The sequence below is a fragment of the Equus przewalskii genome, chromosome X (assembly GCF_037783145.1).
Source record: "Equus przewalskii isolate Varuska chromosome X, EquPr2, whole genome shotgun sequence".
Lineage (NCBI taxonomy): Eukaryota > Metazoa > Chordata > Mammalia > Perissodactyla > Equidae > Equus > Equus przewalskii.
The window spans coordinates 40,482,199-40,708,969 of record NC_091863.1 but is presented as its reverse complement, the minus strand read 5'-3'; the positions used below and the strand labels follow the sequence as shown (position 1 = coordinate 40,708,969).

General features: G+C 40.5%; 1 protein-coding gene across 2 annotated transcripts; it reads right to left on the bottom strand.

Moving 5' to 3' along the window:
* Nucleotides 1-81,922: 81,922 nt before the first annotated feature.
* CLCN5 (chloride voltage-gated channel 5) lies at nt 81,923-222,790 on the bottom strand. Of its 2 annotated transcripts, XM_070606350.1 has the most exons (14): nt 222,531-222,790; nt 220,292-220,449; nt 124,480-124,626; nt 106,555-106,706; nt 103,534-103,633; nt 100,262-100,449; nt 97,140-97,262; nt 96,079-96,285; nt 94,464-94,544; nt 93,681-94,223; nt 91,698-91,884; nt 90,287-90,685; nt 89,915-90,131; nt 81,923-88,688 (listed from the first exon to the last, which is right to left on the bottom strand). In XM_070606350.1, the coding sequence occupies exons 2-14, from the start codon at nt 220,305-220,307 to the stop codon at nt 88,598-88,600; spliced, it is 2,451 nt and encodes an 816-aa protein (XP_070462451.1). In that variant the 5' UTR covers nt 220,308-220,449; nt 222,531-222,790; the 3' UTR covers nt 81,923-88,597. The 2 variants fall into 2 exon arrangements, with proteins under 2 accessions (XP_070462451.1, XP_008506080.1); XM_008507858.2 differs by lacking the exons at nt 124,480-124,626; nt 220,292-220,449; nt 222,531-222,790 and adding an exon at nt 108,816-109,034.
* Nucleotides 222,791-226,771: the final 3,981 nt, after the last annotated feature.

Below are 226,771 nucleotides of genomic sequence, written 5' to 3'. Positions count from 1 at the left end.
GAGATTTGTGTTCTGGAATGCTCACTCGGTCTGCTGTGGGAAGGATGGATTGGAGGCAGCATTGTGCCGCTCAACTGTTATTTACTTCCTTTGTTTATTTTTGTTCTTTTCCTTCCCTTCATTTTTCATTTTTAAAATGCCAGTCTCACTGGACTTTACTGAAGGTTAAGAGGATTTATCCACATCTGGGCCAACACATCTCTTGAGGGGCAGGTGGGGGAGGTAAAGGGTGCCCCTTATGACTAGCTGGAAATCCCCAGGAGCCAACTGGTGAAGGGGAGAGTAGTAGGTTTTCCCCTTCCTTTCCTGACGCTGCACTTTGTCTCACAGCCTGTATTTGGCACTCTCACTCCCACCAGATGCTAGGAGTAGTAGACTCCAGATCCTGTGCTCCCCCCCACCCCAAAATGACAAATAGGTATATTTTCTCTGACCCTGAAGGGGTTTCACACGACAGCTCCCAGAAACTATAAATCCTGTCCCAGAACTTGGCAGGAGGGAGAAGCAAAGGCAAACACCCAGACCTGCTAAACTGCCTCTTGGGAGTATGATAGCATCTGTCTCCTAGAGACCTTGCTTTTGGAAAAGAAATTTCTCCTGTCTGAGATTTCAGGTGCCTTTGTCACTCAGCCCTGTGGTACAGACTGTCGGCTGAAGGGAAGAAGAGGCTTACCAGGAAAATCTCTTCTGGCACCAAATGGTCCACTTTCAAACTGATATGGTAACTTGGTTCTCCTCATCCTGATGCAACCCCTAGACCGAGCACACCTAGAATGACTTTTATCATGTATCTCTATCCTCCTTCAAATATACTCTTGAGGTTTCCATCCTACTTCCCTGGCCCTTCCTTCTCATTCTGTAACAAAATCCCCTTTCTCTGCCCACGTGACAAATTTTAGAGTACCCCAGGATCTAGCCTCAGCTCACTGCTCTTCTCACCACCCCTACTCCCTAGCTGCACCTGCTTTGCAAAGGGTCGGAGGAAGGCCCAGCTGAAACATTGCCAAAGAGAACTAGTGCCAGAGTTTGGGTCCTGAAGGAAACAAAGAACCAGAGGAGGCAGAGCTGGGTCTGAGATGAAGTTCTCACAGTGGTGCTTCTTCATTGAAGGTCCTGGAACTTTTTACATTGCAGATTCCCAGGCCCTACCTAAGGAAAGTCTGCATTCCTTAGTTTTGGGCTGCAGCACAGGCACATGTATTTCGAAAAATCTTCTCCAAGTGATATTCTATTACCCCTTTATATTTTGAAAAAATTAAAACCTACATAAAATTGTAAGATTAGTACAATGAATATCCATATACCCTTTATGAAGTCTCACCAGTTATTAATACTCTGCCGTCTACCTTTATCTATCCATCTAGTACACAACTGACTAAAATTTTGTATATATAATAATTATTAAAATAATAATTATTTTGCTAAACCATTTGAAAAGTAATTGCAAACATCATGATATTTAACCCTAAATACCTCAGTGTGTATCTCCTAGGAACAAGGACATTCTTCCACATACAATTCATATTCATTTTTTCTTAAATATCCCAATAATGGCCTCTATAGCCATTCCCCTCTACCCCATCCAAAATTCATATATTGCATTTAGTTATCCTTTAGTCTTCTGTGATCTAGAATAGTTCCCCAGCCTTTCTGCTGGTCTTTCATGACACCGACACTTTTTGAGCCCAGGCCAGCAGTTTTGCAGAATACCTGAGAGATTTTGATCCATAGCCAAGGCTGGGAACAGCTTAAAGAGTACTTTACTTTGGAGAGATCATAACCAGTCAATGAACTAAAAGGCAGGCCTAAGGCCAAAACGGAGGGTTAGGAACTGCATGAAAACTAGAAGGAGGTCAGGAGTGAAGTGAGGAAGGGTGGTGGCTGGGCAGGTTGGATGGCTGAAAAATATAAGGTCACAACAGCTATTCTTCCTATGGTTACAAATACTCAAATACACCCAGCAGTGATTCCACGGTGATTTCTTCTGTCTTCTCACCTGTCTCCTGCGCCCCAGGTGCTTATTTTGAACTGTCTTTGGGACACAGACATTTATTGAGCATATGCTATGTGTCAGGCACTGTTCTAAGTACATTACATGTATTACCTAATTTAACCTTTACCACAACAAACTCTCCAGGAGGCAGGAATTATGATTGTCCCTGTTTGATGGGTGAGCAAAGTGAAGTGCAGAGAGGTGGTAACTTGCGCAGGGTCACACAGCTAGTAAGAGGGGTACCAGAATTTGAACCCAGGCAGTTCTAGCTCCAGAGATCTCAGTCTTTTTTTATTTTTTAAATTATTATTCAATAAAATTGACTTTTTTTCTTTTGGTTTACAGTTCTATGAATTTTGACACATGTATAGACTCATGCAACCACCACCACACTCAGGATACAGAACAATTCCATCACTCCAATAAACTTCCTTCCTGCTATCCCTTTAAGAGGCAGCACCCCGCCCCCGCCCCCGCCCACCGACACCCCTCCCCGCCCCCGCCCCCACCACCAGCGGAGAATGTTGCTATTTTTGTTTCGTTCCTTCTGCAGGCCTTTCCCAAAGTCAGTTTGTCATTTGGGTTCTTTAAGTTTTGCAGTTAACTGTTTTTTCCCTTGTATTTGCCAACCAGTAGTCAGTTGGATCCTCGGGGAGGACCGTTTAGTTCAGTTCTCAGTCTCCGTTATGCTAGTTGGGATCAGTTTAATGCACGCAGTCAGTTGGATCCTCGGGGAGGACCGTTTAGTTCAGTTCTCAGTCTCCGTTATGCTAGTTACGATCAGTTGCACGCAGACAGTCAGTTGGATCCTCGGGGAGGACCGTTTAGTTCAGTTCTCAGTCTCCGTTATGCTAGTTGGGATCAGTTTAACGCACGCAGTCAGTTGGATCCTCGGGGAGGACCGTTTAGTTCAGTTCTCAGTCTCCGTTATGCTAGTTGGGATCAGTTTAACGCACGCAGTCAGTTGGATCCTCGGGGAGGACCGTTTAGTTCAGTTCTCAGTCTCCGTTATGCTAGTTACGATCAGTTGCACGCAGACAGTCAGTTGGATCCTCGGGGAGGACCGTTTAGTTCAGTTCTCAGTCTCCGTTATGCTAGTTGGGATCAGTTTAACGCACGCAGTCAGTTGGATCCTCGGGGAGGACCGTTTAGTTCAGTTCTCAGTCTCCGTTATGCTAGTTGGGATCAGTTTAATGCACGCAGTCAGTTGGATCCTCGGGGAGGACCGTTTAGTTCAGTTCTCAGTCTCCGTTATGCTAGTTGGGATCAGTTTAACGCACGCAGTCAGTTGGATCCTCGGGGAGGACCGTTTAGTTCAGTTCTCAGTCTCCGTTATGCTAGTTGGGATCAGTTTAACGCACGCAGTCAGTTGGATCCTCGGGGAGGACCGTTTAGTTCAGTTCTCAGTCTCTGTTATGCTAGTTACGATCAGTTGCACGCAGACAGTCAGTTGGATCCTCGGGGAGGACCGTTTAGTTCAGTTCTCAGTCTCCGTTATGCTAGTTGGGATCAGTTTAACGCACGCAGTCAGTTGGATCCTCGGGGAGGACCGTTTAGTTCAGTTCTCAGTCTCTGTTATGCTAGTTGGGATCAGTTTAACGCACGCAGTCAGTTGGATCCTCGGGGAGGACCGTTTAGTTCAGTTCTCAGTCTCCGTTATGCTAGTTGGGATCAGTTTAACGCACGCAGAGGTCTAGGGTAAACCGAAGAGTTCATAAACAGTTTTACCGGGCCACTTTCCTGAGGTCCTCACTCTCCATTATCTTTCCAGTATTTTCTGGTTCCCTGGACTGCCATTTTGGGTCCTCTAGGCTAGAAGTAAACCATGTCCGGGTTGCACTGTGACTAGGGCCAAGTGGAAGGGGACAAGGAGAGGGGAGACAGAGACAAAAAGAAAGCAGTGGGTTTTGGCCCCTTTCCCTTAGAGCTGCAGGTCCATTGAACAGAGAGGAAGGTTCCCCTTAGGAGTTTTGGCTGCTGCCAATTTCCGTTCCAGGCTGCTCTTTGCCACTGCTGCGACCTCTACTGTTGGACGACCTGGTGACTGAGGCGCGAGGGAACGAAAAAGAGGGGGGAAAAAAAGCACCTGGCTATTTCCTCCACTCTCTCTGGGCTTTAGGATTTGGGCTTTAGGATTTCCCTCTGCTGCCAGGATAGAGGCTTTCTCCTAGATCTCTGTCTGCACCACAGTGCTCACTTCCGGTTTTCAGAATTTGAGTTCATGCTCAGAGATGCTGGACGAACAAAGATGTTAAACTTACCACCAGTTTGGTGGTACTTTTAATTCTCGTGTTCTCTGATCTGCCTGCTGATATTTACTTTTCACAGTTCTCAAATAGTTACCCATGCATTCTGTACAAGTTTTATAGTCAAGCTCAGTGAGAGAGAAAGAGAGGTGTGTTTACTCCATCATATCCAGAATCAAAAAATCAACCCTCACTTTTAAGTCCCATGCCATAGTGCCTCTCCACATAAATGTTCCATAGACATCATGAGATCATCATGTGCCAATCGGATTTCCTTACCTATTCACTAGTCTTACTTCTTCCAGTTATCCCTTCTCAACCAACCTCACCATCGTTCACCCAGTTGTGCAAGCCAGAATCCTGGGCGTGTCTGACTCGCCCCTCTCCATGATGTCCACATCCAATCACTCATTGATCTTTGCTTCTCCCTATTTCCACCATGTTAAATTATTCAGGCCTTTATTCTTTACCATCTGGATTATTGCTACAGTGAGCTAATTGGTATAATTGGCTATTTTTTTAACTTTCTACTTTTTAAACTTTATATTGGATATATAGAGAAAAGCACACAAGTTTATAAACTTGATATATTATCAGAAATTATCACAAACTGAACCTGCCCATGATCAAGGAGCAGAACATCACCAGAATTCAAAAGCCCCTCTTGTGCTCCCTCTCAAACACTACCCATTTCCTTCTCTCTATAGGTGACCACTATACTGCTTTTCAACACCACAGCTTGGTTCTGCCATTTTAAAAACTTTATGTATAAATAGAATCATACCGTATGATTTTTTTGTGCCTAGTTTCCTTAGCTTAATATTATGTTTGTGAGATTCAATTATGTTGTTGCATGTTGTTTTATTCTTCCTGTTGCATAATATTCCATTGTATGTTAAATCGTCCATTTTATGGTTGATGGACGTTTGGGTTGTTTCCAGTTTGGACCTATTAAGAATAGTGCCACTATGGGGGCTGGCCCCGTGGCCGAGTGGTTAAGTTCGTGCACTCCGCTGCAGGCGGTCCAGTGTTTCGTTGGTTCGAATCCTGGGCACGGACGTGGCACTGCTCATCAGACCACGCTGAGGCAGCGTCCCACATACCACAACTAGAAGGACCCACAACGAAGAATATACAACTATGTACCAGGGGGCTTTGGGGAGAAAAAGGAAAAAAGTAAAATCTTAAAAAAATAAAAAGAATAGTGCCACTATGAATGCTCCTATACATGTCTTTTGGTGGCCATAAACACTCATTTATACTGGACATATACCTACAGATGATATTTCTAACATAGTTACATTCAACTTTAATAGATACTGATAAACTCTTTACCAGAGTGGTTTTACCAATTTGTACTTCCACCAGTAGTATATGACAGTTCTGTTGCTCTGTAGCTGGATACTATTTTTAGAGATTAATATATTTTTTCTCCCTGTACATTCCTGTTTTTCTTTTCTTCCCTCAAGCAGGTGGCTGGTTCTGGCCCTCTTGGACACCACGAGGTTTGTACCAGGGCAGAAAGCTGACATTTCCCATAATTTCCCATAACACTTTCTGGCTTTTGTTCACAACACCGTTGAGCCCCAGAGGGAGGAAAAAGATTGCCAGTAAGGAAAATAACATCTTGGAAGAAACTGAAAGGGAGAAGGATTTTCCCAGGTTGAAAAAGAGATTCCCCCAACATAAGAGGAGAAGAGAAAGAGCTCTATGTATTCCAGAGTGACAGAGCCTGGCCTGGCTTCTGGGTAGTGTGTGGGGAAGGTCCCAGAGAGAAGTGGTGAAGTGGGAATCTAGGATGGTAAGACTGTAAGCAAAGCTCTTTCACAAACGCATCAGAGTGCTGCTGGACCTGAAGGGCCTTGCGCAGGGGCCGATGGATATTTCAGCATGAACCAGCCTGCACAGATGACTTGATGACTAAAGGGCCATACCCGATGTCCTGATGCATATAAAATCCCAGAGCTAAGGCACAACTCTGCATGAAGGGTCCCAAGAAGTACTAAAGTTGAGTTTCCCCCTAGACTTATGGGATTGGGAGCTCAAAATAGAATTAACTCTGATTTGTAAAGAGATGTGATATTTCTTATCCATCTGAGTTGTGGACTGAGGTGCGTACCTCCTACACTGGTCTGGTATTCCCCAGGGCTACTGCTAGCACATGCAGCATCTTTGTGAAAATTAGAAAACAGGCACTGCCTCTGGGCTGACCAGTTAGGGAAAGGCTCACTTTCCTCTGAGCTGGCAGTGTTGGGCCAGGGTGCTTAGCTTGATAAGTGGAATGTGGACTGGATTTCAGCCCCCATTCTTGCTCCTTGTACCATACAACCTGCACAACCATACACAGCAATCCTGAGTGGCCCCTGTCCCAATCTACCCTTCCCATCATCACCAGAGTTCTTGCTCTGAAGCACACATCAGACCATGGCACCCCCCTGCTTAAACCCTTCCATGGCTCCCCATTACCTAGACCTGCACTGACAAATACACTAGCTGCTAGTCACATGCAGCTCTCGAGCATTTGGCATGTGGCTAGTTCGAGTTGAGATGAGTTGTAAATGTAAAATACACACCAGATTTCGATGACTTTGTATTCAAAAAAGAATGTAAAATATTTCATTAATAATTGTTTATATTGATTACATGTTAAAATGATTCTATTTTGATATATCGAGTTAAGTAAAATATAATATTAAAGTTGATGTTACCTATTTCTTTTTCCTTTGTTTAATGTGGCCACTAGACAATTTAAAATTGTGTATGTGGCTTGCATTATTTTTTTAATGGATGATACTGGTCTAGGTAAAGTCCAAGCTCCCGACTTTGACACAAAAGCACGTTGTATTCTTGTCTTTGCTTCTTCTATAGCCTTATCTAACCTCCAGTCTTCCTCCTTTCTCCCCACCCCTCCAACACATGCATACATACACTCATTCACCTGGCATTGCAGCCACTCTAAATCCCTTTTCTTTCTCTTTCATTTCTTCGCTTTTGCACAAGCTTTTTCCTTTTCCTCAAATGCACTTGTCTCCCTTGGATTTTAGGTTCTTCGTGTGTCAAATTAAGAAAGACCAATAGATAATCTCTAGCATTCCTTCCAGGCCAGTGGATCTATAATTTGGCCTCAAAGAAGTACACAGTGGCATGGATAATCCAACAGTCATTTACATTTGCATTCAATGTGAGAAAAGAACATATACTATGCACTGGTGGCCTACTGTGTGCCAGGCTCTGTTCCAGTTGCTTTCCATACCACTTAATCTCATCAGCAATCCTAGGAGGTGAGTACTGTCATTATCCCTGTTTTACAAATGGAGAAACCTAGGTTCAGAGAGGTTAAGTGACTTTCCAAGGTTACCAGAGACTTCAGAGCTCATGCTCTTAACATCTATACTGTGTTTGAAAAGCTTGGAATTGATAGCACTTTCAATTGAAGGAATCCACACAGTGAAAGAATAACTCAAGAAAAGATGGCAAGCTGCCCAGATCTCTTATCCTGTCCTTGCTCTTTTAACATTCAGCTGCCTTGTCTCTCTCCAACACTGGAAGACAGCTGTCTCTCCCTCTGTCACTGTCTGACCTTCCTTCCAGGTTTGTATTCCCATCAAAGCTCAGTCATGGAGGCTCAGCTTACAGCTCAGGGCGGCTGCCTGTGGACACCATTGGACACTTCCTCTCCACTGCTGCTCAGCTGTCCCAAGAGTCCAGAGAGTCTGGCCAGAAGGGGATTAGCAATATTTTTCAGACCTCTCTCTTCAGGTTTGGGGATTTCCTTGAATTCTCTGGAATTAGGTTGCCTCACCACAAGAAATGTATTTGTCTAATAATCCCACCAAGTCATAGGTAAACATGGAGGAAATATGCAAATAAAAGAGCAGAAGCACATCCATGCTAATTAGGTCTCTCCTCAACACACACTCACACTCTTCTCACACACGCACTCATACTTTTAAAAAAATCATTCTAAAAACAACATAACAGCAACATTAAAGAGCTGTGGGGAAAATCATCTTAGGTGATTTGATAGACAGGCCGTGCAATCTGTCAGACCTGGCTTCCACTCCTGGCTTTGCTATGTGATCTTGAGCAAGATAACCTCTCTGCCTGAGCCTTCTGATAAACTGTTAAGGCCCCTACATCCCTTCACTTCCCCACTATGTATCCAACCATCTAGCCCTCCTGCTTTGGATTCTTCTACAAATGCAGGCATTGAGCTTGCTTTTCTCCTCTTCAGGAGCTGTCACCCTTTGCTCTTTGCCTCGAGGTTCAGCTTTCCCAAGACTGACTGAGGTATGGGATCCAAGCCTGCAGATCCCCCTTCTTCGCTGACCCCAAAGACAAGAGGCCATGGCCTGGTACCTGGAAAATTTTTATTAATCTAGTAATCATGATTTTCACTCAAAGGTTTTGCTGTCAGCCCCTTCAGGGAAACAGAGAAGGATTAACAAAAATCACTAACACTGGAATATTGATAAAATTTCCAGAATCTTAGAAAGTTCTCCGAGTCCCTGTCCCTGTTGTTTTGTCCCTGGGTCTCTTGCTAAATGCTACTTTGAGGCCCCAGAAGCCTTCTGCTAAATTTTACCTCTCGGGATGGAGCTCGTTAATCCTCTCATTTGTCACTGAGTAGCTATATAATCTTGAGCAGGTCATTTACCCTAAGGCTCAATGGACATAGTAGCTCCTACTACCTATTACCCCTCATGCTTTCTTCTTATTCTTTTTTATCTTTCTCTGTTTCATTGTTCCCCTCCCCTGGAGCACTCTCCCCAACTCCCACTCAGCCTTTGCACTGCTGGCCTCTTAGTCTTTAGGTATCAGCTTAAGGATCCCCTCCTGAGAGAGACCTTCTCTGTGTGCCAAGTCTAAAGCAAGCCCTCTGCCCTGTTACTTTCTCTTGGCATTTCTTCTTCCTACCAGTTATCACAATCTGCAATTATGTATTTACTTGTTTGCTTGTTTTTTTGTTTTTTTGTTTGTTTATTTATTTATTTTTTTAAAGATTTTATTTTTTCCTTTTTCTCCCCAAAGCCCCCCCGTACATAGTTGTGTATTCTTCGTTGTGGGTTCTTCTAGTTGTGGCATGTGGGATGCCGCCTCAGCGTGGTCTGATGAGCAGTGCCATGTCCGCGCCCAGGATTCGAACCAACGAAACACTGGGCCGCCTGCAGCGGAGCGCGCGAACTTAACCACTCGGCCACGGGGTCAGCCCTTTGTTTGCTTGTTTATCATCTGTCTCATCCCTAGACTGGGAGCCTCTGGAAAGTTGGCGCTGTATGCCTTGTTCCTTGCCTGGGCACCTATAGAGAGATGGTAATCATTGATGCAAAGCTGCTATGCCTGAACCCAGGGGTGGGGGGCACATCTATTTTGTGTTATATGTTCTTCCTCTGATCCCCACAAGCAATCCAATTGCATCAAAGCTTTTATTTATAAAAACTTGGAGGTGGGGAGTAGAATCTGCTGAAGAGGTGGAGAGACTAGGGGAAGGGTCATACTTTCCTGTCTCTCCCTTACTGCCTCTCTCCCAAGCCCTGTCCTCTGCTCTCCCCACACTCCAAATTCCTCTCTCTCTCCTATCAGAATTGCCCTCTCCCCCCACCTTTGCCTCAGTTTTATGCCCTCAGGAGCCTTTTCTTTTCTTTTGCTCCAGATAATTAAATTGTGTATAGAAGAACATCATTGAGAAGGTCAAACAAAGCCTCCTTTGTTGCTTCCCCAGCCCCATTTTCCCTACCCCCAACAGGGGCAAATGGTATTATGAATTTGGTATGTAAAGTTTCGATCCAAGATTGTGGACTTCCTGAGGACAATGATTCCATTCTTTCATCCTCCAGATCCTTTGCCCCAAGCACAGGGCTCAATAGGTATTTGTTGAATGAGAGGAGGAGTAGACTTTCTGTTTTGTCTTGAACACTAATTATTGACTCACTTCCCATGAAAGGGGCAGCTGTCCTGTGACGGATACAAGGGCAGTGCCTGCCCTTGAGGTACTTATGATCTGAAGAGTGAAAGAAATGCATGTAAGACAGCATGTTGTCCGGGCCAAATAAAGGAACCAGTTAGCACTGTTGTAGTTTAGAGGAAAGACTGAAGCAGGCGCAGGAGACCTCATAGCTGACATAGAATTTAAGTTGGGTGTTAAAGGAAAGAAAGGTCTTAATTAATCAGAGAGTAAGTGGGGAGAGCATTGGAAAAATAAAGCAATCCAAGAAAATCTGTGGAGAAAGGAATACAAATACTTGCCTGGGCACACCAGCGTCTGACATACTGTTATCTACAATTAGCTGCCAGTCTACGTCTGGGGTCCCCAAGGCAGCCTGTTATTCTAAAGTAGCTTCTCTTATCACCTTTTTTGAGATTATGAAGGCTACTTCACAGGTTGCTAGTTTCATAAATAGCCCTAAATTATATTTTGGATATGTTGTATAAATCCAGTGGATGTGGTATATGATGGGCTGCTGCATAGGTAGGGCCTATCCAGAAGTTTTTATAGCAGTATTACTTTGTACATTATTTAACAAATACCTATTTAGCATTTACTAATGCTAGACATTGTTCTAAGCACTTTAAAATATTAACTCATTAACAGATACCAACCTCAATAACAAATGACCAATGAGGTAGGTGCTATTATTATCCTAATTTTAGAGATGAGTAAACCGAGGCACGGAGGGATGAAGTCCCTCACTCATGGTCACATAACTAATAAGCAGCGGAGCTGGGACTCAGTCAACTCTTAACCATTATGCTCTAATGCCTCTCTCTACAAACATCCTGGATGGATGGTTTAAGGTCCTTTAAATCCTGTTAAAGGAGTCTTGAGACAGTTCCTTCTTTTTTTAATAAACTCTTTATTTTGGAATAATTTTAGGTTTACATAGAAGTTGCAAAGATAGTACTGAGAATTCAGGTATACCCTTCATCCAGTTTCCCCTTATGTTACATAACCATAATTCTTTTGTCAAAATTGAGGAATCAACATTGGTACATTACTGTAAACTAAACACAGGTTCTATTCGTGTTACACCAGTTTTTCCACTAATGTTCTTTTTCTGTTCCAGGATTCAATCCAGGCTACCACATTGCATTGAGTCATCGTGTCTCCTTAGTCTCTTCTTGTCTGTCGGTTTATCAGTCTTTCCTTGGTTCTCATGACCTTGACAGTTTTGAAGAGTACTGGCCAGGTATTTTGTAGAATGTCCCTCAGTTTGGGTTTGTCAGATGTTTTCCTCATAACTACACTGTGGTTATAGGTTTTGGAGAAGAATACCACAGAGGTGAAGTGCCCTTCTCATCACATGGTATCAGGGGGGTACATGACATCCACATGACATCACTGTGATGTGAACCTTTATCACCTGCCTAAGGTAGTGTCTGCCAGGTTTCTCCACCATAAAGTTACTATTTTTACATTTCTATTCTATACATATATTGGTTAGAAGTGAGTATTAAGTCCAGCCCACACTCAAGGGGGAAAGGAGTAAGCTCCACCACCTGAAGGAAGAGCATATCTACATATATTATTTAGAATCATTCTGTAAGGAAGATTTTTCCTTCTCCCCTATTTATTTCTTTGTTCAATCATTTGTTTAAATCAGTATGGACTCATGTATTTTATACTTTAAGTTATAACTCAATACTATGTTACTTATTACAGAGTGTTCCTTTTTAAAATCCATGTCCTTCCTGTATGTTTGAAAGATTATTGGTTTAAAAATCCAGAATCCCTTATTGTGGGTTTGTTTAAAGTAGGGACTATCTGAATTAAGTTCTGGTAGAAAATTTGAGAGGTATGTGTGTACATGCATACACCCATTTTACAGATGAGGAAATTGAAATGAGAGATGTTAAGTGAGTTGACCATGCTTATACACTATGCGATGGAACTTTATACAGGAATGAATGGTCTCTACAAAATCCCAATGGTAGATCTCCATGCTCTGCTTAAGAATCTCTTGTGACATGAAGCTCATCACCTCACAAGACAGCTCTTTTGATGTAGGGTCTGCTTTACTAGTAGTGGTAATGCAGTCATCCAGGTAGTGGTTTTGGAAGAGAAAAAGGGAAATGAGGGCCTTGGGAAGAGCAGAATATGATGGAACAGTTGGCAGGAAAAGGGATTTGACTAGAGGGGAAGTGCTGACCAAGTCTAGGGTGTGGCAGCTAATAACTAGTGTGTTTGGATTTTAGCGAAGTAGTTGTCTAGCAAGCCGACAAAGTGTATGCACAGAGAGAACTTGTAGTGACCACTCCTCACACCCCAGGCCATCTGGCCGCTGTTCTTCCCCACAGTGGACAGCCTTCAGTTATTGTCTTACTGCTTTTGTCCATCCCCAATACATCCATTCTTAGATATAAACTATATTCCTTAATTCAACAAATATTTCTTGAGCACCTACTATGAAAGCCAGGACCTGCTCTAGGTGCCACAGGTGACTTGGAACGACAGTGTGTGTGTGCGCGCATGTGTGTGTGTGTGTGTCTACGAGGTGAAGAAAGGCCTTCTATTGCTCATTCCTATTTGGATTAAATTAAGTATTTCTCATTCCTTTCATCCCTGACTTCTTTCTTTTAAAAAGAAAGCATCTTTACTGATAATTCACATATCATACAATTTGCCCATTTAAAGTGGTACATACAGTTCAATGGTTTTTAGTATATTCACAGATACGTGTAACCATCACAGTCAATTTTAGAACATTTTCATCACCTCGAGAAGAAACCATTTAGCTATCATCCCTCTATGCCCTCATTCCCTCCTCCCAGTCCTAAGAAACTACTAGTTTATTTTCTGTCCCTATACATAACTTCCCTATTCTGAACTTTCATATAAATGGAATCATATAGTGTGTGGTCTTTTGTGACTGGCTTCCTTGGCATAAAGTTTTCAAGGTTCATCCATGTCACAGCATTTATCAGTACCTCATTTCTTTTCATAGCTGAATAATATTCCATTGCATGGATACCACATTTTGTTTATCCATTTGTTTGTTGGCGGATATTTAGGTCGTTTCCACCTTTGGCTATTGTGGATAATGCTGTTATAAATATTCATGTACAAGTTTCTGTGTGGACATATGTTTTCATTTCTTTTGGGTATATACCTAGGAGTGGAATTGCTGGGTCATATAAACAACTCTGTGTTTAATCATTTGAAGATCCACTAGGCTATTTTCCAAAGTGGCTGCACCATTTTATGTTCCCACCTGCAGTGTATGAAGGTTCCTATTTCTCCACATCCTCCACGTCAACAGTTGTTATCTGACTTTTTGGTTCTAATCATCCTTGTAGATGTGAAGTAGTATCTCATTATGATTTTGATTTGCAGCATTTCCTTGATGATTAATGATGTCTGAGCATCTTTTCATTTGATTTTTGGCCATTCGTCTATCTCATTTAAATAATTGTATATTCAAATTCTTTGCCCTGGAGCCAGCCCTATGGCTGAGCGATTAAGTTCACATGCGCCGATTCAGCAGCCTAGGATTTCATCAGTTCAGACCCTGGACCGAACATGGCACCGCTCATCAAGCCATGCTGAGGTGGCATTACCCCATAGCACAACCAGAGGCACTCAGAGCTAGAGTATACAACTATGTACTGGGGGGCTTTGGGGAGAAGAAAAAAAATGAAGATCAGCAACAGATGTTAGCTCAGGTGCCAATCTTTTAAAAAAATCATTTGCCCATGTTTTAATTGGGTTATTTATCTTTTATTGTTGAATTGTAAGAGTTCTCACTTGGCTGAGATCCATGCCTGGTAGGAAAGTGCACAAGGCAGACCTCATAGTCAAGATGATAATAAGGCTGGAAAGAGCCTCAAAGATAGAGAGCTAGACGTGTGGACAAAGGACCCAGCCTGGTTTCTGGATTTTCAAGGAATCTGGCAGCCCGTGGAGGGGTTACTGGGCCAAGGGAAGCTGGCTATATTCAGCTAGCTGGCTAGCAATGTTATTCCAGGTAGTTGTTAAAAATTATCTGACCATATACTAACTTTATTAAATGGTGTTCTTTCTGAGGAAAGCCTCATTCTGTGCTTGGTAATTTCTGCTCCTCATCTTGAAACAATCATGCTAGTATTAAAGAAAAAATTATTCATGACACTTGTTAAAGACAGTAAGGCAGACTTTATTCAGGGGAACTGCTATAATAGAGTTTTATAGTAGGAGAGAGAGAATGGGCTCAACTTGGAATACAGCAAGAAAAATGGGAATTTGTTGCCAAGGAATAGGGTTAGGGGGTGGGGGTCAATGGATGGAAAATTACTAAGAGGAAACATCAAGGGTAAGAGAGTGTTCTGGCTAAACTGACCTAACAGGATTCTTGCTGAAGACAGCCCAGGGTGATCAGACATCACCTGGGGGATGGTAAAGAATGAAGAATCCGATCAGATGTCGAGGGTGATCAGATAGTAAGGGTAGGAGAGTCTGGCTAAATGGATTTAGCAGGATTCTTACCAAAATTGGTAAGTGCAGAGAGGAAAACAGAAGCTCCAAAGGCAGGGCCTAGTTGAGAAGATAATTGAGAGGAGCTTGACTAAAGTTTGGTCAAAGAGAAACTCTTTGACACCAGTCTCCCACCCCACCACCCTACATTTTCCGTCTACTTCCATGTGAGTAGTAGGCCAAAGGAGAGCACAAACACTCCTCAGGTCTACTGTGTCGTCTGAGGGTTGCTAGGCAACCCTCAGGGCACCTTTCAGTCTCTAGCCTCCCCATACCCTCCCTGGCTAAGGTGCCCTTACCTTCCCCTATGGCGGCTGGCTGCCAGAAGTATTACAGGTCCCACAGCAAAGACTCATCTGCCTGCAGGCTGGACATTGCCAAGGGCCGGGAAGAGGCGGCTCAAGCCTTGTCAGGGAGGATGAGCAAAGTCATGCAACTCCTTAGGGTTCACCACAGCAACCAAAGCCATTTTGGTGCTGCAAGTTGCCTCCACCACCCACCTCTTTGTCTATTTTGCAATGTTTGTTTCCCAGGTGAAGGAAGCTGGGAACCCTGGAGGGTGGACCACTGGCCCCCCTGGGGAGGGTCTGGCACCAGCAGGAGTTAATCTTTGCATTCTTGGGGCTCATTAGCCCCAGTCACAACCTCACTCCCTCCATACTTTACTCCTGAAGGACCTGGGTTTCTGATATTTCCTCCCTATGACCCAAATGTGAATTTGGGTAGGTTTGGGCTCCAAACTTTGGCTTAACCGTGGTCTAGTGGATAGATGGCAGTGGGAGTGGGGCTAAGCTTGCTTGTTTTTCCCAGAAAGGACCAGCAGGCAAAGTGAGGTCTCTGGGCAGTCAGTACATTATGTACTACTACACCCTGGGAATGAACTCTGCAGATATGGTTGAGAGCAGGAGGTGCATTCAGCCTGAGATCCTCTCAGAGAACAGACACTGCAGCCAGACTTCCTGGGTTCGAATCACTTACTAGTTGTGTGACTCTAGGAAAGTTACTTCACCTCTCTGTCTCAAGTTCCGTATCACAAGTTCCCCATAAATGGAGATAATAGTTCCTGATTCATCAGCTTGTTGGGAGGGTTAAAATGTGTTGAAATAAGTAAAGTAATAAGTGTTTACTGTTGTTTCCATTGTGGATGGAAAGGAGGGAAAATGTCTTGGTTTTCAAGGGCCTGGTACTGGCAACTGTTGATTCCGTAGACCCAATAAGCATTGAGCATCTAGTGTGTGGGCGCTTCATTTATACTCACAGTTAATCCTCTCAACAACCCAGTGAGGTATGTGTTATCAGCCCCATTTTGCAGATATCTCTCTTAGCAAGACAGGGAAAAGGGTAGGGTGGGGGTAAGTGGGGGATTGAGTGAGCATGTGAAAAGCTCACTCTCCTGACTTTCCTGCCAGTGCCCTCTCCACTTCACAGACTGCAACAGAGAGCTGAGGAAAGAACAATTCCTGGGCAGCAGGATATCAAAGGTATTCTACGGAGTCAAAGTACAACAGCTTTAGGGCCGGCCCCGTGGCTGAGTGGTTAAGTTCGCGCACTCCGCTTAGGCAGCCCAGTGTTTCTCTGGTTCAGATCCTAGGCGCGGACATGGCTCTGCTCATCAGGCCACGTTGAGGCGGCGTCCCACGTGCCACAACTAGAAGGACCCACAACTAAAATATACAACTATGTACTGGGAGGATTTGGGGAGAAAAAGCAGAAAGAATAAAAAGGAAAAGAAAAAAAGAAGATTGGCAACAGTTGTTAGCTCAGGTGCCAATCTAAAAAAAAAAAAAAGTACAACAGCTTGGAGGGAAGAACTGCCAACAACAGGGAAGGGCTTCATGATTGGACTTAGAGCCACGTTGTGACTCCTGCTTCCAAAGGGGCTGTGGGTTTCCTCTGAAGTTGAAATTCATTTCCCTCCTCTAGTCAGAGCCCAGGAAACTAACCTACTCTCCTATTAGCTAACCTGAGTACTATCCGAAGAGAGAAACTAGGTCCTCATTAATCACCAACTCCAGCCACCTCATCCCTCCCACCCCTTACAAGCAAACACACACAGACATTTAGGCCCTTGTATAATGAGAACTTTGATTTCTAAGGAGTGAAAAATCTCTCACCTCACCCCAGACTTGTTGAATAAATATCTAGTGATTCCCAAAGCAGAAGAAATATTATTCAGGAGGAAGAGAGGAACAGATCAAGAGCAAGGAAGAGTAGTGACCTTGTTACCCCATCCCCATAGTCCTCTACACCTGAGCCCTCACTATTACTCTCAGAGGGAAGTAGGGATCTGCCTTTGACTAATTATAGAAATGGAGTCCACAAAAGTTCAGAGATTAGTTCAGATGGAGAGTAGCAGAACCCAAGGCTACAAGTATTGATTCTTAGCTCCTGGTTTTCTTCTCACAACTAGGACTCTCCCTAGAGAGAGGTATAGACTCGCCTTCTGAGATTACCAGCCAGACAAATTTCAATACACACTTGACCCTTTGCCCTCACACTCTAAGTCAAAGCTGAATTAAGACTTATGGAGCGCAAAGAGTGAAAAGTTTGTTTTGGTAAACCAGCTATTTGTCAATCGGGTCTTGTGCATCTTTAAATTCACCTTATCCATGTCTTAACATGCCTATCATTTTTAAATACTCTGAAGCAAACTAGGTGTTGTAAGTTACAACTCTCTTTCTTAGGAAAAATGATTCTAAAGCAGGAGGTAATTTGAACTTGTGAAATTGAAGTTAGATTCCAAATAAATTACAGTTTTATTGAAGAAATTGAGAAAGTCCTGTTTAATGTGGCTGCCCTTTCCTGGTAACATTTTTTAAAGTTCTGAAGTAGACTTCTTTCAAAAAAATGAGTCACTTTTTGCCATGTGGATTTTTATTGCAGTGTACACTTAACGTCGAATAGTTCAGGTGCAGTCAGTTCATCCTTTTCTAGGCTTCATATGACCTCTTCAAACACTTTTGGAGAAAGACCAGATAAATTTCTATTTTACTACAATCCTTTTCTCCACTCATAATCTCAATATATTTCCAAATTAGAGGGCATTCTTCTTGTCCTACACTTTGAAATTATGATTTTATGACAGGCTGACAATTTAGTATTTTTCCTATTGCCAGCACCAATGATAGGCATCCTGTAGGCACACATCTAAGGAGACTATCTCCTTCCATTTCTATAAGGTAAACAGGGGCTGGCCCCGTGGCCGAGTGGTTAAGTTCACACGCTCCGCTTAGGCAGCCCAGTGCTTCTCTGGTTCAGATCCTGGGCGCGGACATAGCACCTCTCATCAGGCCACACTGAGGCGGTGTCCCACATAGCACAACCAGAAGGACCTACAACTAGAATATACAACCATGTACTGGGGGGCTTTTGGGAGAAGAAGAATAAGAAAAAGAAGAAATAAAAGAAGATTGGCAACAGATGTCAGCTCAGGTGCCAATCTTTAAAAAAAAAACACCAAAAACTCCCAACTGCTATAGAAAGTAGCTGCTCTTAAGTAAATAAATTAAATAAATAAAGGAAACAAATCTCATTATGTGCTTTAGCATGTTTTGAAGAAATTGAAAGTGATCCAAAACTTTCATTATGAAAGCTTTAATTCCACAGGTAAGCAAAACACACTCCTTTTAAGCAGTATTGTGTACAAGGTATGCAGGACATTTAACAGGTAAGATCTCATTTTTTGGAGTAAGAAGTTTATAGACTGAATGGAATTTTCAAAATTTACATTTGCACTGTCTGCTGAATATGTAGATAGATGAGCAAAGTTTAGTTTGTATTGTTTCATGTTTTCTGTGGTTTCGTTAATATCTTCATAGAAGTCAAGAAGACAATGTGAAACTCCATTCTTTCTTTTTTTTTTAAAGATTTTATTTTTCCTTTGTCTCCCCAAAGTCCCCCAGTACATAGTTGTATGTTTTTAGTTGTTGGTCCTTCCAGTTGTGGCATGTTGGACGCTGCCTCAGCATGGTCCGTTGAGCGGTGCCATGTCCACGCCCAGGATCCAAACCAGCAAAACCCTGGGCCACTGAAGTGGAGTGCACGAACTTAACCACTTGGCCATGGGGCCGGCGCCCATTCTTTCTTGAATCAAAGTACCTAATAGCTAAGGGGAACATTTGTTTCTTGCTGTGATCAGACACATCACTTGGTACACTGTAGAAAGCGTGATCATTGGCAAGGTCTGGCAAAATCAGCTCTAGGCTATAAGAGGCCAACATATCTGTTATTAAAATTTCCCCTTTTGTTTGCCTATAGGACATTTCAGTTGCAACCTCTAAATCAGGAAAAGTAACTTTAGCCGGTTTCATACAGTCATCAAGGGAATAACACGATAATCCATGTTCATTTGCATGGTATGCCAAAACTAATTCAGCAGCCGCTATTTTCAACTGAACATTGGTGTCTTTTGGGGAGACTTTTGATTAATTTAGAAGGATTTGCCAGTCTGATCCTGAACTTGTGAGATTCAGTCTCTATATGTGTTCACATATCCTTCTCCACCATTCCCAATCCCAAATTCTTTTCTCTGTATTGTGTAGTAGGCTCTGTTTGGGTTATTTACCTCCCTAATCCAGTTGTATGTAGTCTTCATCTGTCATTAAAATAGTACAGTAATTTAGCCTTCGTTCTCTGTGATTCTGGCATTGGTATGTTAATGGTTCTCATTTTCATTGTCTACATTCTTAGAAAACATGGTGTTATGGGCTAAATTGTGTCCCTCCAAAACTCATATGTTGAAGCCCCAATCCTCAGTGTCTAAGAATGTGACTATATTTGAACATAGGGCCTTTAAAGAGGTGATTAAGTTAAAATGAGGCTGTTAGGGTGGGCCCTGATCCTCTTTGCCTGTGTCTTTATAAGAAGAGGAAATTTGGACACACAGGGAGACACAAGGAATGCTTGCACACAGAGGAAAGACCATGTGAAGACACAGGGAGAAAGTAACAATCTATAAGCCAAAGACAGGGGCCTCAGAAGAAATCAAACCTGCCCTCACCTTGATCTTGGAATTCCCAGCCTCCAGAACTATGAGAAAATAGATGTCTGTTGTTTAAGCCACTTAGTCTGCGGTACTTTGTTATGGCAGCCCAAGCAGACTAAGACACATGGTGACAATATTCACAATGTTAAAGGTTAAACTAGCACTATTTCGATACATATCACAACAGTTGATGCATAGGCAAAGTCAAAGACTGTTCATGATACAAAACTCTTAAGTTACACACTCAAGTGGCATCATTCAGAGTGATGCAACAATGAACGGTCCATTATTGTGAACTGAAAATCCTGGTTGTGTGGGGGACCGGAATTGGCCACCCCAAGATATGTCTCTTTGGCATGAGCATTATTTTGGGCTAGTTACTTTAAAAAAAAACCTGCAGACAGGAAAGAAACTCTGAAAAGTAGAATTTACTTAGCCTTTGTTAAGAGACATTTACATTTGTAAAGTAAATCTCCATCTGTAAAGGTGTCTCCCTCTCTGTACCAGGAAGAAGGGGGGATGACCTTATCTCTAAAAACTCTTATCAATGTGGAAGGCAAGGACTTAAATCTGCATAATAACCTTACTCTTGTTTAGTGTGCTTTTCCAGTAATCTCCCATAACTGACTCTCCCCACCCCCAACATGCTCCTTTGTCTTCAGCTGAAGATGATATTTAAGGTGGTGGCTTCAGCCATTTTGGCAAGTTGCTCAGTTTGCCTGAGCCTCTCCCATGTATACATCTTACAAAGCTTTGTTTAATTTTCTCCTGTTATTCAGTCTCATGTGAATTTAATTTGTTCTCCAGCCAGAAGAACCCAGAGCAGGTAGAGGAAATGTCTTCCTCCCCTATGGTTGTCAATATAAGCAGTCAGAGGAAAAAACAGCCACAACAGCTACAGAAGACAGACAATCTGCACCATATCCATTTCACACTAAAAACTGTTGTTTTCACCCTCTATTTTGGGGGCCAGCATACAGGTTTTGTACTTTCCCCCCAATCTTATGCACTCATCACTGAAAACAGACTTTTCACATCCCACTGAGGGGTTTCCTGGAATTCAGGACTTTTAGTGCTAAAATTGGAACAGTCCAAGGCAAACCAAGACAGTTGGCCACCCAAGGTGGTGCCTCTGAAATGCTGCTGGCAGTGTTCTATTTCTTGCCTGGGTGGTAGTCACATGATGTTTATTTTATAATGACTTTCAGCTGTACATTTATGTTATGTTCATTTTTACATTAGTGTATTAGTTTTCAAAATATATGTATTTTAGAAAAATTTATGTCCCTCACTTCCCACCCCATATGTAATTCAAGATAAAATGATACTAAACTATAAAATAAATGGAAAAACTCTAACCAATTTCTGATTTGTCCATGTTTTATATATCATGTAAAACTGATTTCAATTTTTGTGATGCCCCTGCTTTGCTGGTTCCCTAGACACCTGTTTATTTAGATAACCTGGTATTGCCCTAAGTGAATGACATCATATTACCAGATGCAACATTGGCAGGCCTTCTGGCCCCAGCCCCACGTAACCTCTTGCCTTTTATCACTCTTTCATGTAGAGTTAATGGGTCCTTTCTGATGCGGGCTCGGTGAGTCAAGGAGTCAAAAGAAAGATTTCTTGGACTCTCAAGGTCTGGCAGTAGTGCTGTTTTATTCAGAGAATAGCACAGAGTAGCATGGGGACAGGACCCATGGGCAGTAAGAGCTGCAATGGGTTGAGGGCAGGGCTAAATTTATAAGGCATAAATACGTGAGTTATTTCTTTACGAGACAAAGGAAAGATTATGTAAAACAAAAGTCATTAAAATGGTATCAGTGAAGGTGGGGCCTGGTTATTGGGTGGTCCTATAACTTTAGATAAGAATCAGATTGGATTAAATCAGGACATCCTATGCTTCCTAAAGGATGATATAGTTCAGTATGTAGGGCAGGTCACCTTGAGCTTCTCTCCCTGGGGCAGCCTTGATCCTCATCACTTTCCACTGTACTTTGTGAGTCCCAGTGCTGATCACAATGAATTGGAATTACGTGTTTACTGTGTGTCTCCCAACTTTGGACTGAACTTCTTGTGAGAAGAATGGTGCCTTGTTCATTTCTGCATCATTAGCACTTTGTGGTTGACACTTGGTAAATGTTTGTTGAATAAATGATAGGCTTTCATTGGAGCCAGCTATCAAAGTCATACCCCCTCATGGCCTGGTTCTTACAATTGTGTTATAAGCCTGGCTATTGTGGAAATTAATAAAAGAAATCTTAACTAAATTGGAGTTGGGAAGGCCTGTAGGGAGAACTCTTATCCCTATCATACATCCCCATTACTTCAAACAAGAAGAGACATACACCTGCATCTTCAACAGGAAGTAAAACTACTTCACTACTGAAGGAAGATTTCTCCTCCCACCTGGCAACAGCCCAGCCAATGAAAAATGCCGCAGCTCAGCCAATGAGAAGTTGTTGCTACCCTGTGCTGTTACCTTCTCCCAATGGGCTTTCCTTTAAAACTGCCCTCCATACTCCGCCTTTTTCTCTATAAAAGCAAGCTCCCCTCCTTTGTTTTCCAGATTTGCCTATGGTTTGCTATAGCATGCACATCACAAATTGCAACTCTTTTGGCTATTCCCAAATAAACTCATTCTGAGGGTAAATTAACAGGTGAGCCCTTTGGGCCCATCACTTCTGGAGTTACCACCTGCTTTGGGTTTGGTGAGTCTCCTTTTGGATTCTGAGCTCTGCTCTCCTTGTGTTCTGAGCTTTCAGACTTTATTTGGGATTGGGAGAGACTATGACCTCTTGGAGAAGGAACTTTGTCCTTCCGGTTCAAGGCTCTGTCCTCGGGCTCAAGACATCATCCTTGGTGAGGAGTCAGTTGTTTTCTAAAGGCAGCACAGTTCCTTTAGAGGCTCAGGCTTGCAAAAAGTCCAGGTATTTTTCTTTGGTTTTCAATTTCTTTTGGAATCAGGGCTGGGAATGCAGCAACTTTCTTTTGTTTTTAGATTCCTTTGGGGATCAGGGATAGGACTCTAGCAACTTTCTTGGGTTTCTGAGGAAAGTTCAGAAATGGGATCCCAGTCATCTAAATGTTCTGAGGGAAACCCTCCTTCAGGGACCTCAGCCAGGTTTATGTTTAAGAACTTTGGGCCCTTTACATCCACATTTTTAACTAAGTGGGCCGAACAGACCCAAAGCAGTCTGGGATTGCAACAGCTGTTATGGGGAACTTTTACTCTCCCCAAACTAGCTTTTCTTAAAGCCAAATTGGAAGATCACAGCTCTAAAATTAAGCAAAATGGTAGGTCTATTTTCATTGGTACCTGGAGGCTTCTGGGTATTCACAAAGCTCTAAAATTGCCTCACTGCAAGATACCATGTCTAAATCAGCTGCAACAACTAAAAAATTGAGGGAGAACAAAATGGCTTCTGAAGCCTCATGTTCCCCTCCTCCTTCTTCTTTGTCTCAGGTGCCATCTTGTCTTCCCAGACTCCTTTGTCTCAGACTCCACTCTGGCATCCACCTGTGCCCAGGGTCTGCCCTTGATGCCGTCTTCCTCTCTTCCCCTCTGTGAAAAGCTGCCCCTCTAAAATCAGACCCTCTGAGGATTCAAATGCTAACCCTCTAATTACCAGTTCTAAGTCAACTGGAGCAAATAAACAAGCAGAACGAAAATTTTCAATAGCAATGACCCCACACTTTTGATAATAGACAAAATGGCTCTACAAATGATAACAGACAAAACAGCTCTACAAGGATCCTTACAGCATGCAAATAAAAATCTTTAGTAAAAGACTTTGGCCATGGGAGCAAGTAACCTCACCTTAGTCCATCTCCCAGCAATACAATTTGGATCCAACTGTTCTTTTGAATTTTTTACCTGGGACATGGCTAAAAGTTTTTAAATGAAAGCTACGGGATCTCTGTTTATGTCTGTCTATGTGTCTATGTGTGTAGATTATAGAGATATGATATTTTTACACCTCCAGACGGTATTGCTAGAATTGACTTGTAAAAAGCTCTATTTAATTGGCTTGAAATTAAGCATTTATAAATTGTATTCTTAAATAATAGAAACCAACTCAAATGCTTTTCAAGTTTACATGATCTAGACAAATCTTTAGTAAATAAAAGCTGGTTTAAGGTTGTTGGTGTAAATGGAGAAAACAGATATGTCTTCAGAGTTGTTAGTATTGTGTGTGATGCAAATGTGCAACTTTTTTCTCTGCCTGGGTTTACCAGCTAAGTAAGCTCATGCTGTCTCTGCTACAAAATTTGTCTGCAAGAAAGTGACTTAAGATGATGGCTGGCTATTTAATGTCTAATCCAAGCATGATTGTTAAAAGCAAGTTATTAAAATGAATGTAGGGCTGGCCTGGTGGTGCATTGGTTAAGTTTGCATGTTCCGCTTCCCGGTGGCCCCGGGTTCGCCAGTTCGGATCCTGGGTGTGGACATGGTGCTGCTTGGCAAGCCATGCTGTAGTAGGCATCCCACATATAAAGTAGAGGAAGATGGGCACGGATGTTAGCTCAGGGCCACTCTTCCTCAGCAAAAACAGGAGGATTGGCAGTAGTTAGCTCAGGTGTAATCTTCCTCAAAAAAAAAAATGAATGTAAATAAGATGAAAGTTTATACTAAGTTAAACCAAATAATGAGTAGTCCTTGAATACCTAAATCATTTTCCAAACAAGATAAAATAGTAAAACATTAATTACTGAATATAAATTTATCTACTTTTGGCTTCCTATTTCAGAGAAACTAAAGATATTTGAGTCTATTAGTGAACATGTTTTATGCTATGCTGAGAAATTTTCAATGAAAAAAGACACGTTTCTAGAAATTTATAAAAGATATTTTAAGTTTGCCAAGCTGCAAAATGCTCATACAGTTCACAATTGTTTACTTCTTAGTTTTTACCAGGAATTGGGAATTCTAAGGGTTAGGAATTCTAATATGTGTAACTAAAGTGACTAGAAACAAAAAGTAAAACATCTCTATATGCAAGGAAAGTAGGATGTGTGTTTTGATAAAAGAGGGTATAAGAATGGAAATGCATTTTGTTTAGGGTAAAGAGAGTAATTTTATCTTAAAGAGAGGCTGGTTATTTTGGAATGAAAAAAAAAAACATGGGACAAAATCTGAATGAAAAATAAAGTTGTAGAAGGTTTATGGAAAGGAATCTTGGGAAAGGAAATTTCATGTGTGGTCAAGCTGGCTAAGATTGAAATTAATTTATTAAAATGAGTTTTAATAGCAAAATAAGATGATGCAAAATTAAAATTTGGTTTTCTTTTCTGTTGAAAGGACAAGATTTCCTGGGCTGTTGGTCTGCTGGTGAAATAGACTGTGAAAGCTTCTTTACCTTTAAGCAGTATGCCTAAAAAACAGAGATTTTGTGTTTTGTCAAAATAGCTTCCTTTGTTGTTTCTATCAGGTCTTTACTTAAGAAAACTGAGTCTTAGTATTGAAGGAGTTAAGTTTTGCTTACAACTATGTAATCTTCTGCATTTGCCTTTGAAACCTGTTATTGTTACTTTGGTCAAATAGATACTAAGTATTATTTTATAATAATCTGTGATCATACTTGGTCAAGTGTCCAAACCTTTTGATATTTTTGACAAGCTTCCCAAAATATTCAAATTCTAAATAATGTCTTTTCGACCTAGATGTAACTTTGGGATTTTCCAGAGGACACCTGGACATCTCAAAAGATTTACTCCCTCTCCTTATAAAAAGATATTACATTAATTAGGCTTATTTGGCATGTCAAATTACATGAGAAGCATAGTCAAAAAAGCTATAATAAACCTTTTTAGGTTATATTGTATAGGTGAAGTTACTAAAAAGTGTTCTAGAAATTATATAAAATTACTAGAAATCCGATATGTCCTAATATAATGTAATTCCAGTTACTATCTAAAGTGAATGTCACAAAAATGCCCACATCTTCTTGTCGATTGTATTTACCCATTGCCTTTTTTTAAAAGGTCTTTTGTCAGTTACAGACAATTATTGTTTTACTTTGATGCTTTTACAAATATGTTTCAATATTGTTTTACAAATATGCTTTTACAAACAAATATATGTCATTTTCAGAGATTCACAGAAAAGACTTTAACAAGTACTCTGGAACACAGGTTTTGATAACTTTAAGATCATAACACTGAACTGGGTGGGAGTTTCTGGAACTCAAGTGAAAACTGATTAATGTTTTGTTTTCCAGATGTAAAGGACCCGTTTTTCTCCTCTCTTTTAAGCTATCCTATAACTTACAGCAATTTGGTAAAGTGTATCTTTTCAACAAAGATTGAAACGTTTACATGATCCCTCTCTACATGATCCCTCCAGAATTCGGAAACTATTAAGTATTCTTTTCATAACTATATATATATTTGTATAAATTCAATGAAAATCCATTCTCCTTTTAACAGGACACAATTGGAAATATTGGCTGTTACCAAGGCTTTTGCTAGAATGTTATATTCAAGAAAGATGTACATAGACTCAGAAATGACCAGACAGCTTTAAGGAACTGCTTGAAAAATTGGCCTAGTGCTCTGCTTACAAGGTTTCAGCAAAGCAATCTTAAAAAAGAGCTTATAGGGTCTATCACTATTCTTACTGAATTTATATAAATAATCAGGCCAAGTTTAATAAAAACAAGTTAGTTGTACTATGATTATCTTTATTTTTAAAAGGGGGTTATTGTAGAGAGAGAAATTATGTTCGCACCTTTGTAGATATTAAATTCCAGTCCTATTAATTGTCTTTAAGCTTTTGTTATACCTGAAAGCTGGACTGGATCCTAAATTCTTCCAGCTTCCTTAAATGTCTGGATACAATATTCCAGACTGATGTTTCCAATTTTACTGCCCTTGAAATCTCTTGGGAGGGACTATACTAGGCCCTCCTCACTACCAAGAGGACAGCCAAACTTCAGGGACTTGAGCCTTGGGTACACAACTCACAGCCAAAGAAGGCTCCACCTGACATCTGGTCCTGTACAAATTCCGAGGATCTCCAAATCAGATTGACTAGAAAAAGAAGCAGCTGACATCTGAGCCAGACAGCTTTCCCAAGATGACTGGACCAGGCCTGTATACCTCTCCTTTACTCCTGTCTCTTACCTTGTTTCTCCCTCTCTTTCCTGGAAAGGCAATGCCTTTGTTCGAATTTCCCAATCCCTCATGAAAGGAGGAAACCCCTCTGATTGCTGTACATGCCTCAAAAACCTTGGTCTGTCCAAGACAGTAATGACCCCTTAGTTCACCCTACAAGTAATTTCACTGGGATTGCTGATGCTGAAACTGCTCTGCTGGCCCCTTTTACTGAGTCAAGGTGCTAAGCCCACCTAAACTTGTTCCTTGTTTTAATTTAACTCAGACTTGGGAGGGGAAAACAAGATATTTTGAGTATTTGTATGAAAAATTCTGTGGGGCGGCCAATGTAACCCAGGCCGTCTGTAAGTTTCTTGATATACCCATATATTTAGTCAACTTTTTGGTATGCAACATAGTATGTGAGCTTTGGTTGTATAATGCTGACACCTCTATATTGATGAATGAGTCTATAGATGATATCACTTATGTGGGGCCTTATTTTCACCCCCTGGTTATGTCTTCATCTAAGGAGGTTTCAGTAATGGCCTTTATGCTTGGAGAAACTCATTGCCTTGACAGCAGGAGAATACAAGGACAATGTGCCTTTGCTTTATTTACCTTCCTATTTTCTCTACATAACCAAACAGAGGCCTCTCACTGGTCCATTCCATTAAACCAGAATAACTGCTTTAACTGAAAACTTCCAGGAGGTGTGTATGACTCTGGGTTTGTCTCCATGGGAAGAGCTTTCTTCTAGTGGATTGGAGTGAGTGCCAATGAATAAATGATCAGAAATCTCTGCCTGACACTAGAAAAATTGGGCGATTCCACAGCCAAAACAATTTCAGCTCAACAACAGTCACTTAACTCACTGGCCAAGGTAGTTTTGGATAATTGTGTAGCCCTCGATTATCTACTTGCTGAGCAGGGAGGTATCTGTGCAGTGGCCAACACCTCCAATGCCTCTGGGGAAGTAGAAACCCAATTACATAAGATTAGAGAGAAAGTACATTGGCTACAACAAACTTCTTTAACAGTCCATTGTCTTTCGATTTATTCAGCTGGTTATCTTCAGGTCTGGGCTCCCAGTTCAGAACTGTCATACAAACTAGGCTGTTGTATTGTTCTTAATCCTGCTCTGTGTACTTGTAGTTAAGCTATGTACCTATTGCCTGTCAAACCTTTGTAAACGTGACGTACATAATAAGGTGATGTTAGCTCAACAATTTGAAATGATTTCTGACACTGACAACCTTGGGCAACTACGGACTTTGGATAAGAAATGCCTGAGACGGGGGCCGGCTCTGTGGCTGAGTGATTAAGTTTGTGCGCTCCGCTGCGGTGGCCCAGGGTTCGGATCCTGGGCGTGGACATGGCACCGCTTGTCAGGCCACGTTGAGGCGGCGTCCCACATCCCACAACTAGAGGGACATGCAACTAAGATATACAACTGTGCACAGTGGGGGTTTGGGGAGATAAAACAGAAAAAAAAAAAAAAAGATTGGCAGCAATTGTTAGCCCAGGTGGCAATCTTTAAAAGAAAAACAAAACAGAAATGCCTGAGAGTTCTCCCTCCTAACCTTCCTTGTCACTCAAATGTGGCCTAAATGGTTTCCAACCACTATGCACTTTCCCTCCAATGGGGGACATGACAACCAGAAAGGGTCCTTCCTGGCACTGAGACACAAAACCACTATGCACAGAGAACCTGACTCTTGATCAGCGATGCTTTTGGAGAAAGATCTTGATCAAAAGGGGAAATGTGGAAATTAATGAAAGAAACCTTAACTAAATTGGAGTTAGGAAGGCTTCTAGGGGGAGCTCTCATGCCCTATCATACATCATGAATTACTCCAAACAGGAAGAGATATACATTTGCCTCTTCAACAGGAAGTAAAACTACTGTACTGCTTAAGGGAGATTTCTTTCCCCATGTGGCAACAGCCAGCCAATGAAAAATGCCACAGCTCAGCCAATGAGAAGCCGTTGCCGCCTTGAACTGTTACTTTCCCCCAATGGGCTTTCATTTAGAACAGCCCCTCCCTACTCCCCCTTTTTCTCTGTGAAAGTAGCTACCCTCCTTTGTTTTCCAGATTTGCCTATTGTTCACCATACCATGCACATCTTGAACTGCAATTCTTTTGACTATTTTCGAATAAAGTCATTCTGAGGGTAAAGTAGCAGGTGAATTTTCTTTTTCTTTTTTTTTACTTTTTTTTTCAATTGAGATTCATAATAGTTTGCATCATTGTGAAATTTCAGTTGTACATTATTTATTGTCTGTCACCACATAGGTGCTCCCCTTCACCCTCTGTGCCCAGCCTCTACCCCCCTTCCCCTGGTAACTACTGAACTATTTTCCTTATCCATGTGTTTGTTCATATTCCACATATGAGTGAGATCATATGGTGTTTGTCTTTCTCAGTCTGGCTTATTTTGCTTAGCATAATACCCTCCAGCTCCATCCATATTGTTGCAAATGGGATGATTTTGCCTTTTTTAGGGCTGAGTAGTATTCCACTGTAAAATATATATATATATATACCACATCTTCTTTATCCAATCATCACTCGATGGGCACTTGGATTGTTTCCATGTCTTGGCTATTGTGAATAGTGCTGCAGTGAACATAGGGGTGCATATGCTACTTTGGATTGTTGATTTCAAGTTGTTTGGGTAGATGCCCATTAGTGGGATAGCTGAGTCATATGGTATTTCTATTTTTAGTTTTTTGAGGAATCTCCATACTGTTTTCCATAGTGGCTGCACCAGCTTGCATTCCCACCAACAGTGTATGAGGGTTCTCTTTCTTCCACATCCTCTCTAACATTTGTTGTCTTTGGTCTTGGTAATTACAGCCATTCTGACTGGTGTAAGGTGATATCTCATTGTAGTTTTGATTTGCATTTCCTTAATGATTAGTGATGTTGAGCATCTTTTCATGTGCCTGTTGGCCATGAATTTGCTTTTTGAAGTTGACACTATGTTGGCTAAATCCTTGGGCTGGCACTGTCCAACTGACACCATTTGTTTTCTGAGCAACCCCATCATCTCAGCATGTGGAGCTGGTATAAAATTCACTTTTTAAAAATACATTTCTTGACTGGCCACTGTATGCCCTGACCTGTGCCTGGAGAACAAAGAAGCAAACCTAAACTGAAAGCATAATCAAATGCTGAATCTCTGGTGGGGAAAATTGGTCTATGTGAATCATTTACTAAGCCTTCTACATTGATGGTTCCTGGAAATAACTGTTTGGTATCATCTTTTCTAGCCAAACAGAGCTGACATTGGTGAGTCTGATCAATGCTTGAGAATATTAAGATTCCAGAGACATCCTACTGAGTCCTCCTTCCTCTATAATAATTCTCTTTGCTGGTAAGTATAATGGGTGTTCCTCAATCAAGGAGCCTTTTATACCATCCACTTTAACTTGGAGGTTGAAGTAAAAATACAAGCAAAAGAAGGGGGACACTGGAACTACACAGAGGCTATTCCTAGGATACCAGACCAGCTTAGGACTTCCCTAGACAGGACATTAAAAAAAATCCTACTTCAGGTGGTAGAGGTAGAGATAACTGCAAATGTCTAGAAATAGGCACACTTTTATTTTTAGCTTTTTGGCTTCTTTCTGCTACCTAGTCTGGTTTTCACAACCCTGAGAGTAGTAGCAAAGGTTTGAAGGGTCCTATATGATCTGAGCTTATTTACAAAGAGCAGAATCTTCTCTAGCTAATTTCAGCATAAAGGGATTTATTACAGGGTATTTAAATGGCTTACAGAATCAGTGGTGGGGTGAAGAAAAAAGATCTAGGTAGAGTTTTCCAGGAGTGCTCCCAAATTTGCACCATAAAACTGGGCCACCTAGGTAGGTGCTACTTCTACTGTGATCAGGAAGCTGCCTGTCAAACTGAGGAGCTACCACCATAGCAGCTGGTTCCCAGACCGTACCATCTCTGTTGTGATCCGCACCGGTAAATGTTTGGCCTTGAGTCCTGCCTCTCTTCCCACTTACTCATATCCAAATTCAAGTTGAGCTAGTTTTGATTAGTAGATCCTCAGTCAAATCCAGAACCCCAGCAGCCTCTGAAATACAGGAAAGCACACAATGAGGGAGTTAGAACAAATGTTGAATGAGTCAATCCACAGGATCTGTCACAGACCCTGATAACTGAGATTGGTCAAGGATTACTTATCAGTCAAGATGCTTCCAATTGCAAGTAACCGAAAAACTCAAACTGGTTTAAACAAAATAGGAACTTGAACGGCTCGTGTGCCTAACAGGACCAGAGGTAGGGCTGGCTTCAGACAAGGCTTGGTAAGTCATTGCTTCCTTAGCGTTGGCCCCATTCTCAGGCAAGCTGTCACCTAATGGTCCTAAGATAGTTATTAGCATCTCCCAAGGCTATATGTTTCCTTCATGACCAGAAAAGAGAGGCTGTGTCTCACCCAGCATTCTCAGCAAAAAAAATATGACCAGTTTATGTCATATTCCCACTCCTGAATCAATTACTGTGGCAAGTAACTATTAGGTGCTAATTGACTTAAGCCAGGGCTAAGATCAAACTCCTGAACTTATCACTGTGGCCACAGGGGCTGTTTCAAGAAACAGAGGAATCGGTTCTTTATTTTAAAAGTTCTTATTTCCACATGTAATGCATAAATACATTCTCAGAAAATCTAATAGTTCCTGCCAAGTTGCACTTCAGAGTGGCTCTAATTTACACACCCACCAGTGAGGTATGAGATTTGCTTCCCTTTGCCCTCACCAGTACTTGATATTAGCAATCTTATTGAAAACCTAATGGGGAATCTCATTGTTCTGATTTGACTTTCACTGATTAGTATTGAGATTGAACATTTTTTCATATTCCTTTTGGTCATTTTTTATTTTCCGCTTTGTGAATTTCCTATTCATATCCTTCATTCATATGTTCATTAGGATATTGGTCTTTCCCTTATTGATTTATAGGAGTTCTTTTTAGCATAGTAAAATATTTAATATTGACTGAAACATTTTCAACGTTTTACAAATTCTAAAACTCAAAACAAGTTCTGAAACTGAATACATCTAGAATTCCATTCTAAGTTAGCTATATTGCATGCACATACAAATATTTCGTATACACTTATACTTTTTTTCTGAAAGACTTACTTACAACTAGGTCCAAAGATCATGGGTTAAAATTCATGCAAGTCATTTGTATTGATTCTGAATAGAAATCTTTAAATAAAGGAAAAATAAAAGCATGAGTTGCCACAAATGGCATTACTTATGTCATCTTCCAAAGTGTGTTTTATATTTTGTGTTAATTTGCGCCATTCTCAAAAACTTAACAACCACTCATTCTTTGTACTGCACTATCATAAGGGAGCCTTCCTTTCTACTGGCCCCCAAGCTTTTTATTTTCTCCCTCATGTCCCAAAGTAGAAAAGAAAAACAAAACAAAATATACTGCTGGTTCCACCTTATATTCCTCAAAGGCTAAAAGAATGTATTTCTTTCAAATTGAAATCTTACACTATTATTAAGTTTAGTGAAAAGATGAGTTTCCCAGTCTCCACCAACCTTAACTGAATCCATAATGCATACATAATTCTGATCTGGGCATTCATTCCTAAAGGATTCATAATCCAAACTCTTGTAGCACTGTTTCAGATGGAGAATAATGGAAAAAGTGACTACACTAGAAACAAAACTGAGGCAGCCAATGATCAACTTTCAAGTTGTGTATCAGAACTTACACACTCAAATACCTAACTGAGGTCATGTGGCTAACCTAAGAGAATGAAGCCAAGTGGATAGAGCTGGTCTGTGCTGGACTACTGGGTTCAGGCCCTGTCTAAACAAGGCAGGAGGGAGCGCTTCACCCCAGCCGGTTCTTGGAGGCGGCAGTATGGGCCCAATGATGCCATGTCTTTCAGCTTTTCAAGGGAAGGCAGAAATTTGAAATTGTATGTGGAATCTTCTGATTTTTAAACATTGGCAGCTAATTTTAAAAAGTCTTAAAATACTTTCTGAGCCAAACGAGAAATGTTTGTAGCCCTTTGTGGCGCATGAACAGCCAGTCTCTGAACTTCGCTTTATAGCACAGTGGTTAAGTGTGTGGACTAAGGGCAAAAAAAGACCTAAGTTTAAGATGGTGTTAGTTTTCTATTGCTTCATAACAAATTACCACAAGCTTAGCAAGTCAAAACGATGCTCACGTATCATTTCACGGTTTCTGTGGGTCAAGACTCTGGACACAGGTTAGCTGGGTCTCTGCTTAGGGTCTCACCAGGCTGAAATCAAACATTGGTTGTGGCTGTGATCTCCTCTAAGGCTCAGAGTCTTCTTCTGAGCTCACTGATTGTTGGCAGAATTTGCTTCCTTGCCGTTATAGGGCTGATATTCCTGTTTTCTCGCTAGTTATCTGCCAGGGACTGCTCTCCATTCTTAGAGGCCATCCTTAACAGGCCATCTTGCCATGTATCCCCCTCCATAGGCCTTCTCACAACATACTAGCTTACTTCCTTAAGGCCAACAGTAGATTCTCTCTTTTAAGGATTCACCTGATTAGACCAGGCCCACCTAGGATAATCTCCATTTTTAGTAACCCAATAAATAAATAGGGACTAAATAGGGACCTTAATTACAGTGACAGAACTCTTTCATCTTTACCATATAGAGTAACCTAATTATAGGAGTGATATCCCATCATGTTCACAGGTTCTGCTTGCACTCAAAGAAAGAGGATCATACAAGGAGTGTACACCAGAGGTGAGAATATTGGGGGCCCTCTTCTCTGTTCTTCAGATTTCATAATCTCTATCAATCTTTCAAGTTCACTGATTCTTTCTTCTTCTAGCTTAAATCTACTGTTGAGCCCCTCTAGTCAGCTTTCCATTTTAAGTATTGTACTTTTCAGCTCCAGAATTTTCATTTGGTTCATATATATATACATACACACAAATATAATTATATATAAATATATTTATATATATATATAATGTTATATATATATAATGTTATATATATATAATTTCCACCTCTTCATTGATAGTCTCTATTTGATGAGACATTGTCATCATACTTTAATTCTTTATCCATGGTTTCTACTAGTTCTTTGAACATATTTAAAATAGCTGCTTTGAAGTCTTTGCTCAGTCAACATCTGGGCCTCCTCTAGGCAGTTTCTGTTGCCTGCTTTTTTCCCTGTGTATGGTTAACACTTTCCTGTTTCATTACATGTCTCATAAATTTGCTCAATACTGGATATTTTAGACAATATATTGTACCAAATCTGGATTCTGATTCACATCCCCAGCAGCTGTTTCATCGCTGTTTGTTTGCTCATTTGTTTAGTGACTTGCTTGGACTCATTTTGTAGAGTCTATCTCTCCTGTAGTGTGTAGTTGCTGATGACTTCTCAGGTTTTGTTTTACTTCTTGTTTTTATTTTATTTTTTTATTTTTTTAAAGATTGGCACCTGAGCTAACAACTGTTGCCAATCTTCTTTTTTTTCTTCTTCTTCTCCCCAAAGCCCCCCAGTACATAGTTGTATATTCTAGTTGTGAGTGCCTCTGGTTGTGCTATGTGGGACGCTGCCTCAGCGTGGCCTGACGAGTGGTGCCATGTCCACGCCCAGGATCTGAACTGGCGAAACCCTGGACCACTGGAGCGGAGCGCACAAACTTAACCACTTGGCCATGGGGCTGGCCCCCTTGTTTTTATTTTTAAGCCTGGCTTCATAAGGGTTGCCACTGAGTCAGCAAATCATAATGGTCAGCCTATGATTGATCAGAAGTTGTGCTTAAACACTTTTAGTCAGTAAGACTTCTACTCTTTGCCAATCAATCTGTGTGGTTCGAGGAACACATTCAAAGTTCAGGCAGTTTACAAGTCTGCCCGAGCTTTTATTTTCTTTGTGTGCAAGACCTCATGTTCATCCTGGGATAAATAGATAGCTAGAGCCCTCTCTGGTCTCTCCTGAGTACGTATGCAGCCTTGTGCAAGCACACAGCCTTACAGACCACCAGAAATCTGTGAAAGCAGAGCTATGCCTGTCTTGTTCCTCAGCTCTCCCTGTTAAATTTCTGGTTGATCTGTCAGTCTGTTGCTTCCTCCAACCTGCATAGAGACCTCAGATTAGCTGTGATATTTGCCAGATTCCCATTGTTCTAACCAAGGCACCATAGTTTGCCTTGAGTAAATGCTTCTTGGTTTGTTATATGCCTTTGGTCACATTTCTAGAGTCCCTGAGAGATTGTTTTTGATAATTTTTCCCAGTTTTATCATTGTTTTTTGGGGGGAGAGTGTTTTCCAAGCTCCTCAATTAACCCTTCTAAAAGTCTCCACAATTGTTTATTAATTGTTGTACAAGATTCTCTATCCATGAAAATAGACATTGCTATTTTCAAATAACCCCAAAATAAAGAGGCATTACTCTCTTAAAACATAAGGCAAAGATTGTTTCTTCATTGCCCAAAAGCACAAAACAAAACAAAATCTATAAAAATCATTTTCAGGGGGCCAGCTCCGTGGCCGAGTGGTTAAGTTCGAGCGTTCCACTGCAGCGGCCCAGGGTTCGGATCCTGGGCGGGGACACGGCACCACTCGTCAGGCCACATTGAGGCGGCATCCCACATCCCACAACTGGAAGGACCTGCAACTAGGATATACAGCTATGTACAGGAGGGTTTGAGGAGATAAGGCAGAAAAAAAAAAAAAAAAAAGATTGGCAACAGTTGTTAGCTCAGGTGCCAATCTTTAAGAAAAAAAGAAAAAAAATCATTTTCAGGGGCCAGCCCAGTGGCACAGTGGTTAAGTTTGCACATTCCGCTTTGGTGGCCCGGGGTTTGCCGGTTCGGCTCCCAGGTGTGGACATGGCACCACTTGTCAAGCCATGCTGTGGTAGGCGTCCCACATATAAAGTAGAGGAAGATGGGCACTGATGTTAGCTCTTCCTCAAGCAAAAAGAGGAAGATTGGTAACCGATGTTAGCTCAGGGCCAGCTTCCTCACACATATACACATACACAAAATCATTTTAATATTCAACTCATAAAATAACAAATATTAGGTAATTTGATGGTCCTTTGCCACTATGAGGTGCTTTTGTTTTCATATTTTTCTCTTGGAGATGTTTTATGTTTTTGATACAGTCAAATTTATTTACCTATATCTTTATGTTTTATGCCTACCCTACCCCAAAATTTAAAACACTCTCCTATATTTCCTTTAATAATTTTATATTTTATGTTCAGGCCTTTAATCTACCTGAAATTTACTTTATGAAAGTTGTGAGGTAAAAATCTAACTTTATTCTTCCTAAATGGATAACTAGTTTTCCTAATACCATTTTATTGAGTACTTCATCCTTTCTCCTTTGTCAAAAACTGAATTCTCATATATCCTTGGCTCTATATTGGCCCCTTTATTCTGATCCATTGATCTGTTTGTCAATTTTTTTCCATTACCACATCATTTTAATTACTACGCCTCTGTGGTGTGTTTTGATGTCTGGTAGGGCACATCTCCTCCCACTCTTCTTTCTCAAAATTGTCTCAGCTGCTCTTGCACATCTTCTCTTTCAAGTGATTTTTGGAATCGCGTTGTTGAGTTCTGTGAAAAGTATTAGGATTTTGATTGGGATTAAATTTAGAGGAATTTTTCGGCACTTGACGTCTTTACAATATTGAGTTTTACCATACTGAAATATAATATATCTATCATTTCATTCAGCTATTCTTTATGTCCATCAGTAAAGTTTTATATTTTTCTTTATCCAGATTTTATACATTTATCGTTAGGCTTTTTTCTCCCAGTTAATTTATATTTCTGGGAGTTATTGTGACTGGGATTTTTTTTTATCTATCACATTTTCTAGTTGATTATTGCTGGTGTATAAAAACATTATGCTTTTTGTATGTTGCTCTTGTATTTTGCCACTTTGCTGAATTATTTTTATTGGTTCTAATGGTTTCTCAGTTGATTGTTTGGATTTTTTATTTAGACAATTATATTGTTTACAAATAATGATAGTTTTTTATTTCTCTTTTTAGTATTTATATCTCTTTTGCCAAAGCTAATTCATTCATTCAACTAATATTTGGCAGCTGCTATGTGTCAGGGAAGCTGCAATGTGCCAGGCATTGTTTTACACTCTGGGGACACAGTAATGGATGAAACAAACAAGGTTTATGCCCTCGAGAGCTTATATTCTATTCAGGAGAAATTGACAATCTAGGAAAGGCATAAAAAGGTCAGTCACCACTTGCAAAATATCCCCAAACTTAGTGGCTTAGAACCACAATAAATATTTATCTCACACAGTTTATACTGGTTGTGAATCTGAGAATAGCTTAACTAGGTGATTCTGACTTTCATGAGATCATAGTCAAGATGTCAGCTGAGCTTCCCATCATCTAAAGGCTTGACTGGGGCTGGAGGATCTGTTACCAGGGTAACTCACTTACATGCCTGGCAAGTTGATTCCAGTTGTTTGCAGGAGGCCTCAGTTCCTCATCTCCATAGGGCTGCTTAAGTGTCCTCATCATATGGTAGGAGGCTTCTCCCAGGAAGAGTGATCCAAGAGGGAGAGACACACAGAAGCTCTATAATCATTTATGACGTAGCCTTAAAAGTACACCATAATTTCCACAACATACTATTGGTTACACAGGTCAACCTTATTCAGTGTGGGAGGGAACTACACAAAGGTATGAATACCAGGAGGCAGGGGTCATTGGGGGCCATCTTGGATGCTGGCTAACACAGACACTATATGTGAATTTTGAGGGAATTGTAAACCATGACAGTAGAGAGTGTCAGTGGTAAAGTGCAGACAGGTTGAGGCCAGGACATAGGCTCATGAAAAAGGGAGGACTAGAAAGGAAGGAGACTCTAAGATAGTAATTCTCAGCCATCACACTCAATAATGACTTTTTGTAACAAATATTTTGTGACACCCTTTTATTACCCTGAAATGGATTTTGTGGATAACCTACCTATACACATAACTTGAAAATGTGAATATAAGGTCCTAACTGTAATATGAAGAACATAAAAGATTATAATTTTTTAATAAAATAAATATATTTCAGGCCAGTTCCAGTGGCCTCGTGGTTAAGTTTGATGTGCTCCACTTAGGCGGCCCGGGTCTAGTTCCCAGGCACAGACCTATACCACTCGTCTGTCAGTGGCCATGCTGTGATGCTGGCTCACATTACAAAAGGGGAGGCAACAGATGTTAACTCAGGGCAAATCTTCCTCAGCAAAATAAATAAGTTAATTAATAAAATATGTTTCAATATCTAAACACTCAGTCACAATCATACTGGAAGACATAATGAGGTCAGTTGCCCCCACCTGAAAATGCCAACTGATACAGGTATGTTGTATCAGCCACTCAAACACAAACGGTGTTGCCACAGTGATGGGATTTTCCAAATAGTGAATAACTCTTGGTAAAATTCTGAACAAAAAAAGCACAATCTTCCCTTTATTTATATGATAGTTGCATTCTGGGAAGAATTCAGCTTTAATTTAAACTATATAAAAATACTTGTTGTTCTTATATAATACAGAGTTAGGTTATAAGCTAAGATAATCTTAAAGTCTTTTCACCTACATGAATGTCCAGCAGGACATTCAAAAGTCATATGAAAGGGAACTGTCATGTGCATTGAAGGACTTTAGCAACTCCGAACCGTGTTTGCCAATCATTGTGACCCCCCAATCACTGTGACAACCAAAAATACCACTGCATGTTTCCGAAAATGCCCCCTAGGGAGCAATATGCCTCCCCCACCCCCAGTGAGACCCACTTACCAAAGAGAGAGCAGGTGAGAGTAAGCAGTGGAAGGGAATGAGAAGTGGAGGGCTGTGGTTACGGGGAGGTACGTGAGAATAGGAAATAAGGCATTCTGAATCTTGGGGCTTCACTTAATGCCTTACATCTTCACATGTATTTGTTGATGAAATGAAGGTCTCAGAACCAAACACAACCTGGGAGCTTTTCTTTACACCAGGAACATAAGGGAAGACGGAGAGGGGGTTGGAAGAAGAGGCCAGGACTTGTGGACCCTGAGCACATGGGACTTAGGACTACCATTGCACTTTTGCTGAAGTCACAGCATTTTATACACTGCTTCATACCTTTATTTCTTTCACTCCCTTGAAGCTCAAACTACTAGAGCTTCTAACATGTTTGCTACTGCTGACAGACATCTCTATTTTACATATGAGAAAACTGAGGCCCAGAGAGATGAAATGCCTTGAAGAGGGTTCCCATGGTGGGTTAATGGCTGAGCTGGGACTAAAGTGATGATCTTTTCACTAGAGCACTTATAAAAGCCAATGGGACCTGACTAGAAAGTGTTACTAGTTCATGGGAAGCTCTTTACTCTTTAGGCTGCTTTAGGGCAAGGTCAGGGACAGATAACTGTTGTAATTCAGGCTCAGCTTCCTACCATCTGGAAGGTTAAGTCATGGGGTTGGTATGTTTTTCTTAAAGAGCCAAGCACTTAGAAGTTCTGAAGGGTTGAAATGCTTATAGTTGCTCAAGGGCCTGCCAGAGTCCCCTGACTTCTGACCAGATGTGCCTCAAGCTGGCTAGCAGCATTAAGAACTATGTGTCTTCGGTGAACAAGTGACCTGAGAAGGTTGGCAGACTGGTGAAGGCAGCCTCCTCCTGATACCGGCTCTGATATCAGTATCTGTGCATTAAACCCAGCATATATGGGGTTAAAACCAAGACACTCATTCCCTGCTTACTCCCTGGCTTCCTGGCTCCAGAATCCACTATCCTCCATGGAGACAGACACCGCCAAGGACAAGCACCTGGATTTGTTATCTCCTCCCTGCCAAGGAGGTACAGGCTGATGGGAAAGCTGCTGACCAGTAAGGTCATGGGCTCCCTCCTCTCTGCAAGTAGTCTCAAGGCCAAAGACAGGCTGGTGGGAAAGCTCTAACCAGCAAGGCCATATGCTCCCTCTTCCCTACCTAAAACCCCAAATAAAAACCCTTCCTTTTAGCTTTTGGGGGAGTTTGGGATTTCAGCATTAGCTGCCCTCTCTCCTTGCTCAGCTCTGTGCAATAATAAAATTCCTACTTTCTTCCACTACACCCAGTGTCAGAGATTTGCTTGCTGCACAGTGGGTGAGCGAACTCACTTCAGGTTCAGTATCAATTTGGCACCCCAGATGGGACCATGTCCCAAGTGGACGTCTCACCTGTGGCACACCGGCCTCTGGCTAAAGCCTCTCTTGGAAGCTGTCCTGCAGCTGCCTAAGCCCCTTGTCTCAGGGACAGCCCCAACCGACTGGCTGCTAGCCAGACATTGTTGGCCCACGGTGCTTTTGCTTTGGTGGTGGAAGAAACTAGGTTTAGGACTTAGGAAGACGTCTCTCGTGAGTAGCTGGTAGTTTTTGTTTTTGTTTTTGTGTTAACCTTTTCCAACAGGACCAGCTGGAAATAATGGGTACCTGGCAGCCCTCTGGGCTCCATTTGTTTTGAAGTCATGACGCCCCAGCCAGATTTTGGTAAGTTCCCCAGGTATGCACAGTCGAGGTCCCTTGTCCTTGCTCATTTGGGAAGATCTGTGTAGTGGATCTTCATTTGCTGGGCGAACCCCAAGTGTAGGACATAGACTAAGATGGGGCTGGAAGCACTTTGGTTTTGGTTTTGGTTTTGGTTTTGGTCTTTGTTTTGGCTTCTGTTTGTGGCTGAGGGTTTTTGGGAAACTGCACTTGTTTGGCATTTGTTGTTGTTTGTCTTTCCTTTTAAAAGTGTTAACATTGGAGTTGCCGTATCTATTCCACCTAAGAGCTCCTTGGGGAAAACTTTGGCTGACTGATCGACCTATAGCTATAAGCCAATGTCTAAAGAGGGATGATTTCCTTTGTAACACCATGTGGCCACAGTATTCTTTAGACTCTAGAGAAAAAAAGTGGCCAAACAATGAGTCCTTAAGTTGGGAAACTTTTTAGAGAGCTCCCTTCATAGACAGCTGTTTTATTGGTACCTATGAGAGACCAAATTAAAAGGAAAATACAATGACTAGTCTCAAGAACTTAATCAAACTTGGGGTCTCAGCTGCTTCTTTTGGTCTTACAGATGCTAATGAAAACATTAAGGTAACAGAGAAATCAGAAAGGAAAAAGTCACAGGACTCATCCCAACAGGACGAAAATATTTATCTAGTTATTAAAAAGGAAAATAGGATAAATGGAACAGATATAAATAAAACTAAAACAAAGTTTTGATAAAACACCACTTAAGGTTGTATGGGCTAAAGGGACCCCCTATTGGCCTCCCAACATTAAAGGACATCAGACAAACCTGTTCTATTCACCCCAGTTTGAAAAAAATTTAAAAGGTCAGGAGGCAGAAATCAGAGTGAAAAACCTGACCAGCAATTTTTTGGGGCAACAGTTAGGCTAATGTTAATAAGACTAAAAAATTAAAGTATTTAAGCTAATGTTACATGAAGAGGTTATGTCAACTTTGCCTGAGTGTTTTTTGGAAATGGATGTTCTGTCTAACAGGGAATGCTTCCCCTACACAATATTGTGATACTAAAACTTATTAATGGAATTCTAATGTAAGTTATAATTAAAAGTATAAGAGTTGATACATTAAGATAAAAGTTTGTAAAAATTGATATACTTAAATGGGACAGTTTCGGTTTACCCAAACTGGTGTATTTACATATGCAATTAGAAAAAGCCAGCTACAACAATGGAAAGCCTGTTTTAATCTTTTATAAAATCAGAAATACTTTACTGCCTCTTTAAGAGAAAATAATTAAATAATTAAACATGCCAGCAGCCTAACCCAAATCTGCTGCTTTTGTCTACTCTCTTGCTGAGCTTCCCAGCAAGCTGAGCTGAGCTTCAACTCCCCTAAAATTCCTGATCTAAAATTAAACAAGTAAAAACAAGTAAACTTTTGACATAATTTGGAATTGCAATGGCCATTCTGGGAAACCTCTGTTTCAGAAAAGAGAGGATTCCAAATCTCTCATAATGAAATGTAGTCTTTGATTAATACGTCAAAACTTCTAAAAGACAAAGTTATTTAACATGATATAAAATGAACTTGAGTAAATAAGAGGCTAAGTTTGCTGGTTTGATTTAGAATGGATATGCCCTTAGAGTTATCAGCACTGGATTTGATACAGCTATACAGCCTGGGTTTACTGGTCAAACAATCTCATGTTATGTCTGCTACAAAATTTATCAACAAAACTAATAACTCAATATAATAGCTGATTTTGTTTAATGTCTCATGAGGTTTTTGTAGATGATCTAAATATAATTGCTAAAGACACGTAAACTAAATAAATGTAAAAGGATAAAAGTTTTTGGAAAAACTTTTTAACAATAATTATATGTCTTATGATGTATGTGCTTAAAACAATTTAAAATGATAGTTAACTGCTTTAATGTCACATAAAGTTTTTAAGAGTAATTTAAACAATTTTTAAAACTGGGTAAGAGTTTTAAGTACAATAATTATGGTTTATAGTCTGCAAACTTAAAAAGCAGCTTCCAAAATGTTTTTGGAACCTTAAACTTTATAGCTTTACTAAGTTAAATAATAACAATTTATTGGGTATCTAGGTCATTTCCACATAAGATAAAATATTAAAGGTTAACTACTAAGTGTATATTTGTCTGCCTTTGATTTCTTATATCAAAGAAACTAAAAGGTGCTTCGGCTTATTGATAAACATGTTTTATGTAAGCTGAGAAATTTTCTATGAGAAAACATATTTCTAAAGCGTCTGTATACAAGGAAAGTAAAATATTTGTTTTCGGTAAAAAGGTATAAAAAATGAAAATATTTTTGTTTCGTGAGTTAAGAAAGATAAATTCATCCTAAAGTACTGGGACAAATTCTGAATGTAAATGATAAGTAACCAAAGGTTTGTGAAAGTAAAGCCCCAAAGAGTTTTGTGCATGGTCAAGTTGGCTAAGATTAAAGTAAATCCAATTAAAAATAAATTTATATGTCAAAAGTAAACTGGTAAAAAATTAAAACTTGGTCTCCTCTTTCTTGAAAGGATAATTTTCCTAAACTTTTAATCTGCTCTTGATAAAAAAGATTATAAAAAGGTTTTTTTTTTCTACTATTTTAACTCTGTTTCCCCTTACTGTTTCTGTTGTCACTTTAAATAGATACCTGAACATGGTTTTGCAGTGAGTTTTGTTTCCTATCTAAAAAGTGTTTTAAAGATTTTAATATTTTTGACAAGCTTCCCTTCCCCAAAAAATGTTCAAGTCCTAAATAAAAGCTTTCTTCTGACCTGGAAAAAAAGAGAGAGTTTCTCTGGGGATTTTCAGAGGGTCACTGAGACTTCTCAGAGAAATTTTCTCTCTTTCTATAAGAAAAAATGCTAAACTAATTAGGCTTGTTTGGTATGTTAAATTACATGGGAAGCGTTGTCAAATAGGTAATGATAAACTTTCTTAAATGATATTATGTAAATGAATGTTACTGATATAACTATTTTAAAAATTACCTAAAATTCTGATCTGTTCTGATCGTCAGCCATAATTCTGGTTATTATCTCAAAGTATTATATGTCACAAGAATGGTCAAGTATCTTTGTCAATTACCATTTTTAAATGTTTTGTTATTTACCGACAGTTGTTTTACTCTGATGTTTTTGAAAATGTGTTTCATCTTCAGAGAAATTCATGGAAAGGACTCTGGTGCTTACTCTAGAGTACAGGTTCTGATAAACGTTCAGATTGTAAAACTGAACTGGGTAGAGATTACAGAACTCTAACAGAGAAACTAATGACCTCACAAATTGCTGACAGAAGATTAAGATCAAGAACCAATTACACAGGACAGAATAAACTGATAGGGATGATTATAATTTTTATGGCTTTTTACTTAAGATATTGCTGATTTTTGATGTTTTGTTTTTTTCCAGATTTAAGAAAACCTTTTTCTCTATTCTCTTAAGGAACTATGACTTATAGCAATTTGTAAACAAAATTGAAACATTTTTTCTCCCTATCTGAACCCTCCAAAATGTAAAAACTCCCGATGAGTAAGTATTCTTATTCTTATGGCAATATGGTTGTTTGCACAAATGCAATAAGAATCTGTTCTTCTTATAACAGGACACAATTGGAAACACTGGTTATAATACCAAGGCTTTGACAGGAACATATTTGAGAAAAACATACAGACTTGGATATGACAAGATGGCTTTTGAGGAACGAAGGTTGACATTCTGGAATAAAGCCACTTGGAAATATTGGCCTGGTACCTTGCTTATGGGTCCAGTGACCTGGAAACCTTCTTGTTAAATACCTGGTGACTTACATGATATAGGCCTAACTTTGGGAACCCACCTGCATCACCACCTTGTTAAAAGATTGGTTCAATGATACAGAACAACCTATGCCCTGATTCAGAAGGAAGTAGCTAGATTTGTCACCACCCCAAATCCCTCAAGACTGAGGGATGGACATAAAATAAGGGAGAATTGATACCAGCCCTGATATCAGTTTACCCATTAAACCCAGCATATATGGAGTTAAAACCAAGACACTCATTCCCTGCTTACTCCCTGGCTTCCTGGCTCCAGAATCCACTATCCTCCATGGAGACAGACACCGCCAAGGACAAGCACCTGGATTTGTTATCTCCTCCCTGCCAAGGAGGTACAGGCTGATGGGAAAGCTGCTGACCAGTAAGGTCATGGGCTCCCTCCTCTCTGCAAGTAGTCTCAAGGCCAAAGACAGGCTGGTGGGAAAGCTCTAACCAGCAAGGCCATATGCTCCCTCTTCCCTACCTAAAACCCCAAATAAAAACCCTTCCTTTTAGCTTTTGGGGGAGTCTGGGATTTCAGCATTAGCTGCCCTCTCTCCTTGCTCAGCTCTGTGCAATAATAAAATTCCTACTTTCTTCCACTACACCCAGTGTCAGAGATTTGCTTGCTGCACAGCGGGTGAGCGAACTCACTTCAGGTTCAGTGCCATTCCTTCTATCCGATGTCCTCTGACCCTGATGTGGAAATGTGGCGGGGGGCAGGGGGACAGCTAGCCAGAAGCTGGTCCTCTCAGAGTTGTCTTGCTTTCCTTCAAGGGACTGGTAATATTCTCTAGCAGAGTTTTCAGAAGGGTGAGTTGCTTCCCCAGGCACCCAGGCAGGGCCTGTGAGAAAGATGGGTCAATATTTCCTGGGTGTTCTAATTATCTACGTCTGCGTAACAAGCTTCCCCAGAACTTAGTGGCTTAAAACAACTATTTTGTTATATCTCACAATTTTGTGGGTCAGGAATTCTGGCAGGGCTTGGCTGGATGATTCTTCTGTCCCACATGACTGAAGTTACTCTCAGCTGGTGGATGGACTGGTCTGGAGGATCCTAGATGGCTTCACTCACATGTCTGGTACCTTAGTATGGATGACTGGAGAGCTGAGACTGTTGACTAAGGTGCCCACATGTGACTTCTGCAGCACAGAGGCCTCAGGGTAGTTGAATTTCTTACATGGCAGCTTAAGGCTTCCAGAGTGAGTGTTTTAAGTAGCCAGGCAAAAGCTACACGTCTTCTTATGACGTAATCTCAAAAGTTCCAGAATATCACTTTTGCTGCGTTCTTTTGGCCAAGCAAATCACCAGGTCTAGCCCAGATTCAAGGAAAGGGGACTTAGACTCTACCTCTCAATAAGAAGGGTAGCAAAAGATTTGCTACTATCCTCAATTTGCCACAGCAACCTTATAGAAACATTCATTTATTCATTCAACAAATAAATATTGAATGTCTACTACATGCATATTCTAGTCATTAAAGACAGTAGTGGGAAATAAAGCAGACAAAACCCCCTGCACTTGTGGAGCTTACATCCTCCTAAGGGAGACAGACAAGAAACGAGACAAATAAGTAAGATATATGGTATGTTGGGTTATTGCAAGTCTTAAGAAGAGAAATAAAGCAGGGTAGGGGAATAAGAAGTGCTGGAGTGGAGGGTTAAAATTCTAGATAGCGTGGCTAGGGAAAGGCTTATTGAGAAGATGACTTTTGGGTAAAGAGCTGAAGCAAGTGAAGGAACTAGCCATTCATCTATCTTGGGGCAAACATTCCAGGCATAGAAAAAAGCAAGTGTAAAGCACCTGAGAAGCGAGGATATCTGGTATCTGGAATGCTTGAGGAATAGTGAGGTGGCCAGTGTGGCTGGAGGGAAGTGAATGAAGGAAAAGGATAGTAATGGATAAAGTAAGACTAACAATGAGGGATTGGTGAGTGGGTGGAGCATCAGATCAGCTAGGGTCTTAGGATCCATGGCTAGCACTTTGGCTTTTCTTCCAAATGAGTTTGGAAGCCATTGGAGGGTTTTGAGCAGAGAAGTGGTATAATCTGACTTACGTGACATATGTTTTTGTGTTTTTGTTTTTGTTTTTTTGTGAGGAAGATTCACCCTGGGCTAACATCCGTTGCCAATCCTCCTCTTTTTATTTTTTTTGCTTGAAGAAGATTAGCCCTGAGGTAACATCTGTGCCAATCTTCACCTACTTTTTACATGGGATGCCTCCACAGCATGTCTGATGAGCAGAGTAGGTCTATATCTGGGATCCAAACCCGTGAACCTGGGCCGCCAAAGTGAAGCAGGCGGAACTTTAACCACTCGGCCACAGGGCTGGCCTCTGACATATATTTTTAAAAGGAACATTCTGCCTGCTCTATGGAGAAAAAAAAAAGACTGAAAGGAGTCAAGGGAAAAACAGGAAGTCCAGTTGTCAGACTCTTGCAATCATCCAGTTAAAGGTGACTCATGGTGGCTTGTACCAGAATGATAACAATTGACATGGTGAAAAGTGGTTGCATTCTGGATAAATATTTTAAAGTTCAAACCATCAGGATTTCCTGACAGCTCAGATGTAGAGTGTAAGGGAAAGAGCAAGCAGGCACAAAAATACAGCTTCTTCTGTAAGTCCACTGAATTTTCAGGTCCCTTTAGGTAACCTGATAGCACTTCGCATGTGACATATTTTAGTGGTAGGATTCAGGTGACAAGTCCTGCAGTAAGTCTCTGAACACTGGACTGGTTGGGAATCCCAAGCCTAGAGGCGCCATTCCACAAGAATTATGCTGCTGGGCTGGTTAAATTCTTGCAGCCTATACATATAAAGGTGAGAGTGCCTGTGTATTTCTTGTCAGTCCACATGTCTTGAATAGCATTCATTTCACTAATGAAAAATCACTTCTAATTTTCATTATGCTATTTCACAGTCTCTGGCGTCAATTGGAGATAACAACTATTTGTGACAGCCCTCTGGAGTGTGGGCTTCTTCAAATGATAACTAACATGTGGAGTGTGTGTTCCTGATTAAGATACTAGGATGTTGATTAACACTAACCAGATACACACACATGTATCCCATTCTCTTTGTTGAAGTATTTAAAAGTAAATTGCCAGAAAATTCAACTCTGGTTGACCTCAGCTCCAGGGCGCAGAAGCACTTGGTCTATGGACCTTGGTGCTGTCGTAGTTTTGCAACTGAGAACTTAGATTCTTATTGGGAGGGTGTGGGCCCACTAACTGGACTGGCTTGCAATCCCTTCCCTCTTTGTCCCAATCGAAGGACACAGAGTTCTCAGAAAGGAATTCCAAATGGTGTTTTTCTGCACCAATGTCCCACCTCCGTCCCATGCCCTTCACCATGGAGGCTTGTTTTTCCACTCCCCTTGCAAGAGCCAGGATGGACACTGCCAGTGCATCCGAGGGGCAGCTGACCACCCCTTCCTCACTCACCTCTGCTCACTTCACTCTGGTACCCTGGAGCTCTGCCTCCTGGGCAGGTGGGAATGTGAAGAATGGGATGGATTTGCTTAGGCAGAAAGGAGAAGGATGACAATCCAAGCTGGGGAAGAGCATGATCAAAGGCACAGAAGTGGAACCAGGCATAGGCATGGTGAGCAAACAGGAATTTATCCCACATGATTGAAGCTGAAAGTCACAATAGATAAGCAATGGGAGACAAGGCTGAAACACAGGTTAGCGCCATGTAATAGAGGGGCTTGAAAACTTTAATTCATTAGGGCTTCCTTTCAGTAATAATAGCAATAATTTCTGTTTGTTGAATGTGTCCTATGTGCCAAACTGTCCCAGGCACTTTTCTTCCATTGTGTCTTGTAATCTCCAACTTAAAGTAGAGATTGTTTTCTCTGTTTTACGTTTTGAGGAACCTGAGGCCCAGAGAAGTTAAAAGTCCCTTTCTCAAGGGTGCCTAGCTGGTGAGTGGTAAAGCCCAGACTCAAACCTAGATCTCTCATTCTTGCTACAATTTAAACAAGTGGCTCTCCTGCTTAAAAACCTTTAGGACCTTTGGAAGGCTGAGATAGAGAGTTGAGTTGAGTCTGAAGAGCTGACGGAACTCTAGGCTGATGATCTCCCTCATCCTTAAGAGCCATATGCTCCTCCTCCTTTCCCTCCAGAAATTCTGGTTCATGCCAAAAAGCTGCCCCAGTCATCACCCCTGCACAAATGGAAGCCCCGAGACCTGCTGTGTTACCTCTACAACCTCACCTGTCATGCAGAGGCACCTTGAGTCAGCCAGGGTGGCAAGTACTATGTGTACTCCTAGGTCTATCTTTGCTTCAATAGCAGAGCTGAGGACAAGGAGCCCTTCCTGATGGGCCAGCTGATACAATGTATCGACTGCTGCACTGATTACCACCATCCCATTCTGCTTCTCAAGGGTATGGCCACCAAGTTCTGGTCACTCAAGGTCAAGTACGGCCTACATGTTCTGCTCCTGTTGGGCATCTTTGAGTTCAGGAGTAGAGAGAGCCCTCTGTGTCTGTCTCATCCCTCTCTGTAGATTACACTGATAGGACACCCAGTTATTTAGGGGCTTCTCATGGCCTGGAGTCAGGGAGTAGCCAGACTGATCACACACTTTTCCTGAGTTGTGAACGCTCAGCATGAGAACTAAAAGATATCCAGATGCTCAGATGCCAGCACCCTGGGCAAACAACTGGAGCTTGGCTTTTGGACCCCCTTCTCCTTCTCTCTCTCAAGAACCTAGTCCATAAGATCCTTGGCCTGACATCATCCCATCTGCCTACATAGAGCAGTTCTCATCTCCATGCCATCACCCCTAGGGCTGGTGGAGTATAGCCAGGGGCTGAGAGCTGCATTCTCGGGAAGTAGCTTATGAGGCTGTGACTCCACTGAGCACTTCCTGTTGGCCTGTGTTAGGACAAGCAGCACCTACCTTTTCTTCCGGGTATGAAGGGAGTGGAGAAGGCTAACATGCTGGACAAAACTGCTGTTGCTGAAGGAAGGGGAGAAGTAGGTTCTTGCTGTTTCTGAGCTTGAGAATTGTGAAGTCCCTTGTGTTTGGATCTGTTCCTATTGATTATTTGCATTAAATAAATATGTAAGGCTACTAAAAAAGGCTTTTTTTCATCCTTCGCCTTCCTCTCCCTACTCTAGTCTTTCCCAGTAGAACTGAGACAGACCTCCAAGTTGTAACCATTCCCATTTCTTTCTTCCTTTCTTTCTTCTATAGTTCTCTCCAGGACCCGGGTATTAACTTGCTGCAAAGGCCCAGTCTTTTGCCTCAGTTTTTCCAGTCAATGCTCCAGAAATTTGTTGGGATTGGGGCCCTCTTGGAACTTCACTCAGGCCTCTGAGTTTGTCCTTTACCCTCTGCCTGACTCTCACCAAATTCTTCCCCAATGGGAGGAATCCTGCTTGTATTTTCCTGGGGCTGTCCTGTGAATGGACAAATTATTCAAAGCCCCAAGTCCACTACCTGCTTAATTTAGGAAGGAGATGGGATGAATATCAGGATAGTTGTTTCACGGGATTGCCATGTAAGAAAGCCATGGTAAGAGACATATGAGAGTAAAAAAGTGAAAAGATGGTTGATGACTTGGGCACAAAGTCTTAAGGCCACGCTCCAATGATAGGAAATCTCTCAAACATTTGTCATATGGACAATTGGGAGATTTTGAGACCATCTGGAAGAGAACAGGGATACCATGAACCTTTCCTGTCTCTGCTATAGGAAAGGGAGTAAAATCAGAGTATTGGGCAGTGTCCTAGTATGACATTATCATAGATCCTGAGCCCTGCAGTATGAGGAGGCTCACGTGGTGATTCTTCAGTGGGTCCTGGACAATGGAGTCAGACAGACCTGTGTTGGAGCCCTGCATCTACCACTTACTAGCTTTGGACCCCTAGGCAAGTCATTTACCCCTCGGAACCTGTTTCTTCATCTTTAAACTGGGAATAATGATAGCGTTGTAAGGATTAAATGAGTATTCAAAAAGGGTAGCTGTTATTCTTAACAAGAACACAAAGCTGAACTAAGTCTGTTGATTGAAGGAGAAAGCATATAAGTTACACGGCATTTTGAGGAAGAGGGAGGGATGAGAGCGTGAACACTTGTGACCTGGTTGTCCCCCATTGCAGTTCCCCATTGGTAGGGTAACCATATAATGTATCATCCAAGCTGGAATACTTTTGAAAAGGAAAAGGGGCTTACCATAATTATACCATGAATACAGGTATAAACTGGGAGTGGCCCAGGGCAAACCAAGACTGTATAGTCACTCTACCCACAGGGAAGATGGTATAATATAAGATAAAGGCCCCAACATTGTAAAGATATGGGTTTAAATCCATGAATACATGCTCTTGTCTCCTGGGGCCTTGGGCAAATTATTTTGCCTTTCTGAGACTCAATTCACACATCTTTGATTTGGGACAGAAAAACCCACTTCACAGAATTGTGGGTGAGGATTAAGTTTCTTGAGATTGTATTTAAAATAACTAACAATTCCAGGTGCCTAACAAATGCTGGTTCCCTTCCTCCTATCTTCTCTATGCCCTCAGGGAAGGCCCCCCCGCCCCCCCCCCCCCAGTACTACCATCTCTCCAAACCCCAGCCTCACTCAAAGCGCCTAACTAGCCTCCAACCTAATAACTCTGGGCCCGGATCCTGCCCATTCAGAAAGCTCAGTTGTTGGCAGCCCTCTGGCCTGGCTAAACTCCAAGGATCTGAGGCTAATTATCATGATCTTATCCGTCCATATGTGCTTTCAGTTTTGCAAAATATTTTGTCATCCATAATTTTATCACTTTGTCCCAGGAATCCTGTGAAATACCAACCCAGGATTTCTCCTGCTTGAGTGGAGTCTAAGAGGTATAGTGACTGTCCACACTGTAGTCATGCTGAGAGCCAGTAGCAGGTATTCTTTTTGATGGTTTCAAAAGTCTCCATTTAAGACCATTCTTGAGTTTCATGGTTACTTAAGAGTAGGAATATTTATTTTATTTTATTTATTTACTTTTGCTGAGGAAGATTAGCTCTGAGCTAACATCTGTGCATTGGCCCAATCTTCCTTGATTTTATATGTGGGTTGCTGCCACAATGTGGCTGATGAGTGGTGTAGGTCTATGCCTGGGATCTGAACCCATGAACCCAGGCCACCAAAGCAGAGTGCGCCAAACTTAACCACTATGCCACGGGGCCAGCCCCTGATTTTATTTTTAATGAAATATGTTGTATTACATTCTAAACATTATCATTGTAGGATATTTGGAAAATATAGAACATTGTAAGGAAGAAAATGAAAACTTCTGAATCTGCCATTCAGCCACAAGCACTTTCTTTCCAGACCTTTCTAGTAGTGTGAGTAATAGTTACTGATGAGAATTTTAGGCTGGTTAATTTTAAAAACTGCAGATGAGAAGGAGGATCTGAGAAGTGGAATTTGCTTGTCCTTTGATGAGAGACATTTGCATTTGTGAAGGAAGTCTCCATCTGTGGGGGGTGTCTCCCTCTCTGCACCAGGAGGAAGGCGGGATGGCCTTATCTCTGGAAACTCTTAATGGGGAAGGCAAGGACTTAAGTTGTTTACTGTCTGGCAACCTCATGTAACTGAGCCCCCCACAACATCCTCCTTTGTCTTTAGCTGAAGATAATATTTAAGCAGTGGCTTCTGCCATTTACTTAATCCAGTTTGTCTCTCATCTAAAAGTTATAGGACCACCCAATAACCAGACTCTACCGGTACTGGTACCATTTTAACAACTTTTTAACATATTCTTTCTTTTGTCTTGTAAAGAGATAACTCACATACCTATGCCTTAAATTTAGCCTTACCCTCCACCCATGTTTGCAGCAGCAGCTCTGACTGCCCATGGGTCCTGTCCCCATGCTATTCCATACTATTCTCTAAATAAAAGAGCAGCAGGAGCAGCAGTGGTGGCAGCAGCAGCTCCTCCTTCCCGTGGGTCCTGTCCCCATGCAGCAGCTCTGACTGCCCATGGGTCCTGTCCCCACGCAGCAGCTCTGACTGCCCATGGGTCCCGTCCCCATGCTATTCCACACTATTCTCTAAATAAAAGAGCACTACTGCCAGACCTTGAGAGTCCAAGAAATCTTTCTTTTGACTCTTTGGCTCGCCAACCCTGCATCAGTTACAGTAATAACTGGTAATATTTAGTGAGTACTTACTATGTGAAAGCACTGTACTAAGGGTTTTATATTTATCATCTCATTTCAATGTTCACAACAACCCTATAAGGTACATGCATAGTATTATTACCCTTATTAAAGCTGATAAACCGAGGCATAGAGAATTTAAGTTTCTTGGCCAAAGTTACCACAACTATTAACTATTGACACTGGAGTTTGAATGCAGGAAATTTGCTTCTGGAGCCCAGCTTCTACTGCTATGCTATGTGGCCCTGTATGTTGGATATTTCCTACCTAGTGCTGCCTGCAAGAAGGCAGGTAGATGATGCAAAAAGTGACTTGATACTTCATTTATCTTTCCTATGCCACATCCCTTCCTGTTCACCAGAGCTGTTCCTTCTAGGAAATGGGCTAGAAGCCACAAAGTGGCCCCATACCATGCAACAAGGAGGAGAACAGAGGAAGAAAATGAAGGGCTGGATGAGATGGCCTGCAAGTTGAAGGAAGCCGAGATCAGACCAAGTAAACCACAAGAAGCCTATCCTCCGTGAGCTCACTGTCTATGGCAAATACTTTTGGCAGGCATTCTCCTATCTTCTTGTTAACAGAACCCCGACATTGATCAAGCGTCCAACTGAGATCTCTTGATTTCAGGGAGGTGGGCCAGCAGTAGGAGATGAGCCATGATTAGTTTATGACAATTACAGCAACACTCTTCCCCTCCAGTTCTGACCAGGGAAGTGTAAAAGGAGGTCAGCTAGGGGACTTCTGGGAAAGGTTTACATGCCGTCCTGGTGACCCAGATGCCTCCCAGATACTCGCCTGTGTATAGCACTAGGGACATGAGACTCAAAGTCAACAGAGAATATGAAATCCTTGAGGCTTGCAGGACAGAATATAAATACTACTAAAGCCCAAAGAAAAGATGAAAAGGATGGGAGGGGTTGAATGGACAGATTACGGAAGGGGAGAATGACTCCAGAAAGATGCTAAATGGCAGAACTGAGCATAGTGAGCTTGGCTAGGAGATGAGGTACTATGATCGTTCCAGCTTGGATCATGTGCCCACCATATGTATGGCCCAAAGAATGGAATCTATTACCAGAAAAAAAGAGAGAAAAGGTAGTAGACAGACAGAAACAATAGATGGCTATTATTGGGATCATCCACTATTTATATTTTTTCAATGATTTCTCATACATTATCTGCTTTGAGGGGTCTGCCCCACCCACAATCCCCTTTCTCTGGTAACTGGATCCCTCCCCCTCATAGGGATAGGATCCTGGCAGCCATGTTGTGACCCTGACTTCTGGGCCAAACCGATTGAACCAAACGGGATCCCTCATCCAAGATGGGACAACCAGATTCCATCCTGAGAATTTGGAATTGGAATTCAGAGATGCTAGTCAGTCTCTGCTGGCCACTTAAACCTAGGACTTGTAAACCCAACAGCTGTGGGGAAACTCTATTTAGTCAAGTTCATGGAAAAGCAGAGAAGTTGGGATTGCAAAGTGAAGACTGGAGTGGATGTGGAGAGACAAAAGACCACATGGACTGAGAGGATGATCAAAAGAAACAGAATTACCTTGATTCCTAATGACTTTCTAGTTCACAGCTTGAGTCCCTCCTGAAACATGGCTACACTTACTCACCTTGTGTTCCATGAAACTCCCTGTATCCTATAATAAGCCCTCCTTTTAACTAAGCTAGCTCAATTAGGTTTTTGTTTCTAGCAACCAGAAGAGCCTTGATGAAGATATTTCATTGTTGGCTCTACAGATAAAGAAACTGAGGACCCCTCGAGGTCAACCATATGGTTTCCAGCGAGGTATGCATAATGGAGGCTGTGCAACTGTGGGCAGTTCACAGAACCTTTTTGGATCTAAGTTTATGAAAAATGCCTATGAGTAATCTCTGGATCTCTTGAGTTCCTTGAGTTAAAGACCCATTTAAAATCCCAGGAATGAGACATTTAGTCTTTTTCTGATATAAAGCCTCCCTTAACAAGAATTTAACTGCATAGGATCCTTCTCTATGCTCCCGTAACCACCTGTGCATCCCTGTTACAGAATTTCTAACACTATATTTAAATTGTCTGCTTACTTGCCTGTTTCCCCCACGGGACTGTCATCTCTGGGGATCACTAGAAGTGACTAACACACATCAGGTTCTCCATAAATACATGTTAAGAGAACAAAGGAATAAATGTCAGCTTCTGATTGGCTTCTTTTTTGTCTGACTACATCCTGTCTAGATATTCCACGTGACACAGTTGGACTCACAGAAAAAAATGCCTGTTTGTAGAAAGAGCATTAAAGGCACATGTGGCTTCCAGGATCAGCTCTGTCACAAATGAAACCGCTATGTGACATTAGGAAAGTCATTCCTCATCTGAAAAAACAGGAAGTTGGATTATATGGTCTGTCAAGAGGACATTTATTATTTTGTGACAACTTTGAGCCCTCTTTCTTTGGGAACCCCCCTACCTTATGAGTCCACATTTTCTCAAAGTAGAATCCAGAAATCTGCATTCCCAGCCTCCCTTGCCACTAGGTTACAGGCATATGACTTAGAGTCAAATGAAAAATGATAGTCTAGTTTCACACAGGTTAAATCTTCAGAAATACATGAATATGGTAACTTACCCTGGAAAACAACTGAACTTTTCTTGCAGAAGCAAATGTCAAAGTGTTGCATCTTGTGAGTTACTGTGAAATGGTGGAAGGAAGGTTGTCTGAAATTGGAGGGAAAGTTGTAATGACAGATATAAATGGTGTCTTTGTCTAGTTTTCTGTTTTGATTTTTGTTTGTTTTTACTTGTTGCTCTAGGGATCACAGTATATACATGTAACTTATCACATCCTTCTAGTATTGACATTTTACTATTTCAAGTGAAATGTAAGTCAATTTTCATCCTTTTATGCTCCCATTTTATAATTTACTTATCCTAAATATTTTCTTTACATACATTGTGAACCACATCAGACAATATAATTTTGCTTCCAATAGTATGATTTTTAAAACTCAAAAGAAGATGGATAGTCTATTATATTTACATATATCTTTACCTATTCCATTGGTCTTTCTTCATTCTTAATGTTTCAAGTTTCCTTTCCTTGTCATTTTCTTTCCATATGAGGAACTTCCTTTGGTCATTCTTTTAAGTCATTCTTAAGGTCATTCTTTCTGTTGGTGACAAATTTTGTTAATTTTCTTTATCTGAAAATGTCTCTATTTCACCTTCATTCCTGAAGAATATTTTTGATAGATAAGGAATTCTGAATTGGAGTTCCTTTTTATTCAGCACATGAAAAATGTTATGCCACTTCCTTTTGGCCTCCATGGTTTCTGATGAGAACTTCACTGTCATTTGAATCTGTGTTCTTATATGGGATTGCCATTAAGATTCTTTCGTCTTTAGTTTTCAGGCATCTTATTATGATATGTCTGGGCATGAATTTCTTTGGGTTTATCCTGTTTCGTTTTCTTTCAGCTTCTTGAATCCATAGATTACGACTTTTGACAAAATTGGGGAAAATTCAGCCATCATTTCTTCTAATATTTTTTCAACTCCATCTTTAGCTTCTCCTTTTGGGACTCGAATGATATTAATGTTGGATCTTTTATTATTGTTCCACAGATCTCTAGGCTCCGTTCATTTTTTTAAAAAAAATCTGTCTGATCTCTTTTGGTTTGACTGAATGTTTCTATTGATCTCTAGATCACTGATTCTTTCTTTTATTGTCTGCATGCTGCTATTGAGTCATTACGATGAGTTTAAAAATTTGGAGTTATTGTAGTTTTCAGTTCTAAAATTTCAAATTGACTTTTCTTTATACCTTGTATTTCTTTGTTTGAGACTTTCTATTTTGTCATTTAAAGACTGTTTTATGTCTATGAGAAAGTCATTTTAAATATAATGATAGAAGTAGGTTAAAAATAAATGTATGGAAAAAGATACACCAATCTAAATAAACCTGTCATGGCTATACTAACATCAGATAATGTAGACTTCAGAATGGGTCAGCTCCTGGAAAACTCACCCAAGATAAAATAGATAAAATTAATAGTCCTACAATGATTAAAGAAATTGAATCAGTAATTTTAAAAGCTTTGGAAAAAGAAATCTCCAAGCCCAGATGGTTTTTCTAGGGAATCTAACCAAATGCTTATTGAAGAATTAACGTCAATTCTATACAACCACTTGCAGAAAATAGAAGAGAAGGCAACACTTCCCAATTCATTTTATGAGACCAGCATTGCTCTGATGCCAAAACCAAAGATGATTATTTTAAAAGAAAGAAACTGCAGACCAGCTTCCCTCAGAACAAACAGAAGACTCCTTAACATATCATTAGCAATCAGAATTCAGTAATATATGAAAATAATTATACACCATAATCAAGCATAGTTTATGCCAGGTTTACAAGGTTCATTCAACATTTGAGAATCATTCAATGTAATCCACATATTTACAGGCTAAGGAAAAGAAATCACATAACTATACCAATTGATGCAGAGAAAGCATTTGACAAAATCTACCATTCATTCCTGATAAAAACTCTCAACAAACTCAGAATAAAAGAGAACTTCCTGGGGGCCAACTGGGTGGCATAGTGGTTAAGTTTGTGTGCTCCACTTTGGCAGCCCAGGGTTTACAGGTTCAGATCCCAGGCTCAGACCTGCACACCGCTAATCAAGCCATGCTGTGGAGGTGTCCCACATACAAAATAGCGGAAGATTGGCACAGAGATTAGCTGAGCTACAATTTCCCTCAAGCAAAAAGAGGAAGATTGACAACAGATGTTAGCTGAGGGCCAATCTTCTTCTCCAAAAATAAAAAAGAGAGAACTTCCTCAACTTGATAAAGAGCACCTACAAAAAACCTACAGCTAATATCATAGTTAATAATGAAATACTGAATGCTTTTCACCTAAGATCAGGAACAAGTCAAAGAAGTCAACTTTCATCTCTCTTAACATGGTACTAGAAGTTTTAGCCAGCGATACAGGCAAGAAAAAGAAATATAAGGCACACAGATTGGAAAGGAAGAAATAAAACTGTCCTTATTTGTAGATGTCATGATTCTGTACGTGAATAACCCCAAGTAATCTACAAGAAAACTCCACGAACTAATAAGTGAGTTCAACAAGGTCACAAGAAACAAGGTGAACAAACAAAAATCAATTTACTCCTTATACTAGAAATGAACTACTGGCAACCAAAATTTAAAACACAATACATTTACAATCCTTTCACAAAAAATCCCCAGAAATATTTAAATATTAATCTAATAAAACATGAATAGTATCTGTATGTTGAAAACTATGAAACCTTGAGGGAATAAGTCAAAGAAGATTTAAATAAATGGAGACATGTCATGAATAGATTGGAAGGCACTAGACTGTAAAGGTTCTAAATCTCCTCAAACTGATCTATAAATTCAACAGAAATTTATATGTAGAGCTTTATATGTAACAGCCAAAAACTGGAAACAACCCAATGTCCTTCAATGGGTGAATGCTTAAACAAACTGTAATAGATCTATACAATGAATTACTACTCAGCAATAAAGAGAGACAAACTACTGATGCAAGCAACAACAGGGATGGATCTCCAGGGACTCATGCTGAGTGAAAGAAAGCTAATCCCAAAAGGTTACATACTCGTCATTCCATTCATATGACACTCTCAAAATGACAAAATTATAGAGATGTAGAACAGCTAAGAACAGAAGGAGAGGGAGTGTGTAATTATAAAAGTGGCAACATAGGGAGTTTCTTTGTTGTGACAGAACACTTCTGCCTCTTGATTGTGGTGAGGATTATATCCATCTGCACATGTGATAAAATCTAATAGAATTATACACAAAGACATACCAAAAAATGAGTGCATGCAAAAACTGGTAAAACCTGAGTAAGAGCTATAGTCTAGATAATTGTATTGAGCCAATTAATTTCCTGGTTTTGATATGCACTTTAAATGTGTAAGATGTCACCATGAGGAGAAACTGGGTAAGGGGACATAGGACCTTTCTGTGCTGATTTTGCAACTTCTTCTGAGTCCATAATAATTAAGAAATAAAGAGTTTAAGAAAAGAAAGAAACCTAGAGTTGGCTAGCTAAAGCTATCCCATAATGTTCTTACACTTACATGGCCCTTGTTTGCTAAAGACTATTTGCCCCAGAGTGACCTTCCAGGGTATAAAGCTTGCCACCAGTGTCTCTATAGAGCCCCTGATCTTGAGCAGCTATCAGACTGAAGAAATGGAATGTTGAATGTTTGGGCAGGACCTTTCCCTTAAAACAAAAGTTTCTAACATTTTTTAAGTAAAATGAATAAGTCCTAGAGATCTGCTGTACAACATTGTATTTATAGTCAACAATATCATATTATACACTTAAAAATTTGTTAAGAGGGTAGATATCCTGTTAAGTGTTCTTACCACAATAAATTAAAAGAATTTTTTTTTTTTTTTTTGGCTCAGGAAGATTTGCCTTGAGCTAACATCTGTTGCCAATCCTTCTCCGTTTTTGCTTGAGGAAGATTAGCCCTGAGCTAACATCTGTGCTGGTATTCCTCTCTTTTGTATGTGGGATGCTGCCACAGCATGGCTGATGAGTGGTGTAAGACCACGCCCAGGATCCAAACCCACGAACCCAGGCCACCAAAGTAGAGCACGTGGAACTTAACCACTACACCACAGGGCCGGCCCCAAGAATAAACTTTTTTAAAAAGGAATTCCCAGGGCTTGATGCCTGACTCTTTAAGGTACAAGGAAAGAAGGGAGAAGATAAAACTGTACTTGTTTTCTGAATGGATAGAGTTAGTTGAAGGGGCTGGTTTTAGTCTAGGTGGAGATGAGAGACTGGAAGTCTGCTCCCTGCATATTGAGTATGTGTGAGGAGGCTGCAGAAGATTCCAATTAGTAAGGTTTGACTAGAGGTAAAACTAGCAAGGCCAAGGTCTTTGGGTCTCCTCTCTGGAATTTCTGGCATCTAAACAGTCACAATTCAGAAGGGCTGACATCACTGTTGCATATAACCAGAGATGCTAATTTAGGAACATTCACTACCCTCCTCAGACATTGTTCTACACCTACAGACTTCAACACTGTTCCAAAACCTCAGTCACATGCTGCTGGACCAGGAGTTTGCTACAAGAAGACTGTTTCAGAGGCCTGACCCCAATATGGCTCCCATTCCCACATATGGCTTCTCTGGCCTCAGACTCATTACAGTTCAGAGATTTAGACCCTTGCTACTCACAGTGTGGTCCAAAGACCAACAGCACTGGTATTACATGGTAGTTCATTACAACTGCAGAATGTCAGGCTCCACCCAGACCTACTGAATCAGAATCTGCATTTTTTTGACTTTTAATTATTTTATTGAGGTCACATTGGTTTATAACATTGTTTAAATTTCAGGTGTATGTTACTATATTTCAGCTTTTGTACAGACTGCATCCTGTTCACCACCAATAGTCTAGTTTTTATCCATCACCCTACGTATGTGCCCCTTTACCCCTTTTGTCTCCCCCACCCCTAGAATCTGCATTTTAACAAGGCCCCCACATTAAAGTCTGAGAAACACAGACCTACAGCATGGTTTTGGGAATGAGATAGTTTTTGGTTTATTTTGGGGGGGACAAAGGGGAGAAGAGTGACTTTAAATGCAAATATAAAATAACGATATGATGAGTCCGAATTTCAGAAATTTGAAAAAATAGAAAATCATAGAATTTAGGAAACGTGGTAGTTATAAATTCAATAAATACATCTATTATTTTTGCAACCCAGGTAGATGATGATGATAATAGTTAACATTAATTTTCATTGAGCACTTACTTTGTTTCAAGTACTATTCTAAGTGCTTTCCAGATAGGATCTCATTTAGCCTTCAAAATAATCTTAAGCCTCATAACAAACTCATGAGACAGGTACTATTTTCATCCCCATTTAACAGATGAGGAAACTGAGGCACAGAGTGTTTAATTGACTTGTCTGAGTTCACATAGCTAGTAAATACTGGAGCCAAGTTTTCAATCCAGTATGTCTGACTCCAGAGGTCACAGGCTTAAATTCCATACATCAATTGACAAATTTTCCCTATCCCAGACCTGGGAAGTTCAATGTTCTCTCCAAGATGTCTTTATTCTCAATGTTACTTGGTCATTTTTGGCTTGAAGAACCCACTGTTGCTGAACTATTCTGTATTCCACTTACATTTTACTCCTGTAGCTGATCTTTTCTCCTTTCTCTGAAGCAACTCCTACATGAAACTCAGTCCCTTTCCCTTAATTTCCACCAAAATCACTCACAAAAGACGTTCATGTGTGTAGTTGACTTTACCAAAAGCTTGGAACAATTCCAGGGAATTGATACTATAGCAATACAAAAAAAACTGAACATTTGATACTCTTGTCCTTAAAATCCTTTGTCCATTTCCCTAATAGGAAATTTTTACTATTTTCCTACCATCTTGCCCAACTCCTCATGACTTCAATTTCCACACCACAAGAGGCTTATCAAGTCATTTTTCTTAAAAAATACATTTCCCTCCCTAAGAGGAACTCTAGTGCTAGCTATTAAAATAACAATGTTCACCCCATTACATACAGATGCAGGGTTTTTTTCATTTTGTTTTGCTTTCCACAGAATGGAATTATATTGTACTTAATTTTCTGCTCTTTCACTCAGTTATATTTAATGATATCCTTCCATATCGGCCTATACCAATCAACCTTATTCTTTTTTTATTGAGTTCATAATAGTTTACATCAACGTGAGATTTCAGTTGTACATTATTTCTTGGCTGTCACCACATAAGTGCTCCCCTTCACCCCCTGTACCCACCCCCTACCCCCTTCCCCTGGTAACCACTGAACTGTTTTCTTTGTCCATGTGTTTGTTCATATTCCACATATGAGTGAAATCAACTGGTGTTTGTCTTTCTCAGTCTGGCTTATTTTGCTTAGCATAATTCCCTCCAGGTCCTTCCATGTTGTTGCAATGGGATGAATTTGTCTTTCTTTATGGCTGAGTAGTATTGCATTGTATATATATATACATCTTCTTTATCCAATCATCAGTCGATGGGCACTTGAGTTGTTTCCATGTCTTGGCTATTGTGAATAGTGCTGCAATGAACATAGGGGTGCATATGCTACTTTGGATTGTTGATTTCAAGTTGTTTGGGTAGATACCCAGTAGTGGGATAGCTGGGTCATATGGTATTTCTATTTTTAGTTTTTTGAGGAATCTCCATACTATTTTCCATAGTGGCTGCACCAGTTTGCATTCCCACCAGCAGTGTGTGAGGGTTCCCTTCTCTCCACACCCTCTCCAACATTTGTTATTTTTAGTCTTAGTGATTATAGCCATTTTAACAGGCATAAGGTGGTATCTTAGTGTAGTCTTGATTTGCATTTCCCTGATGATAAGTGATGTTGAACATCTTTCCACGTGTTTATTGGCCATCTGTATATGTTCTTTGGAAAAATGTCTGTTCATCTCCTCTGCCCGTTTTTTGATCGAGCTGATTGTATTTTTACTGTTCATTTGTGTGAGTTCCTTATATATTGTGGAGATTAACCCCTTGTCAGATATATGATTTGCAAATATTTTCTCCCAGTAGATGGGTTGTCTATTTGTTTTGATTCTAGTTTCTTTTGCCTTGCAGAAGATCTGTAGTCTGATGAACTCCCACTATGTTTATTTTGTCTTTTGTTTCCCTTGTCTGAGAGGACATGGTATTTGAAAAGATCCTTTTAAGTTCGATCCTTTTAAGTCAAATAGTGTACTACCTATATTATCTTCCAGGAGTTTTATAGTTTCAGGACATATCTTCAAGTCTTTGATTCATTTTGAGTTCATTTTTGTATATGGCATGAGATAGTGGTCTACCTTCATTCTTTTGCACGTGGCTGTTCAGTTTTCCTAACCTCATTTATTGAAGAGACTATCTTTTCTCCATTGTATGTTCTTGGCAGCTTTGTCAAAGATTACCTGTCCATAGATGTGTGGTTTTATTTATGGTCTTTAAGTTCTGTTCCATTGATCTCTGTGCCTGTTTTTGTATCGGTACCATGCCGTTTTGATCACTATGGCTTTGTAGTACATTTTGAAGCCAGGGATTGTGATCCCTCCAGCTTTGTTCTTTTTTCTCAGGCTTGCCCTAGCAATTCGGGGTCTTTGGTTCCCCAATATGAATTTTAGGATTGTTTGTTCTATTTCCATGAAGAATGTCATTGGGATTCTGATTGGGCTTGCATTGAATGTGTAGATGGCTTTTGGTAGTATGGACATTTTAACTACGTTTATTCTTCTAATCCACGTGCATGGAATCTCCATCTCTTTATGTCATTATCAATTTCTTTCAGTAATGTCTTATATTTTTCATTGTATATGTCCTTCACCTCCTTGGTTATATTTGTTCCTAGGTACTTTATTCTTTTAGTTGCAATTGTAAACGGAATTGTATTCTTGAGTTCTCTTTCTGTAAGTTCATTACTAGAGTATAGAAAAGCAACTGATTTTTGTAAGTTGGTTTTGTACCTTACAACTTTACTGCAGTTGTTAATTATTTCTATTAGTTTTCCAATGTATTACTTGGGGTTTTCTATATATAAGATCATGTCATCTGCAAACAGCGAGAGTTTCACTTCTTCACTCCCTGTTTAGATTCCTTTTATTCCTTTCTCTTGCCTAATTGCTCTGGCCAAAACCTCCAGCATTATGTTGAATAAGAGTGGTGATATAGGGCATCCTTGTCGTATTCCTGTTCTCAGGGGGATGGCGTTCAGTTTTTGCCCATTGAGGATGATGTTGGCTGTGGGTTTGTCATATATGGCCTTTATTATGTTGAGGTAATTTCCTTCTATCCCCATTTTAAGAGTTTTTATCATAAATGGCTGTTGGATCTTGTCAAATGCTTTCTCTGAATCTATTGAGATGATCATGTGGGTTTTATTCCTCAATTTGTTGATGTGGTGTATCACGTTGATTGATTTGCAGATGTTGAACCATCCCTGTGTCCCTGGTATAAATCCCGCTTGGTCGTGATGTATGATCCTTTTGATGAATTGCTGAATTCGGGTTGCCAAAATTTTGTTGAGAATTTTTGCATCTATGTTCATCAGTGCTATTGGCCAGTAGTTTTCCTTTTTCGTGCTGTCCTTGTCAAGCTTTGGTATCAGAGTTGGCCTTGTAGAATGTGTTAGGAAGCATTCCATCTTCCCTAATTTTGGGGAATAGCTCAAGAAGGATGGGTATTAAATCCTCTCTGAAAATTTGGTAGAATTCCCCAGGGAACCCATCCAGTCCTGGGGTTTTATTCTTTGGGATGCTTTTGATTACTCTTTCAATCTCTTTCCTTGTGATTGGTCTGTTCAGATTATCTATTTCTTCTTGATTCAGCTTTGGGAGGTTGTAAGAGTCTAAGAATTTATCCACTTCCTCTAGATTATCAATTTTGTTGGCATATAGTTTTTCACATATTCTTTTATAATCCGTTGTATTTCTGTGGTGTCCATTGTTATTTCTCCTCTTTCATTTCTAATTTTGTTTATCTGAGCTTTCTCTCTTTTTTCCTTTGTCAGTCTGGCTAGGAGTTTGTTAATTTTATTTATCTTCTCAAAGAACCAGCTCTTTGTTTCATTGATCCTTTCTACTGCTTTTTTTGTTTCAATAGCATTTATTTCTGCTGTGATTTTTATTATTTCTCTCTTTCTACTGACTTTGGGCTTTGTTTGTTCTTCTTTTTCTAATTCAGTTAGGTATAATTTGAGATTGCTTTATTTGAGATTTTTCTTGTTTGTTAAGGTATGCCTGTATTGCTATGAATTTTTCTCATAATATGGCTTTTGCTGCATCCCATATGAGCTGGTATGGTATGTTATTATTTTCATTTGCCTGCAGACATTTTCTGATTTCTCTTTTAATTTTTTCATAATCCATTGCTTGTTCAATAGCATGTGATTTAGTCTCCACATCTTTGTCCCTTTCTCAGCTTTTTTCTTGTAATTAATTTCTAGCTTTATAGCATTGTGATCAGAAAAGATGCTTGTTATTATTTCAATTTTATGAAATTTATAGAAGCTTGCCTTGTTTCCCAAGATATGGTCTATCCTTGAGAATGTTCTGTGTGCACTTGAGAAGAACACGTATTCTGCTGGTTTTCGATGGAGTGTTCTATATATGTCTATTAAGTCCAACTGGTTTAGCTTTTCATTTAATTCCACTGTTTCCTTGTTGATTTTCTGTCTGGGTCATCTATCCATTGATGCTGAGGTCCTCTACTATTATTGTGTTATTATTAATATCTTCTTTTAGGTTTGCTAATAGTCACTTTATGAACTTTGGTGCTCCTTTGTTGGGTGCATAGATATTTATAAGTGTTATTTCGTCTTCATGTAGTGTCCCTTTGATCATTATATACTGCCTTTCTTTGTCTCTCTTTACTGGGCTTATCTTGAAGTCTACTTTGTCTGGTATAAGTATTGTGACACCTGCTTTCTTTTGTTTGCCATTAGCTTGGAGTATCATCTTCCATCCCTTCACTCTGAGCCTGTGTTTGTCATTGGAGCTGAGATGTGTTTCCTAGAGGCAGCATATTGTTGCATCTTGTTCTTTAATCCATCTCGCCACTCTATGTCTTTCTATTGGAGAACTCAATCCATTTATGTTTAGGGTGATTATTGATGTATGAGGGTGTATTGATGTATGATTGCTGTCATTTTATCACTCGTTTTCCAGTTCTCCTGCATTTCCTTTGTTTCTTGTCCTGTGTGTTTTGATCTACCCATTGAATTATGTAGTTTTTTATGATGTGTTTCTTTGTTTTCTCCTGATTTATTATTTGTGTCTCTGTTCTGCTTTTTTGTTTAGTGGTTACCATGAAGTTTGTATTCACAATCTTGTGTATAAGAGAGTCCATTTTCTGATGGCCTCTTGTTTCCTTAGTCTAAACTGATTCAGTCCCTTTCCTCCTCCCCTCCTAAGTTGTTTTTCTCATATCTTATTCCATCTTGTGTTGTGAGTTTGTGGTTAAAATGACAAGATTGTTTTTGGTGTTTTCCATCCTTTTATCTTTAATGCTATACTCGAGTATTTGCTATCATATTCTGATTCTGTCTACCTATTTATCTCCTTACTCCGTGCTTTGTGACCCCTTTCTCCCTTTTTTTTTTTCAGGTATGAGGGCCTTCTTGAGGATTTCTTGTAGGGGGGTCTTGTGGCTATGAACTCCCTGAGCTTTTGTCTGGGAAAGTTTTTATTTCTCCATCATATCCGAAGAATATTTTTGTTGGATAGAGTATTCTTGGCTGAAAATTTCTGTCTTCTAAAGATTTGAATATGTCATTCCATTCTCTCCTAGTTTTTAAGGTTTCTGCAGAGAAATCCACTGAAAGCTTGATAGGGGTTCCCTTGTAGGTTATTTTCTTCTGCCTTGCTGCCCTTAGTATTCTTTCTTTGTCATTCATTTTTACCAGTTTTACTGCTATATGCCTTGCAGTAGGTCTTTTTACATTGACATATCTAGGAGATCTGGAAGCCTTTTCCACACAGATTTCTCTCTCTTTCCCTATGTTTGGGAAGTTTTCTGCTATTATTTCTTTGAACATGCTTTCTGCTCCATTCTCCTTCTCTTCTCCTTCTTGAATACCTATAATTCTTATGTTGCATTTCCTAATTGAGTCAGATATTTCTTGGAGACGTTCTTCATTTCTTTTTATTCTTAGTTCTCTCTCCTCCTCTGCCTGGAGCATTTCAACATGTCTATCTTCTATTATGCTGATACGCTCCTCCATGATGTCCACTCGAGCATTCAGGGAATCATATTTTATTTTATCTCTTCCATTGTGTCTTTCATCTCTAATATTTCTGATTGATTCTTCTTTATAGTTTCAATCTCTTTTGTGAAGTAGTTCCTGAACTCATTGGATTGCTTCTCTACATTCTCTTTTAAGCTCATTGAGTGTTTTGATGAAAGCTATTTTGAATTCATTCTCATTTATATTACATATTTCTGTGTCCTCAGGACTGAATTCTGGGTACTTGTCATTTTCTCTCTGGTCTGGAGATATGATATAACTTTTGATATTGCTAGAAGAGGTGGCTCAGATCTTACGCATTCTGATAGTATTTGGCTGCAGTTACCACATGACACCACTGGGTGGGGGTCAAGAGCCACATACTCTGAGCCCTCTGCCTTCAGCTGAGATCCCAGGCAGTGGAGCTGGTGCAGGGCGAGTAGGGGTTGGGGTGCTTTCTCCTGCATGCACTCTGGGCTTTCTCACTCTGCTCTCCTGGGGTGTTGACTTGATGAGGTCACCCCCTGTGAAAGCTCTCACCCCAGTAAAGATCTTCCCTCTAGGCTGCAGGGGCCCTTGGGGGTCCTTGATGTTCCTGTGAATGAACACCCCTCTCCTGTTCCTTCCCTCTCAGAGCCTCCTGCTATTGTGGATAGCAGTCATTAGGGGTGGGAGTGAAGTTCTCTCTTACCCTGTTCCAGCTCCTCCAAAGGGGACTCCAGCCTCTCCGCCCTCCATCGTATGGCTGGGTGTCTCTTCAACATTTTTGTGTTATGTTAGGATGTCCTCTGTTGGAGTATGGATGTCCCTTCTTTTTGTATGTTGGAGGGGAGAGAATCCCAGGCAAGTTCACTCTGCCATGATGCTGATGGCACTCTCTTTTTTTTTATAATGAGGTTTTTGGTTGGGGTTTTTTGGTGGGAAAGAGTCACCCTGAGCTAGCATCTGTTGCCAATCTTCCGCTTTTTTTTTCCTCGCCAAAGCCCCAGCACATGGTTGTCTATCCTAATTATAAGTCCTTCTGCTTCTTATATGTGAGCCATTGCCAAGCATGGCAACTGATATATGGGTCACAGAAGTGACCAGGAAACAAACCTGGGCCACAGAAGCGGTGAGAGTGCCGAACTTTAACCACTAGGCCATCAGGGCTGGCTCCTACCTTATCCATTTTAGGATATAGAACTGCTGTATGGCTGTACCGTAATTCATTAATCACTCCTATATTGATGGATATTTAGGTCATATCCATTTTCCCGTGGTACAGACAATGCTGAGATGAATATCCTTTTACATAAAGCTTTGCACAATTGTTTCATTATTTCTGTAGAAATATTTCCCAGAAGGGGAATACCTGGGACAAAGGGTATGTGCACTTACAATTTGGAGACATCATGCCCAACTGGTCTTTATAAAGGTTGTATCAATCTACATTCTAATCTAGGGTGTCTGGGGGTGTCCCTTTCTCTGTGCTCTTTCGAACCCTAGACATCAGTCTTTTTTCAACCTTAATTTACATTTCTTTGATTATGAGTAAGATTGAATGGCTTTTTATGTGTTTATTGGCCATTTGTGCTGTTTCTATGATTGCTTGTTTATATTTTTTTCCCAACCATCACTCTCCTGCCATTAGTGTCTTGAACTGCCCCCACCCTCTATTCCCTCCATGTATCTCAGGCTCAAAACCAGGCTCTAAGTACACCTGCACCACTTGAGGCTTCAATCTCATTAATTGCTGAAGTTGTTCTATTTTACTTAATACATTTTCTGTCAGTCTTAATATGAGAAGTAAGCTGCTTTTAAAAATATTCTTTCAAAGAATATTGAATGAAATGGAAAATACAACAGAATGCTAATGAAGCCATTCCTCAAGAAGTTTGGAGAACTACAGTCCCACCCTTGTGTAACCCAGGCATGTTTTGCTAAAGTTGTAATTGCAGCTGGGGTGTAATTTGGTACCTCACTTTTGGCATTTATCATTGGATCATTATTAACCTTGGGTTTTTTCCATTTGCATTCTCTCTCTCCCTGGATACAAATCCCAGCCTATGGCTTTGATTCTATTGCTTTGCTTTAGTAAAGGAGGACTTGAATCTGTAACTTAAGGGAGGCACAGATTTTGGTTCATGCCATTTACCTGTTCCCCACAGCCACCATATCCTCTCACCTTCCGAAGCAAGGTTCAGGTGAAAATATAGTTACTGAGCAGTCACATGGCCTGCGGCAAGTCCACAGGGGCAAAATTCCTTTGGGCTTGGAGCCAGGGCCTGAAACAGGCTGGAGCTGGCTCAGAATAGGCTGGAGGACAAGAAGTCAAAGCCCAGGAGAGAAATCATTCTGGAGGAAAAGCCATCTATGGCAAGCAATCTACCCTAACAAATATTAAATGGGAGAATAAAATGAATATAAGGCACTATGGATCAGCATCATTCCAACTCTGTGTGTGTGTGTGTGTGTGTGTGTGTGTGTGCATGTACAAACTGTCATATATAGAAAAATAATAAAAATAAATTAACCAAAACCTTAAAAGTGGTCTCTCTGAGTGAAGGAATTGTAGGTAATTTTACTTTCTTCAGTATGATTTTCTGTATTTTCTTATTTTTTACAATGATCCTATATTTTACAATCAGGGAAAAATGAACATTACAGTTTTTGAAAAGCCCATTGTTGCTTTTCGTGTGTCCCAATGTCATCTGTTGAGCAGTTGGAAACTGAGAGGGTGTGTTCTGATCTCTGGATTCTAATAGCTTCATCCAAGGAAGGAATATTAGCCTGCTCAGGCCACCGTAACAAAGTACCATAGATTGGGTGGCTTAAACAACAGAAATTTTTATTTTCTCATAGTTTCTGGAGGCTGGAAGTATGAGATCAGGGTGCCAATATGGTCAGTTTCTGATGAGGGCTCCCTTCCTGGCTTGTAGACTGCTACCTTCTCATTATGTTCTCCCATGGATGACCCTTCCTCAGTGAGTTTGCATAGAGGGAGAAAGAAAGAGAGGGCAAGCTCTCTGGTGTCTCTTCTTAAAGGGACACCAATCTTATTGGAACCCCACCTTTACAACCTCATTTAACCTTAATTACCTCCTTACTACAATTACAGCCACACTGGGGGTTAGGGATTCAACATATGAATTTTAGGGGGCACACAGACATCCAGTCCATAACACAAGTAAAGGGAAGAGACCTACACATCTACTATATGCCAAGGAGTTTCACACATAATCTCACGAAATTCTCACAGCAACCTTGTAATATAGGTGTTATTTTTCCTGTTGTATATATAGTAATAGCAATAGTAAAATTTATTAAGCATTTACCATGGGATAGGCATAGGGCTATGGCGGGGATCTTTGTTAAGCAGTGGAAGAAAGCTCATTTAAATTGTTGCCTGAAGTTATGCAGAAAGCAGAACACATAAGTGAACTTGATTATTTGCTTAATGAGACTTCCAAGCAAAGTGTTGAAGGTGTGGCCTGGTTTTTTTCTTGCTGCTTGTAGTAAAATGTGAGAGGAGAGAGATAAATTAACGGAAGAACTGTTAAACCGAAAAAGAACCAGTACTTGATGATTCTCAGCCTCTCCAGATGGCGCAAGTTGCTCAAATTAAGAAATGGCTTCCAAGCACTGTTAGGAAAGTGTGGCAGAGAGGAAATGCTGAGAGAGTGACTGTACAATCTTTTGTTAAAACCTCAGAAAGATCAAAAAATCAGAGTGATATTCAGTCACACAAAGGGCCCTTTCAAGAGATTAAGGGTGTGCCTCATGGGACCTCTCAAACAATATGTCCTCTAGGAAGCTTAAGAGAGGTGTACTTAGCCATTTCAGGAGTCCAAGGTAGCAAAGGGCTTATCTTGAACAGATCTGTGGGTGTATTTTTTTCTAATGGAGTGATGTCTGGGTAAGTCCACTGAAAATGCATCAAGCTTTTGAGAAAGTTATTTCAGTTGAAACACTGTTGTTAGCTTGGACTGAGACAGTACCAAATTAAGGAAGACTGTTGGAGCCCCAACATTCTACTGTCGGGAAGCAGACCGGGAAAACTAGTCAGCTGCAACCATGTGCCACCTTTCATGAAAAAGGAAGGATAACTCAGAGGGCAGAACCAAGAGATCAGAGAGCCCTCAAGAACTAAGCAAGGAATATTTAACGTTTTCCCAGCTGGATTTCAGAATTGCTATGGGTTCTTTGACGCCTCTCATCCCCCCACCCCCATTTTCAAATGGAAATGTCTATAGCAGTTATCTTATGCTTCCCCACCATTTTATGTTGATTGTATGAGGGGTAGATTACTTGTCTCCTTATGTTTTATGGATCAATGGATTGAGAATACTTATACCTAAAGGACTACATCCACACCTGGACCTGATTTAAATGATGAGATTCTGGACTTTAAGCAGATGCTATAATGAGATGAGACTTTGAGGAATGTTGGGAGGGAGTGAATGTTTTTTGAATGTGAGAGGGATGTGAATCATTGGAAGTCAAGGCAGAAAGACTCTAATATGACCGCCAGAACCTCCACCACATGCTCTTGTGTAATCCTCATCCCTTTGAGTGAGGGCAGGACCTGTGACTTTCTTCTAACCAACAATATGGCAATAGTGGCAGGATACCACTTCTGTGATTACGTTACATAATTTTGCAAGGAGTCTCCTGCTAGGAGAATCTCTTCCTTGTTGCCTTTGATGAAGCAAATAGCCATGTTGGGGAGGCTCAAAATTGTAAGTGAGGCCATCTTGTTACGCTAAAGGGCCCCAGCCCCTCCTCTGTGTGACTACTTGCTGCTCTGCATACATTCTAAAAAATTCACATGCTCTCCTGATTTATGGTCTCTGCTTACATATGTACTTCCCAATATCAATACCTTGATAAATTAAAACTTTGTTCTATGAGTTTCTCTCCAGGAAGAGGCTGAACACAGGCAGCAAACACACCTACAAGGTATCCATCACAGCTAACAAAAGAATAGAACAATATGAGCCTGGAACCCATCATGCCTGGAGACCAACATCCCTGGACCTCCTCCTCACTGCCCATTTTCCCTATATAACTGCCTCAAGATTCTGTAATCCCTGAAGATGAGTTTTTGAAACATTAGTCACCTGTCTTCAATCTGCTGGCTAATCTAATCTAATTAAACTTCCTTTCTCAATCTCTAACGTGTTGTGATTAATTGGCTCAGATCATGGCAAGCAGAGTAAGCCCGCTGCTCGGTATCACGACAGCAAGTGTAACGGTGAATTTTATCTGTCAACTTGGCCAGGACACGGTGCCCAGATATTCAGTCAAACATTCTTCTGGATGTTTCTGTGAGGGTGTTTTTGTATGAGATTAACATTTAAATTGATGGACTTTGAGTAAATCAGATTGCCCTCCATAATTTGGGTGGGCTTCATCCAGTCACTTGAAGGCCTGAAGAGAACGAAAGACTGATCTCCCCCAAGCAAGAAGGAATTGTGCCAGTGGATGGCCCTTGGAGTTAAACTGCAACATTGGCTCTTCCCTGGGTCTCCAGCCTGCTAGCCCACCCTACAGATTTTGGACTTGCCACCTCCATAATTTTATAAGCCAATTCCTTAAAATAAATCTCTCTTTCTCTCTCTGTGTGTGTATACATATACAAATACATGCACACACATGCACACAGTCTATAGGTTCTGTTTCTCTGGAGAACCCTAATACAGCAAGGAAGCAACAGGGGCCTCTGGCTCACAGCAAGCCAGGAACTGAGGCCTTCAGTCTGGCAGCCTGCAAGGAATTGAATGCTACCAACAATCCTGTGAGCTTGGCTGTGGATTCTTCCGCAGTTGAGCCTTAGATGAGGCCCAGCCCTGGCTAACATCTGGATTGCAGCCTTGCAGAGAACCTAGCTAAGCTGTACCAAAACTCCTGATCTGCAGAAACTGTGAGATAATAAATACGTGTTGTTTTAAGCTGCTAAATTTGTGGTAATGGTGTTACACAGCAACAGATAACTAATATAAGAAGGTATGGAAACTTGGGGATTCCCATCTATAAATAGAGTGTAGTTTTTCTTTCAAGGACTCTCCTAGCTTCCAGCAAGTCAGCCATGTGTACTGTTTCCTTAGCAGACATACCCCATGAAAATATTGAAGCATGATAGTATTGTAGAAAGAGGCTCAGGGGTCCTATAAACCTGGACTTGAATTCCACCTCCACCACTTCCCATCTGTGTAACCTAGAGCAAGTCACCTCACCTTCCCTCCAGCATGAGCTTCCCTTTCCTCATCTGACATAAAAGGGTTTCATAACAGTATGTTTCTCAAGGTTTTTGTGGGGATTAAGTGAAATATTGGATGTGAAGCATGAAGTCTAGTGCATGAAAGAGAGCAAGCACTCAATAGGTGGAGGTTTTTTTAATGATAATTTGCAGAGGGTTCCTAAGCCTGCCAAACCCCAAGGACAAACACCGTTGCCTATACCTGCCCCGGATCCAGGGCCACTTGGTCATCTGGGGTAATAACTGGTAATGGCATAACAACCAGTGAGCGTGGTCAGCATTCCCTCTAGACAGAGAAAGCTTGGAACTGCCAGGCCCAATAAATATTTGCTGAGAGGGTATATGGAAAACAAAAAAACCCTTCCAGTAGACTGTAAGGCCTATGAAGAGAAGACATTGTCTGTGTTGTTGGCTCCTCTATCCCCAGCCCTCATCACAGTGCCTGGGACAGAATAGATGTTCAATAAATAGTTGCTGAATAAATGAATGAATGAACAGATGAATGAATGCTACTTAGTATATGGGCGTGAAGGGAAGTAGGTTGGGTGTTTATTTCCAACATGTGACTCCTCTACCTGAATGACTCCTCAGAGATCCCTGAATGAGCACTAGGATCATCCAGGGGCTGCCTTTAGGCCAAATTATTTCTACTGCTGTCCTGGGGAACTGCTAATTTCCTCCAAAGGGAGAGAAACAGCTGTAGGCGGAAGGGCTCTGCTTATTTAACTAGAGCGAAGTAGAAGTAGAATGCCATTTTTTTAGCATCTACTTGGTACCACGGACTGCCAAGTTTTTTACACACATTCTCTATCTCATTTATTTCTTACCCAAACTCTCTAGGTTAGGTATTAATATTATCTTCATTTGGCAAAAGAGATTACTGAGGTATGGAGACGTTAGATGCCTTGCCCGGGATCAAACAGCTAGTAAGTGACAGAGCTAGGATATGCACTTAGACCTGGCAGATTCCAAAGCCCATGTTTTTTCTGCCACATCAGTGCTGGGATCTGGCAGTAGCCACGGACCTTTAGAAAGTTTGGGGGCAGGGACCCTGTCTTAGTTGCCTTTGTGCCTCGAATTCTATCACAGTGGTTGTCCAGTAGTAGAGGCTCAATAAATGCTTCATGACTGAATCTATCAGTGAAGAACTGTTCCCATTCATTCACTCAACAAATAGTTATTGAGTGCCTATAGTGTGCCAGGAATGCCAGGTCGGAAGCTACGGGTGCAATGGTGAACCAAAGCCCTATGGAACTGATAAAAATAACAAGAATAGGGGCTGGCCCCGTGGCCGAGTGGTTAAGTTCGCGCGCTCCGCTGCAGGCGGCCCAGTGTTTCGTCGGTTCGAATCCTGGGCGCGGACATGGCACTGCTCGTCAGACCACGCTGAGGCAGCGTCCCACATGCCACAACTAGAGGAACCCACAACGAAGAATACACAACTATGTACCGGGGGGCTTTGGGGAGAAAAAGGAAAAAAAAAATAAAATCTAAAAGTAACAAGAATAACCAGAAGTTTTCACATATTGAGGGATATGGGGAAACCATTCTGGTTTAAATCTGATTCAGCCTAAAACTTGTTTTTCCCAGAGCAGCCTGACTTACAGCCCACCAAACACGCATTCTACATCTGCTTCAGATGTTTCCCAAAGCAAAGAAGGCGCTCTTTAAAGATAGGAATGTAAGGTCCCGCTTTCTCTGACGCCAATACCAGTATTTCTTTGGAGATAAGCTTTTCCTCTCAGAGAACCAAGGTCAAGTTGACGTGCTGTGTACGTGCTAAACGGCAGCAAAACATCTCTTTGTGATTTGGGGGGAAAAATGTATCCCTGTCATGCTTGATGTATGTTCTTTGTTCTGAAATGGTATATAACCACGCTGTGAACTACGCTTCTCTGGAGTGCTTTCTTCCCTGGTGGAGACAGCGCTTTTGGGCTCGTCCTTAGCATGGCCCAACAGAATGAAGCAGTTAAGAGTTACTGGGAGGTCAGGGAAGGCCTCTGTAAAGAGGACGTTTAGACTGAATAACGAGAAGCAGCTAATCATGTGAAAGTCTGACAGAGATACATTTGAGAAAAACGAAACAGCTAGTGCAAAGATCCTGAGGCAAAAATAAACTGGGTGTGTGAGGAACCGAAACAAAAGAAGATAGTATGCTGTGAGCAAGTGAGAGAGGGGATGAGTGGTCAGGGATGAGACGTATTAGGTGGCTGGGGCTGCAGTAACAAAGTACCACAAACCAGGTGGCTTAAATAAAAGAAAAATGTATTGTCTTAGTTCTGAAGGCTAGAAGTCTGAGATCAAAGTGTTGGCAGGATTGGTTCTTTCTGAGGGCTGTGAGGAATTATCTGGTGGTGCCTCTCTTCCTAGCTTCTGGTGGTTTGCTGACAATCTTTGGCGTTCCTTGGCTTGTAGATGTCATCATTGTGTGAATTGTGTGAACATCACAGAGTGTGCTTCCACAAACCTGGATGGTGCAGCCTGCTACACACCTGGGCTATACGGCATAGCCTATTGCTCCCAGGCTACAAAGCCGTACGACATGTTACTGTGCTGAATACTGTAGGCAATTGTGATGCAGTGGTATTTGTGTATCTAAACATAGAAAAGGTACAGTAAAAATAAGGTATCAAAGGTAAAAAATGGCACACCTGTAGAGGGCACTTACCATGAATGGAGCTTGCAGGACTAGAAGTTGCTCTGGGGGGGTCTGAGCGAGCGGGGAGTGAGTGTGAAGGCCTAGGCCTGTACCCTACTGTGGACTTTACACACACTGTGCACTTCGGCTGCACTAAATTGATAAGAAATATTTTTCTTTCTTCAATAATAAATTAACCTTAGCTTACTGTCGTTGTTTTACTTTATAAACTTTTATTTTTTTAACTTTTTGTGTCTTTTGTAATAACACTTAGCTTAAAACACAAACACGTTGTACAGCTGCACAAAAATATTTTCTTTCTTTATATCCTTAGTCTATAAGCTTTTTTCTATTTTTAAAATTAAATTGTTTTTTTTTTACTTTTTAAGCCGTTTTGTTAAAAACTAAGATACAAACACACACCTTAGCCTAGGCCTACACAGGGTCAGGACCATCAATGTCACTGTCTTCCACGTCCACATCTTGTCCCGCTGGAAGGTCTGCAGGGACAATAACATGCGTGGAGCTGTCATCTCCCATGATATCAGTGCTGACTTCTTCTAGAATACCTCCTGAGGAAAGCTCTTCTTGAGGAAGTGTCACTCTTTTCAGAAATATGTCCATGATGGTTTGCTTGGTTTGTTTCTTTTATTCCTCATAGATTTGCTTGTAAGCAGATAATGCACCATGAACATTCCTCTCTATTAATGAAAACCTTTCGGTGTCAGGGGCCACGTTTTCAAACTTTTCGAGGAGCTTGTTGAGGTCTGCAAAAGCTTCTGCTAAACCCTTCACTGTGAATTTTCTTGGAGGTTCTTTTTCTTTTTCTTCTCCTGCAGTTTCCTTTTCTCTTGCCTCTTCTTCAGCTACGTGTTCCTGCTCCAGTTCCAACAACTCCCCATTAGTCAATTCCTCAGGAACCACCTCTAGGAGCTCCTCCGTGCCATCCTCATTCACACCCAGGTTAAAGCTGTCATCTCAACCACAGCCTTGTTGATTTTTGCAACCTCCTTTATCCTTGCCAAATCCTTTGAACTCATGGATGAAACTCTTGAGTGCCTTCTTCCATATACACTAAGTGGGAGGAATTTTTCAGCTGCAATATAATCTTATGGAGCCACCATCGTATATGTGGCTCACTGTTGACAGAAATGTCGTTATGAGGCGCATGATTGTATGAGCTCATCCTGATTGACTCACATCTGCAATGACTCTATTTCCTTTTTTTAAAGATTGGCCCTGGGCTAACATCTGTTATCGATCTTTTTTTCTTCTTCTTCTCCCCAAAGCCCCCCATTACACAGCCTTCTGGTTCTGCTATGTGGGACGCCGCCTAAGCATGGCTTGATGAGTGACGCTAGGTCTGCGCCCAGGACTCGAACCGGCGGAACCCTGGGCCGCCGAAGCAGAGCACGCTTGGCCGTGGGGCCAGCCCCTGACCCTTCCTAAATAAGATCACATTCTGAGGTACTGTTGGTTAGGACTTTGACATGAATTTTAGGTGGACACAATTCAATGCATAACATAAGGTTAGCAAGATAGGCCAGATGAAGGTCACGGACGGCCTCAAGGTCTGAGGTAAGGGGTTTGGATTTGCTCTGGGATATAATGGGAAGTCACCAAAGGGTTCCATATCAAGCAAGTGACATGATCTGATTTATGTTTTAAAAGGATCATTCTGACTGCTGTGTTGGATTATGAGAGAAAACAGTCCCCTGTGCCTGCATGAGTCATATAGCTCCTCTGCTAGGGATGGGAATTCTCATCATAACAACCACTTACTGGACTTAAGGCTTTGGTTTTCACTGTTTAGCATTAGTTTGCAGGAGAAACAAATTTAGCTTCCAATTGATGAGATGAATACATCCTTATAACCACATATAAAAATACTGTTTTCTTTTCTGGATCTTTACTTTTAAAAAGTTATAAAAGTGATAGAAGCTCCTGGTAAAAACTTCAAATAATAGCAAGGGAAGTCAATTAATAAATACAGGCCCCCAGACACGGCTCCCCAACCCCTGTGCATTCCCATTTCTCACTTTTCTACACACCCACGTTTTAAAAGAAACCTCTTTGGAGACCCCCTTCCTGGAATTGTTTCTGATCATCTCTATGCATCCCTATACAGATGCCTACCCACAGTAAATTTTTAACACTAGGCCAACTGTTCAACCTGGCAGGCTCCAGTGACCCTCTTCCCATAGAGTGGCCTAGAAACACTCAGGATGGACAGGAGCAGTGAGCCACAAGATTAGTAGCAGAAATATCATTGGACTTGGGGTCAAAAACACTGAGTTCCAGTTTCTGTTACACTTCCTGCCTCTGAGATACTGAGCAAATCACAACCAAATCTTAGTCTTAGTTTCCTCATATTTTGCCTATCTCCCAGGGTTGTTGTGACATTCAAGGTATTTGTGTCATAAAGTATTTCTGGCATATTACTGCTAGTGTAGACAACCCTCCTCTCCACTCCCACACATGCACACTCATATCTGTTGGTATTCATCCATATACAGGGAAGTTTTTGTTTTGTAACTGGAACTTCAGGTTATGCTGGAGGACAGGCAAGGAAGGAAGGGGTACAATTGGCTTTTTCAGGCTGGGTGATATCCAGGGCAAGGAAGGGTTCTCTGAGTGGCTTTGCAGGCTTCAGATGTGGCCAAGTGGGAGTTGGACCCACAGGGAAAGAAGTGGGTGCATCCCTCCCAACAACCACAGCTGACGGATTTGTTTGAGGGTACCTGGGATACCCTGATCTTGTGGTATATTCCAGAGTCTCAGAAGCAGAAATAATCAAGAAACATTTTGGTGGGAAAGGAGGTGCCAAGATTCTGCTAATATTCAGAAGAGGCTGCCAAGCTCATAGATATTGGACTTGGGAAAAAATATTTTGTCATTAGACTAGACTGCTGGTTTGTGCCACTCTAAATTGACTGTGCTTTCGATTGTCAGCTAGGGAATGGGTCTGTTTTTTCCTTTCATTGAATCCCCAGTCCTAGTGGTACTCAATAAATATTGGTTGAGTGAATTGAATATTCTCATACATTATCTCCTTTAGCCCTCAGGACCAAATGAATAACAATGATGTTTGTATAACCAAATTGTAAAGCCCAGTTTTCATACCTACTTTCAATTCATTTGAACAGTGCAATGAGGCAGGTTTTATCGTCATTCCTTCTTTACAGATGAAGTTACTGAGATTTAGAGAGATCAAATCACATGCCTAAAATCACGTGGTGAATAAGTAGCAGAGCCTGAAATAAACATCACCTACAAAGGGTTGGACGAGATGGCGATTATCAGGTTGTGACTTGTAACATATATAAGAATCGCTTGTGGGTGGGTAAGTGTGGTGGCCGTGGAAGGCGGTGTACATCTAGGTAAGAGCTATACCTTCAGGCAGGAAACAGGAACTAAGAAGGCAAGCTTTGTACAGCCAGCCATTCTACCAGAACTGTGTTTTCCAAGGTCCTGCTCTGTGCTAGGCACTGTATCTCATACTTGGGATACAAGAAGGACCAAAAAGTGGGACAATGAGTTCTCCCAGAAGGTACTAAGATGGTGCCCACCATATAGGAGTCTGACAAGGCTTCAGGGCAGATGAAGCCTGTAATATCCCCATATGGTTTTCCAAACACTAGTCCAAGACCTGACACCAAACTATCTATATTTGAATCTCCACTATATTTTAATCTATATTTTAATATCCACTTCAGCCAACTCTGATGCACAGCCAGGGTCAGCCAGATGAGCTCATTGCACATCACACTGGATTCCTTTTATTTTCCTCGAGTTTGTAGATTAAAACTTCTACCTCCATCTCAGCTGCACTTATATATGCACACTTGGGCTAGCATATTAAAAAGGAGTGATCTCCACTGCAACCTATACCAGAGAGGTAACCAGAAAAATTGCCTCAACAGTAAAGAGAATCTTGTGGAACACAAAGCCATACGGTGAGGTCCAGAAACCTCTTTTGAAGAGGAGACGCTCCCTCTAAGGCCAATCTTAGAGATCCTGAGTTTTGTTTTCTCGAAGAAGGTAGCCATTTCTCTACAGTAAGCCTCGACTCCAGGTCTTCTGGCTCCAAATTCTACGCCTTTTCCACTCTGTATGCAGTCTCCTGAATCAAGATCCTATAATGTCTATTTAGAGACACTAGCAGTGGGCAATGTATAGTCATGGAACCTCCTCAACCCAATGACTTGAGTAGGCCTAAGAGAACCCAAAAGTCAAAAGTATCTGTCTATTACCCTGAATGTTGCTCTCTGCTTAGAGTCTTATTATTGTTTTTGAAAATAAGATTTTTTTTTCACTTGTGGTTGTTTGAACACCTCCCTTACCCCACATCTCAACAGCAGTTAAGATGAGAGTGCTTATCCTGAAGGAGGGAAGTGAGGCCAGGAGAGGGGCCTTGGGAGCTCAAGGGAGGCGCAGAGCCTGAGATCCTAGGGAAGGAGCTTGGGAAACCTGGTTCAAGGGTCCAAAGGAGACCCGGCGGTTCCTGAGGAAGGATGACTGCACTTCTTGGTTTGCCTGGTGTTATAGACCGGATGTTCACGCTGCCCCCAAACTCATATGTGGAAACCCAAACTCCCAATGTGATGGTCTTTGGAGGTGGGGCCTTTGGGAGGTGGTGAAGTCAGGAGGGTGGAGCCCTCATGAACAGGATTAGTGCCCTTATAAAAGGGACCTGAGAGAGCGCTCTAGCTCTCTTTCTACCATTTGAGGCTATAATGAGAAGTCTGCTGGAAGAGGGCTGTCACCAGAACCCAACCTTGCTAGCACCCTGATCTCAGACTTCCAGCCTCCAGAACTGTGAGCAATAAATTACTGTCATTTATAAGTCACCGGTCTTTGGTAATTTGTTATAGCAGCCCAGATTGACTAAGACTCCTGGGATAGTCCCAGTTTGTCCATGTTGTCCTTGGGTAATCAACATCACCATCCCACTGTCAAAAGCGTCTTAATCATACAACAAATTATATGGCCATCCTAATGAGGGAGGAACTGGGGTCCTTCTTTCCTCACTGTTTGTTTCTGGGAGACTACTTTGAAAAAGAAACTACAACTTTCAGACATCAGGATGATAAGCTCCTTAAAGGGAGGGACTGCCATGTGATTGATTTTGTTTAATAATAAAAAAGCATAAAGTTTATTATTTCCATTAAAAAGAGAATGTCTGATAAACTAAGAAATATCTTGTTACTGAATTGCATATTCCCAGCATCTAGCTATAGGTATGAATTAATGCTTCTTGCCCTGCCTACCCTCAGACACAGTTCTCTTGACCAAACCATAGCTACGTCAGTATTTTAATGATTGCACTGACATCTGGTGGTCATTTCCAGGTTTCTCCCTGGGCAGCTCCTGTACTAGATGACGGATGGATCTGTACCTCATACTCCATCAAAGCCACTTTCATCTGAGCCCTACAGCAACTAGATATGACACTCTAATTCATAGTCCATAGCTGTTGTCCTTGGCTGGTAACAGCTAGATGTATTGTTTTTTCTCAAAAGGTATTTAGATTAGAGGCAGGGATGGCGATAGTGTGGAAAGGTCCCAGTAAAATGATAAATAACATCAAAAACTGAAATTTCTTTGTGGGATTTCAGGCTTATGATGGAGCTAATTTTACATAGAGGTATCCTTCCTGAAATGATACCAATTGGGCCAAAGATACTCAAGTTCTTGGTAGCAACAAGATATCAATTCAACACCAATGCAGATGTGATCAAATGTTAACTGGAGAAATTTTTTTCTTTTTTTTGAGGAAGATTAGCCCTGAGCTAACATCTGCTGCCAATCCTCCTCTTTTTGCTGAGGAAGACTGGCCCTGAGCTAACATTCATGCCCATCTTCCTCTACTTTATACGTGGGACGCCTACTACAGCATGGCTTGCCAAGCGACGCCATGTCCGCACCCGGGATCTGAACCGGTGAACCCCAGGGTGCCAAAGCAGAACATGCGAATTTAACCGCTGCGCCACTCGGCCAGCATCGAGAGAAATTCTTAAATGAAAACTTGGACACATGGTAAACTGTCTTACTAGTGGTCTGGCTAACAAAGAGAGGGAGGGGAGAGGGGAGGAGGAATCAGATGCAGGAAAAAACAGAGTGAGAAAGTAGGAAAGCCATAAAGTATAGCTTTCCTTTGTTTTCTGTGTTCCAGAGAGGTAGGCAAAGGAAATGTCTGCATATTCAACCGCCTGCCCAAAACACCCGCTCTTCCTCTGTTACTTCAGAGGGTTTCCCACAGAAGACATTTGAATCCCAACACACCATAAAGAGGGTACTACTGACCCTACTATTCACCGGAGGAACATTTCAATCTCTCATCCTACTCCTTGTAAGAAGTGACTGTAGGCAAGAGGCCTGTCAAAACCCAAATCTTACATCATTAAAAGCTCAGAAAGAGAGAAAAAATACAGCTCCCAGTTATTTCGCCTGTGATCAGGAAAGTATCACCAATGTACGAGACACAAACACTTAAGTAGCCGCAATGAATGAGGTATCTGAAATGTCGCAGAAAATGCAACCTGCCCCTCACTTGTCTCCTTATGGCAAAAAGTATTACTGAATCTATAAATGTAAAAATAATTAAGGATTTAATAAATCTTTTTAAGGAGTGAGCCTGCGGGCCGGCCTGGTGGTGCAGCAGTTAAGTTCGCATGTTCCACTTCTTGGCGGCCCGGGGTTCGCCAGTTCGGATCCCAGGTGCAGACATGGCACCGCTTGGCAAGCCATGCTGTGGTAGGCGTCCCATGTATAAAGTAGAGGAAGATGGGCACAGATGTTAGATCAGGGCCAGTCTTCCTCAGCAAAAAGAGGAGGATTGGCAGCAGTTAGCTCAGGGCTAATCTTCCCCCCCCCCAAAAAAGAAGTAAGCCTGAAAGTAGGGGTTTGCAGCTGCCTTTTACACTGCCCTCCCCCAACTCCCACACCCTGCCCCCCTGCTTTTATGATCAGAAATCAATAGCTACAAAATTTAGGATCTCCAAAAACACACCAGACACCAGTTGGATAAGGCTGTGCTTTATTACATGCATAATTACAAATCTGTGCTAAGTGAAAATGTATAAAGCAATGGTGACCTGGGTTTAAGCCACACAGAGAAAGGGCTGGACAATCCCATTAACCCTTCTGCCAATGTCCATTCCATTGCCTTTAACATGATTGTTTCCATTTCTTACAATTTGCATAGCACTTACTTGTCAAAGTACTTTCCATTCATTCTCTCAGTTTATCCTCACAACAACCCTGTGAGGTAGGTAGGGCAATTAACACTATCCCCATTTTGCAGATGGGAACACTGAGGCACAGAGCGGTTAAGATCTCGAGGCTAGTTAGTAGAAGCATAGGAAATAGAAACCAGGTCTCCTAACTCCCCAGCCCATGTCTTCCTTTTTAGACTATGTTGCTATGCATGACCAGGGAGCAGAATGAAATGAGCAGTGAGCCACAGCTTTGGTACAGGCTGTACCTATGAACAGGAACCAACATCTCTAAAAGTTAGAATAAAGCTAAGAAAGCATGACTAAAGGGTTGGCAACACTCAGATAAATAATTGCTCTGAACAGCTCAGCACCAAGCTTCCTGTGGAAACTCAGGCTCTCTTAGCTTTGGTTGACGCTAGTTTCTGGATGCCTAGCTACTGCTGATGTCTATACATTAGCTTCAGCTGAACTTTTACCAACTCTTCAGAACTAAAATGTCCAGACAGACAGGTTTTCTTTGGCTACTGCAGCTGGAGCCGGCCCTACAAATGAGCTTGTTACAGATATTCATACAGTGGCCCATGAGCGGGACCTGGCCCCTCTGATCCTCCTGGCCTCATCGGCTCACCCAACAGGTGGTATTTTTCCCATAGCCAGAAATGAATGGACAGAGGTAAGAGCAGGAGGCTGGCCTTGGTCAAATGAAGAAGAGTGACCATGATGACATCAGTGTCATCCTTAGGTGACAAGACTAGGGTGTTGTCTGTCAGGCCCAACTCCCTTCTGGCCTGTACCTGGTTAGCAGCATAGCTTCAAAAGACAGTTTAAGAGAACAAAATATTAAAAACACATCATTTTCTATCTAGAATGAAATTAATTCTTAGTCATTACACAGTCCCAAAGGACGAAATATATAATAAAATAGTAAATACTTATAAAAAAAAGCTGAGTACTAAAAAGGCAGCACAATGGGAGAGAAAGGAGAGAGAAGAAAGGATAAAGTGAAATGGAGGAGTGAAAAGGAGCACTCGTGAAGGACCATATGCTTTGAGGTACACTCAAATGAAAATGAGGCTGAACGTTCCCACCCTGATAAAACCATCTCAGGCCACCCTCGCCACCCCACTTTGCCAGATGGCATTTCACTCACCAAATCCTAGACTGCCTTTGACTTTCAAGAGAATTGGACTAGTAGATACTAATATGGTTTAGCAATGAATACTTCATATGTCTGCAACGAGATGCTAAAGCCCTCGACAGTCTCAACAAATACCGTTGGCTTCAGCCTCTACAGTGGAGCAAAGCCCTTTTGGCCCTATCAACTCAGAAGTATCTTCCATTCTCTATTTTTAGAATGATCCTCTCCCTCACCCAAGGTCCACATTCAAAGCAATATGCTTGTAACAACTGAGAAAAAATTGAATTTAGCGCATGGGGAAGCAGAAGAGCAGGAGAAAGACAGAAAGGGGGGGAAAAGAGAGAAGGAGAGAAGGAGAGGCAGAGATCATTTTTTTAAACCCTCATATGTTTATACCATCACATGCCATTTCTCCTTAAAAGGCCAAACTTTAGGCAAGGCATTCATTCAACGAGTGCACACAGAGGCTGGAGAGCCTTTGGCAGGAACTTAGAGGTAGGAATTTATGACTGTGGGATTGAGCTGGGTGACCAGATAGGTCCCATCCAAGAAACGCACACTCCGCACATCGTATACTTTCTTGGGTGATTTGGCAAAATCAGACTACATGGTGGAAAAAGCAGTTTTGTTCCCTACATCACTTCAAAACGTTTCCCAGATTCAGATGTTAGAAATGAGACTGTGGCCAGCAAACACCTGGGGAGTAAGGTGAAGACGCTAACACCTACTGTTCCAAGAACTCTCCTTGGAGCAAACAACTGAAATTGAGGCAGAGCAAAGTGGAGTGGTGACCACAGGGCCACTAGACCGACTTCACGTCGAATTTACACAGCTCCCTGAACTCTGATCTGAGAAACCCACACCTTTTTCTTTTTAATATTCAATAAGTACATACTAAGGACGCTAAAACTATAGACTTAAAAAAATATTTTGCTATCAAAATGCAAGACTATCTACCTAAAGCTTATCATTTAGGCAATGGCAGTAGACACGGCCCTCCTTCATGAGCAGATGTCTTGTCTCGGGTCAGCCTTCTCCATAAAAGGAGAAGATGGATGGCCTCTAGCTGAATGCTGCTTTGAGCCTCTCCATTGCTTGGAAAGCCTGGTCTCTGGGAAACTACGTGACTTTTTCTCCCCTTGAGGCACACGATCAAGCAGTTCTTAAATGCCAGAATGTATGGCTTGGGGTGTGGGATGGCATTCCTCCCACCATCGTACATGAACTCACTCACGTATTTTCCTACAAGGGCTTTTCCACTGTCAGAACTTTTCATTCCCTCTCCAAAGGGAATCCAGGCAATCCCAGAGGTGGTTAAAAAATATCAAGGCTTTAGGACACTTAAGTTCAGACCACTTACTTAGACTTTTTTTTTTTAAGTACTCAATATTCTACCTCTCATTTCCTTTCTAAATCTCTAATTTTTCTCAGGGTTTTCAAGAGCTCAACCCTCTACATAGCACTATGAAAGATGCTCTCCTGCTTTCTCTGAACTGATGGGTGGCCCGCATTTGGCTCTAATCCAGCGAAGGTAAACTGATTCCTCGCAATACAACGTGGTCAATCATCAGTAAGTACTTTGGTAATATAAAACACACTGGCCATTTCAAATTCTCAATTCTGTCTTCCCTATCAATTATTAAAAACTCCAAAAACTGCACTCTGTGATTTATTAAAAAACAAAACCAAAAGATACTGTGGGGTAACACGTTCACCTTCCTACTCATCACCTAACAAAACAAACCAACATCAAGACCCAACCGGGCCAGGTGATTGAAACACACAGCAATGATTATTTTGCATGATGGACTCTACTGCATGCTAAGTTTTTTAAAACATATTTGCTTCCCCCACACCTGACGGGTTCATAAGATCACGGTTGAGAATTTCTTTGTAGCCTTAGACCACACTAAGTCCTCATTACTTTACCATTCTCATGTTCAAACATAACTGAAGACTTGCCAGAGAAATTTATACTGTGCTCTGCTCTTCCTGTAAAGCGTTCAGATTCAGCCTTGGGTGCCAAAACAAATTATTCGTTTGCTCTGCCAGCTGGCAAATCCAAAGTATTGTCAATGTCAGATTATCCACCAGAGGATATCTGTTCTGTGGATCATACCACCTCTACTCCACAGCTGGGCTGAGCCAGAAGGACACTGGAGCCAGAAAAGAGGAGAGCGTCTAACAAACATCCAAATAGAAACGATCTTGAAAGTGGCCATTATTTTGCATTTTCAGTCTCCCGTTTCTTCCCTCCAATGGTATAACTAATCTTGCATTAACTATTTCAGCTTCCTTCATTCTGTACTTTGAAAATCTGAACATACAAAATATAGCAGTTAGACTTTTACAAATCTATAGACTCTCACTCCTTTTATGGCTGGATGTCTACCAGATAGTTTTCCTTGGAAAATCCTACTCTCTTGAAGCATTTATTGGCATTCTTTCATAAATCCTTCCCTTGTGTGAGGCAATTTTTTTAACTCTAAGATAGACTAGTCGCAACTCATATCCATTCTTAAATCACAGATTATTTGCCCTTGAAGTATGTGGCCATTTGAGGCTACTGACAGACCTCCCTATATCAGCTTTGTTTGTTGGTTAAGTATGTCCAACTGATGAACTGGCAATGGCAGAAAGAACATTTTCCTTTGCCTCAAGACAAGAAACTCTGAGTGTTAAGGTGCTGAGCTAGCAATCTAGCAGAGAACTCTAGCCACAACTAGCCAACCTTTGAGCCAAACCATAGGATTGGACATATAATGGATACCTTACACTACAGCTACTTTTAGCATACGAGTTACAACAATTCCTGAGAAGCTGAGGTTAATGAATGAGATTTATCAGGAGTGAGGTATCGAAGGGATATTATTCTCCGGAGGGCCAACTGGTGCTTAGCATCTAGAAAGTATACCTTGGCACAGTGTTATCTGATTTCTTGAATTTATTCTCTGAAGTAGCACCTTAACACTGGCTCATCTGTCTAAAATAAAAAACAGAGCCTAGAAGAAACATAAAGGCAAACTTAGACACCCTCCATATTGCTGCTACACTATGAAATGTGACCAACCCTTTCATTGTCATCACATACCAGAAATACTAACATTTCCTGTTTTGCAAACTTTAGTTGGGCAGCTAATAAGAAAAGATACGTAGTGAACCAGAAATATACAGATAAGAACTTTGACTTCCACACAATACACAGGGGTGGTCAGGCAAATAGCTTCATCTCGTGTGAGGGAATCAGTGGCATGGAAGGGACAAAAGATGTAAAGTTACTGAGTCATGACTATGATATAACTTAGAGAGTTTTTCCTTTTTCGTTAAAATGCTAGAGTGGTATACTTAAAAGGAGAAACTCTGTTGACTGCCTTGATATTTGAAAGATAACAATCAAAATAAGACTTGGCTACCCAGTTCTGGGCAAGAAAAGAATTTCAGATTTTGGAAGGATAAGAATAGGAGTAAAACATCCTAGAACAGGGATCGGCAACTGGTAAAATAAGGTACACTGAGGTATTTAGGGCAGGGAGGTAGAAGGTAGGGGAGGATATGCCAAGGGACTGCTGATTCCAGGCTGGAAGGACGGCGGGAAGTGCTGGGAACAGACTTGTAAAATGGGACAGGCTGAACTCTCTCCCCTGGCAGTTAAGTCTCACTGCTGTGGGCATCGGCATGGAGTTGGAGGCAAGACATCCGCAACTGTGCTGCAGAGCAAAGCAAATGGCTGTGTGCTACCTCTGGTCCAGATGCCATGAGACTGCTGAGCCTTGGTTTACAATTTAACTAGCCCTGGGAGTTATTTCTTGTAACAGGAATGATTGACCAAGCAGAGTGCTCAATTTCAAAGAGGGGACTCAGGACTGAGGAATTGGGGGAGGGAAAAAAATGGAGGGGGAACAACTGCATATGGATGAAACTCAGCAATGAAGCAGCAGCCGGAATGATGGGGGCGGCTCTGCAATTCCACCAGGTGTCTCTCTAGTGTGACATGTTCTACTGCAGTAAAGGGGGTAGGAAATTGAGAGAGGCACCTTTTCAATTGGATACAAGCACCTTTGGTGTCACCAGGCCTTGTTCACGTCCCTGGATCTTAGGATGGTTCTACCTTTTATCTAGAAGTCTAAGGAGCCTCGAGGGAGTCACAGCTGCCTATCCTGTTCCAATGCCTTGAATATATTTGAAAGTACCCCCAGCCTAAATTCATGTTCATGGGGACAACACTGGTCTGTTATATGTACTCATGGGAGGAGGCATGAGTGCCCAGTTATTTTAGTACTGGTGGTCTTTATGAAGGAATGCATGAGAATGCGGATACAGCTCGGAATCTTCCCTGCTTGACCAGTATGCAGTCTAGACTTGGTTCCCTTTACTATTTTTACATATTCCAGAAGCCTAAAGCACCATCACTCGTGGAGGTGGCATCTGGGTAAGAGGATTAGTTGGGACCTCACAAAAATGTGAAATTCCTAGTCACTGACTTTGCTTAGAACTTTTCTAATCATTTGTTTCAAGGAAGCTGGAGAAATCATTTCTTGCCACTAACAAATTCATAGCAAAGTCTTTGTCTACTAGCTAACAAATACCATCTGGAAAATTACCCTTTGTGCGGACAAGGAGAAAGTTCTACAACTTATCTTTGTGCACTTCAAAAGAGTACCAGGAACAAGCAAGCTATAAAAGGCAACCTCTCTAAATTCATTTAGAGGAGATTAACCAAAGCAGCATTGTCTTATAATCAGATATTAAAATTAACATACACACACACACAAACTAATAATGCTAAATGTTGTAACAGGAACAAGATAACATTTGAACTGAATTTTCACAGTCTGGAAAATACCATTACTATTTTCCTTCTGGCTTTCCTTCCCGTGGCTGGAAAAGCAAAGCCCCTTAGTTTACACTTCATCTTCCACCAATGACAGTTAGAGTCCAAAAAAGTGACTTTTTCATGAGTTTCCTGCAGGCTATAAGTCAGGACGGTTGGAATTTTTCTTGCATAGTTTTCAGTGATTGCATACTGGCTAACAATTATGTTTTAAATTTTAAAAAAATCTTTAAAAAAAAGAAAAAGTTAAACCATAGCAATCTTGCTTTACTCTTTCAAGAAATCTTCCTAATGCAATATCACAGAAGCCTAACTGTATTTTCTCCTAAAGAGAAGATTAATTTCCAGAGATTATGTAGTGCAACTGGTTAACTTGTAGGAAAGAGACAACACGCTAATATAACTTCACCCTCCAAACATGGGAAATGTGTTTTGGGTACCCAGTTAATAAAATCTATCCATGGTCTGCAATGTCCTTCCTGTTTATATTCAGCACAACCCTGTGATTCTAGTTGAAGAGAATGGAATCAGGATCTTGGTTCGCCATCTGTGCTATATGCTTTAGCACATCCTTTTTGGTAATGATTCCAAGCAATCGCCTAAAAGACAAAACAAGACAACAAAACAAAAATAAACATGGAGTTAAAATAACATTCTCAAAGGTGACACTTTCCCTCCTCAGTCCTTTTCCACTTCGTCTTGGAACACTATCTGTACTTACAGAATGACGAGCTAACAGGACTAGGTTACGTGTAACAGGCAAATGGGACAATGCACGGTCCCTAAACATGCTCCAAGCTTTTCTAGCTCTGAGTCTCAGATCCTGCTATTTCCTCTGGTTTAAATATTCTTCTCTACATATACGAATCTTACTTACCTTTTGCAACCCAGCTCAAACGTCCCTCCTCTAGAACACCTTCCCTGATCATACAAGCCAGCAATAACTGTGCCCTCCTCCCAGCACCAGCACGTTCTGTGCAATTGTCCTGTTTGCTGCTGTGCTAGCCCCGCTTGTGTATTCTTAGCTTCCCTCCAACACTGCACACTCCTGGAGGGCAGAGGAGGGTCTTACTCATTGCTGTGTTTCCCAGAGTCCAGTGGAATACCTTCTTACATGAAGCAGGGATTCAGTAAGTGTTGAATGACTCGGTTAGGGAAAGTCCCCTTACTGATTTAAATCCTGCAGGACATCTGTTACACCATTTAGAAACTTTAGAGGGTGAAATTCTTATATAATTGCTGGATTAACATACCATGTTCAGAAAAAAATCCACCCTTCTCCCCAGCCTCCCTTCTTTTCCAATAAAAATAGCAGGGTTTCCTTTACTGGATAAGAAATATCCCAGAAAGAAAGAGTCTTGGCCTTGGGAATCAGAAAGCTTGCATTTAAAGCCTGTCTCTACTATATATTAACTGAGAGCCCTTGTATAAATCTTTAAACCTCACTCAAACTTGGTTTTCTCATCCTCAAATAATAATAATGAGGGTATTGTAAGAATCAAATACTACACTTATACTACCTAATAGCATTACAATGTCAGTGCTGCCTGCTCATAAGAACACAGCTGTTTCTTTTGTGGGGGAGGAACTGAGTTATTTATAGCGTGCAACCAGCAGTTCACATCCCTCAAACACCCATTCTTCCCCAAACTCCTTTTCTATTAATTATGACGATAAAAGAAACACTTCCATTTTCATCTCAGAACTTCAAAAAGACCTGTAAGTCCTACTAATGTTCATTTGAATTGGGTTCTCCTTCCTTCTTTATCTCTCTACATTATTTTTTCTCCCACCAACCAATTTGCCTTCACCAAAGAGTTCTCACCCATTGTGTGTAACCAGGCACTGCCGCAGTCCCAGCTTTCGGAAGATATCCACTACGATCTCCATGGGTGTAAGGTCAGTCACAGTGAAAGGGCTGAGATCCAGGATGTTCCGAAGCTTTAGGGTGGGTGGGGTGTATGGTGGCATTGGAGGAGAATGCTCAGTGAAATAAATGACGGAAGTGCTCACAACTCCATCCTGTTTTTTCCGAGCATTTTCTATTTGAAAAGTAGAAAAAAAAGTTGAAAATAGAAGTGCTAGTTCTATTCTTCTGGCCCCCAACTAGTCCCCTCTTTCCTCTGTCTTTCTTCATTTCACATATATTTATTTATTTGCATAGTGGATTCTATTATCCCCTTTCTGAAATCCTTACCAATTGAAATAATGAGATCTCTTCGGAGGACGAAACCTACAAGTCTTTGGGATTCCCGGGACACCACCACTGGGAAGCCACTGTAAGTGGTTTCACTGATTATGCTCTCTACATCTTCCACAGTCATACTGTCCTGAGTAAGGACAGTCAACAAAGGATCATTTCTCCGGGGCTTCATCACATCCATTGCCAGGGTCTTATGAGCAAACTCTTCTTTGGCTTCAAGAAAGGGGTATCCATTGAGACGGATGTGGGCATCATAGATGCCCTCCCGCCCAAGAGCATCTGCCACCCACTTGCTTGTCATGGCTGCAGCCATCAGAGGCACAATGTATTCCAAGCCACCAGTTAGCTCAAACATTATGACAACAAGAGAAACAGTCATCCGAGTCACCCCGCCTGCAAAAAAACAGACACAGGATACTGAAGGCAGGAAAAGCACAGGATTCGTTACAATTATGGGCCTGTCACAGGCCCCATTCAGGAAAAGCTTACTTACCAAAAGCATTGCTAAAAGGAGGTCTCACCCATAACCGCACAGAGCCCAGCAACCGCGTTTAAAGTCAGTTTCCAGCGGGCGAGTCCGCTTTCCCAAAACAACATCTACAAAAGTACGGAGGCTTCCCTAGTCGTCTTCTTTTTGCCTTTATCTGTTGCTTTTCCCCCCTAATTATAAAAGTAATTGCAGGAGATATCCACCATTTGTGTAACACTACAAGGACAAGAGGTTCTCTGGGACATGCAGGCCCAGTGTGGACAATTCAGAAAATATTTTTTAAAAAACTATGTAAAAGAAAGTCACTATCCATCAGCTCGCTGCCTAGAAATATGCAGAGTAAAACTTGTGAGTGACTTTTTCAAGTCTTCTACTATACAAAAATGTACGTCCTTACACAGGTGAGCTCATATTACATGTTTAATTTACCACCATGCCTTTTCCTCCCACTTTATGTAGGGAACATTTTATGCACTATTACCAATTCACTTAATATCGTATTTAAAGATGTTAAACATATTAACATTGCATTCAATGGCTGCATAGTATAACATTATATGGATGTACCATAATTTATTTAACCGGTCCCTTCCTGTGCACATGTAGGTTGATTCCAATTTTTTGCTATTATAAATAATACCATGAGGAACATTCTTATGCAGATATCTTTGTTCAAATTTCTGATTATTTCCTCAATTTGATGAAATTTGAGAGAAGAATTCCTCCCTCTCAAGAGGGAGGAATGTAGATACATGGTAAAGAATGCTTTCTTAAAGCACTTGAGAAATGGCAAACCTAACAGGAAATGGATGGTCGTTAAAAATAATCTGCAGTCAATTGTGTTTAATATCACTCTTCCTTATTACGTCATTTAGGTAGCAACTTCTTTGAAATCAATGCAAACTAATTACTCACCTAAGCAGGCTGCAGCCCCAACCATGGCATAAAGGCCGGGGGTGATGCAATCAGCTCCTTGACTACACCAGCTATTGAAGATGGCCCAGTCATGGTGGTAATAAGCCAGTTGTTCCATTCCTACTCCTAAAAGTCGACCTGCTATAGCACCAACAGCCATGCTAGGAATAAAGAGGCCAGAAGGGATCTGCAAAGAGAAAGCAATAGACGGTTAGTGAGAAATGATGTGATTGCTTGGCATATGGTAAGGGCTAGAGGATTGACTCTCCGCGAAGCGAACAGGCCAATGACAATTTAACTGTGCACTATGCTAGCAAGTGGCTGTACAGATTTGTGTAACACTACAGGCACTAGAGGTTCTCTGGGACGTGCAGGCAAGTACGACTGCAAAGAATCTTACCCTGATTCGGGGTCCATCAGGCAAGAGCCTGAACTCTCCAGACCAACACAGAACTGGAGGCAGAAATTAAGCCTTTCCCAAAGAAAAAGGAAAATAGATGGAGTTTCTCATACATGCAGACATTTTCCCCAATTGTGAATTCTTATCAACGACAACTACCCTTTATTAGCTATCTGCTGTGTTCTATGCTGGATGCTCTACACATAAGATTTCATTGGTTCTTTACAACTACCCCAGGATGTGGGTGTTACTATTCCCAAATTGCAAAGAACACAAGCATCGGAGAAGTCTAGTAACTCACCTAAGGCCAAGATTTAGTAAATACTGGTGCTGGGTTTAAATGCAATGCTCGTAACCACTTTCCAGTATTGAATCTTAACCCATTGCTCACACAAAAAGGATGGCACACGAGGTTTCAGTTTATTTTGTAAAAGCATAAAGGAAGATTAAATAATTAAGTTTTTTAAATGAAGTAGTGACCATGGTCGCATGACTATCCCAAAAAGGAAGCGTCACCTGTCTCCCCGCTCTGCTTTTGACTCCTAGGAGACTATAGTGAATTCTCAATTTTCTGTGCTAAGACAGGGAAATGATGGCATGGATAAACAAAACAGCAGATTATTTTAAAATAGCTTGTTTGATTTTGGAAAACATTTGAATCAGTGGAGGTCTGATGGTCTGTAAATTTACTTTAAATGAAAGAATGAAGCCACAAGGTGAAAATTAACTTAAGAAGCACTGCAAAACTTTCCACGGTATTGAGGGGGATGGACGACACCATCTCAGAGACTACAGTACTGCCCAAACTGAGTTGCTGAGTTGCTGGTTTAAATCTCTGTTTCCTTAGAGAATAGAGGGAGATAACTTGGTAGTGGGGTGCTAAAGAAAAGAAACAAATGAAGACCTAGGAAGGAGGAAGAAAATACCTTAACAACATTTCCTTTCTGGTTTCTTCTGAATGATGGAAATGATAAGGGGTACTGAAAATAAAACTCGCTGGTGTGATGCCTCCTTTTGACAGTTTAAATATTTAGGATCACCTGCAAAGCTCTTGATCACTGGACATTGATACCAACTGTGAAGAATATCTTTCGCCTCACATTGGGTCGATACATATGAAATTGCTATCTTGGCGATCAAAATGGGTGAATATCGGCAATTTCATTTGGTTCGACCTATTATTCTGCTTTATTGGTAAACTCTAAATCCACCCTATAAGGACCAACACTGTGTTGGTCAGATATTGTTTTCATATAAAATGCACTGCAATAAATACCTCACCATCCTTTTTGAGGGGCAAAATATGTTTTCCACAGAAAAGGAGAAAACATTTCTACTTAAAATCTCATCACCGAGGTTTGCATTTGGCCCAAAACTAGGCTCGGACAATTTTAGATAGAGATACAACTGTCTACGAAGTTATGAGGACACGTGGGGGTAAAAATGGCTTTTGGGGGTAGGGGACACCATTGGGTGAAGTTGGAAGTGTCACATGAGCTATGAGGATTGTATGATATCTTGGCTTTGCCCTCCAAACCCACAGCCACACACACATCCACCGAGTACCAAAAGAATCTCCTCACCTTCATGCCAAAGGTGAATATAGTAATGATAATTTTCAGTATAAGCGTCAAGGCCAGCTGCCACATGGCGCTGTAGACTCCCACACCAGCTGGTCTGTCGGGCAGCTCGCCCCCCTTGCTTGTGTTGAAACGGTTCTCATAATCACAGAGCTTGGAGGAGTCCAGAAGGCCACAGTCATTAAACAGCTCAGAAATGAGCTCACTGGTGCTCATACGGGTGTATTCATTGGGGAAAGCCAGGATGGCAGTGATGGCTGTCACGACGAGTACCTCTACGACAGGATACTTGCCCAACTGGGTGGTCTTACGCTTCCGACACCAGGCAATGTTTGTGCGGATAAACAGAGCTCCCCACAGACCACCAAATATGCCCAGCAGAATAAATGGCACAAGCTCAAAGAGATGCCATGGGGTGTGAAACTCCACGTAAAACAGGACCAGGCGGCTGTTCCCAAACGGATTGATAGAGCGTAGAGTAAACGCTGCCACCAAGGCAGCAAAGAACGAACGCCACAATGTTTTGAGGGGAAAATAGTAGCTGACCTATGAGAGAGAAGGTGAGAAAGTAAACTCAATCAATATGCAGAAACTATTTTGAGTCAAAAGCTGGTGCTGCAGAAATTAGAGTTGAGGATGAAAACTGCCCAGAGATCTCTGGTCGCACGGTAAAGCACTGTGTTGGGCAGAACACGTCAGGACTGCCGTGTACAGAGACGCTGGCTAGAATTCCTGACACACAAGCATGCGCATGTGCATGCTCTACAGACAGTTAAAAGTAGTTACCTCTTCTAGGCTGAATAATACTCCGCCGATAGGTGCCCCAAAGGCTACAGACACACCAGCTGCTGCTGCAGCCGACAAGACCTACAATCCAAAAGTCAAAATTAGCGATAGAATAATGCCCCTTTCCTATCTTCAATCACATTTTTAAAAGGAAGGTTAGTGGTTACTAAACATTAAAAAAAAAAAAAAAGTTTACATGCTCCATATCCAGTTCATCAAAAATGAAGTTCAATTCATATTTACTTTGAAAGCAAACTGTATGCTGAGTTTTGATTCACCTCTACCCAGGCAAAACCAGCAACAATCAACACTTTACTCTTGCCAGTTAAAACGTTTTTTTTTTTCAACTCTTTAGCTTCTGTTGTACATTATTCCTGTCTGACAACCTCACGAATTTAATACTGCGTTTACGTCCCTCCACCGTTAGACAGGTAGCTAAACCTACTCAGATTTCGCCTCTCTTCCTCCTGCTAGCCTTCCTCTCCTGCCAGGAACTCTCCTCCTTAAACTATCAAAATGTACTCCATATTGGAAATTTCAACATCTTTGAGTTTCTGTCTGGCTCTTATGGTTAATTTGGTTTGGTTTTGTTTCAGAATAAATCAGTAGGTTCCAATTTTGTGAAAAGTCTTTTCTAATGAAACGACCCCGGTCTTGACCCATTCTATATGTGATTTCTTTGTAATTCAGGGAAAATAGAGCAAGAAGCATTGTTTTTCTAAGTCCTTAATTATAGCAGGACAAAAGTAACCAATGACTCGGAACAATTTTTAAAAAATGCTCTTCCTCCTCAAAATAATATGCATTAACAACTGCATAAACATGAGAACAACCACAGAGATGCTGCAGTGGGACTAATGTAGCGGAGCTGAAGCAGAAGGCAGAGAGAGATCCAACACAGAGAGAAACTAATTCAGGGCAGTGTTAGATAGAAATAAAAGATAAAAAAGCTGGCATCCGAAACACAGGCTGAATTTATATTCCCTCGCAGGAATAAACAACTTAAAACAATCTTGTACTATTTTTGTAACCTATTTTGTAATAGAAACAGTGCACACTAGCATAGGATTATATATAATTTTAAAAGTCCTTATTTCTCCTTTACCACCACCTCACTTTCCCACTCACCAGAGGCAGACATTTTTAACAGTTTGGGGTAAAACCACTTTCCAGACATTTTCTTACTAGGTGCATATATACACACTTTTAGAAAACATTAATTGAATTATACTATACACATTATTCCGAAATTGCCTTTTGAAATTCAATGAATTTATAGCCATCATTCCATGCCAGTATATATAGGGCTATCTCATTCTTTTTCATGGTTGCATAGTATTCTATAGTATGAACAGAATATTGTGCAATCAGTCCCCTGTTGATGGGCATTTTGATTCCATTTTTCACTATGTTGGCGAATGCTGCACTGACTATCCCCACACAGCTTTGTGCACACCCATGCTAGGATGGCTGTAGGATAAATTCCCAGAAGTGGAACTGCTGGGTCAAAGGGTTATCTGCATTAACATTGGCAGAATTCTCAAATTCTCATCCCTAAGATTGCACCATTTATGGTCTCACTAAAAAAGAGACTATTAAGGCCATTTGTTATTACCTCTCTGCGCTTGGCTTCATTCTTCCTGTACTTGTTGAAGCAGTGGCACAGGATGTTCCCACAGCAGCAAGCCACGTGCACTAGGGGACCCTCTTTGCCCAGGCTCAAGCCAGATGACACTGCCAGCACCAATGTGATGGTTTTGATAATCAGGGTCCACTTACCCAAATAGCCCCTAATAATGAAACCACTCAAGATAGTTTTTATCTGCAGGTCAAACACAGAGAGATTGAATATAGACCAAGCAAGTAAACAAGGCTAAGAAGCAATAATCTGGACCTCACTATGGAAACTGCACCTTTTGAACAAGTGACATGTAAATGCTTAACTTACAGTGATCCCAGTTTGGGAGGGAGCCCAGGACCCCAAGAAGGCAAAAGCTGTTCTTTAAGCTTTCACATTCCTTTTCTTTGGCCATGTGATAGCTGGGCAAGGGAGTATGGTAAGTATGAGAGTGTGTATATGGCAAAGAGGAGGCAGAGAGGGAGGGTGTTTTCCTTACTTACATTTTTACAAGCTAGTATAGCCTTGATTCTCTGCCAAAGAACTTTGTAACTATGGCTTGCTCAGGAAACAGAGAGGGGCAAGGTCATCCGGGTAACCTAAAATCTCAGTGGTTTCAGTCAATGTCAAGCAATCTAAACCAAAAGTAGTTAAAAACAGGGTTGTAATCACCCTCCTTCTAGCCCAACTCATATTCTTGGAAATGTAGCAAAATAGTTTTAGAGCTTTTGCCCTAACAAAGTTGACGACACCACTCCTTTTTCAGGCCAGAATCTTAGGCTCTACCCTGGGAACTTCTTGGGTAGGGAGTTGGGGAGGTCCTCAGGGGCCTGGCTCACCAGGAACCCCTCAGGAGGCTTGGAATCGCCTCCCTTTAATGTCCACGTGGCCCAGGCTGGGAGGAGACTTGAGGGAAGACCTAGAGAGGCCCGAGATTGCCTCAGGGTCCGATCCTATTTAATATCCACATTGTGCTATACGCTGCAACACATATTAAAGGATTTTAACCAAAAAGGATTCATTATTGTTACCATTTATAAGCCATTTTAGAGACTCACCTCAGGGATTCCAGAGCCACAGGCATAAGGCGCAAACACCTTGACAAGAGATACAGCAAGGAAGGCAAACAGGAGAGCCCAGAGGACGTACATGAAGTAATTGACTATGTAGGCAAAGGCTCCCTGGAACAGGGAAAAAAGAAAGAAACTTCTTTTAGCCCAGACAGCCTCAGTGAGGCATGCAGCTCTTCTCAGTAATGGGTTTTCAGGAGAGAGAGTCAGAAAGAAAAACACCACTATTAAACTGCTGAAGATGTACCTTCCAGATAGTCAGCAAAGCAACTACTGAAACAGCCGCTTGCTACTAAAAGTAGGAGGCTTTGGTACACACAAAGTAAAATGACAGCAGCTTCGAAGGATGGACAAGAACAAAGAGCAAACAGAACCCTGAAGTGAATTCACTTTCTATATAAGCGCTTTCATTAGTGTTGTAGTCAAATATATACGATTCTATGTCAATTTTATTAAGTCTTAACAGCTCTTTCATTGGAATGGCTGAATACTGGCTATTACACATTTCAAGTGAAGAGCGGCTAGCTACCTACTTTGGTGTCAGATTCTCCCAGGAGATTATAGTGTCTAAAATTCCTGAGTGTTTTTCTTAAAATACACAATTAAGTTCTGTAGAGAACGACCACATCTATGAGAGAATTTTTCTACCACAGACTCAGCAACAAGTACAGTAGAAAGTTTCAGCCTCTGGCCATAAAACTAAGCCCGTGAGATGCCAGATATCCCCAAGAATAAAACAGCAAGAGCTATTTTTTTTAATGGAGAAAATATACTTTTAAGACTATCCCCCAGTGATAATGAAGTCTGCCAGAAAACAAATCTAATTTTGAACACTAATAAGGATTCACCAACATCAAGGGCTTGCAAATAGTTATGCCTTCCAAAAAAGGTATTTTGAACATTAGGAGGTTATGCTCGCTGATTGAAATATTAGAAGTTGAAACTCACTCAAATTACACAAAACACAAAATTCAATGGACTTTTGACTTTTTAAAACATAAACATTATTAAAATAATTCACCGAGCTAAACTAGGAGAACTAAAATGCTCAGGTTTTTTTCTGAGTTATAATTTTGACACAGGTTTTCCATTATCTTAGTCCCTCAGAGGAACAAATAATTGCTTTCTCTTGGTCTTTCAAATGTAGCTACGGAGGAAGAAGCCTCCAGAGGTAGGAAACAAAGAGGGGAAGGGAGTGAAAGAGAAAGCAGCTGAACCTGGCTAGAGGCAGAGACCAGGAGGCCAAATTCTTGGCAGGAGAACTCTTCTTAAAACCTAGAAAGCTCTTCCCCCAAGCAAGGATTTGATTCATAAAGAGGAGAGCCAGAGAAATGTGTCACTTGAGTAAATGTCAAGCTCCAGTTTGAAAGTTATGGTTGGAACACAAACACAAACACAAACACAAAACACACACACACACACACACACACACAGAGCTATAAGGGGGGCTTTGTGGTGATGGAACAATAGTTCTCTATCTTGATTGTGGTGGTGGTTACATAAATCTACACATGTGATAAAACTTCAGAGAACTACACACACACACACACACACACACACACACACACACACACACATCTATGCCCGTAAAACTGGTGAAATAAGGTCTGTGGATTGTACCAATGTCAATTTCCTTGTTTTGCTATTGTACTATAGTTACATAAGATGTTACCGTTGGGGGAGGCTGGGTGAAGGATATATGGGGGGGACCTCCCTGTACCTTGTTTTGCAACTTCCTGTGAATCTGTAATTACTCCAAAAATACAAGAGTCAAAAAAAAAGCAAGGGAATCTCATACACATACACACACAGACTCACCCTAAATTCCAGGGCTTCTCAAACTTTTCTACCCAAGTACTCCTAATCTAGGAGAGAGGATAAGGGGTGGGGTACCCAGGAGTAGAGCTGAAATAGAGATTATGTTTTATCTTAACAAACATGGGAATTTTGCAATCCTTTTTAATTAAATGTAATTTTAAAAAAAAAATTCTTCCAAATATTCAGGAAAAACTGATATTCTGGGAAGGTACATAGCTTTTGCCCCGTGGTTTCACCTACCCTCTGGCACGCTGTCCTTATCCCAGTTTGAAAAGCATAGACTTCAACCCTCCCTCACATGTAGTATGGATCTACTCCTTTTACTGAACTCTTTCCCCAAGTCAATATTGCATAGTCATATGTGTACTTAAACACTCTTATTCCTGACTTTATTATTTTCCTATCCTTCTTTCCCCTTGACTGATTCTGTGTGCCATTTCAAACTGTGGACCAAAGTAGGTATAAAAATAAATTTTAAAAGTACAAACATATATCCTAGTCTTGTCCCCTTCACTTCACTAATAGAGTGGATGGGCAGTGAGCCAAGAGGGTACCTGTTTTAGTTGGTAGAAGTCAGAGTAGAATTGGGAATTGAGAATTATTTTGTTTTGTGTGTTTTTAGTAGGAGAGATCTAACGTACAACTGAGTGGTAATAGAAAGGTAAGGAGCTGAAAAACAACATTACTTTTGCATTGAAAACCATAGGCTAGAAGACAATGAAATCAAATGAAAACATTTGAACAAATGTTCATTTCAAATTGGACAAATGAAAGCATTGATTTAATCTCAAAATGAGACTAGGGGCAATTTTATTCCTGGGTTTTGTTCTTTTGATATAGAAAGTATCATAATTTTTTGAATGTTGTAAGGTAATGCTCAGGGAAAAATTACTTTTGGAGTCTATATGATAAACACATTTTTAACCCACTCCATCCTTTGTTAGAAATAGCTTACCTGTTGGCTGGCTCTGACATTTCTACTGAAATTATTAGAGAAAGATAGATTCAGTTACACTGTGTACTAACAACCAAGAAGAAATACTAGGCTTGTTTAAAACAAAATTTAAAACAAAAATTTTAAGTCATTGCGTAAGCATCAAACAATTCCACATGCCAAAAGAGATGAAAATAGGGCTACACTTAAACCACAGAGAAAGACAGCTGGCATTGGTTCCCCTTTTCATGAAAAGGAAAATAGGGGAAGATCCCACAGTTGCCACAAGTACAGCATAAGAAATGAAGTAAATGTAAGAATAAAAGTCAGTGGTTCAGAAATCCCCGCTACACATTACCTCGTCCGTGCTGATGATAAGCTGGGACCAGCTATTCCACTCTGGACATTTGTCTCTGTCTTCAAAGGTGACATGCTCGGAGTTCCAGCAACAGTGTTCATGGTTAAACCATAATCCCCCTGTGCATATACCTTCTTTTAAGTCTGTCATCCAATGAGCAGAAATGTCTATCAAGCCAGCTAGGGAACCTGATTTGAGGGGAGGAAAGGAAAGGCCAAAGTTGTCAAAGAAAACGAGGGAAGAAGAATTAAAATAACGGACAAGCGTATGCTTTCCCATTCCATCTGCAACTTTTTTCTAGTTGTCTGTCTGCTTGATTTTCACCCATAATCTCTCATATATTCCACCTATTTTAACATTAAATGCCTGTTCAGGAGGGGAAAAAAACAAAACATCGTCTGCATTAAACACCGTGTCTGTGGAATTTCTATATAGGGCAATCTTAGGGCAGTGCAATGTGGTTGGATGGGAGCAAGGGGCAAGTGGATTTGACTGTTAGCTGATTTACGTGGCAAAGACTCTGCTTTGACTGAGAGTTGATGAATACTGATCCATAAAGACCGTTAAGTTTATTAAAGATTATTTTATTCTCACTATATACATAAGATTGAGAAAATGTGAATTTCCCACATTGAAGAATATTATATGATATTTATTTGAGATGGCTTGCTAAGGGGAGCTGAAGACTATGGGGAGAAGGGCTCAGTCCTAATAGCGATTTTTCTCCATGGACAAGGGAATCTGAGCTGCTGGCAGGAAGGCGTTCTAGGCTAAGGGAACCGAATCTATAAAAGCACAAACTGTGATGTACGTGGAAGGTTAGAGGAAGCTGTAGACATGTTGAAGTCTCCTGAGTCTAGGATGTGAACATTCTGAGGCTTTCTTAGTGGGAAGGAGCAAACAATATTATACACAGAACATACATCAAAGGAAATTATGAGAAAATGAATAGTGAACTGGGGACTTATGCACTATGGCTAGTAGACTGATAGAGTTCAGACAGTTATAGTACTTTTGATTCTGGCCTTCTCATCATTTCTGTAGTCCAGACCAAGAAACTCTGGCATAAAGAAATTAAATGGTCTAGAATTGTGCTGTAGGGAAATAGCAAAGACATCATAAAATTCACAGCCCCTGAATTCCCAGACTGTTCCTGAATTCAGACACACTGCCTCTATTGTTGCTCTCTGATGCTTAAAATACAAAATACCCTGTGTGTATGAGGGAAAGAAAAATATTCACTGACCACCTAGTGACAAGAAATACATTAAAAAGTTGAGGATATTACACCTATATTCCAACAGGCTGGAGGCCATGTCATGTGTATGTTTTGGTAGGTGCTAAAAGTGTTAACACAGGTTATTTACATACTTGAATAACCTAGTCAAATCTAACACATTGTTTGACACCTACTCTTGGCCACTCCGGCCTCCACCTTCTCTTCCTTCTAAATCTTACTGCACTTATTGTCTGGATTCAGAAATTTAACATGATGTTAGAGAGTTTGGCTTGTTCTCTGGTGGTTCCACGTGTGCATGTCATATTCTACCCAACACTGGTACCCTCAATTCTATCTTCCCTTCGACTTCTACTTCTCCTCCTTCTTTTTCCAATTGGCTCTTTCTTCCCTGGTTACAAATTTTACCAAGTTTCCCCTACCCTAAAGAATAAAATGCCTTCCCCTGTCCCTGTTACCATTCTAAGCTTCTGTCCCTTCTCTCCTTCCAGTGACCACCAAATACCTCCAGAACCTCTATACTGGTTGCTTCCCCTTGAAATCTGGCTCCTAATATTTACCTGAGATGGTTTTTCAAGATCATTGGTATTCTCCTAACTGCTAAACTATATAACTCATTCTCAGCCCTCTTCCTTCTCTTCAGCCTCTCTGCAATACTTGGCATTACAGACCACCCAGCCTATTATTAGCCAGCTCTGTACTGTGTGAGCCAGAAGGAGCAGTGTTAATACTCTGGACCACAGGTTGGCAAACTATGGCCCGAGGGTCAAATCTGCCTCTATGTTTGTAAATAAAAGTTTCTCTTGGTCACAGCCCCACTCATTTGTTTACCTATTGTCTATGGCTGCTTTCCCGCTACAAGACCATGTGGCCCACAAATCCTAAAAGATTTACTATCTGGCCCTTTACAGAAAAAGCTTGCTGACCCCTGCCCTAGATAATCTTTGAAAACCCAGCTATGGATGAGCCATTCCTCATTTGCAGCAATCATCTTATACTCCATGGCTCATGAATTATCGCTATGTAACAGCAGCAGCAGCATCGTTAATAACTGAGCACTGTGCTGAGTGCTATGTGTGCTGTATCTCATTTAATCCTCACAACGAATATATAATATAGGTACTCTTATTATCCCCATTTTACAGATCAGTAAACTACAGCTTCCAAGGGTTAAGAAACTTGTCAAAAGTCACAAAATTAGCAAAGGGCTGGGATTCAGATCCAGGTAGCCACAAACTAAAGCCTGTTGCTATTAACTGCCATTTTATCCCATCCAGTTCCAGGTTTCCCACCTGACTTCTATTTTAGCTCCATATTCCAGATCTTCCTAGTCCCATCTTTTAATGCCATAATGTACAACTCTTAGCATCTCTTCCTGGTATTCTTGGCTTTCTGCTTCTCCCATAGGAGAGGAAGCCTGCTCGGGAATTTGATTTAAAGCTATATTTGCATAGCATATGTACTAATCCTAGTTAGACTGGAGTGACTTGGGAGGTTGATGAAGATGACAGGAAATGGTGGTACCATCCCACTCCTCAGCCACCATGAAAGAATGAGATTATAAGCTCCTTGAGGGTATGAGCCATATCTTACATGCTTTTCTTTACCACCAAATGAGAGAGTAGATGTTTAAGAAATAGCTACAAAAATCTCTCAGGAAGTCCTCTTCTACATCTTCTCTCCTAAACCCCATGCAGTATGTGTTTTTTTTTTTTTAAAAAAAACTGTCTCCAACAGAGGAGTTCTTCTTCAAGACCAGCACCAAAAGGCAGCATCCTAAAATGGATAAAATACTTTATAGCATACAAATGCATTTAAATGCATTTCCTCATTTCATCTCACTTACTTAAGGAAGGAGATGCAGGTATTAGTACCCCTTTATGGATGGGGACATCAAGCTTCCAAAAGGTCCACCAGTAATTCATGTCACATAGGAAAACAATAAAGCAAACGCTCAACTAGGTTCATGACTTGGGGGAGGGGCACGCCACAATTTTAGGAGATTTGTTTAGAAAACTAACATAGTTTACCATACCTGATAAAAGCCCAATAAGTAGCATCAACAACCAGCCAGAAAAAGCATCACTCACACTGTGAATTAAGGCCCATGTGGACTCTTTGCTTTTATTGGTAATCTAGGGAGAAATGAGAAAACATTGGTACACTCTACATATACCCTTACTTTTTCACCTCAAAATGTGCAATAAAGTAAGGAAACACAAAGACAAATCTATTCATTGAGCATAGAGACCAACTTGGAGTTACTTCTCAAATCTATTCATTGGGAATAGAGAACAATTTGGAGTTACTTCTCACATAATCTTGGGCTGAACTAACATCACCAAGAACTTTGAGATTTATTGGACCTTGTCTTACTGAATCCCACCTTCACCTACAGTATTGCAATGCCTGCAAGCACCTTATTCAGGGCTTCCCCATTCAGCTGCTAATTTCTTATAGCATCAATCGGTTTTGCTTATTGCAGTGGTCTCTTTCTGCCCTGGACATCAGATATTCTAAGGATGGTCTCTTGACTCACAGGAAAACAGTTTGATTGTTTTTCAAAGAATAAACAAACATGGGCTTATTTGAATGGTGAAAGTACAATCTGAGGTTTACTATCTGGGGCTGTGCTTCAGGTCAGGCAAATTCCAAGATTGGATCCCACAGACCCCTAACTATACATTGATCATAGACAGTAAATGATATCAGGGATATAGCTCTTTATTTTCAAAAACCTGCTGGGAATATCTGAGGCTATCAAGAGGTGCAGAAAGTTTTACCTTTTAGGTCCTAGCTTTTTCAATTCAACCCTCAGTGCCCACGTTTCAAAACCAAGCATTCTGAGAGCTTTGTCATTGGTAGTTCCCCCTTTTCTGTATCTCTACTTCTTATCTTTGAAACTGTGACTTAGCTACCCATTTTCATCTATAGCAACACTGCAAATAATAACAATAAATTATAGAAATTGTAAAAGCAATTTAAGAATTTATTTTGACCTATGACTTTTAAGTTTCCAGTTTCAGGGCTGAAAGTAGATGAGGTGACATTTTTCCCTGTGACAGTTTCCGTTCTGATGATAAAAAGTTAATGCTAAAAAAATCCCCTTTGAACACACATTTTTTTAAATTTTATTTTATTTTTTATTTATTTTTTTATTAATGTTATGATAGATTACAACCTTGTGAGCTTTCAGTTGTACATTATTGTTAGTCATGTTGTGGGTACACCTCTTCCCCCTTTGTGCCCTCCCCCCACCCCCCCTTTTCCCTGGTAACCACCTATCAGATCTCCTTGTCAATATGTTAACTTTCACCTATGAGTGGAGTCATACAGAGTTCGTCTTTCTCTGACTGGCTTATTTCGCTTAACATAATACCCTCGAGGTCCATCCACATTGCTGCGAATGGGCCAATTTTGTCTTTTTTTATGGCTGAGTAGTATTCCATTGTGTATATATACCATATCTTCTTTATCCAATCATCAGTTTCTGGGCATGTAGGTTGGTTCCACGTCTTGGCTATTGTAAATAATGCTGCGATGAACATAGGGGTGCAAGGGACTCTTGAGATTTCTGATTTCAGTGAACACACATTTTAATTGATTTTGAATTATTATTTTGAATAATTTGTCTCAGATGCCACCTTTTTACTATAATGGGAAATATGCCCTTGTCATATCACAGGTGATTTTCACAATGTGAATAACATGTTGAATATGCAACTGATGACAAACTGAACTCTGAATTACAGATAGGAGAAATTCTAAAGCCATATGATTCTAACTTTTAAAGCCTGCATGATGAATTGATATGATAGATAGAAAGAATATGTATGTGAGTTCCCAAATAGTAGAAACTTTATGAAAAACATAGAACATTTTATAGAGATCACCTTTTTTAGTTATGGTAAGAAAGTTCAGTGGGATTATCACAAATCCAAGGATTACAAAGGAATTTCTCAAAACCTACACCTGGAACAACCTGACTCCTGGGTTCAGGTGGCCATGAGAAAACCAGCCAGGAGCCAGGAAAGGCTTAAGAATGAAAAATGATCTGAACCTGACTGCTCAGGAGATTCACTTGGCTCTGAGAGGAGGAAATTATGAACTCAGGAGAGAATGGGGCCAGCGTAAAAATCAAATTTTAAATTTGAAGTCACAGCAGAAATATTAAGAAAGAAAAAAATAACAATACCAACTGTTGGTTAAAGAAATGCCTTACCAGAAGTTCACCTCCTGAATCAGGACGGCTGGGGCTGGGGCTCTACCTTTTTGATAAGCTCTCCATGTGCTCCTGACACAAACTACAAACTGCGATTCTCTGATTTAAATGATACACAGCAACAAGTTAAAGGCAAATGACCTTGGCAGACTGCTTTGAAAATTTTCACAGTACTTTGAAAAGAGAAAAGTGGGGAAATTCTCTTGCTAAATTCAAAAGAACCTGTGCCATAGCCATAAGTACCATCTATTACCTATAATATTAAATTAATATCTTTAATTTGAACTTGATTGGCCTTTTGGTTTTGTTTGAGTTGAATGCGTCCATCTGCTTTGGTTGTATGGTTGTACAGGAGCTATAATCACAAGGAGTTTACCTTCTATGCTTCAGTAAACATTAGGGATCTGAGATTTTTTTCTTTTATTCCTTTAAAAGGAGCCCATTTACTTTTTTTAGTTCTAAAAATCCTGCTTCAAAGGAAAACCATAAAAGGAAGATAAGATAGGGAATGAAGATCTTTGAAATTTATTTTGGTCCCTTCCACCAAGTCTGTTTTCACCTCTCTGCATAGGTATTTATACCTATTTGAGGGCTGCAAGGATCCTTTTCAACTTCTTACTATAGGAAGATAAATCATCATTTAATATAAATTCTTCTCAAAATCATATAGAAGATGCCTTAAAAATAAGTTAAAAAATAAAACCCTACATTGCCAACAGAAATCAGACTCAGCCACATCCAGGGCTTAAGGAAAGAATACATAAAGAATATATATTTTCAACTTCTTCCCCTGCTGTTTCCTAACACTTACTCATGTACCATCTTTCATCTTACCTCTCGGTGCCTATCCCGGTCTCGAGATTTCTCTCTCACCCAGTCAATTGTATTGAAATCATCATAGGTCCCCACACCAGGGATTGGCTCTTCCAAGAAGTCCATCATCCTATTTGAAGAACCTATTCCTCCACCATTGTATGACTTGTCCTCTGTATTGAACAGGAAACAGACATTAGTACTTCAGACACTCTGGACATTTTTCATACCTCCTGTCTGAGCACCAAAAGGTGAGCCCTTTAACTATCCTGATAAAGCAATATGGTGGGAACATACATCACATTCAGAGGTTTCTGTGGTCTAGGCACAAAATGACAAGTGTCTTAAGGCAGTGTGAATGGAAAGGGACAGATGAGAGTGACAGTACAAAGAGAATCAACAGGAGCCAAAGTGCAGTGGGAAAGGATTTATGAAACAAAAGATGGGGAGCTTGGAGTAACTTAGGTATCTCAGTTTCTCTTGTGGAAGGGAGACCAAAGGGTCAAAGGTCTTTGCAAACACATCATATCAGAAACCATTTGACATTTATATGGTAGTAATTCAATCCTAGGAGGTAGCTTTGAGTGGGGACTCCAAAGAAACATGTCAGGCTCTTCAAGAGTTAAGCTGGCTAGAATGTAGATATTTTCCTTCAATAGCTATAAGACTTTGATCCTTGATGTAACGGGCTTATAGAAACTTTTACTGAGTATGTCAGAACAGTCTAAGATTTACAGGTAGAGATTTAAGGAACAGTGCATGGCTCAGTGATGAAATGTCCCTCTCTGATCCTTCAACTGAAACAAACATACCCATTTGCCCAACCATCACAGTCCTTTATCTGTTTCGCTTTTAGTGCTTCTATTACAATTAGTTATGCAAATACTTTATCTTCCTTTCCAGACTAGAAGCTCTTTGAGGGCAGCCTACATCTGATTCATCATTGCCTTCTCCAGTGTCTAGCACACATCCAAGACTCAATAAATATCAGCTGAACCAAAGCTTGTTTGATGAACAGTGGGGATGAGGGAGAAGTATTCACACTCAGATGTTGTAGTCACACCAGGTCACTTAGTATGGCTTAATTCAAAATATTACCACAATCCTCTGGTGGAACAATGTTTCGCTATTTCGCTATTAAACACAAAATGTAAAACAGTATTCAGGAATTTATGCAAATATACACTGAGGGAAAATGCACAGTAATGCCATCATTGAACTCAAACAGCCAAAGCTCACATTTGCAGCATCAACCTTGGCAGGGACAAGGCTTTATCTAGACTGTTTGGTGATGAATCCCTCTGCAGAGAAGGCCAAAGGGAGCCTGAGCTGACCCCCGCTCCCCTCATCTGCATCCCCATCTTCACTCTCAACTCCTAACAGACAACTTCAGCACTCTTACAGGGTAAGTTTGAATTAACACCCAAGCTGTATCTGGTTTACAAATCGTAAGTCTTCCAAATACCTAATTCATCCTACCTTTTACAAGCAACACACACATTTGAAAAGAAAAGCTCTGCAAAATCCAAATCAAATCCAAATCATATTGAGGGTGGGGTGGGGGTAGGGTCGGAGCAGAGGAGGTAAACAAGTTAATCTTAAAACCCCTACCAAAGTCCTTTCCATATCTTCAAGCATACCTGGCTGTAAAATGGTTGGCTGCTGAATCAGCAGCCCAGCATTTCCTATCATGTCAGTGGCATACTGATAAAGATTAATGTTGGTGTGTTGTTTGAGAGCTTGGAGGGAAACAGCCAGCTAGGAAATGAGGGCAGAAAGAGAATAAAGTACATGGGGCGGGGAGAAACAAGCCGTTTCAATTCTCAAGACAAATGCTGACACCAACACAGGACACCAAACAACCAGAAATTTACTTTTTTAAAGCAGGTTCATGTCTCAATTGAATTTGCTCTGGTTTAAGAGTGCTCCTTTCAGGAAAATTAGAAAAGGATTTTGTGAAACTGGTTTTTAAAAGCATCCCACAGCTATCTAATGTTACACCATATACCTAATGAGGTCCCCAGCTCTAAGGATATTAAGACAAAATGAAGATCTGCAACAGCTTCCTAACAGGAAAGAAAGAATCCTATTACATCACTAGGTAACATGAGCACTGCATCATCCTTCTTTGTAGATAGTCTCCTGTTAGAAACGCAAATTGTCAGGCGGCTCTAAAAGAGCAGGCAGTGATTAGAATCCGACAACAGACTGCTTGTGATTCTCCAGATCCCCTTCTCCCTGGGGTCACGCTTCGGTCCTTGGCCAGGCTTAAGTCTGCTTACCTTCAATCACAGCTTTCTTTTTTTCTGCCTCAAGGAAGAAATAACCTTGGCGGCCCGCATTTGGTCATTTAGGTTGAAGAGCTTTTACAGAAGGAGCCCCAGTATGAACTGCCTTAGAGGAGCACTTGCTGCGTTCTCTGCCTTTCACAGCAACAAACGCCACCTAAAGAACCACCAGTGTTCCCAGCGGTCAGAATGTGATGTCACTGTTGGAATCACGTGACCAGACCCTTGGACCAGCCTTGGTGAAAGGAAGATTTTTAACCGAGCACAGAAGCCTTAAAGATGTAGTCTCATGTAAACAAATGCCATCAAACTGGGGGCAGTCGGGTCAGTTCAGAACACCGGGGTCCAGGCAAGTTTTAGTCTTCAGACTTCATTTAGCAGTAAATCCAAGAAGGCAAAATAGAAATATCTGAAAGCATTTAGAGTTACAGGGATCCTAAGCCAAAAGGGGAGAGAGGTAAATATAGAATAGGCTTTTTAAAAACTGCACTGGAGAGCAATCACATGGATAAACTCTCACAACGTAACGCTGAGTGAAAGATGCCAGACACAATAGAGCACATAACATGATTCTGTTCGTGTAAGTTCAAAACCTGGCAACCCTAAAAGACATCATTTTAGGATACAAAAGTAAGCAACCACATGACAAAGAGAAACAAGAAAACGACAAGAGCAAAGGCAGTAGCTACCCAGAGGAGAGAGGAGGTCGCCATCTGGAGGGAGCACATGGTGAGGGTGGGGTTTCTGGAATGCTGGTCATTTTTCTTGATCTGAGTGGTGATTACCTGAGTGTTCACATTATAATTATTTTTTAAACTGTATACATATGTTTTATGTCTATGTACACATCATAATTAGAGAAAAACATGAAAAACTGAACTGCATATGAATTTACTATACAAGGTCAGTTCTTGAATAGCACCTAGAAACTTTGAAAACCCAGAATATGGTCTAGAAAATGAGTCGTTTCTTAGTATTAGTGCTCTACCCAGAAAGCAACATCAAATCTGATCTCATTAATCCAAACTGGGTAAAAGTAGCTATTTCAGCCATGAAAACAGATTCACTACCATATTTGTATTGTTCTAAAGGCTTTCCCTTCCCCAGCTCTATGCTGAAGGCTATTCTTAAGCAGGTCTTAATTAATTGTGCAATAAAGCCACTCCAATAAAGTAGAAGAAAATTGCCTTCTCCCAACTTCCTAAGTGAATCCACAGGGCAGCCACTGTTAAACATTAATCCAGTCAGTGTGCTCCAATAATCAGCCCTAAACGTAGGGCTTCAAAACGTGTGACTACTCTCATCTATTCTTAAGGCCCAATACATCCTGAAAGGTTAATATGACAAAACCTTATGAAGTGGGAGGAATTTCATGAAACCCATATGCTTTTAGTCCGATCCATCATTATTATAACATCTCAGTCTCTTGATGAACTAATCTAGCATTAAAGAGAAGAATTAAAATGGAGTGGCAACTGATAGTATTGTGGCAATCAACTACAATGCTTAAAAAGCAAAAGCTATTTGTGGCCCAAGTGTGACTGTCTCATACAATTACACTTTTGGAAAAGTATGCATATCTTACTTAAGAAGGATGACATGCCCAATCTCATAAGCCTCCTTCAAAGACATTCTTTATTAAATAGGATTCTCTCTGTAGTATCTGAAGACTACTACAGAATTCGCTTACATTATCTAATAAGGCTTACATTATCTTATTAGATTATTTACACTCCAAGGTACTATCTTTTTTGGTACCTAAGAATGTACAGTTCTTCAATGTACAGTGACTGGATTATATAACTGTCCGGTGTTAATAACTTTTGATGACAGTTCGTATGCTTTTCAAATGCTACATCAGGGCTTCTACGGGAGAAACTTTTTTATTCCATGGAAGTTTACTTCCTTTGAAAACTATAGGGCTGGTAGCTATGGCACAGTCCTCATATTAAAATGAGATGCAATTACAATTCAGGTTAAGAAATGAGGCACAGGTATTAAGGAATTGACATGTTATATTTCTTTTACTCTTTTCTACACCCCTATTCTCTTCTCTGACAAATTTGTAATCTCTAGCATATGTTCATTATACAGACTGCCAGGTGTAGGGCAATTGATATTATTGTGAAAATGAGACAAAGAAATGCTTACCGATTTTTAATGCATCCTATGATAAAAACAATAATACAGTTAATACTTGGAGACAAGCAGAGTTATCTTTCTAGAACACAGATCTGATCAGATCATTTTCTGATTTCTAAAATGCCAGTGGCCCCTACAACAATGTTTTTAAAACTTTCAGCATAGTAAGACCATTTAATGGGCATTTGGCACAAGTGTGGACCAGGAATTTTAAAATATTCATCATAAATTTTAGAAGGGAAAAAAATAAAATATTTTAAAATGCATAATAATAATAATGATGATGACAATGGTATTTCTCCTATTTTAGGTTCATCAATGAGAGGGATTAAATTGTTTGCACTCCTTCATGGAGGCACCTATATCTGACTTGATGACAAATTGCTTAAGCTGTGGGTCATATTCCACATCCAGTTGGTTTCTTTCCTTAGCATTTTTTTTTTACTTAGTAGAAAGAAATAGTAAATTCAGAAAACTTAGTTAAGAATGGCAGCAGAGATGATCCCATTCAGGACCAACTACTGAGGTACAAAGAAAGTAATAAAATGCCAAAGGCTTTTCACAAGAACAGTGTATTAAGAGTTAAGCTTCTGGTGTGTAAATACTCTGCCAAGGAAGAAAGAGTAAAATTAAATAATGACCCTAAATGTCAGATTGGGGTACATAGATAAGTCTAGATTTCTGCCTGTTTACGAAAAAAGAAAAAAGCAAAACTTAAGTTTTGAAGGCACAGGTGTGCTCTAAGTTATATACAAAATAATTTAATCCTCTAACAGGATAATGATTCAAGTTAAAGTACAATCAGATCTCAACTTGAGTGATAAAAGAAAAGCTCCCAAAAGGCTAATTTGCATTGCTTGAGTCTGGGAAAAACGTACAGAAAACTAGTCAGAAAAAGGTCAACATTGAAAGAGCTTTCCCCGTAGGTTACACTTAGGTTTAAAAACTTCACAATGGGTCTTTAGAAACACACTGCTTGAATGAGGAGGCATATAAATGAATGCATTTAGCTCATTTCTCTTTATGGAAACCACTTTCGAATGTTTTTCTAAAAATCACATGATGTTTAAAACTAGAAAACCCTTTAAAATACAAGAAAAGAAATTCTGACTTGAGTATAATGTTTATTTCAATCTCTAACCAACATGCCATTAGAAATTTACCTGGGGGGCTAAACAGTAACTGATTAAGTGAACTAGTTAAACACTAACAGAAACACAAGGGGAAAGAGGATAGAAAGCAACCTCGTGCACAGACCTTGCAGTAATGCTTCGGTAACATCACAGCAGCCTAAAGAAAGCAAGCAGCACTCAAAGAGATGGGGCAGGGCTAGAGGTATGTATCTCAGGACTTGGAAACAGTCTCATTTTTTAAAATGTGTTTCAGTTTTTACAGAGATATATTGTATTTTTGCAAGGCTGGAACCACATCTACAAAAAACTTCAACACTCTACCTAGTAACATCAGCAGATATTTATCCTGTGGTCATTTAAATTTTACCTTCATTCAACAGCAAGTACTAAGAGCCTACTATAAGCCACTTCTTACTTCCATACCCTCTTCCTGTCTTGTATTGGTTCATCCATTCTAGATCTCCCAATAAGTCATGAACTCTTTCACATTCCATTCTCCTCTATGTTTGAGAACACTTTGCAACTAAAGCCCCAATAATTAGGCAACATTTTTAGGACCTTTTTATCAACCTGTGCCTCCATTTTGCTTCCATTTTGCTTTCCCACCTACCCAAACCCAGTGGCTGAAAAGCAAATGTTGGTGGAGTAGGCCTCTCATCCCCTGGATAGTATCACGAGATCAAGTTATGCTTGAATATACTATTTTAGTTTGGCCCCTGGAACACTTACTCAAGGCAACTATTCCACTGGTGCACATCTGTAGTGAAATACCTCCATAGCTGTAGATAAATAACTACTCTTTCCCGAGGACTCTCCTCTCCCTCAACACTCCCCTAAAAGCTCCCAAACAAGTTCCCATGATGTAGCAGCTGGAACACCAAGAGGCTCCAGGACACCGCCCAGAGCTATGTCTGACATCTAATCTGACTGGTCAGTGCCTGTGTTGTTTTGTGTGTCACCCCTGCACTCATTTCGTTTAGGGACTGACTGCTTTGGTTCCTGCTCATAGCAGGTTAAAACTTGAAGTTGTCTAAGAGGCAGGAAAGACAACAAAGAGGAAACTCTACCCTGACTCTGCTGAAAGCTAGACAATAAAAGAGGTAGTGAGAGATGTAGGTAACAGAACTGCAAAAACTGCAACAAATATACGATATACACTATTGAAATGAAGTTTGAGGGTTATGAGAAGTATACAGGAAGGTGGGGCATGGCAGAAAGGGATAGGGAAAAGCCTTTCGAAACAAGCATGAATCTAGATTCTAATACCACCCTCGGACTCCTTCTTTCCTCTTGGATACAGCTCTGTCCCCACTGGGTTGTATACATTTGCTTGCAAGTGTAGCTGGAGTGTACCTTTTATGCCTCCTACTCCCAGCATCTGCTCTAACCTGGAAGTTCCTGACCCAACCCACTTTCATTATCAGCGGAGCCAGGGTGCTAACTGCCAGAGTTACCAGAGTTAGGAAAAATAGCGTGAGGATTATGACTTGGTATCTGCAGACTCCCATGGGACTAGAATGCCACAAAAATCAATGTAGAACTGGAAGGAAAGGGGCTAGACTTGACAAAGTTGCTGAGAGGGTTGCCCACATAAAGAAAATAGCCCTCAGCTCCATTACTTGCTCTTCACTCCTTCCTTTTCAAATTTACACATTTGTGGGACTGAGAAGAAGACTGGGGAATGTAACGGGTAGGGAGAGACTGCCCTAAAATGCACATTACATACCACAGTGTTGGGAAACCCTTCGGCAAGCACGATCCTGTGTAATAAACAGTAATCATTGTTTTAGAAGCAGTAATTCTCCAGTTCTTCTGGACTAAATCTGCATTGGTTTCTCTGTACTAATCTCCAAAAGGAAGCTGGGAACAAGAGATTAGCAATTATTCTTTGGTAGGGGAAAAACTTCAAGAGAGGAAATACCAATTAGGAGATTCTTCTTGGATTCATGGCAATAGTGTGATGTCATGGACAGAAAAATGAGTTTAAAAACATATATATAAAATCTAGGAATTGCACTTAAAGAAACACTTGTACCCGTGCACTCCAATATATATATGTTACTCACTGCAGCACTGTTCATAGTAGCAAACAGCTGGAAACAATGAAAGAGTCCAGTAATGGGAGAATAGCACAAGGAAAAAGGTAGACTGATGTGTACTGAAATAGAAAACTCTCCCAAACATATTTGTGAAAAAGCAAGTCACAAAATAGTAAGTAGAATGTTCTTTTTTAAAAGTGTGTGCCTGTGTATTAACTGGAGAGAAAAAGAATAGATTTTTTCAATTATTTCATTGAGGTCATAATGGCATATAGCATTCAAAAAGAAAAAGAATTGAAAGGGTTCTATTGAATTATTTTAGGGGTTATCTCTGGAGTGGGAAGTAAAGGAGGGACTTTCACATTTTATATACTTGTGTATTGTTTGACTCTTTAATAGTGAAGGGTATTTGTGTGTTAGATAAGTGGTTCTAAAAAGAAAAATAATGATATTGCAGCTAGAAGAGTAGAGACAGAACATGGCAAAGGGAAGACTTCCATTCTGAGAGGCAGACCACTGGGGTATTTAGAAATAAAGCAGGTGTCAGTTTCTGGAGAACACTAGGAGGAAAGCACCGAGAGGAAGAAGGCTTCCTAAATTTTTAAATGAAAGTCAATGGGAATAAACTCTTTGTTATCAGATTTATTGTCCAGCAGTGAGAAGATATGGGTTCCAATTCCAGCTCAACAACTCACTAGTTGTGTCACCTTGGGCAATTGCCTTAAATCTCTGTGAGTTTCAGGTTCCCCATTTGTAAAGTGAGGGGGTATTAGCATGTATGATTTTTAAGGTCTGTTCCAACTCCCATACTCTATCATTTTAGCATTTTTGGGTTATTTGTACATTGCAGTGAGTGACTTTTGAGAAGACCTTAGCTTTGAGGAATTCCAAATGATATTTTGATTGCATAGTTATCTGAGAACACCAATCCTTAGAAAAGAAAAGTAAGACTCAGCTTATCAGTGACCTATATATAGGACAACCTAGGACCCAACACTTCTGGCATATGGCTAACTACAGCTATATCAATATGGCTACAGTACCTGTGGAGCACCTGCTAGCCATAGACCCAGAAACATCCAGCACACACTCTGAAACATTACAGCAAACTTTTCCTCTTCTCCATGCCATAAATCAAAACAAAGTAAGGTTAAAAATTATCTACTCAGGATTTATAGTCCTGCCAAGGATCTCTAAAATATTTTTTTTCCTTCAAGAGGGAACCAAAGTGGTTTCACAAATTGAAAAGTAAATGGGGAGTTTCCAGATTCAGTTCTGGCAAGTAAAAAGCGTAGAGGTTGCCACTCCCATCCTTACAACAAGAAAAAGCTGGACCAACTAAAAAATCAGTAACTTCTCTTGGACCCACCAGAGAATTGAGGTTGCAGGGGAAACTGCAACCCTAAAATCTGAAGAGACAGTCTTATCCAAAGAGACACAGAGAGATTTGCTTACCTGTAGTAGAAATCACTGGAATCATAAACTGGTAGAGGCACTTAAATGGCAACTTTGACGGAATTGCTGAAGGCTGAGTGTGGACTTGTGTGAGAGTAAGAAACTCCCGAGGTCGACACTTTTGTAGGCTCTATCTCTAGGAACCCCACCAAGTTCTCACAGTGAAGAAATGAGAAAGATCCCTGCCTGACCTGGCTCTGAAGAGGGGAGGGGAAAAGTAATTGTGAAATACCCCAGAGCTTTCTCTATAACAAAAGCCTATGCTCCAGGGGAAAATACTTTGCCTGAGCCTTATCCCAGTTGGGGAAAGAGCATTCCTCCCATTCCAGCTGCCCACCACCCTAGCCTTCTTGTCTCACCTTGTGGGGGGAAGCATAGTCAACAGGGGCCTGAGCTTCCAGGAAATGGATTGGAAATGCTGCAGTCAGGGACAGGAGCAGTGGGCAGGGAGAACAAAAAGCTATACCACTAGACTAAAACTTGTGAAGGTCACAGCCACAAGAGACACAGTCCCAACAGACACTGAGATTTAATCAGAAGACTATAAAATGACCTGCTCCTGCATACCTTATCACCATACCAATAGGGCTCCAGTATAATAACAGTGGATTACAGCTGAAAGAACAGCAAGACACAGATTCTCTCTCAAGGAGTTGTACTTAAGGAAACTCAAAATCAAGATGGGAGACAAAACAAGGACACTAGGGGAGTTTATGCCTTTGGGACCGATAGTTACACCAAACATTAAACATAGCCCAACTCCTAGCCAATTTACCATAAATCCTAACACAATGGAATTAAACTAGAAATCAATCATAGAAAAATAGCTGGAAAATCCTCAAATACCTGGAAATTAAACAATACACTTCCAAATAACCCATGGGTCAAGGAAGTCTCAAGACAAATTTAAAAATATTTTGAAGTAAATGAAAATGAAAATACAACATATCAAAATTTGTGGGATGCAATGAAAGCAGTGCTTAGAGAGAAATTTACAGCATTAAATGCATATATTAGAAAAGAAGAAAGATCCAAAATCAAAAGATCTGAACCTCACCAAAGAAGATATACAGATGGCAAATAGCAAATGAAAAGAAGGTCAGCATCATTTGTCATTAGAGAAATGCAAATTAAAACAATGAGATACCACAACAAACCTATTAGAATAGCTAAAATCTAAAACACTGACAACACCAATTGCTCATAAAGATATGGAGTAATAGGAATTCTCATTCACTGCTGGTGGGAATACCAAATGGTACAGCCACTTTGGAAGACAGTTTGGCAATTTCCTACAAAACTAGACAGTCTTACCATATGATCCAGCAATCACACACTTACATATTTGCCCATATATATATTTGACTTAAAAACTTATGTCCACATGAAAACCTGCACAAAGATGTTTACAGCAGCTTTAGTCATAATTGCCAAAAGTTGGAAGACACCAAGATGTCCTTCAGTAGATATGTGCATGGATAGACAAACTGTGGTACATTTAGACAATGGAATATTATTCAGCAATGAAAATGAATGAGCTATCCTTCCACACAAAGATACGGAGGAACGTTAAATGCACTTTGCTAAGTGAAAGAAGCCAACCTGAACAGTCTACATATTATATGATTCCACTTATATGATATTCTTGAAAAGGCAAATTCATGGAGATGAAAAACAGATTGGTAATTGCCAGGGGCTCAGAAGGGAGGTGGCTGACTAGGTAAAGAACAGGGGATTTTTTAGGGCAGTGAAACTATTCTGCATGATACCGTAATAGTGGATACATGTCACTATGCATTTGTCAAAATCCACAGAACTTTATAGCAGAAAGAGTGAACCTTAATGTATGCAGATTTTTTAAAAATCCCAGGATGGAATGCATAATGTGACAAATGAATCTAACTATATTACACATTTTTGAAACAACCTCACTGAAGGGGTACAGGAAAAAGGTGCTAACCCAAACAATTGGAAATGAGCGGAGTCTATAAGACTAAAGGCAAAACGAATTGTGTATAAGCACTGTACTCTAGTTGACAAAGTAGTTTCCCACGGAGGGTATGGATTAACAAGTTGAAACCACTAAACACATACACTGGAAGTGAACTGTTAAATAATGAATGGTGGATAGTGGGAGCCAAGTTTCTCACTCCCTGGAGTGGAGGTATATACACGGGTCAGTATACACACATATATTTCCTTACTGAGAGGCAGAGAGGACGTGCAAGCAACAAGACCCTAGTAGCAAGAAACACACCTCACACCCAGATCTTGGTTTCTAATATCATTCTCCACTAAAAGGAACCAGGACTCCTTGGAGAAATGGCTGATTCTAGGACTGAGGCAGGAAACAGATAACATGGGCCTGGAGTATATTGTGGTGCCAGAAACTAAATAAGTGCTCAATTAAGAATAGATCTACCATATGATCCAGCTATGCCACTGCTGGCTATTTATCCAAAGAACTTGATAACGCAAAGGCATAAAGATACTTGCACCCCTATGTTCATTGCAGCATTATACACAATAGCCAAGACTTAGAAGCAACCGAGGTGCCCATCGAGGGACGAATGGATAAAGAAGATGTGGTATTCATACACAATGGAATACTACTCAGCCATAAGAAATGATGAAATCTGGCCATTTGTGACAACATGGATGGACCTTGAGGGTATTATGCTCAGTGAAATAAGTCAGAGGGGGAAAGTCAAATACCGTATGCTCTCACTCATAAGTAGAAGATGAAAACAACGACAAACAAACACATAGCAACGGAGATTGGATTGGTGGTTACCATGGGGGAAGGGGGGAGGGCAAAAGGGGTGATTAGACTCACATGTGAGGGGATGGACTATAATTAGTTTTTGGGTGGTGAACATGATGTAATCTACACAGAATTCAAAATATATTATGATGTACATCCGGAAGCTATGTAATGTTATAATCCAATGTTACTGCAATTAAAAATAAATAAAATAAATAAAATTAAAAAAAAGAAAACCCCACAGTGATAGAGGTATATCAAAAGGAAGTAGAGCCAACTGAAAGAGCTCCAAATGGCCAAAGCTGAAAAAAATTTGAACAAAATAAAGTATGAATTACAACCCAAAGTATAAAACAAATATGAGTCCCTACTGACATAAATAAGTGAAAAAACAAATGGGAGAGAACAGACAAATCTCCCATGCGGAACAATTTCAAATAATTTCTGTAGATATTTCACCCTCAACGAGGTGGAGCGTAACCCCGTCGTTCTTGAGTGTGGGCTATGCAGTGACTTCTTCCCAAAGAGTACACTATGGATAGGATGAAAAAGAATAACTTCACAGTGGAGAAAGCTGACAAACACTACCTCAGCTAGGTGATCAATGTTAACATCAACAGGGATAAATCATATTGACAGTATATACCTTTGTTACGATATGATGAGCATGGCACTTTACCTCTAGTCTTCCTCCCCAAAACCCATAACCCCAGTCTAATCATGAGACAAACATCAGACAAATCCCAATTGAGGGACATTCTACACTTCTAGTGTATGTGTATAGTGGTTTCAAACTGTTAACCCATACCCTCCGTGGGAAACTACCTTATCAACAAGAGTACAGTGCTTACAAACAATTTCTTTTGCCTTTAGTCTTACAGATTCCACTCATTTCCAGTAATCCTCAAAACTGTCAAGGTCATCAAAAACAAAGAAAATCTAGGAAACCATCATAGCCAAGAGGAAGCCTGAGGAGACATGATGACTAAATGGAATGTGGTGTCCTGGATGGGACATTAGGTAAAAACTAAGTATATCTGAATAAACACGTATTTTAGTTAAGACAAAAATATAAATAAATGGGGAAGAGTTTAGGGGGCATAAACTCTGAAATCTGACCAGGTATTTTCCTATTAACTATCCTAAAGGAAGCCTTTAAAGCCTGTGAACATCATCATAGGCCTCATTTTTTCAAAATTTTTTTATTTTTCCTTTTTCTCCCCAAAGCCCCCCGGTACATAGTTGTGTATTTTCAGTTGTGGGTCCTTCTAGTTGTGGCATGTGGGACGCCGCCTCAGCATGGCCTGATGAGCAGTGCTGTGTCCGCGCCCAGGATTCGAACCGGTGAAACCCTGGGCCGCCGAAGTGGAGCACGCAAACTTAACCACTAGGCCACGGGGACGGCCCCCATAGGCCTCATTTTTAAGGGTTCAGGATATAAGACTGGTACGCTTTACGGCCCCATGGAGCTTTTGACACAAGCCACTTTTTTTTTCAAGCTCAAAAAGCAGCAATAACAATTGCTGTTATCCCAGACTAAGTGTTTAGGGAAGTTTGAGCATTATGAGGGTGATAGATTCCGAATTCCCTTGCCTTGTCCTCCCAGCACCATCCACACAATGGTGATTTCAGCTGGGAGAGCCTAACTGAAATGACCATGGTAGGCTTCTCCATGAGCTAGAGCCCAAGATGTTTTCCGTTTCTGTCTGGAGGAATACTATGATCTTTTTTTACAGTATGACAGAACAAACAGAACTGTTTCACAACTTACTTGGTGGATTTTGTGCACTGTCATGTTTTTCATTTTAAAAGAGTTTTTTTCTTTGCCTGGGACATTGGGAGATTATGCTGAGGCTCGCAGGGGTGGTCTGGGCGCGTTCTCACATGCAAGGGGGACATGGCCTGCTCCTATACTGCCTGGGCTTTGAAGTCATCTGTGACTCTTCTAGTTTATTCTCCGTATCTAATTGGTTCTATCGATCCTCCTGAAATTTCTCCAGAACTTATTATTCCTTCTTCTCCATTCCTGTTGTCTTAGCTCAGGCCTTTTGATCTTTTGCCCAGACTTTTTAAAAATAACAGTTTAACTGGCCTTCCAGTCTCCAACCTACTCTTGCCCTGAACCGTCCTTCACACTGCCATAAATTCTCTAAAACATAAATCTAGTCATATCATTCCTCTGCTTTTAAGTCATTTGATAACTCCTTGGTTACAAGATAAGGCCCAAAAGCACAATCTGGACCTCGCCTAGATTTCTAATTAGATCTCCGGCTGTATCACCTGCTATCCTACCTCCTGCTGCATCTGTCACCACACCCACCCCGGGAGCCTCAGAGCTCAGACACACAGAGTCTGCGTCTCTTGAATACAAAAGCCTCCCTCAGTCTGCTGTGCCTTTACCTGTGTTGCTCTCCCTGCCAGGAGCGTCTCCTCATTCGACAGTTAGGGAGTAGTAGCAAGCCACGCTAGGTAGCAAGACAAGGAGGTGAAGGGGAGAAGGGAATTGAAGAGCATTACTAAAAGAGCACGGTGCTGGGTTCATATCCGGGTGCTCCATAAACACTGAATGAATGAATACATGAATTGCTGACCATGAGGTCCAGGCTGCAGAGGCAGGCAAGTGAAAACAGATGGACTATGAGAATAGCTCTGAATTTTTGCCTGTTACTCAAACCCTTTTCCTATTTCCCTCCCCCTCACCATCTTTCAGATCTCCATGTTTATGTTTCTTCGAATTTACAGACTACTATAGCACTACCTCAGATGCATTTAACCACGCCATACATAATTTATTTACTCATTCCTCATAAATCAATCCCTGCAGCCATCTGGAAAACAAGAACCACTTCTACTGCCTTTCAAGCTCCTCTTAACCAATCTTTTTAGTACGTGCTGTTGTGTCTGGTACAAAATGTAGTATTTTACGCACAGTTTCACCACCCAATATCAAGGGCTTTATGACCTTTTTTCTGTTGTTGTTGTTGTGTTTATTAGGCAATCCCATGTGAAAACATTAAATAAAGTAAGAACAATTAAAAATCAAAGCAAGGAAATTATATCACTACAGAGTGTATAAGTGAATTGATTTTCATGTGTGGCTCATGGAATACAGCCTGTTTTATGGTCAGACCTTGTAAACCACAAGCAGTAATTCTCCTGTAAAGGCTTGTGAAAAGTTGCAAAGGACTACTCATGTAAAAACACATTCAACATTTATAGGCAACGTAAAAGTCTTGTCTGCCTCTGTTTTCTAGTCTGTTAAATAGGAATAATGGATACTCACTTGCCCCAACCACCTACTGAGAGCAACATGAGCACACAAAAAGTACTTTGGTGATACAGATGCTCTATGAAATCATTTTCTATTCGATGCAATGAGGATAACAAAGCTAACCCACTCTGCTTTGACCAGAAGCCTTAAGGAGAGGTAGGCAGTTTAACTTTACGGATACATAACTGATCATTTCACTAGAGCCAGTGATTGCCATAACCGACTCACTCTGGTTATAACTATACATAAGTAGAAGTGATACAGAAACAGGTGTCCCTTTTAGAGAAATAGGCAAATATGAAAAACCACCAAATACCAAACCATGAGTTTGCTATTTCTTTTATGAACTTTAAATTCAGGGGCTCTCTTCTACTGTCACTTTCCTGAGATACCTTTACTAGGCAAATTTCTTACCTTCTTGAACCCGTGATTTTCATACTGGTATGGTCATCCCAAGTTGGTTGCCTCCTCAGGAGGAGTTCCCAGACCTTTCTAACTAAAGTGTTATTCCCCAGTTATCTTCTATTGTCATTTAGTTTATTTCCATCCTACTACTTATCATAACAGGTAATTAACTAGGTAATCTGTTTGTTTACTTATTTACCCAACTAGATCTAAATTCCAGATCAACCTGGATTTTATCTATTTAATCCCACAACTGTACCCCAAGTGCCTACAATAGTGCCTGGTTCATAGCAAGTGCTTAAAAAGTATTTGTTGAATGAATGAGTGAAGGAACTTGTCCTTGCGGTGACAACAAGCTTAATTCAAACTTCTTTGCATGACTTTCAAGGCCCCAATTTACTTATTTAGGCTTATATTCTGCCCTTTTATACCTCTGTATATTATGCCTGTTGATATCTCTGTAAAAGCTTGCTTTCTGCCCAAATGCTCTTCTTCCTACCAAATAACTTATCCTTCAAGGCCTTTCTTAAACACACCTTTTCTGTGAAATCTTTTCCAATCCTCCACAGACACACACACAGAATGCTTCCTCTGTTCAGTTCTTATAATAACGACAGCACTTATAATATAGGGTTATAATAGAAATAAAATAATAATAATGATAGCTAACATTTTAGAGCATTAACTCGATGCCAGGTACAGTTATAAATACTTTCTATGTTATTACTCATTTAATCCTGGAAACAACTCTAAGAAGTAGGTACTATCATTAGTACTTAAGAGTCTGTTACAGCTAGCTAGAATCAACTTCATGAATGCTGGGATGGTGCCTTAAAAAGCCTTGCTAATTCCCAGAACCCAGCAATGTATCTGCAATGTCATATGCCCTTACTACAAATCTGCTAAATAATGCATTCTGACATAAGTTTCTTATCCTCTGACGGCACTTTGAGAATGGCAATCCCAATCAGTTAAAGAACCAGACAGTAGTTTTAAGTAATTATACAAATTTAATCTTAAAGTGATACAGTCCTTTCTAATTACAACAAGAAGCTCAGAAGTCACAAAAGAATGATAAATCTAGTTATAGAAAAACTTAAAATATTTGTACATTAAAAAAACAAAGTTAACAAAGGCAAACCAGAAATGGAAAAAGTATATTCAACCCACATTAGACAAAAGATTAATTATAATATACGAAGGGCTCCTATAAAAAACATAAGAAAAGATAATCAGCCCATTAGAAAAACAGGAACATCATATGAACAGGAAACTTCCAGAAAAAAAAATTTAAATGGTTACAAACATATGAAAATATGCTCAACTTCATTAATTTAAAAAAGTGCAAATTAAAACAATGGGAATGTATTTATTTATTTTACTGATCATATTTTAAAGATGAAAAAAGAATTACAATATTCAGCACCAGCAAGGCTGTGGGGAAATAAATACTTTTATACACTCATGCTACAGAAATGCTTTCATATACTTAAAAGATACACACACACAAGGTTGTTCACTGTAGCACTGTTGGTAACAGCAAAAGATTGGAAATCACTGAAACGTGTATCAATGCAAGCTTGGTTAAATAAACTATGGTACAGCTATACCAGGAAACTGTATGCAGCCATTAAAAAGAGTGACATTACTGGATAACCAAATAACAGATGAGGGAAATTCTCATTTTATAAACGTACTCCAGATAATAAAAAACCTAATTATAAAAAGGGGCAAAGATTTGAAAAGACACTTCATCAAAGAGGATACAAGGTTGGCAAATAAGCATGTCAAGTGATGTTCAACATAAGCCATTAGGGAAATTAAATTAAAACCACGATGAGATAATACTACATACCCGTTAGAATGGCTCAACTAAAAATTACCGAAAATCCCAAGAGCTGTTGAGGATGCGGAACAAGCGGAGCTATCATACATAGCTAGTTCAGATGCAAACCGTACAGCCATTCCAGAAAATGGTCCTGCGTTTCCTATAAAGTTCAACATACATTTACCACATGACCCAGCGATCCCATTCCAGCCTATACTACTCAGCAAGAAAAAAGAATGAACAACTTGGATGAATCTGCAAAGCATTGAGCTGAGTGAGTGAAGGCAGTCTCAAATGGTGACATACTATGTGACTCCATGTATATAACATTCTCGAAAAGGAAAAACTGTAGGGACAGAGAAAAATAGATCAGTGGTTACCAGGAGTTGGGAGTGAGGGAGATCTAACTGCAAAGGGATAGCAAAAGAGAATTCTTTGGAGTGTTGAACTGTCTGTATCCTGTCAGTGGTGGGGAGTACCAGAAGCTGTACATGCATGTGCAAGAATCACAGGCATGTGTTAAAACTCAAAGGACTGTGCACCAGAAAATAAGTGAATTTTACTGTATGTACATTAAAAATAATTTTTAAAAACATAAATTGTCATCGGCAGTAACGATACCTTCTATTTCTCCATCTAAGGGAGGAACGTCATCTCTCATGGAGAAATCCATAGCTGTCCCGGGTATGTCCATCAAGTCTTCATCACTGGAGCTGCTCCGGAAGCTATTGAAACTCCCCTGCTGGAAGCCTCTGTTATCCATGGCTCCTGTGCAAAAAAGAAAAGAACACAGAACAAAACAGGAGGCTTATTACAATGACCTCCAAGCCCCTTACCACTTATTCTTTTTTTCTTGTGGTAAATACACATAACATAAAATTTACCACTTGAGCCATTTTAAACTAGACAATTCAGTAGCATTAAGTACATTTACGATATTGTACAATCATCATCACTACCCTTTTCCAGGAATTTTTCATCATCCCAAACAGAAACTCTGTACCCAGTAAACATAATTCCCCACCCCCTTCCCCCAACCCCTTATAACCTCTATTCTCTTTCTGTCTCTAGGATTTGCCAATTTTGGATATTTCATACAAATGTAATCATACAATATGTGGCCTTTTGTGTCCAGCTTCTTTTACTTCCCATAAGGTTTTCAAGGCTCATCCACGTATAGCACATATCAGCACTCATTCCTCTTTAGGGCTAAATAATACCCATTGTGTGAATATACCACATTTTGTTTATTCATTCATCATCTGATGGACATTTGGGTAGTTTTCACCTTTTGGATTAGCACTTATTCTTACGTCTTCATTCATGCTCTTACTTTGACAACACAGACATGCAAACTACTTAGTATATTCAGTTACCCTCCAGATGTAATGTACCTCTACCTTTACCATGTAGTTGATAGCAGTTGTTTGAGAACCATGCAAATGAGCAAACCAAATGAGGACATGTATACAAAACTCATATGAGTTCACAAGTAATCAATTGATACAAAAACTAGACATCAGTATTGAGAAATGTGTTAGCCATTTGAGAGTGGAGAAACATTATCTTACGGCCCTGACTCTCCCAGAGCTCCTAACACAATGCAGATGCACAGAAATACCGGGAAAAAGAGGCACACTGCGCTGCGCCATTCCATGTTGTTCTCTACTCAAGAATTGAATATTAAAGATGAAACATTTTCTACATCCCAAGTATGAATTTTCAGATTATAAATTATACTCAAAAGATCTTAGTATTTGATTAAAAAAAAACAGTATAGCCAACTTTGTCTTATCTAGCCCTGCTCCTCCAATTTGTTTTATGAAATCTTGATTGAGAATCATAGTTGGCAAAGTTCTATTGGATTAGGCAAATAATATTCCTTTTGAAGTATTCCAAATCTTTTAAGAAGCTTCTTACTCTAGGTTATCAGAATTATGTGTGATGAATGTGGTAAAAACCAAATTGGAAATTAAGCAATAGGTCTGAAAAATTTGAATCATAGCAGATAAATTAAATATTTCAAACATTGAGCATAAATGAGAAAGAACCAACATTTACCAGGTACTTAGCAATTTTCAGGGGCGGGGCTGTGTGCTTAAAATGAACTCTTTGACTTAATTTTTACAATGTTCCCATGCTGTGGCTTTATCATTCCTGGTGCAGATGGGGAAACTGAAGCTCAGAGAGGCTAAGTAACTTGCCAAGTCAGTTGTTAAAAAATGTTAAGCTCCAAATCATGTGTTCAGTTTCACAACACTTCACTTGTAATAAAGAGAACAGCCTGACAGAAGTGTAAGGGAGATTTATGAACCACCTACTATATACAAATGACTGTGGGACAGAGAGACAGATACAAAAATGATGCTGAGTAGGCCAGATGAGATGAAGATTGAGAGGCAAAGATTTGGGAGTTATCAACATCAAGGTGATGGTTGAAACCAAGAGAACAGATATTCCAAGGGATACCTAAAGTTCACTTATGGATAAAGATGAATATAAATAAAAGAAATGCATTCTCAATATCCCTCTTTAGTATGCACAAATAGCTTACACTCTGCACAGAGGTGAACTTAAACAAAAGATTCCCCAGGAACATGACCGTGCTTACACAGTGACATGCGGTCAAGCAAGGAAGGCAGGGTCATCTACTCAGTACTAATATGTACAAAACTATTGATCATAAAACCACTTCCTAACCAACAAAAACTCTAAGCTTGCTATGTGGATCAAATGGGCCGCTCGCTTGCCAATCCTGCATCCCCCCCAGACTTTTCCCCCTGCTCTCTCCTGCTTCCTTCACTCCCCTTCTCCCAGCACTCCCACAACAGTGCACTTACACGGAATTCCCTGTCTCAGTTGCTGCCTGTAGGGAACCTCACCTACCAGGAGATCCTTAGCAGTTTTTTCCTATTTCTAACAACACATAGGAAATGCTGAATCTCTCCGTCTTCCCTCCTGTCACCCAGGAAGAAGCGTCTTTACTCTTTAAGAAAAAAATAGCCTCTCTACTTTGTTCTGGATCTGACTGAGATAATACATCCTTCCCTGTCTTACTCTGATTTACTTTATTTTAATCTTTAAGGAGACCTACTATCTCCAGCTCTTATCTCTACCTCAAGCTCCAGCCCTGAAGCCCCAAGAACTCCACTGGACACTTGTTACTACTTCAAACTCAACTGGATGAAAATGAAAAAACAGTGGAAATAACATTAACCTAGACACAAATAATAAAATCCAAACAAGGCATATTCCCTGCCCCCACCCTCCACATCAACTTTCCTTTTCAATGCAGGCAGCTTCAGAGTCAATACTGCAGTTAATGTTTGTCTAACTCTGGGATTGACTACCTTCAACCAACCTGCCAAAAAGCACTCACTCTCAAGAGTAGGTATTCCAGGTTTCTAGAAATCTTAGCTGAAAACAAGCACCATTTTAGCTGACAAGAACAACCAAAGCTAATAGAGTAGCACAATTCAAGGGGTTTTCTTTCCATTTAAATTTATTAAATGCCCATGAATTCCATACAGTGACCAGCACTGAAAGAAAGCAAGAAAATTGCAAAATGATGCAGAATCCTTTCCCTCTCTCTCCACTGGTTCTATGTTTCATTCAGGAAATGATTTAAAATACGCAGTTCCAGTAACTCTACATTAGCCACACAAATTATAGGAAGAAAAAGTATGGGGAGTCCAAAAATAATTCATATTTGGCTTTGGAATATGTCCTGTAGTCATATTTTCAGATGGGTGTACCTATTGTTCTGGGAATTCATTAAAACAAAATAATGACACTACAAGCTGAAGACTCAACAAAGGAGAAGCTGGAAAACTTTTCAGTTTCCCCATTAGGACTTTCTGAACTCCTTCCTGTAATCCACTGACACAGAGCAATCCATCTAAATTGACCTGTCTCATTCCAAACATTTCCTGAAGCAGCTATCTGGTTCACTGTTTGGGTTTGAAAGTGCTTCCTTGATAAGTACATAGAAACAAAGGGTCAACTAAAGAAAATTAGAAGCAGCAAGTAAATCAAGGAAAACAGATGCTATAAATAGGAGTTCAGTAAAGGAAATAAATACAATCAGTAAAACTCAAAGTGATATTTGCCCATGGACAATCCACTCTGCTACAGTCTTTGGTTTTATTTTGCAGATATAAAAGAGTTCAAGAGAAAAGGTTAAAGCAGCAGAATAATGAGGAAATAACTTAAAGTTCCTTAAAGTTGAGATTTGAACCCACATCTAGTTGAACTCCAAGCCTAGTGCTCTTTCCATAACACTTTGGAACTTCACTATGACACATCAGTCCAGAGATTGGCACATGTAGATAAATCAAATATCTAGATGGCCACCAGCCTGAGGTCAGTTAGAATTTAGGGTAGGCTAGGAACAAAGTAAGGGGATTTGATTTATTTTCCCAACTAGTGGATTACATATAGGGAGAACAGAAATCAGGGGAAAATGTTGTTTGGTTGATATTTGTGTTACATAGCTGACACTTCAGTGCCTTTTGTCACTCTCTTGCTTAAAATCATAAGCTGGTTCCTTTCCCCATTGCCTTTAGGGTCAAGTTTAAATTTCTCTGCATGGCATTCAGGACTCTATCAAATTTAGATTTCATCTATCTAGATAGACTTATCTCCTGCCACAAATTCGTTATACTCCACGCAGGCCGTGCACTTTACTTTTTTCTTTTGTTTTTGGTGAGGAAGATTGGCCCTGAGCTAACATCTGTGCCAATCTTCCTCTATTTTTTATATGTGGGACACCGCCACAGCATGGCTTGATGAGCACTGTAGGTCTGCACCTGGGATCCGAACTTACAAACCCCAAGCCACCAAAGCAGAGCACACAAACTTAACCACTACACCATTGGGCTGGCCCCTTGGCCACGTACATTTTTTGAAGACGAAGAAGATTAGCCCTAAGCTAATATCTGTCGCCAATCCTCTTTTTTGCTGAGGAAGATTGGCCCTGAGCTAACATCTGTGCCCATCTTCCTCTACTTTATATGTGGGATGCCTGCCACAGCATGGCTTGATAAGTGGTGCATAGGTCCATGCCTGGAATCTGAACTGGTGAACCCCAGACTGCCAAAGTGGAGCTGGCGAACTTAACCACTACACCACTGGCTGCCCCCCCAGGCCATGTACATTTATGCCTCAGTGCCTTTGCTCCGGCCAGATACTCTATCTGGAATCCCATTCAGCCCTCCCATCTTCTTTTCAGCCTGGTTAAATCCCATTCAATCCATCTAGGGCCAGCTCGAACAGGCTTTTCCCTCAACCCTCCCTTTGTTCAGACATCTATGTTGATTGCATAATCTCTTCCACTTGAGTCTTGTCACTACACCATGTCCTTTTCATTTCTGTTGTCCCAGCAACTCTAGTGTTGTTCCAGAGTAAATGTTCAATAAATGCACATTGAGGAGGATTCCAGTTGGGGAGGAAGGGTTAACAGCCAATCAACATATTTATGGTTGACACTCAATACATCTATGCCTTGCACTATGAGGGTAGGGAATTGGGGATACAAAAAGTGTTTGTTACCCTGTCACTACTCTCAAGGAATTTATAGTCTAGTTGGGGAGAAAACTTTCACATAATGCAATTACACAACAGCTAAGTGTTAAACTGTTACAATAAAGGTGCAACTGGCATTCAGAAAATGGAGGGGAGTTTGTAAGCTAGAGAAGGCTTCATGGAGGAAAGAGGGTATTCCAGGCCCAGGAAACAAAATGGCAAAGGCTTGAGCTGAGAATAAGGCTGGCATTTGTGCTTGACTAGAGGACAGATTAGGTGAGCAAATGAATGGAGATAGACCATAAAGGATCTGGGAAGCCAATGGAGTCACTGTGGTTTTTGAGGAACAATATGATAAAAACACAATTTTAGGAGATGTGGCAGCATTGGGCTGGAAGAGAGAGGAGGAAAGGACTAGGAAGGCAGTTTACTACTTTCAGTTTCAATGTAGGTGATTTGGGATAGAGGAGGAAGGGGGGAAAGGGGAGGATGAGTGCATATTCCCAAAAGTTGTACTGAAAGAGCCAGGTGGGGTGGGCGGGACAGTGCTTGCTTGTGGTATGGCACACTGGCATCTTGTTTTACTAGTGACAGTGACACATGTTGGGTAAAATAAATTAATACATCCATCTCAACTAGCCCAACTGGCAAAAAAAAATGTACAAACCAATAGGTGGGCCGACATACACGACCCTTCAAATGAAAATAGAACATATACCACATATTCCAATGCTAACAAGCACAAAGAAGCAATAAACTTTTCTATTTCTTATTTTTGCTCCTCAAAAATAACTGTTGACCTGCACATGGCATTCTGCATAACATATGCCAGATACTGCAAATGTGGAAAAGGGAGACTGCAAGAGGAAGAAAGGGTTAAGAGAGGCATTATACAATTTACCAAGATACAAGTATTGTCATATCATTAAAAATAAAACATTAACACAATCCTAAGTGTAACACTGAAGGTGATAAAAACTGGCATATACATAAAATCACCTTTTGTCTACACACTATACTTTGGGCTACTTGAAGACAAAGAGACTTAAATCTGTGTACCCAAGTGCCGAACACAAAGAGAGATCTCAGTAAATAATCTAGCTCACACTCCAATTCCAGTTTTAGTTACATTATTTTGAGAAGCAGAAATGAAATGTGAATATTGGAGAGTAATCTCTGAGATGCCATAGAAAGTGCTTATTTCAAAGGTTTGGGCCAATCCTTAGTCCAAGGTACCTTCTCTACCAGTCGGAGTTGCAGGTAAAAAGTCCCAGGAGGAAATAATAGTGCTTCTTCTCCCAGTGTGGTCTTTATCTGGGAGGCATTCTACAGCTGAGGAGGAGTTATGAGAGAAGACAGGACTCAGAGAAGGCAGTATCAGTGCAGCCGCTCAAACTTTTTGGTCTCAAGTTCCCTTTGGTCTTCAAAATTATTGAGGAACCTAAAGAGTTTTTCTTTATATGGGTTCTCTCTACAGATATTTACTGAATTATAAATTAAGACCCCAAAATGCTTAAAATACATATTTATTAATGCATTTAAATATTTATTAATTTATTTAAATATTAATACAATTCCGACTGGTAGAGAAGGTGCTTTGGGTTAAGGATTGGCCCAAATCTTTGAAATAAGCACTTCCTATGGCATCTCAGAGATTACTCTCCAATATTCACATTTCATTTCTGCTTCTCAAAATAATGTAACTAAAACTGGAATTGGAGTATAAACTAGATTATTATTCAACCCACTGTATGGTAACATTAACATTTTTTGAAAAAATCTATAGTTTCTAAAACTAAAAAAATTAGTGAGAGGCATTTTGCAAATCTTTTTAATGTCTGCCTTAATAGAGGACAGCTGGATTCTGCTTCACATATTCCATTAGCCATCAGAGCAATGACATCATCATCTGTCTATTCATGAGAAAAGGAGAGTGAAAAAGGTAAATAATGTCTTAACATTAATATGAAAATGGTTTTGACCTCATAGACCCCCCCCCCCCCAAAGGGTCTCAGGAACTCCCAGACTGCTCTTTGAGAATTGTTGAAGCAGAAAAGAACACAGAATGGAGAAACTGTACTTGGACCACACTCATGATTGGTGAGAAGGTGAAAGAGGACAAACCAGTCAGAAGAGACTGTGTTGACGGCTATGAAAATGAACCACATGACAAACTAATATTTCCTATAAATTTTTTTTCCAAAGGAATAATAGATATATAGAGATTGTTCAAATCATTAAAACTGAATCCCAACAGATGAACAGGCAAAAGATATTAGTAGATAACTCATTAAAGAAAAGGAAAAAAAGGGCTTTAAAATTTCAGAAAAATTAAAATTAAAAAATAATATACTTTTTTAAAAAACTAACTATTGGTAGTGAGCATGATGCAGTCTATACAGAAACTGATATATAATGATGTACATCTGAAATTACACAATGTTATAAACCAATATGACCTCAATAAAATAAAAATAATAATAACATGCTATCTTCCCTTAGCAGATCAGCTTTTCTTTGATTTTATCTTAGAGATTTTGCAAATATAATAACTCCCTGTTATAAAGGCTTTGAAGAAGTGATAAATAAAATGGCTATGGAAGTGCCCTGAGGTTCAAGGACAAGGGCCTGCCTGGCCTGACAAAGACAACACATGAAATTTATACATCACTTTCACTTTGGAATATACAAGTAAAACTCTTTAATAAACTTGAACAAACTGAATATAGGATCACATTGAAAGATTTGCCTATTATAAACAGGAGGGTTTATTCCAAGAATGCAAGACTGGTATCACAAGGGAAACTATCAACATAATTTACCAGATTAAGAGAGAAAATTTTAAAGTGATAATTATCTCAACACATGTCAAGAATGGATTTTTTTTAATTTACATTTATTCTGGATTAAAATTTTTTCAATATTCCAGGTGTAGGATTTCTTTCCTGACACGGTATAGAATATTTAAATTCTAGTAGCAAAATATCATTCCCCTTACTACAGGAAGGCAACAATGCCTTCCGTTGCCAATTATATTTAACATGGTACAAGAAAAATTCTAAGAGAAAAAAACGAAGGATGCATATAGGAAAGGAAGAAATACGATATTCTGATATTTGGATTGAATATTTGAATATGTGGTATGAATGCATATCTATATAATCCTAAGAATATTAACTAAGAATTGGGTAATAAATGAATTCAGAAATTAGAAAATATACAGAAAGCAACTGCATTCCTATGTACTACCACAGAACTAGAAAATATAATAATTTATTTATGACAGAGACATAAACTCAAAATGCAACATTACTTTAAAAATTTATAAAAGCCAAATAGGAGGAAAACAAGGAAGACATAAGTCAACAAAGATGCTCTTGGATGTATCATGACCTTGGAAAGTCTAAATATAGCAAGAACGAAACATCCTAATTTGAACTATATTATATTTATATATTAATCTAAAGTCCCTATGGAACCCCTTATGTAACTTAAAAGACTGATAGTGAAGTTCATCTAGAAGAGTAAGTAGACAAGGATACTAGTGTATATATTTCCTTAAATGTAAATATGGCACACTTATCCTGTCAGATTTTAATCTTCTAAAAAGAAACTATCATCAAAACCTTATGGTATTGGATTAAGAATAGAGATTCTAGCAACGGATACAAACTATTATAAGAACTTAAAAGTTGATAAACGAGAAGTGACACAAATATAAGGAAAGAGTCACTTTTTAGTAAATAGTTGAAGGACTGCTAGATATAAAAATGGAAAACAATATAGAATTACAGCATATACTATACTGCAACAAATTCCAGATGGGGTTTTTAAAAGTTGATTTTTTAAAGAACACAGAATAGTATATTTATCCCAGATGTGGAGAATAGACAAAATTACTTCTGACTATGAAAAGAGATAAAATGGATTAATTCATATGTACTAAATTAAATAACTTTTTGCATCAGGGAATGTAAGCAATAAAATGAAGTAAAAGGAACAGAAAAGGAACACATCCATGTCATCACAGATAAAGGTAATAGAAAAGATGAAAGCAAATATCCAAGTAAAAATCAAAGGACTTCTGGTTTCTGGTCGAGCATGTAAGGTCCTTGGAAGTCATCACTCTCATCCTCACAATGAGAAAAAAGCTGAACAAACCAAAAATCAACAAGTCTTCTTAGATCCACCAGAGAACTGAGGTCACAGGGCAAACTGTTGCCCCCAGAATTGGAGAGAAAGACAGGCAGATACAGAAAATCACAGCCTACACGAGCAGAAACCTCTGGGGGAACCAGTACCAGGGTAGGAGAACCTAAATTGTAATTGAAGAATCGCTGGTGGCTCAGTGTAGACAAGTTTGAGAGTTAAAAACTCAGGGCACCCAGTCTTAGAGGGACCCCACACTTCCATAAGTTTTGCCAGAAGCCCTACTAAGGTTCTCACAGTGAAAACCAGAGAAAAACCCCCTTGTGCTTCCAGCCAGGGGAGGGGAAATGCAGCCATTTTGCAATACAACAGAGCATTCTGTTCTTCTCAACAAGGCCTACCCTCAAGAGAAACTATTTTACCAGAGCCTAACCAACTTAAGGGAAAGGAAAACTCAACTCTAGCTCCCTCTAGCCTCCTGTCTCACAAAACGGGCAGAACCCCAAAACAAAACTGAGAAACACTTGTGAAGTTCACAACTGAGGGGTACAGGCACACTAAAAGACTGAAACCCAATCACAGGACTATAGAATACTTCCTCTTCCCACACACCTTACTACCACATCAGTAGGGCTCCTGAATGACAACAGGGGAATACAATTGAAAGAACTCATGTCTTAAACCTTATTTAAGAAGCCATCTCTAGGAAAACCCAAATACACAAGACAGACAAAAACAAAGACACTAGAGGAAATTTTAGCCTCTGACACATACAACTACAGCATACAGTAAAAACAGCCTAACCTCTACCCAAATAAACATGAAACCTCACACTAAAGGCATATTTACCTCAGTTACTTTTACCAGTATATCATATCCAGTTTTTAACAAAAAATTACAACGAATACTAAACGACAAAAGAACACAGCATGCAGAGACAGAGCAAGTATCAGAACGAGAGTCAGATATGGAATGCATGTTAGAATTATCAGAACAGCAGTTTAAACTAACTATGATTAATATGCTAAGGGCCCTAAAGGAAAAGGTGGACAACATGCAAAAAAGATGGGTAATGTAAGAAGAGAGATGAAAACTCTCAGAAAAAATCAAAAGGAAATGCTAGAGATGAAAAACACTGTGACAGATATGAAGAATGCCTTTGCTGAGCTCATCAACAGACTGGACACAGCAGAGGAAAAGAATCAGCAAGCTTCAAGAAATGTCAAAAGAAACTTCCAAAACTGAAACGCAAAGAGAAAAAAAAGAATGAAAAAAATGAACAGAATATCAAAAACTATGGGAAAATTACAAAAGGTGTAACATATGCATAAAGGGAATACCAGAAGGAGAAGAAAGAAAGGAACAGAAGAAATATCTGAAGTAATAACGACTGAGAATTTCCTAAAATTAATGATAATCACCAAACCACAGGTCCAGGAAGGTCAGAAAATACTAAGGAGGACAAATACAAAAAAAATCCACATTTAGGCATATCATATCCAAACTGCAGAAAATCAAAGACAAAGAAAAAATCTTGAAAGCAGTCAGAGGAAAAAACACCTTACCTATAGAGGAGCAAGGATCACAATTATACCAGACTTCTCTTCAGAAACTATGCAAGCAAAAAGATAGAATAGTGAAATATATGAAAGGCTGAAAAGAACCACCAATCCAGAATTCTGAATCCAGAGAAACTACCCTTCAAAACTGAAATTTTTCTCAGAGAAATTGTTCAAGTAGACTTGCCTTGCAAGAAATGTTAAAAGAAATTCTACAGAAAGAAGAAAATAATATAGGTCAGAAACTCAGATCTACATAAAGAAAGGAAGAATGCTAGAGAAGGAATAAATTAAAGTAAAATATTTTGTTTTATTCTTAATTGATCTAACCAAAAATAGTTTGTTCAAAATAATAATGTCATTAAAGTTTTCAGTGATGATCACTTATGAACAAGTGAAATGAAAGACAGCAATGTTACAAGAGACAGGAGAGAGGAAGTGGGAATACTCTGTTACAGGGTACTTGTATTACCCATGAAGTAGTATTAGATTATTTGAAAGACTTGAATTAGTTATAAATGCATATTGTAGACATAGGGCAACCACTAAAAAGAAAAACTTTTAAAAAAGAAGTATAATTGATAGGACAAGAAAGGAGGAAAAATAGAAACTATTCATACAAAATCATATAAAATGTTCCGTTAAAACCAGAGAAGGCAGAAAAAGAATGGAAGACAAAAAAGAACAAGGGCAATGAATAGGAAACAGTAACGAATATGGCTGATATTAATCCAACCATATCAGTAATCTCTTTAAATGTCAATGGTCTAAATAGACCAATTAAAAGACAGAGACTGTCAGAGTAAAAATACAATATCCAACTATGTTGTCTACAAGGAACTTACTTTAAATATAAAGACTCAGATTAAAGGCAAGAAGATGGAGAAAGATATAACACGCTAACACTAATCAAAAGGAAGCTGGAGTAGCTATATTAATTTCAGACAAAGCACACTTCAGAGCAAGGAAAATTATCAGGGATAAAGAACGGCATTACATAATAATAAAGGGGTCAATTCTCAAAGAAGCCATATAATCCTTAATTTATATGTGCCTAACAACACAGTGTAAAAATACACGAGGCAAAACCTGATAGAATGGCAAAGAGAAATGGGTTCATCTTAGAGACTTCAACACCCCTCTACTGGAAATGGACAGATCCAGCAGCAGAAAATCAGTAAAGACATAGTTGAACACAGCATCATCAATCAACTGGATCTAACTGACATCTGTAGTATTCTTCATCTAACAACAGCAGAATACACATTCTTCTCAAGCTCATACAGAATATTCTTTAAGAGAGATGACATTCTGGGCCATGAAATATACTTTAACAAATTTTTAAAAAGGAAATCATACAAAGCCTGCTCTTGGATCACAATGGAATTAAACTAGAAATCAATAACGGAAAGGTAGCTGAAAAAATCCTACATACTTGAAGTTTAAACAACATACTTCTAAATAACACAAGAGTCCAAGAAAAAGTCTCAAGAGAAATTTCACAACATTTTAAACTAAATAAAAATGAAAAAACAACATCACAATTTGTTGGATGCAGCAAAATCAGTACTTAGAAGAAAATTTATAGAATTGAATATATCAGAAAAGAAGCATATATCAGAAAAGAAGATCTAAAATCAACCATCTAAGCTTCCACCTTAGGAAACTAGAAAAAGAAGAGCAAATTAAACCCAAAGTAAGCAGAAGAAAAGAAATAATAAAAATTAGAGCAGAAGTCAACGAAATTGAAGACAGGAAATCAATGGAGAAAATCAACAAAAGCAAAAGTTGGTACTTTGAAAAGATCAATAAAATTAATAAACCTCTAGCTAGGTTAACTAAGAAAAAAAGAGAGAAGATACAAATTACTAATATAAAAAAACGAAATAGGGACCATCACTATTCATCATGTAGACATAAAAAAGATAATAAAGGAATATTATTAACAATTCTCTGTCCACAAGTTTGATAACCTAGATAAAATAGACCAACTCCTTGAAAGACATAATCTACCAAAACTCACACAAAGAAAAATAGATCGTGAGAATATGCCTATATCTATTCAAAAAATTGAATCACTAATCAATAACCTTCCAAAACAGAAAGCACTAGACCCAGATAGGATCACTGGTGAATTCTACCAAACATTTAAAGAAGAAATTATATTAATTCTCTACAACCTCTTTCAAAAAATAGAATCAGAGGGAATACTTCCTAACCCATTCCATAAGGCTAGCATTATTTTAATACCAAAACAAGACAAAGACATTACAGGAAAGGAAAACTACAGACCAACCTCTCTCATGAACATAACTGCAAAAATTCTCAACAAAATACTAGCAGATCAAATCCAACTACGTGTAAAAAGAACTTATATACATTGACCAAGTGTGATTTATTTCAGGCATGCAAAGCAGGTCCAAAATTTAAAAATTAATGTAATGAAAGGCTACAGAAGAAAAATCATATGAACATATCAATCAATACCAAAAAAAAAGGGATTTGATAAAATCCAACATCCATTAATGACAAAAATCTCTCAGCAATTAGGAATGAAGGGGAACCTCCTGGACTTGATAAAGAACATCTACAAAAAACCTAGTTAGTATCATACTTAATGGTGAGAAACTAGATGCTTTCCTGCTAAGATAAGAAACAAGACAAGAATATCTGCACTCAACACTCCTATTCAGCATTGTACTGGAAGTCCCAACTAATGCAATAAAACAAGAAAAGGAAACAAAAGGTATATAGGTTGGGAAGGAAGACATAAAACTGTCTTTGTTCACAATGACATGATTGTCTATGTGGAAAATCCAAAGGAATCAACAAAAAAACTCCCAGAACTAATAAGCAACTATAGCAAGGTTGCAGGATACAAGGTCAACATACAAAAGTCGACTACTTCCTTATGTATCAGCAACGAACAACTGAAATTTGAAACTAAAAACACTATGTCATTTACATTAGCAAGAAAAAATGAGATAATTTGGTATAAATCTAACAAAATATGTATAAGACGTATATGAGGAAAACTATAAAAATCTGATGAAAGACATCAAAGAGGATCTAAATAATTGGAGATACATTCCATGCACGTGGATAGGAAGACTCGATATTATCAACATGTTAGTTCTTCCCAACTTCATCTATAGATTCAAGGCAACCCCAATTACAATCCCAGTAAGTTATTTTGTGGACACTGAGAAACTGATTCTAAAGTTTATATGGAGAGGCAAAAGACACAGAATAGCCAACACAGTACTGAAGGAGAAGAACAAAATCGGAGCACTGACATTACCGGACTTCAAGACTTACAATAAAACTACAGTAATCAAGACAGTACGATACTGGTAAAAGAAGAGACAAAGAGATCAACAGAACAGAATAAAGAACCCAGGAACAGAAACACACAAATATAGTTAACTGATCTTTGGCAAAGGAGCAAAGGCAATTCAGTGGAGAAAGGATAGCCTTTTCAACAAATGGTGCTGGAACAACTGGACATCTTCATGCAAACAAAAAATGAATCTAGACACAGATCTTCAATTTTTACAAGAATTAACTCAAAATGGATCATAGACTTAAATGTAAAATGCAAAACTATAAAACTTCTACAAGATAACATAAAAGAAAATCTGGTGACCTTGAGTTTGGCAATGACTTTTTAGATATAACACTAAAAGTATGATCTATGAAAGAAAAAATTGATAAAAATTGGGCTTTATTAAAATTAAAAACTTCTCTGCAAAATCCACTGTTAATAAAATGAAAAAACAAGTCACATACTGAGAGAAATATTTGCAAAAGCCATATCTGGTAAGTGGCTGATATCCAAAATATACAAAGAAATCTTAAAATTCAACAACAAGAAAATGAACAACCCAATTAAAAAATAGGCAAAAGATTGAAATGTAACCAAAGAAGATATACGGATTGCAAATAAGCATATGAAAAGATGTTCACCATCATGTGTAATTAGAGAATTGCAAATTAAAACGAGATCCCACTACATACCTATCAGAATGGCTAAAATCCAGAACACTGACAACACCAAACACTGGAGAGGATGCGGAGCAACAGGAACTCTCATTCATTGCTGGTGGGAATATGAATGGTACAGCCACTTTGGAAGACAGTTTGGCAATTTCTTAGGAAAAAAACATGCTCTTACTATACAATCCAGCAATCACACTCCTTGGTATTCACCCAATGATCTGAAAATTTATGTCCACATAAAAACCTACACACAGATGCTTATAGCAGCTTTACTCATAATTGCCAAAAGCTGAAAGAAACCAAGATGTCCTTCAGTAGGTGAATGGACAGACAAACTGTGGTACATCCAGACAGAATATCATCTAGTGATAAAAACAAATGAGCTATCAAGCCACGAAAAGATATGGAGGAGTCTTAAATGAAGTAAAAGAAGCCATTCTGAAAAGTCTACATACTGTATGATTCCAACTATAGGACATTCTGGAAAAGGCAAAACTACAGAGACAGTAAAAGGATCAGTTGTTGCCTGGGGTTGGGAGGAAGGAGGGAGAGGGATGAATAGGCAGAATACAGAGGATTTTTAGGGCAGTGAAACTACTCTGTATGATACTTTAATGGTGGATACATGATGTCATTATACATTTATTCAAACCCACAGAATGCACAGCACAAAGAGGGAACCCTAATGTAAACTATGGACTCTGTTAATAACAATGTATCAATATTGGCCCATCAATTGTAACAAGTGTACTACACTAACTGCAGGATGTCAATAATAACAGAAAGTGGGGTGGGGGAATATATGGCAACTCTCTGTACTTTCTGCTCAATTTTTCTGTAAATCTAAAACTGCTCAAAAAAAATAAATCTATTAAGTTAAAAAACATCAAAGGATGCTAAAAGGGCAGTTTACACATAAGGAAATTTTGACTCTAAAAATCATCCTGTGGAACACAGAAATCTCTATTAAAGTTATTTAAACCAGTGGTTCTCAAAGTTCAGTGGGTATCAAGAGTCCTCTGGAGGGCTGGTTAAAACCAAGATCACTGCCCTTGCCACCCGCTCCCCCCCCCCGACTTTCTCATTCCCTAGGTCTGAGGTGGGGTCTGACAATTTGTATTTCTCACAAGGTCCCAGGGAATGCTGATGCTGCTGGCCCTGCACATCAAGAGAGATATAAAGTCTGAGAAAAATAAGAGCAAGGCTGAGTAGTAAGAAAATGGGATTTTAGAGTATCCAGGGGTACGTATTAAACAACCCAAGTCTTTTCTGCAGAGCATATTGGGAGAACGTGGGAGAGAAGGATCAAGTGTCAGAATTTTTAAGTCCCACCTATTTAAGAACTCAAGAAAGAAGACTGAAATATAGTATCTGTCTCTTTCTGCCACTGTCTCTCTCTCTCTCTCTCACCATTTGTGATACTGTATTGCTATGCTGACCTGAAAATCATAAATCTGTAATGGGAAATCAGTAAAGGCACTAAGAAAGGTAGGAATGACTAGATCAGCCTGGCTGATGTGGAGAGTAACTACTGGAGAAGACTGCTAAGGCCACAGTTGGGACAGGCTAAAAATGCTGGACTAAATCTGGATTCTCTAACCCTGCCCCTTTTTTCTTAAAGACTTATCCAAATAGCTTAACTCATTGGATTGCCCCCTCATTTCCAGGAGACAAAACATGCTGCTGATATGCAACTTTGAACTCTGGAACAATACTCTTCTGCCTCTCTTTACACCCGAACGTGAAGTTAAAAAGCAGATGGGGAACACATTCAGAGTTTCCAAGAAACTCCTGTATGTGCCCACAAGGCCAAACCCCCAATGCTGTTTATTGTGGTCACTGCAGTATTTCTAGCAACCAGTGCAGGGGCTGGCACACAGTAAATGCTCCCTAAATAACTGCCGAAAGAATGACCAAGTCTGAGGAAAACAATGTAAAGATGCACAGTCCTCTTCTGTGATCACAATATACACTTTTCTTGGACCCAGGCACACAGCAGGTGGATTCAGAAGGCAGGGCACCTATGTACAACGGACAGGAGAGAGGGAGAAGATAGGAAGGCTCAAGCACTGGAACAGCGTGTGCCTGCACAGGTGCAAGCACCTCTACCTGCCTGCGATGACAAGGCTCGTCCTGACACACTACGTGTGTGCGTAACAGGTAATAAGGAAGCTCGCTCTTCTATATGCTTCCAATAGTCTGCTCAAGAGAACATTCACCTTTCTGTGAGCGGGGAGGAAGAAATGGAAGGTTCATTTCCTCCCACATTGAGCATGTGGACACAATGATAATAAAGACGCTTATTCTCACACAAACCCACGAGATAGTAAGGCCACTGCATCCCCAACACCCAGAAGCTGTTCAATAAATATTTATCAAAGAAATAAATGAACGAATGGGAGAGAAGGGTATCTAAGGGTACTCTGCACTTGTCCATGTCAGACGAGGCTCACCCTCTTCGAGTCCTTGTACTGGAGCCCTGCACCGAGAGAGCACTCAGGCCCAGATACCAAGGACAGGGCAGATGGAGTAAATCTGCATGCCCCAGGTGAGACAGACAGACAGGGACAGATAGACAGAGACAGAGAGAAATGGAAATAGAGAGACAGATGGTATAGTAATATAAAGATACAGGCTGTTCATTTCCATACTGTGTGGTGTGCACACAAGATCAGCAATAAGAGAGCCCTTTGCTCTTCACCTCGTCTCCAATTCAAGAGTCTGTGGTGGCCATCTTAAAGAAGCTCACAGTTCTGCCTGCAAGTCTAGGGAGATAAGGGACAACTTATGAGCTCAAACTCCTACACATCCTGTAGGTGTGAAGCTTCTCCACAAACGTGCATGTCTCTTTGCCCTCCAAGGATATGAGGTGAGGGTGCCCTGAGTGAGTGGGGGGAATAGCAAAGCTCATTCTTTGGCACCTCCAGCATTTGTGCCTATCTGTACTGTGGATCTGGATGAAGTTCATTCTCCTAAAGGTGCCCACCAGAGAGCCTGTCCAGTGATTGTCCTGCCTTGTACATTACTGTATCCTCGACACTCAATCCTGACACATCACAGTGCCTGACACATCACAGAAACTCCACATATATTCAGAAAGGCAAGAAGGGAGAGATAACAGCATTCAGTCCTGCCATATGTAGGCATGGCTTCCTCTCTTTGAAGCCTTGACTGGAGACAATATTAGAGAGAGCGCTTACATCTAGGTTGAAAGGAAGGGAAGGAGGGAGCACATGGGAAGACTCTGGTCCCTGCTCACGACCCTGTGTGTGGAAGGCAGGAGGAAGAGAATAAAGAAAAAGCTCACTCTCCAGCATTCGGGGCACCTGAACACATAGACATTATTTGATAAGGACATTTCTTCTAGAACACAGACAAGCCCACCAGACAGAGAGCTCCAAACCCCTAACTATTCTGTTCTCCTGTGCTTCCTCAACAGCCACCAGTCACTCAAAAACTCTCACTGGGAAGGAAGGGAGGGGAGGGAGGGGAGAGAGACGAGGGAGGGGTGATGTATAGGCTCTGTCCTTCTTGGTGCTGTCAAGCCCACCCTCTCTGAATCCTTGCCCAGGTGCATTGCATTGAGACAGCACTAGCACCCAGATAGCAAGGATTAGAGAGGGGGAGCAGGGCAGAAGGCTCAGGACGTGCATACCACATGGACATCTGTGTGAGGGGATAAAGAGAAGCCCCATTCCTGCACCCTGAGCCCATGTATCCACAGGCATTGTCATAAGGAAGTTGACTCTTCAAGAGTCTGCTAGACAGAAAGGCTGGTGTCCCTGAGCAGTTAGCTCCCCGTAGCATCCCCAAACAGCAGAACTCAGGAAATTTGTTAAACGGATGGACAAAGAAATGTACACACAAATAGCTGACTGAAAGAATAGCAAAGAACAGTAAGGGAAGAGTTGCACAGGCTCTGTCCTATACCTAAAGCAGCCTCCCAATCTCGTATCCCTGCACAAGCTCACTGCTCCAATAAGCCAGCACTCATGCCCAGGCTGCACAGTCCAGGCACCTGCACACCATACATGCATTTAAGTGTGTGTGTGCAACACGGAAGTTCACACTTCTGCAGACAAGTGTAAATAATAACAAAGCCTCTCTCCTGCCTTTCAGTTTTGTGCAGAAATGTGTCTATGTTTACGTGTGTGTGTGTGTGTGCGCGCGCACGCACAGGGGGAACGTGGGTATGCATAGGAGAAGAAGGCGGCTGGATCCCTGGCACATCCTGCATGCCTGTCTTCTAGCCTGGAGAAGTTCATTCACCCCACACCTCCACCAGACAGGAAGTCCTTTAAAGAGAGACACACACTGTCTCTTATTCAGCAGGATATTCCTAGCACAGTGCATGACACATAAAAAGTGATCAATAAACATGTGCTGATTGAATTGTTCGGCAGAAGGTTCATGATGACAAGGCTCGCCCTCCTGTAATCCATGCACACAGGAGGTGCTTTCAGAATTCACAACTCCGATATGCAATGGGTACAGGAGAAGGAGCAGTTCGTTCTTCTGCACATCTCGTGTGTGTGTGTGTACATGAAACAGCACTCTCCGGCTCACAAGGTAACTTGCCTATGATTACACAGAGGGGAAGTGTTTTTTCTGCAGATGCATGTGTGAGATAAGCAATATGTCAGGGCCGCTTTCCATTCAAGCTCTGGCTGTGGAAGGAGCAGGTAGAAAGCTCACTGCCCTGCACATTGGACATGGGCAACAGGACACTGCTAATGATGCTCAGTATCCTATGCATACTGTGGATGCAGCTCCGTGTACAGGGGATGCACCTTCTGTGTTTCTATACCTGAGTGCTGTGTGTGTGCGTTTACAGGGAAGGCTCACTTTTCTGCATATAGTGTGTTCACATGTGACTGTACAGAAAGGTACAGAAAAGAATTTCTCCTGCACACAGCAGCATGAAGGAGAGCTAGTAAGGCCTCCTTCATTTAGTCTCTATTGGTGGGAGGGTTAGGAAAGCTTGCTGGGCTGCATGCGTGGGTGGGAGGGAGCCAGCACAGCAGGCTCCATCCCCTGCCCTCCCTGTAAGTGGGAGTCTCCACATGCAGGTCCATGTCGCTGGGTGTGTGTGGAGGATGGGGCGGGCAGAAATCTCGCTCTAGCATAACCTGCACATGCTCATGTTTGCAGAATGGGTAGCAAGGAACATATAGATCTACTTCATTCTCTTGAACAGTGGCCTCTTAGCCCACAGCATCCAGTGTCCTAGTGTGCTTACCCCCACCAGAATGTAAGGGTAGCAGTCTTGCCTGTTTTGATCCCTGCTACATCCTCTGTGACCAACATAGTACCCGGCATCTAGTAGATACTCAGATATCTGTGGAAAGAAGGGAAAAGAGGAGGGAGAGTTGCTGTACAGGAGCTCTGTCCTTCTAAATGTAGACAATGCTCCTTCCCTTGGAGTCCTTGAATGGGGACAGTGATTCAAGACAGCACCGACACCTAGGCTGAATGAAGGAGAGTGATGCACCCGGTCAGGGACCCATTCTGTGGTACATGTCTCTGTGTGTACCAGTCGGACCCTTCTGCACAGTACATTGATGTGGGATGGTACTGAGGTTTAGAAGATTCTCCTATACACATCTGTGTGAGACAGGAGCGGGGTGGGCATGTCAGGTCCCAATGTGCAGCCCACCCACCCTCAGGACATGCAGGCATAATGAACGAGAAGGAATCCATTATCCAACCTGCAGGAAGGGACCAGATGTGGTTCATTCTCTTGTGGGCCAGTTGCCCAGCACAGCACCTGAAATAGAGCAGGTACTCAACAGGTTGTTATACAAAGGAGGGAGGGAGGATGTAGAGGTGCTCTGTTCTATGCGAAGATGACACTCTCCCTCTCGGAATCCTTGCCCAGGTGCATTGCATTCAGAAAGCACTCTCACCCAGGTAGCAAGGATTAGAGAGGGGGAGCCAGAACAGAAGATTCCAGCACCTACACACCTTCCGTGTGTGTTTAACAAGAAGGCTCACTATTCTTGCCCAGTGCATTTACATAGGATTGAACTAAAGTAAGGAGAAGGTTCTCCTACAAACATCAGCGTGAGAGCAGGAATGAGAAGTGTCACACTTGTTTGTAAGCTGAGGGAGGGTAGATAAGAAGTCCCCTACGTGGCCCAATCACCCTCAGTACATGCAGGGGTGGTGGGTGATGGCAAAGTCCATCCTCCTCCCTGGACTGTAAGGGCCAGGAGGGCAGGGGCCAAGTCTGTCTTGTCCACTCTTCTGCATCCAAAGCCCAGCACAGTACCTAGTAAATACTATTTGAGGAGAGAAAGAATGAACGAAGGACAGATGGCAGGCAGGCACACAGCAGGCAGCTGAGAGGTGATATACAGATCCTCTGTCCTTCTCCACGCAGAGGAGCCTCGCCCTCTGGAATCCTTGCCCAGGTGCATTGCATTCGGAAAGCACTCTCACCCAGGGACGAAGGATGAGAGAGGGAGAGCAGAATAGAAAACTCGGGCACCCGCACCCTGTATGTGTGTGTATGTGCATATTTAACTCTCATGGTCCCTTTCCCGCAAAGCATCACTATGTGCATTTAATAAGATTGATCTCCCCAGAGTGTGAAAATGTATTCATCCCCATGCATAAGGTCACACGGCCATTCTCTCTCAGACAGAGCCTCCAACATGTACTGTGAGCAGCACTGTTTTCAGATCACACATGAGAGACTGCATGTGTTGGCTGTGTGTTTGGGGGTTAACAAGAAGGCTGGGACAGTCTGGGTAGGTGGGCATGCATATGCATGCACATGTTGGAGGACGTACAGTAAGGGGATACTTTATTCCCTTCCATTCTTCTGCGAAACTATGAGCTCGTTGAGGGCAACAAATGGTTGTGTGAGTCTCATCACCCAATGTTATGTTTCCCCATTACAGTATCTGACACAGAGTAAGCTGTCCACAGGGAATGAAGCCCAATCTCCCAAGGTGTCCTCTAGAAGGCCCAGGGATGAGGACTCTGGGACAGGGATCTTGTCTATCTTATTCACCATCTAACACCCAGTGTAGGGGCTGGCACCTCACGGCAAACTCAAATATTTGAAGAAAGGTGGGAAAGTGGAAGAGGTGATGTACAGGCACTCGGTCCTTCTACATGCAGACAGGGCTCAGCCTCTTTGAATCCTTGAATAGGTGTGTTGCACTGAAATGGCACTCACACCTAGGTTCCAAGGATTCGAGAGGGGGAGCAGACAAGAAGGCCAGGCACCTGCCCTTTGTGTGTTCGTGCGTGTGTGTGTGTGTGTGTGTGTAGCTATGACAAATAGTCTTGTTCTTATGTATATATGGTGTCATTTATGAATGATCGTACAGAGAGGCAGAGAATGTTCTCTCCTGCATAGTTCTGTGTACATCAGAGAAGATTCATGCTTTTGTGTGTATATTTATGGGCAACAATGGTAATGAGAAGTCCACTCTGTGGCCTACCCACTCAGGGCAAGTAGGTGTAATGGCTGATGGGGAATTCCATTCTTCTCCCTTGTCTGTAAGCAACACGAGGGCAGGGACCAGGAGTGTCTTGTTTAGTACTGTATGCTCATTGCCCAACTTAGTATCATGTATAGAAGAGGTGATCAATAAATATTTGTGGAACGGATGGAAGGAGGATAGAAAGGTGCTCTGTCCTAAATGAAGATGAAGCTCTCGCTCTCGGAATCCTTGCCCAGGTGCATTGCATTCAGACAACACTCTCACCCAGGTAGCAAGGATTAGAGAGGGGGAGCAGAGCAGAAGGCCCTGCATGGGTTTAACAGAACTTGCTGTTTTTCACAGAAGGTGATTACTTGTGATGATACAGAAGTAAAGAGAAGGTTCTTGAGCTTCACATTAAAGACGTCTAGTTGAACACATATTTTGTCTGTTCTTTCAGATAACAACAACAAAAGCAATGACAAGAAGGTATAAACCTACAAAGACAAAGAGACTGGGAGGAGAGTGAGCGAGAGGAAAGAGAGAGAACGAATATGAGCTATCACCAAGCTCATTATCCCCCAAACGCTCTGTTGAATATTTGACCAGAAGGCAGTATAGTCGAGTGCAGCTGTTCTCAAACTTCAACACACATCAGAATCACCTGGAGAGGCTGGCAATGCATAGGTTACCTCTTAATGGTACCAAGAAAATGAAATAGGATGACAAATAAAATGGGGCACAGCACCTAGCACGCAGCTCTCATTATTTGTACTTCTTACCCTCCATTTACGTGTGTATATGGATTTGAATGAGTGTGCATTAAGAGGGGTGGTCACACTTCTGCATGCAAGACACATGTGAGAGGGCAGTTTCCCTCTCCTCTACTGTGTGTATGAGAGAGGAACCATTGCAGTAAGAAGATGCACTCTCCTGCAAACGCAGCATATGAGAATGGGGCTTATAGAGCTCATTGTTCAACAGGCAAGAGTACAACCACAAGCGCAGTTGAGTCAGAGGGCCTGTGCCTTCATAATGGAGATGCATTCCTCCATGTAGTTCTGCACGGGGTGGGGGCAGCACATGCCGCCCATACAAAGAGTAGGGTAAGCTGAAGCTTGTTCTGCAAACCCTGCATGTTGAAGGGAGTTTTAGAAAGCTCACCTTCCCCTAGGCAAGGGATGTGAGAGGATGCAGGTGAGCTGGCTCACTGCCCTGAATGTTTCACGTGCGTGTATGTATCAGAGAGTACCCAGACAGAGGGGAAGGAGTCATAAAGTGAATTTTTTGAGTGAATGAGAGTGTGTGTGTGAGAGAGAGAGAAATAGAGAAAAATACAAATTAATGACTGAGAATGGAGGCATTTGCCCCTGAGAACACAAAACCAAAGGTTCCTGTGTCTTCCATCTCTGAACCCTCACCTGCCTATATATGCTGTGCACTCAGCCACGTGTGGGCCTCCCATGAATGCTCATCCTCCTGTCTACCTTGCTTGTGTGTATGTGCATGTCTGAGTATCTGTGAACGTGAGAGAGAGCCCTAACAAGTGAGTGGACCTTCATTCAACAGCTTCTCAGGGAAGAACACTGAGACAACTCATGGTTCTTCCTCGGAGGCCTGAGAGAGCAGGGCAGGGCAGGAAGGCTCTATCCTTGCTCACCTCATCAGTGGGACTCTGTGCATACAGGTCCACACCCCTAGATAGATGCCTGTCTGTCCTGAGGGATAGGACAGGGTACTCAGTGGGTAGGGACTAAAGAGTAAACTCATTCACCAGCATGTGTGCACACCTGCACAGTGGGTACAAATGAGGTTCCTCTTCCCATATGTACCCTCTAGCCAGTAAACTCAGGTGACTATGACTGTCCTGTTTACCGCTGGCTCACTTTTCCCAGCCCCTTGAACACATGAAGGCAGGCTTAATGGGAACGTGAATTTTATTCTCTGGCACAAGCTCAAGAGACCCTGGTGCCCTGGTAAGCCCCTGATGCTTTGCTCACTCTTGGATTCCCAAATCCAAGAGACATTCAAAAAGATCTGTGAAAGGAATGAGGAGAGGCGATAGGCACTCTGTTCTTCTCGTGCAGAAGACACTCACCCTCCGTGAATCCTTGCACAGATGCACTGCACTGGGACAGCACCTGTATCTGGGTACTCAGATCAGAGAGGGCGAACAGAGCACAAGGCTCAGACACCCACACACCAGGTGTTGGCAGAGGTGCCCAACTCACACATGAAAAAGAGGAAAGGGAAGTTTCAATCTTTGATGACTCCTTCTCTCATACCTCACATCCCATATATCAGTAAATCCAATTGGCTCTAACTTTAAAATACATCCATATCTGACCAGTTTTCACCACCTTCACCACTACCACCACGTCTCCATCAACCTCACACCTGAATTATTTCAGTGGCCTCCTAGTTGGTCTCCCTGTTTCTGCACTTGCTCCCTCTTAGTCTATTCACTACACAATAGTCAGAATGATACTTTTGAAACAAAGGCGTGTAAAACCCCTGTAATCCTGATTTTAAGTTGGAATTATAAGAATGAACTCATAATATGTTTTATCTAGAAACAAGACAAAGCAACAAAACATTCTTTTTGCTCTGGTCATTGAAGAAGCCTGAAAACAATTACCAACCCAGAGGCAATGAACACCCCTAGTGCCTAGAATGTAGTCTCTAAATACTGTGTCCAATAAAAGGAACTAAGGCTTATTGAAAATATGACATATTCCAGGTCTGGGGAGTAGGATGTTTGAGAGGAGCCTGGGACATTGTTTTCAATCCAGAAAGCAGAGAAGCTATTGATAACTACTGGGCCCACATCAAAAGAACTCAGGAGCCAATTTGAAGAAGCTCCCCCTGGCTAAAAATTGGTCATTTGAGCTTCACTGAGGATAAAAACTGCAATGGACTGAAAGATCAAATATATTTAAATCCATGAGTGTATCGTAATAATCTTTTTAAAATCCTCTTTGGAGTAAGCTAGTGAGCCAACTCATTATTTTGAGTACTGATAAACAGAGAGAATCAAGCATTTATCCTGCCTTTCCTAAAAAACCCGTACCACTGGGTAATCAAACAGTAGACGAGGGAAAGTTTTTCTTCATGGAAGTATTCCGGCTAATAAATGGAGAGAGAATAATGGAATTAGAATATCATCATTTTGCAAACCTAATGAAATAATGGCTCTAGGAATTGAGCATCAATGGCAACTAACATCATAGAAAGAGAGACAACCAGTCATTATGTGCCTCTTGATGGAAGTACTTCTGCCCCCTTCCCCAAAATCAAGCCCAAATCCGATCAGGCTCCTAGATACAACTATCAATTTACAGGAAATACAAACAAGGAAAAGGAACACATAAACTACACCACAGGGATGCAATAAGAAAATCCAGCCTGTGGAAAACTGCAGGACAAATGGTCCACTTTCCTCCAACAAATAAATTACAAGCAAAGAAAAAATATAGATGGAGGGGGAAGTTATAATTCAGAGACTTCAGATACCTATCAACCAACTACAACATATGGACCTTATTTGGATCCTAACTTATGATATTTTTGAGACAACTGGAAATTTGAACAATGGATATTTCATGATATTAAGAAGTTACTAATTATTATTAAGTGTGATAATGGTATTATGGTTAAGATTTTTTAAACAAGAGTTCTCACCTTTTAGAGATACATACCAATCATTAGTTTTCCCCTTCCTCCATCATATCTTAGTGCTTCCTATACCTCTGCTCCTGCCACAATGGCCTCTTTGTTGTTCTTAGAACACAGTAGGCCTTTCCTGATTGCTCTATTTGATCCTGAAACTTCTCTACCACCATCTCCACTGCCACCACCCATTCCTTATCCCCTTTTCCTGCTTTATGATTCTCCAGGGCACTTAGCACCAATTGACACACTATGCATTTTACTTACTCACTTTGTTCACTGCCTGTCCCCCACCCCCCACTAGAGCAGAGGTTCTTGTCTTTTGATCACTGATGTATCCCTGGTGCATGGGAGAGTGTCCAACACACAGTAGATGCTCAATAAACATTTGATGAATGAATGAATGATTCACTGAATGAATCAGCTGCAAATCCTGAGTCTGGGAAGAGAACAGAGAAAGCTCACACTCTGACTCATGTCTCTGTGACTGTCTAAGAAGACAGACCTTCATACACCCTCTTGTGCAAATAAGTATGCATTTTGGGAAGGCATGAGATAGTGAGCAAATCCCACTTCCTGTACCCTCAACTTGTATGTCAGTGTATATGCACACTTCCCTATGTGTTAAGGAGCAAATGCTCCTTAATTTCCTTCACACATTAGGTTTGTGAGAATTAGCTAGAAGGCTCTCTTTCTATCACATCCCATGTGTGGGAGTCCTGAAAAGGCTCTCTCTCCTCCCACCTAGATGATGGCAAGGAAGGAACAAGTCAAAAGCCTCACCCTCCTTCTAGGCTGTGCTTGTCCCTGAGCGTGAGAACCTGCACTTTGTACTTTGTAGAGAAAGGTAAGAGAAGGCTCCTCATCCCGCAAGATCTACTGATGACTGAGATAGGAGAAAGGACACAGGGCAGAGGGTCGTTCTCCTTCTCACTGCCTATGTAGGTCCATCTTTTTGTAAAGGTGTGTGTCCATGTATGTGCACATGCACAAGAGAGCAAGGAAAGCTGAGGCTCACCATCCTGCAAACCCTGCATGTGGGAGGGGTTTTCAGAAAGCTCACCCTCCACCATGCAAGGGATGTGAGAGAGGGAGCAGGGAAAGGCTCACTCTCTTGGCACAACGTGTGGGTGTGCTCTAGAAAGCAAACTGCATCAGCCTGGGGGCTGTCCATGGGCAGCAAGGGAGCCAAAGGAGGAGTACTGGTGGGTAAGCCAGGTGGGGCACACATGGAGCAGGACAGTTGTCCAGAGGAGGATTTGGTGGCAGTAGTATATGTATGTGTCCCACACACAGGGCCTATGAGAAAGGGGCTACACCAAGACCTCAATCACTTCAGTGTGTATGACTTTATGCTCACGCTTGTGCACTGGAGAGGAAGGAAAAGGCTTGCCCTCCTGCAAGCCTTGGGTGTGGGAGGGTAATTAAGATGCCAACGGTCCTACACTCAAGGCATGTAAGAGAGAAAGCAAATCAGAAGGTTTGCTCTCCTGTACACTGTGTGTGTGTGTGTGTGTGTGTGTGTTTGTGTCAGATACCTTGGACAGGTATGTATGTGATTGTGACCTAGACATGCTATAATGAGAAACCGTGTCTGTGCGTACATTCACACATATACCATCAGGAATGTTCACTATCTACTGTCTGTATTTTTCCCATTTTCCTTTTTTCTTTCTTTTTCTTTATTTTTACTCCAAACACCATAATGGTGTTTATCACTTGCAAGGCACTGTTCTAAGTGCTTTTCATATATTAACTCAATAAATCCTCATAAAATATCTACAAGGTAATCATCACTATTCCTATTTTACAGATGAAACAACAGCAGGCTGTGCATAGAAAACAAGTGGGAAGAAAGCTCGGCATCTTACATGCTGGTGTTTAGAAAGGACCCAACAAAGAAGGCTCAATCTCCTGACCATTGTATGCCTTTGAGAGAGTGCAGGGACACTACGCCATGTGAGGCATAGGAGAGCGCCTCAGTCCCCCTCGTGCTGCACGGAGGGAGAAAGGTATAGGTGTGAGAGTGACGTGCAGGGGCCCTGGGTTGCATGTGTGTGCTAGATGTACTAGGGAGGCTCATTCTTCTGCACACCTACTTGTGGTATGCACAAGCACTGCTTGTGGTGAGTGTTAAAAAAGCCCACATCCTACACACAAGGAATGAGGAATGATAGGGTCCAGTGTGGGAAGACAGAGCACAAGAGTGTTAGAGGGAGAGACAAGATGATCAACCAAAGAGGTTCACTTTGGTGCCAAATCATAGGAGGGAGATTCAAAAAGTATAGCTTTCTGCAGGCAAAGGATGTGAGAAAAAAGACAATAGAAGAAAAGCCTTATTTGCCTGCATGTGTGAGAATGGGCATGAGAGCAAGCTAAGCCAAGGCGCCCTCTCCTGCATATTGGCAGAGGTTTCAGAAAGCTCTCCCTCCACCAGGCAAAAGATGCGCGCAAAGGAGCGGGTGAGATGGTTCACTCTCCTGAATGCCCATACGTATGTGTGTGGGAGTGTGTGTGTATGTGTGTGCACATGCCCCAAGCAAGATGCAGAAAGAATGTGGAGTACATAAGCCACAGGCAAGCAGGTGGACAAGCAAGGCCAGTACCTGGGGCAATAAGGCGGCTCATTTTCCTGCACACCTGTGTTCCTGCACTATGGATGTGTGGTGAAGGCAGGGGAGGACCTGCAATAATCCTCCCTTTTGATCAAGCCACGTGTAGGGGAGAGGAGAAAGGGAAGGAGGGTGTGGGAAAGGGAAGAGTGAGAGGAAAGAGAGCCTGACCAAAAACACAGGGGAGAGAGAGAGGTGTAAGCGGAAGGCCCACTCTCCTGTCAGCCCATGGAAGGGTTGGATTAGGGTGGAAGTTACAGAGGAATTAAAAAATGGCTGTGTGAGACATAGTTAGAGTAACCATATGTTTTGAAAGTAGAGCCAAAAAGATTTGATAATGGTTTGGGTTCGGAGTGCGGGGAAAAAATAAGTGTCAGGGATGAATTCAAAGACTTCAGCATATTAAAATTCTCTACATCTCTGGCCTGAGCAATTGGGGAATGCCATTTACTGAGGGGGAGATTATTGAGGGAGGGGAGAAGAAAATCAGGACTTCAGTTTTGTTTGTGTTAAAGTTGAGATGCTTATTAGACATCCAAGGGCAAATGTCAAATATACAGTTTGGACACATGCACCTGGAATTCAGGAGAGAGATCCAGGCTGGAAATGTAAATATGGATGTCATCCACATAGGATGGTATTTAGAGCAACAGGACAAGATGAGGACTAATGAGAAGCGGAAAGGTCAAAAACTAAGCCCTATATCTCTCTAAAGGTTAGAATTCAAGAAGAGGAGGAGCCACCAAAAGAGACTGAGAAAGAGAGGCTGGTGAAGCAAGAGGACAACCCAGGGGGTGTGGGGGCCTGGAAACCAGGTGAAGAGACTCAAGACAGAGGGCATGAGCACCTAACTGTGGGTGGATCTGTCAAGTAAGATGACAAAGCTGCCCAATTAATGGGTGATGTGAAGGGCATATGGGACCTTGACAAGGGTAATTTTAGTGCTGTGGTGAAAAGGAAAGCTTTAATTGGAGGGTGTTCAAGAAAGAGTGAGAGAAACATAAACAGTCAACTCCTTCAAGAAGTTTTTCTGTAAAGTGGAACAGAGAGATTGGCAGAAATTGGAGGAGCTTTTTTGGGTCAAGGAAGGAGGCAGTGCTTTTTAATTTTTTAATTTAATTTTTTAAATATATATATTGTGGCAATTGAGACACAAAGAGGAAAAGTTGCTTGTCCGGGATCACAAAGCTAGTAAGAGATCGTACCAGGATTCCACCACAGGTAATCTAACTGCTGAGACAGTGGGCCTAACCACCAAACCCCAAGCTGTGTGTGCCCATGCATGTATGAGAACCAAAGGTGGTAAGACTCGCTCTTTAGCACATCCTGAGTACACAGATATGGGGGGGAGGGAAATGGAAGAGAGAAAGATCAAGAATATCTAATAAGAAGGCTCAAGCTCCTGTCATAAATGTGTATACAGGCACATACAGAGAAAGGAGTCATGAGGAGGTTGACACTGTAGCACAACCAATGTGCGCATTGGGAGGTTATAATGACAAGGTTAATTTTACTTCAGTGTAAGCCACATATGGGGTAGGAGGGGGGCAGCACTAGAAGGCTCACAGTCCTGCAGTGCTGGATGAAATGAGACAGCTGCACATGAAAGAAAGAAAGAGGAGAGCAAGATAAGAGAGAGAGGCAAGTGGCAGGGGAGATGGGAAAGCAGACACTCCAACAGTCAGGGCACATAAGACAGAAAACATGTCAGCAGGCTCCTTCTCCTTTACTCTGTGTGTGTGAGTGTGTGTGTGCGCACGCGCGCATGTGTGTGTGGCAGGGGGAAGCACATTAAAAAAAACACATACACACAAAGCCTTGCATGCTCAAGGTGGAAAAGACGAGACAGCTCAAGAGGCTTGCACTCCTGCATAGCCAGTGGGGGGTATTGGGCAGAGGGAGGAGCAGAGAGCAGAGGTAGAGATGAGGCTAGTATAAGAAGAATGCTCACGGATGAATCCTATAAAAATGTTAAAGCATCACAAATATTCACAACACTTTTCTGATATAAATAATTACCATCTGGACGTTACAAATGTTCCAAACCCTTGAAGCAACTAAAAGACAAAGGGCTTTTTTTTTTGGTGAGGAAGATTGGCCCTGAGTGAACATCTGTTGCCCAGCTTCCTCTTTTTTTGCTTGAGGAAGACTGTCACCGAGCTACCATCTGTGCCAATCTTTCCCTACTTTGTATGTGGGATGCTGCCACAGCATGGCTTGATGAGCAGTGTGTAGTTTGGTCTGCGCCTGGGCTCTGAACCCATGAACCCCAGGCCACCGAAGAGGAGCACATGAACTTAACCACTATGCCACCAGGCCAGCCCAAGACAAAGGGCTTTTAATGTACAGACTAAGCAAGCAAACTTATTAGCTGTAGGATAATTCTCATATTCTTTTCATTAGATGTTAGTTGCTTGACAACACTAATTATAGTGTAAAGAGCCAAATGTGTATTCACCTTGACACTTTTTCTTTAGTCTTCAATGTTGCTGGCCCACAGATTATAGCTTAGAAGTTGCCTGCCATCCTTGAAGGATACTCCCATTTCTGATCTTATTTTTTCCCCTAAATTGAGAGGCAGATATTTTTTATTCCTCCACACACTCCACCATACAAGACAAACACTAACAGAAAACTTCTTCTCCCTCACTGTGTGTGTATACACGTCTGAATACATATATGCCTGTGAGTCTGAGCCAATTTTTTTTTAAAGTCCGCTAACCTACAAAGCATGCTTGTGGGAAGGGAAATGAGAAGGCATGCTGGGTTTAAGAGACAGGGAACAGCTCAGAAAGCTTGCACATCTGTAAAGCTTGTGTGTGGGAGGGGACCTGAGACAGCTCACACCCCTACATGTAAGGCATGTCAGACCAAACAGGTCAGGAATCTCCTGCTTCTCAGAGAGAACGTGCATGGACACAGCTACGTGGAGGCCAGGGGTAATAGTGAGCCTCCTCCTTTTACACACCTGTGTGCATCATCTGTGTGTGTGTTGGGGTGGGTAGCGTGCCACTGTAATAAAGCTCACTCTTGGTCACTATGCCTATAAGAAAGGCATTAAGAGATCTCCAGCCTGCCTGCTAGGTGAAGGCTACTTTCCTGCAAACTCCACAGGTGGGAGTAGCCTTTAGAAAGTTCCCTCTCCTCCAGTCAAGGCATATAAAAGGGTGATGGGGTCTGAAAAAGCTCTTCTCTCCGGCACTGTGTGTGTGAGAGAGGAAGGGAAAGGAGACACAGACAGGCTCATATGCCTGTAAACCTTCAGTTGGGAGGCGGGCTGAGAAACATTCACACGTATAAGGCCCGTGAGATGCCAAGCAGGTCAGAAAGTGGATGTGCTTGTAGGTCTGAGCTGAGAAGCTTGTTTATCTGCACCTTTTTTGGTGGCTGCTCCTGAGAAGCTTCACTTGGTAGCATGCTCAGTGCAGGCATATGCAGGTACCCACACACTGACGGGAGCAGAGGGCGTGGTGGGAGGGTAAGTGAGAAGGTGACCCCAACTATTCACCTTCTCCCTTGTCTGGGGCCAGAAAGGAGCTGCTAAAGGGTGGTTAGTCCTAGACTTCATGCTCAACAACCTGGGGCTAAGGGAGAGAGAGAGAACAAGACACACACAGAGGTAGAATCGTCCATGAAAATGCCCATTATCACAATTTTTAGGTAAAGAAAAGGTAGCAAAATGGACTGGAGACAGATGGCTGTGTGTATGTGTTCAGGCAGTGAGTGAGGAGAAACTGGGGTTTAAGGCGTGAATAGTGCAGACCGTAAAATAGGGACACAACACGGGGGAGGCAAGATAATAAAGCTGTGACTTTGACCCCTCTGGTGGAAACGCTGGTGATCAGCAGGATAAGCCAGATAATGAGCTCCTGAGAAATCATGAGATAATGGTACATTTAGTGGCATCCAGAGTGGAAAAAAACCCTAAAAAGGAGACGGACATTTGGAGCTTGCTATGTATAATGTGACGGCTGTCCTCAAGGAGCTTGAAGTCTCGACACCAAGAATCCTATGAAAAGTTCTCTAAGCTCCATCCCAACTCCGAGACCTTGTGATGCCACAAGGACAGATTTAAGCCAGCTAAAATGAAACGCTGAACTAGCGATACAAGGCAATAGATGTAAAATGCCTGAATTTAGAGAGGAGAGACATGGCTGCAGACCAGATGGTTGGAGGGAAGAACAATCAGAGGATGGGAAAGACGTCGACGGGTCAAGAGGAGGAGGAGCCGGAGGAGTGTATTCAGAAGGCAGGGAGAAGAACACGTAAGGGTGCCACGTAAGAGTCCACAAATAAACCAGTTTGACTGGAGTGGAGAGTTCTGCCAGAAGATGAGGGTGAATAAGGCCAAGGCCATGCTATGGTCCTTAAATGCTGCAAGAATAATAATGAGGTGGACTATCAGTGTGGTGAGCAACTACTCCGGAGAGGGAATTTTTAGGTGGCTCATTAATGTTTCTCTTAATGCATCCACTTGAGTGTGAAGAGGAATAAGCTAAAACTAACCCCAACTCACATTTGTATGGAGTTTACTGCTTGGGATAAGACTAAAATAGCTATTTAATTTTTTAAATGAGCTGATTTCAAGGAAGATAGCAAGTCCAGATGGACATGAAGACTGTGAAAACAGTAGGCAAATGACTGGGATGCCCGTGAAGCACAGCTACAGGCAATGGGCAGTTGGCAAAGTTTTTGCTTCTTCAGGAAGTTTAGTCTAGCAGCAAGTGGAAATAGGGACTGGCACCGGCAGATGGACTTAAAAGCTCAGCTGTCACAACCAACAGACGAGAGAATTCAGGAGGGCCTGAACTAGGCTGAGTAGAGGTGAGAATAGAAAGGAAGTGATGGTGGGCAGGGTGGGGAGGAGAGATTCAGTAGATTTCAAGAGCAGGAATTAGCAACTCCTTCTATGTGGTGTTTTGTGAAGATGACTCTTGTGACAGTGTTAGGAACAAGGCTTGAATGAGGGTGGTAGCTGAGCCAATAGAAATGAGATGAGCTTGAGGAACACTTTAAACAATCTACAGAACGTGGATGATTAAGCCAGGCCATGATTACATCAGAAAATGCCAAGGATTCCAGCATTAACACACAGATAATGGCTTTGGGCTAAGAATTAGGTATTTGGGGTCTTAGCATCCTTCACTGAAATGGTCATGTTGTATTGCAACAGCACTAAACAACAGAATGCTGTTCACTTCACAGTTACCAAAGCATTTCATATACTTTTGCCACTCTTAATTCTAGGCAACTACCTATCCTGTGCTGGTGTTCCCAACATGAAACACTAATTTTTCCCTCATTTCCCAACCCCTGCAGCTCTGAAGCCAAGATATAACACATGATAAAACTGGCAGTTGAGTGGATTTTATTTTATTGCTCAAGGGAAATTTAAACAAAAAACGACAACTTGGAAGGACTTTACTCATGAGCTCAAGTCCCCTCTAAAAATAGATACAGTTACACCATTCATCTGGTACATAAACTTATTACGTCTTACAACTTGGAGGACTGGTAGAATGAATAGATTCATTATCTCTTCATTTATGCTTGTCTTAAGAGCTGTCAAGCCTTTGCACTCTACATTTCCTCCAAGAACCCACTCGAAGAATGTCTCTCCTCTGAGTGGCTCACATAGCACTTACACACATCCTGCCTGGCATTCGAGTTATTTGCATTGTGCCTTATCTCTCAAGGGAAGAGACTGACTTTGACATCACTTGGAGGCCTCAGATACAGGGTAGAGGCTCGATAACTATCTGTGAAATAAATCTGTTTGCTTTTAGGCTAAGCACAGCTGCTCCCATTCTGTTTGAAGTATTGCCATTTCAAGGGCCCAAAAATGTCTTATCAGCAGCTATTCAAATTACTTCCCCTTCGCCATTATTGTGCAAGAAGATATGGATAAAACGATTTACTAATTCAGGAAGATTTCAGGGTGTGTCAGGTTTTGGGACACACATTCCATCCTTCAGTCACTGTTCTGCCGAACCACCCACCCAAGGCGTGGTGACTACCAGCATGAAAAATACCGCCTACACCTCACTCTAATTCTAAACTATAAGCTTATGAATAAGTCTTGATCTGAATTTAGGTCTAAGAGACAAGATCCACTGAGTGAAGGTTAATCTTTATTTTCTTATGGGCTAGAGAAGCAAAATGTATTAAACAACCCTGGGAACTGGATTCTAGTTCCAACCCTGGCACTGAGTCTTAAAGCAAGTGGCTGACAGCTGCATCTTAGTTGCTTCATACTCAAGGTGATATGAACTTACACTTGTTTTGGGGGTAAAAAGTCTGCTGAAACTTTGTGAGAGAATTCATTCCATCTTGTTTAACTTTTGTGACCTACTGTATAATTTTAAGAGAATATGCATTAAGCCTCTGTCTTATGCTGTCCTTAGGGTTTATGCAGCAGAATGGAGTCCTGGATAAGCTTCTTCTAGGAATATTTACCCTCTTGAAATGGAGTACAAGACTGAATTAGAGGTGTATCAAATTCTGTACTAGTATAGGTTATGTTATGGTGAGATTCTAACTTTACATGGTAAAGGGGCTTAATATACACTAGAATCTAACACAGCTAAAAGGCATTTTTTTAACTTCCTACTCTTTTTGATTTCTTCTTTTAGTATCTGACATAAGGTGACTCCCTACTTCTTGAAATGCCCTCGACTTAGTTTATATTAAACTGTACAGTAGTGGGGTTCTCCTACTACCTCTCAGATTTTTCCTTCTTTTCAATCCTTGCTTCCATTTCTCCCTTCTTCAAGGTTCCTACTGTGTGTTTATCCCCCTCCCCACCTCCCAGCAAGAATACATCTTTGGCTTTCTAATCATCTCTCTCTGGATTCGATTACAGGTTTCAGACATCATTATTCTCAAATAAATTCTAAGTATCTATTCCTGCTCTCTCATTCAAGCCACAGGGTACTTAAAATCATTTATCACAAAATAAAAAGCTTGACACCTAAAAAACACATCTAAAGGCAAAATCATTACCTTTCTCCAAAGCAAGTTTCCTCCCCTCAAAACTGCCTGCAATCACAATTACTATTTTGAGTTTACCAGCTTAAAATGTTAATTATCTTTTGCTCCCTCCTACTGTAATCTCTACCTTTAATTTGTTACCAAGTCCGAACTCTCTGCTTTGCAACTTTTCATATTTGTTTCTTTACTTTCTATCCCCACCTTCCCCTTGGGAGTCCAGCCCTGACTGCTTTACACCTTTCCTTATCTGTTATTCCTCACCAAGACTGGTCCCTACTGCTGCCACGTTCAATCTAGGACTCCCCCGCCCTGCTTCCCAGACTCTCCACAGGCCTCTTGCCCAGTCAAGCCAATTTCCTGATGGTCAGCCCTCACCCACCCCCAACCAGACTTGTGTTACTGGGCCAGACTAGATTGTCACCTCCCCTTTCTACACGTCCAAATGTTAACTGCCTTTAAAGGCCCAGCTCAAGTCTCACTTCTTTCATGATACTCTGCCTTTTATACTTACTTCTCAATTACATTCTCATTCTCCACGACCCCCCCCCCCATTGTTTCTTGAATAATAAGCACAAGATTAGCCAGGTTTGGAGCATTTTTCTCCTCTATCCTCTTCCACAGTGCTAGAGGCATAAGGGCACTCAAGAAATGCTTTTTGGTTGTACAATGATTAATGTTGAAACTATATTATTTAATTTGCAAACCTCTGCTCTTATTTTTCTCCTCAGTGATCACATATTGAATCTAGAAGAGCCCATGAGAGTTATGACACTTTCCCTCCCTACTCCCTTCCCTTCCCGTTTCAAAATTTCACACACGAAAAACACACACCATATGATACTAAAAGTCTGCAATTTCAGAACTTTAGTAACAAAAGACCACAAAATCCAGCTAGATACTTCCTCTAAATGTGAAAAACTGGTTTTTTTTCCATAGCATTCAGGTTAAACAAAGCCCTTAAATTAAAAAGCAAGGACAACCGGAAACCCTTCCTCTTCAGGTCCCTGGGGAAATGCTGCTCTGAGGCTGACCCTGGTGTGGAGAAGGTGGGTGTGGGGAGGAAACCTTCAATGCCTAGAATCCAGGGCTCAAGCCAAGGGAGGAAGAGACCCAAATCCATTGGGGCCCAGCACATCTTTCTCTGATGCCAGAAGTTCGGGGTGGGGGGGGGGGCAGTCTCACTTCCTAACTTGTCTTGCTGTATTCTTAAATCTGTTTAAGCCATTGTATTGCTTATCCCATCACCCACCAACCACCAAGTAACAAGCGCTTCCTAGTTAGCTCAAGGAAACAACAGCACAGCAGTCACACACTCTATTGTACTCTGCCTAAGAGTGACGGCAACAGTGAGGTTTTTGTGGGCCAGCAGAACTTAACTGACTACGTTACAAACCAAGGAAAAATTATAGCTCCACATACATGCAAACCTTTATAATTTCAATACATCCCTTAATTAATCATAAGGGCAAGCAAATTACTTGCATTAAAAACAATCCTAAAAAGTTGCTGGCTTGCCCCAAGGTTAATATATCATTGAGTTAAGAAATTATTGCTTGGGGAAAAAAATGTAGAAAACAACATGCAGAACACTCAGCATATTGTCCCAGCAAAGTGCAAGTTCTTTTGCAATAGACCTGAACAGTGTGGCCATTTTTTTCCTTGACACAAACTACAATATTTAAGTATTTCTTCTCTTTGTTCCTTTTTCATTCCTAAACAAAGGTCTTAGAGAGTCTGCAAGGACCTGGAAGAAGGAAACAGGCAGGTCTCCCAGTGCAGGTATTTTATGAAGGTTGTGTCTAATCCTATGGTAGGACACATAAAATGGTATGTCAGAATTCATCCTTTGAAACCCCCCAAAAAACAGTAATAGTGGGGAAATGGTGATTTGGGAGCCTCTTTGTAATATTTCCAAGCTGAAATTCAGAAGTCAAAAGAGGGGGAACAAAATGGGGGGAGGGGCAGGCTGATCCCAAGACCCTCTTGCAGATTCTATGGCACAAGTCAAGAAGATGCAGCCAGCCAGCTCATAAATTTGCCACTAACCACAACTAAATATAATTCAAAACACCTGGAAAGCTTTTTTAAAAAAATGAACTGAAAGACCCTATAGATTTGGGCAGTTGTCAGAATTTGGGCTGCCAGACAGATGGCGTCAACGCTCTCAGGACAATCAGACAAGTCAAAGGCGTAATTCATTCAACTGAGCAGCACCTCTGCACATGGATTACAATTTACACTTCATAATGTACACTCCCACTAACGCCATATGTTTAAGAAACCATTATTGGGGTTAGGAAAGAAAGTTCCCAGTCAAATTCTCACTGCCCTTGGTTACACAGGCATGTTCACTTTGTGATAAATCATTGAGCCGTAACTTTGGATTTGCAAGCTATTTTGTACATGTGTTATATTTTAGTAGGAAAGTTAAAAAAGCTCCCCAGAATCCTTTGGCTAAACTAGTAGCATCATTAAGCACCTTGCTGCAGAAATGCTTAAATGGCATAGCATTCTGGTCATTTGGAGTACAGTTGTCCCTCAGTATCCATGGGGGATTGGTTCCAGGACTCCCTGTGGATATCAAAATCCTTGGATGCTCAAGTCCCTTATATAAAATAGCATAATATTTGCATATAACCTAGGCATATCCTCCTGTATACTTTAAATCATCTTTAGATTACTTATAATACCTAATACAATGTAAATACTATGTAAATAGTCGTTATACTGTATTGTTTAGGGAATAATAACAAGAAAAATAGTCTGTACATGTTCAGTACACACGCAACCATCGCAGGCTTTTCCATCCATGGTTGCAGAACATGGGGATACAGAGGGCCAATTGCAGACTCACTGTGTGAGATGGAAACAACTGCTTGTGGACTACTGCCACATGGATGATAAGAACCAACCTTGCATCTAAACGCATAAGGGAGAAATTGTTCATTGACTGAGCGGTGTGCAGACTGGGCCATTTAACCTAAAACAGGCTAATTCAGCAATTTCCATATTTGAGGCAACTGTAATACTCTCTCAGTTTAAAGTTTCCTCTAACCTCTAAAGGGAAAAAGCATTGCATGGTATGTGTATTTGTAACAGACATTAATAGAAACTGGATAAATGGGAATCAATTTTTGAAGTTTCACAACATTCTTAACATATAACACTCCATAGAATCATAAAGTCAGGACTGGGAATAACTGGTCTGAATAAGCAGAAAACACCTATGAGAGGCAGGACGTTAAACCAAAACCTGTGCCATAGTTAACCCTACACAGCGGCAGCAAGGTTACGAAACAGGGCAATACTGGAAAGGGAGTGCTCTGTATGTGCCCAGACTGAAATCAACTTCATAGACTTTTTGAATACCTATTTTAATTAATTACCTACAATGTTTTGTGGAAGACAACACATTTTGTGGGCAAAAAAAATGTTATTTTTATTTGGATAGAAAAAGACTCATTTAACCAATACATGTTGAGGAACTTACATGGCTAGGTGCCAGAATATAGTTTTTTTTTTAGAAGACACATTTTATACTCTTAGGATCTCAGGCTACTTGGGAAGGCAGGGGATGGGCGGCAGTAATAGAGATGGAACAATTATAGAAAAATAAAATATGGTGTGTCATCAGGTGCTAAGTGGTGTGGTATTAACTGCAAATAGAGCAGCAATATTTCAAGGAAGGGGTATATCCAATAAAGCTTAGTATAGCTGCAGAGGTGGAGGTGGGAGGAGGCACACAGCCTGGGCCTTCTAAGCATGGGCAGGAAAGATTGCTAAAAAAGAGAGAGGGCGTTCCAAGCTAGGGCAGGTAGGTCTAAGCAAAGGGCAAGGTGGTGTGAATCAGCTGGAGATGAAGCAGTGCGAGTCAAACTGTAGTTCAAAGCCTACTGCCAGTCCCCAGACGTTATTACCAGTGTTCACCAAGACGAGTCCAGAAATTAATGAGCAGTTAGAAACTTTTCCTAGCAATTTCAGAGAGTCATTTCATGTCTCACAAGTCTAATCATAAATACGAAGCTTTGTATGTCTGTATTTTATTTTTATATGTCTTTATAATTCCATTCTCCTAATTATTTTTATTGTATTATGCAAAAGTATCAAGCCATGATGGGCTAGAAGTTAAAAAATATATACAAACAGTGGGTCTCTCAGCACAGCTCCTTTGAGAAGCACTGGTGGGGGAGAGCGATGGTAGTCTGACTCAAGGGGCTGGGGTGTGGGGGAGAGTTGAGGGAAGGCAAGGATGGATAAATGAGGTGAGGCAGGACAACAACAGCCTTGAAGCCAAAGCACATGCAGAAATTTATACTCGAGACAGTAAACAGTAGAAAGTCGCCTTAGCTTCATGAATAAAGAAATGACATGAAGAAAGCAGAGTCTGGCAGCCACTGGTTGGGTTTGATTGGAAGGGAGATCAATTCTTGGGAAATAAAGGGAGTAGAGTAATTTGGAAATCTGGTGAGGAGGCTGAATTTGAATCCCCCCTAGCCTGGGGTGATGGACAATAGCACTGTAGAACAAGGAGCAAAGTTACAGTACACTGGCTATCTGAGGGTGAAAAAGGTTTAGAAACGGGACTCCAAGGTTTCTTGCTGGACACCAGACACAAAAGGATCTAAGGGAAAAGCTAAGCCTTGACTGAGGATGACAAGTAAAGATAGGTAGTAACGAATGTGGGGGACCCAAAACACTGAATTACTTGGAGGATGGAGGGGTTTTTCTGCCATGTGGGGTGGGGAAAGGGGTATAACCATGGAAAGCAACAAAGGTCTAGAAAAGTAGCACTTTAAATACTGAGATACTATGTATCACAAATACTAATGCATCTGTACCTCATCAAATCTGTATAATCTATAAACTAACCTAGATAGTTTCTACCCTGCGAGTCCTCTGCACTGGAGTTAGTGTATGTTAAAATGTCCGCCTGCAGAGGACACTGTGGGGGAGGGGCCTTTCTGTAAAGGTCTAAATAGCAAGGCTTCCCCCGGCCTTCTTCTCAAAGGCACAGGCAACTGAATGTTATCGGAGATTTAATAGAGTCTAATTAAGATGCCCTCTGCTTGGGGATTTCCAGGAAGAATGCTTTATTATGCCTTGAAAACACTCTCATATAAAGTTTACAACTATAACACCACTGGTCTGTTAACATTCAGTTTATGGTTTGTTAAGTACTTCCAAAGGTATCTTATATGAAGGTCAGTGATTTTTCCCCCTTGCTATAGTTGTACCTGTCAGGGGTTGAATTCTAATACATTTAATAAGCAGTATTTAATAGACTGGTTTTATACAAGTGTATTACTGTTAGTAATTTTCCAAAAGGATATACAGACAAATTGTTCCCAGAATCTGGTTGGGAGAAGGTCTTACCAGACAAGATACCATCTATCTTGTATAAGAAATGCATTGTTCACCCACCCCTCCAGGGGCTATGGAAGATAAGAAGATAAGAAATGGTAGAGTGGACCACCAATAACCTAGGACAAGTTTAGAAGATAAAAAAGGACTATGGGGCTGCAGTCTCCTAAGACGCCACACTTCTGGAAACTTCAATAAACAGGCAATGTCAATGGACTTTTGCCAATGAAATATTTCAGTGGCATAGGGTAGGGTGGGGGTGCCTATGAGGATATATCATTTCAAAAATGCGTTGGCAATATAAGCTGGTTCTCTCGTCAGCACTCAAGCTTTTGGCCTGCTTTACGCCTGTGTTAACCATACCTGAGTGTGTCTTGCATTTTTCCTTATTACATAATCATCTGTTTTTGAAGATTATCAAATCCAGCAGTCTCTTCCAAACAAGTGCAAGTATATATTCTTTAGAGTAGCATTCTCTAAACTGTGAATTATGGAACACTTGGTTATGTGAGATGTTACTGTGTTCCTCAAAAACAAAAAAATAAGTATGATTGTCCTATGGTCAAAAAAGCTTGGGAAATATACAAATATTTTCAAAGCTCTGAGAAGTCCTACAGTAAAGAAACTTATTACCTCATCATTTTGGAAATGACCAGAAAAACCTTTCCTCCCCGTCTCAGAACACTTATGAACCTCATGGCGAACACTGTTTGGTATAGGAACTGCTGCCTTGCCTAAGCACGGTATTTTAAAATCAGTATTTAAAATAAAAACTAAATGAAGTAGGTCACTAAAAGGAAAAAAACGGATTTATGTGAATTTTTTTGAAAAATATAATTTTTTTGAAAAATATAATTTTCTTGAAAAATGTACATATCTTTGTTAGGTTTCTATTATGCTAAGCAAAAATGAAATGTCTCAGGTGCCTTTGAATGAGGTGGAAAGTGTGGCAGGGATAATTTTATTTAAAAAGAGCTGTTTTGTGTGTGTGTGTGAGGAAGACTGGCCCTGAGCTAACATCTGTGCCCATCTTCCTCTATTTTGTATGTAGGATGCCACCACAGCATGGCTTGATGAGTGGTATAGGTCCACGCCCGGGTTCTGAACGTGTGAACCTCAGGCCCCTGAAGCAGAGCGCACTGAACTTAACCACTACACCACTGGGCCAGCCCCAAAAGAGCAGATATTTTTTAAGTCATTTATATTAAGTATTGGAATTCATTTAATATTTTAAAAGTATATTTACTTTCCAAGCTGTACTTTCCATACTTTTCACTTTTATTCCTGGCAGTGGGGGATGGCATTTTCCAAAACATCAGGTAGGTGACAGGAGGAAGACAGGTGTGACGTAAACTTAGCCACAAACTGTCCATTCATAGATAGACTTGACTGAGGATACATTTATAAAGCTTATAAATATACATATTTATGATATTAGTATTACCTATATATTTATATAATGTTATTTTTAAATGTTAAGTTACAGAGAAAACAAGCTGGAAGACAATACAGTCACTTTGTTTTTAGGAAAAACTGCTGCATTTTGCTAAATTTTAAGACAGTTTGCTAGATCTGCTAGTGGGGAGAGGAAGGTAGATTTCTAAGTATTTTCTTCAATAACTGACTTCTCTTTTCTAAATTAAAGACGAAAAAGACTGGAAAATTAAACTACAAATGCACAGGGACACTCTTAAACATCCTTAAAAGTTTACCACATATGAATGAGCTAAATATAACATATGCTAACATAAAGAGTAAAAGACCCAAAGGATTTTAAATTTTAAATGAACAAACCCTTACATGCATTTGACTAAGGTAAAAGCAATTTATTTGCACATCCTAGAAAAGAAATTTCATGTAGGTGTTTTTAAAACATAATGTTAATTGCTAATAATGGAGAAAATGACTAACTAAAGCTGGACAAAAAGCCAGACATCTGAGCAGACGGCAAAACGACAGCTTCTTTGAAATTAAACACATCAACTTTTTTTTAATCCCAAAGAATAACAAGTATTATTAATAAAAAAAAAATAACCAAGATAGGGCTCAATTACTATGATTTTTTTTCTCCTCATCTAGTAAATGGAGATAATAATAGTATTTATTTCTTGGGTTGAGGAGGGGATAACACATAAAGCTCTTAGTACTGTGCCTAAGAAAACTGGTAAGCTCACTGCTTAGCTCAATACATAAATTATTTATTTATTTATTTATTTATTTAAACTAAAAAAAAAAAACAGTTCACACATTTCTCCCACCCACCACACCCCCACCACTGGCAACTACCAATCTGTTCTTAGTATCTATAAGCTTGGCTTTTTTTTAAAGAGAGATATATATATATATATATATATATATACTAAATAAAAATAAATATATTTATTTTCAAATATTTCTAATTTTGACTTATTTTGAATTTAATTAAATATTTTTAAATACTTATAATTATTAAATAAATGTTAATAATAAATATTAAAACTTAATTGTAAACAAAAATATGTTAAATGTATACTTATATCATATATATTCTAGATATTAAGATGTATATAAAGATATATCTAGAATCTAAATATATATTTAGATTCCACATATAAGAGAGATTATAAGTATTTGTCTTTCTCTGACTTATTTCACTTAGCATAATGCCCTCAAAGTCCATCCATGTTGTCAAAAATAGCAACATTTCTTTTTTTACAGCTGAATAATATTCTATGGTATCTACATACATACACACACCACATTTTCTTTATCCTTTCATCCATCAGTGGAAACTTGGGTTGTTTCCATATCTTGGCTATTGTAAACAATGATGCAATAAACATAGGGATGCATATATCTTTTCAAGTATTTTCGTTTTCTTTGGATAAATACCCAGAAGTGGAACTGCTGTATAATATGGTAGGTTTTGTATTTTTTGAGGAGGCTCCATGCTGTTTTCCATAGTGGCTGCCCCAAGTTACATTCCCACTAGCAGCGCACAAGGCTTCCCTCTTCTCCACATCCTCACCAACACTTGTTATTTCTTGCCTTCTTGAAAATAGCTATTCTAATAGGTGATATCTCATTGTGGTTTTGATTTGCATTTCCCTGATGATTAATAATGTAGAGCATCTTTTCATGTGCCTGTTGACCATCTGCACGTCTTCTTTGGAAAAATGTGTATTCAGATCTGCTCATTTTTTAATCAAAAAAATTTTTTTTGCTATTGAGTTGTATAAGTTCTTTATATATTTTGGATATTAGCCCCTTATCAGATATATGACTTGCAAATATTTTTTCACAGTCAGTAGGTTGCCTTTTCATTTTGTTGATGGTTTCCTTTGCTGTGAAGAAGATTTTCAGTTCGATGTAGTCCCACTTGTTTGTTTTTGCTTTTGTTGATTTACTTTCGGAGTCAGATTCAAAAAATCATTGTCAAGACCAATATCAAGGAGCTTACCAAATATGTTTTCTTCTAGGAGTTTTATGGTTTCAGGACTTACATAAAATCCTTAATCCATTGTGAGTTAATTTTTATATATGGTGTAAGATAAGGGATCCAGTTTCATTCTTTTGTTCATAGGTGTCCAATTTTCCCGACACCATTTATTGAAGAAATGATCCTTTCCCCATCGTATATTCTTGGCTCCTTCGTCATAAATTAACTGACGATATATGTGTGGTTTATTTCTGGGCTCCCTATTCTGTTTCATTGATCTATGTGTCTGTTTTTATGCCAATACCATACTGTTTGAATTACTATAGCGTTTTAATCTAGTTTGAAATCAGGGAGCATGATACCTCCAGGTTTGTCCCTCTTGCTCAAGATTGTTTTGGCTATTCTGGGTCTTTTATGATTCCATACACATTTTAGGTTTGTTCTATTTCTGTGAAAAATGCCATTAAAATTTTGATAAGAATTGCACTATATCTGTGTATTTCTTTGGATAGTATGGACATTTTAACAATATTAATTCTTCCAATCCATGAGCATGGAATATCTTTCCATTTATTTGTGTCTTCTTTCATTTCTTTCATCAGTGTCTTACAGTTTTCAATACAAAGGTCTTTCACCTCCTTGGTTAAATTTATTCCTAGGTTTGTTTTTTTTTTGATGTAATTGTAAATGGAGTTGTTTTCTTAATTTCTTTTTCTGATAGTTCATTATTAGTGTATGGAAATGCGATAGACTTTTTGTATTGATTTTGTATGCTACAACTTTACTGAATTTGTTTATTAGTTCTAACAGTTTTTTGATGGAGTCTTTAGGGTTTTCTATATATAATATCATGTCCTCTGAAAATAGTGACAGTTTTACTCTTCTTTTCCAATTTGGATGCCTTTTATTTCTTTTTATTATTATTTTTTTAAGATTTTATTTTTTCCTTTTTCTCCCCAAAGCCCCCCTGGTACATAGTTGTATATTCTTCGTTGTGGGTCCTTCTAGTTGTGGTATGTGGGACGCTGCCTCAGCGTGGTTTGATGAGCAGTGCCATGTCTGCGCCCAGGATTCGAACCAACGAAACACTGGGCCGCCTGCAGCGGAGCGCACGAACTTAACCACTCTGCCACGGGGCCAGCCCCTATTTCTTTTTCTTGACTAACTGCTCTGGCTAGGACTTACAATACTACGTTGAATAAAAGCGGCAAGAGTGGACATCCTTGTCTTGTTCCTGGATCTTAGAGGAAAAGCTTTCAGCTTTCACCATTGAGTATGATGTTAGATGTGGGCTTGTCATATATGGTCTTTATTATGTTGAGGTATGCTCCCTCTATAGCTGCTTTGTTGAGAGTTTTTATCATAAACGGATTTTTTGATTTTTTTTTATAAAGATTGGCACCTGAGCTAACATCTGTTGCCAATTTTCTCTTTCTTCTTCTTCTTCTCCCCAAAGCCCCTCAATATATACTTGTATATGCTAGTTGTAGATCCTGGCTCTGCTATGTGGGACGCCGCCTCAGCACAGCCTGATGAGTGGTGCCATGTGCACGCCCAGGATCCAAACCAGCAAAACCCTGGGCCACCTAAGCAGTGCACGTGAACTTAACCACTTGGCCACAGGGCCAGGCCCCTGGACGTTGAATTTTGTCAAATGCTTTTTTTGTATCTATTGAGACGATCATGTGATTTTTATCCTTCATTTTGTTAATGTGGTGTAGCACATTGACTGATTTGTGAATGTTGAACCATCCTTGCATCCCTGGAATAAACCCTACTTGATCATGGTGTATGAGCCTTTGATTGTATTGTTAAATTCAGTTTGCTAATATTTTCTTGAGGATTTTTGCATCTATAGTCATTAGGGATATTGGCTTGTAATTTTCTTTTCTTGTGGCACCCTTATCTGGTTTTGATATCAGGGTAATTCTGGCCTCATAGAATAAGTTTGGAAGGTTCCCTTCTCTTCTATTTTTCGGAAGAGTTTGAGAAGGACGGGTATTAATTTTTCTTTGAATGTTTGATATAATTCACCAGAGAAGGTGTCTGGTCCTGGACTTTTGTTTGTTTGGAGGTTTTGATTACTGATTCAATCTCCTTACTAGTAATCAGTCTGTTCAGATTTTCTATTTCATCATGATTCAGTCTTGATAGGTTGTATGGTTCTAAGAATTTATCCATTTTTTTCTAGGTTGTCCAACTTTTTAGCATATAATTGTTCATAGTACTCTCTTATGATCATTTGTATTTCTGTGGTATCAGTGGTAAAATATATTTACCTTTCCAGTGAGATTTATTCTTTCATATATGCCCTTGTTACTAATTAATGCCTTTTCTTTTCAGCTTACAGAAGTCCCTTTAACATTTCTTGTAAGGTTGGTTTACTGGTGATGAGCTCCTTTAGCTTTTGCTTTTCTGGAAAACTCTTTATTATCTCCTTCACTTCTGAAAGATAACCTTGCTGGGTAGAGTATTCTTGGTTGGATAGTTTTTTCTTTCAGCACTTTGAATATGCCATGCCACTCCCTCCTAGCCTGCAAAGTTTCTGCTGAAGAATCTGCTGATAGTCTTATGGGGGTTCCCTGTATGCAACAAGTTGTTTTTCTCTTGCTTTTTTTAAGACACTCTTCTCGTCTTTAACTTTTGACATTTTAATTACAATGTGTCTTGGTGTGGGTCTCTTTGGGTTGCTCTTATTTGGACCTCTCTGGGTTTCCTGGATATGGATGCCTATTTTTTTCCCCAGATGAGGGAAGTTTTCAACCATTAAAGCAAACCAGATCCAAGTAAAAAGTTTTACAGTACTAAAAGCAAGTAGGCAAGGTCACAATGATAGGGTAAAAACAGCAGCAATTAAGACAGCATAAGAAAAACAAATAGAATAAGATGGATGGCCTAACAGGTACATAAGAAAGACTACAGCTCTATAGCAAATAACTATTAGATTATTAGAAATAAAAGAATCACTAAACACAGCAATAAGAAATTGAAGCAATATTATAAATTAAGGAATTAAGGCTATCTTGTCACATCCTTGAACCATCTCTCAAATCTCCTAGAGTATGAATTTAAACAGAAAAGTTCATTGCTAAATTAAAAATACAAGAAAATTATAATGCTAAATTTTATGTAGTAAATACAATAAAAATAATTATAGATTGGATTAAACAAAATCTGACCATAACTTATTATAAAAATACATGTTAAAAATGGCGACCCTTTTAGGTTTGCTAATGCAAATTAAAAGGCAAGACATTAGTCACAGAATTGAGAAAAAAAAGCAACTTTTAAACCAAAAAAATAAAGACATTATAAAATGATAAACAAAAGTGTCACATAATGATTTTCTAACTATCCTATAAAAAGAAAATCTAATAATTTTTACAAAACAAAAAACTGATAAATTTAACAATGACAGAGACAAACACAATCCTAGTTGAAGAACTATTCCATTATTTGAATATGAGGAATCAAATTAGCAATAAAAACAACAATGAAAGAATTCAGTATATCTAAACAAAAGAATCAATACAATATAATCATCAGGTTTATTATAATATTCAAGCAGAAAATTTTAGGAAAATTTTTTTCACAATAATTTATCATGTACTCAGACACAAAGACATTCTCAATAAATATGAACTGGCAGGATTTTTACACAGCAGTAGGCAGTAAGATAAGAAATGGGACATCAGAACAAAGTCAAACCACATGAGAATTGTAAAAATGTGTCTTTCTTAAATGACAACTGAATCAAGAAAGTAAGAGACTATTTAAGATACAAACAGTAAATCAAAATATATCCATAGCTCTATATGCCTCTCTTAAGAGCAGTTTGAAAAAACTAATAAAACTGATAAGCTGCTAGTACAATTAAAGAAAAGAGAAAAGTATACAAATTATTGTCTTTAAAGATATACAGTTAATACAAAAAATGATTTAAATTAATAGGGAGGCCCATATGCAAATATGCTTTTAAAAAATAAAAGGAAAAACTCACTTGAAAATAAAAAAGCCCAAGTACCCGAAATAAAATATTAAGAATCTAGACCAAGGAAATAAGCAATATTATCAACAAACTTGAAAAGAAACAAAAATGGCACTTAAATTTTAAATGAATAATAATCCTATTACACAAATAGTTCCTAAAAGTGTTCTATCAAATTCATTTTCACGAGGTGAATGTCAGCTTGATTACTAAACCTGACTTATGGCTAAAATCTCAAAAGGAAAATTATAGATTGGTCTTATTTGTGAAGGCAGATGCAAAATTATAAATGAAATTTCAGCAAACCATAGACCAGTACTTTAAAAGAATTGTTCTACATGGTCAGTCAGGTTTTAGCCCCAGGTTGCAAGGCTCATTTTAAACAGGGCCAATGATTCACAAGAAAAACTGTAAAAATAAAATTAAGTGAATAAATATGGTGGGGGAAAAAAATCTAAAAATTCAACATTCAATTCTGATTTTAAAAGTAGAAGGATTTTCTTTTAATATTATAAATATATGACTGAAAGAAGTCAATACTATTCTTAAAGGAGACACATTAGAGGTATTCATCTTAAAAAAGGGAAAAAGAAGAAGAAAAGAAAAACCACACAAAGATATCTAGTCACCATTCCTAATTAACCATATTAGAAAATTTGACAATTGTAATCAAGTATGAAAAATGAGTGAGTAATATAAGGAGATAAAATTAAAACAGGACCGTTTACACACTACATAATTACGTAACCTAAAAGACTAAGATATTTAAGAAACAAAATTAAAAATAATACATTCAACAAAGGGATAAATTATAAGACAAAATCTCAAAAATCTATTGCATTCCCAATCCAATAATAAACATCTATCAAATACAACTAGAAGGACAGAAATCTATTTTACCACAGCAAAAACCACCAAAAAAATTAACCTGGCAAAAATTAACTAGGCACATATATATTGTGGGGACTAAGTGTGGCAAAGACAACAACAGTTTAAGATAATGCAGAAATGTTTAGGCCTTCTTTTCTACCTGGACAGTTGCCGAATCCTGTCAATTTTACCTCTGTAATGTGACAATACGATGTACAAAAAGCTTGCCATCTAAATATAAGTTTAATACCCAAGGTCCTCAGAACAGATGGTTTCTATAAAAAGAATGAATGAAATGAACCACAAGTGAATGATTACTTAGTACCATATTCAACCACAGTGTGAGCAAAAGAATAAAGATCAAGTCAAGTAACTGTGGGGTTACCGGGATAACCAAGGCACTCAAGACACTGTTGACCATAGTACCACATAAACCAACTGGACAACCCAGTGCTCTCAGTTCACAAACAGGTGCCCCCAAAATTAGACCTCTCCCCTTCTGTGTAAAAAGGGTGCTTTGTACAAAAGATATTTGTCACAGCTGTATTCGTAATGTATTTTTTAAATCCCAGAGATGTGATTAAACCAACTCGGAAATAGCATTTATTCCCCTCATTCACTGATAGTTCATTTCTAGAGATATACTCGTGAACAAAACATGCAGTCTCTGATCTCAAACAACTGACATGATCTTAGTTAATGTAGCCATTTAAATAAGTGTTTGTATCATGCTACACAATACGTGGAAATGAATGTACAAAATAATACTAGCTGGAAAAGTCAATCAATAACAAAAACAAAAAACTGCATAACCAATAATAAAAGCAATGCAGAAAGATTTTCTTTCTATACACACAAATAGAAACAAAGAGAGACAAGCATCTGTAAGAAATGGACAATAACAAATAGTTAATGTTTTAAATCCATGGAATAGTTTTCCACACATGCATACAAACTTGCGTTGCAACTTCTATAATGCTTTCAATAGCAAAGTTTGGTGTTATCTAGCTGCTTCTATGCCTGTATTTTTTAGAGTGGACAAACCTTTATGTATATGTAACTCAGTGTACCCCTCTTTTTCCTTCTGTTCTGTTTCTCTTTCAACTGCCAATAACATAAAACTCAAGTACTTCTTGTAAATTACTTGGAGCATTTATTGAATAGGGGGTTTTATGTTCCCTTTTTGCTAATTTTAAAACCAGATGAATGAAACATTGTATTTCTTTACTTTTTAAGGTTGCATTTTTTAACTTGTGACCCTTAATCGAATTCTTTCACTGGGTCGTTGGCTCTTGATAGGAAAAAAAAAAGCTCCCCCATCCTGTTTTATATGATGCTGTTTGTTGGATTATAAAAAGAAATCCTGAAAGTAGACATTACAAGTTTCCCACCAGGGGCAGGGGACTCCTCTACATTTAGACTACCCCTGGCTCTTCAAGACACTTTAAAGGGATTTTATGCTTATTCTCAAAACCTCCAACTTATTTTGTTCCTAAAAGTCACCTGCATTAAAAACAATGTTTTCTCTCTGTTGCCACTCTGAAAAACAGCTCAAAATTAGGAGACCAAAAACAGAGAAAGAAATGGGCATGGGTGATAATGGCAGTCAATGGGAAGAGAGGAACTGCCACCACAGCCAGGGTAATTCCCCAATCCTCTCACACACATGGCTCATGGCTCCAGTTAGAAGCATCACAAAGCCTGCAGACTCAGAGGCAAAGAACACTGGACCCAGAGACTTAGACTAATTTCCTTAATGATGCCACTGAGTTTGGTGAATTTAAACTTGAGAAGGTTTATTATATTGGTTTCAGCTTCATATTTAGCCTGAACACAATGAACCGTACTCCAAGTACACTCTTCTCTGTGTTCTTTGCTATTCTCTCAAAAGTTCAATAGCTGGTAATCTCTGGCTACTAGCAATAGAAAGGAATGAATTTAGTAATACTTGGATTTCAACTCTGAATCTTGAAAGACAACTTTCGCACTTAAAAATTTCATTTAAAAAATAAGTAAATAAATAGAATCAAAATCTGTCAGGACTGAGACACGAAGGCTGAGGCATGGAAAAACGAAATAAAATACCCCTGGTCTTTCAATGTAATTTCAAGATGTAGTTTTGTTTGTTTTATCATCATTTTTTGGTTAGGGTGTAGTATAAGGCTTGAGTTTCCAGATTAAAAAGTAGAGGAAGATGTATATAAGGCTCAGAGATGGAGGAATGCATTAACCATGAAATCCGAAATTAGAATAGGATTTAAGCAACTTCAACTATGTGGGAGAATGGAGAGTGGAAAAAGAATTCACACAATGTCTTTGGATTACAGTGTGAGAAATGATGGCTCATTGGGGAAAGGAACTTTTAATAAATGCTTTTGGGGAAACGATTAAAATTCATTCCAGATGAGTCAAGGATTCAAACTTTTTTTTAAATTATGAAAAATTATAAGAAAATGGAACAGTGCATTTATACTCAATGCGTGAAAGAATTTTATTAATAACAAAGTAAAAGAAGAAATTATCACCCATGGGTGATGAATATGACTAAATAAAAAGAAAGCTTTTTGTACATTAAAAAATTACAAAGCTTTGGGGCCGGCCCTGTGGCCAAGTTTGCACGTTTCGCTTCACAGCCCAGGTTTTCGCTGGTTCGAATCCTGGGGCGCTGACACAGCACTGCTCGTCGGGCCAGGCAGAGGCAGCGCCCCACATGCCACAACTAGAAGGACCCACAACTGAAATATACAACTATGTACTGGGGGGCTTTGGGAAGAAGAAGAAAAAAAAAGAAGAAGATTGACAAGAGTTGTTAGCTCAGGTGCCAATCTTAGGGAAAAAAATTTACAAAGCTTAAAAAGAAAGCAATACAGATAAAAGTAGCCACAATTTTGATGGAAAAAAGAACTTGATATAGAAAATAAAGATCTGATACAACCTGATAGTTAATACTACTTTCTTCTGGGTAAGTGGCTAAAAGATATAAAAATATTATGTCAACAAGAAAGAAACAGCCTCATCAGCAATTAAAGCACTGCATACCTATTAACTTCATAATAAAACTCAATGCTATGTCCACATTTATTCTCCTGACAAACAATACCAGTTTTTAAGGACACAGTACTCTATTTGCTCCAGGTAGATTGGTCAAAGGAATGAACAGGAGAAAAATCCATATTTTCAGTCATTGGCATTTTACATACTGGCTATTTTCATGCACCACTGGATAGCTTTGTAACTTTTAGTGCATGTTTTTAGCATTTCAGTTTCTTTCAGATTTTTTTTTAATTTCAGATTTATTTTTAGTCATTTATGCCTAAATCAATTTGTTTGGCAATCTTTCATAAATATGTCTCCATTTTATGTCTGCCACTAAGTGAAACTGCTTTTGGAAATTTGGTTGAAAACACTTCCCAATCACAAGTTTTTATATCAATAAATAATTTTTGTACATTTTCTGGTGATTTTACAACATTTAAAACATACTTTTAAGAAAGTATCTGGGGAGCCGGCCTGGTGGTGTAGTGGTTAAGTTTGCACGCTCTGCTTCAGTGGCATGGGGTTCACAGGTTCAGATCCCAGGCACGGACCTACATGCTGCTCATCAAGCCATGCTGTGGGAGCATCCCACATACAAAATAGATGACGATTGGCACAGATGTTAGCTCAGCAACAATCTTATCTCAGACAATCTTCCTCACCAAAAACAAAAGTACTTGGGGCTAATTTAATTATTCTGCTTTACTAAAGCCTACAGAAACAAAGCTTTCAATAGGGTTGAAGGACTGGCTCAATTTATTGTTGGATATTCCTAAAAATGGCATTAGATTTTAAGAGTTATTTTATGATGGAAGTGTTAGCTAACACTACAGTGGTAATCATATTGCAATATGTAAGTATATCAAGTCAACACATTGTACACCTTAAACTTACACAATGTTATATGTCAGTTACGTCTCAATAAAAAATAAATAGATGTTATTTTAACCCTGTAATATAAAACTAAGAGAAATATATAGACATATAATTAATTTAGCATCCCAAAGATCATAAATATTTATATCTTTAATCCTAAATACAGTAGACAGTACTAGACCTTTATTGTGACTAATTAGTATTTATAAAAGTAAAGTTACTTTATTTTATTTATTTTTTTTCGAGGAAGATTAGCCCTGAGCTAACTACTGCCAATCCTCCTCTTTTTGCTGAGGGAGACTGGCCCTGAGCTAACATCCACGCCCATCTTCCTCTACTTTATATGTGGGACACCTACCACAGCATGGCTTAGCCAAGCGGTGCCATGTCCGCACCCAGGATCTGAACTGGCGAACCCTGGGCCGCCAAAGCAGAACATGCACACTTAACCGCTGTGCCACCGGGCCAGCCCCAAAGTAAAGTTACTTTAATATAACAGAATTCTAGGGAAAAAAAGGTGAAGAAAGCATAGCCAAAGAGGTAAAGCAAGCAGAGAAGCTAAAATTTTTTAAATCACCTGAAAGATTACCAAATAATGAAGAAAATGTTTTAATTCATTAAGACACTGCCAAGCAAGTAGACAGGTATGATTAGCTGAAAATGAATTATATTTTGTTGCATCTGAAGAATGGACAGAAATAATGCAAGGCAGGTAAAAAGCTTCATAACTACCCTGTGGTAGACAGAAATGAGTAATCTGTGAAAACTGTGGACAAGCTCATTCTTTCAAACAAATCATCTGCTTCCCAAATGCTTTAAAATCTGTCAAAATGGTTAAATAAACTCTGGCATATTAGTGAAAGACTAAAATCTAGCCATCAAAAATCAAAAATGATAAATATGTGGCCCATGGTGGGGGATATCAGGAGAGGTGGGCTGTAGACAAGACTTTAATAAAATAAAATAAAGATAGAACACAAACGTGTCTTTTTTTTTGGTAAAAATGGCAAGGATACAAAGGTTACAGAGTTGGATAAATAGTTGGTACTTTGTGGGGAAGATATTGCCCTCTTTTCCTTTAACGTATTTCAGTATACAGCAAAGACAAAATATCACAGTATCTTTAACTGCGTTTTTGCTTGTTTCAGAGGATGAAGTTCCCCTCATCCTCTCAGAAGTTGGCCCTCTAATCTGCGTTTCGATTCTTTTCTTCCTCACCTTTGTGGAGGCCTGTGCCTCACCTGTCTCCACAGGACCCCTGTATGTCCAGGGACACATGGCGTCCACTCCTCCCATTTAAAACAGAAACACAAACACTGTACTCTGCTATCCCCTGCAGTAGTCCTCACCCTTCCACAGACACTTGGCTCCTCCTTTTATCTTACACATTGGCTGAAAAAATGTCTGCCCTTTGGGGAGAGTCTACAGGTCAAACCCACCCATTTAAGATATTATAGTCACTAAACAAAGGGCACGCTTTTTTTTATCTTTTCAGCTTTATCAAGGTATAACTGACAAAACTGTAAGATATTTAAAATGTACATCATGGTGATCTGATATATGTACACATTGTGAAAGGATCCCCCCATCGAGTTAGCACATCTGTCACCTCACACATTTATCTTTTTTTTTCAGTGAGAACATTTACATTCCACTCTGTTAGCAAAGTATGCAATACAATGTTATCAATGATAGTTACCATGTTTAAGATTAGATCCTCAGACCTTATTCATCTTACAGCTAAAAGGGCACATTTAAATAGATTAAATAAGAGTTAAAATCACTATGTAAGAATTTTCAGAGGAGATTTCAAAACTGGTGGGTAGAGGCTGCAAGCAGGGAAAATTAATGTGGACATGTTTAAAAAAATATCCTGAATGTAAAGAAAGGAAACGAACCCTTACATTTAAATAGCAGCCATTATGTTTTTCAAAGTGTTTTCCTATCAGTTGGGATTGTTATGGGTATATTGTATACTGGAGAGGAAATCTTAGACATGCTCTAATCTAGCACTTTTATTTTACAGATGAAGAAACTGAGTCCCAGCGCCTTGTTAAGGTAAGGATAGCTACCATCAACCGGGCCTACAAGCGTTTTACATGTGTCATCTGTATAAACCTCAGTACAGGCCTCATTAACAATTGGGGAAACTGACTCTGAGCAATTAAGTAATTTCCCAAGGGTAACGGGGGACAAGCTACGCAACTTGCAGGGCCCAGTGCAAAATGCAAATACAGGGTCCCTTGTTCAAAAATTAAGAATTTCAAGATGCCAACAGTAGAGAATTAAACCAAGTGCAAGGCCCTTCTGAGTCCCCGGCTCTGGGGGACTGCACAGGTCGCATGCCCATGAAGTCGACCCTGAGTGCGCAGTCAGTAAAAGTGGTAGAGCTGGAGCTTAAACCCACTTTCCTCAGATCTCAAAGTCCCTACACTTAACTACTACTTTATTCTGTCTCCTGGGGAATTTAAGGGAACAGCTTATCCAAGGTCACACCGTTGGTTTGCAACAGAGATAAACTTTGAACCCAGGAAGCTTGACGCCAGTTGCCCATGGCCACAAAAGACCCTTTTGCGCCCTGTTCCTCTTCCAGGTGCTTGAGATCAGCTAGTTATGGGCAGCTGGGGAGGAGCAGCTGTCACCATCACAGCTGAATTGGCTTGGGGCTGCTTGGCCCAGCCCTGTCCACCACCTGCTCCACACTCTAAAATCAGCCTTTTGTACAGCCTGGCTTCTGGGAAAGAGGTGCCAGGAGGAAATGGAGGGGAGGTGGTTCTTTTTTTTTTCCAGTCTCCTTCCATAGATCTTCTTTGAGGAGAGTCTAGACACACATATTTTGAAAGTCCCTTGTGGTCATGATGTACAACCTGGGGTACTGACTTTAATAAGGGGTGGTACGAAGACATCTCATACACCTCTAGGAATCCGTTTGCTACAGCAACTATGATACTGTGGAAATTACAGTAGACTTGCAGGAAAACAGACCAGCGTTTAGAATTCTAGCCCTGATAATTATTTGCTGCCTGACTCTGGCCATGTCATGTCACTTCTTTGAGCTTCAATTTCCTCGTCTATAAACTGGGGATACCACCATTAATTTCCCTGGCTTGTGAAGTGTGCTTGAAGATTCACTGCACTGTGTCTGACACACAAAGATTCATGAAGGTTTTTTTTTAAGAGAAAAAAAGGTCTTCTATGCAAAATAACTGCTTTCTTTAAAAAGGAAAAAAAGGTGTATTCAATGTTAGGGAGCATACTCAATTTGTTAGGGAAACAAGCTCCTAACCCCAGCACCTAGTTTACCTCCTCCCTCCCGCCAGAATAGACAATGCTCTACAATCATTTTCTCCCCCCACCCCCACTCAATAAAAAGCTTCTTTAGAAAATTATCCAATCCAAATAAAATACAGGAAATCCACAGGGTGGCTCTGAATATCGACTATTTATGATGCAAGCTTTTCTCCTAAAGGAGACCTTTCCTTTTGCATTGTCTTATCTATATCCTTGGCTTCCTTAATGAGGCTTAAGAAAAATTTCTGTTCTGAACTTGGCTTTTTTATTATTTTATTTCCAGAGAACCAAAATTAGCCGAAGTGCACCTGCCTAGCTTTTCCTAGGACCTCAAATTCCACCAAACTGCCCTGCCCCCAAGCAGAACAAACTGGCCAGGAGATCAAGTTTACCTTTGCTGCCTACCGCTCTGCCACAACCTTGGAAAACACCTTTTTATTTATTGTGACAGCAGAACACTCCACTGTAAAAATAGTTAGGTACATAGACAAAGCCTGGAAGAAAACACAAAAAGAATAAGAGCCGCTGTGTTAGAGGGATGAGAGTACTGGCAAAGGTTTTCCCACAAGCTTAACATTAAACACAAATTTTAAAAAGCAGTTGTTTTGCATAGATGACTCTGAACTAAAAGCTTTCAGGTTCTCCCTACTCAAACCTGTCACTTCTTAACGACATTATCCTCGCCTCCCTCCATTTCAGGAGTCTTAACTATTAGCAGTAGTCTGCCTCCCTTTGCCTGTTCTCATATTTAGCAACTCTTCAGGAATATTTGATACGAATGACTACATCACTCTGGAAACCATCACTTCCTGTGGATCGTTCTAACATTCTTCTTTGATGACTCCCACTCTGGCTTCCCTTGGGGTTCTGGTGCTGGCTCTGTTACCAACCAGCTTTTTTACTTTAGGAGTGGTTCTCAAACTTCAGCCTACATCAGAATCCACTGGAGGGTTTGCTAAAACAGTGCTGGGCCCCATCCCTAGAGTCTCTCCTTCAGTGGCTTTGGGGTGGGACTCTAGAATTTGCCTTTCTAACAGTTCCCACGTGACGCTGCCACTGCCAGGGGGCCACAATTTGAGAAGCACTGCTTTAGATAAAAGAGAGCTGAACTAGATGAGATCAGGGTTTCTCAAGCTCAGCACATTTGGGGCTGGATAACCCTTTATCAAATGTTCCTGGTGGGGGCAGGGCAGGGGGAAGGCAAAATTGCCCCAGGTTAAGAACCATTGAGTTAGCTGGACAAGCAAGCTCCTTTTCTATGAAGTGATGAAGGCTCCTCCTCTTGTTGATAAGATGCAGATTTTTCTCAAGATGTGGTCATTCTTGTTTAATTCATCCATGCATCCATCCTACTATGTGTCAGGAACCGGGAGGCCACTCAGGTTGATGAACATGTTCCTGCCTTGGGGGTACTTACAATTAATAGAAGAGACAATGTGATCAGTAGGCCCAGGAAACTGTACGGACATGGAACAGGGGGTCACAGCAGGCTTTCTGAGAGATGATGATAAAGATGGGCAGGAGTTGGCTAGACAAAAGGGCTGGGGGAGGAGAACTCCAGGCAGAGGGCACGGCATATTCAAAGGCATGAGGGCAACAAGGCATGAGTCAGGGAACTGCCAGTTGTTCCATGCAGCTGCAGGCAGTCATCTTCTTTCCCTTGTAGAGGGGGGAGGGGATAATATAACCAACTCTTTAATCTTTTTCTCTCCTATATCCATCTCTGGTAATTCTATGTCCTTCACCCATTTGTACCTTAAGCTATAGCCATTTTGAACTTCTTTCTACTAACCGCAGAGCCTTAAAGAATCACTTTCTCCAGAAGCCTGAATTAAATCCTTCTCCTCTCTTCTATCGTGACACCCACTATACTTGGTTATAATTGTTTTTGTCTGTCTGCTCTACTAAGCCTGCAAGCTCTATTAGGGCAGGGACCATGGCTTTCTCTTTCTTCAATGTATCTCCAGCATCCTTCACTGTGCCTGGCACAGACAAGCCGCTCAAATAGCACTTGAATGAATGATGCCCTCAAATTCCATATGTCCTAACTGAACATTCACCAACACCTTCCTTCCCCAAACCAGGTTCTATTTCTATATTCACCTACCATCCCCTCCACCTCCTACATACCCCATTCACACAGTCTTATCAAAATCTTGGCATCATCTCTCACTTCTCCTTTTCTCCCACTCCTTACATCCATCTTGGTGTCTCCAGTAAGAAGCAAGATCTGTCCTCTGAACCTCAATAAATACTTCATCTGGGATACAGTCTATGGAAAGAGCTTGGACTTTGGAATCAAACAGAAGTGAGCTCATCTCACCTCTGCCTCTTAATTGCTAGGTGATTTTAAACAAGCTACAGTCTGAGAGCCTTAGTTCCCTCATCTTTCAATGGGTTTAATAGCACCAACCTTATATAAGGTTGTTATGAAGTTAAATTGAAGTACCTAGCACTTCAATGTAACTCAATAAATGTTTCCTTTCCCCTCACAGCATCCCTGGCAGGAGTAAGAAGCAGGCAGGAAGACATGTAAAGAACTAAATAAGAAGGGCAATAAAATGGGACAGAGTGAGAGACCAAGAAAGTCAATGAAAAAATAAAAATTTAATTCCCTGAAAGAGCCACATTTACTTTTCTATTGTTTTCTTCTCTCAAAATTTAACACATAATATTTATGCTAATTAAGGAACACAGTAATAGCCAAGAGAAATGAAAACATATGTCCTCCAAGAAACTTGTACATGAATGTTCATAGCAGCATTATTCATCATAGCAAACAAGTGGAAACAACCCTAATGTGCACCAATTGGTGGATGGATAAATAAAATGTGGTATATCCATACAATGGGATATTATTAGGCAAGAAAAAGGAACGAAGTACTGTTACATGCTATGATGTGGATGATCCTTGAAAACATTATGCTGAGTGAAAGCAGCCAGACACAGAAGACTACATATTATATGATTCCATTTATATGAGATCTCTAGAACAGGCAAGTCTATAGAGACAAAAAGTAGAGTAGTGGTTTCCTGGGGTTGAAGGGTGACCACAAATGGGCAGAGAGTGTATTTTCAGTAGGATACAAATGTTCTGAAATTAGTGTGAATATACTTAAAACCATTGACTTGTACACTTTAAATGGGCGAGTTGATGGTATGTGGATTATATCTTAAGCTGTTAAAGAAAAGATACAGAGAATAAAAGAACAGCTAGAGAAATGGCAAAAAAAAAAAATTCCAATTATTTTCTTCCTACATCCTAGTAGATTATCTTGTATATCCCACCCTGAAGACTGCCACCTTCGACTAGAGAGAAATTGTCTGGCTATAGAGAAAGTTTCTCCGGCACTGGCCATGACAAGAATTTGTGGGCATTGCCAGAGAGGTCGGTGAGGGGATAGTGAGGGCCAGGTTTGAGCAGAAGCAAAGGGTCAGTGCCCTGGAGCCTCTCAGACTTGAAGATACACACGCATCGCCTCGGGGGCTTGTCTTCACAGGGTCACTGTGGCTCTAACGTGAAAAAACATATGAACATGCACTGTAATCAGCAAAGCACCATATAAATGTTGCTGTTCCTCAGTCAAGTCAACCATTTCTGAGGATGTATGGGAGTCATTTGGGGAGGAGGAAGGGAAATGGCAGTAAGGTTTCCTTTTTCCTACTCTGCTTAAGGGAGTGTTTAGGAAATGATAGCCGCTTAGCCTCACTGAGCCACAACGTCTGTAAATCTGTGTTGGAAGTATCTGACACAGGTTTTAGAATCATATGATCTTAAATTGCTTTCAAATCCATATAGTAGAAAAGTCACATATAGACAGCTGAGAGCTTATTCAGCAAGGTCACTTGGTGTGGAAAGATATGGACTCTGGGGTCAGAAATCCTGGAGTTGAGGCCCAGGTCTAACACTTGCTAAGCTTTATATCTTTATTGAACTCCTGTGTTTCTTCATATCTGATATGGGTGTGTAAAATACATCTGGGCTGTGTCACAAAATGGTGGTAGGATCAGCTGAGCTGATATAGTGAGAGCAGTTTTGTCAAACTCTGGACTGGTTGCTTCACAAATCTTTTTACTGCATATATCTATCAGGAGGAAAACATTCACGCATGGACTCACATGTATTACCACTGTATTAATATTATGTACAATATAAGACACATACAAAAACAGAGAAAAGAAACGAGATAAAAATAGAAGATTAGAATTTCTATGGTAGATTAGATAAACAACCAACATTAAGTTTACTGAAATTGATAACCATCCCATGGTTATATAAGAGAATCTCCCTATTCCTAAGAAATACACATGCGATTATTTGGGGTAAAGGGCCTTGGTGTATGTACTTTACCCTCAAGTGGCTCAGAAAATATGTATATATCACACCCGCATACCAGAGCGTGCAAATGGAGTGAAATGTTAACCATAAGCGAATCTGGGTAAAGGGTGTTCTTTGTACTATTTTTCGTTTTTTGCAAATTTTCTGTAAGTTTGAAGTTATTTCCAAATAATTTTTTTTAAAATTAGAAGTTCTAATCACAGATTGGGACTTAGAGAATGGCAGAGTAAGGAGCCTGGCCCACTCTCTCCCCAGCAAAGTAACAAGCTAACTGGCAAAGATCAATTTTTAAAGCAATCATTTAAAGTCTCTAGAAATTGTCCTAAGGGCATGCAGCAAATGGAGAAACATACATTAAAGAAAAGCTATTAAGTCTCAGCAAGAACAGTCAGAGTAGACAGCATTTGAGCTACTGTGTGCTTCCTTACCACCCTCCCCCTAGCTCTGTGTTACAGAGGCTCTACCCTGGGTAGCCAAGAAGATGGGGGCTCCTTCCCCTCCCAGCTCCCAATCTGGGGCTATAGTTTCACCCCAGAATGGGTAGGTTGCTGTTGTTTCTCATCCTCCGCCCCCACCCATGTTGCAGAAGTTGTATTTTGATCAGGTACAGCCAAGAAGACCAAGTCTCCCTCCCCTCACCCAGCTCCCACTTGTAGGATAGAAACTGTACTCCAGGTGCAGCAGGACAGGAATGCTGGGCCCTGATCACCCTCACCCCAGCTAACTCCTAGGGCAGAGGCTGCAACACCCTTTCATGATAAAATCTTCAATAAACTAGGAATAGAAACGAACTTCCTCAATCTGACTAAAGACCAGAAACCTAGAGCTAACATCATAATGAAGGGTGAAAGACTGAATGCTTTCCCACTAAAATCAGGGAAAAGGGGAGATGTAGAATCTCACACCTTCTGTTCAATACAGTACAGGAAGTTCTAGCCAGGGCAATTATGCTGGAAAAAGAAAGAAAAAGGCATCCAGATTGGAAAGCAAGAAGCAAAACTATCTGTAAATACAGATGCATGATCATGTATCCAGAAAATCTTAAGGAATTCACTAAAAAACTATTAGAACTAATAAACGACTTTAGCAAGGCTGCAGGACACAAGGTCACTATACAAAAATCAACAGCATTCATTTCATACACTAGCAATGAACAATCTGAATTGAAATGAAGACAATTGCATTTATAATACCATCAAAAATAACAAAATACTTAGGAATAAATTTAACAAAAGGAGTACACAATTTGTGCTCTGAAAACTCCAAAACATTCTTAAAAGAAACTAAACAAGACCTAAATAAATGGAAAGACATCCCTTGACAGACAATAACAAGTGTTGGCAAGGATGTGGAGAAATTGGAGCCCTCATACATTGCTGCTGGGAATGTAAAATGATGCAGCTGTTTTAGAAAAAAAAACTGTTTGGCAGTTTCTCAAAATATTAAACACAGAGTTACAATACGACCCAGAAATTCCACTCCTTGGTATATAACTAAGAGAAACGAAAATACATAGGCACCCAAAAACTTACACGTGAATATTCATAGTGGCATTTTTCATAATAGCCAAAAAGTGGAAATAACCCAAAAGTCCATCAACTGATGAACAAAATGTGGCATATCTACACAATGGAATATTATTCAGTCAAAACATCAATGAAGTACTGTTATATGCTACAACATGGGTGAACCTTGAAAACACTGTGCTGAGTGAAAGAAACCAGTCACAAAAGACCACATATTGTATGATTTCATTTAAAGGAAATTTCCAGAATAGGCAAATCTATAGAGACAGGAAGTAGATTAGTAGTGGCCTAGGGCTGCGGCAGGGGTGAGGAGAGTGAGACTGACTGCTAATGGATACAGGGTTTCTTTCAGAGTGATGAAAATGTTCTAAAATTAGATTGTAGTTACAGTTGCACAACTCTAAATATAATAAAAATCATTAAATTGTATACTTTAAATAGGTGAATTGTATGGTATGTAAATTATATCTAAATAAGGCTGTTTTAAAATGTAAATAGTCTAAAAAAAACAAATAAGGGAAAAAATCTACAGACTGGATTTAAAAAGCAAGAAGCTATGTACATGGATGGACCTTGAGGGTGTGATGTTAAGCAAAACAAGCCAGACGGAGAAAGACAAATACTGCATGATTTCACTCATATGCAGAAGATAACAAATACATGGATAAAGAGAACACATTAGTGGTTACCAGAGGGGAAGGGGGTAGCGGGGTGGGCAAGAGGGGTAAAGGGGCACATATGTACAGTGATGGACAAAAATTAGACTACTAGTGGTGAGCACAATGAAGTCTATTCGGAAATTGATAAACAATAATGTACACCCGAAATTACAATGTTATAAACCATTATAATCCCAATAAAACTTAAAAAATTAAAAATAAAAAATGACATAGCACAATAAAAATTGTGGTTTGCACAGCACTTTAAAAACATTAACTAATAATTTTTTTGTGCCTGATTTTGGATATATTCAATTTTCTTAAGAGGAACTAATCTACGTTGAGATTTTCTCTAGAAATAAAAATTAAATCCTGCTTTGCAAATTAAAAAGAAAAAACAAGAACCTATGTACTATGTGCTGCCTATAGAAAACCCACTTTAAAACATAATGACACAAATACATTAAAAGTAAGAGGCACGTTAAAGTTACAATGAGATACCACTATGCACCTACTAGAATGGCTAAAATTAAATACACCGACCATATCAAGTATTGGCACGAATGTGGAACAACTGAAACTCATTGACTACCATTTTACATTCCCATCAGCAACTACTTTGGATACGAGGTTGGTGGTTTCTCAAAAAGTTCAACATCCACCTACCGTATGATGCAGTCATTCCAATCTTAGCCATTTAACCCCCCCAAAATGAAAGCATATGTCCATAGAAAGATTTGCTCACAAATGTTCATAGCAGCATTATTCATAGTAGCTAAAAACCAAAAACAACTCCACTGTCCATTGGGAGGGGAATGGATAAATAAATTGTGGTATGTCCATATGACAGGATCATAAAAACCAATGAACTATTGATCCACACAACATGGGTGAATCTCAAAATAATTACACTGAAGGAAAGAAGCCAAACAAAAGAGACTACATACTATATGATTCTATTTACATAAAATTCTAGGAAATGCAAATTAACAGAGTGATAGAAAACAGACTGGGGAGGTGGGAGAGCTGGCTGACAAAGGAGGAATTAACAAAGGAGCAGGAAGAAACTTTTGGAGGTAATGGATATTTTCATTATCTTGATTATGGTGATGGTTTCACAAGTGTATACGTATTTTAAAACTTATCACAAAACTTATCACATTGTACACTTTAAATATGTGCTGTTTATTGTATGTCATTATGTCTCAATAAAGCTGATAAAAAAATAAATAAAAATCACATGTTCTCAAGACTGAACAGAATCTCACAAATTATTAGACCAACCCCAGGCAGATCCTTCAGCTCCTTTGTTATTTTCATGCTCCTGGTTTTAAGCTGAGGAGGAGTACGACCCCATGTGTTCACCTTCCAAGTGGAACATGCAACACAAGACTGTTGACAGACCTATTTCAATCCTGCTGCTGGGTGCCCTGGGAGCACATATATTTTATTGTATGTGACACAATTTTCAGTCATTGTACATACTGATATAGTCAAGAAAGATTTTTCTCTGGACTTTAGAGACTGGGTCACTAATAGACTGAGGCAGAATAAAGTCACCCCATGTGGGGTCTGTAGGAGTCTGCTGTTGAGGGAGCAATGGAAGAGAGGGCTTGTGGAACTGAACAGTGTGATGGCTAGAAGACTGAGCCTTGGAAACAAGTGCCTGGCACATGGTAAGTGCTCAAAAAATTAGCAAAAATTAATATAATAAAATTAAAAAATAAATACCATTCCTTCAGGATTTCTCATAATCTGAATGAGAGCTGCGTAGAAAAATATCTTTATACAGGGTTTAAAGAGTTTGATAGGAGGCTGGCCCCAAGGCCAAGTGGTTAAGTTTGCCCACTCTGCTTCGGCAGCCCAGGGTTTCGCCGGTTCGGATCCTGGGCGCAGACCTAACACTGCTCATCAGGCCATGCTGAGGCGGCGTCCCACATAGCACAACAAGAAAGACCTACAACTAGAATATACAACTGTGTACTAGGGGGCTTTGGAGAGAAAGAAAAAAAAGATTGGCAACAGATGTTAGCTCAGGGGCCAATCTTTAAGAAAAAAAAAAGAGTTTGATAAACACATCAACAGCATAAGCAGGACTTCAGAAGGCATGATAAATCCACTTAAGCAAATTAACTTTATAGGTCCCTCAGAAAGAGCCTATTTGCAGCTTAATACAGGTAGCACAGACTGTGGAAAGAGACCACCTGTACTCAAATCCCAACATCAGGACTTAGCCTTGTAACCTTGGGCTACTAAAGCTCTATGTGATTCAGTTACTTCATCTATAAAATGGAGGTGAAAATAGTATCTACTGCCTAGGGTTGTTAGGAGAATTAAGTTAATATTTGTAAGGTGCTTAGAACAAAGCCTGGCACTAAATTGCAGCTTTTTTATTAAAGCTGTAATCAGAAAAAGTCTGTTTCAAGCTACAATTTTTGCTAAAACACGCTGACTTTACTTAAAATTGGACAGAATTAATCAAGTTTCTTTTCAAGAAGTATTCTCTCACCTACTCTTCCTGTGACAGCTCTTTCAAAGGAACATATCTTGTGAGTAGTTTGCTGTTCTAATTTCAACAAAAACAGCTCAATTATTCAAAACATTGCTTGACATTTTCTGGCACATAGTTGGTGTTCAAGAAATGGTTGCTGAACAAATATTCTTCCAGACCAAGGCAAATTTACCATACTTAATATTGTTATGTTTATAGTCAGAGTTAAAAATGCAACATGCACCGCATCCAAATAGGAAATAAAGGACTCAGAAGAGGGAGAGTTAACCGCCTAACCAGTTAACCAACTTCAAGGAAGTTGCCCAATGTAAGAAAAATGCTAGTTTACTACAAAAGCAGCAGAATTGAGGCTTTGCTTTCAGCCAAGATGATGATGCAATGCAGGCATTCCTTAGCACTTTTTGATGATAACAAGAAAAAAGACAGACTTAATGGTCCACAAACAGGAAGGATATGGTCTGTATCCCAAATGGCCTCACTGGGAAACAGAACAGGCCTTCAGAGTACTCAGACATGGAATTCACTGATCACCCCTCTTTTGAGGGGAATACTGACCTGGTTTGTAACAGTTGTCCTGAGACACCTTCTAAGGAGGGAAACTGAATTCCCTTTTTCCTACTGTAAGACCAGAATCAAGCAGGAAGAAATAATCTCCTCGCTCTGAGTGATCCAGGGGCGCAGAAGTTGAAAGCATCTTCTCCACAAGTAACAAGTGCCCTCAAAAAGAAGCTGCCAAGTGGTTTCCACTCTGTCCTGGGTACTACTGGACATTTCTGTTCCTCGCCCTTTCTACTTTTTTTTAAATTTTTTTTAAAGATTTTATATTTCCTTTTTCTCTCCAAAGCACCCTGGGTACATAGTTGTATATTTTTAGTTGTGGGTCCTTCTAGTTGTGGCATGTGGGATGCCGCCTCAGCATGGCTTGATGAGCAGTGCCATGTCCGCACCCAGGATCCGAACCTCAAAACCCTGGGCCACTGAGGTGGAGCGTGCGAACTTAACCACTCAGCCACGGGGCCGGCCCCTAGACTACTTTTATATTACTATGAGGGCCACCTGCTGCAATAGTCACTTCTTTTTTTTTTTAGGAAGATTAGCCCTGAGCTAACATCTGCCACCAATCCTCCTCTTTTCTGCTGAAGAAGACTGTCCCTGAGCTAACATCCATTCCCATCTTCCTCTACGTTATGTGGGAGGCCTGCAACAGCATAGCTTGACAAGCAGTGCCATGTCGGCACCTGGGATGGAACCCACGAACCCCGGGCCACCGAAGCAGAACGTGCGCACTTAACTGCTGTGCCATGGGGCCGGCCCCAGTAGTCTCTTCTTAAACCCTAATCAGCCTCTCCCCAGTCCTCAAACCATATACTTCATTGAGCAGAGAGATCAACAAATACAAGCTTTCTTGTTCTTTGCCTCTCCAGTCTCAAGGGAAGTGCTATTGTTCCAATATAACTTGTTCATTCTGGCTTCCATCCTTTTATTTTTTTTCTTTTTTTAATTATTTTATTGAGGTTGCATTGTTTTATAACATTGTGTAAATCCCAGGTGTACATTATTATATCCATCTTTTTACACAAGTCATTCTGCTCTACCCAGAATCACTTGCTCTTTCCCCTTTACTCCATCTCAACTCAAACACTTCCCCAAAAATATTTTTAAAGCCAGTGAATGTTCCTCACTTCTTTCATGGCTCACTTCCTTCTGGAGTCACTGTCTGGCTGCTAATTAAGTCTGCATCCCTTTACCACCACATACTGTACTACCCACGTATGTCAAGTCCCTAATATCATTATAATACTGGGGTTTTAGCTCTCGCTATTGCCTCTAGGCTAAGATGGCACCATATCAATCTGCTATCAGCACTATACCTGGGTTGAGCCAGGAAGTGGGCGGGGGCCTTCATTCTCAAGGCAGGAAATATGGAACTGGGCCAGGCTTGAACTTAATTAAATAGGCCAAATTCTCATTTGGGAGAAGCTCAAGGTGAGAATGACATTTAAAGCTTAATCAGCTAGAGACCACCAAGAACAAGCCTGTAGTCTCACAAAGTAAGATTTATTCACTCATCATAAGGGAGGACACTCCAGAGGAACCATGGGATGCTGCTCAACAAGAAGGAGGAAAGAAGCATCTTTTGGGTTCCTGCTGAATGATTCTGAGGAGGGCCTAAGGAAAGTGGGGATTGGCTCTGGATTGGTTATTATTTCCGAGGCAGGATTAGGAGAAGCGGGGATAAACTAGGGATTGGGTGCTGTTCTGAGGCGAGGGCAGCTCAGCAACTGGGCATCCCCAGGAATAGATGGGAACAGCAGAGTGGGTCTGGGGACATCATTGATAAGAAAGTAGTATTCCCTGAAAGAGGGTGTCTTCAGGACTTTTTACAGCTGCTGCATGACTTTGGGAGAAACAATGTCTCCCGTTAACTTTGCAGTTGTCTTTATCTGTGTCTGTCCTCCCAGCCCAATTAACAGCAAGAGCTGTCTTTTTTTTTTTTTTTTTTCAGTCCCAGCTGATTCTCCCATCCTGGATGCTTTTGACTCTCTCAGTGAGATGGACATGGACACTATGCATCTTCCAGTTTATTTTACTTCTGCAAATGTTTAGACCTGGGAGCAAATTATACAACCAAGAAGAACCTGGACTATATCTCTACTGACTTTGAAAGCTTAGGTAGAAAACTGAAGATTCTAGGGGTATATGGAAGCTTTTCTCCTCTTCTTCCTGTTGAAGGTCACGATTTTTGACTAGAAGGGAGGATATGGAAAATGAATATCTTGCCACTTAGATGATGTCAAGAATAGGATGTGGTTTTCTGGACAATCACTTAAGATCTCAGAATGATGGACTTCTGGCAAGGGATGGAGGAAATTTCACACAGACCAGGAAGAAATGATTTGCTGGAGATGATGAATATGGACTTAAAGTAAAATGTTAAGGGAAGGAAAAAAAATACCAACAAAAATGTGACATAGAAAGAAAAACCACAGTTGAAGAGATACTCCTCTTTAGGGGGAAACCAAACCAAAGCGCTAGAAATCATGCCCAGGGCTGAAGAAGTGCACCGACTGATTTAACAGAGTAGTAGTAACAAAGTCACTGGGGCTCTGGAAACCCCAGAAAGCAAATATGAACTCATAGTTATCATCATCAAGAGCTAGTGAGATGGAATCTGGTACTAGACCATAGAAGGCAGTAGAGTATAGCAGTTAAGGAGAGGTTTGAAGCCAGGCCGAGCAGCGTTCAACTCCCTGTGCTGCCTCTTACTCATTATGTGATCTTGGTTAAGACACTCTCTCTGAACCTTCATTGGCCCATCCATAAAATGGATATTAGAATATTGACTTCACTAGGCTGTTATGAAGATTAAAGGTTATAATGCATTTAAATATCTATCAGTGTGTGTGGCACAGAATAAGCACCCAAAAGGTGGCCACTATCATTATCATCATCATCATCATCATCATCATCTGTAGTAAAAAGGTGGTACTTTCTTATGGAATTCAACAAACCAGATGGTAAAAACATAGTGAATAACAGTCGATTGAGAATAAAAGCAAAGAAAAAGAAGTGATGTTATTAGATCACATTATAAACTTCCCTGGAACAGGCGAAAGATATAGTATTGAATTCTATCCCCTCTCCCTCATATTTCTTTTCTGCTCTAAACAGGAATGGGCAGTCCTGTGTGTATACACACACACACACACCCCTTCGCTCCTCTGTTTTCTGTATCTCAAGACATCCAATACACTCAATATGAATTTTGAAGTCAGTGCTGACCCATGAGCGGTCAGTTTTTAGTAGAGGGACGGGTACACAAGCCAGATTTTATGAGTTGAAGACTGAAAGATGAGGAAGTATAGATGGCTCTTCCAAGAAATTTTCAGATAAAATGAAGAAAAAAGATATCCCATTAGTCTGTGGGGATGGTAGGATTAAAAGAAGATTTGGGGGACGTAGGTGAAAGAGAGATCCTTGCACATGCTTGCAGGCAGAAGAAAAAGAGCTCTCCGAGAAAAACGATAAGCATACAAGAGAGAGAAGGGAGAGATTAGTGGAACAGAATATCTTTAAGGAGGCATTGGGAGATAGGTAAAAAGAACAACAGGTTAGCCTTGGAAAAGATGATACAAAAAGAATGAAGATAAAAGTAGCCATGGAAACAAATGTTTCGAGGGAAACAGAGAGTTTGTAACCAACGGTCTCTATCTTTTCAGGGAACTATGTAAACAGATTATCTGCTGAGGGGAGTTGGGGATAGGGAAGGCTAAATTAGGGCGCCAGAGCAATATGGTAAGAAAATGGAACAGATGCGATGGGAAATTGGAAAAGGAACCAACTAGGAATGTGTAAAAAAGGATTAGTGAGCAGCCGTTGAGGATCCAGCTGTGGTCAGAAATCACAGTTTGGTCATGGATATAATCAGCATGGTGAGGCGATTTTCCTGAGTACTACTTGGCAGCCTGGGAACAGGCCAGAAGAAAACAGATGCTAAAGTCCATCTAGGTCTGGGGATTGGCAGGGCAGGTGCAGGGGAATAAGAGGGACGTGAGGGAATTGAGGATACTGGTGGGAATTAATATCAAATGGCTGGCAGGGTTGAGTTGGGGTGGGAAATAGCTGATTGGGTGGGAAAGACTGTAGAAGCAGGAGAGGACTGAAAGTCAGGAAGAAAAGAGAAGCGACTAGAAGTGTCAATGAAGTCAAAGAGGTTCTGTGAGAGTAAGGGAATAGGGGATGTGGAAGGCTAGAGGTCTTAGTCAAAAAGCTGAATTTCAGAGTTTGAAATATCAGAAGTAGAACAGTTCCAGTTGGTGACAAGGCCCAAAGTATGGCCATATGAAGAAGTTGATGAAGCAGAGCAAAAATGACGGTCATATTATTGAAGGTCAAGGAAGTGTTATGCTGAAGCACTTGATGGTGCATCGGTGTGGCCACTGACACGGTCTAGGATGAGGCCAGGACTCAGGATAGCTTAGAATACTAAGCTAGGTGCCAGAGGCCTCAAAGAATGTGAGCAAGTAACAGAGATCGGTCTCTGCCAATGAAGAGAGTCAGTATACTACCTGATGGCATAAATATTAAAGAATAAAGGAAGAGGGAAGTTGTTGAACAACATCCTGGCACCAGAAGCCAACTTTGAGACTGAGGAATTATGAGAGAATGAGCAGCTTCCATTTAAGAGGGTAGTGAAAACAAAAGAGTGTCAACAAGGCAAGGAGTTCCAGGAAAATAGTTGATAATATATGGACATTTCTTGACCAAAGAACAGGAGTTCTGGAGGGCATAGGAGATCTGAGAAGGGAGTGTCAGCCAGGAAACAGCATGCCTATGAAAGGGGAAGGGCTGCGCTGAACTTATAAGAGGGAAATTTTATCCTTTAGGATGCTCAGCAAGCAGCGAGAGGAACTACAACTCTGTATAAGACTGACCAAGAAAGAAGAACTGATTGGTAAAAGTAGAAGTGAAAGAAACTTTAGGAAATACGGCCGTGTCATCTTAAGTACTATTGGGTAATGCCCAAGGACAAAAAGTGATAGGTACAAAGACATTCCCCAGATACTGGGCATGAAAATTTCTACAAGAGACCACAGTGACTCTTAAGTGGACTACTGTTTAAGAGGAATAAAAAGATTTGGAGGAAAGGATTCTCATAATATCATCAATCCCCCATGATCTTGAAAGACAAAAGGAGAAATGTCTAAAGAACATCATGTAGCTACACAGGAAACACGCTGGTAGGCTACAGGAACTAATGTAGCTATAGCAAGCTCAGATTTGTCAAGGTAAGATCATTGACCGTAAACAGTAGATCTAGGTGAACAGGTGACTGAGAAAGCAAGTGAGCAAGCAAGAACACCAGTAGGATGACTTGGTTCCTATTTCTATTCCATCTTAAATGATAAAGATAACTTTCAAATTGGAAGCGGCAGCACAAACATAAATAATAGTTTGTCAGAGCCCACAGATGCTGAGATACTGAGACTAGCAAGCAGTTTAAAATGATTCGGGTCTGGACCCACATCAAGGATGTCCCATGGTACTGAGATAACCAACATTCCTGATCGAGAAGCCACTGCTGGTAATCTCTGAAAAATCATGGCCGATTGCAAAAATGAAGATCGTAGTTTGACAACTAACAGCCCAATTTTCAAAAGCCAGACATTTGTAAAACAGCTCAGAAATCAAAGACTGCTGATCTCGGAAAAACGTCTATAATGGAGTATATAACTGATGGTTATGAGCAATAATCAGGCAGTGAGACTGGTAGATTGAGGGAATGCCACTAAGTGTTTTTGAGTTTCAGTAAGTCATTAAAGTCATTTTCCCTATAGAATACATTCACATCAGACAGTGAGACATGCCCTGCAATGTTATAGAGGTAGGTTGATTTTTGATTGTTTGAATAACCTTATTCAAAAAGAACGCTAATGGAATGCTATTCAGCAATAAAAAGGAACAAACTACTGATAAATGTAACAACTTGGATGAACCTCAAGGAAATTATGCTGAAGGCAAAAAGCCAATCTCAAAAGAACACATATTGCACAACTCCATTTTTGTGACATTCACAAAATAGCATAATTACAGAGACAGAGAACAGTTGCCAGGGGATAGGCATGGGGAGCGGGCAAGGATGTGGCTATATGAACAAGGAGGTCTTGTAGTGATGGTAAAGTATCTTAATTGTAGCGATGGCTACACGTAGCCACACACGTGATAAAACTTCATAGAACTAAAAACACACATACACACACACACACACAATCTGAATTAAGCTCTGGATGGTATCAATGTCAATTTCTCAGTTTTGATACTGTACTGTGGTTGTGTAAGATGTTAGCATTGGGAGAAGCTGAGGGAAGAGTACATGAGACTTCTCTGTACATTTCTTTGCAACATCCTCTGAATCTATAACTATTTCAAAGTACAAAGTTTTTTTTAAAGAGTACTAATTAATGGATCAATGTCAACCTCACAAAAGGAGATCTAGCTGCTTATCTCAGGGCTCTGTACTTGGCACTACTGAAATACCATTTTTAACCCAACAAGTTAGGGAAGACAGAGAAAGCATCTTCATTAAGTTTACGAGTGATACAAAACATAGAGACACAACTAATCTGTTTTCATATAGAACTAGAATCCAAAAATACCAACAGGCCAAGCTGAAATATAATAGAGACAAAAGTCCTGTGAGGTGAGTATCATTATCCCCCTTTCACAGACAAGAGAACAAATGCATGGAGGGGTTAAATAACCTGCTGTAAAAGGCTATAACCACAGCTAGTCAAGAGTCAGAGCTGGAGTTCAAATTCAAGCAGCCCCACTTTAGAACCACTACTGGCGGGGTGAGGGGAATGATTACCTCACTGCAGGGTGAACAGACTGCTAGCCTAAGTAGGAGGCTGGCTGGGCTGGATCCAATGTGAAATAATAGGATTCTAGGAATCTTGGATGATGGGCTAGTTTGGACTAGAAACACAAAGTGGTGCCCTTTTGGGAGTGGTATGGCCCTAGTCCAAAATAAAAAAAGAAGTCACATTTTAAGAAATATATAGTTACTAGGAAGGTAAGGGACATGGCTCTCAAAATCTTTCTTGCACATATTTTCAGTCTTGTACTGGCTATTTATGTTATTCCCTTACACCTCTGCTCTCCTTTGCATTCTTGCAGAGTATTTTGATCATATTTCTAAAATTTCAGTCTTTTCCTAGATTTATGAATGAGGCACAATGCAATGTGTATAGTAACTAAAGGAGCTATTGGCTGTTATGTCTATATTGTCCCTAAATTGAAAACAAAGAAATAAAACAAACAAAAAATACTAGCACTAAAGCCTGAAAGCAGATTGTTTGGGAGTGAAGGCAAGAGCAGAAGGCCCAAAGAGCTCAGACAGACCTTAGAGACAGCGGGACAGTTCTCAACACTTGTGGGCATTTAAAACAAGTCAACTTGGATCAGTTTTGGCTTCACCAAAACTTGCAATTTGAAGATCTAACAGAATATTAGTGTCATCACAACTGAATCACAAAAGTCCCTATTTCAACCCCTGCCCCCATCAACTGATGCCACATATACTAAAATCACAAAGCTCACTACACTTTCACAGTTTTAATTAACAAGTTTTCTCTGTTCCAACCACACAAATTGAAATGTCTACCTCTGGGAAAATAGAGTAGGGTTTTCATTCACTAAAGATTAAAAAAGGAAAGAAACCTGCCGTGCTGAAAGTCAGTTTAATAGTTGCTACGTTGAACTGTCTTTGGAGTATGCAGTCCATGAGTAAAAGTAGAGACAGAAGATAAAACATGGGGTCAAACCTAGATGAATTTCTGAAAAATAAATTAGGCAGAGGAAAATAAACCAAGGTCATCACAATAAGCAAGCTACATTCAGAAGCAGTCAAATTATCTCAGACTTTTACCAATGGCTATGCTTACGGCATCTCAGGGGAGTTGGGGGGGTGGGGTGATTGTCTGAACAGCTCATCAGAAGCCTTAAAAAAAAAAAACATGCCAACTCTGTAAAATAAAATTGCTTTGTTGGGTTTCTACAGATATTTGCGTTTCCATCCACTTGGTTTCTAGCTGGAACTTAAGAAGCAGAGGCTGCAACTAAGGGCTGTAGAGTTCTGACTGCTTTACAGAGGCAACAGTCAGCCTGCAACAGGAGAATGTGGGCCGAACTGACCATAAGGGGAAGAATCTGGAAAATGCAGCTAGCTGGGTGAAATGGTGAGGGTGCAGGGGTGGGTAGGATTCTCTTATTTATCAGAGACCTGTTGTATATAACGTGTGAAAGGCCAGTTGGTGCCAGACCCCAGAGTCAAACCCAGTTCTATCTGCCTCAAAAGGATGAGCACTAGCCTGTCAGTCCTAAGAAGCAGCTCTGCCACTAATCAGCCCAGTGACTCGATAAATTACAACCTCAGGCTCAGTTTCCCCATCTATAAAACAAGAGGGGTGACATTTGGGGGGAAAATTAGTTTTTGACTTCATATCTCATCCCAATGGACATGCCAGATGGATTCAAGATTTAAATGTAATTAAACTCATAAATATTACTATGAGAAACAGGTCCGTCCCTGATATTTGCAAGGCCAGAGGCAAGAATATAAACGTCGGCTCACAATGCCTTCTTCTTTCTCCTTCCTCCCCTGATCCCATTCCTTCCTACACGACTAGGGGCCTTGGGCATATATGTGTGGACCACCCAGTCCACACAGCCAGGCTCCAGCCACACATTTCTCCAACAAAACCACCATCCCTTAGACCTAGAAGAGCTCACACCTCTGGTACAGTCCCCCCTTAAGAGGAGAGATCCAAGGAAGAGGCCCTTGCAAGTCCTGGAAGTAGATCAAGCAGGGAATTTTCGGCTTCCAGTCCCTGGAGTATGGAGAAGGAACAGGCAGAAGTTCTGGGTGGGCACATCTCCTTGGCCCCCAGAACTCCCTGCCCTGTGGTGAGAGACGTGTAAAGTATAAACCATAAAAGAAAAGGCTGATACATTTGACCATATAAAAATGGAAAATTTGTGGACATTTAAAACAAGTCAATTATAAAGCAAATATCAAAACTGAGATGAGGGCCAGCCCTGGTGGCCTAGTGGTTAAGTTCAGCACCTCCACCTGGGTGGCCCAGGTTCCATTACCAGGTGCAGACCTATACTGCTCTGTTAGCAGCCATGCTGTGCTGGTAGCCCACATGCTAAAAAATAGGAAGACTGGCACAGATGTTGGCTCAGGGCGAATCTTCCTCAGCAGAAAAAAAAAAACTGAGAAGAAATATGTACAACATTATGACAAAGAATTACTATCCTTAATAATTAAGTAACTCAAATTAGTTAAAAAGTGACTACCTAATAAAGAACTATCAATAATATAAGCATATGAAGAACATTCAACCTCACTAGTAATTGAAGGACTATACTACAACAAAAAGCCCTTTTTGACTTATCAAATTGACAAATATTTTCCAAATGATACTACACAGGATTGTCAAGAGTTCAAGAGTATAGAGTGATCAACCTTTATCCTCCTATCTATTCAATTCGACCTTTTATAATTTACATCAAAGAAACAGTTAAGGATGTGACAAAGATTTAACTATGAAGATGTTCACCGCAACACTGGTAACGATAGAGAACAACTGGAAACGATTCAAATGTCTGACAACAAGGGATTGGTTAAATAAATCATGGTACATCGACACAATGAAGTAGCCAAAGTGTTATTGTAGATGAAGAGCTGACAACATAGAAATATGTCCACGATATAAAAATGAAAAAGAGCAGTTTATAAAGTAGTGTAATTCATTTTATTGTTAAAGGTACACACACACACTATCTAAACACACAAGTGTTAAAATGTTCTCTCTGTTTAAATTTGGGATGCTAAAATTTTTCTTTGTTCCTTATTTGTATTTTCTAATTTTCACAAACTGGTTATAATAAGACCATATTACACTAATTTTTTTTTTTTTTTTTTTTTTTAAAGATTTTATTTTTTTCCTTTTTCTCCCAAAGCCCCCCGGTACATAGTTGTGTATTCTTCGTTGTGGGTTCCTCTAGTTGTGGCATGTGGGACGCTGCCTCAGCGTGGTCTGACGAGCAGTGCCATGTCCGCGCCCAGGATTCGAACCGACGAAACACTGGGCCGCCTGCAGCGGAGCGCGCGAACTTAACCACTCGGCCACGGGGCCAGCCCCTACACTAATTTTTTTTTAAAGATTTTTTTTTTTCCTTTTTCTCCCCAGAGCCCCCCGGTACATAGTTGTATATTCTTTGTTGTGGGTCCTTCTAGTTGTGGCATGTGGGACGCCGCCTCAGCGTGGTTTGATGAGCAGTGCCATGTCCGCACCCAGGATTCGAACCAACGAAACACCGGGCCGCCTGCAGCGGAACGCGCGAACTTAACCACTCGGCCACGGGGCCAGCCCCTAAAACTTAAATATCTTAATCTAAAATATTAGCTACTGGAATCGCTATTTGTGTGAAAACATTGTTTTGGCTCTGAAAAAGATATGTGGATAAGCTGTGCACTGTAATGGGTCATTTTATAAAAGTATTTTCCATTATATGTGTATTAAATGCAAATTAACTGGAAAGGTTATGCCTTTTGAGAATCCAGATTGCCAATGGAAGTTGATCACTCCATGTTGTAATAGTGATGCTGTGTCATAAGCAATGACACACTGAAAACTGCAGGTCTCTGAATAAGCTTAATTTCACAGGAATTGAGGATAGCCATAGTAGAGGATCCATGGTAGTGGTTCTCAACTAGAGGCGATGTTGCTTCTCTGGGGACATTTGGCAATGTCTGGAGGCATTTTTGGCTGTCGCAACTTTGAGAGATGTTACTGGCATCTGGTGTGTAGAAGTCAGGTAAGCTGCTAAATATCCTATAATGCCCAGGCCAGTCCCTTCCAACAAACAATTATCTGATCCAAGATGTCAGCAGTGCTGAAGTTGAGAAACCCTGCTCCAGGGAATTTGGGGCTGGGGGAGGTCCAAGGAAGTGGTCATTAATTCCCCTCTGTGTGTATGCTGATGTCCTGTAGTTCTTAAACCTTAAAGGATATGACAATTGCTTGGATTTCAGTGATAACAGCATAAATATCAGATAGATGAACCTTATTTGTCTTTCTAGGTATTCTAATGATTTGGATATTCAAGGAAATTATCCCCAAACTTTCTCAGTGCTCACTTTTTCAAGGAGAACCTATTGTCAGAACACTTAAAGAGAGATAAACAAGAATGCTAAGACTCGATGCAGTTTTATCTTGAGTTATTGCTTTGGTGTACTGCATTTTAATTCTTAGTCCTAAATACTGCAGCATACCTTATCATAAACTGAGATATAGCTCAGGAGGGTTGTGCAAGGTCACTTAGTGATTTAAACATAGACCCTGGGCCAGAAATCAAGTTTCTTGATTCCTAGGCCATTGTTCCTTCAATTCTTCCATCGCTTTTATATCACTTCTCTGCTTTGAGTCTCCTGAAGAGCACAATCAGGTATGTCAAAGATTGGGTGATCTTAGATGCTGGGCATTTTACAAACTTATGCAAGAATATTCAACCTCACTGGTCATCTAAAAAAAAGCAACAAAAATAACCCAAAATAATGCAGAATAAAACATAAGGAGTTGTACTTTTTCACCTATTAACATGGATGCAATATTACGGTAAATGGGGGACAGAGCTTAAAGGAAAAGGTAGGGTGAAAGGACCTTTACTATAACACAGCTGGATGGCATTTCTCTAAGCTACCATTTTGAAGAATGTTGCCTTTTGGACTGACTCCCAAACTCCATTTGGCTAGTACTTTGGAATTTTAAATGGATAAAAAATATGATTTTCCATTGTTCCCAGCAGCACTGTGTGGTTTAACAGACAACTATTTAAAAGAGAATAAAACCAGCATTGATTGGATTTATGACTTGGGAAATATGCGTGGTTTCTTCAGATGCTCAGTTTCTTCCTACAGTAAATGGGTGATGATAATGATACAGGTGGTTGATGCTCATTAAGCCCTTACAATTTGTCAGGTGCTGTTCTAAGCCCTTTACACATATTATACTATGAAACTTCAATACAGATCTATAAGATAAATACTATTATTCCTATTTTAAAATTGAGGAAACTGAGGCAAAGAGATGTTAAGTAACTAGCTTTCATAGCTAATAGGTAGTGCCTGGTATGAATTGATATATGCTGTAAACGGAAAATACATACTGGATTTAAAAGAATTAGTATGATGAAAAGAATATAAAATATTTCAATATTTTTTTAATATCGATTACATGTTGAAGTGATAATATTTTGGGTATATCGGGTTAAATAAAACCTATTATTAAAATTAATTTCACTCTCTTTCTTTTTACTTTTCTTAATGTGGCTTCTAGAAAATCTAAAGTTACATACATGGCTGGTGTTTTTATATTTCTGTTAGATGGTAACGCTTTAGAGGGTTTTATCAAACTAGCTCCCAGAGGTGGATGATATCTCACCCTATTATCACCTACATAAGACTAAAAGCTGAGGAAGGCAAAAATAGTAAATACATTGGCAAGAGTTTGCTCCTGTAGCCGGTGAGTCCCTAAGATGGACATTAGGCCTATTTTCTAATGCTTGTAGTATAAAGGGGTGGGGAGGGAGGATGCTCTTAAACTTATGTAAGTTCTAAAGTTTTAGTCCTGCACACTTCTGTTGAGTAACTGTGTAAGACCCTGTGTTGATATTGTGGCTCAGATAACAATCAGTGACTTGGACCTTGCCATCAAGGAGCTTATAATCTAGTAAAAGAACATGTACACATATGACTCTACATAAAATCGTATGTGATGAGTGGTAGAAACAAAGGGCTTAGAATCTTAAGAGAACCAGAGGTAATTTGCACCTAGGGTGAGGAGGAGGGAAGGTTTGGGAAGGAGGTAACGTTTGAGCTGATTGGAGAAAGATGAATAGGATTTTGATAGAGGTCCCCTCTGTACTCAAAGGGACATGCAGAAATAGGTGACAGCTCATTGAGCTGGCACAGTTTTCTGCTCATCAAATGGAAGGTCTGTGTGGCACAACATGGAGAGAGGTCAGATACACTGAAATGGGGACTTTTTAAGGATCCGTTGTGTGGCTATGCCTTCCTCTGCAGACCCCTTTCTTACGTATACATGGAAACTTCCACTCAAGGACCAGACTGTTTATCTAAGTCTTTTGATTTCTGATCTCCTGGATCAGCCAGGCAGCAAGTGTTGCTTGAGCACGAAGCTCGTGCCTGCGCATATGTTTTTATGTACATATAGATGGATGGGCAGGCAGATAAATGGCTTTTAAACTGTAGTTACAATGGGCTAACCTTGAAATTTAGATTTAACATGAATTTCTTCTTATAAGTTGTTGTCTAATCTCTCAAGCAAATAATTATAGCTCCCTCCATGGGGAGGAGTAAGAGGGCAGAAACAGACCAGAAATGTTACTCTAACAGAAGCTTCTCTACCTTGAAATGGAAGAAGTGGAAAGAAATACTCCCCTAACCCCCTCACCAGTACTACTGTGTTCAATAGTGTGCTTTCCTTCCACCTGCCAATTGTTCATCAAATTGAATGATTTGATTTTGTGTGGAAGTCATTTGGCATTAAAAAAAGACTTTGGGGGGAAGAAAAGAATATTGCTTTCAAGATAAAATCCAGAAAGAAAAGAACTCTATAGCCTTAAGAAGTGGGGACTCTCCACTCTATACTTGCAGGGCCTCTGTCTTCTAGGTGGGCTTTTTGGTTTTGGTTTTGGTCTGTTTTATGCTAATAGAGTTGTGCCCCATTAAAGCAGAAGATGCTGTGGTGACTCCCTCCTGCTCCCTGGAGGGTACCATACCAATCGTTGGTTCTTCCTTTCATAGGATCCTAAAATGTTAAAGCTACAAAGGGATACTCTTGTGGAATGTTAGAGTAACCAAGTCCCTTAGAAATGATCATCCATCTCTTCTCTTTAAAAAGATAAAAATTAGGCACTGGCCCCGTGGCTGAGTGGTTAAGTTCGCACGCTCCGCTGCAGGTGGCCCAGTGTTTCATTGGTTCGAATCCTGGGTGCGGACATGGCACTGCTCATCAAACCACGCTGAGGTGGCATCCCACATGCCACAACTAGAAGGACCCACAACAAAGAATATACAACTATGTACCGGGGGGCTCTGGGGAGAAAAAGGAAAAAATAAAATCTTTTAAAAAAAAAAGATATTTAAGTTTTAGAGCCCATGACATATTTCTCTAACGTTAGCACCCTGGCTTCAATTTACTGATCAAAGTTTCCAATACACTACCAATCTACCACCTTATTCTCCTCCAACAAATCCTCATGCTTCCTCTTACTCACTCAACTGCTCACATGTTCTGGTTCTGAATGACTGGGCCCTATACACAGCGACCCACCTCTACATCTAAAGTTTTGACAGAGGGTTATTCTACTTCCTCAGGTCTGTGCATATAAACAAATTGAGAAGGAATACTAATGAGGGCTTATCAGCCATAAAATAATAGGATCACCCAAACATATAGGGAGTATCTACTCTTTAATGCTATGGAGACAGAAAAAGAAATACAGATTAGACATGAGAGAATCACATCAACCACATGCCCAAAGTCATTCAGCTAGCTAATTTGATCTGCTGGTAGTAGAGCCTTAGAGTAAGGGTATCCTGATTGCAGCTATAGATGAAAACTAGACTTTAGAGCTAAATTTATAGGCTTGGGACTTGACACCTGGAAGAAAGAACACCAAGGTGATAATGGTGGTTACCCCTGAGGAGAAGGTTGAAGGAGCACTTTCACTTTTTACTCTACATGCTTCTACATTATTTTTGAAGATGAACATGTAATCATGTGTTACTTCTATAATTAAAAACCAGAAAATGTAAAGGCAGGAGAGAAAATGAAATCTCACAGGGAGAGACTACAAAGAGAGAAAAGGCAAAGAACTTGGCAGTCCCAAATATGGACATAATTAGGGGGCAGAAGAAAGCAAAAGCAACGAAGAAGCAGCAGGAGAGGCAGGCAGAAAGAGAACTAGGAGAGTACAACAACTCTGTGGCCAAGGGAGGGAAGTTTCAAAAAGGAACTGAACAGTCAACAGAACCAAAAAGAGAAAAGGAGGGAGAGATAAGATGGCCGAACACAATTTAGATTTGAAAGAGGCTTCTTAAAAATTGTAACCTTCTCCCTACATCATGCCCCTCAATCTTTGAGAAAACTGAGACCCAGAAAGGTTAAATGGCTGGCTAGATAGGTATTGGTAGCTAGAGGGCACAGCAAAGGGAGACCACAACATGTGTATGGATAGTCTGGCAAATGGGTCCAGCGGAAAGGAAGAGAAGATACCAGAAGATAAGGGAGATAACTGGATGTAGTGCCTGAAGTAGACAGGAAGAGACTGAAGGCAGAAGCAAACAAAAATCATACAACTTTTCCTCTGAAGCTGGATAACTTGTTTCCTTTTTCGTTTCGGTTATAAGACTAACGGGTCAGGGGAATCACTTAATGTACCGAGGTTTCCCCAGAACTCCACCCTTGGCACCCTTTCCCTCTCAAACTATACACATACCCTAGGTTCCATTTACCATCTATACATGAAAGACCCAAATCTCTATTCCAGCCCAAACCTTCTTCTTAGCCCCAGACCCAAGGGAGATGGGTCTCTACTTGGATATCTATAGGCATCCAAACTGAAATCTCCATCTCCACAATGCTAGTCCTGCTCCAGTGTTCTCCACCTCAGTGAAAGGCCCCACATGATGAATGCTTTTAGGCAAATTACCAAACATTATTTCATATTACATCTTTGTAAGCAAGATGAAAAAAAATTCACCGGATGACAGTAAAGTTAGAGTCACAGCTGTTAGAACAGCCTTACCCAGTGAGTGTCCATTAACAGATTAATGGTAAGTTGCAAAGTCTTCAATTAGCCTCATTCAGCTCCATGCCAACTGTAGCAGATACTTGTAGCTAACCCCCAACAATACTTACCTCCTGGTGCTCATGCCCTTGTATAATCCCCTTGCCTTGAGTGTGGGCGGGACCTGTGACTAGCCTTTAGCCAATAGAATACAGCAAAGGTGATGGATGTCATTTTCATGCTTATATATAATATATATGTCATTCCCATGATATATAGATAGATAGATACACACATATATACACTTATATATAAGTATTCCTTCTTGCTGGCATGACACAGAGACATCTCTTGCTGGCCTTGAAGAAGCAAGCTGCTATGTTGTGAAGTGCCTATGGAGAGGACCATGTGGCAGGGAACTACAAGCAGCCCCTAGGATCTGAGGGTCTCAATCCTACAATCACAAAGAACGAAATTCTCCCAACAGCCACATAAGCTTGGAAGAAGACCCCAAGCCTCAGATGAGACTGTAGTGCCAGCCGACACCTTGATTGCAGCCTAAAAGACTGAGTAAAGGACCCAACTAAGCCATGACAGACTCATGACCCAGGGAAACTGTGAGATAATAGTTGAGTATTGTTTTGAGCCCATAGGTTTGTGGTAATTTATTATGCAGCAAAACAAAACTAATACACGAAGCAATATTTTATTAACTACTTGGATAAAGATATGCATGAAATATGTATGATGATGCTAAAACTAACAAGATGAACAAGAAATAAAAATTTAACTACATTAATGTTTAAGTAAAAGCCTAGACAGAAAGGCTTTTTGTAAAAAAAAATTAGAAAGAGACAGACGGACACATACTTGGAGAAAGAAGTAGGCCTTAGGTTCATTATGAGCTCATAGTAAGATGTAGCTATCAAAAACCCACTACTATTTGAGACCATACTAACAAAATATAACGTAGAAAACAAAAGGAGAAGCAGTCCTATTGTGCCAAATGAACTGGTCAAATGAAATCAATAAATATTTCCTGGGTGCCTCTATTTAAGGCACTAGGAATAGAGGGACATCTTTGTTCCTGTCCCTCAAGTATTTCCCACTCTATCCAGGGAGCTAAGATAAACACATTAAAAAGTTAAACCATAACAAAGAACTTAAATAATAGTTTAAGACAATGACAGAACGAATGTTATGAAGCAGGCATCAGAATTCATCTGGCAATTAGTTAAAGGCAGTAACAGAAGCAAGAGTTCAGAAGAGCGAGCCAACACGTCATTATCAATATTATGACTATTGTTTTGCAAATATGATATAAAAGTGAGTGTATTCAACACTGGCATTCAATTTCACATTACTGAGCACAAGCACTCAAATTTTGAAAATGTGGAGGTGAAAAAAACATTCAAACAAGCTGTGCTATTTCAGGGGCTTTTTAGTGACAGATATTACATTTTACAGATGAGTAAATATGGACAAAAGGGTTAAAGAATTTGTTCGTGATTACAAGTCAGTAAGTCATTGTACTGAAAAGCAGATTTTCTCTTAATCTAGAATGCTAATGAAAATGCACATTACCTTTCTAGGTTACAATGGCTACCTTTGGTTAACATGATGTTTTCACTAAAATAATTTGAAATCCTGAGTCATCCCTTACTCTTCTTCTCCCTCCAAAGTTGACCAGTAGTCAAACTTTGTCATTTCTTCCTTCGTGATGTCTCTCACATTTATCCCTTCCTTTAAATTCCCAAAGTCAACATCTTATATCCAGGGCCTCATAGTGTCCTACCTGAATCTCTTTCAGCAATGTCCTAACTAATCTTCCTAATTCCAGTATCCCCTTCCCATCTGTCTTGCTTAGTTCTAACCATGACATTCTCTGCTCAAAGCCCTTCAATTGCCATCCGCCCCCCTGCAACTGCTTACAGAATGAAGTATGGATCTCCTAGTTTGGGAGCCAGAGTTGGATTCCAGTCCTGGCTCCACCACTTCCTAGCTATGTGACTTAGAGCCTCATTTTTCTCATTTGTTAGATGAGGATAATCAACCGCTCCATAGGTCCTGGTTTTCCTGGGTCAGTCTCTGTCTATACTTACCCGATCTGATTAGCTTCTCTCTCAAAAGTGTCCTGGTTTTGACGATAAATCATTTGGTCAATAAAGAGTTGTTATGACTATTTAATGAGACCATACATATAAATATAACAAGCCTGGCATGATACTCTCTTTTCTCGTTCCCCCAAATGCACCTTGTACTTTGCTGCCCAAAAATTATATCTCTAACATCAACAACCATAGAAGACCCTATCCACACTCCATGGTCTACCTCAGATGCCACCTCCTCACCTTTGTCTAACTCCTAGGGTATTCAAAACCTCTCTTGGAACGTGTATCTAAAACGAGCTTGGGTCATGGTTACTTGTGTGCGTGTTTTAACTTCCTCAGAGACTAGCTGTGGTGAGGACAGTGTCCACTTCTGATTCCTCGTAGTCTCACTCTCACACGTGACACATAGTAGTGTCCTCTACACAGAAGATACTCACTAAATAACTTAAATTTAGAAAAAATCCAAAATTTTGGCAACAGAATTGCATTTCACTTACCCATTAAGTGTTTATTTGAGCTTCTGCTTTCTGACTCCCTTAAGATCATTTCACTTGCTCATTAGTACCACAGCAAGGGTACTCTAACACGAAGTTTCCTTCTTTCACAGCAGGCCAATTGTTTTGGGGTGGTGGTGGAGGAGGGAATTCTTAGCGATGGTCCTAGGAATACAGAGTGGCCAAGAGCACAGGTTCTAGAGGCAGACTGCCTTGGATCCAGGCTCTATCATTTATGAGCTCAGAATCCATGTAAAGCACTTGGAAAAAGCACATGCTAAGTATTCTATAAATGATAGCTATTGTTATTTGTTCTCTCCTTGACCTCAACTAAATCAGAATACTTTACTATGGAGTGAGGCCTCTCAGCAACCTCCTCTACACAGGGCAGCCAAGTACCAGCTCTCAGCAGATACAAAGTCCAGCACACTCAAGGCTCAGGGTCTTCTCTGTCTTTCTAGGATGTCTGGTTTCTTCTCCCAGTTCCTCCCTCCTTTATGCCTAGTCCAAGCTGGGGCCATTTCTAACAGCTTCTCTGATGACCAGCAAAGATGAGAATCTTCCTGTCTGGTTCCCTAAGCATAACGTCCAGGTCCAGGTTCAAGTTCAACCTCAAACCACACTCCAGGCAGCTCCTCACGCTCTATGTTTTCCACAATCAGAAAAATCTCTCAAAAGTTGCATTCCTTATGATTCCAGTCTTTCTATGCCTCCCTACAGCCTGAAATTACTTAGCTTTTCTCCTTTCTCACAATTGTTTCCATCACTCCAGTCTCTGCCACTTGCCCAATTACATCTTGGGCATAAAATTACACATCCTACAGTAAAATGCGTCTCGCTTCTTCATCCATTAATAAGTTTTCTGCCATCCATCTCCTGGCTAAAATCCCAAATATTAGAGAATCAGGGTCAGTTAAGACAGGCTAGTGACTCTTGTCTCTAAACGCACTTAAATGAGTGAAGAAACTATTCATTACACTAAATCACAAGGACATTTAGCTGGACATTCCTTTGACCGCTTGTATCTCAGGCAAATGCCTTCTTTTTGTGGGGGAAGTGGGATACAATAAGCTTGAAGCATTTGAGGATTGAATTCAATTAAAACTTTATTATGTAAATAATGGGCAACTTACATCCTCTCCACTGCAAACATAAGACTATACCTGCATTCCTGCATTCCTCCTCAGGTCTCTAAGCAAAAAGCTCGGGAAGTTGTAGCCTAGCATTCAGTTAAAATATTTAAACAAGTTGAACAGGAACAACAACTATTTTATCCAAACACTGAGATACTTAATTGTTTAATTGTGGCCTAGAATACAATTACTATGCTACTTAGGTATTAAAATACCCACAGATCAAAACTAATGACATAATTGAAATTGGTTCACCAAAAAAACCCTAATAAAATCACAATTTTTACCTAATTTTATCTCACTTTCCTAGCATTCAGCTTTAACAAAGCCGCAGCGCCCTCCCCACCCTCCTCCACCCCATGCCCCTGGCCCCTGAGCCCCTGGCCATGCTGATTACCTGGTGGCTTTCTAAGGCCCCTGGTTTGCCCAGACTCTGCCTCCTGTGCTTCAGACCTGACCTCTCACCTCAACCATTATTACAAATTTTATTTCTTAGTATAATAGTATCAGAAAGGAATCAAGTGGGGTACGGGTTTTATTTAAATTTTATTATCTAAAGGTATTGTGCTTGTTGTAAACAAGTCAAACAGTATAGAAAGGTGTCAAGTGAAAATAAAAAACTTCTAGCCCCGCCACCCCTAATCTTGAAGGTGACAACTGATAATTGTTTTTTGTGCATCATTCCAGAAAACATCTATGCATATGTAAGTACACATATATACAAACTCACAGCTATCTATCCCATACCTCCCCTCTTCTTTCTGTTGTATAAATGGGATCATATAATACCATTCTGCACCTTTTTTTCCCTACTTAAAATGTATCTTTGGGGTTGGCCCAGTGGTATAGTGGTTAAGTTCATGCACTCCACTTCAGTGGCCCGGGGTCCACGGTTTTGGATCCCAGGCACAGACTTACACACCGCTCATTAAGCCATGCCGTGGCGGTGTCCCACATACAAAGTAGAGGAACACTGGCACAGATGTTAGCTCAGCAACAATCTTCCTTAAGCAAAAAGAGAAAGGTTGGCCACAGATGTTAGCTCGACAACAATCTTCCTCATCAAAAAAAAGAGTGTCTTGGACATCACTCCCTGTCATTATATACAGATCCACCTCATTCTTTTTAATGAAATGCACAGCAGTCCACAGCGTGTCTACACCACTATTAGTATAACCAGTCTCTCCTGATGGGTATCAAGATTGTCAATAGTGAAAAACTAGCAACAATGAGGCAACTAACATTCTTGTAACAAGGAACTTTTGTGCAGTTCCGTTGTAAACTAGATTCACTGAGACAAAGGGTATACACATCTTACATTTTGATAAGGACGTCCAAGCTACCCTACAAATGGACTGTAACAATTTATACTCTCACCAACACTGCACAGAGGTGGGCTTTCACATCAATCACCCGGTCTGAAGTTCCTGCAGCTCAAACAGGAAACTAGATATTTAACACAAGAATAGCAGCGCACTGATGATTTTGTTACATCTTTCATTTTAACACAGTCTAGAAAACCAAGTGTCACTGTTGGTGGCAGCCACACCTTGCTGTGATTAGCTTTGCTCCCACCCAAATGCAAATTCAGAGGGTGCTATTTCTCAGAATTAATCCAGCTCTTAAATAATGAATTCCTTAGGTTCAGAGATTTTATTGCGTGAATTCAGCATAGAAGAGAAACTTATACTGCTCCTGGCAACATCCTCCACAATTATCTCTAACACCAGGAGCGCTCTACATAATGCTGTGATATAAGGTGGTTTCCACTCACCCATACTTAGTTAAAGGCATTGGCAATGGAGGCACACTTTGAATATGTCAGAACTCAGTCTATCAGCATATTCATGGCATGGGATAATCTGATTGAGAGATTTTGCTAGTTTAACAGAGAATAGGGCTTTTGTGCGGTGACGGTGAATGTCTGTAAGCATCACTGCATAGAATCTAGTAAATCACATCTAGAAAAACACTTGTTTAACATTTCATAGTATTTTGCAAAGCACTTTAGCACATCTTACCTCATTTAATCTTCATGGCAATCCTGGTGGGAAGGCAAGGCAATGATTACTCATTAAACAAACATTCAATGCACACGTAGTATGTGCTGGGCACTCTCTGCGAGGCAGCTGGTATGCAAAGATGAATCTGAGACTCCCCTCTCCTTCGCTGTCACCCTGCCCTATCCAATCTATCCGCAAAGCCTTCACATTGCACTTAGGATATTTGATAACATGGCCTACAAAACCCTATGTGACCAGCACCCTGCCCACCCTTCCAATCTCAGCCTGTGCCCCTGTATACCTCCTTCACTATGGTCCAGCCACACCGGACCATGCTGGAGAAGAAGCCAGGTTCTTTCCACCTCAGAGATTTCATTTCCTCTGCCTAGGATGCTCTTCCCCCAACTCTTAGCCTGGGTAACTCCTACTCATCTTTCAGGTCTCAGCTGAACCTGTCACTTCCTCCCAGACCCCTCCTCCCGATAAATTATGTCTTAACTATTATTCTTTTGCAGAGAACTTTACTTCATAGCACTCTCAACACTTTATAATGAAATATTTGTGTATTTGCTTGCATTTCAACTCCCCCACATGACAGCAAGACTTAGGAAGCAAGGTTTCAGGAAAGACTACAGAGAGGAGGCGACCCCTGAGCTGATGGCTGAAAGGTAAGTAGGCGTTTGCTAGGAATGTGATCTACTGAAATGATCTAGGTCACCAGGGGTGGACAGCACATGGGGAAGAACAAGGACTGGGTGGTGCCTCTCAGACTTTTGGCTTTGACTATCTGGGTGGATGGTGGTACAATCATTCAATATAGAGAATGTAAGAGGAAGCGGCTCTATTATTATTTATTACCAGGGTACAGAACCCAAGGAAAAGAAGGCCTTGCAGAGTTGGGAATTTGAATGGCAGTGATTCCTCTGTCTACCTGCCTCTCACCACTCTCAAGATAAATAGGAAGGATCACGAGTTCAACCTGGGAATATTCAGAGCTGAGTCATAGGTGGCCACAGGTCAAGCCAGGCCAAGGGAGGGCAGTGGAAGGACCAGAAGACTTAGGACAGACAGGGCCAGGGGGTTTCTCTACATCTGAACACTTTCTGGCCAGAAGATGTCAATGATGTAATTTTGCGTGATTACCTTTTTGCGTGGGGGCTAGAAGAAAAGGAAAAGAAAACAGTGCCCAGCGTATCTCACACACTTGGTAATATCTATTTTCATTCCACTGGATGGTCCCTATCTTGGATTTATTTCTAACTGCTCTATGTCGCAATTTCTGCTTTGCTCTTCATGAAAGTAGTTAGGGCAGAAATCCTAAATAAATACAATAAAATGCTACCTAACGCCTGAATGGTATTGGGTTGAAAAGCATCAAAATATGTCATTACTAAGGGGGTTACCTCATCCTATTAACTCCTCGACAGCTTCTTTGGTCTAACCACAGGTCTGTAAATACCTGGGGTGTTAACAGAAGGTAGGAAGAATAAGAATCTGGCGTTTGTTGCGACCCATAGTGAAACTTTCTAGTTTCCCCCTCCCCCCGCCCTGCCACACACAGCACAGCATTACACGAAACAGGAAGCTTTGAATCATAATTCTGGTTAAAACATAACAAGCTATAGTTTATTTCAAAAATGCTAACAGAGTGACAGGAAGAAAAAATACATCCTGGAAGCCTCAATGAAAAAGAATTCTTTGGAAAAAAACCTAAATTTTCAAAGTAGCAACAAAGCATAGTAGGGAAAGACTACCATTTAGCAGAAAAACATAAAATAGCCAAGCCTAGAGGAGGCAGTGTAACGCAGTAGAGCTAAAGGCAGAGAGACAGGCAGAGAGGGCGCTAGGCAGCATTGATCACCAGGAGCCGGGGGCCTGGGCCTGGCTCTGTACACCACGTAACGGCTGTACGACCTAGAATGAGTCTCACTGGGCCTCAGTTTCTTCCATTGCAAAATGAGACAGTTGAAACAGATGATCTCAAAATATCCTTTCCAGCTTAGAAACATTCCTTTATGAGCATATCTAATTTTTTCCTGCCGCAATTATCATACAATCAGAGCAGCTAGGACAGGCTGGGCATTTTCATGATTCTCATTCTCCATCTACAACTGTGTGAGGCAAATATTATCACAGCCTTTTGCATATTTTAAAAGTAAAGGTCAACATTCATGGGTGCTTAACAAATGCCAGGCAGTGTTCAAAGACTGTATATGTATGTATTAACTCGCTTCATCCTCCCAATAATCCTATGAGTAGGTATGATTATTATTATCCCCATTTTACAGACAAAGAGGGTGAGGCACAAAGAGATAAAATAACTTGCCCATGGCTAGAAGTGACAGAGCCAGGATACAACCCCAGGGAGTCTGTCTCCAGAGACTACACTTGACCCCAGATGAGACCACTGAGGCTTTCGAAGTTTAGGTGACTTTGGCTACCAACTGACAGAGCTGGCTTCAGCTCTAGATGTATCACATTCCCCGTGCTCCTTCCACAGCCATAGGCTTGGGAGGGAACGGCTGGTTCTTAGAGAAAACTTTTCTGAAAGATTGCTTTTGATTATTTTGAGTAATAGTATAGGGCCACCCGCCCCCGCCACCTATTCCACCCTGCTGAGGAGGTGTAGAAGGGCAATGGTGAAGAGAGATGAAGAACTCATTGCTTGTACATGCCACAGGTGAGACACTGTGCCAGACAGAGAAAAACCGGGGTGAGGGGTGGTGGGGGGACTCCACTTCTTTATTCCTGTTCTAACAGCATGGTGTTTGTTCAAGAGTCACGCAGATGCTAACGTTTGGGTCAACAGGCGGAGCGGATGGCTTTCCCTAGGAGGTGGTGGTCCTACGATCGAGCCGCACAGCCATGCAGACTTCACAGTGAAGCTCTGTCATCAGCTCACTGACTGCTGTGTCATGCTCCCCCGGCCTCGGGGGTTAGCCACTTTAACAACTTGACCTCATTTCCTTCCATTCTGTATTTATGGTCACGGTCATAGGTGTATATGTGACATGAAACACACAGACACACACATAAACCCACACTTCAATTAAAAAGATAGACATGGGATAATCTCATATTTTCCCATTATATCATGAAGATTTTCCTCAGCATTAGTCTTGATTTTTAACGGCCATATATTTCACTCTGTGGACGTGCCATAATTTACTTACATTCCCTTACTATGGAAATTGTGTCTTCAATTTTTCACTATTATAAATACCTTAGTATATAAAGCTGTGCACATATATCTGATATTTCCTTCAGAAATTATCCTTTTTCAAATCAACAAGGAATTCATGCTATTTACAGAAAAATGGGAAGATAAAAATAAAGTCAAGTGTAATTACTTTCTTTTTAATACTTTTGTGTATATCCCCTCAGACTTTTCTTCAAATTACACATACACGGGCACAAACACATATATTAAATGGAATCATACTATTGCTAATAAAAAATAACAGTTACTAATAACTAACAACATGGTAACTATTATTAGTAACTGTTATTTTTAACACATAGGGTTATTAGTTAGGCACTGTGATTTTCTCGTTTCATCCTCCCAGCCACCTCATGTGTTAGCTCAGCGGTTCCCAAACTTGTCTGCACACTGGAGTCACCTGCGGGGATTCGAAAATCTTGAGCGCTGCATCTGGTCCTGAGAGGTTCGCATTACTCGGGCAGGGTGAGGCGTGAGCTTGGGAGGGTGTAAGAGAGCCCCAGGTGATCCTAAGGAGCATACAAGGAGGGACTACTAAGTCCGCTTCTATTTTACCCTCTGTTACTGATGTGGCAGTTGAGGAACACTAAGGTTAGTGACTGCCCGACATCACCCAGCTGATAAAGATGTAGCTGGGATTTGAATCCAGCTCTAAGCCCAGAGCCCAGACTTTTAACTATTGAAAATTTGGGATCTGCTTTCGCCCCACCACCACCCATTCAACATCATATTGTGAACCTATTTCTAGGTTAATAATAGAACTCTACATTATCGTTTCAGTAACTAGAGTAGTCCACCGTATCGATGCATCAGAATGCAAGTGTCGCCATTTTTTCCCACTATAGAAAATGGTGCAGTTACTGTCCTTATTGATACATTTTTGTGCACATCTTTAATTATTTCCTTAGGATAAATTCCAAGAAAAGGAATTGGTGGGTCAAAAGGTAAAAAAATATTTTAAAGCTTTTGATAAATATTGCCAAACTGACATTTCCACCAGAAGTATGTGAGAAAGTCTGCTTCCGTGTCCTTGCCAACACAGTTTTGTCATTTCTTTTTAATCTTTGCAAATTTTACTGGAGAAAATGGTATGCCATTTTAGTTTCCCTTTCTTTCACTAGTACTGAGAACATTTCTTCTTGTTTATTGGCCTTTTGGATTTCTTCTTTTATGTATTTTCCTATCCCCGTCCTTTTCACATTTTTCTAGTAAAATACTTGTATTTTTCTTATTGCTCTGTAAGTCTTATGTATTAAGGATAATGAGTCTTGTTCCAATTGCTTCTAGTTTTCTCATTAACTTTATTTATGGTTTTCAGCCAAAATTTTAAGTTTTCATATAGTTGATTATATTAAGTCTTTTTCTTTATTATTCCACCTTTGATGTTATGCATATAAATACCTTCCCTACCTCAAGATTATATATTTTCCTATATTTTTTAGATCCTTTATCATTCCTCTTCTTCATTAAAAAACTTTTTTTTTTTTTGAGGAAGATTAGCCCTGAGCTAACATCTGCTGCCAATTCTCCTCTTTTTGCTGAGGAAGACTGGCCCTGAGCTCACATCTGGGCCCATCTTCCTCTACGTCATATGTGGGATGCCTACCACAGCATGGTGTGCCAAGCGGTGCCATGTCCGCACCCAGGATCTGAACCGGCGAACCCCGGGCCGCTGAAGCAGAACGGGCACACTAAACCGCTGCGCCACAGGGCCGGCCCCAAAACTTTGAATTCTTTAGTGCAGCAGTTCCCAAACAGGATTACACATCAGAATTCCTTACAGAGCTTCTTTAAATGCTCAGTTCTTAAGACTGGATCACAGTTTAGGGGGATGAGACCTGAGCAGGAATATTTTTAAAAGCATCACAGGCAATTCTGAAGCATCTCCTCCTTTACTGAGAAACACTATGTTAATCCTCCTAAATTTATGTCGGTGTCATTTTTCCAAATTACTTCAGCACATTTGTTAAAGAAATAATTTCATGAATTTGAAATGCTGCCTTTCTCCAGTTGGTAAGCTCCATGAAGGCAGAGATCATACCTGTTTTTACTGATCACTGGATCTCTGGGGCCCTGCATAGTGCCTGGGGCACAACTGGTGCTTAATAAATGTTAATTGAATAAATAACACCTGACAACACAAGTCTCCAGCCTCATCCCACCCCAAACTGGCTTGTCTTCTCTTCAATATTTTCTTGACCATTAGGCCAATAAAACTGATGCCATTAATGATGACCCTGAGTTATCCAAAACATTAAATGATGCCCAGTACACTCTGTTTAAAGTGGCCAGGAAATGTATTAGAGGGCTCCATCAAATAAAGTCAAAATCTTCAAGGTGGCCATGTTTGAGAGGTATGGGAATGCTCATCCAGTTCTTCATGGAGGAACCAGACAGCACTGACCGGAAAGGCTCAGTGGACTTGGCTTCCTCCCGCTCTCAGAGTTCCTCAGCTAGCTCCAGAGACTGACTTGGAGCTTGCTGGAGCTGAGGCTAGACCCACAAACTCCCTCTTCCACTAGCCCGTGGAAAGAAAATTGGAACAGGAATCAGAAGACCTGGGTTTTAGTCCTGTCACTACTATCACCCTCTTTGACCATGGGTATGTCACTTCACCTCTGGGGCTTGAGCTAGATGTTTTCTAAGGATCTCTTCAGATCTCCACCCCTACCTAAAGACCCAAACAGACTACCACGGGGCAGGGCTTCCAAGGACAACCTGAAATTCCCTCCACAGAACAGAGGCCCTGTCCCACCCCAGGCTACAGCAAAATAACAGTGATAATTGTAGTAGTAGTGGGAACAACAGCAGCTATTGCTAAATTTTACTATGCACTTATTATATGGTAGATAATATTCTAAAAGTCTTACTACTAATAATAATGGCACACACTTATACGGCACTTACTATGTTCCAAGCGCTTTGCATATATTAACTCAATTAATCTTCACAACAACCCTATTATTATCCCCATTTTACAAAGGAGGAAACTGAGACACAGAGAGGTTAAGGGACTTGCCCAAGGTCTCACAGCTACCAAGTGATGGATCCAACAGAGTTGAACCCAGACTCATACTTTTAACTACTATACCCTATTGCCACTGACACTATCGTCGTCCTATGCTTCTCACTTCAGAGGGTGCACAAAATAAGGAATAAGTTGCAATCACTTATATGGAATACTTCCCTCTTCACTAATGCTAGAAAAATTAGGTTTTACTTCAATGTGATTTCAAGCAGATCAGATTTCAGGGCCTGAGATAGCAAAATATGTTATTTATTAAGAAAATACATTTGATTAAGAATTGTTATCCACTAAAATGTTTTTATTATAAAACAAATAAATCATTAACTACTAATGGCATTTCCATTAAATGTAGAGAAAAAACACAAGCTCTTTATGCATCATTAGGAGCAAAACTTTCAATCCCTACCTGCACAAACTTCAGTCCCATACTTTCAGAGCTGTCTTTTACTCATTGACCTGACAGTCCACAGGTGTCTCAAAACAAAACAGGCCAAACCCAACTCAGTACACTAACTTCCCACCATCCCCATGCCCTTCTCACCTCCTACCATGTTCCCCATCCCAGTGAACAGCACCACTGGCCCCAGGCACCCAAATTGGGTGTCAACCCAGGCTTGGTTTCCCCCACAATCCAGTCACAGAACATTCCTAGAATTCATCCCATTCTCTCTATCCTTGCTGCCCCTGCTTCTGCTCAGACCCTCATTATCTCTTCCCTAAACCACTATACCAGAAACCACCCAACTGGCTCTTGGCTTCCTTTCTCTCCAGCTCCAACTCAACCGCAACACTGCTGCCAAAGTAATCTTTCTAAAACAAAATCTGATTATGTTACTTCCCTGTTCAGAATCTTTGTCTTCAGGATAAAGTGTAAAATCCTTCCTAGAACATACAAGGTTCTTTGTTATCTGGCCTCCGACTACCTTCCCTGCTTCATCTGAGGTCGTGCCCCACACATCTCACACGAGACAAACAGAGCAAGTTGGAAGTTCCCAAACAGTGCTTCTCTGTCTGCCCAGAATGCAATTCTCTCATTTGCCCATCTGGCAAACTCCCACTCATTTTTTTCAGACCAGCTCAAAACTCAGAGTTCATCATGCTTTGCTCTGGACTTCCATCGCATTTTGCACCTCTCGCTATCGTAACACTGATCCAACACAATTATTTTCTATATGTCTGTCTTTCCCTTAAGACACAGAACCCTAGCGTAGGTATTCATCTCTGTATCCTGTTTGTTGAGTGAAAGAATGTCTCAGGATTTAAACGAGAATATCTAAACTGCTCCTGACAAATGCCCATTGTGTGAGTCAAAGCAGGCATACAGGCCGAATCCCATTTCAACAAATATCTTTAAATTGACAATCCTCATACATCAAAAATACTTGTTACATGTGTGCACCTACATTCTTGAAGCCATTACCAACAGCAGACAGTTTTAAAAGATCCATTAGACCACCAACAAACCTACCTGGTGAACATTTCTCGATATTCGAGCTCTTTCCTTCTACTCCATCTAAGTGGTCCTTAACCTTTTGTGGGTCACAGACCAATTGGGGTAGTGTCTGTCTATCATCTCTTAAACCCACACTCCCTTTTGATAAACAAAAATCCCACACACCCCTGGAGATTCTGATACTCTCCCAAAAGGCACAATCCTCAACCTCACCAAAAATAAAAAATAACTTTGTATGTGATAGGAATTTACAGGTTCACAAGAGATGTCATCCCTCAGGCAAAATATCACTGAGCTTTGCTCTTGGGGGGTTCATAGTATTAAAGGAGGCATTTTCCTTCTATCACCAAATATAAACATTATAACATTAAGTATGCTTCAAAGTCTTTATTGGGAAGAGGAAGCCAGGGAAGCGCTGACATCTGTCTCCCCCACCTTTGAGAACCTTATGACAGAAATTTGCCGGAAACAAATGAAAAACACAAATATAAAAAATATCCTCCATTTCCTCACATATAACCCTCACAAGCACATGTTCAAACAAAGGGAGTTCTTTGAAAATGCTTCTGGCACTACATTTTCCTGTTACTCCCCCACCCCTACCCCCACTTTAAAATAATTTGAACTTCTAGCTAGCAGCAATTTCTTTTAAACTAATATGCTTTGTCCTTGTGAAGACAAAGGGTTAAATTAAAGAAACAGCTGGCTGCCTGCCACTGGCTTGGGGGGTTGGGTAGGGACGGAGGATAGAGAAGGAGGAAAAACCAGTTAGAGAAATAAGTGCCAATGTCTTACCCTGCCACATGGCCATCTTGATCCTATCCTCTCCCACGTTGGGGCCACAGGCTCAGAGCTTCCCAGGGCCCCCCAGTTTTGGAGGGAGGCTTGACTTGGACGTAGATGGAACAGCAGCTGTGGGGCCTTGCTTTCTGCAAGATGCTCCAGCCCTGAACCTGAAAATGTAAACAGAAAAATGAATACCTAAATGAAAAAAACATTTCCGATCCTTGAAAATTATCTCCTGTCCCTCTCTGAACCTCTCTTTCAAAGATATGCGGACGCAGGCAGTGTCAAGTTTCCCTGAGCAGCAAGGCATCACTGAAGACAGAATGGGGAGACCTAGAGTCAGTTAATACTGCCACCGAGTGCGGTCCAATTCAGCACGAATCACTGGATCTTCCGTACATGGGTTTTGGAAGCTCAAAGGATGGGGGGTTGGATGAGATAACTGTTACACGTCTTTTCTATCTCGAAGTTTCACGCTTTGGAGAATGAAGAATGGCATAATATCCAGTGCCTGTCCCAATCCCCCAATTTTACATTAAAAAATAGTAGAAAGAGAGCAAATTTTGTGACTAAAGTTTTAAAATAGATCTTGTATAGGAAAAGAAAAGAAAGGAAGCATGATAAAAAGTCAAGAGCGATGCCCTCTGGGCTATGGTTCTTCACCTCCGCTTCGTTATACTTCCCCACACTTTGCCAACGTCCTATAGGGAGCACACATTGCTTTTATAATCTGGAGGGAAAGGAAGAAAAGGAAAAGAAAAGTGTAAAAATAATACTAATTTAAGTAAAACTAAATTAATTCAGCTAATTCCTATTTTTAAAACGTCAAATTCAGTCTTAGTACAATACTATTGGCAAGGATACGAAAGGCACCAGAAATGGGAGAAAAAAACGAATGGTCTGACTACTTCATTTGATTCAGAGGTTTAATGTATTAAAACACTTTGCTTGTCCATTTAAACAAGTTCTTCATTAATAAACTGGTCTTCCTTGTGTAGCATACAAGCCAATCTGCTTTTTCTAAGAAAAAGTCCTCACCTTTTTGACCTGGTGAACATCGAAGTAGACTGCTATTTCCATAGCTTTTCTACAGGCAACACCTCCGCCCCGAAGTGAAAGCGCTCATACACACAGGCTGAAAGCTAATACGAACTTCAGAGCCATTATTTTGGCCTTCTCTAATGACTTTTTTTTTTAAGGACAAAAGTGTGAATGTGTACACTAGTCCTAAAACAGCAATAGAGAAAAGACAATGCTTTGGATACGGAAAGGTTCGCGAAGTCCAAGAAAACTAGGAACTCACAAAGTCCCAGGATGAATTCACCAGGAAAAAACGCTCCGATGGCTTATCTGGAACCTGGAACAGTTTTGGTTTGGCTTTTTTTCTCTCTTTCTTATTTCGCGTACAGTTAAATAGTACTGATCCGCGCCTGGTGAGACCAGACGAAATTTAACATCTCTGAAGTCAAACCCGGGTAGTTGCTAATAAATGTATGAAGTTTATGTAAAGCAGATTCTTTCTGGCTTTTTATGCTCTACACTTCTAGATTTCCCTCACTTATTCGGGGTAGCTTACAGTGACGTTATCACACGGGCATACGTACAACTTCACTTGGCACTCCAGGAAACTGATTTGCTCCGAAACGTTAATAAAGGTAACGCGCATCAATGCGAAGGTAAAGCTTTCCCCTTGGGGTGAAGGCGCTCAAGCGCCGGCCCGGAAAGTCTGGAGAGAACCAGCCACCCGCGTTAAGTGGGAAAAGGAAAACTCGCAGCAACTACTTTTCCAAGAGTTTGGAGTCCAGTTCGCTAAGACCCACACAAACCTGCGAGTCCAGAGCAGGAGGGAGAAGAACGGGGCCTCGACAGAGCTTTACCAGCCAGAGCCACCCAGCCTCGGTCCTGGAAAGGGGACGCCTGCAGCTAACCTCCCCCATTCAAAAGCTGGGCAGGCTTGGCGCTGCTCCGCGAGAAAACTTCGCTGGGACAGCGCAGGGACCCTTGCTCGGAGAACAGGGCTGGGCTCCCGGGAAGATGCCGCCCTGCACTGGCTAGAACTAGCCGGTCTAACACCTCCGAGTGCCAGGCGGCGCCGGCCGGGCACGGGGAACCCCCACCTCCAGGGGACAGAGGCAGCAGGGGAGCGCTTCCCCTGTGTCGCTGCGCCCAGGGGGTGCTCCGGAGGTGGGCTGGGGGCCAGCGGCCCGCGAACGACCTGTTGGAGAAGGGACAGCCCATCTGTCTTTACCTGTCGCCGAGGTCAGGAGCGGCGGAGCCGGTGGCCGCCGCTGGCGGGCCGAGCGCTCAGTTGGCTCTGGCGTCTAGGACACCAAGTTGAGTTAGCGCCCCACGTAGCCGGCAGAGCTTCATTCACAGCCCAGCCGGGAGGAGGGGGAGCGGAGCGGGCGCGCGGCTCATGTGACAGGCGCCTCGCAAGTATCGGCCAAGCACAGCCGACGTCTGCGCGTGCGCGGCCGGCCAGCCCTCTCCCCGCGCCTCGGCCGGCCCGGGAGGGGTGATGCCAGCCGGGGAGGCGGCCAGGCGGAGGGAGCAGCGAAAAGGAGGGGCTGGGAGGAGTTTCCGAGTGCGCAACCGCAGTAGGTCGGCCCTGCTCGCTGCCATATTTAATGAGGACTGGGCGGATCCTAACCCAGGGCTGGGCGTGTCAACAGCTTTTGAAAAAGAAACGCTCCATTATGTTTCGTTGTTTCAATCCTGCGGTACGGTTTTTTGGTTTTGTCCTTAGAATGAAACTGTTTATCCTGAGCTTCTGGCCCACAGAATAATTAGTAGCGGGAATCTAATACTAATTACAGTATTACGTATTTTAAGCCTCTAATTATATGCCAGACACTGTTCTAAGCCCTTTACTTTTTTCATCTCATTTAATGTCCACAATAACCCCACCAGGGTACGTACTATTATTTCTCAACTTTTATTCATAAGAAAACAGAAGCACAGAAAGGTTACGTAACTTGTCCGAGCTCACATAATAGTAGAAGTAAGAATAGTGATCGAATAGAGTGGTGCTTGTTACAGCCAATTTGATCCTCATTGCAACACTGGAAACTCTACAGTATTGTCTCTATTTTAATAATTGCAAAACGGAGGCTCAGAAAAGCAAATATCACAGGACGAGCAAGTGGTAGAGCTGGGATTCCAACCTAGGCCTGCTTAACTCCGAAGCCCTTGCTCTAGGGCTGGAAGAAACCGCCCCTAGTTTTACAAAAGGGAAAACAGGCCAGCGGCTGCGTTAATTTACTTAAGATGATCCAGCAAATTAGTTATTGGCTGCGCTGAGACTGAAATCCATATTATCAATCCGGATAATCTAACTAGAACTCCAGTACTCTAATTCTGAGTCTACTGTACTGAACAATTTTGAATATGTATTTTGGGCAAGCTAAGTGGTCAGGGACACAAAAGCTGTATTCTAGCCAGGTCAGCATAAGGCCACCAAGAACAAATCTGTAATCCGAAAAGTTAGGCTTTTTGACCCATTGCAATGAGGGAGACCACACAGCAGAGAAAGCGTGGGGCATCTCACCAAAGAGAAAGAGCCATTATTAGATTTGGGGGAAGGGTGGAGTTTAGGTGAATTTTAAACAAAGCATTGTTTTTGTAAGCTTAAAGCAGGGCTGTGTGAAGGGGTCAACATCAGGTCTGGACTGCAAAGTGAACCCAGAGTCTTGTTTCCTTGGGAACCACAAAGTAAAGCTAGATGTGGGATGTGTGTCCAGATACCCCTTATCTGGAGCTCTGCACCTGGTTTGGAAATCAAGGCTGCTTCTCTGTGTCTGAAAAACTTATGTCCTCCAGACAAATGGGGGATGTTTTATTCTCACTGATATGATTTCAAGCAGCAAAGTCTCTGATAGTCTGTGATTGTAGAGAATGAAGTTTCTCAGTGAATAAAAAAACATGGTGGTCATTCAAATAAGGGGGTGGTTATCCCCTAACAGCTGCAGCATGTCTTTGGGAGAAATATTGTTCCCTGTTAAATTTGCAGCTGGCTTTATCTGTGTCTGTTATTCCAGCCTGATGAATGGCCGGATTTTTGCTTTCTCTGTCCAAGCTAATTTTTCCTTTCTCATCTGGTAGCATTTAGTCTCTGCCTTCAGGCACTCACGGTATGGGGGGGAGAGATGCCCACAAGTAACTAGAAAGAATCGGAGCAGTTTGGGCTACGTCCTCTGATAAAGGTAAATCCAAGTGGAGGTAACACCTTGTGCAAATTTGTGCAGGCAGGAAATCACATATGAGGACCTGTGACTAGTCCTGCATGGTTGAAGCTTAGGGTAGGGAAGTGTAGGGGAGTTGTGGGAGATATAATCAGAAGGTAAACTGAGGCTCAATTTTGGAGGATCCTGAGTGTTGGACTGAGACTTGTGCTTAATTCAGAAAGTGATTGAAAAAGAATTAAGGTTTTTGAGCAAAGCAATCTCTTCATTGGAACTCTTCTTTTTGTTCAACTGACATATAATTGATATATAACATATTAGTTTCAGGTGTACAACATATAATGATTTGATATTTGTATGTATTGCAAAATGGTCACCACAATAAGTCTAGTTAACATCTGTCACTCTTCTATACGAAGGTAAATATGGGGTCATTGTTCAAGGAGAGGTTGGTTTGTTTGCTTTGTTTGTTATTGCAGGATAGGAGAAACCAGAACTTATTTGTAGATTGAGCAAGAAGAGCCACTGGTGAAACAAATTGAAGACTCAAAAAGGAGGGGATAAATAATGGAGTAGGATACTGTGGACGTACAAATGAGATGCAAAATACAAGCTAACCTTGGGAAAGACTCCTCTTCTTCTGAGACAAGAAAAAAGAGTTGAAGGGTAGCAATAGTTGGAAGCAGACTTGTCATGAAGCCTCCTCTGTAGACAAGCATATTGGCTTTACTTGGAATATAGCTTTGTTTGGGAGAGTTTGGGCGGGAGTGATTTATGGCGAGCGTGAGAGGGCTGCAGTACACCAACATTACCACTTGGTGTCGCCACTGACCGGTGACAGCGCGGAGGGCCCCTGTTGGGGATTTTAGGACTACATTTCAAAAAGGAACATTTTATCTTTTGCGAATTGCAAAACAAAACAGTTATGAGACTGGGCTCTGGAGTCAGACTGCCTGGGCTCAGAACCAACCAGACTCAGATGCTTGCTAGCTGTGTCACCTCGTTTAAGTTACCCGATTTTACTCTCCTACAGGTTTCTTATTTGTAAAATGGATAAAGATAAAACGTATTAATCGATGTAAAACGGGTAGAAAAGATTAAATGCTCTATCAATGTTAGCTAGTATTACTATTGAGGATGATAAAGAAGGCTCGTTCAGCCTTTGGATCCCCAAGTTTCAGGAGGTATTTATGTGGTAAGTAGTAAATGTCTGTACAAGACCTGCCCAAGTGAAGCGGTTAGTGTGTGGTGATAATGAGGCAAAGTTAATAATTGAATCGAGAGGTCTAGATTCTGTTAACTCTGTTCTCTCCCCCATGAGAACCTTAACCAGGTGTCCTGTACGTGTGTGCACATGGTCACAGTGGAATTGGCCAAAAGAGTGTAGATAGGTCAACATAAATGAGTCCTCTGCTCTCCTCCCCCTTCCTTGGAAAACATTGCAAACATGTTCCCACTCCCCCCACAGTGGTCAACAGACTTTTGGTCAAAAGCCAGTTCAGGCCTTACAAAGCAAAGAGTAAACACAATGTGATTTTAAGAGTTAATTACAAGGAAAGAATAAAACGGTGAGTTTCTCTGTGTAATAAAAGATAGCACTTTAGAGTTAATTTTGCGAAAGAAAAACCTCCAGAGCAGTAAATCATGGTGGCACCTAAACTGTCATGTCTAAAGAAGCTTTATCTTTAATTTTGAAATTGTCGTTGCAAATAGGGACTAAAATACTTACATGAGTACACACCATGTAAAGTAGTAACTGAATGTTTCTGGTATTGTTCTTATTTATCGGTTCCACATTTTTTGGAGCCCTTACCATTGTGCCAGGCACTATGTTAGCCCCTAGGAATACTGGTTTTAAAATAAAATTTCTGGGCTGCACAAGGAATGCCTAGAATAGTTCTAGAAAAATAGGACAGAATAAAAGGAAGTGAATAAAGTTCTCCAGCTCAGGGTATCTATCGAGAGAGTAGGTGAGGAAATTCTGAAAATAGAGTGATTTAGGATCATTTGCAATTGCCCTATACCTGGAGAGCTGAGTATCAAAATTAACAAATGGCTTCTATGCCAATAATGGTAACTAACCTCATGATTGGAGAAATACTAATGAAAACTACAGTGAGATACCATTGGTAAAGTATAAAAGTATTGATAATACACTGTGTTGACAGAGCTGGGGGAGAGTCCTCTCATAAACTGCTGGGGGGAAGGCAGTTAGTCAATTGAGAGCAATTTTGCAATAACTATAAAAATTACCAATACTTGAGACTTTGCTCTCAAAATTCCATTTCTAGTAATTTCTCCTCCAGTT

Excerpts from the sequence above, each read along its gene's own strand:
- CLCN5 (XM_070606350.1), bottom strand. Across the intron at positions 94,545-96,078 it reads ATGAAGCCAAGCGCAGAGAG|GTCTTGTCGGCTGCAGCAGC; the intron begins GTAATAACAAAT and ends TTTGGATTGTAG. Across the intron at positions 90,132-90,286 it reads AGATCTCATTATTTCAATTG|AAAATGCTCGGAAAAAACAG; the intron begins GTAAGGATTTCA and ends CTTTTCAAATAG.